Genomic DNA, 288,358 nt, shown 5'->3' with positions numbered 1-288,358 from the left:
TTTTTTGACTGATTTTTTTTAAAAGTGCAGTTTTACAGTTATGCTTTTGTAATTACATAATACATTACAGTATTAAAACAGTACATATGTATTAATTTTTCTGTGTATCCTTGACGCCTCTCGTAAATACAAAGCACTTTTCTGTTTTCATTAACAAAATGCATTTTAGGTTAGTTTTGAATGATATACTAAAATATTAAGCGTTAGTTAAACATCCTGCTGTTTATTTTACGTTTTATTGTACATAAAACGATTTTTCAAAGTTGGAATGACTGTTTTCTTTTTTGCTATACCCGTTTTTAGCTTTTTTCGGATTATCCGCGATTTTTGTTATCCGCGGCGGCCGCGCCACCCAATTCCGCGGATAATCGGGAATGTACTGTATTCTATGAGATTCTGATAGGGATCTCTGTAGACGTGTCGATTTAGGATAGGGAAATCTAATTATCTTTTAAAAAGAATTCGCTTAGCTCGACAATTTTTTTATCCCTTCACTCTGACCGTGGGAAATGCTGATTTAAGCATTTTTACAAAGCTTCTGTAGCATTAATTAAATAAAAAAGATTGAATTGGATCAGGAAATAAGAGAACATTTTAGAATGAAGTTAATATGGGCTAAATTAAGATAAAACTTTGGAAATTAATTAGGGTTTAATTTATATATATATATAGTTGGTTATTATCCGCAGTTCCTTCCAGGAAGTGACCAAACTTGTTGAACGGATTCACACCCAAATTTTTGAGATCCCATAATCAGTATTAAAAATATGAAATCGGAACATGATTTCTTTATTCGGCTAATTACTTCACGACAAAAACTATTTATTTGCATTTCTTCTTTTAATGGCCTATGGATAATCCTATTTTGATAAAATGATGACTAATTAAAAAAATATTCATTGAATATTTATATTTATTACATTGAGAAAAGCCAGAATTTAAAATGCACAAAAAACACTTTTTTCAGAATATTCAAGTACTCAGTAAATCTAAGTAAATAATTCTTAAAAATTTGTTCCAATTAAAAAAAATGAAAACCAGCGAGTTTGAAATGATGAAATGATCTCTTGTTTCTTTGTAAATTCATTACAGAAGAATTCCATAAACTGGCATTTCCCAATTTTTGTTGAAATAATTAACCCACTTTTTATGTAAAATACCAAGATAAGAACCGATATATCAAATGCTAATATTTTTCTATTCAGAAATGCTTTTAGGTTTTCTATTTCTATCTTTGACAATTTCATTCTATGATCCATTACAAAAAAAGTAATTTCTGTGTCTAGTGGTAAAAAGTTAGTAATCCTCGTTACTACTTGGCGGGTTTTGTCTTTCTGATTCTTGGTTAGAGGAAAACCGTAAAAAAGAGGGGGGGGGAGTATTAATTTACTTATAGCCGATTCCAGTACTGCTTGTTCACTTTTTTTCGCTAAATTATCACAAAGTGAGTTTACCTTTCAGTAAAAGATTCCTTGTAAAATAATTGCTTTTACCATCCTGTGATCTTTACAATCAATAAAAGTATTGTAAATTGTAGCGAGGATTAAAGCAATTTTTCTTGCAATTTGACATTTCAATGACAGATTTCAAGAAATAATGGGGGGGGGGGGGTCTCGCTTTTCTTGTTAAATGTGGCGGAGCTTTTGCTAATATCTATAAATTCATCACAAGTACCTGATAAAGTGTAGTCTGCTGCACCTGCCTCTTAAAGTATAACCTGTTTGAAATACAACTCTGAACCCAAGAAGTCTTCCCAGAAGTTTATATTGCAGCTAAAAGTTCTTTCTATTCAGAGTATTAGCCTTGAAGCAAAATAAAATATTCTACATTTCTTGGAGGCAAATTTCAGTTGTGTTTTTTGTTTCTTTTTTATTTATTAATTACACAACCTTCCTTTTAATGTTTATAAAAAGAATATTTAAATACTAAAATAGGTTATTAATTTAAAAAATGTCTGAGAAACCATATAGTTTCCTTCTTCTTTTTTATTCCAATAGTTTTACTAGTCATAATTGTTGCATACGTTTTATATATATACAGTGGTGGCAAAAAGTGTGGACATTTTGTGAAAGTTTCACGTTTTTCAACTTTGCGTGCTTGTAGAAAATATTAATTTTCACTTAAATACAAATGTTTATATATCAAATTGAAGATAATTTAATGTAGAATTTAATAATAAAAACATTATTACAATATCTATTACATAAAAAGTTACTCTCATTTTAGTAAGATCTATCTTAGATTTGCATTTTTTTTTAAGTGATACTTACAAAATCAATACTTAGTAGGATAACCCTTATTTTTTAAGACAGCTTCACAGCGTCTTTTCATCGAGTGAACGAGTGTTTGGAGTTCATCTTTCGTAATCACATGGTGCCAAGAATCAATTATAGATTCAATAAGTTGTCTTTTATTGGATGGACGGTTTTTTCGTACAAGAATTTTCTAACGTCGCCACAAATTTTCAATTGGATTGAGATCAGGGCTGTTTCCTGGCCATGGTAATACATCTATGCCTTTAGTTTGAAACCATGCTTATCATACTTTTGCTGTGTGGCATGGAGCTGCATCCTGCTGAAAAATAAATGGTGCTTTGTTGAGGAAGAAATCCCTGATGGAAGGTATAAATTTTGGGTCCAGGACAGTTTCGATGTATTTTTTGGCATTCAGGATGCCATCAATCACTTGAATTCGGCCCACACCATCTGCAGACATACATGCCCAAATCACAGCATTTGTTGTTGTTTTTATAGTTTCTTCAATGCAATCAGGATGAAGCGCTTCACCTACTCTACGTCTCACGTATTTTCTACCATCACTACCAAAGAGCGATATTTTAGTCTCATCGCTCCAGATTACTTGCTTCCATTCATTTTCTGACCATTTAATGTGTTCTTTTGCCCACTTAACTCGTTTTTCGCGCTGCTTTTGATTTAAATATGGTTTTTTCCTTGGAATTCTAGCTTGTAGTCCAAATCCTGATAACCTTCTTATTGTTCTAGAACTTACTGCAATACCCGCTGCATTCATTTCACATCTAATGGCATCTGATGAATTTTTTCTATCTTGAAGGCATAGCCGTTTAATTTTTCTATCGGTAGTAGCACTTGTGCATTTTTTTTTTTTTTTGGCCTTATTTTCCACTGATTTCGTTTTTTCACAACGTAAACAGAACTTTCGTACACTAGAACAAGTCACTGAACCACCAACTTGTCTTGCAATTTCAGCATAAGAGAGGCCATTTTCTCTCAATATGACAATTCGGCTTCTTTTTGTAGATGTCCAATCAGTTCTTCTTGTTGGTGACATTGTTTAAAATTAGTTTAATTAAAAAAAAGGACTTACAATATTCAAAAACAACAATACTCTATTTAATTGTATTAGTATGCATCATTCCGCAAAATATTTCCACAACAATAACTCTTTTATCATCCAAATAACCTAAACTATAGTTACAGACATTTGTTTGGTCCTCAGAACAGTGTTTGTGATTGGCTAGTACGCTTTTATTACAAAACACGTCATTATTCAAAACGATTTGTTTTTGTTTGTTCTACTAAAATGAGCGTAACTTTTTTGTAATACAGATATTGTAATACTGTTTTTGTTATTAAATTCTGCATTAAATTACCTTCAATTTGATATACAAGCATTTGCATTTAAGTGAAAATATATTCTACAAGCACGCAAAGTTGAAAAACGCGAAACTTTCAAAAAATGGCCACCACTGTGTGTGTGTATATATATATATATAATATAATATAAACAAACGACAGTTTTTGGTTTCTGTTTTTGAATTGCATGTTTTTATAAAATGTTATATTTGGAATCTTTGTTATTAAAAATATTTGAATAAGTTATAAAATATGTGAAACATTTTTGAGATTAAATTTAATTGTTCTAAACTAACACTATCAGTAGATTTAAATTTAAAAAAATTATGATCAATTGATTACCTCATTTTAATTTTTTTTAGTTATATAAAGATCCTTGTTTTTAATTATGGAGAAAGAATGAATTCAATTTTTAAAAGATCGATTTATTTTTATATCTAAATGCGAAGAAGATCCCATTGTACATATTGCATAAAATGTTTGAATAATGAAACGACAAATTTCATTATTCTGCTATTGCAACTTGGCGAAAATGTTGAAGGTAGGGGGGGGGGGTCACAATCAGTGGCAGATTTCCAACGACGCAGCTGCCAAGATCGATAAAAAATTTAATTTACCTAATTGTTAAATAAATATGCATGCTAAAATATTTGGATAATATTAACATTTTATCTAACATGATTGGGTGAGGTCCCTGTATGTTTCATCACTTTCTCTTAGTTATTAGAATATTTATAAACCAAGCATTTATTTCATTAATTTTTTTGTGCAAATGTTCACGTTGGGCGGACTTTAAATCAGAGAGATAAGCAAATGCATATTCTTAAAAGTGGTAAAATAAAAATAAAAAAAATATTAACCCAAAATAAATTAGTAACATGTTAAAACTGCTGTGAAATATGAAACTAGATTGACCATCTTGTTAAAGAGGGGTCTCGTAATGTGCATTACCTAGGGCTGCAAACTACCTAAATTCGCCGCTGGGTACAAATTATTGTAAAGAAAATTTTAAGTTTGTTCAACTTTCATGTTTTGAAATTCTAACTGAAACAATTTTTTTAATTTTAAATTTTAATTTAGGATTTCAATGTAAAAAATTTTTATGTTGCCTTTTAATGCATATTACACTTATGGAACTTATTTTAAAATTGGAATGTTATGGAGATTTGCATGAAGAATATTTATTCATATTGTTCACTATAATTTTTACTTTTAAAAGCATTTATAGATGTTTTCATTTGAAGAATTGAAAAATGCAAACCGTTAGTTAAGAATATATTTACATAAAGAAATTTATCAGGAGGAATAGTTTAATAAATACTGCTTTTAATAAAGACATAGTACCATCTAAACCATTTTTTTAATGTTTGGAAGTAGATTTTTGTTATGCTTTTTGGTAGCTAATGCTATACAACGATTCCACACACAAAAAATTGAGATTTATTATAAAGTGTTTCTAATTTTTTTTTAAAGGAAATTTTTATTTAAAAAATAAGTTTTCTTTAATATACATTTTTTTTTCCAAGTTTCTCATAATATGCTACACAATGCTGGTTATGTGTTTCCTTGCACTGCTATTATATAATTTTTTTATCATTATATGTGCAAAAAAGTCTCAAATATGCATCAATATTGAATTCGGTTTTTTAAAAAATCATTACACGTCTTAGATTCCATATAAATTTCCAAAAAAAACATTTGCTTCGGAACATTCTTAAATATTTTCATATCCCTATTACAATTCTTAAAAAACCCTTTGGGTTTAGAACAATGGCATTTGAACAAAAATACATCATGAAGAAATATCATTTTAAAGTTTTTATCCCTCCAGCAGCATGATATGAAATTCATACTTTCAGTCTAAATTTTGCAAAATGTTTATTAACTTATTAGACACTGTTTATCATAAAAAATTGCATGAATTTGAGGATATAAAATATTATCCGTGCATAATGAATACTGAAAAGAAAAATAAATGAAGGATAAATATTTTGGGTATCTTAATATTAACAAATATAAATAATGTATATACACAACAGAACCAATTCTGTGCACAGTTCTGCTACAAATTCACAATATGTACATAAATATTTATGCTTTTAGTTCCATTATTTGAAAGGCCTTGATTCGTACATGCAAAAAAATATTTTACTTTGAAATTTTCATTCTCATAAAGAAGAGCATCATTTTTGTAAAATATGTTCAGGTTAAAAAATTGTTTCTGTAATTTTGTTTAAATAAATACCTTAAAAGATTTCAGTAATAATTGTGTCTTGAAAAGTGCATTTAGGACTTGAAAGGTGTATTTATTAGCTTTTTCCTAGCAGAGGATCTGAATAGTGGGTATGGCATCATTGTTTAGTCTCCTGTCATGCACAAAAAATTCTTAAATAACTTTAAACAAATAACAGATGCTGTTCCGGAATTTACAAGCAAATTTAGAATTATTCAAGCTATCATATAGGTCAGTAAAAAGTATTGATTTCTAAAAGTTCTTTAATATTTGATTTTAATAATTTCATTTCATATAGTGTTGTTCATTTAATTAGCATATGTATAATTCAATCAGTATAAAATACCATTGATTAGTGATGTCTAATGATAATTTATTATTTTCATTTGTTTTGGCTGGAGTTTCATTTTGTTAAATGATTTAAATAATGTGAAAATTTGTGTCCTATACCAATACGGTACATTTCATTTGAGATTTGTTATTGATGCTTTATTTTTTATTATTGCTCATCATTTGGTCATACAATTCTTATTTCTCCGACAACATACAACTAGTTTATTATTTTAAATAATTATTATAAATGACTAATTACCTTTATTTAAGTATAAAGTTAATTGATGTACATTATTTTGAAGCCAAATGAGAGAAGTATTGCACCCCCCTCCCTTCCATTGAAGGTGGCTGGCCCTTCTGTTGTAAAATTTCTGCTGCTGCCTCTGCTTAAAATGATACTATTGTATTTAGAATGTCTTAAAATGTACTTTCTTTATTTTGAATCTTTATATTAGTATAAATTTTCAAATGGCATTTCATAAGTTAATCTTGCAAAATTCATAATATGATATGAAAAATATGCAATGTAAACTTTTCTTCAAGCCAAGATTTCCAACATATTGATTCATTCATATTGTTGGTTTTTTTATTAAATTCCAAAGGGATTCCAAATTTTTGTCACTTGCATAAGAAATTATATATATCAAAAATTAGGATTTACTATTGATATTGAACTTTTCTGCTCATTCATTCTTTGTGATAGATATTTATAATCCTCTGAATATTTGAAGATATTTTTTATTTTAGTTTATATATTTTAATATGAATTTAACATCATTTTAGGATCGTTACTTATTTTGTTCTGGAGCCTATGATGGAAAAGTTAACTTATATTCTGCTCAAAGGACCGAATTACTGATGTGCTACCAAGTATGTCCTGTACGGAACCTTTTCTTTACATTAAAAATAAGTATTTTGCTATTGAAATGATATGTTTTTTTATTAAAATTTAAGCAGTTTATTTCAAAATTAATTTTATATCTTTCTAAAAAGTTGTGTGTTTTGCACTTTATGGTAGAGGGAAAATTATGCCTTGATTTTATGAATTAATCTTCTCTTGGGCATGTCTTTTTTTTTATGCAAGCTTGTATTTAAAAAAAAAAACATTTAATTGCATTAACTTTTATTTTTAAAACAATAATTAGATTTCACTTATGGAGCTTTATATAAGCACTAAGTTTAAATAACAGCAATCGCCACACATTAGAAAATTATAGAACTCAATGCAAAAATCTTTCCATCAAAATTGAGAAATTCTGTTGAGTTGATTCCACCAAGGATTCGTTATGGTATTGGAGCTTCTATACATTTGAATTTATAAAATGTTTATTATCTGTGTGTTGATGCAGTGCAAAATGGGGCTTTTGCTCAGTTATTCTCCCATTGATTTGAGCACATCTGCAAGTTAACGAATTTTTCATCAATAACACGATTTTGCTATTACACTTTTCTCTGTCTTTGTGAGCACTATTTGAAAACATAAAATTTCATGTGTCCGATAAATGAAAAGTATGTGGATTTCAGTTATTTTAATTATTTGACATTTATAAATGTATTATAAAAATGATGTTAATATTTGAATTTTATTATTATATAAGCCAGTATTCAAAATAATTTGCTAAGATTCAAACAGCTGATCTCACCGTTATAACATTCCAAAAAGATGATCTCACCATTATAATTTGTATGTTTGATGTTGATTATGCACCATAATTTTTTTGAACCATAGGTATTTTGATTATTTTCAAATGGCATGTTCTCAGATTAACAACTTTCATATTTATTCAATTTAAGTTTGGGATATTACTACTGTATTTCCCTTTTATATACAATAGCTCTATTCCATGAACTATTATAGTTTGTAATTTAGACGATTACAACATCTATAATCATCATTATATCTATTTAGAAACTGCAAGGATCTGTAGTTTGTACATATGCAATTCTGTGAAGAGAAACTGTTGCATTGCACTGAATTTAATGTACAATTCTTGAGTCAGTGTTGAAATCTTAATGAGACTTCATTCTGCAATTACTTCATGTTATTTTCTACTGTCAAACATATCTAATTCATCATGCTTTTGTTAATTAATTGTGTGGCCTAAGTTTTATCAATTTGTAATAAAGGGTGAGCTTTGGTTCCAGAAATTCCTGGTTCAAAATCTGATTTTACCAACGAAATGCCGTGTAAGCGGGATTGATGCACGTTAAATCCTTTGAGCTCTTTCTCAGGATAATCCTTATATTGCTTCAAAACCGAGATGTAAATATAACAAAATCAAATTTAGCTAAACTCATTTAATCAATATTATTTGTATTGAAAGAAAAATACTTTATAAATACTAACAATGTAGTGTTATTGGAAAATATTTTATAAATGTTAATGGTAATATGAAATATGTTTTGCGATAATGTAAAATAAGTATGTACTTAGTCTTTAAAACTAAGTTAAACAAACCAGTTTTAGACTTTTAAATTGCTAACATTTGGCAGCTGAAAATTAAAGGACTAAATGCATTCTTTTGAACTGCTGTTTATTAAAGTTCCATCTTTTAAAGAGAGAAATTCAAAAAGATTCCTGCCTTTTGAATAATGGTTTTGTGATATGATCTAATTTCAATTGAATTTCCCAATGCTTTCTTGCAGTTACATATTTTTACGGTTTTTTATTTTTAGAATCGTTTATGTTTTTGAAGTCTTTTATTTATTTTATGTAATAGCATGGAAATCCATCTTTTCAGTTAATTTTAATTTGTTAGTATTTGCGTCATCATGTAATATTCATTAGTCTTGTTTACCAAAAATTATTTGCACGCGATTGAATTTTACTAAGCCAACCAATTCTGAGGGAAGGTTTCATTATAATTTTTATTTTATAACTGTCTTTTTCAAATATTAACACGGAAAATGCATTAGTGTACAGTTTGAGATTTACTTTCTTTTTATGTCTCAAAATATTATTGAAATACATATGCAAAATTGCTCCATTTAGATTTTAAAAACAGCTGCTAGTTGTTTTATTAGTATCTTAATTTGTATGGGATTTTTATAATTGTAAATTGGATAATTTTCTTTAACGCTTTATAAATTGCTTTATCACTATATGAAGATTGCATGTAGTTATGTTTTATCTTTTGTATTGAAAACACAACAGTTCTGTCCCCATGTTTTTAATACCATTTTTTTTAAATTGTGCAATATATAGAAATAATCTGTCCCAAAAGTTTATAGACAAATGCACTTTAATGCAAATATGTTATCAGTAATCATGACATCGATTCGGAGCCTAATAAATACATTGTAAGAAAAGAAAAGTGGTTGTTTGGTCTGCATTTCAAGATGCTTAAAGTTTCACAGCTCTCTAATAAAAAAAGTGAGTAAAATTCTATATTTGAAATTGCTTGGTAAGACTTTTAAGGAAATAAAGAAATTTTAAAATTATTTAAAAAGTATGATTTATCATGCATTAACTAGTTTTCCTAAAATATATATTTTACTTCAATCTGTAAACGTTTGGAATAGAGGGTATATGATTTTTAATTCATGTATTGTGTGAAACTTTTCAACAGATATCCACTCTAGGGAATACCAGAAATGTCAATGCCGTGCGATTTACCAGTGATGGATCCAGGGTAATTTTTTTGCTAATATTTATATACATGGTGGTTTTTATCTAATGTAAAAATGGTGATAAGAAAGCTGATGTAGATTGTAAATCACTATAACAACCCTGTCTTATTTCAAACAGTCTTCAAGTTATGGCGGATTAAATGAATGCTACCAATCGGGAAAAATCTTAATTTAAAACGCTTCTGCAAGCCTGCTGGTAAAATAAGCTCACATTTTGAAAGAGCAGGAAAACTATAAGACACCGTTTTAATCAAGATACCTGGATTTAAAACCAAGCTTTAAGTGCCGAAATTTTAGATTGTTGCCATTTATTTAATGCATGATTGAATTATCGCCAAAAATATTTAATGTTGAATACCGCATTTACTTAAATTCAGGCTGTCAAATTAACCAAAACCGTGCCCATTTCATCAGATTTCGAATCGGCTGACAATTAACCATGTCAATTTTGTAGTTCAGGAGAAATTTAGTCTTTCGTTTGCAATATATAACTGAAATAGACATTTCGATGAAAAATCGACAATGATGGATAGATGGAATATTTACAAATCCGTCAGTATGAACTCTTTCGGATGTGCATGTGTATTCCAACCTTCTTGTGCCCGTGAACTTTTTTGATATTTGTTGCTTTTATTGTATTAATATTTTCTGAATTTAAACGCATGTCTCTCGATTCTTTTTATTTTCTACCCATTCCAACTCGCCTCTAAACGGACATATATTATTAACGAAGCACTTCTTCTGTGGATTTTATATTGTCAACTATCGGACCATCTGGTTTACTCACTTTGTCGTATGACCAAGCTTGTTGGAATTTGCTTCTTTTCACCAAAGCCGTAGAGATACTGGTTCGTCTAGTAAGATGTACGAACGGAGACAGGATCGTCGCTTCATTACAGTTGAGGAATGTGCAATAGGAAAAAGACCCAGGTGTGACTTCGTTTACTCTTGCGAGGAAAGGTGGAATTTCTTGAATTGCAGATAAACAAATATTACCAATGTCATTTCTTTTATATGTACAAGAATTACTGTGCCCAGACTTGCAACAGCAAATTACATTTTGCCACTGGCTATTAGATCGAGATACTGAAGAACAGTATTTCCTAAGATCAATACTGTGGACAGATGAGTCACTTTTAACTCGGGTTTGTGTTATATTCATTATGCTCAACAAATTCCACACTGAGCGCGAATTTCTTTGTTCCAGACGCAACTCAGCTTAAGTGTTTGACTTCAAGTTGTCGCTGATCGTTTTATATGCCCACCAGTTCCACAAATGTTCTTGTGTCATTTGTAGGTAATACATACTCAGAATTCCTCGAACAACATTTACTAGGATTACGTAATGTAATTCCTGCACTCAAATAAGTGGAAATCATTTTCCAGTTAAATGGGGCCCATGCACTTACGGACCTCGACTACCATTATAACGGACCTCGACTACCATCTAGTGTTGTTTAAAAGTTTAAATAAAACATTCCAAATAGAAATCACACTGGCGTGATCGTGGACCCATAGAGATGGAAAGGCTCGTTTCATGCATGATACCGTGGGCCGTGAAGGGAGGATCGCGTGATCACAAATACATGATCATGGATCTGAACGGGTTAAGAAGCTAAGAAGCTTGAGCAGCCAGCTAGCTGAGACGGTAGTAAAACTTAATAGTGAGCTTGCTTTCCCAACTAAGATGACTTCATTTGAGAAGAGGAGGGACAAGAGCATATGTAGCAAGTAGGGGACAAATATTTTTAGCAGAAGCTATAAGTTTAACACATCCTACCAGATGCATACGTGCATTACTGAAATGGAGATACTTCAATGTTTGTATTTTTTACATCTTATTTCAGAAATGCGCAGGAAACACCATACTGCTTTTGTTTTTTATTTGTAACAATAAAATGCTACTTTTCTTATTTGGCTTGAAAGCTTTCTTACATCAAACAAAAAAGCAAACATTGCCAGTGGGCGAGAAATAAAAATCAGAAGTGATAATGACCCTCGTGTCTTTCCTGTTTTGACGAATCCCGATTAGTGATATATTATTGGAAATGATTAAAAATTTCTCTCGAGCTAGAACATTGATATGGTTTATTGTAGGACCATTCGAAGATTGATAGAAGGGACAGGTTTATGTATAATTTGACATATAGCAATTTGAACTGTATTTCAAGTTTGAAATTTTTTCCCCATTTGTAGCTTATTTATTTTATCCACCATAACTTGCAAAATATTAGAGATAGGGCAGGATTTTTACAATGTTTCATGATCCGATCTTCATGAGTTCTTTAATCTTTCTCTTTGGCAGATTAAGTCAAACGCATATATATGAAATTAAATATTGCATTAGAATAATTTTTTTAATGTATTCCATTTTATGTATGTTGTGTATTTTTAATTCTTTTTATTTTGTGTAAAGGATTGTAAATTAATTATAAATTATTATTTGACGGATTTGTCTGGATATATTTTTTAAAAAAATAAATCAAATATAAATATTACTGTTCTTATGAGATATAAATGAATGAGTAAAATATTTTTTCACATATCGAAACAGATTTATTTAATACTGGACGTCGTTGGAAACCAGCTTTTTCGCTGGGATTTTCGATTAAATATCTTATATAACTTGATATTTATCGCCTCTTCAGCAAAATAATTTTAAGCTTCAAATTTTGATAGTCGTTAACTCGCATTATTTTAGAAGTGCTCATTGTACTATGCATTTCCTTACTTTTTTTGTCATGTGCCCAAAATTTTGAACTTTAATTTGAAACAGAAGCGATCAAAGTTAACTAATAATTTTTTTTTCACTGAAAACAAATATGTTTCTTAAAATTGAGTGCAGAAAATAAAATCATCAGCACTGAAATATGTGTACTACAGAATATTTTTAAAAATCTATGCAATTTCTCTAAGATATACAACTTCTGTATAATTCACTTTTCAGTTTTACTTTAAAAGAGATTTAAATTAATGCAAATAATAATAATTTATTTTGTTTCAATTTTTTTTTGTTTTGTTTAATAAATGTACTTACGAAAATATTATGAAGATTAAATTTATACAATATCTCAGTCCTATGAAGTATAATCAGTAAAATGCTCGTACTCAGTAAATTTTAATGCAGTCTGAAATTCATGTGATGATTTGCTTTCATTTGATTGTTGGCATTCGGCAAAAAGTAATAAGCGAGATTTCTGTGCCACGTACATTGGCGTTTTACATATAGAGGTTATTAAATTAAAAAAAAAGGCTTAATTTTATGCTGACAAAAACTGTGGTAAACTGAAATATAAATCAGAATTTCATAAGTTATTAAAACTATTTGAAATTATTAATTTTTGCATGTGTGGTGAATAAACGTTATGTTGCATATAAAATATTAGTACTAAATACGTTACCTGATAATGTTTCGATGTCTGTTTTTTTTTTTTACAACCATTTATGAATATGTAATTGGATTATGATTAAGAATAAGTGCAAATACGGTAGATTAATTTTATGAAATTTGTGACTTTTGTAAGAAATATTGAACATATAGGCAAACATCAATAAATTTAAACAGAAATGGCCTTTTACTAGTTACAAAATATGGATTTCATTATGCATTAATTATAAAGGGAAATAATTTGGTCAGTGTATTTGCAAAAATTAAATAGTTAAATCCTGTTGTTGTTTCTAATGGCTCTTGTCTAGACAAGCCCAAGCAAGTAATAGTAAATAAAATTTCATTTTTCATTCGCTTTTTTGTATTCTGTGAGTGATACTAGTCGACGATTAAAAATTCTTGTTTCAAGGGCAGAGAATCTACTTCATATTCAAAATAATAAAATTTTATGGCAGTGAAAAGCAATTTTCAATTTTTTCGTACTTTTTGCTACTGATGAAATTTTTAAAAAAATCTTACATTACAATGACGGGGAAAATATTTGATTCAAGAAATGCATGTTCAATAGCATTTGAATGCGTGATAAAAAGCTGTCGGCATTTAGACGTTTGTGAATGCGCCCCTAACTGCATCGTTTTAAGGGCAACTCAAAAATCAATGTAATGGAAAAACTACTTGTAGGAATGAACTGAAATTTTTTATGCCATATAAAATCTTCTTGTTCTTCGTTGTATGCCCAAATTGAAGTTTGTTGCCATTAAAAAATTTTGAAGCTCTTAATTTTGAAATTTTTTAAAAATTATTTTTTAATGATGAAGATGTGTGCAAAATTTATAAAATATTTTATATTTTAATTTATCAAAATTCAAACTTTAGTCATTATCTCGATTTTTCTCTATAATTTGAAAATTGCTCAAATATTTTCAGATTCTTGCGTCCACTACAGCTCGAAGACTTGCTGTAATCGATGTGGAAAGGGGAGAGCAAGTTATGTCTTATGATAACTGTAAGTCACATACATACATACATACATACATACATACATACATACATACATATATATAATATGATGATTACTGATAAATTAAATCTGTATGAGAAAAATGTTTGGCACTCTTCTCCTTTTTTCCTGTGTATTCTTTTGATGTTATTTATTGCATTATTTAAGCTGTATAATAAAATATTTCTTAGCACATAAAACATAACATAGTCAATTTAAAAAAAATTAATGGATGATAAAGAAAATGTTGAAATGTCATATAAAGTCTACAATACAGGCCTGTCATATCTGTTGTGTGTAATTCTGAATATGCTAGGAAATTCTGCAGGTGTCCTCTAATTACCTGGCACCTACTGCAACACATGCAACTAATTCTTTGGGTGTATATTTATTTGAAAAAAAAATATTGCTTTTGGAACAAATTTAATGTGCTGATGTGCGGAATAGTATATAATGGTTCTTGCTGTGAACAAAAATGTATATGTTTTATTTTGTACTAGTGTGAAGGACGAATTATTACGTCATCTATAACTTGGGCAAAAGAAGTGCATGACAAGTCTCAGTCATCAGTTGTTCTCAACTTGTTTACTCCTCAGCACTGTCTACTTAGGTATCATACTCCAATATTTTTATATCCCTCAGAAAAAAAAAGTCTGCATTTGATAAGTCTAAGGATTGAGTTGACAGTACACCAGATTATCATATTTGACCAAACAAGGCATCACAAACATCATGATTTGACATAGTATGGGAACTGCACAGAAAGTTTCACTAATGAAAACTATTTATCATCGAAAAATTGTAGTAACGGTTATTCTAGAAATATCAAATGGCTCCTGCTGGTGAGATAAAATGGTATGAGGTACGATCCAGCGAGGCATCCCCCCCCCCGAATTGCTGACCCATATGTTGTCTCAATATGGTTCTAAGCTGCACAGTTTCATGCCGCATGGAATTTGCCACTTTCCTTATATGGATATTATTTGAAGATTCCTTTCCTTACGAAGCTTGAACACTGAATCAATAGCATTTAAGGGAATAGAGAGTTTCAGCATTGTGTTTCAGAAAACATCGTTTAAATTATTTTTAAATTTCAATCATATTTATATAAACTTGGGAAATTTTTAGTCTATAAATTGTAATTAAGTATGCATTGTTTATTTTGTGACTCACAATAAATCTAGTTTTTATTACAAAAAAATCAAATAATTATTTTTAAACTGTTGTATGTGTTTGCTTTTAATAATCATTAACTCTCAACAAAGCACTGAGAAAACATTTTGGCATGAGGAAAAACATCTTGGCATGTTTCTTTTAAGTACATGAGAATGTTTATTAAAGCTATATGTATGCAAATTTCTCTAAATTTGTATAAAATGGCATAGCCTTTTCTTTCATTTCAACGTTTCATCTTGTATAAGTTTGTTTGATATGCTCAGCTCATTATTTATTGGGAAAAGGAAGACACTTGAGGGTCTAATTACGAAACATCAGATTTTTGAGAGGTTACTCTATAAAATTGAAAAGAAACATACGTCTTTTTTTTCCAGGGAGGGGAGTTTACTTTTTTCAACAGAAATTTCTTTTATTGGATCTTTTTCTGAAGTTATCAAACATTAAGGCCCTGTTATGATCAAGTAGGAATCTTTATGACAAATGTGCAAAGGATCTTTTTAATAAATCAGTGTACAATGCAAGAACATAGAAAATCTGCGAAGACTATCCGAGATAAGCTTGTGCTATGTAATGATTTGAAAAGAAGTTGCTAAAGTAACTCCTATATCAGCAGCAGTTGTTCACTTTCTGTGTATAAAGAGAACTACTGTGTAGAGATCTAATTTATTTTCCTGAAGTGGAGATCATGAAATAACGTTTATAATTCTTGTATGTGGAGCGTGATTTTTCCAGGCTTAGATTAATAACTCTATAAGACTTGATTCTTAAAACGATTCTTTATAAATGCCCAAATGTGCTTCATTTTACTTTTAACCTAAGAATTAAAAGCATCTTTAAATAGGCTAAAGGCAAAGCTTGAATTTCTTGATTAACAAATTCTTGTTCTAAACCAGTGATATATATTATTAATTACATTATATCACTGATTTACGATATATTGTGAACTTTGACTATGATATAGTGTATATAATCAGCTGCAGTAGCTGCTGGTGCAAGTTTTTATAACTTTTTATATATTTAATTTCTATATAAGGTGCCTTTAATGGTAGAGATCGAGCTGCATTAGCTGCTGATCCATTGAATCCACATATGGCTGTTTGCAGCTGTGTAAATGGAAAGGTAATGTATATATATATATATATATATTTTGTGTAATATAATTTATTTATTTTCTCATATTTCTATTCCTACTGAGGCTGTTTAAAATTTTTCAGGGTCTGACAATATTTGACTTAAGAATGCCACTTCCACTTGATTTTGTTTACGATGTAAGTACGCTAGGGAATGTAAAATTAATTATGATGTGTCTAAAGTTACATTTGTTCAGTACATATTGTTTTATCGGTGAAAATATTATTTTGGAATTTCAGCAATCTTATGGAAATTTAAAGTAATTCAGTGTCTTGGTATGACAAACTTCAGAGGCATTAATTTTTATATATTGTAATTAAAAGTTCATAGTTTATCATCATAAAAGAAAAAGTTAGCTCTGTATAGAATTCTAAATGAAGAAAAAATTTAATTAGTATCTTTGAACTGATGCGAATTATTTTATATTAAAACACAGGAATTAAAGGATTTTCTTGTTTTTAAATTTATTTTTTATATTTTTTCATCAGTTATCTGAAAATTAATTTTAATATTTATTTCATTATCCGACACAGCCGAATTTTTTTTACTCATATTCAAAAGTTCATTATAAGTTTGTTTTAACTGGGAATAATTATAACCTGAAAAAAGGTTTTCATTTCTTATAATGCATGACTGTTTCATATAATGTAAACTTTATTCTATGTAATATTGGATATATTATATAGTTAGAAATAGGGATTGCAATACCGGACCAAAATTTCAATACCGGTATTCGGTATTTTTTAGATCGTGATACCGGTTTTAATACCGGTATTAGAAATTTTTAGAAAAAGAAAGAAAACACATTTGTTTCTTTGTTTTATTTGCCAGTTTTAATAGAGAGTGTAAATATCACAAAAAAATAATTTGTAACCTATAAATTATAACAGTATATAAAAAATCACAAAAAAGTGTAAATATCACTATTCAGTCTGTGGTACTATTACAAATTTTTGAAATGTGATCTTAAAAAACATAATGCATCAATTGTACTGTCATAAAGCCAGGAACGTAATTTTGTGCAAAAATGACCAGCTGTCGAAAACGCTCTTTCGGCATCAACGCTAGTTGGTGGTACTGTTAACAATGCGCGATATACTTTTTCCAAGAACTAAATCCCACATCTTCAAATAAATCGATTTCTCTTCGGATAGTTTTGGATATAGCTGATTTCTGTATTGTATTTTGATTTGTTGAATTTTTTTTTATTTATCGCTAATTCTAATTTTTGTTTAAGAGACAATTCCTTTCACAATCGACATTAGTGTCATCATAATCTGCGATAACTGTACCGAATTTTTCTGAATGTGGATAGGTTTGTTGGTAAAAAATTTTAAGAAAATTCACTATAAACTTGATCAGATTTGAATTGGTTAGTCTCTTTTCTGCTTTTTCATTTTCATTTTTAAAAGCATTATAATTATGTAAATACCGTAAGACATTTTCTATTTCGGTATGCCTTTCTTCTGTGCGATTTTTCAATGTAATATATAGTTCTTCAGATAGTGATGCTTGCTGTTCTTTCAGTGACTGCAACATGAAATTTATTGTTGCATTAGCTGTTAATAAATTAGAATCTCTCCGACATAATGCCTCAACAGCCAGTTTTATTGGAAGTAAAGCTGATACAATTCTGGATATTAAGTCAAATTCACTATCTGAAAAATTAATTTGCCGATTTAAGTCGATTATTGCTTTTTGGATTGGACTTCTCAGTTTCAAAAATCGTTCCATCATTAGGAGTAAACTGTTCCAACGTGTTTTAGAATCTAATATTAACATATATTTTGTTTTATTTTCAGTTAGTATATATTTTAGGAATATGTTATTTTTTTACAGGGGAACGTTCAAATATCTTAATAATTTTTCGAACTTTATAAATAATAGGAAGCAATTCTTGATGGGTTAATATTTCATCCTCATTAACAATATCTTCTTCAATATCACTCACACTTTTACTCTCTTCAAAGTTGGAATCTGAAGTTTCTATATCCACAGTATTTGTATTCTCCTGTTCTTTATTTTTTTGGTATAATACATCTATTGCTCCTAATTGAATTCCATGATCATAGCACAATTGCTGATTTGCACCAATCAACTTTCCAACTTTTTTCAACTGTTGCTCCATCAGTCGTTATGGATACAATATCTTCTTTCAGGAATAATCCATGTTTTCCTAATTTATATTTAAGTAATTAATTAAACAATTAATTAGCTACTTAATTTCGTCCGTTTGGGAGACATAAAAACAAAGACGAATACTATTTTGCTATGTTGGAGATCCCTGAACATAGTGGAGGCAATTTCAAAAATTTCTAGTAAATACCAAAAAACCGGTATTTTTACTTGTGAATACCGGTATTACAAAATTGTACAAATGGCTCAAAATACCGGTATTACAAAATTGTACAAATGGCTCAAAATACCGGTATTCGGTATCCCGGTATACCGGTATTGCAATCCCTAGTTAGAAAGCATGCATAAATTTCTGATTGAAAGTATTTTTCAGTTGCACACAGGTGTCATAAGAGATATAACATTCGTCCATAGTGGCTGGAAATTTGTTGGCGATCATGAAAAAGTTATTCTTTCGTTGTCAACTGATGGTGTTTGCAAGGTAGGTTTAAATAATGTTTGGTATCTATTTATTTCTTGTGATTTTACAATATGTATTTAATATAGGTCTTCTTAATGTAATCAATATCTCTATTGCATTTTGGCGCTTAAAAATGCGGGTCATGAAATGCATGATTTATGTTTGTAATTTGAATTAATGAGTAAATTGATTATTATGTCTAAATTTCCTTTCCATGAACATATTTTTCTAAAGACGTGAAATTATTGCCATGCACTTGGAACTTTTTTTTATAAAAAAATGTTTGAAAGAATTTTAAATATTTTGAGTGGCATTTAAATTGATATAATTTAAGATTTTAGCTGTTACTTCAATTATATTGCAGCACAGAATCCTAAAACTGTTGGAATCATAATATTACTTTAATTTCCTTTTAAGCCCTTGATTCTCTTTCCCTGCTATGAACTTGGTGGACAGTCTCTGTATTTATCATTGTCATCTGAATATATTGTCAAAAACATTAGAAATAACTGTTGAAGACAGATTTTCTATGAAATTAATTAACATTTTTGTGAACCATAATTTTAGTAATAATTACATTCGAGAGCTTTACTAATTACACATAAAATTTCTTGGTAGTTTAGTTTTTTAAATGTATTAACTATTATTTCCCTTTTTCCCAATGAAGAAAACCCCATGATCAAATATTTGATGAAACAATGAAAGTAGTTTGAATTAAAATGAACTTGCTGGTCGCCCAAAGCGGCTAGTATTATTAATATTTCTACTTGACAGAATCCCGGACAGAATGCAAAATCTTTTTTATTGTCTACTATTTTATTTTTTGAAAATTTAGACTGCCCCAAATTATTTTAAAAGTCATTGAAAACTAATTTTTTTCATAAGTAAGTTATAATTTTTAAAAAAAATAAAAACAATCATTGTGAATGGCAACAGAAGTATCATTTAACAGGATAGAATGTGATGGCAACAATTTTGATGCTAAAATTAAATTTTCGTCGATTATTGAAAGCGAGTAATCAACTTTTAAATAACAAGAAGCATCAAAACAATTTTTAAATAGATTTTTTAATACCCGTATGGTTACAAAAAAAAAACTCTTTTTAAATTCAGTGCCCAAGATTTATTAGACAAATCTTGTGTGATGCCATGTTGATTTTACTAATCATGTCATAACTGATATACCAGGCCACGCACCTCTTCAGAATAGTTCATTTATTACATAACATTATTTATGACAATTTAATCGTCATATTCATCCTTTAATGCATACATATATCGAAAATATTTTTACATGTGTTCACTGAAAATGAAATGGCTAAAAAAATGTATATTAGCCTCTACAGAAATGTCGTACTTTATTTGTTATGGATTAGATCCATTAGCTCCATGAAACTGATATCTGAAATATCTGCAGACATTTATGCCCAAGTACTTCAATTGGCAAAACTGAATATATAAAAAAATGTAATCTAGCATTGTTATGTTTTTTGTTAAATAATCATTAAATAATTTGTATCATGATAATAAGAATGTTTTGTTTTATTTCACCTGAGTCCTTAATTTTGTATGACACAGTTAAAGAGCATTAGATTTAATGTATTCCCCTCCCCCAATATATAAATTTTGTCTTGTTAAATTCTTTTCTGTATATAAATATAAACCTTGTTTTAATATTTTATTCCGAATAACGTTAAATTGTTGCGTCCTTTCTTGCTTTTTCCACTCCTTAAAACCATATTCCATTATAATTAACACATCAGTGCTTTTCGTGCATTTCCTCGTATCTTGAATATTCGTACAGGAAAAACACAGGGATTTTTTTTCCCAGATTTGAGAGGTAATCCTGTTTCTAGAGTTGAAATAATTTTGGAAATTTTTTTCATTCTGTCCATAATGAACTAATAACCAAAGATATAACTTTTTGTCTTAAATCTTTCCAAAAATTATGGATGCTTAATGTAGAAGGAAGGATTAAATGATATGATACTGTTGGATGTGGACTAGGAAAAATTAAGAAGCAATGATTCAACGAAAATCTGTTGTGGAAAAGCCCAGCGCTCAGCTCAGCTTGCTGCTGTAACTCAGGATTCAATTAAAAGTATCCTCACCCCTTTGCTATGCCTCGTTATTGGAATCGCAAATCCCAATTTTTGTTTTGGTAGGTTTGTAATTTTTCTTTATTCAGCCAGGTTTTTTTTTTTTTTTTTTGAGGGGGGGGGGTAAATTTACTGATTTAACTGCGTGCAAATAAAGCTAAGCGTAGATAAAAAGTAGTCATGGGATGATAAACTTCACAATTTATTTTTATTTTTTAATGCTGAATTATGACAAACGTCAATTAAGTGAGGTCTGTGATTTTTATTTTACATTTATACGATTCGCTATATTTTCACTTCACAGACCAGTTGAAGCTTATTGTATTTTCGTTTAGCATTTTTTTTTTTAATTTTGTAATTGACATTTACTGATCTACTAATAGAAAAAGCAACCCTCTTTTTATGGTATACGGTGAAGTTTTATCATAGAATCCCAGTCATTTATTGCTACCTTTTAATATTATTATGAAGTTGCCTCTAATATATGCGACGTTTTTTATTTCTTAAGCATTCTGTCAATGTGCATGAGATTCTGGGTATTTTAAAACGTACTAATTGAGCATGGTTATTTCGTTCAAAGTAATGTAGGTCCATTTTTTAAAAATGAATGGAATAATCTAAGCAAATTTCAGAATGATGCGAATTTAAAAATTGATTTGATCTTCTGTTTACTTTAAAGTACTTTATATAATGCATTTTCAAATTATGCTATTTTTGGTCATGATTTCCGCCTCTAAAACTTCTGAATGTTTTTTTAAAGAAGGGGTGAGATAAAATAATTTATAATAATCTACGGACCTTCAGAGAGAAAAGTAAGAGGGGACCGATGGATTGATTATACCGATATAATGATTGAAATGTTACGTTTCTTGTTTTTTTTTTTTTTTTTTTTTTTTTTTCAAATTTATTTGTATTATATTTTGGCATTAAGAGGCAAATTAATTATTTTGAACTTGATAACTCGTTGAATACAATAGTTATATGTTCAATAGTTTCTTCAAAGTAATTTTTACCATTAAAAAAATGAATTACACTTTTTCTTTGGTACCATGAACTTTAAGGTATTTCCATAATATATTATGTAAATATTTATATTAACGAATTACTGATATAAATGTTATAAATTAATTCACTTATTTCAAAAGATATTGATTACCAAGAAAGTTGAATTAAACTGGTTAATTAGGTAATTGAAATCAAACGACTCGGCAAAAATAGTGCAATTATTGTTAATAAAAATAAAGTTATTATAAAAAGATTATTAATTTTAAAACGTAACAAACAATTTTTCATATATGTAATGTTTGCATGTATATAAACTTGAAGGGCTATCAAGAATCAAAGAATTGCCAAATCGGGATCCCCTGTTAATCTTAATCTGACGCTGTTTGTAGAGCGTGGTTAAGTTTGATGAAAACAGAATATAAACAGTATTCATTTTTCATAGCATTGTATTTTACTGCTAACATTGCTATTAGTTTTATACTTAAATATTTAACTTGACTGATCTGAGCACATGAATAAGATATCAGTGAGAGAATTCGTAATGAAAAGCAGTGAGAATTATTTATGAAATAAGAAATCTGAATTTTAATGTATGGCATATTCTTCTGATTATTTCACTTTACAATTAATGTTCTTTCGTTTTTTTCCCCTCAAAAGATATTTTATCAGTTTTTCCCGATAATCAGACATCCAGCTATTTCATATATATATATGTGTGTATGTATATATATATATTGTTGTTTTTTTTGTGGGTGTAATGGCCAATTTACTGAGTATATATTCTATAGTATTTTATGTACAATATTCACACAATTAGAAAATCTGATAAGTGAAACAGCTCAATAATTTCCGATTTTTAACACGTCTGCTATCCTGTTTTAAGCCTGTGTGCCCCTTATCTAATTAGATACCCCTTTCTTTGTTATCTCTTAACTGTAATTGGGAAGGGATTAATGTAATTAAATAGTAGTGAGCTAATTAGATAGATGATATTCACAGAGGAGGTCAAATGGCAACGAATTTGTTAAGATTCTGAAGTGAGTCAGGTTTACTTCAGGTTTAGAGAAAATAATTTTTTTATAGTGGGGTATATTTACTGTTATTATATTACTTGTATATGAAAGTTTGAATAAAAAATAAGTTTTGAAAGCAAGGCTTTTACTTTTTCGCCACATATGAATTTCACTTTACTTCAGGTAACAACTCTAGATGGTCGTTACTTACACTGCTTTGAAGTTGGTCATAATGCAAATTCAATTGCTCCATCACCTGAATCGTATGAGACCGGTGCTGAAGATGGATTTTTTGGTAAGACCTGTAACATTTTATTTCCATTTGCATGTTTTGAAATATTGAAAGCATTACTATATTTTTACCTCAAATGCAAAGAAACTTTTTTCTTTATATTTTTGCTCTCACTGGAAAAGATAAGCGGAGTGAATTAAAATCAATCAAGTTACATTCTGAATTTTTTTTGCTGAAATGTTTGTGAAAATGAGAATTTGGATTCGTTTTAAAAATTTAAACTGTGTTTTTGGAAAAAAAGATGACATTTCTATTCTTCCACATTCAATGCAATCAATATCCTTATAGCTGAAGTGTTTTGGCTTAAACTAATTAAAAGAATATTTGAATTATATGTAGCTATTCTATTAAGTATATGTTAAAAATAGTTTGTTTTTAAAAATATTTTGACATCTGAGAGAAAAGCATATTTGTTTGATGAATCATGAGTGATTCAACAATTATTCTTGACTGAAAAACGAAATTATAGTTATAAATAATTTTATTTTTCAGTTGCAAATGATTGTTATAATCGAAATTCAATTTATTGTGTACTCTTATTACTTTATTACATTTTGTGTAAAAAAGCAGAGTAGTTCTAAATTGAGTTGGAGTTTCTGGTTTGTACTAACTTTTTTTAGTAGAAAGAATGTTTTCCGAAGTTTTAAAATGGTCAGATTGTATTATTTATTTTCATAGGTCTTTTGATGGTTGGAGGTGATGTAGTTTCTGGATACATACCTGATGTAGGAATCCAGGAACGGCTAAACGAACATGGAAACTTGCCTATTTGGAAATTGCGGTAAGTGTGTATTACTGATAATTTGTGCTGCACCGATTTTCGATGTATATATATTTAAAAAAATATCGATATTTCAGAAGAATCTATTTTTGTGACATGTCCATGAATCGCGATCTATTTGAATTGACGCGCACAATTTTCGTTTTCTATAATTAACGGCTCTTATTTAGAACTTTAATCATTACTAAATTTGTGTTAATCCCTCCTTTCGAAAATGGAAGTATTTGTGTCTGGGAATGGAGTTTTATGGGAATTTGAATATATTTGCTGGATTATTACATGATGGCTTTGAAAAGATTATGACGAGGAGGATTTTATAGTTGCATGAATATCGTTTTCAATAGTGTGGATGAATTCTTTCCCCTATTTCCTTATCTTTTTTAAAAATCCTGTTATATTTTGATATTTAAAGTACTTACTTTTAACATGCCATCTTAGAATGAATTATTATTATTATTTTGATTTTCTAAATGAAAAATTCCTGTAGCTGATTCAGGGTTGCCACGCCACCGGAAAAACACAGGAAATTTGAAATTCATCTAAAAAAACAGAAAAATTTGAAAATGTTCATAGAAACAGGGAAAATACTGTGAATTTTAAGTTTCTTAGTTGTTTTTTCCAATTTAAAAAGTGTCCATCTCTAAAGATTGCAAAAATGAAAGGTCATAGTCATAGCTTCCAAAAACGAAACAACATCATTCGCGATTCTGTAAAGCGGAAACTCTCTATTTTAAATTCTCTCCCCTTTTTTCTGTATAGATCAGTCCAGTTTCGATTTGTGATACAGTTGTTCTTTTCTGTATGTTTCCCGAATTGCAGCTAATGAGCATGAGCGAGACTTCTGTAACTTCGTTAAAGAATAGAATATATTTCTCTGGCCGGAATGACAATAGCTCTGTGGTGTTAAGTCTACCGTACTTGAGTTTATTGAATAGTTTGTTTAATATTTGAGAAACTGTGAGCTTATATAAAATAAATTAGACATTCTTTTTAAACAATGAACTATTCGTATTTGATACGAATTGGATGGATAATAAAAACAATCCTCATTTTGTTGAATGTGTGCGGGAAGTTCCGCAAAAAAAGATAATCTTATCGTAATATGGGAAAACAGGCAATTGCAAGTCATGCAGAAAGAGTCATACAAGACTGTGTGCCAGTTCAAAAGAGGCATCATTGATGTTGGACTTTGTATTTAAAGCTCCGTGCGTGGTCCCGAGTCCGGCGCATTTTGCCCTGTTTTCTCTCATTTGTGGTTTTCCGGGATTGTTTGATGTCTGCTCGTCGATTAAGATTTCATAGGTTCTTGCTGAAACCCTTCGGAGTCACGTTTGACAACGTTATCCGGTCAAAGCTTCTTCCATGCAGAAATATGGATTCTTTTCAAATAAGTGTCGGCACAGAATGATACTCAAGATACAATCGTGCTTATGACGTCACGATGCCTCCTCGCTCGATAATCTTACTCGTTCTGCGAAACATCGCTTGTTAAAGCGAGTCACTTTTTTACATTTTATTTTGTTCATTATGCGAGATTTAACTATTTAAATGAATCTGCTATTAATATTTTTAACATATTAGTAAAGTAATTCATATACTGAATTACTTCATGACATTTGACTTCAGATTTCGAATTAGTTTGTTATTAGAAGCTATTTAATATATTTTTTTCTTTTGTGAAGGATGAAAAAAATTGATATCTTAGCTTCTTTCTTGCTTATTAAATTAATTTTAGAAATAATTCTATTATTGTAGAAGTGAAATATGATATATTGTGAAATGCCGACATTTCTAAAGTCTTTCTGGTGAAGAAATTTTAACTATTTTTAATTATTTTATCAAAAGGAAAAGCATGTATATTTTTATTATATGAAAGGAAAATTCAGCAAGATTAACTTAAAAATGCTTGTACTGGAATGCGTTCTAATTTCTCAGTATATTTAGAGATGTTATTTATCATTTAGTTTCAATGAATAAATAATAAAATCATGATATATCTAGAAATATCGATTTTTTCTTGAACGATTTATCGCGATGAGAAAATTAGATTATTGTCCATCCCTGCAGTTCAGGAAAGAGTTGTTTAATTAATGGATATTTTGTGAAATTGATCATGTTTGTGTTGTTCAGACAGCAATAATTACTTATTTTGTTTGATTAACTTTATTTTTTTCCTAATTTAGATATACTTCAAATGGGGGCATTTTATATACTGCTTGTGATGGCGGTATTGTTCGCAAGTAAGCTGTGATTTTTCATATGATTAAATTATTTAGTTAGTAAAAATATTGTATTTAAAAAAAGTGTGTGTGTGTGTGTGTGTGTGTGTGTGTGTGTGTGTGTGTGTGTGTGTGTGTGTGTGTGTGTGTGTGTGTGTGTGTGTGTGTGTGTGTGTGTGTGTGTGTGTGTGTGTAGTAGCAGCAGCATTGAAAATAAAACTGTTTATTTAAATATGTCTAAAGTTGGATTGCAGTTTTTTGTGAAGAACTTCTGACTTATTTCAGAATTATTTAACCAGATTCTTTTATGGATTTATGACTTTTTTTTTCTGATCAAAAGAATAATTTCATTATGTTAATGAAGCGTTAAAGATGATTTGCTTGAAAATTACGAACTACGTTTCTTTATGCTGGGAAATTGAGAAGAGATAACAATGAGCCCTTATAAAAATCTGTAAAGTTTCTAACTGCTTATTTTCGTACCCTTGAGTTTTTAAAGTCAATGTTTAAATATTTCAAGTGTTTACTGTACATTCAGTGACTTGATTAAAAATTATGCAATCTCAGGTATTTTTCTTGCGTTTCTTACTCTATTGTAAGCGAAATTATTTATTTGTGCAATCAATTTTTCTTTTGCAATTTATTACAACCCCTGAAACGTGAATATCCGACATGATTTTTCTCCCTATTGTAAACTCATATCAGAGCATAGAAAAGGGGATTAAATCAGCATTTATATATTTTCATGTCTTTGTGTCTTTTTATGATAAAATGCTGAAATTTTATATATGACCTTATTAGTGTATGGGGCAGGCATATTTTACTTACTGGTATATTTTTTGTACAGGGTCCTAAACAATTTTTTGTATTTATTCATATTTAATCCCCTGTAAATTTCAATCATTTTCATAAAATTCTGTACTTTTTTTACTTAACCTTGTAATTTATAATATGATTGACTTCATTATTTAAGGAATAAAAGCCGAGGTCTGTGTTTTTAACACGCCAAAGACACCAACAATACTACCATATAATAGAGACAATACTAAATATTCTTAATGTGTATATTAATATACCGTGTTTGCAGCTTCACTAAATAAAGTGCAACATAATATTATTGTTGCCTTCAATTGATTTCAGAGTAAATTCATTTTTTCCCCCTTTATCGAACGTGTTGGATTTTTCACCATCATTACTCCTGCCTTTACAGCCATAATAGTATGCTAGTTATGCATACGCTTATTAGCAATTAATGCCATTTCAGTAATTGTAGTCTTTGTCAAGTCTCTGAACTAATTAGAAAAATACCCTTCCTCTCTCCTCCAAAACAATGTGATTTCTTTGATCAACAAATTAAAAACCGTAATAGATTAGTTTTAATTTTTCTTGGTTAAATTTCTATTTCTCAGTCTTCAGCTTTCTTTAGGCAAATCTTTAAACCAGGCCTTCATTCTTGTCTCTTTGACTTTTAAGATTCCTTGAAGTTATTTTAAGAAACTTCCCCATTTGCTGGGTATGCAAGGCTAGCACCTTATTAATATCACAAACCACCTCTTATTTTCTAAAATATTATGTTCTAATGAATTTAATAACTTCAATTACTTACATCCTTGTGCAGTTGAAAGCAAAAATAGGAAGTCAAGTCTGTATGCAAAATGTGGTTAAGTGATACAGTTGATTTAAAAAAATTGAAACAAGAATGCTGAAATATTTGAAAGATGCACTGTAACATTTGCCTAATGTTTTTCATTAAAATTGAATTATTAGTGGGATTCCCTTAATTGCTGAAGATGACTTGGTGGTAACGTCTTGACTGTAGGCTCTATGGTTATTTGTATTTGTATATTTTTTATGCTGTTCTTTTTTATTTATTTTTATTTCTGTCCTCATTTATGATTTAAAAAAAAATATTTTTATTATTATTTTTCTGAATTTTGTAATCACAAACAAATTGTAAGTCTGTTTATGTAAATTAGCATAAGTTTTCAGTTTATCTCTGATGGTTTGCTTTATAAACCAAAGCTACTTCCCATTTTTATTTCAAACATCTCATTGCTTTCAGCTTTCTTTTATCCAATATTAAAATTCCCTAGCCAAATTTCAATCAATAAATGTCAGGCGTCGAACAATAGTCACTGGGATGGGTAGAACAGGAGCATATTTCCATGTCTCTCCCACTTCATGCTCATTACACTGTTTAAATAACCAGAGGTTTATAGTTGCAGGGACATGAAACGGTGTTGTGTGTAGGTTCTAGGGTCGAAGGTACGCTGTAAAATGATTCTAATCAGTAAGAAATTTTGTTAATATGCGTTTTGAAGATATAAAAGGTCTCTAAGAAAATTTTGTCCGAATTTTTAAAGTTGCTATTAAAGTAATGACATCTTGCTTATATTGAGAATAATTCCAGAACGAAATGGATTTTTCTACCCATTTTCGCTCTATATTTTGCTGTCTTTGCATGTTTTTTTAATGATGAATCTTACTATTCAGCTTATTCTTAAATGGCTTATAATATACATTTGGAACAGGAAAATATTATAATCTTTGTAGTAACAGTTGTAGGTAACTGGTTACCAATCAGACGAGACTAGTCTGAGCTCAACAACTTTATTTACGATCGACATTTATATATATAAATTAAATATTTAAAAATAGTGGTAAGAATGTCTGCATTAAAAGTAGTGGTAGGGATGTTGTACTGCCACACAGTCAATGAAATTATTTTATTTACTTATATAAAATATGTATTTTCCCCTAGATATCGCAGATATCCTGATCATCATACATATCTCGGTGAAGTGTATTGTCATAAAGGTGATATTCAAGATTTGGATTTATCGCCATATGATGAGTGTATCCTTTCAATTACATTATGAATTCTTGTTTGTCTTTATTAAAACGTATCTTATGTTTTCAAGATATATAGAGTATGAAATTTATGATAAGAATAATAAAATATAAATTGAATTTTTGAAAAATAATTAACTAGATTCTATTACGTTAGGTATATGTTTCAGTTCTATTCGATTTTTGGTCATATTTGTTTTTCGTATGCATGCATGTGTATGTTAAATGAGATCAATATATTAATCTGTTTATCTAAACAATAAACCTTAGCATATGATTATTTCGAAGTTCGTCGTACCATATCTGGTTTGAGAAATTTCCTAATTCATTTTATAAAAGCACAGGTTTTTCTTAGCGTTTTAATACACTTCAGTCTCAAGCCTCGAAAGAATAATTTCGTTTATATCATTCGAATTCTTGAATAATCGTTACAATGCTTTTCATTAGTATAGACATAACTTTCATTTTCATTTATATGGATATGATTATTTTTGTGTTTGTGTCTATAATTTGGTGGATGGGTGCATGGGGGAGTGGTGGCTCAACTGTTATAGATCTTGAATAAGGGACTCAGTTGCAAACATGAATTCCCAAGTATTCCACACTCTTATTTTAACTACATGTTTTCCATATCTGTTAGTGTTTATGGCACTGAGATAACTGGATAATCCTATTATCATAGAAATTTCATGACTAATGCCGTTAATCTTTATTGAGTTAATCTTTCCAGTTAGGACCCAATCTTACTCACCCAGATAATCCCCATCCGGGAAGCTGAACTTGGTTGCTAGACGTGGAAAAAACGTAGTGTAAAGATTTTTTTCCCCTGGATTACTCGGAAAAGACATCTTTACTTTTACTTTTTAAAAATGATTTCAGTAAAAATTGTAAAATTCTACGTAAAATGAATACTAACATAATTTGCTACAAAAGTATGAATATTAGTTCTTATTAAAGTCTCATATTCATCTAGTTTTCAAAAAAAAAATTCTTTCGAAATACTTTGCATACAATCAAAGAAATGTAACTTGTGTAAATATTATATGCAAAAATAATTATTTTTATAAGCATGTATGTATATTTGTGTATCAGTACCACATCATTAGTGTGATGTGAAAGTTTGGAGAAAGCTTTCCATTTATGTGAACCTTTATACAATTTTGTGCGGAAACGCTCTCATTCACTTAGATATTAAAATTGCGTTTTAAATACAGGCTGTATAAGAAAATACGGAAAAACAAACATAATATTAATCAGACAGGGAAAGTAGGAAGTAGCAATTTCAGCAGAATCATGCACTGTTCATTGGTAATATATCTTAACTTTCCTTTTTTTTTTTTTTTTTTTTTTTTTTCCAGCGTTGTCTGGGACTTCTCACTCAGCTGAAGCATTCGTTGATTAATATGATTATCGTCTCTTGTAATATCCTTTATAACAGATTCAAGAAGAGCGTTGGTGCGTGAATGCTCTTAACATTTCGCATAAATCGTTGAGCAGTGGAATCTTTATTTTCTGTAACTGCAACTTAATACTCCTTTGCGCATTTCCAGAATATAGCCATCAAACGAAACTATTTGAAGAGCTCTTTAGTAAAGTAACTGAAGTTAGACAATGTTTGGTTGTGGGCCAGTTCCAGTTCGTCTCTTTGCCTAATTCCACATTCAAATGCTGGGTACAGTTTCAAATGTTGTAAGTAAAGATGCCAAATTTAAACTGGCATCTACAGGAGATTTTAGGAAAAAGGGAAAACTCTCAAAGTATCATCATCCTTACTTCCATACATTATTCTAATAAGATACGTCATGCGTTCAATCCGATAGAGCGTGCGAGTTCATGAAAAGCCTCATTGATACGCAAATGTCTTTCATCACAAGTATTTTCTTGACAAATTTTATCCCTCCTTATTTGTGAATTTAGCAAATCCTATTATAGCTACTGATACCTAGAAAGAACATAAGAGCATATATTCATACACTGCTTAAAATTTTAGATTGTTTCAAATTTTTACTGTATAGAATAGATTAGAAATTTTATCTAAAAAGCAATAAGAAGGATTCCAATAATCATAGTCATTTCATTTATTTTTTGTAAGCAAGAGGTGTTAATGCAAAAAATGAAAAGTGTTACTATCAAAATAATTTCTGGCTTTTCAGCTATTTCCAAGAAGTAAAGACGAAAGATTCTCAAACAACGGACTTTTTTATTTTCTGCACCTGTTCCTTGGCTATTCTATACAGACTCTTGTATTGTTCCACTTTCGTATGCTCTAAAAAGTTTTAAAAATTCTGCTTGCCATCATTTAGTTATTAAAAAGGATGTATTCATGCATTGTTGGAACTATAATATGGTTTCGCTTTTTCTTTGAACCATTAGGATTCTTATTTCAAATCGTACCAAAAGTTTGTTATAGTCATTGAATTTTCAATACAGTATTGGTATTAATACAGTTCTGTGCAAATTCATTGGGACAAACACAAAAAAATTTACTTATTTTGTTTAATTAGTATAGGTTCACTTAACGCGTGATATAGCAATCTAGTAGCAAGTATGTCCTCCTTTAGTTTTAATGAGACCGAGTACTATTTGCGGATGGATTCCTCTAATTTATAACATAAATTGTTGATGTCGTCATCACAAAACCCAACTTTATAATATTCACAATACATTTACACTAAAGGAGAAGAATCCATATGTATCACTTGTTATTGATATGCATCAAGAATTTATGAGGCAATAATGCTTACACAAAAGGAGGAGAATCCATCTGTACCCCTCATTATTCATATGTCTGAAGAATTTATGAGGCAATAATGCAATTACAAAAATGGAGAAGAATCCATTTGTATCACTCTTTAGCCGCGGTCCCACGACCGGAGGATCTTCACAGATGTGGTCATAAAACTGTCACCCTTCCTTCGTGGTGCCGCCCCCGTCTGTGGCGGCGGAACCACGACCGGAGAAATCTTCAGACGGCACGCGTGCCCCTTTCGACCGCTCAAAACAAACTGACCCTCAGTTTCTTTGAACCCCACCTCCCATAGCCCAAACAGATTTTCCGGCTCTTTGATGTTTGTCCATTTACCGACATTTTGCGGGAAGCTCACCGACGTCTACAGGCGTACCACGGGCGACGGGGGAGTGTGGTCCCCCAGTGGGTCGGATGTCAGATTTATGATCAAATCCATGAGGTGGCAGGTCGTTGGACCGCCGCTTTTATGAGATATTGTATATTTGGATTGACTCATATTTTTCTAAATTGAGCTGTCCATTGTACTCGCACGTCGCTTCACTGTGATCTACATTTTTCGCTGGGGTTTATAACTGGAGAATTACCAGGGCAACCTAAAACTGTTAATTTATTTTCTTGAAAAAAATTCTTTACCGCCTTGGAATGATGGCATAGAGCAAGACCTTGTTGAAAGACACCAAAGCCACTAGCGAACATTTGCATCAGAGGCACAATTTTTCCTTCTAGTATTGAAATGTATTTTTCAGAGTTCATCATCCCTTCATTTGGTACTAAGTTGCCAGGTCGTCCAGATACAAAATAACTCCAAAGAGCATCTGCTTCAGAGGGTGTTTATCTCGTTGATTAAGATGTTGTACCCTGGTGTTTTGTTCTACAGCACTTCGACTGACAAATGTTGATCGAATTCTCTTGCAGAAAAAAATAATCGTTTCGTCGTTGAATACAACCTTATTCCAGTCTTGTGCAATTCAGAATTGATATTACCTCATTGAAGGTGTTAACAAGTGTTTTTTGACTGCCGTTCTTGCCCATGGCCCTGCTTTATTAATCCTTCGTCGTGCTGGCGATGAATCAACGCTTACACCAGCTGCTAATTATTCTTTCTGAAAATCTCTCTTGTTTTCAGAGGATGCATTGTACTATTTCGTACAAGAAATTTATCTGTTCCAGGTGGTGTCTTGCTTTTGCATCCACATTTACTCTTACGTTTTTGAGAAACTGTCCTAAACTTAATAATTCGCTGATGAATAATCCTAGAAACACTGGATTTTCCAACTCCAACTGCTGCAGTAGCTGACTAATTGTAACAATTCTAGTCCTTTTCATGTGAGTTTATATTCATTGTTTTATACACGTTAGAACAAGACAATTCGCACAATCGACAACTTCTTACAGCAACTGAAACACAACTGCTCTACATGTGACGATCACGAGTTCCCATCGGGACTCCTACTAACACACATTCTTACCGGTGTCAGTCACCAACTCTCCCGTGAAACCTTTCCTCTCTCTTCACTTCATCTCCTTTCAGCCGTGATGCCGGAACAGCTACCTGGAGTTTAGAGGCATGACAGTGAGGAAATAAATTTTAGGAATATTATTTTAGGTGGCAGAAGGAAAGCAGGATCGAGGTACTTACGATGAACCTGCAATCTGTTTATCTCCTGTTTCTATCGATCTTATTTTAGTTTCGATCATTTATCACCTTTTTAGAAATATATGCAAGATGCGTTTAATTCTGACCATAAAGCTTATAATTTTTTGTTCCAAGCAACATACACATGAATATATTCATGAAATGAATGTATATGGCCACTTTTTACATGAAAGAAAGTGGAAGAGAATTGATAGTGAAATTCAGAATACTAGGTGAAGTATATTCACGTATAAGTAATGAGATTTAAAAAAAAAAAAAAAAACCACACCAGAACAGCATATAAAAATAAATATATTTGAGTACAATGCTTATTTACATTATTTCTTTGTATGCTTCGTCTTTCGAAAAAAGCAGTTTTTTGATCATGAAAATTCATGATCACAATTGCTGTAACTATAATCTTGTTACTGTTTGCTGATGTTCTACGAAGCTTCAATTTTTTTATATCTATGCACTTAGTCTTCTGTCATGTTGCAGTTATTTTGTCCGAGATTGTTTTCCTATAAATTTTGGCTTCATTATTTGTACAAAATTATATCAAGCATTTTGTTTTATTTATTTAGGAATCGCCGTATCTTTAATTTGTCATTTTTTTACTGCTCAATGATGCACTACTATTGGTCAGTTCTTCAGCTTTTGAAGTCTGTAATCTAATCAAAATGATGTAGTTGATTCAACAAAACACAATTTAAATCTGTGACAGATATTTTACTGAATATTTGCTTTGAAAGATAAAAATTGTGATTTTCACACTTTTTTAAAACTTGAGTTATGAAACAATTTTCATCCGCTATTAATTTTCCATTGAACCCTCTACAACACGAATAGTTATGTTAGTAAACAAATTAAATATTGAAAAAAAATAGAAATCGTCTTTATAATTATTTTTCTAACCTAAATAGATTAATTCATTCGTATTAATTAAAATTATTCATTTATATCCGTATTATATGGCTATCTAGAAAAATGAACGCAATTTCTATCATCTCTTGATTATTAAAAGCACATTATTTTAATGATGCCAAATAACATTATTGGACGGATAGGACTTTCACTGATTTCAGCGAATCTGCATTTTATTAAAAGAATTATTGATTTTTAATCGTCCATCTTACAAAAAAATGTTACATTTTTATACATATTGTTTAGAAATTATAATAAGAATTGCAAGAGATTTTTAAAATTTATTATTTATTTCATCTAGAAATGGAAAAAGTATGCTAATAAATGTGTTGTTTAATTTTTTTGGGAAAAAAAACGAATTTTTATGTTAAAGGATTGAAGTGCATTCACTGGAGGGGGGAGAGTATATGGCCATTGAACTAATTTAAAATTATTTATAAAGCGTAATACAAGTCTTAATAACATTATATTTGTACAACAGCTTCAAATCATATACTCGAGATTTAGTTTTAAAAAATTCGTCATGCCACAAACTGGTAACCTCAGAATTTGTGCAAGAAGCAGTTGTGCCATATTTTACAAAATTCTACATTTCATCCGACTACCAAGGATGACAATGGATATTGTATAAATAATAATTGATAATCCCGCTCCTTCGGTAAAAGGTAGACTATAAGTTATATCAACAAGATAACTAAATATTATCTTCACAATATAATTTGGTGAATGCTTGGTTGCTTCATTGTCTATTGTAGCCACATCTCCCATACGTGCAATGGTAACGAGTTTCGTTCTCAACTTCTTGAAATAAATTCCTAGCTAGTCGATTTTGTTTCAAATTTTGCTATCATGTCGCGTATTGTGTCATTGGTCTTCGTTTTATGATGTTTTGTTCGCGGAATTTCATTTCTTCAACATTCTAGTGGAAAAGTTTGGTTATCAGAGCTTTCTGTTTCAAGATCAGCTTGGTCCAACAATGAACTGGAAACTTGCTTGAGATTAACGTGACCTCTTTTATCAGACTCGACATTTGCATAAGCTGTGTAGGGGTAGAGTTTTTGTTTTTCAGTGAATTACATTATGATGATGTTATAGATAGATTCACGTTTCAGGAATTTTTGTAGTTTTTTCCTTATTTTTTTATAACTCTTGAGCACATGACCTAAAATATCTGTAATCCATATCTGATGCTGTTATGGCACATATTATTCTCTATAGAGATCTATCTTCAAGTAGTGGAAATTTCATTTTCACTGTCATGTATATCTTAACTTTAATCTTTTAACAAGCTTTGGGAAAATTTTTGCAGAATAATTCTAATCACTGCATTTTTTTTTTTTTTTTCATAATCTTAATTTTCTCGGTGCTTATTAGTATTGTCGCAGTGATTTTACTCAACATCCTTTCGGTTTGCATATAAAGCTATACTTAGGTCTTTAGGCAAACTTAGTGGGTAGGTCAGACATACAGAAATTGGTCATTTTTACAACAGAATACGAAATCACAAATACGAAGGATGGCTGCTACAAGGGACACTGCAGGCTTCATGGAACTCTTTGCTAGTGGATTTATTGAAGGAAAGAATATATCAAATGAAATATTCAACGTAACTTTAATGTAATACATATTCACAATAGCTGTATAGCAGAACCACATCGCTGCATGAATATAAACATAGCAAGTCGCCTGACATATACAATGGCAAGTCGGGCTAAGTATCAATAACAAGTCTGTTTATATTTGTACATTCAAACCGAAACATGCTTCATATTATTAATATATGGATCGTCCTACGTTTTAAAAGATTTCTCATATTCGCTCAGCTACTTCAATTTCTTTTGCGATGTACAACACAAAATCTTGGTCAGACCATAACGGGGAATTCGTAAACAAGTATATATATATGCTTGTTTATATATAATATCTCTAAAAGAAGAAATCATAGAACGAGTAAGCAAATCTAGAGATCTTGGATTCACCTCGGTCGATTGACTTTCATAGATGAGACACTGCTGCTCAATTCCACTGAAATGTGCAGGCATCACATCACACTGAAACCAATGTTATGGAGAATGCCTACACGTATGCCATGCAGTATTTCTGGTAACGCATCTAACAATATCCGATATTTTCACCCATTATACTCATTTTGGGAGAAAGCACAGGCCTAGAAAGCAGTCTGTCCAATTCTTGTACAAATGTTTATGATAAATCATTCTGATTGATTTTTATCCCTGTATATTCATAACACCATCTCTTGAAAATTGGTAATTGAAAATGAGATTTGATTCGTCCGTGAAACAAACTAGTCTGAAAAATCGATGTAAATACTCATTGCACTATATGTGAAATACAGTGAAATGTAAAATGCCTAGATTGCTCAAAATGGTCTACGTTCTTGGATTGAATGGAGCACATGGACATTCTAATCCATTTGTGTGCGCCGTTCTCTCTCGATCGGAGCATATCGTTTCTTTGTACATGACCTTAAGTGCAAATGTCTGATGCATTCCGATTTGCTGAACTATCAGACGTTTGAACATTTTTATAAAAGGCGCATTCAAAGAACATTTAACTTTATCGATTCAAACGGTGTGCTGGGCAGCCATTTCCTTTTGCTTTCCGCAATATCAAATGTTCTCTGTGTGATTATAACTCTCCAGTCTGCATCGATAACGCCAATGCCCTGAATGATTCTGCCACCGATCGCTTGCAGAAAGCTCACCTTTTGTGTTTGTATCTTCATATTCCATTGAGAAAAAAATTACCTAATTCTATAAGTCTGACCTACCTTTAAAGTTTATCTTATGACTTCTAAATCACCTTGTATATATTTCAAATTAAAAATTTCGTAATTATATGTATGAAGTCAATATATTGCAGAAGTTTTGACTAAAATGAACAGGATTTTTGTTTTCAAGCACTATGTTTTTTTAATTATTATTAATTATATATGTACCATAAATTCAATTATTTATTTATAATGATTGGAATCTAAGACAAAGTGTATTTTTATAGGGAAGTTCTAGTTATTGGTTCGTTTCATTCAGATATAATAAAATTTTTCTTAATTAATTTCAGTTCTTATTACAGCATCTAAGGACAGATCTGTGGGTATTTTAAGATTAGGCGCACCAAATCATGGCTGGACAGAATACTGTGAATTATCATAATCGATATAAATTTCCAAAATCATTCACGCTCGGGAAATCTTTTTCCTCTCAAGCAAAATAGGACTTGCAGTGCCCCGTTGTGCGAAGTTTTGTATTGCAATTAATTGAAAATATTCTGAACTGGATTATGTCACTCTAATTAGAGTGTTGGGACTTAAATGTTGAAGTTCATGTAAAGCTGACTTTTGACAGATATATTATTGTCTTACAATGTAACTTACCAGAACTGCATTTTGACAGCAATTTTTGTGTTTTACTTTAACCTAGCGAATTTTGTCGCAATTTCTTTTGGTTATTTAAATGAGGAAATTATGTTTCAATGTGTGCCTGATCATATCTCATTATCATCGATGTTCTTTATCATTGAGTGTTTGTGACTGGCATATTATTTTTATAAGATATAATTTCGCCCGTTATGCATGTATATACTTAAGCACAGATATTTCGGGTGAGTAGTTTTGCTATTCTTTGTTTCATTTCAATCCTACTTTTTGTTTCTCCATCCTGGTGAATATTTTGTCAATTCCTGAGTAACAGTATATTTGTATTGAGCTATGTTATATTTTTTGCTTGAAAACCAATTTGTTAATAATTAATAAAAAAAAATTATAAACCTTTGTAGTACTTAATCATAAATTTGTATCCATGATTTCAAGGTTTATAATTTAATTATTTTTTTTTATTCTTTGTTATTGTCTTCGTTCCTTTAATATTGATTTATCTTAATGCTTGTGTGCATACGTCAATGTTTTTTTCGAACGTATTCTCAAAAATAATACATCAATGATGGCTTGTAAATATCCAAGTTGTTTGAAAATACTTTTAAGGTGTTTCTTTGAAAAGAAATAGAATTTTATCAGTTTTATATAATGTTTATTTTATCTGAAAATTTTGCTGCCCCACATTTTATCGATTTTTATTATTTGTTCTGTTAATGAAGACATGTTGGTTAAGTGCGTGGAAATATAGTGTATTCGTGTGTTTCTTTAGTTTACTTTTTGAGAAAATACTATTAATAATGTTGAATATTTATTTATTTATTTTATTTTTTAAAGTTGTCATGGTTGAGTAGTTGTTGTATGATTTAATATTACGGTTTAGGTTTATCAAAAAATATTTCGAAATCAATTTTGTTATTGACTTAGATATGTTTTATGAAGTATTTCAAGAGTTTATATTATTGTTGATTGATTGAACATTTTGTATATATGCTTATATTTTATTTCTGGTAGTTTATTTTTTTTTTCTTTGCCGTTTTTGAACTTGATTTATTTGTAAACATCCAATAATTATGCATATCCTATATCAAAATGGCTTTTCATTTTTTATGCAGACTTTTAAAACATTGTAGTCTTGACATAAATTTCAAAATTAGTTTGGGCCTATATATTAAAAAAATTCTCTATATTATACACTAAGATTCAAGGGTTGTTTTGTGTGTACGTGTGTGTATGAACGTTTTAGCGAATTTTAATAATTAGACTTTTACTGAAAATAACTTTTGCATAAGTTTTTAACAACAGACTGAACTTATTTTTGGTGAAATTATTTGTGTGCATTTCTATGTTAAGTTTGAGCATTATAAATTTGTATTATTTCGAGCAAACAATTACTATTATAATTTTCAGTTGCTTTTCAAAGCTTGTTTGAGATTTGCCTCTTTAATTAAGAAACACAAGAGTTCTAAAGCATCCATTTTATGTGGAGCACAGTAGTTTAAGATGTATCTTGTTAAAAAAATGGCAAGAATCAATTTCATTATTTTTACCTCCAAAGATTGGCAGTTCTTCCATTTAAGCGGCAGACCTCTTGCAATTTTATCAAAAATTTGCATTTTCTTTGTTCGTTACCTTTATTGACTTTTCCGTGTGGCATTTTGATAATCTGAAGAAATAAAAACCACAGAATTACGATATTTTTATTACTTGATACTTACTTATTATTACTACGATATTATTACTACTTGACTCAACATCTGGTGTTTCGTTTTCATCCCCCATAGCGGTGTCTGTCTGACGCGAAGTTCTACTATGGTATAGAATGGATGAATCACTATTCTCATCCTCTGCCGATTCGGCAGGAATTTCTAAACTAGATATTTCACTTTTTGTTTTTTAATTTATCTCACATGACGGTGGAGAAGTTTCAAGCAGTGGATTAATATCCCAAGTTTCTGCTTTCGTTTTCCCTAAATAAGTATTACCTTTTAAAGATTCATTGAATTTAACTGATCCCTCTTCTATTATTTTTTAGCTTTTAATATCATAAATTCGATAACCCTTTCTTTCTTTAGCGTATCCTAGCATTACACCACATCTTCCTGGAACGTCAAATTTATTTCTCATTACTTTCGGAACGTGAGAATAAGCCACACAGCCGAATTTTTTAAGATAATTTAATTTCGGTTTTCTACCTATCCAAATTTCAAGGGGTATTTTTTCTTTTCCTTTACGTGGGGTTACATTAGATACTTGGGTGTTACAATTAATTGCTTCGGCCCAAAATTTTAATAGAAGCTCACTTTCATATAATAAAGATCTAATCCTTTCTAAAAGAATGCGGTTCGCTCTTTCAGCTTTACCGTCACTTTCGCTATTGTATGGAATAGTTTTTTCATGAAATATTCCTGAATTAGCAAGATAAGAATCGAGTTGTTCATTTACAAATTCTAAGCCATTGTCAGTTCTTAAATTCTTTTATCAGTTAAATTTTCATATTTGGCTTTAAATTGCAAAAATAATATTTAACACTTCATTTTTATTTTTTAAGAAATAAGTAAAATACATGCCAGAAAAATCATCCATCACTATCATGAAATATTTTGCTCCATCAAATGATTCATGTTGAATAGGACCACATAGATCAGCATGAATCAACTCAAGAATTTCAGAACTTTGATTTACATCAACATTAGGATGAGTTTTTATGGCTGTCTTACTTATATCACAAATTTAACATCTAAAATTATTTATATCATTAATATCAATATAATCTTTCATTTTAAGCATATACTTAGGATTTAAATGACATAATCTGTAATGCCAAATCTCATAATTACTATTGGGTTGTTTAGAAAAATAACACTCTGAATTATACAATGATTCCAACTATAATTCTAATCTGTTGTTATTTTTAAATGCTTTAATAACTAAATTATTATCTTTATCAAAAATTAACATACAATTATTATTCGATTTAATTTTATAACTTATCCATCAAACAAGTTACTGACAATAAATTATATCTTAGCTCAGAAACATAGCTAACATTAGTAATTGTTAAATTTGTAGGATTATTAATCACAGTTTTTGTTTTAACTGTTCCGATTCCCTCACACAAAATTTTAATCTTTACCTGCTAAATAAATATCTCTTGTTTCAGGGATTATTTCTTCAAACCTTATACTGTCTTTGGCCATATGACAAGAAGCTCCACGGTCCAGCAACCATATTTTATCACTTAGGCTTTCTTGTTTGATGAGAAGTAGTAAACACATTATCACTAACACACTTCGTTGTTTTGTTGACTGGTTGGCACGGTGTTGTGTATTTCGCCTTTGATTATTTTCATCACATGGAGCACTTTGACTAGTATTTTTATTTTTGTAAAAACAGCCCTGGGCGATATGATTTGGACGTCTACAGATGTAACAGAGGCTTACACTAGAACTTTTGTTTTTTCTAGAATAAAACACTTCCGCATTGATTCCTTCAGCTCGAATACTCGTCGGCGAATAACATGTATTTTCTTCTTCACGTAAAATTTTTAATAAATAATTCTTTCTTCGTCCATTGACTTGCCACGTTGGATTTTGAGAATTTCTCGTACTTTAGAGAATTTTCCTTTCAGTCCGCAGACTGTATAATAAACGACCTCCCTAGGTGTGACATCTGGTCCTAAAAAATGACACTTCGTAGCGATACCTTTGCTCTGGCAATATAATCGTTTGCCGATTCATTACTTTTCATTTGAAGATTTTTCAATTCATTGCCAGTATCTATTTTGCGGTCTTCTGCTTGACTCGTGAATGTTGACTTTATTTTATCCCAAAGAATTTTTGCATTTTCCTCTGCTGCGAACTGTAGGACCTATTCGTCTGACAATGATAATTTAATATAAGCAACGGCGTCAGAATTTTTCTGGATCCATTCTGCTGAATCTTTTGCACTTAGATTTTCTGGTTTCACTGCTGATATCACAGAGTCTAATCTTTTCAAACTCGGTGCTGCCTGTATTTTCAATGCCAAAATAAAATAATTAATTCCATTCAGCTCAGGGACATTAATTTATCCATGCTGGCAGTTTCGTTTTTGACAGTTTCGTTTCAGTCACACAGTTCACTTAGAAATTTTTACGAAGCATAACCACGTTTAGTTTACCGCGAACCAGAACCACGCTCTGCTACCAATTTGTTATTACTTTTCAATAAATCTCAGCATGGTTCTTGAATACAGTACATTTATTAGACATAGAAAACGAAAAGAAAAGAATGCAGATATTGACGGTTACGCACACAGCATCACGTTAAACAATTCGCGGGTGGAATGCATCGGAACGAAGCGACAGAAGCGTAATCACACAGATATTCCTACGCGAGAAAAATCGTCCGCTCGCTTCATTCCAACAAAAATGTTTTGTGTTAAAAACAGACATGCACAACATAAAGGATTTTTGCAAAGAATGTTGAAGGTAGAAAAAAAAAAAGTGTTAAATGGTGAAATGCAGTTTCACATCTGATTGATTCATTCAAAAACACAAGACTCGGTATTTTGTTTTTGCTGTACATTATTTTCCAGAGGAAATGAAAAATCTACATGATTTATAGGTAGCTGTAATAACTGGAGAAACTTGCCAACTGTAATTCAAGATCATGAGCGCTCTATTTGTCACTTTATTCATTTATTGCTTGGAAAACTATTGATAATATATATCAAATTAATATAAATAAGGAAACGGAACGAATTAAACTACTATTTCAAAGAATTATAGATGCGATTCTGTTTTTAGTATGTGCTAATCTTCAACTTTGAGGAAACCACGAAATAATGGGAAAGCGTAATATTGGACATTTTTTAAAGCACCCACGTATTACAGTATCCAAATGGATTCTACTCTTGGTATTTCTCATATAAAACAAACTTCAGTCGTTATTAGGTTTGTAAATTTTGAAGAGAAAATATTAAGTATAAATGAGTCATTTACAGGGTTTATTGAAGTAACTGATGGGACTAGAAAAGGACTAGCAAAAGCTCTATTGAAAATATTAAATGAGCTTGATTTAGATATTATAGATTGTAGTGGACAGGCATACAACAACGGTAGTTACATGAAAGGGAAATATAAAAGTGTACAGTATAGAATAATTGCTCTAAACCCTCTTGCAGTTTATGTGTCTTGCCTATCACAACTCTTTTAATTTATTAATTTGTGATGCCGCTTCCAACAGTATATATTGTTTTTTTTTATATCGCAATGTTTGTATTGTTTATTTTTTTGCATCTACAAAAAGATGAGAAATTCTACAAAAGCATTTAAACATTACTTTTAAACCATTATGCGACAATCGTTGGGAAGCCAGAATAAACTCGGTTAAAGCAGTGTAAATACAGTTTGAGCAAACTTGCAATGCTCTAGAAGAATTTATTGATTCAAATAAGAATAATACAGCGGTATCCAAAGTTAAAAGTCTATTAGATTCAGTATAAGAAATGGCATTTATTTTATGTTTAATAGTATAGTTTACAATATTGTCCAAAATGAGCACTATCAATAAACTACTTCAAGTAAAAGCAATCCTTGGCTTTTAATTTAGTCAATAAAATTAAAACTGAAATCTAAAATTTAGAAACAAAATTTAATTCATTTTTAGATGAAGCAAAAGTGATTGCACGTAATTTGAATTTTTCAGAACATTTTCCTGAAAAACGAATTCGAAAAAGAGAAAATTATATTTAGAAACAGCAGAAAATGAAATTATAGAAAACCCGGTTGAGGAATTTAGACGTTATTTTTTAATTCTATAACTGATACTGTTATTGTACAGATAGAAGATATATTTAAAAGTATTTCAAATCGATCACTGATGTAAAAAGTTTAGAATCCCTGAAATTGATATTGATTGTATATTAATCTTCACTTTAAACTGAAATATTCTGACCATTATTTACAACAGTTCGTTGAGAAAACCCAAGCCAGTGATCTTATTGATTAGCTATGCATATTTTAATGACTTTTCAGTGAACATATTGCTGCCATTAAAAATTTTGTAATCTTTAAGAAAAGTTTAAAAATTTTAAATTAGTATCTATTGTTTAAAAAATGCTGAATTTAAGCACTTGAGTTTGTTTGCATCCTTGGATAGAAATTTTTCAATTAATGTCATGTTAATTGTTTCTTGTCAGCGGTTTATAGTTGAAAATCGAACGATTGATAAGATATTGCCAGTAACTCATTGTTTAGCTTTCTTGATGCAGTTCATCAAATCTTATTGGGATTTTTTTTATAAATGAATTTTTTTTTGTTAAATATTTTTTTTGTATTTAATTTCTTTTGTTGATTGTAAATAAATTTTAATTGATTTTAAATTGCTTTGTCATTATTATAATTTATGGTATTTATTTATTTTCCAAATGATTCAGATTATAACTTTTCTTCTTAAGTGTTTTTTTTATATTTAAAATAACAGGTCGAAAATTCAGTATTAAATAAAACGAAATTCACGAAAATTCCTTAATTGTACATCGCATAAATTCTAAATTCCAGCCCATTATTTGCGGCAGCGTTTCTTAGCCTGCGATATGCAATATTCCTAGGGGTACAAGAATTGATCTGAAAGGGTTCGTGGGAAAAAAAGATGCAAGAGTGAACTTTAAAGATATGTATATAGGTGTTAAAAACTTCACATAAATAAGTGAGATATATGGAGAAATGATGTAAATAATAAAAAAAAAATTGGAGGAACGCTGATTTCGGGAATTGTTTTATTGATATCAAATACTTTATTTAATGCAGTCGGTTAAATTGCCATTCTTAATTGTAAGAAATGAGTTCAAAATATTAGTAAAACGCATTCTGTTCATTAATTGATAAAATGCAATTTTATTTTTATATTATGCTTTATGTTATATTTTATATTAAATTTCTACTGATTAAGCTTCGAAATAAAATTCCTCGTATACATATCACACTGTATAGATTTGCGCACATGTCAATAACCATCATGAAACTTGTTTTAAAAGAAAGCGTACAGGAAATTTCAGTTGAAATCTTGCAAGTCAGTTTTTGTTTATTAATGTTGTTTAAAAATTTAAGATTTTTAGAAGCAAAACTTGAAACAAGCTTTTGAATGGTAACATTTTCAGAGTGCCAAACATCCATTATTTTCTGTGGGATTTTTTAAGGTATGATTTTCCCCCCTTTTTATAGGATGCTAAACATCGCCGAACATGTTAACAGATCTAAAAATGTAAGCTTTTGACTCTTTCGTGATTTTTTTTTTCTTCTTATTTTTTTATAGGCTCTCTTTACCTAGCTTTAAAATTTCTGTATTAGAATTCTCTTGGTTTATAAAATTCAGAAAGTTTTTCTATTAATATTTTTGTAAATATGTGTATAAATGAACAATGAACTGCAACTACTATATAAAATTTTCAACTTTTTTACCACTTACATAAAATGTCTATTAGAGTTTGTGAATCTTCTTGCTATTAGATTTTACTGCATTTTGTACGAAAATTGAAGTTCATTTCCTTAATGTATTCCTGTGTTGTAAATTTAAGTTGAATCGAAGTTTTTGTGTTTTTTTTAATCAAAAGTAATTACTTATTCTTTGCAATGAAAGGGTGTTTAAAGTTAACTAGAAATAGTTATAATAATGAAATACTCTTAATTTTTATCTTGTAAAAGTGCTCTTATGTCATTTCAAATTATTACTCATTTAAAATTTTATCTTTATTTCTCCTGCTGCCTCTACTAGAGTGCATACTAAATCATGAATTGCTACAGCTACTTTAGAAGCTTTAAGTTAGATGTTTTATTCTTCAAGAAACAAAAACAAAAAAAAAGTGTCATAATTAAATCTATACTTCACAATGACTACATTAATTGTACCCTTTATTTGTTTGTTTTTTTCGGTGGTTAATTAATAGCTACTGTAAAGGGCGTATGCGACTTGAATAAACTCTTGAAAAGTGAATTTAACGCTGTTATCAAGCCAAAATCACAGACCACAAACCATTCAAGTTCGAATCAACGGTGTATTTTCTATCTTCTAACAATAGAATAATTATTTGGTGAAAAATTAATATTCGTAATTTTTTTTTTTTTTTTTCTGTAGCCCTTTAATTTCATTTTGTCATTGATAAGGAGTAATCGCATTACCAACTAATATTAGTTTGTAAAATAACTAAATAAATCGAATTTGCTCATTTCTAACAAAATTGTAATAAGAGTCTCATTAGTCAGATTATAAATAAAAAATCAAGCTTAGTATAACATTAAATTGCTTGCATTCTTTCTAATATAATAATCTTTTTTGTTTAGTTGTGAAGTATGCAATTTAATTGAAACTTAGAATATAGTATATGAGGCTCATAAATGTTTATGTGCAATAATAAAATCTAAAGTAAATTGAATACAGTGAAAATCTTGATTTCATGTTATTTTGTATTGCAATGTTCAAGTTGTGACGATATTTGCTTGGTGAGTGCGTATGCTTAGAATTCGAAGCAGTTTGTATCTTCAAAAATATCCCCATTCCTTTTTAAAGTAGAAACTGTATATATTTGTGGTTGACAGTGAAATCTTCAGTAGTATTAAGGGATTTTGCTTCGTGAAGCAATTTAAGTTGGTAAAAAAAAATAATATTGTAAAATTATTATAAATGTTTATCATGCTTTATGCTGAAATGTATGAAATGAAAAATACACATGTGTGGATTTCATGAACTAAAAATGTTTGTCTAATCGTGTGAAGAAAGTCCTGCTGCTTTTTTTTAATCTTTTGTCTTCAATTCTTTTTGGTGATCGTAATATTATGTTTTCTTTAAAATCAAAAAGTAAGAACGTTTTATTTAATAATCTTTACTTATCATTGATGGGAGGAAATGTTGAAGGTTTCAGATTTTAATGTTATTAATTTATTCATTTGAAAAGGAGCAGGATATTTTCTTTTGCACGTTATTCAATTTTATCCTTACTATGTTGTAAGGATAACTTACTATGTTGTTTTATTATATTGTAAAACGTTTAAAAAAAAAAAAAAAAAAAAAAAAACCTTCTAAATGAACATTTGCTTATTTCTTCATTGAGATAATGCAATGTATTTTATGTTTCTCCTTTTAGAAAAAGGATAGGCAGCCTCTTGAACCATTTCTAGTCTGTTGAGGTCCATTGGTATAGTCGGAGTAATCATCTTTTTTTATCAGTAAATATCATCATTTGCATTCATGTTGCCCCGACATATTCTTGGATGGCAACATGATATAGATACAAATGAATTATTTAATTTTAATGAAAGAAATTCATCTGATTTAAGTTAATTGAGTGGAATGAATAATTTTAAATATATTTCTAAATTCTTTTCTTCTCCTATATAATTTCCCAAATTCCTATAATTACAAATAGGAATTTGGGCTGGAGAGAATTAAAAGCTCTCTTGGAAATTTATGGAAAAAAAGTTTTTCAGTAAATATTTTTCAATGTTTGATGCTGATTTTTTTTTTTTTTTTTTTTAAGAAATCCTTATTCGTTCCTTAATTTTATCCATTCCTGATATCAATTAAAGTTGGTGGCTTTCCTTCTACGAAAAGATTTCTTTTTATAAAACTATTTTTAGTCTGCAAAAAAAAAAAAAAAAAAAAGAGAGAGAGAAAAGAGAAAAATCTTGCATGTGTTGTATATATTTATCAAAATGCTGCATCTGTTTTTTAACATTTGTCTAATTTCCATTTCAAATTAATTCAAGGTAAAATATCATTTAACTGTTATGTAGTGAATCGATGTCTAGTTCAGTGTATGTGTAAAATATGAAAATATATTTTTGTAAAACTACGCTTCGATAGCATTCAGACGGATCTAGATGTAAAATAAACCTTTTACCCTTGTAGCATGATATGTTTATGTTGTTAATCTATTACATTAAAAAATTTTATTTTGTGTATGTCTGTTTTCTTTTAAATTTCCTTTGTTTGCCTCTTTACACTGGATGGATTGTATTCACATTACTCACAGCTCTAAAATAGTTCAATAAAACTGGAAATGAGGATTTTGTTATCAGTTTTTAATATCTATGTTATTTGAAAAAATAAATAGGTAAAAATAAATAAATAAATATTTTTGGAAACGCGTGACAAAAAGAACTGAAGTTTGGAAAATCGAAGTTAAATTGGTTGATGTACTAAAAAAAAAGTGTTGATATAGTTTTATTTTTAATTAAATGTATTGGCTGAAAACTTATGTAGGATACTGTTATTACTAACCATGATCAGGCCATGGCGTACAAGGGGTGTTCAAATGAAAAGGTACGAAACGACACTGTGGGTATAAATGAAGACTTTATTCAAAATATACACCATAAGCCTCAGCACAATGATCCCATTGATTAACGAGCCGAAGGATTCCTTGTTCCCAAAATTCATGTGGCCGTGATGAGACCGAGTCCTTCACAGCGTCCATGAGTTCGCCGTCCAAGGTCCACTACTTGTTGAATTCCTCGAGCACAGAAGAACCATGAACTCCAATGTATACTGTGAGACACTCCGAAAACTACGCAGGTCCATCTAGAACAAAAGACCGGGACTACTCACGGAGAGTGTGGTTCTGCTCCATGATAACGCGCGACCACACGTGCGGAACTGGCCAAGTTCAAGTGGAAGCAGCTCGACCATCCGTTCTACAGCCCGGGCATGTCACCCTGCCATTTTCATGTGTTTGATCCCCAGAAAAAAACAGCTGAAAGGGAAGCGCTTCAACTCAGACGGCGAACTCAAGGACGATGTGAAGGACTGGGTCTCGTCACTGCCACAGGAATTCTGGGAACAAGGAATCCTTCGGCTCATTAATCAATTGGATCGTTTTGCTCAGGCCTATGGTATACTTTGAATAAAGTTTTCATTTATACCCACAGTTTCGTTTCGTACCTTTTCATTTGAACACCTCTTGTACATCTGTGTATCCAGGCATAAAATTTGTATAGCTACTGTTTTAAGCATATTGTTTGTTCTGTTTTGTATAGAAAGATGTGGTGGCAGTTTTCGTTTTGCTGCATTGACGTCGTCTAGTTCCTCAGTATTGAATGAATTTCTTCTGCTGCAGTTATTCGAAACCTCTCGATTATAATGAAAAAAAAGAAAGAAAGACAAATAAAAAAAGAATCTAATTATTGTAATTAGAACAGAAATTTCTATTTATACAAAATTGAAAAATCACATAAAAAATATTCAAAAGAAACAATTGAAAAGTGGAGCTGTAAACAAAAACAAAAAAAAGTTTTTTTTTTTTTTTTTTTTTTTTTTTTTTTTTTTTTTTTAAATACGGGTCTTTCTATCGTAACAATTTTTAACAATAGATGTCATGTTATTCGAAATGAAGCTGAAGAACTAGCTTAGTAGTACACGCTAAGAAAGCTCTTGAGTTCACTGTTCTCAGCATTATTAAAACTCTACATTGAGAATCTGTTTATAAATAATTGTATAAAAATATTCTGAAAGAATTATATTTAAGTCTTAAAAAGAATATATTGTTGCATTTGATGACGTCAGATGTAAATTCTAGTTTGTATTTAAACTTATCAAATGCAATATGTGAACATGCAAACATTGCATATTATTCATTAAAAAATAAAACTGCTTTTAACAAAATACAAATTCGCTCTTCTTTTATAGCATTACTGTCAGCACGGTTATAGTGTTATTTCTTTTGCTCTTTATCTACAGAACAATTTTCCGCTTAAGTTTATTAAAATAAAACACAAAGAATAAAATCCACAAAATATCTTCAGTTGAATCTACAAAAACTGATGTTTTGTTGTGTGTTTAATAGTATACATCTATACTTGTTGATTGTGGAAACTTTCTTAATTCCACCTCTTTCTAATGCTAGCTTATACTTACTCTCTTTCGATTGGATATACAGTAGAGAATAAAAAAAAAAAAACAGAACAGATGATTTTTTTTCTCTTTCGAATCACTGTCGAAGTCCCTAACTACATTTTCAATGAAATCGATGAATCTAATTTGTCTGAATTCTGTAAGTAGGGAAGAAGGCTGTTAGGTTAGTGTTGCCAACCGGTGCCATGTACGTAGCTTCACCTCTTCGGATAACATACTGTTCCTCAGGAACTGCATAAACTATTCCATCCGTTTCTGGCAAGGAAACAACAGTGACTTTTTCTCCAGTTCCAGCTGCTTCTTGAATGTGAGTGCGAGCTTCTGGCAGATGCAAAGCCTATTCAAATAAAAATTTATTAGCACATCTACTTTCCGAAGAACGTATTTATTTTACATATTAAATAAATAGTAAACCAATTTTGTTTGCAAATTCCTCAATATTTCTGCAATTTAAAAAAAATAACTTAATTATTAATAATTAGGTTTTAGAGTTGATTCATTTCTTTCATAAAAAATTACAGAATGAAAATGTTGACAGTCGGAATAAGAGGAGGTTATTCACTTCTGATTATTATCTAATCAGCCATCTGATAACTGCACTGATTGTAGCACAAATAGGCTATTGCGAAATTTAGTATTTTATTCAAAAAAGCTGATATTAACCCCCTCCAGATCCATTGTTGCTCCAGGCAGTTCCTAACGACGACCAAATTGTATACCATAACTTAATACACATTACTTTAATAACAAATTTCATACATAGAAATATTAATAAGATATTCTCTGTATAATCTTTCATGTTAAAGAAAAAAATAAACCTGCAATAATTACTTTAAAATTATAATTTAAGCGATTAAAATCCCAGAATAAATTACTCTAGTAAATATCTACACATTTTAAGTGAAATGAATTACACTCATACATATATTTTAAATAGGAATTTATGTAGAGTTTTACTTTGACAAATAACGAGAATCAAAGAATCTGATAGATGGTTCCATATACCAGCCTTTCCGTTCGCATACACACAAACGATAACATAGCTATTAATCATGTGGCTAAGGACGCAGATTCCTTACTATACCGCTGTTGGCGAGGCTTATCCATAATGGAAATAATTTCTTCCTACACACCTTCCTTTCTCTTCTCTTCTTCCTTTCTATATCGCGAATCAGATTAATTTAATCTTTTTTAAAATCTCAAAAATATCCACTATTAAAGTAGTTGATTCTGTCCATTATTAATATATAATGTAACCGGACCATGCTCTAAATACTTTTTTTTTTCTTTTAATAACATATTTCTATCTTCTGTAATATATGTCCCTTTTGTGTTTAACAAATCTATTGTTTAAAACCTCCAAACACCTGCTTGATTTTAAATTGCATTTTAACTTTCGAATCTGCTTTGCTATCTAGACACATCCCACATTTATGCGATATATGCATTTGTTTGTAATTAAAGCCCCGTTTATACGTCTTTCAAAGGACTGAAAAGGAGTGTGTGGTGATACTGCTTTCATCAAGATGACGTCGCAGTTTAAGATGCGTGCTCGTGCAAGCGGATTAATCATGGGATGCACGAGTAACTGCAACTGTATCAGAAGGTTGCATATTCAAATCACGTCCGGGTCACCAATGTGGATGTTGTTTATAATATTTAATTCAATGACGACGCAAAAAAATAACATTTTTATTTAAAGAAAACATTAAGAAGAAAGTTTTGCTAGTTAATGGAATACATATAAATCTCGGAAGAAAAAGAAAATACAGTTGCAGTTACTTGTACATCGCATGATTAATCTACTTGCAAGAGCACGCAGCTTAAACTGCGACGTTCACTACACGTGGAATAGAAGTGTTAATAAAAAAAATTCATTTAAAAGTAATTAATTAAATTTTTTTAAAGATAGTACTTGATTAGAAGATAGTACTTAAAAGATTTAAAATGAAACAATTCTCATATAAGCGAAGAAAATCATAACCTCATTGCATTTCTTGAGTATTTATCATATATCTCTTTTTCCGTACGTTTTAGGTACATGTTTAGTTTCAGTTAGTAACACTGGGGCTATTTTTGGAAACCTCGTAACTTTGAACCGCTGTCAGAAGAGGAAAACGGCATCTGAAATGGCACCTTTCCTCTCCAAACTTCCACATCACACTAGCGGGAGAGCGCTTGACCCCGACAGATTTAACTTGCACCAGACCCGCTTACACGGCGGCTCTTCGTTGTAATTGGGTCTCGAATATGAAACCCTCCGGTTCCGAAGCCGAAACCTTACCACCAGGCCACCGTGGCTCTTTAAGTGCATACAGGTAGATGTTTATTTAAAGAGAACTTTTAATTGACGTTTGATGTACTGATTGGTTATGAGTATAAAATACAGATTTAAGAAATGAATAAAATTCATTGAATATTTTATCCCTAATGTTTATCAAAACATATAAGTTTGAAGGTTTTCAGTGCTGTCCACTGCTTCTTCGCTTTCCTCGTAAGGGCCGCAGTGGCCTGGCGGTACATTCTCAGCTTCGGAACAGGAGGGTTTCAGGTTCGAGTCCCGATTCCACCGAAGAACAGTCGTGTATGCTGGTCTGGTGCACGCTTAATCCATCGGTGCCTAACGTCCTGCCGCTGGGGCAGTGTGTAAGCTTGGAGAGAGGGCGCCATCTCAAGTGTCGTCCTCGTCATTTGACCGCGGTCATGAGGTCCTTCCCAAGATAGCTTTAGTGTTGCTTTAAAACGGGACGTTACTATAACTAAAATAAACGCATTCTTAATTTTCTTTGTATTTGTTTAAATTAGTATTACGCAGTTTATCTTCTATTGATTCTATTTACTATAAATAGTTCCGATCTCGTGACATCGATAATACAGTTAAAGAATGATCGCTACTCTCAGGAAATTTCAGTCTTCTTCATCTTATAACTAATCAAATTTCTCTGCCTCGCGTGTGACTTCATCATTGACAACACATTCACTTAATTTTATCTACAAATCCTCCTTTAACAAAAGTCCTTCATTTTTTCATATTTGATTTATTGCCTAATGTTTTTATTCATATTTCCTGCAGTGGTCCTATCAAATGTAGCATGCTGAAATAAATACTTTCTGTAATGCACTTTTAAATTATTTTTTTGCTCGTGACGTCGATATCACAGATGACATATTCCTCAAAAATAATCTCTACTCTCAGTAAAGTTCAGTTCTTCATCCTAAAATCAAATTTTCATCGCCTATGCCGTGCGCGCGTCGACATCATTAACATTGTTGACATCACATTCGTTTAGTTTTGGATCTGAAAACCCTCTATTAACGAAACAATTCTTTATTGTTTCATATTTGACAATTTCTTGCAAGAGGGAAAATATTTATCGCCCGATGTTTACCTTTCTATCAAAATTTCTTGTAGGGGTTCAATAATTTGTCGAATGCTAAAATAAGCACTTTCTGTAGCGTTTCTTTAAGTATTTTTGTAATCCCCACGAGTCAAGGTGATAGTTTGCTGGACAATTCGGTGGGAAGAAAATCATTTTCACGTTTCATCATTTCAAAAGTCAGTCTCTTGAGCAGTTGCAGCACATTGATCCTTCAAAAAAATTTTACTTTTTTTTTTTTTTTTTTTCATAATTTTATCAATTTTTTTAGTCTCTCAGTAAAAATTTTAGCAGTTATTTATGTTTTCTTATTCGCTTTATAATTTATTGGCAATGTTTTAAACATTTCTAAAACAATTTGGTTTCAGTGTTTTCTAATAATTAAGAAAGTGAGCTTATCGTTTACATCAGTATTGACGAAATATGTAAGAGTGAATCAAGAGAACTCTTTCCATCTTTGCAATTGTCGCTTTTAAATTCGAGAATTCCAACAGGCATGATTAAAAAAAACATTTTCATTAATCTGTAAATGACCTTTACTTGGATTCCTCGATGTTACTTACCAAATTTTTGAGCCATTTGTGAATTTTTTCAGCTGGCACATCTTTACATTTTCCGCTTGCCATTTGACATGAAATTTCATCTTATATTTTGAATTTATGGAGCCATCCATTAAAAACAATTAACCTTTTGATACAATTTCAATGTAATTTCTTTTTTTTAAGAGTAGTTTAACATGGGAATATTTGATGCTTTACATTGTGTTAAAGACCAAATCAAAATATCCTCTACTTCAGGATATTTGCCTTTTTATGCATTAAATTTCTTCGAAGTGCGATTTCCCCCGTATTCTATCTTTTTCTCCCCCCCCCCCTCATAAACAGAATTAAAATTGGAATATTCATTTTTTTTTTTTTTTTTTTTTTTTGAGGGACGCCACTTTTACTGTCGGCAATACCACACTCTTGTCAAATTCTTTTAAAATTTCAATTTTATTTTTCAATAAAATCACTTTCTGTTTTCGAGACATTTTCAGTTTTTAATAAGCAAACAGGACAACAATATAGGGAGAAAAAAAAACGTGTAAAAGTGTTTGTAAACGTGTTTTAAAAGTAATAGGAATTCGAGAATGGCGTGCTTACCAGAACAGATCATTCCGACGAAATGACCTTCCCATTGTCTGTTCCCAGCCTCCCAAGCATAAGATATTCCCAAATATTCTAGTCCTTCTGATTCCTTTATTTTGAAATGTCAGGTAGGTAAAGGATGTTACTATTCTTGCCTTTCAGGAAAAGTGCCCCTTAATAGGAACTAGGGCAAAAAGTTCAAGAATTTTAGAAAGGGGAAAACGATAAGAAACCGAGAATTTTTTTATAGAAAAAATGAAGCAATTTATTATTATAATAGTTGCGGATGAATCAGGACTGTAGGAAATAGCGTATATACGAGAAATATACCAACGGTTCAGAGCATTTTGAATGATATTTCAAAAAAAATTATTTTATTGTTTTTTGGCCAGCAAACAACTTATTTTTCGTAAGCAATCAAATAGTTTTCGACAGTCAATTTATCCTTTGCTTCTAATAAAAACTGCTCATAAAGTTTTCCAAGATTTCATAGAATGAAAATTATCATCGTCAATTTAGGGGCTGTTTTTTACATGTACTTACTCTTTGGATTTAAAATATTTTCATCATTTTCGGGGTTTACTTAGATTTTGATTTCAGAAATATTCCCCTCTATGTAAATTGAATAGGATTTTTTCTCTTTTACAAATCCCAAATATTGTACGTAAAAGTTTACAAATGTTGTAAATGATTCTTCTTTTTACGAATAACTTTTTAAATAAATATTTTTCTGAGAAATTATTGTCATAGATTGAAACAACAAGCAATTTTACTCTAAATATAGCTTGCATCCTTATTTTAAATAATTGCATATAATTTCATTTAGAAGATAATTACCTTTTATTAATATGAAATAAATATTTTTAATTTTTGCATAGTCTATATATTTAATATTTCAGTTCGCATTCTTTTTATTTTAATTCTATAAAAACATTTAAAGCCTTATAATATTCTTAATTTTTTATTTTAATTCATTTTTATTATACGTATGGATGCCAAAACAAAACTGTAAAAGCATGAGATTTTAACTGAAATACATTAAGTAAATTGAAAATTTTATCACAATTTTAATACTCATTTTAATGAATTTCCATGAATTTCTTTCCTGTGATTTTCATTGTGAAATATTTTTTTAATTATATAGTTTGATCTTCGATAAAACAAAATTGTTATTTCTCACTTTTTACTACACAAATAGAAGGATACTTAAAAACTTTTAATAATAATAATTTTTTTTTTGTATATTTATGATTATGCATTTTAATGGAATCTAAGAAAAAATGTTTTTTGTTTTTTTCAAATTGATTCTAATGATTGACGCCTTATCTATGAAATAAATATTTAGTTAAATTGGAAGTGGAACGTTATTATTTAAATCTTATCGAATATATATATTAAAATCGAATATATATCTTATAATCTCAAGCAAAAATTATTCCTAATTGTTCTTAATAATCGCCCGCTAATTAAATTAAACTATGTTTTTACGCTACATGTTCAATGACTACAAATATAATTAGCTCTTTCTTTTCTTTTTTTTTTTTTTTTTTTTTCTTCTTAGAAACCACATCAGTAAGACAAATAAACGAGTTTTATTAGAATTTCCTATTAAATATTCATTTTTTTTATTATTTCATAATGTTGATTCTATAACAGAATTTCCCTTTTAAAAAAATTAGCTTAGTAGAAGTTTTTCTGTTGCCTAAACAGCTCTGAAACAGCTAATTTATTCCGCTGCGTGACATACGGATGATGAAGCTTATTCTTAATCTGACGTCATCAAAGCATCCGCTCTTTATGAGCCTAGCCTCAAGCAACCTTGATGTCAGCCATTAGTTTCTTTAAGTAGTCGCCAACATCCGAGAAATTGCGCCAAGCACAGCAACCATATGCTCCGAAGAAATATGCAAGCTATCGCATGGTGTGAAACATTATTGAATCCAGTGCGTATTTCAAATGCTACTGAGGTTACGAAAAAGTGTTGAAAACTATTATGTTATAATTCCGCTGTTTAAAAAAAATTAAAATTCAATTTTAAAAAAATTTATCAATTTAAAAAAGTCATTTAAAAATCAATTCAATCAAAGTCAATTTTAAAAAAATGTAAAATGCGTTTATAGCAATGCCCCCCTCCCCCTCAAATACAAAGAAGCATTTTCAGTACTTAATTTTAAAAGTTTCTCGAAATACTATTTTATATAGATTTTAACGAAGCTTCACGTTTTAGATCTCTCCGAGCTCGAAAAACACGTTTTTGGCATTATAACTGTCTGTCTGGGAAAGCATTAACTGAAAAAACGCTTTAAGCTGAAGCTTTAACGACTGAAATATGGTTTACGGAATTACAACCAAATTTGTAGAATTGTATCAAATTTTGACGATAGTCTATTCAAAGGAAGGCTGTCTGTCCGGTCGTTCCAATATAAGTTAATTCGATATCTACAAAATGAAGAGAGGTAGACGGATAAAATTCGAAACCTAGATTTAACATCTATAGCGACACGAATCAAATATTGAGCCAAATCCAACGAAGGATTGCTCGTCTATCGGTCTCTCAGAAACATGTAAACACGATGACTAAAATATATCAAATTTGGTGTACGATTTTGTGATGACAGGTGTAGTTCTGTGTCAAATTTTTGTTTCAGTCGGTTGAGAAAATGCGTGTAAAACACAAACTCGATTTTCGGATACTTTTAACCGCATTACAGAGCTGAATCGTCAAAAAACCTGTCAAGGATCACATGATAGATTCAGTAAAAAGGCTACATTTACGCCAAAGTTTAATATTTCGTAACTATTGTACGCCAATGTCACGCAAGGCATTTTCTGGGATACTACTTTAGTAGAGAGTATGCGAAACAGTTTTGAGGAGATGCCTCTCTCTGGTTTCATTCTAATATCAGTAGTCATTAATAGAAATGGATTAGTTCAGTAGATCAGATATTGTACCCCCGCATTTCTTTATTTCGAGAACTGAAAATCCTTTACTCCTTACTTTAATATTTTTACTTTAATGCGGTTTCCCCTTCGCATTTTTATTGAACTTTTCCTTTTCGTGTCATTTGAGAATACTCATCAGCTACATAAACTACCATTTTATCATCACAGTCATGCCGAGTTCACACTTGGCCAGTTATAAGACGGCCAGTATGCAGCGCATGCGTCGAAAGGCAGAAAAATGCTGTTTTGTCGATGGCAAGTAATTGTTCCAAAACTGTGGACAACAATGTACCGCTGTATTGTTTATTATTATTATTATTATTGCGCATGCGTTTGTAGAATTTTGCTGTTTTTTTTTTTGGTGTGAAAAAATTGATCACTTATAGATTAATTCCTACATGTTTTGCTCTTTGTTTTTTATGATGCGAGGTTGTGTGTGTGTGTGTGTTTTCATTTTATTTGCCATTTCTTTTATATAGGTTTCCAAATTTAGGTATCTTGACCTTTTTTTTTTTATTTTACTATGTTTCTTTATGAAAATATCCATCATTTTAATACGATATACAGTGAAAAAGAAAAATCCAGGGACGCCCAAACAGCAATTTATAGACAAGCGTGGCATGCCTCAATCTGTCTTATGAAATTGTGGCAAGCATAAATCAGACCCTTTCTGCGCATGCGCCGCCTACTGGCCGTCCCATAACTGGGCGAGTGTAAACCCAGTATCAGGGTGCAGAGATAAAAACTTGGACATGCTCCCTCACGTTGACGTTGGATAGTTTCCTGCTTACTGGAAGAAAAACATATTCAAGAAATGAAGTAATTAGAGTTACAGGAGAAAAAAAAAAGAAGCCCGATAGACTTTTTTTTCTTTTTTTTTCTTTTTGCTCATTTTATAAGAAAAAGTGGAATAAAAATTCTAAATATTTTCATTGACACAAGTTTAACACCACACTCATAATTTTTTTTTTAATCCAGCGTAACAATCTGGTCATCTTCATTTAATTTCAAAGTAAAAGTTCTTATTTTTTAATACTTAAAGTTAAGGTAATTTCTTTACTATTTTGGATAAAGAGTAAAGATGAATTCTTCAATCTATTCTCAATTTTCACCTTGGCAACGACTGTGATAGTTGTTTATTTAAACAACAAATTGTTGTATGTCTCCATTGATTTAATGGATGAAAATAAATGATTGAATTTACAATTGCATTTCTTTTAACTCAAACTTAACTCAAAATACATGCAACAATTAAAATCTGCAAAGTAATTTCGAAATAAAAAGAATTCAAAATCAATAATAAGTTGTTTTTTTTAATTTTAAAAATAGATTATTGTTCATTCTATTAAAAATAGGTTTCAAATGTTTGCTGTGTTAAAAATATGTCCTTGAATTGCATTTCTATATTTTTCCAATTACATATATAGTTAAAATCAAAAGAAGTAACATTTTTTCTGATCAATTGTAAAGTTACCCATCTTTTGGATTATGGCATATATTTCTTTATTAAAGTTTCAATTTTACGCGTTAAACTAAAGATTTCCTGTTAAACAAAAATTCCAATAAATATGCGATATTAGATTTTTTATAAAGAATTGATATTTGGTTTTAATTTGTAAATCATATATAAATCATTGTTTAGCAATTATGTTTTGTTGTGCTTAAAATAAATCAGTAAAAAAAAATCAAAGCAATTAATAAAAACAGGCACATCAACGATTTCTTTTAATGTAAATGAAACACACAGACTTACATAAATTTTAATTTGATCACATAAACAACATTGAAACTTTAACATTGGATTTATCTCCTGACAATCTACTTGATTTAATTATGTTAGCGAAACTACAATAATTAATGTTATATTTCGTCCATGTATAAATAATATTAGAAGAATTAAAAAGAATAGAATTTAGAAAATAAAAGTAATTTTCATGATTAAAAAAATTATTAACTTTACTAGAATCAAACTTATATTATGAATATATTGTTAATTCTCTTAGAGAAATAGTTCAAGACTGTAAGTCAATATTTGTTAAATTCCTATTTTGCCCCTTTCATTCTCTAACTTAAATTATTAATCAAAATCATAATAGGTATTAAATTAATAACCAAAGGAAGGTCTTATGCTCTGCTTTTAGTTATATTTGACGAAAAACGAAGCAAGTATTGATATCAGCCAGCTGCAGGAAAAAAGAAAACGCAAAAGCGTAATTAAGAAAATAAAGATAATTGAAAGAATGTTATGAAGTTTTTGACTGTCAACAAAAAGCTGAATGTAAAAATTAAGAAATACTAGGAAATGAAGAAACTGAAAATAATAAAAATGCATCAGAAATAGATATTGCTCCAAAAAAATGAAATCAGATTCTAGAATAATTTTATAAAAGGTTTTAAAACTAATTAATTAGCTAATTAAGACGGAACAGTGGAGTAATTATGAAACATAATTATTATTAATAAATTTATAGTTTTAATAATAAAAACGCATTTTATTTTAAAACTGACAAATCGAAATTTGCATGAATCAGAGGAGCTAAACCCGACGTCAGTATTTAAACCAAAGTAATAGACATTTTCTTTCTAAATATATAAATAAAGCTCATGCAGCTATTTATTCAAGGGATGAAGAGGAAATGGAGATTTTTTTCTTCATCATAGTAAAATAAGAATGTTGATTCAATCGAGCAAAAAGCACTCATATATTTATATCTAAATGTAGTTTTAATGTAGATCTAAAATTTAAAATCTTGATAGCTGAAGGTTTGACAAGCAGAGTTTTGTTACCTTTACTATTAATATTTATATTTGGTTTTGTTGTAAACTTTGGTGAGTCATTTTTAAAGTAAATTTATCAGGAAATCCCTTTTCTTCTTGTATTCTTTCTGCTATATCGAGCTTATTATTTCGATCCATTTTACACATCATTTCACTAAAGCAACTTAATATCTTAACGCCCAAATATTTAAGAACCATTTTGAAAAAAAAAAAAAAAAATATTACCTGTTTTGAAGACTTTTGTTTAGTGGAGCTGTTCAGAAGTTTGTCATATTTGTAGCTCCATCCACGTTTTTGAAGCCATAAATCTGGACAGGCCAGTCCAATACATAAGGCACATAAGAGATGGGCGACATGCATTCCTGATACTTCAGCAACACTAAGAATGGAGTATAAATGGGATGCTGAAATGGAAAAATGACACCATTTTAAAGGAAATAAAGTGCAATTTTTTAAAAAAGATACAGCATATTAAGAATATTTAATCAAAAGTTCTATAATATATATATACAGTTAATGATATCCCTAAATCTAAATGAAATCCTAATTAATTTCCTAATTTTTCTCATACATTAGCCCACTTTAACCTCATTCTAAAATGTTCTCTTATTTCCTGATCTAATTCCATCTTTTTTTATTTAATTAATGCTTCACGAGCTCTGTAAAAATTTTTTAAATCAGCGGTTCTCACGCTCCGAGTGAAGGAATAAAAATCTGTCAAGATAAACAAATTCTTTTAAAAGATACCTATTTCCCTAACATGAAACGTTTTTAAGACTGCATTGAATTTAGTTTCACTTAGCTAATCAATGGAGCTGAAAAATATTTTTAGAAATGTTCTAGAGAGTGTTCGAAGTGTCACCAAAAATCTATTTAGGCAGATGAATGAAGATACAAAAGAAATCAAGAAATAAGGTTCAAACAGAAAGTTTAGTCGAACGTAAAAATAGATTTAAATGTCGCCTAATGGGTAATCTTTATGACTTGCCTATGGAAATTGCTCTTCATATCTTCCAAAACATTTATTTAAAAAAAAAAAAAAAAAAAAGACTTCGTATTATCTTAAGACTCAAAAAATTACCGTTTTAATGATATCACTTCCATTGCCATACAACTTCATCCTAAATTTTAATAATATTTCTGATTTCAATTTGTTACTCAATTTGACCTATTTAACAATATTTATTAAAATATTATGGTGGAATTCTAATTCAGTCATCAAAACATTCAAAAGCGTGCTTTTAATTTCGTGGTAAGATGATCATTTCCATTTTTATTTTGTAATATATGCACTTTTTAAGTGGCAGTAAACTGACTCAATTGAATTCATGTTTTCAGTAACATCATATAACAGGATGGAATTTTCTAGAAAAAAAAGCCTTCCATATTAATTATTTAACAGCCTAAAAAAACAATCATTTGGGAGAACCAGCTGGTCGTCAAAGTGGCTAGTATTATTTATAATAATTATTACAAAGTATAATCCGAAGCTGCCCAATGCTTACATCGCTCCATGGTCAGTGTCTTAAAACGTCGGATTGGTGTAGTGCAAGATATTGAGAGTCTATTGTACATTTCTCTATTGACAACAAACCTGCCAGTAAGATCCTCCTAAGAATTGTAGTTTTTGTCATTTATAGAAAGGCGTTGTAAACATCGGAAACAATGTGCACGATGTACAGAATTCACGATTTAAAAAAATCAAGATACAATTTTCAAATCCCGATGCAAAAATATTTTGAAAAACTCGAGTTTGAGAAAATGTTGAGTCTTCACAATTTAATTTGGGTCGATTCCGTAGGATTGTTTAAAGTACTCCACCAAATTGATATTTACATGAAGGCTCAACTAGCTTTCTTTAAGTAATTCAAATTTAAAGGAAGTTTCAAACTTTTCAAATGCAAATAAGGGTGTGTTCTATAGGTTTGTTTAGAAATACGCCTTCGTAAAGGTTATAGGCGCTTTGGGGGGAGTTGAAGAGACTTGAAATAAACTAAAATGAATGGTTCCAATGCTTAAAAATATAGTTAAATGAATGACATTGTGCATGAGAGTTAGTAAGTTGTAGTTTTTGGTTTGATGCAGCGATCGTAAACTTTCCTTTTTTGCTTTTAAATTATATTTACTCAGATAAAATTTAAGGAGCTATAAGTTAGAAAACTTGAATTATGAAATATATCTTTTGAAATTTGAGCCTAAACATGTGTTTTGTAATAGTTAAAATAAGTTTATTTTTGCTTTTCTTAATGCCCGGTAATAAATTCCACTGAAATTTTATTATTTATTCTTAGTGTGTAAAGATCATAGTTATGAATCTAAGACATCATTCTTAAAGTGGAAAATAAGTGATTTAAAACATTCGTGCATATAAATTATCATTTTTCTTCTGTAAAACATGATGGGGAGATTTAAAATAATTATAATCAGTTTAACATATTTAAATTCAAAAATTTAAATATATACATAACATATAAAAACTATAAATAGTTTCTATCGATATTTTTGTTGCTGTATTTCCCAAGAAAGTTATTCAAAATTCTATGATAGCAATATTTCATTTTCCAACTAGATGGCAGATTCGTGGGTTTTCTTTAAAGATTTAAGTTCGAAGACGCCTATTCCTCCAATTATGTCGATCCAAAAATCCACAGAATTCAAATTGCAAAAGTTTTTAATTTAAATAAAATTTAAAAGAACAAGAATTATGCATTAAAAGAGCTACATTAGATTGAAGACCCCTGACAGGTGGGATAATTAAACGCAGAAATGTAAAGTCTTATATGCAAAATCAGGAAAAAATTTCATTTTAAATATTTTTTATATTTATATAGTTTCTATTCTCAACAAATTTTGTCGGAATCAACGGATGTAATAGGCATACTTATCATAAATCTATTAAAGCAGCTTCAAACACTGTAAGCAACCGAAGATAAATATTCCTTTTTTAATAAAATTAGCATAAATGTTGCAAAACGACACTCGTTCAAATAACACTATTTTTCAAAAATGAAGGATAAAATCAGATAAGATGTGTCGAGTGAATTTCTTTTGATTGGAATTTGATGAAATTTGAGCAAAAAATTTAATAAATTAGACACAAATGAAAAGCAAGAGACTTTTTTTCTCTCTGAAAAAACACAAAATGAAAAGATACCAAACACATAGTATACTAGTTCAATATGCGATCAGCTTCTATAAGCACTTTTATAAATCTCTATTATACAGAATGATACAGATGTTCCATGCTTCAAATGAGGGTGTTGTTAATTCATTTTGCAGCAAAACCTCACTGCTATGTCCAGGCAGTTTAAAGATCCTGAAAGATTGAAGGGATGGGTGTAATACATCTCCTGAGAGCATTCCAAACATATTCAATCGAGAGAATGTTTGGCCAACCAATATGCATTCTAATCTTTTCAAGAAGGTAATTTTCTACCAACCGGACTCTATATGGTCTAGCGTTATCGTGTTGTAAGATGGAAAAATCACTTGTGTCACAACATACATAGCACACTGTGCTCCGAAGCACTCCCCTCGGCCTTACGAATTAAATACGAATACGAATTTCGACTAAATGTAAGTTCATCATCGATACTTACCTTTGCTTCTTTAGCAATTTTTTTAGTAATTTTTAAATTTTTTATATCTTTCTCAACAATGAATTGTTCATTTTTAATCTAGTAAAAATGAAATCTTCTTCGCTTTACTATGATTTGTTCGCAAAATTTATTATGCCGCCATTTGTATTGCATTCGACGTGTATACCCGTTATCGCTTGATTTTGATTATGCACTGCGTGCGGAACTTTTAAAACTAAATTTAGCAATTAACTGGTTAAATAACCTTAAAAGTTGTAGTTGCAGGGGCATGGAGGGATGTTATATTCCCTGACTTATACCCCACAATTTTGAAGATCGGCACCTTTTCAAAATAAGATTTAGAGCAGCCTAATCAGTCAACCATGATCATATTTATGATTAATTTTAACGGTTACATTATGAAAAAGGATTTTTGGTATTCTTCTTTACTATTTTGCTGCCCAATATTCTTAATTTATAACAAAAATAATGTAATATAGTTAAGCTAAACTAAACTAAATTTTAAAAAACTGACAGAACAAAGAAAATGGACTTACTTTTGTTACAATAAATAAAGTTTCAATCATTTGATTATTAATCTAAATATTTTAAACAGAAGAAAAACATTATATTTAAAGATTTTATGGAACAATAAAAATTTGACTTTCATAAAATGTTGTCATATGTATAATGCAACAAAATGTTTTTAAAAATTATGTATAAAGTTCTTTAAAAAAAACTTTAACATTTCAGGAAGACATAGCACAACAACTAAAAAGGTATTTTACGGCAACTCCCTTTGTTTTTAACCAAAATGGTGTCGAGGATAGAAAAAATAAAAAGTTTTTCATTAGGATTAAATTTTTATTCATTTGCGATCCCATTTCAGCATTACAAAAAAAACTTCTATTTCTTCCAAAAATAATCCTACTATATTGGTCCAAAAAATATCTGTTCCACTTCTAAAACTGGCAAATAAATAATGCAGTCATTAACAAAAAATAATTTTAAAAATTCAATTTTGAATATTAATTCATCCCATTTTAATGGTATATTTCAAATCAGGACGAATTTGCAACCATTTTTTTGTTTAACAAATATTGAAAAAACTGAAACAGAAAGCGCTGTGATAATCGTCTGGTTTACGTTCTACTCAGAGTCCTGATTCACAAATTATGAAGCCGATGGTAAAAACGCAGCGTTTTTTTTTTTTTTTTTTTTTTTCCCTCCCTTCCATAAAAAATATTTTTATAAACTTTTATTTAATTTGATTCGTTTCTTGTTTTGAAGAAAGAATTTTGTAATCGACTTTTAATTCACTGCTTGATGACTTGAAGTATGAATTTCTTACAATTGGATATTCTCGATGACAATACGCTGCTAATCGTTTATAAAATAGAACCTCGAATCCGTTCTAATCTAATAGTAAATTTGATAAACAACAGACTTCAAGAATAAAAGTAGAAAATGACAAATCTTCAGTTTAGTATATTAATAAAAGAGCTTTTCTAAAATCCCTATATTTAACTAAATACATTTTACACACTTTTATTTAACTTAACTTGCTTCATGTTAGTAATTCCAGCTTGCTTTATTTGGAAATTTTGTATCCTCGTGTAAACTCAATGAGAATTCAGTATCCTAAATATTCAAAATGTTTTATACGAGTAGCAAGACCTGGAAGTGAATTTCAGGGGGAAAAAAACGATTTTAATATTTATAAAAATGAATTATAAATTAAAGACTAAAAAATAAGGTAAATAATTAAAACAAAAACTACCTATAATAAAAGTGCGGTTGATAAATTGTCTTTTTTATATAACAACTAAAAAATTAAGAGCACGGAAATTTAATGAAAGTAATGAAAGTTTTCTTCTAATGTTTAAAGGAATAAAGAGAGAATAGTTCTGATAAATAATGTTTTTCTAATTTTCGAATAACTTATTTCAGAAGAACACAGCAAGACATTTCAGAGAGGAAAAGTGTTTCTTTCATGAGTGGGTTGCACTCTTAAGAAATGTCCGACCGAGATCGAAGGCTCCTACGCATACCTTCTTTCACCTTGAAGGAAAACTTGTTTAAAGTGGGAAGATGAACATCCTTTCCTTCGTTGATTTTTTTAAGACAGGCCCCATAAAAAAAATATGCTTATTTATATTTACTTTACTTATCAAAAATAAAATTATTATTTTTTTCATCATTGATTTTGGACTCAAAAAATGTAGGGGTTGCGAAACATTCTGCTTCTATTAATTTTTTTTAACCAAAATGGAAAATGTATTTGCTTAAAGCATTTACTTAACATCTGCAAGATTAATTCGTAAAAGTATTTTTGTTTTCATCAATCAAAGATCAATATTATAATCTACGTTTATTTTTTTCATGCATGTATATATGTCTGAGGTTCCAATTTCTTTTTAGTTGGAAAAAAAAAAAAAAAAAAAACGCAGTTGGGAGAAGTTTCAGAAACTCTTCTGTATATCTTCATTTAATCATTTTATTCTCTCTACTCTTCGAATTTTTTAAAACAACATTTTTTCTATAAATTATGCAAAAAATAGATTTTTTTTTAAAAATTGCAATAAATTAGACCAATAATCAAGTTTTAGAATACTTCTGTCTTATAAGTATGTATGAGAAGAATGGATTTTAACTAATGGAGTACATGTGCAAATACAATTCCAATATAAATCATTCATTCAGTATACTTTTAGAGCATTAATGTGAGCACTGTCATAATCCTGATAAGGGCATAAATATTGTTAAAAGTATTCACTATAGCACAGCGCGACTTGAACTCATTACAAAACAAGAGTAATTAAAGAAACTAGTTTTCCTTCCATTCGTACCGAAAATAAGAAGTCAAACCAGAATCCAGCTAATTAAACTATTTATAAGGAATTCACTTGGCGATTCATAATGAAATGTTGAACATTTGAAATTCAAAACAAGAGTAATGCATTCGAATCGATGATCCTGCCCAGTAGGAAATCGGATGATTGGTTTAGGATAGAACGGAACACTTGCCACTTGATTGGCAGGTTCACCAGCAAATTGCATATTACATTCAACGTAGCACATTTTGGAACTAGTTAGATTTAGGTGGGAAATTTTTATGGCGTTCTTCACGCACATATTTAACCACGGGACATTTTTCTATGTTTATAAATCTCTATTCAAACGAGGAATCTGGTTAAAAAAGATATGAAGATAATCACTAGAATTCACAACTTATTAAGGTAAGAGTCTCGACCCCAAAGGGGACGCGCTTATGGATTTTAGGGGCGACAAAAATGATGGCAGCAAATTTTGCTGCCAAATTCTTCAATGTCTATAAGCAAAGGATACAAATTTTATCATAATCGCGATTATATATATATAATGATATTTTAAAATCTAATTTAAATCCTAATTAACTTCCAAAGTTTTATCTTAATTTAACCCATATTAACTTCATTCTAAAATATTATCTTATTTCCTAATTCACTTCCACTTTTTTTATTTAATGAATGCAACAGAAGTTCTGTAAAAATGCTTGCATCAGCGGTTCTCACGCTCCGATTGAAGGGATAACAATCTGCCAACCTAAACAAATTCTTTTAAAAACTACCTATTTCCCCCTTGCCTAAATCAACACATGTAAAGAAATCCCTATCCGAATCTCACAGTATATAATCATAGGGATGAATATTTCGTGCGCTCTTGTGTCATGCTGTAGATTAACATACTTCGTTGCTTCTTGCTTGTACATGAATTATGCATCCCGGTGAAAAATATCTGTTATATATATATATATATATATATATATATATATATATCATCCCATGATTTTTAAAAATTTATCTGAGCTCAGTCGATCTTGTGAGACTTTATTCTAATTTTCTCGCTAATTTCTAATATTCTTTATTTTCGCAGAACTTCAGCGAGGGTATATAACAGGTATAAAGGGACTTAATCATACGTATTTGTGTGATTGTGGTATGTAATTATATTTTTATTGTATCATATTTTGTAATACAACTTACAGCTCAGCTGCATCAAATTATGGAATTTTTTATTGTAAATCTGCAATTCAGTGAAAATGTCAAGTAATTTACAATGCAAAAATCACTTCGAAACGCGTCATTAGCTCAAATGCCCCTATATTATTATAGGAATTAAAACAATAATAATTGTCCCAAATAAAATGCGTCGTCTAATTAAGAAGTTAAGTAAATTCGTATGTCAAGCGATTAAATACATCATATTTAACTGAATGGAAGAGTTAACTCCTCATAAAGCAATCTTTTCTGAGCTAAATTGTAACTCTATCTTCCGATTTTTGCTAGAGGCGGGAGAGGGGAAGTTGCGATAGAGAGGGTTTCGGCTTTCGAACCTCAGATTTGTGTGTCGAAATCCTATTCTCCAGAGATTTCTCTTGTCTGCGACCCTGAAAGCTGCTAATCATGTTATGATCATGTTTTCTATCCCTGAAGTAGCGTGAAAATTTGAATAGATTATATCGGCTCTGATGATGTGACTATAGTTTGGAATGCGAAATAGCTTCAAAAACGCAACATCAATCCAAGTAATTAACCAAAGAATATTGTATACTTTAATGCGGGAAGAAACACTTATTTTCTATCAATCTTTCGGAAAAAAACAAATTCTAAGATTTTTGTACAAGAAACTTAAATGTAAAAGTCATGTACCTTAATACTCGTTTTAGCCAAAACAAACTACGGAAACTCTGTATGTTTTGCTACTGACTATACAAGCTCGAAAATACATTTTTACAATAAATTTGAAGATTTTTTTTTTTTTCATTTTAAAATACTGAGATCAGGAGTGGGCATTAATTCGATCGTGATCGACCGATGGACAGCCAAGACATTTTGGGGTGACCGCCTTTACTAAGACCTAACAAAAACATACTAAAATAAACATATTTATGGAAAATTATATTATCTTTACCTCTTGAGGAAAACAAAGTTTTCTCCTACAAAATGTCATAATTTAAAAAGCGCGTAGTTTAGAACTTAAAATAATTCTTGGAATCTAATGAACGAAGTAAAGAATCATAATTTTTAAAAAGTTGCACATCATTTAACATCGTTCTTTATTTCAACATACCTGTGTAAGTCTGCATTTTCAGTAATGAATACAATTATAACATATCTTTCCCGTCTCACAGACGTCAACTTAGAAACCAGAGCAAGATTAGCAGTTAGTAATTATATTCCGAGATATTCAAAATTGACTTACAGTATGCAGACTAAATCTTCTAACTATAACTACGAGAACTAACTTTAGATGAAAATGATTTATTTTTTAATGTATTTTGAATTGTTTAATATTAAATGCATCATTTGATATTATTATATTTGTGGCAATTACTATTATGTTTGTAGTCATGTAGGCAAGTACATATTACGTATTATTATTAAGTTATAATAAATATTGTAGATCTACGTCACTGGGTGGACCGCAACACTTCAAAAAATTAGAAGTAGCCCATACTCTGGAAAAGTCTGCCCATCCCTGATTTAGATATTAAATTCACTGCTTTCACCTTTGCCACAATTATTTCTTGTGTTTGGCACAGCATAACCTTATTTAGCTCTGGCGTAGTTACGGCACACCAATCATCCCTCTTCCGTCGACGTTTGATCTCTAAAAAAAAAAAAAAAAAAAAAAAAAAAAAACCGAAAGACTTCAACGAAACTTCGTATTATTTTACAACTGATGAACAGCTGTGTTTTTACACCAGACGTATGGCTGTTCGGAAAATAGCAGAGACGATGTTAAATTAAATGTAAAAATAACTGATGGCACAACTCTGTCAGACAACTTCTGATTAACTCTTAACTAGTTACACACTTCTATATGATAAAAATAAAGTCTCTTAGTTCTCTTAATTACCTCTAAACTGCAGATATAAACTAAATACTGAATTAAATGGTTTCTTATGGCTGAAGTAGTTGTTATAAGAATAATTTTATAATTTCAAATAATTTCTTTAAAATTTGATGTCGTATGCAATTAAAATATAGGAACTAAAACAAATACTTTCATGATTAGATAAATAAATGCATTCTGTAAATAAATAAGCATATTACTTCCTTTAAGAGCCATGTTGATTTTAAGTTTAGAAAATTGAGACAACAGAGTTTCCTATTCTTTTTAATGTGATTAAATCCTTTACCTTCAAAATATTTCAAATTTCAAATTCAATATTTCAAAGGGATTTTTATTTCTTAAAGTATTATTACATAAATTTAAAGCGTTTTAAAACTTTCTATAGTGTGCTAAAAGTTGATTAGTGAAATATAATGAGAAATTTATATCCTTTAAAAAAGACTACACAATCATTCTCTATTTTATATCGTCGCTATTGTATCAAAATTATGTATGTCAAAAACCCCATACATCAAAACATCTGATATTTTATGTCACAGCTGGAACCTCTAGTGACATATAAGTAGTTTGTGACAATATACAATTATAACATATCACAAATAACAATTTGACAGCAGATGTAACAAACCTATACAAATGTTTTGGCAAATTTGTCATTTTGGTATAATAATGAATATATGTGAACCCACGTTTTAATGGTTGAGTCCAAAAATCTTAGAAAAAGAAATATGTTATGACGTGAAAATGGCCAAATATTAGTTGACAATACTACAAAATATTAGCTGAGTAGACTTTTATTGAAACTTAAAATTCATGGACCCAAAATCAGTAATAGCTATACTGTAATGGCTCTTGTCACATTAATTGTAACTGCTTGCTCCAGGCATCAGATACTTCGCTCTCTAGAGCTGTGAAGAGCTACTAAGGGCTCATCGAGTAATCGATAGCCCAACCATTTCCACCTTTCATGTTCTTTCATATTTTGAAATGAAACTTGTAAACACACCCTTGTATAGAGTAACCTTGAAAAATATTTGAAGCACTACATGGATTATTTAAAGATTCCCATAGTATTATAGCACAGTTCAAAACGAATGTGACATCGCATAAATATGACAGCTTTACGAAATGGTTATTCTGTTTTTAGCATCGTAAATTTTACATAAAACGGAACAAACATTAAGTAAAAAATCCTAACGTATTTCATAATTATAAAAAAGAAACAACCAGGGCATACCATTTAGCGAAGCTCAAGAGAATAAAACTGCTAGAAAGATAGGTTCTATAATGAGTGAAATGCCAAATTATACTTGAATTAAACGAATTAATATTATCACTATCGTTGTTTTATTGTGATTTTATCGTTTATCACTTTTGGCTATGCTGCGTTTAACTAAATATTAAAGCATATTTAGAAAAACTCAATAAAATTCATAAAATAGTAGTTATAAACGTGACGAAACATAAGTTTGTAAATTTAAAAAAAACCTATAAGTATAAAAGTAACAGAGCAATATTTTAAAAAAATAAAGAAGGCATGGTACTCTATTGTTTCTGAATAAGACTATAAGCAAAAGCCATTTATTCAAAAATGCAGAGAGAATCTACATTTTTCCAAAAGACTAAAACACACGAAATGGAGAATTTTGTGGAACTGTAGATTCAGAATTAGGGAACGTTCGACTTTTTGACGTAAGCCGAGAACATTCAATTGCAGATTCACAATTGCATTCAACAGTTGTGAGTGTGTACACTGACAATTGCATTCAATCGAAATTGACAATTGCATTGTCAGTCGTGCATATTGACAATCGCATTCAGCAAAATATTGTATGCAAGATATAGTGTGCATAGATACCATAGAGCTGTAGCATTCCCATTTCTTCAGAATGTAAATTGAAAAATCAGTTTACTTAATTTTGAACTTAATAATTCGATTCAACAATGATCTTTTTAAATCTTTCAATCTGTGGGAAAATTGCTGTTTAAATGATATGTCTTACATTGTAAAGGTCAGTACCATTTCCTGCTGCTGCAAATGTCAATAAAAAAGCGCATCAGCAAGGGTTGAGAAGATATTAAAAACGAGGTTTTAAACATTTTTTCAATTCTTATTTCAAAATAAATGAAAACAATAAATATTTAATGTTAAGTAATTATTAATTTAAAATACTGCTCAATAAAATTTTATTGAAAATAAATACGGAAATAGTGACCCCACATGTGTATTTATTTTAACTTACACTTCCGTTTTTTTTTTTTTTTTTTTTTTTTAAGAAAATCTGCGGTTCCTTACTTTTTTAGAACTATAGGAAATATAATTGAAAAACTTTTAACAAAATTGGTTTAAAAATTAGTTATTTTTTAATTACAATTTTCTTTTTTAAACTTATTATTTTTGAATGTAGATCAAACTATTATTTTTATTAACTAATAATCGTATCGAGGAGAACAATAATCTCAATGTCTGAAATTCTGAGTGCATGAATGGTAATTTTTTTAAGCAGGCACTTTTTTTTATACTCATCCAAGTTTAAAACATAACAATAACCAGTGAAGAATGCTCTTACACTTGATGTCAAGTACCAATTCATTTAAAAAATGCAAAATTTGGACTCAGCAATTTAGTAAAATTATTCCAAATCAATTTAAAATTATGTCAAAATGGATCATTGCACAATGTAACCTAAATTCGAGCACGTTTACAACGCGAGAGCCACTAATGGGTGAGCAAATCGAACTGAACCAGCTTAACTCTTTATAGTTCATCGCTATATATTCTAACCACCTATAAAATATTTTTATGAGGGCTCAAATAAGTATTTTAAAATGATAAATATCGTAATCGGATGCTTAAAATTCGATTGAGTGACGTTAATAGTTAAAAATACATAAAGTCTATAATTAAGTATCGTTTAAATTCAAAAGTGGTAAATATGCTTACCACTGCTCGTTCACGATGTAAGGATTTTCTTAGTGACATTAAGTTTCAGCGTTTGTCATTAAATTTCCACTCCTGAAAAAGTTTTCAGACATGAAAAACCATTGTGTTGTGTTCCTTGTGTCTAAGATGTTCTTATATTTAATTATTATTATTATTTGTTATTGAATTTATTTAATTTAAATTCAACATTCATATTTAAAAATGAAGAAAAATTGTTGATGGAATTTCTTAAAATTAGGAATCTTCATGTTAATGATTTTATGCATATTTTGACTTCAATTTTAATGCATTGATTATTTGAATACTGTAGTTTACAATATTTAAGTTTAATTCTTAAGGCAAAACGTGGACAAGATGTTATTAATAAAATTGAGTCAGATTACAACAGTTTTATTTTCATACATTGTAGCAATCCACCGAGCCAGTCTAATAAATGCAAAATGAGCTACAAACTTTAATGTAAGATATTACTGAATTTGAATTCTATGATTTCTAACTAAATAAAACTATATAAAGTTTTTTAAATTACCTGCAATAGAGTGGTAAGCATGCTTACTAATGAATATTCGATGATTTTTTTACCCTTAACGCTCAATGGTAAGTATGTTTACCACTTTCAGTTTTCCCTGAACGATTTCTGGTAAGTATATTTACCACTCCTTATTTCATAAATTAAAACGCAAATCAACGAACTTTTGATGTCTTAGTATTTACATCATCAGTTTATCATGATATAACCCTAAAACGTTTTATTTGTCAATGCCCCGGAATTATGCCATATTAAGGGTTAAATTTCTGTCAAATTTTCTGTAAAGTAATGTAGGCCAAAAGATATATTGAAAATAACAGATAGGTCTTTCATGAGATAGAAAACAAAGGAATTGACTTGACGGGGAAATAATAAGAAGCATTTTTGGGCTTTCAATTAAATGTTAATAATTAACAATCCTCTTCGTCCATTTACAATCAAAAGATAAAAATGAATTCTTAGTGTCTGAATGCAGGATTGAAATAAATGACAAATAAGAATATCTAACTGAGTGAAAGAAAAGCGAAATAAATATGATGAACTCTTCCGCTTTCGCTGATGAAATATGCGATCTGGTGTTAAAAGTTAATTTGATGCTTCATTGAGCAAATGAATTCCAAATCATGCTTCATTATAATTCTCGGATTTTTCTTTTGGTTCCTTTACTTTAGAACTGGCAAAATCACAGAATTCTCAGTAATTATTGTTTTAGTGTCTTTCATATTTGGGCTTCCATCGTCTACAGCAAATCTTAAACCGCGGGGTGCAATCCTTTGTTGGATCTGATAGAAAGATTTTCAAACTGTCTCTCTTTCAGATTCTTCAATATTTGTAAGTAAAAGTAGTTAATTAAAATATTTCGTCAAAATTTAATAAATAATGGATTTTGATTTAATTTATATCGACAATATTTTTCTAATGGAAATAGGGTAGCGGAAACTTTTGCTACCAAAAAAGAGTCAAACAGAAAAAAGTTTATGAAGCTCCTATCGACTTAATCGATGATAACTTGAATATTTTTTCTCCCTATATATATGCTCTCACAGAGGAGCGTCACAAATTCATGAATAAGAAGTTTCCGGATAAGTAAGCAGATTTTAGATATCCTGGTTGGTATAATAATGATGTGGTGTTCAGTTACCTCCACTTCCATAATGAAAAGTACCTCCAGCGCGAGAAGGATCGGCTGGGGATAAGTATTCAGTCGGACAATCAAACCCGTTAGAACTGATGTGATGTAGAGTGGGAGGGTGGATATTCAGCTCTTTCAAATACCCATCACTCCATTTCTATCATGCCATTTAAATAGGTTGTGAATTCATCGTCTGGAAATTTTTAAAAGTATTTTTTCATCAATGGCATGCAGTTTTCATCAATAAAATAAAATATTAATGGATTGACACGATTGAAACTCTTTTTGATGTCTATTCACATTCCCAACCCACTTGTATTTTAAAAAAAATACTGTTTCTGATTTAGTCTTGTACTTCGAAAATTAAGTACAGTGAATAGACTTAACCATTGTAGATCAATTGCATTTTTAGCATTGGAGATTTAACTTCCGTATTTTTAGATGATACGCAAAGCAAAAAAAGATTACTGGAGTAGTTCCATCTGTGTCCAAATAAAGCTATTCTCCGCAGTTAGATGCCGAAAACGTATCTATATTTTGTTTTTATATCCAACAGTCACAAAACAGCACCCTTTATTTTAAAATGATTAATTAACCCACTGGAATGCTGACAATCAACAACCAAATAAAAAATTTCCTTTTCTAGAAGTAATTGTATCCTTTCTTAAGATTCCTGGCATTAAGAGGATTCAAAAAAATTTTCTGAAGCAGCTCAAAATACATTTACGGATAGCTTGTCACGCGATAAACTTTAACTTGAATTGATATAACAAATTATATGAATTGGTAATTCAGGGATTTTAAGCTTCTGAATCATCATCCTTTTCATCGTCTTTTTTATCTCTGTATGAATATCCTTCTCACAATCTACGTTTCGCAATTTGAGGTTTATGAACATAGATTTCGTCAATCTATTTGAAACTGCATTTAATATAAAAATATTATATTAAATTAAAGTACCATCGAAAACATTTGTAACTTTAAATAAATATTTCTGGACCGAAAATTTTTTAACTAATGCTTTTTATATGACCATACTGAAATTGCATATTATTGCCAAAGCAACTGAAGGAACATCGCACATTTGAGTATATGTAGTAAAATCACGGTTAAATTTTTTTTTCAGTTGTTTCAAGATAAAACCATTGTTGTTGAATTATTTTATACTAGAAAAGCTTAGATAATTCGTGGTATACTATGCATGCATTTATTTGAAATATATATGATACAAAATGAACTTTTTACTGCTCATAAGTGGAAACTGCAAATACCACTTCTTTAGTAGGATTTTGTACAAAAAATAAAGAACTGATTCACCGAAACGTCTGGATGTATGCAAAGTTGGCACACCAAATTTCAAAGCATCAGAGGTTTCAGGAAAATTTAGCGTATTTATTTAAGCAGGAAGTCTTACTTAAGTCTTCTGACGTGAGTCCACAGATGTAGCACCTCATTGTTGATGTTGTTCCTATTCCAGCATTGCAGACTTTTCTGTCAGTCATTGTCTGTAGAACAATGTGTTTAAGCTTTACACTCCATCAACAGTTGGAACTTCTCTATTGATGAACATGTTTATTTGACCCTGAATGTGCTTCATTTTTTCGTTTGTAATATCTGATATTTCATGTACAATTCTGATTCAGAATCTTGTGGTTGTCATATGGCTTTCTTCTTTTCATTTAATATATATTAGCAATCATTTTTTATAGAAACACAAAAGCTCTAAAAGATATTGGCATCACTATAACTTATGTTTGGAAATTTATTTTAAATTATGATTATTGGAGCCCTTTAACTCCATTTGGATATTAATTCAAGAACGTGCCTTTTTTCGAATTTAACTTGTAATACTTCTTTTAAATACTTCAAAACCATGAAGTGGGGTATTTTAATAAGTTCTGCAATTTGTTTCAGATATATATATATATATATATATATATATATATATATATATATATATATATATATATATATATATATATATATATATATATATATATATATATATATATATATATAATATTATTTTTTCATGGACAATAACTGAATCTTCGTCTGGATAATACTGAGTTTTCTTTTTGTTTTGTGCAATGAATAAAGGTATACAATTTTATTTGAACTATTTATCACTTCAGAGTAGTTTTTTACTAATTCTGCGTTAGTAAAAATTGTCTTTCTTTGGGACAGGATATTTTTTTACTTTGTTCTTTTAAAAGTTTCTTTATTAATCCTTTTAAGGGCACAGTGGACTTTGAAATAAGCAAAAATCGACAGAAACATGAAATTTTATTTTTATCGTTTCCTCACAAAAATATGTGTTTATATTCAACTAAAATTCAATTATAAGATATATTGTTCAATAAAATGAATATTTCAAGGACCAAAATTAAAAAAGCATATTTTAATTACTTTCTTCAAAGTTATAGTGTAATTAGATTTAAATATCTTTGAAACGTTCCAGATGTCTTAATTTTTGAAGAAAGTCAATAGAATTGATAATAAAGATTTCTATTAAACATTAAAAGAAAATAAGTTATGCATTTTATATTTCGAAGTTTTTTTGATTGTTAAAAGTTAATTTTAGTACCGAAAAACATAAAATTCTTATGAAAATTCAGTACGTGTAGATAAAAATATTTCTAAAAAATTAGCATTTAATTGGAATTATAAAATCATGCACAGTTTTATTCTAAATAAATTTATATTGGGTAATATGGAAAAAATAATAGAAAAAATTAAAAATTAAGTCTTCTGAAATATTGTGAAATTAAAATTTTTTTTAATTTTTAAAAAATAATATTTCGTTTCAAAAAATTTTTAAAGAAGAAATTTGACGTATTTATATTTTAATACATATACCTAAAAAATGTCATAATTCTAAGTAAAAAATTCACAAATGTCTAATAGTGTCTACTGTACCCTTAAATTAATTAATCAAATTTTCATTAAAAATCCATTTAAATTCTTTTTAGCTTTTGTTGGAATTTCTGTAGTATTTTTTCTTTTTTATCATCACTACCACATCAGAATAAGCGGTGGTTGTATGATTCATAGATTTTCATGCATTTATTCATTTCACTTGACTCTATGAAATCTTTTTGAGGAGGGAATGGATAATTACAAAAAAAAAATAATAATGCTATTTTGATAATATTTCCAAAAAAATTATAATTCCCTTAGTGAAAATTAGCTTGTTACCTTGAAAAAAATTAGCTTGTTGAAAAACCATCTTTTTATAAAGTCGGATTTAAAATACTTGAGCAAATGTTTAAGTGAACTTCTCCTAGTGCCTGATGCTCTTGGACCTCCCCCCCCCCCTCCAAAAAAACCCACTTCATCATCTGCTCTATGGATGAATTTTTTAACCAATTTATACAATACCAATCTAGTATACTCTCTTTCAATCTTCAGAAGCTGAAAAATAAAGCCTCTGTAATACGTTAACAAGAATATATATATATATATATTTTCATTGTTGTTTTAGTGGGTATAAAATAAGGCATGTCAATGTTGCTAAAACGAATCTCAGAAATAGGTAAATCTTAAGTTGTAACGTTGCAAATTATTCTGGTTTATCAACTAATTATTTTAATCAATTTTAATTCATTACCATATGGTACTTTAATCCACAATAATAAAAATTTTTTGAGACTTTTTATTCTTAAATATAATATCAATAAATTCATAAAATGTAATAAGCTGATATCGTATTTGTTAGAAGCCAAACAGGAAACAATGAATCTCTTAGAAGCCATTAGCAGTTTCATCTTTTTTATATCTTCTGATTTTTGTAAATTTTAATGGAAATAATAATATTCTGTTTGGTTATCTAAAGGAGTTATACGTTATATTATTTTTTCTAGATCAATATGCATTGATAATAACTATTAAATGTTAGTATATTAAAACATTAATTTGCTAAGTTTTGTTTCTCTGGATTTAACCGCATTGGTTATTGAGCGAGTCATGCTTGATATAATTTTTATGGAGTAGTAGTAAAATTAGTTTAATAGTAAATTCAATTTAAAATCGGAATTCCTTATAATTTAATCGTAAAAAGAAATTTATAAAAAAATAATTATAAAATTTACAATTATATGCGAAATATTTTTTCGTTGAAATGGGCACACTATATTGCAAACATTATGAATATAATTTTAAAAAATATCCAACAAATCCTGACGTACAATTAAAAAGCTTTTATAATATATAAATTAGTGCTAAACAGCGTTAAAAAATAGCATTTTTCAAGTTTTAAATTTTTTAATAAAAAATGAAACTATTTAAATTAAAACAAAATTTAAAAGTAAAGGCTCTAATCTTTCTCTAATAAGTACATTTGATTAAATTTCAATCCACCAATTCATGTAACAAAGCTGAAATGTAAGAAAAAAGCACGTACAAAAAGATCCTCTACTGAGTACAAGAGACATCTTATATGACTCATGCTGTTGATCCAAGCACTAATGAGTCAACTTCTTTATAACACGTCTTTTAATATTGTTGGAAAAATTTTACATTTCGCATTTTTGACCAAGATTTTACCAAAAATACTATATTATAATAATATTTCGCCAATTCATATTAAGGGATTTTTCTGGATAGTGTAAATAAATTTTGCAACTTTACAAATCCAAATGTTATGGTACAATTAATAGAAAAAAAAAACAGTATGATTGTTTATCTGTCTGTCAACATAGAATAAACAATGTCAAGAATTAATTTTTAATATTTTAAATCAGCACAACGAGATTTGAAAATTTAAAAAGAAAATTTTTAAAATTATGCATATAATGAATGAAGTATAATTTTTAAATATATGCATTAAATATGAATGTTGTGAAAACAATATGTTTCCCCTTTTAATAAGAACATTGATAGAACTTAAGAAATTTATTATATTTTTAATTTATTTTATTCACATTAGAAACCACACAAATAAAATAATATTGTATTTATAATAGTGCATTACAAAAATGCTCACGGGGAATTTTTTGTAACAAAGATATTAAATCATATCAATTATGAATATGTTTGTTGTTAATAACAACGATTCGTAGAATAAATATCGATTAAACTAAAACCGACATAAAACAATAGGCTTGTAACCCAAGTATATTTAAAGTCTTTAAACATCAAAGAAATTTTTTTTTTATACGGTATATAACAATATTGCCTGTCATAAGAATCGTATGCGAGTCCATAGTTGATTTCCAATTTAAAAGACGGATTCAGTATCTCTGAATGTATTGCAATTTTGGTTTTGCTGATAATTAAAGTGTTGGTTATGAGACATTCGGATGAAAATAAGGCTGCAATGAAATAAGATCACTTTTCCTCGGGAAATAAAAACTACATACGTTATAAGCAATTAAAAAATATATGAAACTATATCTTTTTAGCTTAATATTAGTCTAATTACAAACGAACGAAAAGAGAAAAAGGAGAAAAAGAATATTTAAATAGCTTTCATATCTCATCATATCTTTATTTTTTAATCAGTTGTGAGTTGGATGTATTTTTGCGATGCTAATAAAAAAGCTTTCATCATCCCTTTGATTAAGTTTAAGCATTTTTTTCTTTCATAAGTAGGAAAGAAAATTTTTAAATATTGTACGAATTCTTTGAACTTAAACGCAGAAGCAAATTGAATTATCTTGACACGGAAAAAAATTCTATATCAAGGGCATCTAAAGAATTTCAAAAACTAGAGAGTTGGCTTGCAGTTTGCTTATGCTTATGTGCATATTTTCGAATGCAGCTATTTTATGATTGAGAAAATAAATCAATGAAAAGCAATTATTACTTGCTTTTATTAATTGCAAATCGAAAGAATTATTTCAACAAAAACATAATTGATACTTTGAATATTTATCTTCGTTTTCCTGATTTATTGTTATGAGACATTCGGATGAAAATAAGGCTGCAATGAAATAAGATCACTTTTCCTCGGGAAATAAAAACTACATACGTTATAAGCAATTAAAAATATATGAAACTATATCTTTTTAGCTTAATATTAGTCTAATTACAAACGAACGAAAAGAGAAAAAGGAGAAAAAGGAGAAAAAGAATATTTAAATAGCTTTCATATCTCATCATATCTTTATTTTTTAATCAGTTGTGAGTTGGATGTATTTTTGCGATGCTAATAAAAAAGCTTTCATCATCCCTTTGATTAAGTTTAAGCATTTTTTTCTTTCATAAGTAGGAAAGAAAATTTTTAAATATTGTACGAATTCTTTGAACTTAAACGCAGAAGCAAATTGAATTATCTTGACACGGAAAAAAATTCTATATCAGGGGCATCTAAAGAATTTCAAAAACTAGAGAGTTGGCTTGCAGTTTGCTTATGCTTATGTGCATATTTTCGAATGCAGCTATTTTATGATTGAGAAAATAAATCAATGAAAAGCAATTATTACTTGCTTTTATTAATTGCAAATCGAAAGAATTATTTCAACAAAAACATAATTGATACTTTGAATATTTATCTTCGTTTTCCTGATTTATTGTTATGAGACATTCGGATGAAAATAAGGCTGCAATGAAATAAGATCACTTTTCCTCGGGAAATAAAAACTACATACATTATAAGCAATTAAAAATATATGAAACTATATCTTTTTAGCTTAATATTAGTCTAATTAGCACACTAAAAATCGATGGTACTTTAAAGTTAGCACACTAAAAATCATAAATGAAATATCCAAAGAGACAAGAGCACATGCATAATCGTTTTCAGAACTTTAATTTAACAAAGAATCATGTTAGTTCAACTCAAATATTTCTAATGGTTTCCTTACCGATAAAAGAAAAGCAACCAGTTATCTAATGATCCACGAATTATGTTTCCTTTTTAAATTTAGGAGTTCGTTTTTAAATTTAAAATTGGTTTAACCCTTTTTACCGATGGTACTTTAAAGTACCGTTTAAATCCGGTTGATGTCTAGACAACATGACTATTTTTTCGAACAGTATTTGAAAGAACACAAAGAATGTTTTTCCAATAAAAAACAGTAGATATCATCAAAAAAATAACATTAAAAATCTTATATAATTAATTAAATTATTTTAATTAATTAAAAAAAGTTTTTTTTCTTCTACCTGAGTTTATTCCGTTTGTACCAAAACTTAACTAATGGTTCAAAAATAAATTTGAAAAATGGATGGTAAAATAATTCGGTAAGTAAAGGGTTAAATGTTTATTTTTGAAAAAGAATAGAGCTTGATAAATGTTTGAATTTATTTTCCATTCGCGAAGAGATATTTAGGAGAAACTACTGTATAACATGTACATAAATAGAAGGAACACATGAATTAAAACTCTTGTTGTTGTTTTTGTCCTTTGTTGAAGAACAAACAACAAAAAACAGCTGCTAATAACAGATACGCATGCTGACTGCCTAATGATAAAGAACAAAGACTAGATTAACTTTATGACTTCGCATTGTTCAAACACTCGTCTAAGAATAATACTCCCCTCATTTCAAAACAATAAACAGCACTTTCTACTCAAGAAAATTAAGACACCTTTTTTTTTATTTATCTTTTGAAACTTCCCAACTGTATCTCACGAATATCATTGCCCTACCATTTATCCTATTTTTGCTCACCAAGCATTAAGAAAACATTTTCCAACCATCAGTTTTGATATTTTTCTTCTGTGAGTTTTTATGCTGCACTTAATTATGCCGGGCGTTATCATCGCGACGTTCCCAGGAGTCGGAGGTCAGCGGGATCAGACTTAACAAGTAGGAGGAGGCTCGTTTCTGCAATTAGTAGGCGAGGAACCCAAAGGCAAAGAAGGACTTCAGAGTAACGGTTATAAATCGGACGAGACTTTCGAAATATATTACTGAATTCCATGCCATTCAAATTGCTGCAATGAAAACAATCTGTGGTCATAATATGACACATTTCGAAGGAATGTATTTTGAAATATGAGAAAAAAATATGCAGAAAAGAACAAAAATGACGAAGAAAATTAATACTAGGTAAAAGTGACATTTTAATATCGAAAAGGAGCACATTAGAACTAGCGGGAAAAGATTAACGTAAAATAGAAGAAGAATATACAATAATAAAAAAAATTTCCAATGAACTCTAACCTTTACGCTGTATGCCAGTGGTTCTTAACCTTTTTAAGCCGCTACCCAAATTTGAGAAATATGTTCATGTCGCGACCCAAAAAAAAGTCAAAATTTTTTCATTCCTTTATTTTAGATCGTATTTTTAAAAAATCTTCAATCCTACGATGATGATTTTTTTTAACTTACAATTTTTTTATTTATTTTTTTAATAATAAAGATAAACAAAAGTACTTTTCGATCCAAGGAAAATTTAATTAATAATCAAGTGTTTTTAATAATTTTTATTGACCAAATTAAAATATATTTATAACTTTTTGAAAATAATTAACATTTTAACTTATTGCTAAAAAAAAAAAGAAAGAAATATCAATACATATGTTAAGTCTTTTAAATTTTAAATGCAAGTCATGCAGTTTTAATGAGAACCTTGTGGTTTGAATACATTTTGAAAGATCTTCAAACCTCGGTTGAATGATTGTCAAGGAGCACCTTATATCTATTTCAGGATTTAACTTGTTCCGGTAATTGTTTTTGATTACACACAGAGCCGAAAAACCAGCCTCACACATATATGTTGTTGCAAAGGGCAATAATACTTATAGGGCTGTTTCACCCCAACTTGGCAGTATTGTAAAAGGCAGAAAATGTGACGCTCCGCGCTATGAAAGAGTTCCCCATCCATTTTGACTTTAAAACAACTAAAATGCGCTGACATTTATCAAATTATATCATAAATTACAGATATCGTTTTTTTTATCAGCATGTATTTAAAATTATTCTCAAGTTAGAAGTGCTTACCTGTTAAATATTTTGTAAATAAAGCGAACGAATAAAACCAAAAGATTGACATAATGAAATATTTGGCGCGCTTCTCTTGTACGCCCTCGCCAGCTTTGCTCCATTTAGTTCTCACCGTTATTATCATCACACGTACTTTTTTTGCTCTCGCTTTTTAATCAGCTGATATTTTTTGATCTTGTTAATAACATTCATTTTCGATTGTTGATATTTATTCAAGTCGTCATTTCTAAAATGTCTGAAATTTGGTGTATTACTAACTTTTTTGGTTCGACTCAGAACGACCCAAGAAATATGCTTCGCGACCCAATTTTGGGTCGCGACCCATAGGTTAAGAACCGCTGCTGTATGCAATGGTTTCACTAACACTTTTATATCAATTTTTAATTTCAATAACATACATATTTATCCTCTCATTTAAAATTTATAAATAATATGCATTTAGGCAATAAGTGGTACGACGATAATTAAATAATGTTTATGCAAAGCCTGTCTTTCCCTGTCATATAGTTTAAAAAATTGTGTCGTTCATTTCCCATGTTCATGGTTATGTTATACGAAATAGATAGCAAAGGAATAATAAATTATTGGAATAAATTATTTTCTAACACCAGAAAGGTATTTTACTTTTTATATTAATTATATACTCCATGTGAGATCAGTAACAAGGTTGGTGACACAAGAGGGAGGGTATTGCTTCTTTCCTGTGTCAGTGACCGCTTGTCCCACCCTCTCCTCGTCGGAAAGAATTAAAAGATTCGCCGACAAAAATCTTCTCTCTTTTGTTAGGGAGGTGCAGAAAGTTGGATATCAAAGATTCTGATAACTTATATCCTAACTTTAAACTATTAAATAATAAACAGACAAACGAATTCTGTCTGAATTTGTTGACTCGGTTAACAACAGTTAAGTCTGTAAAATATCGGACATCTGATTCTGTTGCCGTCCGTTTAGCTGCAATTAGCGCTATGTTTGGTATAATAACCGACATGATGACAATTGAATCAGGTGTCACGTTTCACCGACTATTTTTGGTCGGTTGATTAAGATACCAACACGACGGATGAAAGTTATGTAACTTTCATCGATTGTTTTGATCACTTGTCGGCGGAATTGTTACGGAAAATGAGAACATTAGTATTACAATAATGGGGTGTTAGGATAATGGGAAGAACGCATGGCCGGCTTTCAAATAGCTTGTACGATTCAAATTTTACAGAATACTAAAAGAAACGACATTTTATTTACTCAATCGTTTCTTTTTCGTAGCAATAAATTTGCAGGATTTTCTAATTTATTATATTTTACTTTTTTATGATAATTCATTGTCTGGTTAGTAATTAAAGCCAATCTAGTAATTTCATCAGCAGCTAATGTTACCACTCTCCTCCAATATAGTCTGTCTAAGAAGAGTTGCTTTTTTCGTAATTAAATTATATGAGTTCATTTTAAACTAATGGTGTTTAGCAAATTTGCAAATTGAAATGATATTTTCTTAAATGTGAAATACACTTTTTGCGATGTAATTCATTAAACTGCAATTATTTCTCTAATAAAGTATTAGAGACTATAATTTAACAACAAAAGTAAATATATATGATATGATAGGCAGCTAGCTATCCACAGTTAAAAAATCTCTACAGCGTTCCAAATTTTTTAAGTGAGTTTATATCAAACTTTTTTCACATACCATATTCAATAATCGGAATATGAAGGTGTGTGTGTGTGTGTGTGTGTGTTTTGGCAATAATTTTATCACAAAAATTATATTATTCCAAATGTTTCTTTTAATGCCATATGGATAAACTTGTCTAATTAAAATGATGATTCATTCATTAAAATGTTTAAAGAAAATTCATATCTATCGCATTGAGAAAAACCAGGAGTTAATATTGAGCAATATATATATATATTTGAAAACATAGACGCTTAGTTGCTTTATGAAAAACGTTCTTGGAATAAACCCCCAAATTTAAAATTGAAGTCAGGCGAGTTCGAATTAAAGAACAGATTTCTTGTTTTTGAATAAATTCTTTCCAGAATAATAATTCCATAAATTCCTATTTTCCAGTTAAAAATTTACATTTATAAATCTTTTTTAATCAATTTTTAAGAAATATATCAATACAAATGCAAAAAAAAAAAAAAAAAAAAAAAACGCTAATTGTTTTTCTCAAAAAAAAAAAAAGATTTAGATTTTTTTTTTTTGAAATTTTTCTTCAAAGATCCACTTAAAGAGGTACCGGGAGTGTCCATAGATAAGAAGTCAATAATTCTCCATGCTGTCTGGAGAATTCTAACTTTCCGTATCTTGGGTACAGTAAATGGTAAAAATAGTTAAAATTGTACAATGCTTTTAGCAAGTTCGAATGCTCTAGGCACACTTGGTCACAGTTTTTTTGGTGTGGAGGGAGGAAATAACACAATTTGGTGCACGCCATTTGAAGATAAACTGCAGGCGATAACATTAAATATATCCCTTATTACCGAAATTATTATATTCAGAGGAAAAGATTTAGTAGCGATTGACCGTCCCCATCGTCACTCTGTCAATGTCTCATCAAGTACATAAAGACATCTTTAAAAGGTTGGCTTTGTTATCCTTACAAGGATCAATTGTAAATGGGCAGCAACACCTCTTGCAATTTGACATTTCATTGGAAATATGAGTCGAGCGCAATAGTTTTCGAGCAATGATGGGGTAATCTCGCTTTTCTTGTTAAATGTGCGGGGGCATTTCCCAGTGTCTATAAATAAATCGCAAGTGCACATTAAAATGTTGTCTGTTACATCTGCTGCGTAGCGCTTAATTAGTAAACCTGTATCTGCGACACTGAATTTGTGGAACACAGCAAGGAGTCTTTCCAGAACCTTATTTTTCATTTGAAAAGTTATTGCGTATATAAAGTATTACCTAGCAGCAAAATAAAATATTCTGCGTTTATCCTTGGAGACACATTCCTGATATGCTCTTTTTTCTTCTGTGCTTCTGATATGATATTCTTTCTTTGCCTTATTGAACAATCTTTACACAAATATTTTCAAAAATAATATTCAAATATTGTAGTATGTCACCAATTTTTTGTAATATTAAAAATGTAGTTTTCTCTTTGTTTTAATATTTTGATATTTTTTTTATTCGTAATGACTGTATACATTTCGGATTAAAAGATTTTTTTGGCAAGGACAAGGATTTTTTCTTTCCATTCTTTCATATAATGTGCTTTTTACTAAAAAATGTCATTTATTTTGAACCTTCGATGTTTTAAAAAGCTTTATATTAAATTTATTTATTTAATATAAAGCTTTAATTAAATAAATTTTAATTAATTTTAAAATATTTCAAGCATTTTGAAAATGGATTTAATGAAAAGCGTCCCTAAAATAAAAGTGTGTAATTTTGAATAATTTTATGATTTTTTTTCGTAAGCTATATCATATGCAGATTTGCTTTTAAATAGGAAAAAAAGAATAAATTCAACTTTTTGGAAATTCAGTTTCTTATTATACTCAAATTCGTAGGAGATACCGTTGTTCATACGGTATGAAATCTTACTTAACTGATGAATGCATGCGCTACCATTATAACTTAGCAGAAATATTGATGGATGGGGCAGGTGGATGGCTAGTATAATTAAAGGTAATAATATAAAGGCTATATAGTTAAAGCAATTTTAAGTTCCTTTCATTCATGTTTTTAAATTTTAATTGAAACTGTTTTGTATTTTATTGTCATATTTGAGCATTGCAATTTATGTTTTCGAACTAAATATTTGCTACTAGTACCTTCTAACGCATATCGCATTTATGGAAATATCTTTTTAAACAATTGAAATGTCTGAGAGATTCACATGAATTTTACAGTATATGGAGACTTCTCAGTGTCGCCCCCTATCATTCTTACTGAGTTTGAGAAATTAGTTTCTTTAGTTTGAGAAATTGAAAAATTCAAATTTTGAGTTAAAATATTTACATTTAAAAATGTATCAAAAATATTTTTCAAAACTACTTTTAGTTAAAAAATCTGGTACTAAAACTATAATTTTTGCTGATAAAAAGTGACTTTATTTTAAATAAGTGTTTATCTACTTCACATAAGAAAACAGCAATTACTATAATTGATATTTTGGTGAGCAATCCAGATTTGATTTTGAAAAGTTCTTTAAAATTTTATTTCATTGATTTTGTTTGAAATAGCGTCCATTTAATGAACTAAATTCAATTCATTTAGCGTAATATATCGTTCAGTAGTCAAGCTTAATAATAATTTAATAACTATTCTCACTTGTTTCCCATTATTATTTTATTTTGTTATAAAAACTAAATAATTATGTGAAAACAATTTTCCAGTATCAAACATATCATTTGAGATTATGTAACTGATTCGTCGTTTTCCATTATTCTGCATCGTTTGATTGTACAATTTTTATTTTTCGACATCATATAAATAGTTAATTATTGCAATTAATTAATTAAATTATTTAGCATTAATAAATGCTAATTAATATGAAATTAACTATTGCGTGTTTTTTCGAAGCTAAATCAAAGAAATGTTGCTTGCCTTCTGTAGGATGTCTTACCTTTTGGTCAAAAAATTTCTGTCGCTGCCTCTGGCTTGACATTTAAGTAAAAAATAATAATTCTACGATTATCTGCTGATTATATTACTCATTAACAAATTCATAGCTGTTAGAAATGGAATACACACAAGACGTGTTGTTTGCCAACGGATTCTAAAACTCTGCGCTTCTGCACATGTGTTAGGATGAGTTTAATTCAACAAAATAGGGGTGACAGGGAAGATGAAGGGAAGAGATGTTTACATTTAACAGTAAGGTCAATTCCGAAAATGCGCGCATCCTTCCGCGTCTCACCCTTAGTGAGATAGAATCGTCGAAAAGGAGTCATCTCGGGATATTGAAACGAACAGTATGTCTTTCTAATCACCTATATGTTTTCTGAATGGTTTAAGAGTATTGTTAACATCTAAGTTTCAAATATATAACGTGTTTCAAAATAAAAGTTTCTCGTTATGGAGAGTCCCTGTGAGTACCAAATGTAATCGGTAAGAAAAAATGAATATTCTTGCAACACTTCATGTACTTTTTGACTTTCCTCCAGCGACGGGAGGTCACGACTTGAGAAATTCAGTTCTTAATGAGCTCTTTAGAAAGTCTCTTAATATTTTTAGAAAGCTCATGCATTAATGTATGAAAGTGCACTCATCAACCGATACCACGAGAAATTTTTTTAAATCTTTGAGCACAGCTTATATATTAGAAAGTGATCGCAGTAATTATGTAATTTGTAAATATTTAAATAATTATAAATACAACTTGAATGGTGATGACTAATATGCATAACTTCTGTTATCATGAAAATGGTATTGAATTTTTAATTGATAGTATTTAAATGTTTAAAGAATCTTTGTCTCAACTTTACGAAATAGAATTCCACTAAGCAAATTATAAAAAGCAGCTATTAATTATTAAATATATAAACAGATGATTCGAAATGTTAAGTTTATTAACCAGCAGATTTTCTTAGAAGCGTTGTTCTAGTGAATAATTGTCCTTTGTGAATTATGGCTATTGTGCAAGAAATAAGAATAATTTTTGTATCATACGTTTTTATAGTAATTATCATTCGAATTTTTGCTTATAATTAAAAATTCATAAATTTTAAAAAATTTCTAAAATTTATGAATAAAAAAAATCAAAACAAAATATTCTTATGATTAATATTAGTATTTTAATTTAAAATATTTTTAAATTCCTAAATTAAAACTATAAATTTAAAAAATTATTTTGAAAAACAATTTTTTAAAAACTATTGAAGTTTAAAGCTTGATTACCCTACTCAATTATTCAATTTGCTTCGCCGCGGGTCGACAGCAAAAACTTATATAAGTTGTACTCGAAATGCTTTATTTTTCCACCGGAATCGGTTGATTTTCATATATAAATGAGTAAACACCCTAAAGTTATGTTATTAATATAATAAGTCTCTCATCGAGCTGAATTTTTCGTAAAAGTTTTCTTCAAGCATTAATTTTTTTTTCCGAACAGTACATCGATCCCCAGAAGATAGTATCACCTCTAGGAGAAAGCCCATTTCTACCATGACAACTTTAAACACTAACTTACTACAAATTAGTAGGCTTATGTTTACATCTAAAAATCAAAACAATTTCATATAACTCATTCCCACGTTACTTTATGGAAATGAGCATTAGTTTAAAGAATTGAGGATGATTGAAAGACTTTTATTTTAGTACTTGGGAAATCTTAATTTCCCTTTGATTGCGACTGAATAAACTGCAAAAGAAAGATATATTTTCAGCATTCATCAATAAAGTAAAAAATAATGTTTTTCTAAATTCACTTATTGAATTAATCTGCAGTATACCGTTTTTTCTTTCCTTTTTTTTTTTTTTTTTTGGTAATTCACATATGTAAACAAGTACTTTTACATATTTAATAAAAATGCCAATAACTTCCAAAATATTATGAAAAAATTTAAATATGAATTAAATTTATTTCATACTTCAACGTGAAGAAATCAAACATGTGAAGTGAAAGGAATTTTAAAGAATTAACAGAAATTTTTGATTCCGAGAAAGTCATTTTATCCGTCCGTCATTTTATTAAAATAAAGAAACAGGAACTGAACTAAGGAAGCAAAAAGATTTCTTAACAAAACAAAAACTCTGTTTCCTTATCCTTTAAAAGAGAATTCAAAATTCATTGCCATAGGTACCGATCAGAAAACCAAATAGGAAAATTTTTAGAAAACAGTTTTCAAAAAATGAAAATAAATTTAATTTTCCGATTAAATGTTACACAGCAAAAGAAATCCTAATTCTCAATTCTTTTTAAAAGAAAAGAGAGTCTGTTAAAAGGAAAAGGGAAAGAAGGTTTTAAAGGAAAAGAGGGAAAAATTGTTTTAAATTCATAAAACGCCTTCAACACATCAAAGACGAAATAATACGAAAAAGGGAAATCAAGAGATTTTTCATTCCAGACATCTTTCAGCATTTATAGGTGCAAGAAAAAAAAGCCATCATGTATGTGAAAAAGAACATTTGTCCTAATTATAAGTACGTCTAGTTCAATAGTCATATTTTTCATAAGTAATCGATGCTGGTAAGACCGTTTACTTAAGTAAGATGCTGGTAAGGCTGGTCATACCGTTAGCCCAAAGGCAAACACACAATTTGGAAAAATTGTAAACTTTAGTATTTTGAGAAGTTTTATTTATATCTAGAAGACTGCAGCTACATACGAATATAAAAACTTTTCACAAAAATAGTTCGATTATATGTGCGGTCTGAATGTATGAAAAATCTTTGAGTCCAAAGTAAAGGAAAGCTTTACGTTAGAAACAATAAATTAACAAAGAAACAATAATTAGAATAAATTAAAAACATTTTTTTAATTCTCCAACATAACAGAAAAAGAAACGGTGTTGAGGCAGGTAGAGAAATATTGGTTGACTTCTCTAATGAACACATCTTAACCGTCATTCTGTGGAAGATTTTTCAGATGCAAAATATAAATAGAAAACTTTTAAAAATAAATTTTTAAAAGTTTTCTTTTTTTTTAAGTAGGCATTTTTTTTTAATGTTTTAACTTCTAAAACGTTTTAAAACCGAAGATTTAAGAAATTTTTCCGATTGAGAAAGAATTCTCTGCAACAATCGAATTTTCTAATTGAGTTTTTTCTCATTTGTCGGAAATGTTAATAATTAAGAAAAACTCGTTTATATTTTTCCTTATTTACAATCTTCTAGATAATAAACATTGTCCAGTGGTGCTGTTTAGTACTGTATTATGTTGGGGAATCTTCTATTTCTATGTTTACGATGTTCTCGGAAATATTGGTTCATTACCCTTATTGTTTAACCTGAAAAAATTTCAAATTCAACTGACAAAATAGAATGCTCGAGGACCAGCGGAACGATAGAAGAGAAAATAGATCTAGAACGTGTCTGAATAAACAGAAGTTGTTTGTCTTTAGATTCATATATTAAACTGAAACATACCAACCAAGAAATTGTTGGTAATAGGTCATTGTCACTTAACGTCCACTTCCTTTTATTAAAATGGAAAAAAATAAAGAAAAAATAAATGATCTTCTTTTCCCTTTCAGGTCTCACAATCTCCTTTGTAAAATTCATACATCTACATGGTATGTTAAGGTTTTTTTTTTTTTTTTTTTTGTAAGTTGGAATTTTTTAAACGTTTTAACTTCTGAAAGTTTTAAAACTGAAGATTTAAGAAATTTTTCCGATTGAGAAAGAATTTTTTGCAAGAACCGAATTTTCTAATTGAGTTTTTTCTCATTTGTCGGAAATGCTCAATAATGAAGGAAAACTCATTTATATTTTTGATTCTTTACAATCTCCTAGATAATAAACACTGTCTTATGGTGCTGTTTAGCAAAGTATTAGTGTTGGGGAATCTTATGTTCCTATGTTTACAACGTTCTCGAAAATATTGCTTCACTACCGTATTGTTTAACCTGCAAAAATTCCGAATTTAACTGCCACAATAAAATGCTCGAGGATAAGTGGAAAAATAGAAGGAAATGGTGTCTTCCGAATTTCTGCACTTGATCCTAATCTATTTACTTTAGGCTTTATTGATTTTGTGCAGACCTCTGATAAAACCTCTGATTTTCTTTTAATTCTTCCATTTTCTTATGTAATTTATTTAAGTAATTCATATTTAAATCTCCAAGGTTTTTTTTTTTAATTTTTATTTTACTCCTTTTGGTAAATAAGATTTATGGCATTCATGTTTCATCCAAAATTTTAATCATAGGTCAGTCGTTGCTGACCTGTAAATATCAATGATGATTTATTATTGAAAATGTGTAACTGACATCCATTATTTTATGCCATGTATTCATAGGCATGAATTCTTTACTTTAAATCCAACACTTATCGAATAAAAATTTGAAACTTTCTCTAACAAAAGCAAGATTTAGACAGACATTTAAGGGAAAGAGATCTCATGACACTTATAATTGTTATTAAGAAAAATGAAATCACAAAAGATTGAATGCTACATAGTTTATCAAACTTTTATGTACTACTATTAACTAATCTTGAAACAAAAAAAAATGTTTTTGTAATTATAAAAAATTCCTTTAAATGCATCTGAACGCTATATCAATTAAACTTTGTAACCTTTATTCATAACTTCTGTTCTACATACTTTTTATACTATCAAGAAAATAATCCCCCCCCCTAAAAGAAAGTTTCACCAATCAAGAGAAATTTTCTAAGAATTCTCAATGAAGGAGAATGAAAATTATAATAGTTTGTATGCTTTTAGAGAATTCCAAACCATTTGAGATCCGACATTAGTGTGTATTAATAACAGCATCATAACAATTTCATTTGTTTCCTAAACATCATCAAAAACAGGGAATCATCAACAAAAATAGGGAATGTTTTACTCTCTTCTTGAGCAAATCATCTCAAGAAATTTCAATCAATTACAATTCGAAAAGGGATCTGTATTTTATTTGATAAAAATTTCGAAAAATCTATTATTTCTCTTGAAAGGAATACACTGTATGAATACAATCAAGCACAATAATCAAGAAATTTGAAATATTTGAAAGGGAATTTAATTATAACTTGAATATGACATCACGTCTGAAATGTATAAGCCGTTTCTGAAATATTTTTATAAGTTAGAAAAAAGCTTCCTTTTCTTAATTAGGGTCACTTCATGCTCACATTAAGTCACCCATTTAATTCATTTCGCATCTTCCAGGAGGGGGGAAGAGATATGAAGTACTGAAAATAGTTGGGTGATATGCATCGTTACATTTTATATATAACTATAACATCACATGAATGAAATAGCATAACATGTTATCTTGAAGATGGATTGATTGAATATCCCAATGGAAATTTAGTATTATACGGGCATTGAAGTTTGAAGACGGCCAGATGGCTTAGTCATAAGATTTTTCTCTGAAATTTACCACCCATTTTAAAGAAAGAAGATTTAAGAGTTTTCTTTGAAATTTACCACCAATTTTATAGAACATTTATTCTATATATGTGTCCTTTGCCTTATTGCATGCGAAAAGCTCTTTTACCGTCCATTTAATTGGCTATATTTTATACATTGTTAGCCCACGTGAAAAGCTTATGCTCAATACTTGTCATTAAGTTTTCACTACTATAAATTCTTACTGTGAAACACTGATTAACTTAAGGGGTTTATGAATTCGCTTAAAGAGAAAATATGTTGTAAAAGAAATTTCCTAGAATAAATGAAAATAACATTTTTGGCGTAATTAATCCATGCCAAATTTCGTTTCCAATAACTAACTCTAAAACTGGACGGTGCTCTAAACACAAAAGACACATGTAAACAGTTCATTATAAGGGAGCATATGACATTACAAATTATGCATTCAATATCTATTTTAACTTTTCGAAATTTCATTAAAAATAGTTACACAAATAGTATGCTTTTATAGAGAATATGAAACCTAAATTGAGAAGCACTTTTATAATCTTGAAAGCTCATTGATTTCTTTCAATTGATTTATAATCCAGTTTTATTTAATTTTATGTATTTGAGTCCAGTTCTTTCTGCATCTTCCGGAAAGGGGTCCTGCTTTAACACGGAGATACAGCAGATTAAAACCAGATTGAATTTTTAAATCAGGAGAATTACCACATTTAATTTTACGAAATTAAATCCAGTTCTTTCTGCATCTTTCGGGAGGGTCCGGCTTTAACACGGAGATACAGTAGATTAAAACAAGATTTGATTTTTAAATCAGGAGAATTACCACATAGTATTATTTGTAGAGAATTTCATAAGGTGAAAACATCAGTTGCAATATCCTTGTTGCTTTACCGGAGTTCGTGCAGTAAGAAACTCACGTCACGCATGCTGAAGTCCTTTATTTTTGATGAAAACTAGATGCAAAAATTATAAAGAAAGAATAAAAATAGCGGGTCTTGAAGTTACAATGCTATAAGGACAAAAAAAAAAAAAAAAAAAAAAATACGATACTTTCTGAAGTGATAACTAATCCAGCAGTGAACAGTCGGTAACACAAAATAGTTATATAAGTAAGTAATGGAATAAACGTGTGGAAAGGACAGAAAACCGGAAGTCAGGCTTGTCAACGTCATTTGTAAAAGAATTATTTTGACTCCAGTATCGTTTGTCACCCTCTTTCGGAAATTCGGCCTTCAAATACATTAAGATTGGAAAATTTACAGTCGTGGTAAAAGTCATCTCTTCATCAATCCTTCAAATTTCTGATTTATCCTTTTCTACTCATATCAGGAAGAGGAATCGGAAACGAGTTGTATCTTCTGAAATTTTTTTAAAATTGAATCATAGACGCTATTTATCTACAAATCTGTTATATAATAAATGAAAATTAATAAAAAATATGTTACTTCTATAATGCATCCAAATACCTATGCAACTTACATTTTATTACAATTAAAAAAGTTTTTCTCCTCGTATAATTTATTTCCTATACTAATTTTTCAGAAGATTTAATATGTTTATCAGCTGATTCAAAGTGATAAGATCGAAGATTCTCTAATATGGTCTTTCTCAATCTGTGCGTCGCAGTTCCTTAGGTAGGCACGATAATATGAGAAAAAGACAAAAAAAAAAAAAAAAAAAAAAAAAAAAAACTACAACCGAAAAAAAGGGAGGACAATTTCTTGTAACAAAAACAGAAGCACAGACCAATGCTTATAAGTAATACTGAATACATCTCGCTTACTATTTAAAAGTCTCGAGTTCATTGAAAGTGTAATAAAATTCAATAAAACCATTGAAAGAGGGTGTGCTCAAAGTTACGATGAAAAATTGGGCCCCAACTTTTGAAAGATAGAAAGCCGCTGTTCTAAGATACTCGCAAATTCAAAACATTTTATATTTCTTATAATTGAGTATTCACTTACACAGCGAAGATCTCTCAAGGTTAAATGGTTTTATTTCATTAAAAAAATCTTTTCATTAATGCTCGCTATTACTTTCTTTTATTCAATGAAAAGGGATAAAGCGAATCCAAAAATATTAATATAAAAATTGCATTTCATATTCGTTGGTATTAAAATTATGAATGTTTTTTAAAGTCAGCATGATCTTTCCAAAATGATAAAATCAAGTAATATAAAAAAAATCAAATTCAACTCCTACTTAGGTCACACAGAAGAATTTTATTTAAGTGACTTTTTATTAAATAATTATCAAAAAAAAAATTATTAAGTATCTCAAAATTATTGATTTTCGCAAGAACTGAACTCGCATTCTTCACCTTCAAGTGAAAAATGCTGAAATCCTTGCATATTACCAACCTGCTTGTTGATTTCAATTTTCTTTACAAACGGCTAAAACTCTATTTAAAGTATTAAAAAATAATTAAATTTAATTAATGAATTAATATTTGAAAAAAACTGTATTAACATCGTGTTATCCACTACAAGTTTAAAAAAAAATGTATTTGAACTTGAGTGGATGAATAAAAAGTACTTTATTAACGATTGAAAATTTGGACAAGATATATAAATATATATAGGGAGAGTGCGAACTAATAGTAGGAATTGAAAAATGGTATTATTTTTACAGTTGTAAAGAAATACAAATGTATTTATTATAAAAGAATTGATTCTGTAATTTTAAATTGCACTGAGACAGATGAAATTCACTTACCATCGTGGTCACGACTGTCATAAGATGAGATGCAATTTAAGGCACTGTTGTCAAACACCACGACCACTACAACTAAGACACAGAAGATGAGGAGTACAGCCACAGACGCCCTAGATCGGGTAGATTTTGCATCTTTTAAAGAATTTCGTGATTTTCGAGAGCAATAACCGACAATTCCAGCTATTCCTGCGATGATCATGTAAACACCCACTAACATGTGTTTCATCTTATGACATTTTCGGTTTCGCGACTTGAGGGAAAACACCACTCCAAAGCTCAACTGTAACAGTCCCAGAATAAAAATAAAAATCGACACAACAACACAAGCCTTCTGCCGACGACAGTGTTTTTCTCGATAAAAAGCCATTGGACAGTGTTAAAAGAGCTCCGAAATTTTTCCTTTGAAATCCATCTGCAATGACTTGAGCTACTCGATCTCACTTTCTCTTTTCTCTTCAGTTTCTTCAGGAGGCGAATTCAAAACTTATTTCGGATTTCGGTGGGTTTCCACATTTGGCGTCTTATGGCTGTCGGGTAATCCACTCATCACCTTCGCGTGTTGACAACCCTCTCGTCTCCGCATTAAAGAATTTTCTTTGCACTAGAAAAATGATAATGTAATTTCATACACTGCTAACTTTCTATTATTTGAAAGTCAGTAACGTTTTTAGAAAAACATCGTTTTTTGTAGAAGTGTTTATTCACTGTTTGATTCATCTGTTTTGATTACTAAATCAACGAAATTAAAATAAATGTATATACATCCTTTTTATCTCTCATTGATTATGTGTATTTTGGAATTTACTTTATTCGTGTTCTGTGATAAATAATATGCCAGCATTTGTGCAGAAACCTATCTCATAATAAATCTTTTACAGACCAGCTTTAATCCTTTCTATCTAAAAAAAAAAAAAACTTTAGATATCTAATATATAAAAATGAATTTTTGTTTGTTCGTATTTCATGAGAAGCCGTACCGTTCATGCGATTGCGATAAAATTTTGCCAACTTATTACTTGCACTTGCGCGAAGGTTATAGACATAGTACAATTCTTACATCTGATATATAAAACTGAATTTTTGTCTGTTCGCATTTTATGCGCGGCCGTACTGTTTTTCCGATTCAGAAAATTTTACCAACATATTATTTGCACTTGTACGAAGGTTGTAGACATAATAAAATTCTTATATAATATATAAAACTGAATGTTTGTTTTTTCGTATTTTATGCGCGGCCGTACTTTCCATCCGATTGCTATAAAACTTTGCCAACTTATGGCTTTGAATTTACAAAATCAGTATTTTTCATGTTGCCAGTAGTATATTGGATGCTCACAATGCGGACAGCACGAAATTTATTTGTTTTTGCTGAAGACGAAAAACAAAAAATATTGTCTACCCTAAAGTATATTTGAAAACTGATGTCAAAAATATAGAATAAATATTATTTATACTTCTCCTTTATATACCATGCAATATCATTGATTGTGTTCATTACCGACAAGAAAATAAGTATCATTCTTTCTATCATTCACAATTAAACCAGATAGCTATTTCAAATTTCAAACGATATTTCCAAAATTATTTCTTCTGCGGCATCAACATGCCGGGTACCAGCTAGTAATATATATTGAAATATTTTTATTAGTTAGATTGATATTTTCTTAATAAATTTATTAAATTATTCATTCGTCATTTATTTTTACTCAGATCATGTTGTCATCTGGGCCCCATCCGATTTTCCCCAGTCCAAATTAAAAGCGGAAATGAAATGAAAAAAAGGAAAAAAAAAAAAAAAAAAAGATAACTACTTTGGTGATCCTGAGCAGCATCACAATCCCGGAAGGAGTTAAATAAAAGTTTCAAGAATGAGTTGCCATGTACATTATTTATACTCATTATGAAAATTGGGGGGAAAAAGACAAAGGCACATCTGATTTGAGAAGTATATGCTTATTCATTTTGAAATTTAATTTGATCGTTTTAATTCTATTTTATAAGTTTCTCTTCTGTTATAATTTTCTTGGAAATAGGATTTTTGTTTGTGTTTAAATAAGAATAAAAACAAACGATTTTGTTTGCATTGTTCTATTTTAAAGTCATTCATATCTTTATGTAAAATAAAATGATTTGTCCCTTCTACTCCTTTCTTTAAACTTTTCGTGGCTTTTAAACTCTTCACTGTTTACAAACGCTAAAAAATTACTCTAATAATAATTTTTTATTTATGTTGTTACTTTTTTTCACATCATTTCCTTGCTTCACTTTTATAGTTGTATTTCAATCTTTTGGAAAGCATCATCTTTATTCTTATTCGCTTAGCATCCTGAATTTCTTATTCTTGTTTTAATTTGAAATGCAGTTAAATGAAGCTCAATGATATAGCATTGCATCACCACTATTTTGATTTCTTTCAATTCATTTTGAATAATTTAATGATTGACTCATACAAACATTTGTTGAACTTTATGTTTTTACTTAGAAAAAAAAGAAACCTTTCAGAAAGAAACTTTATTTATCTAATTATTATTCATTGCAAATTAAATCCTTGATTATTTTTTCTGCATTCCTTACATGTTGTTCGCGCGCTTTTCTCCATCCCGCCTGATCCCGTGACTCAATGTAATCACGTGACGCAATGTGTTGATGTATTTTTCTCTGTTCTGTGTTGTGTTGTAATAGATGTGTGTGTCTAAAATGGCGTGGTTATTTTGAGGAGTAATATAGTAGAGATAATTAACAAAATGGATATGGTGTGAGGAGTAAACAATGTGGTCCATCGATGTGTTGTGGGAGGAGTTAACACATGTATTCGTACAAATTTACAGAACTGTTACTGTTGGTAAAGGTAAAAATGCTGTAATATAGGATTAAATGTCAGTTTTGCTTTGAAAAGCATTTATACTTACACAGTGGCTTTCAAGCTTTTGATTGTTTAGGAACCATCCATGTTCATAATGCCCACTTCTAGTAAAAGATTAATTTTTGCCATCGACTCCAATGAATTTTAGAATTGTAAATGATGAATTTTAAAATGTCTTTGATATTCCGTCTGATATATGCATTTTATTAACTGAATATACCTTTTCTTGTTTTGATGGCTTTTAAAAGTTTTTTTTTTTTTTTTAGTTTTTTGAGGTAAGTGATTATCTGCATTAACAGTATTCACAAATAAAAGACACGCTAACCTTGTTGTTAATCCTTTTATCTATAAAAATATTTTGGTATCCTTATAGATTAGAGTAAGAAAAAGATTTTTCTCGCTGACACTTTTTCTCTGTAGGGGCCATATAAAAATTTAACATTTTTCGCACTTTTTCTGAGCAGTGGCGCACCAAAGATAAAAGGTATCTGAGGAGAAGTATTGTGCCCTTTCATGGTATTTGATTTCAAAAAGTAAAATTAAAGCACCGATATTTCGCTAAGTGGTGACCCTTGAGACCGATGCAGCTATAACCCTCCTTATTTAACCCCGGGGGGGTCACCTCGAAATGAGGATGAGATGCTTCTGGTATGGTGGTTGGATCTCGCCACGCTGGAAGTACACAAAAAGGTGGGGGATCTGGCTCCTCCCGTCGATGACGGGACGTACTTCCTTCGGGAAGGGTTGTACCGTGGCCGATGATGGCCCTTAGGACTCAACCACAGGTCCCGCCAGTGTTGCAGTTGCAGCGATCCGGTCATTCAGTTTTTTTTATCCGTGTGCCTTCGGGCGGGTCCGAGAGTCAGTTATATGACTTACCCTCCTTATTTCCTCACTTGCCGGAGAAAATTTATTTGTTGAAATGTTCCATGCTGAAATTTCGCATTGTAAATTTTCATCTGCATTATTACTGACATTTATTGCTCTAATAGTAAACTTAGAGTTCTTGGAAATAGTTTTTGTAATAAATAATAATAAAAACGTGTTATGAAGAATACTTCATGACTTGGTCAGTTTTTTATTGTTTCCAACACTTGAAGAATGACTTATTACTTTCTTGTATTTGAAATATCGAGAAAGTATTGTAATCGTCAAAAAATTGGAACTCGAGGTTTTAACGAATCTAAAATAATCGTTTTAGACCTCCCTAAAATCCTATTTTTGGAAAAATGCCGGTCTGTCAGTGATAAAAATAACTCGAAAATGCTTTGAGCCAGACGGACTTTCTACCAAAAAGTTCACCACTTGATAGAAATCGACTTATTTGTGGATTTCTATCAAATTTTGAGAAGAATTTGAACAACTAGACAGGAAGTCTGTCTGTCCGACTGTTCGAATATAAATTAACACGATAATTACAAAGCGAAGAGAGCTAGATGGATAAAATTTCGTAAGTATATTTAACATCTATATTGCAAACACCAATCAATTTTCAGCCAAATCCAACAAGGGGTTGAACGTCTTCGGTCTGTACTTTTAGGAGCATATAAACGCGATGACTCAGAAACGCTGTGACTTAAACATCAAACTTGGTATGTGATTTTGTGACTGTCATGATAGTTCTGTGTTACATTTTTTCTTCTTCAATCGATTGGTAAAAAATGCGTGTTAAACACAAATTCACCTTTATTAAAGAGCCTACGAGAATGTGTTGTGAAGACCCCACCCGCTGGTTATATTTAAAATCGTATTGAAAACCAAATTACACTGTGAGTACTAATTTTTAGGGCTATTTTCTAAGTTTCTAGCGGTTAAAATACTTTCAATACTTATTTTTCTTTCGGTTGAATCAAAAATACTTTCACCGACAAAAAAGTATAGAGTTCTTTAATAAAGCATAGAGTTATAATAATTCTATTTGAAAATCGATATCAACCTATTTAATTTTATAACTTGTATTAACTGATATATCCAATGCTGGTAGTGATAAAAGTATCTTCAAGAATTTTATTAATAAGAAATTAATTATTTAATTAATTGTCATGAAACTTTCACTAAAACCTTTCTTATGCTTTTATATCTCTCCACCCTGGAGTACCTCAGATATGGGATTGAGAAGTTTCCTGTATGGTGGTTGGTTCTCACATGTCTGGTGGAGATGAAGGGTCGTACCTCTATGTGAGGGGTCTGCGCATGTGCTGATCGTAATGAGGTGTCAATCATAGGGAACGATGTTATGTGCCTATAAGACTGGATTATTCATTTCACTGCAAATTCTAGGGCTGGACGGAGTTGATTCTTTAATGTTATGCTCTAGTTTTGCACCCAAATTTGAAGCACTAAAAATATATATAAAAAAACACATAACATAAAAAGGTTACAGCTATTACTAATCAAATCAACAGTTGTCGAGTATGTGATATAAGCTCAAACGCGAGAAAGCAAAAATATGTTTAGATAAATATTATATATATAAGTATAAAGAATATAAGTATATAATGTATATAAATAATATATAAATACGTAGAAATAATGAAAAATCCCTTACTCTCTTCAAGCTTTCACTTCAACATGCCTTACTATCGAAGTTCACTTGTTATCTCTTCGAAGAGAGGGACGGCAGCTACATCTGGAGACACGGTGGAGAATTAGATCGGTTTCAGTTTTTAATTCAAGAAAAATAAAGTTTTTACTTACTTTTATGAAACTTTGACCGTAGCTTTCTTTATTGTTCATATCATTTGTGAGCAAAATTTGGAAAAATATAATATGTTTAATAATTCGGATTATATATATATATATATATATATATATAGAGAGAGAGAGAGAGAGAGAGAGACAGAGAGAGAGAGAGAGAGAGAGAGATTTTCTCCTTCAGTTCGAAGGTTCTCCCATTAAGAGTCGACCCGAATCTCTTTGGAAGTCCCATGGATGCAAATAAATTGATAGACTAGTGCAAAATATTAGTTTCCAGAAAACATAAGCCACAAGAATTCTTTTGGCTGCTCTTTATATGCCTTTCTTTACTTACCTTATATGCCTTACTTTAAAAATTCTTTAAAAAGCTTTCTTACAGCAAGTAACTTACTTTTTAAAGTATTTTCAAGGCGCCAATTTTTATATCCGTTATATCTCTTGCGGTCATTTTTTTTCTTTTCATACTTCAATCTAAGAAAATTTCATTGTGAAATTTTAGTTTTCTCAAACGCTTCTCTTGAAATTAAAATTTCCTTGAAATCTTATTCTCTAAAGTCTTATTTAAAAAAATTGCTCCTAATTGTTTCTTTATATCCATCTAACATAGAGGTTGGAAAGTGAAGTGCCGACTCTGATATTTTCCTTGTTATCTGACTATGGTTGAAAGTACGATATTTGATCCAAAATAACTCTCCCACTATCACTAAAAAGGCATAAATAAGAAAATAAACATCGTTGAAATTTTTAAAAGAAAGTTGGAGGAATTCATGCTTTCTTAAAAAAAATTTAGACGCCTGTTTCCCAAAAAGAAAACTGGTACATTTTATTAACTTATTCATTATAGATAAATGAATCCGATAATTTTATTTAAACACAACAAAATTAAATAATATGGCGATCTACACATGTTTGGACAAGTTTTTAAAAGGGTATTTATTTATAACAGAGGAGAATGGAATTTGTTCTTACTTAGAGGCTTGTTAAAATTCATGTCTGAATTTTTCTAAAACATCACAGAAGCAATTATAAAGTATGGGTACTATAAGAAATTTGGGGAACAAACATGATGATAAGTTTTTGGAGTTCATTTGAAGAAATCCGGCTTCTTTAAAATTATTATTTTATTTTATTGATCAGTGAATTCTATTATTTCAGATCTAGATGTTTTTTTTCATGATTATAGACTGAACTGTGTTCTTTTCATTTTGAAGACAAGTAATCTTTGTATAACATACGATTTGTAATTTAATTTGCTGAATTACTAAATTACAATTTCTAAACATTACAACAAAACATGGTAATTTGTTGTTTATAATTATTGCCATCAATAAAAAGGGAAATCATTTTCATCTCATGAAAAATTAGGTTCTTGAACAGTCCATTTAAAGAACCTGCAGATACAAGTGAAAATACTTTGTACAAATCAGCTCGGTTAACAACAAACAGGATTGATTGATTAGGGATTTTGACCTCCAATAAAACTGCTCATTCATTTCTTATAAATTGCAGTTCGGTGATGCTGTAACCCAACTTGGATAATGAAATCTCATTATTTTAAGGTCACTATATTTCATTTTAATGAGTCACAGATATATTTGAGAATAAAATTTATTAATGTAACACTGTCAGAAATTTTACTTTTACAAATCAGCTATAATGTCAACAAAAAAAAAAAAATGTTCCTTTGGGGAGCAGGTTACTTTTCAAAATGTGAAGAAATAAAAAAAAAGGCGAATTTGAAGGCTAATTATCAAATGAAATCATGAATAACCAACTAATTTAAAAGGCTTGTTCCTCTCGTTTCTCTCCGTAAGTTTTATATAAATTGTGAATTATTGTTATTTTTTTTTTTTACCTCGTGCCAATTTTACGAAATACTAAACATATGATATTTGTTTACAAAAATAGACATAATCAAATTTAGAAAAACTGGTTCATTATTTGCTATAAAAGGAATCCACTGATTAACTTACTTACCAGTAAATGCGAGAACACATAACAGTATAGTAAGGCACACAGGGCATCTGGACTCTCTCTGTATTTTTAAAATTTGCGTTAAAGAAATTTCTAAACTATATATTGGCAACTCTAGATATATTTTCCTTTCAAATCAACGGTCAAATCGTCTGTTACTCTAGAGCAGTTGAGACTAACGATTATTCGTAAAAGAAAAAAAAAAAATTGTTAGTTTACAGCTTGTGACGCTACTTCATTCATATTAGTTAAAATTAACTAGGTCATTTAAAAAATTACATTAAGTAGTTTTAACTTCATTGTTTTTAGTAAAAAAATTATAAAGAAGTACCCAATCGCCCTTTCAAGAACTGATTCCAGGCAATTAATTTTCTAGGGCATGGGAATCTGTACACTTGGTATCTTGTTACCCCCTGAATTTATTTCTAAGTTAATATATTTTGTATCCCTTAGTCTTCAAACCATAGCTAATGAACTAATAACATCTATGGAAGTGATATAATTAGGAGGAGCAAAATGCCTGAGGTTCACTTCCTTGGGGGGGGGGCAACCGAAAGTGTTATAATAATAAATGTGTACAGACTCTGCTACAGTATTATCTTCACAAACTGAAGAATAGAACCTCTACTTCAATAGTTTTGAAGGCCAATATATCTAATTACTCCACTGATCTAAGGAACAGTAGTATTTCACGTTGATATACTACTGGTTTTCTTCTCCCTCTCAATAATTGTTTGCAAATGTTTCATGTTTATTAGAAATATGACCCTGGACATTTGATTTTTTTAAACAGAAAGCTTTACATGTTACGTACAGAGGGAATACAACAGCTGCATAGGTTTCAATCTATTCAGTTCTAAATCCCCAATGTTCTTGTTAAATTTCTTCTTTTTCCAGGCCTATTAAACGTTGTAATGCTTCATAAACTAAAACGAATAAATGAGCAGGAAAATCAAATATGAAATAATTTCTGGGTCTCAAAGTGGCAGATATTACATGGATCTTAGTCTCTTCTACTTCATAATTGCGGATGCTGCTTAAAGTTTTCGTTTGGTTTTTGAACCATTTAGTGTCAATGAATCTCCTTTTTCTAATTCGCGATTTTGAGAACCAATTGATTGCTGTTATCAAAAGAAAGGATTCAGAAATAATTAAAAAAAAATAATATGGAATGCAACAATTTTCATAAATTATTGTTGTTTGGGATTATAAATTATTCAAATTTTTTATTTGATTTTGATATGCATGTATTATTTAGCTTTTTAAAAAGAGATGTTATTTCCCTATTCCTACCGTAGAATAAATAATAAGGTAAAAAATTTCAAAAAAGGAGTTTTATACCAAATTGCTGGGTAATTTCTGCGAATGCAATCCTTGATCTCTCTATTTGTATCTCTTTTTGACTATGCTTAAGTGACTCGATTATTTATTTATTTAGAATTTCATTCAAGCACATTTTAAACAGACGTCAGATTGCAGGACGGGACAGACATTAGATCTAAGAAATTTTAAAAATAAATAAATTTAGAAACAATTATTCAGAAATTATTATTAAAGAAACATAAAATAAGGAGTTTTATAACAATCTTCTGGATAATCCTTGGCCCTTCTCTTTGTACCTCTTTTTGATTATGCTTAAGCGAACTAGATTTCTTTCTTCCTTTCTTTTTCTTTTTTTAATTTCATTCCAGCACATTTTGAATAGACATCAGATGACGGGACGGGGAAGGCATTGAAACCTTAGAAATTTTTAAAAATAAAAAAAGTTTAGAAATAATTATTCAGAAATTATTATTAAAGAAATTTAAAAAAAGAGAGTTTTATAACAATCGTCTGATAATTTCTGCGAATGCAATCCTTGATCTCTCTCTTTGTACCTCTTTTTGATTATACTTAAGCGACTAGATTTTTTTTTTTTCAATTTCATTCAATCACATTTTGAACAGAAGTCAGATGGCGGAGCGGGAGAGGCATTGGATCTAAGAAATTTTTAAAAATAAATAAATTCAGAAACAATTAATCAGAAATTATTATTAAAAAAATTTTTAAAAATCAGAAACGTTTAAAAAGTTAGTCAACCTAATTTTTAAAAATCAGAAGGAGATAAAAATGTAAATTATATTATTTACTTTAACTACTTTTCGCCCAATTTGATTTATTCATACTGATTATATTTAGGTGGTCATATTCTATGTATAGTAAAAGTGGGAAGAGAGAACTTTTCAAAAACTAGATTTTAAAAAATGAAATCAAACTAGCATTTATTTAATATGAACTATTTACTAAAAAGTAAATTTTGCAACATTCTTGTTATTTCGTGACGAAGAGTTGAAATCTTGAACTTTGTTTACTTTGTTATTTAATGGAAATGTATTAATATTATGAAAATGATGATAATGATGGAGTCTGTGAAGCATTTTTTTTTTTTTTGAATAGGCGGCACTAATTGTTCGGAGTTGTATATTAGTTGTTTCTTCCCTTATTTATGGATGTTATTGTATATTTCTTCAATTGTTTACATTATTATATTGTTTTATGCCATAGTTCTTTGGCTTAGATGTTAGCAACAGTTTTCTGTTGAATCTCTCGTGGAATGGACGCCACCCATGGAGCATTTGAAAGTCTCCATAAAGAAATATCTATAGTTTTTTGGGTGTTTTGTATATTAAATGCTGTAATTGTAAATCATGACTAATATCAAGTATTTATAAGAATGAAAAAAGTAATTGACTCGAAAATTGAATTGATTCTTTTGACATTTATTCACATCCAAATTTTTAGAAGCCGGCATATCTCTACTAAATGAATGCAAAAATTTCGAGTCTAAAATTTTTTATGTTTTGAGCAGATGGAAAGGTGCGTCCTGTTTTATTCAAATATTTTTTTTCTTTTATATACAAGCTGCATATGTCGGTATACTGTTAATTTTAAGTGTTCAGAAAAATATTTGTGTGTCTACACAAAGTCAGAAGCTCAGTTCCCATTTCTCCTTTGTATTCTTTGTTAATTTCCCTGACAATGAATATACTTAAAATTTCGTATACTTTAAAAAATTTCTTTTCAGTTGTTTGTATTTAACTTTAATGATTTTCTTTGCTTAATCACTTAACTGCTTTATTTTCTTTACTATCTAATAAGATGACACCTCCTATTTTGGGAATATTTTCTTATTTTGATTCAAATAGAAATCCATTGAATACTTGACTTATCTATGTATTCAAAGTAATTTTAATATTTAATTATAATCGTTATGAATGGTTTATTTTTTGCTTACAACTATTAAAATTCGACAACGTATGGCATGCAGGCAAAACAGTTAAGCGGTTAAACATTAAATAAAAATTTTAAAATGTTATTAATGGAATAATTTTTCTGTTGTTCTTTCTATTTGGTTAAAGAGAGTCTCCTATATGTAGGCAGCTACGTAGTAGTTTCCTAACCATAGGATCATAAAAAGAATTATATTTTTTTATATTAAATATTTACAAGCACGGAAAAATATGTTAAACACATCTTGGCTCTTCAGATTATTATTAGACTCATCTTTTGAAGGCTAATGCTCCAGAGAAGCGGGTGAAACGGCTATAGCCGGGACAAGCTGGCACGTGTGATGTTATTTTCGCCGGAAGTTGTCAGAGCCGAATTAACCCGACAACGTAACTGATCGTGGGTGTGACTCACTAGATGAATTTCTCAATAGTTCCTAGTGTTTTTTCAGACTTACATCTGACCTTGTACTATTTGAGATGCTGCCAAATGCACGTCAAACTGTGGAATATGTTACAGAAGTTGCACCAACTCTGTAAACCCAAGATCATTCGTAGCTTTCGCTTTCTTTCGATTGATTAGTTTTACTTTTTTCAGTCATTCGAATAACCTTATAAAAATAAAAGGGGTTTTTAATTGTAATGCTGGATTTTAAAATCATTTAAAATTGATCTAATACAAAAGTATGTGAACACTAAATATATGTATTTCTTCCCATCGCTCAACACAAATCAATACAAAGCCCAATTCCAATACTTGATAAAAATAAAAGGATTTTTTTAATTGTAATGCTGGATTTTAAAATCATTTGAAATTGGTCTAATACAAAAGTGTGTGAACACTAAATATATAATATTTCTTCCCACCACTCAATACAAATTAATACAACGTCCAATTCTAACACTTGATAAAGAAATCCGTTTAGATTTTTTTGTTTATGCATAGAAGAAATTAATTCAATGGTCATTATTTATATCTTTTAGTAATGAATATTTTTCATTATATCTTCGAATAGGATCATAGAAAAAATTATTTTATGTTTGGAAGGTAAATACTTTTGTTTTCTATTATCTTCATTTCGTTTAAAATTTAATCTGATTTCTTCAAAAAATAGTCATTTTCGAGAGTTCGAGTCAGTGGTGGATTTAGACATTTTCCATCAGTAGCCCCTCTTTTAATAAACTGGTAATTTAGATTCACATTTCAATATATTTTTTATTTAATCAACATACTGGTGATTTATTGTAGGTCTTTTTTTTGTTTACTTTATAATAGCGTTTTCTTTTCTTTTTTTTTCTTTCTTTTTTTTTTTCATTTATTTATTAAAACCCCCCAAAAAAAGTTTCAATCGCGTTTTTTTTTTTTTTTTTTGCTATTATTTTGGTGTTAGCGTGAAAATTGCGGAAGTAAGTTCAATTAAAAAGAAGATCATTACTTTAATCAAATTAACTAAAAGCAATAACAATTATGCCATTATTCATTAAGATAAGATTGAATGAAATTGAGAAAGGAAATGTCCAAGCTGGAAAGTCGACATTTTCCTCCCCTCACATTAGGAAATTGAAAATAATACAAATCAATTTGGAGGAAGCAGAAAAACACCTAAAACTCCAAGATGATGTAATACTAAAGAAGGGAGGAAATCATTCAATCCCGCTGCACCTCCCGTCCCCATAATTGATGTCTCACAATTTCTTATGCCCTGTTCCGCCTTATTTCCTACTTCCGTGAATTCCTTATTTATTTATTTATTTGGAATCCTTAGCTTTTAATTTCTTATTTACCCCTCCCCCCCCTTTTATCTCCCATTTCCTTGATTCCTTCAATCCTATTCCCACTTTTCTATTGCCGTCACACATTCTACTTTATTATTTTCGAGATATAAACATTAAAACATCGCATACATTTGATTGTCCTTCGCCTGCTCTGAACGTCTAATATATCGAGCTTTACTTTAAATATAATATAAAAACTAATTATAAAAATATGCATTCTTTATAATTATAATAGTTATAGAAATTATAAATTATATATTATTATTCTAATAATTTAAAAAATTTGCATTCCTTTTTACCTCCTTCTTGACAAAATGATAAAGGACAAGCTCTTATATCAAATGACAGGTCTTCACAGCCATATAGAACAATTAGCAGTATCCAATTGATCGATGGGGGATTAAGGTAGTGGTATGATACAAACATTCGGTATAAATAATGGGAATAATGTTTGATCGCAGTATCCAATCCCAGTATTGGATTAGCAGTATCCAATGAATCGATGGGGATTAAGGTAGTGGTATGATACTAACATTCGGTATAAATAATGGAAATAATGTTTATAATCGTTTTCCTTCCTTCAATCCAGACTTTTTCTTTAACACTTACCATAAAAAAGCATCAAAGAATGGATAATTTTAGGTGGTCTCATGCTACTGGCAAAAAAATTTGTTTAGAAAATTTGAATGAAATCTTTCAAATATAGAAAGTATACTGACTATTAAATCCTGTCAAAATGCAAAATGTCTATATTTCCTCGATCCCAAAAATGAAGACGTGAAGGAAGCATAGTTGGAAATTCTTGTTTTTAAACACCATTATTTGGCTTTTCAAAGAAAAACGGCTTTTTTTTTTTCTTTTATTCAAAAAAGTCATGAAGTTAACAAACATAGCAAATAAACTCCAAATGTAAACAGCAACGAAAACTAGTTTTTTATAATGTAAAAAAAAAAAAAAAAAAAAAAAAAAAATGAATATGATATTTTATTTTTACCTTGCTTCTTACTTTGAAAATCTTTTGTCTTATTTCACTAATTATAATCATTGGAAGATCTGAAACACATGTATTGGCTATGCCTTTTAATTACAAGATATCTGATTTCTTAAAAGTATTAGTTTCTCCTTTTCTGTATTTTTATAAAGTTATAAATATAAAAAGTAATGAAATAAACTAAAAAAATTCAACTACCTTATTGAAATTCACGAACAAAATAAAAAGTAGAGCACAATTTTAAAATATATGATTTTTAATGTTTTAAATATTTGGGCATCGTTTCAGGTTAGACAAGAGATGCTCATTCGGCTGATTTTCAAAGGTGGGGGAAGATGATTTTATAGAAATTTGGACTAAAACATGAAAGAATCATTCTAATTGCGGTATTTAGTAGAGATTATTATTCAAGAAGGAGTATACTTAGATAAGTGTTTAAAATATTAACAGAAAAATATGTGAGGAAGAGATTAGAAAGAAAATTGAAATGTTTTGGAACTTAAAAATATTTTTCAGAAATAAAAAAACTTACCCTAAACAAAAGTTCGGTAAAAGATCTTTTTTTAAAAAATCAAATCAAAAGAGGATGGATGGAAAAAATACATAAATTAAATATTTTGGAATTCTTTATTCCACTTGTCCAGTATGAAACGACGAAATCTCATTTAGAAAGACAAAAATAATTTTATTATTCTGAATGCAAATTGTTAATTCTTCACTCAGATTCTTTTAATTTAACCTAATTGCTTAAAATTTAGATGAGTCATTTTTTCGATTGATATATATAAAAAAAATGTAAGCAAATGGCATAATGTTTGGCTCAATTTATGTTTCTTCCACGCATTTTTACTTTTTATTAAAAAATATCGGCATGCATTTGTCAGTGTCCGAGGAGATATTTTCTAATTTCACTGAAAACATTATCAGTATTTCTAGATTTTAAATAAGCGAAACAACTTTATTATGATTTTATATGTACATATATACATGTACACCTTACATAATTCGAATCTTGGTCTTCTATAATCTAGTGCCAAATGAGCAATCATTGAGCTGACACTCAAGCAGTAACCAGAGCAGTTCAAATCCCTTTCTCTTCCTTAATAGCAAACAAAAAGAGGTTTCTTCCTACAAGGAATTGTCCTTTGAATGTATACAATACCAACCGAAAGGATTGTAAGCTTTCAAGAGACAATACCCGTACGAAGAAAGTCCTTTTTGCTTGCCCTTCGCCTCTCCTTCAGAGATATAATTCAGTGCAGCGATGTAGTTTCTGGGTTATTCTGTTAGCGTTCATATACATGTATACATTAGGGTGGCCGTTATTTGTCAGCTTTCTAAAAGTTTAGCTCGCACACATCCTTCCTGTTTCAATCAATCAATAGTAATAATAATAATAAACGATACGGGCAAAATTTTAGCTCAAAGGGACAACTGCGAGGCAACCTTGATCTACCATGAAGTTGTGGAATTTTCCTCCAGAAAGTCATTTTTCAGATTTAAAAAAAAAAAAAAAAAATTCTTTAGCTTTTTTTTTTTTTCTGACAAATTTGCATTGTTGGCGACATTCATTCTTTGTATACCTTTTCCCTTGACGCCTTTTCGGATCATGAAATTTCGCAGCTAAAAGGCCAGTTGCAGTTGAGGGAAATTTCATAGTGTTGCTGCTATCTGCACAATAATCTTAAGGATTTCCTTAGATTTTAGTCACCTTCTTCATCATAAACATTAAACATTAGTAACGAAATAAATAAAAGACAATTGAGGGCGATAGCTGCCCAGTTAATATTTATTAGAAATTATTGATGACGTTTTCAGTCGGTTTGCCTCAGTGAGTTGTTGATAATATTTGTCTTGGAGGGTTGTAACTCGTTGTGATTTTAATAATTAAGACTTTCATTCTCAAAAGCGTTAGCTAAGTAGTAATTGGCAGGTGGAGATTCGATTGGATGATGATTTGTTATTCAATTCATGATTTGGCTTTCTTCACTGTTTGGAGTATTGAGATGCATCACAGCCTTTTCTCCAAGTGCAATAGAATTATGTTATAAATAAAAATGTAATTAAATAAAATTGTTGATAATGAAACTTCTTCCGCCATCGATAAACAAATATCAGCAACTACCACAGCAGCACCAACAGTTCCGGACACTCTAGATGCATCGCAGTTTTTTACTTCAAATCTCACTGAAGTTTCTGATAGGAACAAATTAATTGATGGAAATGGGGTTTATATACTAATGGCTGCTGCAGAAGCTTCGAACTTCTTTTCAGCGCCTTTAAAAAATAGTAAGACGACACACACAGGAATTTGGGTGAAATTTAACTAAACGATTATTAAGAATTGAAATTACATTGGGATGGAAAGTTTCTCCCAGAACTCGCAGACATTTGAAAAGATTGATAATAATAATACATTTTCAAGACAAGAAACAATTGTTGGAAATTCCTGAAATCCCAACAAATTCAAGAGAAGACCAAGATATGGTTGTTTACCAAGCAGTGGAGAGATGAGGAATAACCCATAGAACTCAGACACTTTGCTGTGATATGACAGCAAGCAGCAAAAATCGTATAAATGGTGCCTGAAAAATTTAGAAAAACTGTTCAATTGTAATCTGTTGTACTTCCCTTGCTGTCATCACATTTTTTTAGTTATTTCTGAGGGCTCTTTCGATTTACTGATCAGTGCATTTTCTGGTTCAGACATAACGCTTTTCAAAAGATTTGTAGAAACCTGGAGAAAACTCGACAAGAACAGTTACATAACTGATATAATGAAGTACCTAATGATGTCCGCTTTATCATTCCTAGATTTATTGAACACCATCTTTTCACTCAGAAAGAACGGCGAGATAATTACCGAGAAATATTGGAGTGAACAATGATCGTTCTTAGCTGCATTCCGAAGAACGAGAAATTTCGTATAGCGAGAGCTGTGAATCATGTTAAGTAGATCGCAAAGGCAATTTATGGACTCAAGATTTACATATTTCAAGATCAATTTCGGTTATCTGTTGCAGAGAAAAATTCTTTGAAAAGATGTATTTTTCTTGTAAGAGTGTGAGTTCAAGCCTGGTTTCTATCATCAGAAGCAGTTAAAGCCCCTTATCATTATTTTCCATTTATGTGCCAACTGATAGATTATCAGGATACTTAGAAATCAGTAAGATTGCCATTAAAAAATTTCAAACCACCTCAGGTACTTAGCTCCCGAAACGTAGCACTTTTCTTTTTGATGACAATGTTCCAACAACGATTAAGACAAAAATGGTGCAGATTAAGCTGAAAACAAACAAAGGTGATGAATAAGAAAAAAGAAAGGAAAAAACCCTTAAAAGGTATATTTAAAACCAAAATAATTTTCTTCTTTCATAGCAGCAAGTATTTTTGTAACTCCCCTAATGAAAACTTTCTCCACGAGATTTTCTAACAGTACCCATTTCCATGACAAAGACCCTTCAACATGGAAGGATGATCCTGGTTTCAAAAGTGGAATGGGAAAAAAGCATGATAAAATAATTATATTGAAAGATTCTGCAGAAAGAGATGTCAAATTAACTCAGGAATTCAACACATTTCTCAGAAAAGATGAAAATGAGAAATGATTTATTTGTTTACTAGTATCACCTTAGCATGCATGTGTGGAAAGAGAGAGAGAGAGAGAGAGTCAAACGTTAGATTTGGTTTTTAAAAAAGTATTATACAAATCTACAAAAAAGGATAGGCTTACTCTTTTTTCATTTTCATCTCTTTTGTATTATTTTTATCCTTTGTCATTCACAAGAGTTTACAGGTGAGACATTATGAATAACACATAGTTTCATGTTTAGAACTGTGTGCTGTAGTAGTTTTATCTTGTTTCAATAAAAAAAATGTTTTTATAGTTAGAAAAGTTTCAATTCGGTTATTGTTGAAAGTCAATCCTCTGTACTTTTTTAGTGTTTTAGTCTATTTAATTATTACCAAAAAACATGAGTGTTTTCATCTTAATTTTCTCATAATATACTTCCAAATAAGAATATCATTTGTAATATGCGAAAAAAAAAAAATCCTTTTTTTTATTGACGGATTTGGTTCAAAATTAGACAAACATCTACTTTCATTAGTATTAAAGCTATGCTATATATATATATATATATATATATATATATATATATATATATATATATATAATAAAGAAAGAGACAGTTTGCACACACACACACACACACACACACACACAAAGGAAAATTGCATTCACTTAATTGATGTGTAATTTTTAAAGACCGCATTAAATGATCCATTATAAAAAATTAAGTGTAATTTTTTTAATTTAAGAAGATGGATTTTGGAAATATTAATTACAGTTAAAACTGTGGAAAAAGTAAAGATACTGTAATTAATAATTTTAATATGATCCCAATATGAGGTTATTTCACAATTTGTCAAATGCTTATTTAAGGGAACAGATCTTCGGTGGATTATTCTGTAATAGTGCCGTAAGTAGTAGATTTCAAATAAATTTCAAAGCGAGTTCAGAGTTAGTTACATTGTTTATTATTTTTAGAGCGAAATATTTTATTCCTTTGTCTTTTCAGTAGAGTATTCAGGGAAATGATGGATTTAACAACGAAAATTTTACACTACCAAATGAAATATCGTTCTAAATTCTGAGCTCTCTTGCAACTAAATTCTTCTTCTCATTCAACATATACTATACACACAAAATTACTGTTCGACTGACAGACTTTTGACAGAGGAGAGCATTTGCTGAAATGGGAAAGAGGTCATGCAGTTTGCCTTATAAACTCAGCGGATTCCTCTAATGAAATTATATAAACATAGAGTTGCAAAATGACTGGACATTTAAAACAAAATTACCGTTTCTAACAAACATAGCCATTCTTCTCCGCCAAAAGAATGTTTTATTATTAAGAAATCAGTACTAGCATCCTAGATATATTTAGTTTCTTGAAAAATTTTCTTTTCAGTTTCTATTAAAAGACGGTTTTCAATACAATATTACCCTCCGTATCGTAATACGTACCTGTTGTGTTATTTATATGCAGTCAGGAATATGACTGTAAATACATAGCGCTATTCTACGAAATCACTTATCAAATGAATGAATATTGTGTTTTTAAATAATTTTAAAATATTAGCTGCATTTTGAAGATTTACGCAGAATTACAAAAAGTTATGGGATATTCTGACGAAATTTTAGACGTTAGTAGTGGTACTGAAATAAGTCTTCACTCGAATGACAACCTTAAGAAACTTTTTTTATTTGCCACAACTGCCCCTCTTCTTATCCAACATCAGTCTAATTACCACCACTTCACTTCTCTTTGCTTTTGTCACCTCCTCAGAAAAACTACTCATTCGAACAACTACCTTGGGCCGCGATGGTCTGATGATGGTAACTTCTTGGCTTCGGAACCGGAAGGTTTCAGGTTCGAGACCGGATTCCACCAAAGAACCGTCGCGTAAGATGGTCTGGTGCAAGCTAAATCCGTCATGGGCCAAACATCTTCCCGCTGGTGTGGTGTGGAAGTTTGGAGAGATGGGTGCCAGTTCAGATATCATCCCCATCATCTGACCGCGATACAAAATTACGAGGTTCGTTCCAAAATAGCCCTAGTGTTGCTTTAAAACGGGAAGACAATACAACTAAATTAAACTAAACTAGTAGTCAGAACTGCCCTCTTCTTATCCAACATTAGTCTAATCACCTCATATCTTTGCTTTTCCCACCTCCCAAGAAAAACTACTCATTCACCCAACTATCTTGATTCTCTTCAATCAGTCATCACTTCTAAGAGCACCCAAGTTTTCCAGCTTTTACATGTAAGGAAAAAGCGTGGCTTAGACGCACAGTTTCGTCCTCGCTCTGCTTAACTACTTAATATTGCTTTCCATTGAATCAGGAACTACACATTTAACTAAACTCATGTCCATAAATTAAGGATAATTCAGAGTCACGCGGAAATCGAACTCTAAAATACATATATCAACCGTAAAATGTTTACACACATCTTCAAAAATCATATGCAAATTGCAGGAAGCCACCAGATGACACCGATAGTACATCACAATGACGAGAGTGATGTATAAGGAATACAGGCAAAGAAGTAAAATTGTTCGCAAGCGCTTTATAAGCCTTTCAGTGCAATAACTGCATAGTTATGACACAAAGGACGCATTTGGATGATTTTTTACGTGGTAGAATTATCGGCCATCTGGAATGTGGGCGTACCCAGCTGGAAGTATCCGAGGAACTTGGAATCGTCCAGAGTGTCATCTACAGGCTTTGTCAACGATTCTAAGATGATGGTAATACGAGTAGACGTTACAGCACAGGTCGCCCCCGAGTTACAACGCCGAATGAGGATCGGAATTTGGCAGTTACTGCCGAAAGAAACAGACGGAGCAAGCATCAGACCTGTCTAATCAGCTCTCTTCAGCCACTGGTACAGCAGTTTCAAGGCAGACCGTGTACAGATGCTTAGGGCAGATTGGTCTATATGCTCGTAGGCCTGTCAGATGTGTTCCACTTACTGCAACTCACTGTCGCCTGCGGTTAGCCTGGAGTAGAGAGCATGAATTTTCGACACCGCAACAGTGGGCTTGTGTGATGTTTTCCGACGAGTCCAGATTTAGCTTGCAGTCTGATTCTCGCCGGACTTTGATATAGAGAGCGCAGGTACACGTTACCACCAAGAGAACATCATTGAACGACACCGTTACGGTGGTGCAGGATTGCTTATTTGGGGAGGAATTATTCTGGGTTCCAGAACTGACCTGCATGTCCAAATTGGAACTATGACAGGCAAAATCTATCGGGACGTCATTCTGGAACAACATGTACGTTTGTTTCGGGGCGCCATGGGCGCAGAATTCGTGTTATGGATGACAACGCCCATCCTCACCGTGCAAACATCGTAAACGAATGCCTTCGATCGGAGGATATCACCCGTATGGACTGGCCAGCATTCTCACCGGACTTGAATCCAGTAGAGCATGTGTGGAACATGCTTGGCCGACGAGTTGTAGTCCTTCAAACACCTGCTACATGTCTACTGGAAATTTGGAGAGCATTGCTTCATGAGTGGTGTAATATTCCCAAAGATTAGATCGATAATTTGATACTCAAAATGTCTAGGCGTTGTACGGATTGTATTGCATCGTCTGGGAGACATACTATGTATTAACCATCATATTAACCATGTAATATTGGTTTTTGTAAACAGTTTTTTTTTTTTTGTAATTTGCTTCAGGGATCAAAAAATCACAATTTTTAATAATGATATCAAACATATAGCATCTTTTTTGCTCTTTACCTTTTGTTTAATAAATAGGCTTTACAAATTAGTCTTATTTGTTTTGCTTTTGACTCTTTCTGTTCTGTTTCAGCCTAAGTTTGATGCTCGCCTTATACATTTTTTGATGCCAAATAACTCCTTGAAGTTAGGATTTTTTAAAGAAGACATTAAATACACTCATGTCCAAAATTAAGGTCACAAACATAAAATCTGCGAAAAATCAAAAACTATTCACTGTGTTGCCACGAAATTTGACACAGAGGTACACTACAATGGAAGAAAGAACATAGACACATAACAACACGGAAAAGATTTTAATTGGGAATTAAGAAACAGGGTATATCAAAAAGTGTTATATTATGAATCAGAGATAAAGCTTTTATCTCGAGGAAAGCCTGTATAATATGGAGTGTGACCATCGTGCACTGCTATACAGGCTTCACAATGAGCTTTCATACTGTTTATGAGGGTGTCAATAAATGCTTGGGGCAACAAAGCCCATTCTTCTAATAGAGCGGCTTTTAACTCTTGGAGAGTATTAGGAGGGGGGTTACGCTGAGCAACGGCTCTTCCAAGACCATCCCAAACATGTTCAATAGGATTGGGATCCAGAGACCTCGAGGGCCAATCCATACATTGAATATCCTCTTCCTCAAGAAAATCATCAACGATCTGGGCTCTGTGTGGACGCGCGTTATCGCCCATAAACATGAAGTCTGGGCCAAAAGCACCCCGGAACAACCTCACATAGGCTTCAAGGATCTCATCCCTATAGCGATATGCATTTACAGTACCCGCATCGAAGATGTGCAGTGGTGTACGACTGCCCAACATTATGCCACACCAGACAAGGATTCCTCTGCCACCAAATCTGTCGATTTCTTTTACGTAGGAGGGATGATAGCGAGCTCCTCGCTCTCTCCAGATAAAGATTCGACGAGTGTCACTCTGTGTGGTAAATCTCGACTAATTACTGAAAAGAACACGCCCCCATTCTTGCTGTGCCCAAGACTGATGTGTTCGGCACCACAACAACCGGGCTCTTCTGTTGGATGCAGTCAAGGGGACGCACTCAACTGGTCGCCGGGTATAAAGGGCCCTCTCTGCTAGACGTCTGTATACTGTTTGTTTGGAAATTCTTATTCCAGACGCAGCAGCAAGGTCACGAGCAAATTGAGGAGCCGTTGTCAGCCTTTGCCGTCGTGCGCTTAATGCCAAATAACGATCCTGTGCAGGTGTCGTTGCTCTGTGACGACATTGGCCGGCCTTCCTGGTTACAGTACCACTTGTTTGGAATTGATTCCACAAACTGGTTACCACTTTCGGTGTCACTTGTAACCATCGAGCTACCCCCACTTGAGACTACCCAGCTTCAAGCCTGTCAACGGATCTCCATATCAAGGAATCGTCTAAACGATTATGAGAACTCATTCTCACTGGAAACAGGTTAAATTTTTTGTTTTAATGGAATATTCACAAAATTGCAGGCAAAAATCCCAGATGTTTAAACAATCTAATTTCAGTAGTTCCTCAAAAACTAATGCTAAGCAACATTTTTTCCCACAACAAAGGTTAATATTGTGGTACCGGCAATTCACAATATATAAAATTTAATTTTTTAAATTTTACTGGTAGCCATTTAAAATGACTTTGAAAAACATTTTTGTGACCTTAATTTTGGACATGAGTGTATTTGTATGATTTCTTTACCCATCATATCATTCCTCTTTTAGAAGGCTTCTTTGATTTCTGAGATGAATGTTCAAAGCTTGATCTGTTATTTTATATTATATTCAATGAATTGTTATGTGCTCTTGGCTTTAATTTTTAAATATAATAATTAAAAGGAAAAAATAAAATGGACAAAAAAACAAAAACACACACACATACAAAAAAAAACTGATCAGTAAATGAAACACAATTCGTTTGGCAAGGACGGAATTGATTAATACCGTGAAAAATTTGTTCAATAATTCTGTGGCAGATTTAGATTTCTTAGGTTAAACTTTATAAAAATTAAAAAGAAAATAGTTCTAGAATAGAAGAAGATTAATGATCATACTGAAAAAATAATTAATACAGATTGTATCAAAAGTTTAAAATCTTTATTTTGCGGAATTTAGAAAGATATCTAAATTTTAAAGAAAAATAAACAATCAGTTGAAATTTAATTTTGTGAACAATCCCAAAAGTGAAAGGTAAACTAAATCTTCTGCTAGAAGTTTTAAAGCTTCTAAACGGCATTTGAAAAATTCAAGTATAATCCGTAAAAATGAACAGAATTTTGGAACAGTTTTGTAACCATTATTCATGAGAATATTATACTGTACATAGTTGAGAAATTTTCTTACTACAATATATATTTAAAAATCAATGTATCGGAATTTGAATTAAGCAGTGGACACTATGATAATTGCACTACAATTATAAAACAGAGATTAGGAAGAAAGACCGTTAGATAAGCTCTTTCACATGAACAAAATCATTAACATTGAGTTTGTTAAAAATCTGCCAAATTTAAAAATTTCGTGACCCTTGTATGATGACCTAGTTATATCAATAAGTAATCTTGAAACGATGTCAGTAACATCAGGTTCTTATTATTGCATGCTAGTAGTCCCTATGGTATTGAAGGAAAAAAAAATATCTTTTGATATAGTGATAGAATTTAATAGGAAAAAAAGTTTTACCCCTTGACTGTTTCATTTTCTTTACTATCTGATAAGATGAAACCTTCTATTTTGGGAATATTTTCTTATTTTAATTCAAATGGAAATCCATTGAATACTTGACTTATCTATGTATTCGAAGTAATTTTATTATTGAATTATAACCGTTATGAGAGGTTTAATTTTTGCTGTCAAAATTCGATTCACGTATGGCACTCGGGCAAAACGGTTGAGAGGTTAATAATGAAGTTGAGGTATCGGAATTATTAGAATACATTAAATCGGAAGTAAAAAGTACAGAAACATCTAATTTAATTATAAATGAAAATGATTCGAAATTTTCGTATTTCTTTAAAAAAAAAAAAAAAAAAAAATAAAAAAAAAAAAAACGTCCAAACGAAACATTGTAGATTCAATTTGAACTAAGAATATTAAAGCAAAATTCTGCACCTTTTGTAAAATGATTCGCAGGATTCAGAGTAGTGTGATCAGTTCACTAAGGTCCAGAAAAAGACTAAATTGCCAGATGACAGGGTTGTTACCGCGTGTTCAAAAACACTAATGCGTATTTTGCTTTACGTTTTTCCCATGTTCAATTTGTAAGAATTATTCACATAACAAAATATTTTGTAGGCTTGTAGAAGAGAAAAATATGTTTTGAAGAAATAAACTTGGCAACAGCTATGTCAGGTGATTTACGAAATTCTAATAATGTACTGCTCTGAATTTGTCCAATTGTCGTGGAAAAAAAAAATCAGCTGAAGTGAGTAGATTGTTCAATTGCGAAGGAAAGGAAAAAAAAAAAAAAAAAATGCTGAAATTATTTACGAAGGCGACTCTACACATTTATTCCTTTAGAATGGAAATTCCACAAAGGATAGTCTATGATGTTATCGGAAAATAATTCAGAACCTTGGAAATCCCCCACATTCGTTATCGTTTCATTTGTTTTTCTTTTTAAAATATTATATTACAACGATTAATTTATTATTTTGATGCACGCTTATTCATATCTATTTACCGTTTTTAGTAATACTTATTATGATGATTATTTGGTTTATACGGATTCATTCAGTCTTTACTCATACCTGTTAATAATTATCTGCAATTATTAATATGAAATTCTTAGCTAGGATTATAAAATAAGAATTCAGAAAAATGAATGAAAAATTAGTAATTGCATTGAAAATTTTAATCAGCTCTGTGTTCCTGTACTGCTGTTTGACTTTTTTTTTTTTTTTTTTGAGAGAGGGGGATTGATCAGTAATTATTGACAGTGAGAATATGTGTTGCCTCAACATTTAGTCAAAAATTGGTAGTTTCACCAGCATTTACGGCCATCAAGGAAGCATGTGTAAGATTGCAATGATTTGTACTTCCCACGACTTGTTAATGTTTTTTTCTCAATATTTGTTATCATGTAAATAGTTTTCGTACTATTAATGACAATACATTTTAAACTTTCATGACATTATTATTAAATAATTGATTCTTTAACCCGTCAGCACACGCACGGGCCTTTTTTATCCAATCCTTTCTCCTTAGTGTAGAAATTCTAGGAATTTATAAAACTTCCTATACCTTCACGGGGAGTTAAACGAAAAATAGAACAACAAAAATCAATGAATCTCATTTTTTACAAAAGAGTTTGGTCAAACTGACCACGGCGTGTGAGATTGCGTTTCAGATTCTTTTAACATTGCGAGTAAGCCAGATAGAAACATAGATTCTGAGATCTCGCATGTCATCCTACTTATAGACAGAATGATAATAGATCAAATTCGTCATATATTCATGAAATCTTGGAAAGTGATCATGATACAGAACCAAAACAAAATGTAGATTTTGAATACTCCAGGAAATCTGATCGAATCCTTTCCTGCTTGTAAAACATGTAACAAATCATTTTATTATGAATGAGAAATAATAAAAGTATTTTCCGAGAATGTATAAATAAATAAAAGTTAAAAGAACGAACTGTCAAAGCGATACGTTTCAGCTTCTTTTTCTAAAAAAATTTCAAATGTAAATTATATGTAAAATATCGATTTTCTTATTTTTCCAATATTTTTATACAGGAAAAAACGACTTATGTTAAAAATAATAAGTTTTATATGAATGGAATGGAAATGAATTCAGAAAAGGTATAGAAAAAGGACTACGTTCAATTTTGATTTTCTTATTGAAAATCGCATTTGTATCCTAAATATGAAAGGGAAAAACATTTATATATTGTAACCATATTTTATTTTTATACAAATAGCCAAAAAGATAATGAGTAAGTGGCTGACAATTAGGGGCCAAAATGATCCCGCGCTCATGTGCTAATGTTCAAAAACGGGTGCGTGGGTGAAGGATTAGTTAAATTTTGGTGCCATATACCTGGCGCTACCAAGAAGTGAATTTGAGAAAAACTGACAGCAAAATTTTTATGTATTTATAATGAAGAATAATACATTAAAAACTAAGTAGAAAATAAATAATATATTTTTTTAAATCCTGCTTTCAGCTTGTAAGTTATTGGGAGGTTGAACGATACTGTAGAGATTTAATACTTGTACCAAGTTCAGTTTTAGCCATGAATGTATGAGGAAATTCTTAAAATTAAATAAATACATGTCGGCCAATATGATCGAAATTTTCAGTTTAATTTATAACTTTTAATTTTTTTAATATATAGCCATTTTATTTATGAAGTATTACTTTAAAAAATGAATCACAATGTAATTAAAAGTAATAGCCATATTCTTATAAAAGTGTATCATATTACAAATCCGAGTGTAACATATAATTCTATGATCATCTATTAAGTAGTATTGCAAAATTGATCGTCAGCTGTACAGACAAAGCATTATTATACAAAATAAATCTAAAAATGTAAAAATGCAACCTACCAGCCTTATAAATCTCAAACGCCCGATTCCCCCCGGGAATGGGAAGAAATAAATTAGTGTATTACTTTATTCACTTCAGCATTTAGAATTTTACAGTTAAATGTCTATAAAGTAGACTTTTGTTCTTTACTTACAGAGTTTCTTTGTAAGAATAAGTTTTACTAGACATAAACAAAATGCGATATATATTATAATAGAATGATTTAAAACATGTCAGGATCGGATCTCTGAAGCACAGGCCCTTTTAAATTACATAGGGTGCTCATTCTAAATGTGATTTGATAGTCAACCTTTGTTAAGATATACATTTCCAGCAGGAAAAATCTTTTTCATGAAATAAAGAATTACACTATATGCTGTTTCGAATCGAAAACTGTACAGATAGGGGAAAAAAAAGAAAAAAAACCCCTCAATAATCCTTATTTTTGATAGATCCCCTAGATCTATTAATCATATTTAATGAAATATTCATGACATATTATAACATTTAAAATAACAGGAAAAAAATCTAGTCTCCTACACTAAAATTGTATTTTGGGCCATTTCAAATTGCCACATTGAGGAAGATCCAATAATCATATAGACATGCTAATTAGATATATATATATATATAATCGGGAATATTTAACTATGTATGTATATTAAGAATAAGGAACTGTATAAAAATCCAAATTGTGTAATTTATTCAGCATTTTAATTTCCGACTCAAACAACAAAAAAATATAATTATTTAGGACTTTCAAAGCATTTTCCAACTGGAAGCGTATACCAATCCCGAACGGTTCAGAAATTAGCTATACAGTACATTAATAATTTCTTAAATATAAATATATAAATATATATATATATATTGGAGCTGATAAATCAAACTTTTTAACACAACTTAATTTAAAATGATTTATTTGTAAATATAAGAAAAAAGAGAAAACTGCAATAGTTTGCATGACAAAATTTATTAATCAAGTATTTCAACTAGACAAGTTTTGACACTTTTGAATTCTGCACAACTTTATATGTAAAACGACTTAAAAATTTAACATTTTAAACATGTAAATAGGTCAACTTCATTAGTAAAGATTTTGAAATAAAAACACTAGGTCAGCAGCCTGTAAGGCATTATTTATCTTATAATTAAATGCAATAACTTAAAAGATACAGTGCATTTTTATACTTGGTCTAGGACACATACAGAAATATAAACAAATCTAACAAAAGTAAATATCATACAAAGAGCTGCACAGATAATAAAAAAAACTTCACGGAATGGGTAAGAGTTCTTTCAATGTTTGATGTTTTGTAGCACCCCTGATACTTATGTCATCATGAAAAATGAATTACACAAACTCGGTGCATAAATATGATACATTTTAAAAAACTAAAACATGTATTTTTCTATACCAATTATAAGAAAAGATGCATCATTCTTTACATTTCATATAGTATAGCTGATGATTAGCAAGTAACAAAGACTGATTTTTAAAAATATCCCCCAATGCACAATAAATGGCTAAGGGAGGAAAATTTTGCATGACTAAAATGTGACAATATTCATCCGATTGTTCTATCCCAGATGATTCTACTGTCTTTTACTGGATTCATCTTATGAAACTTCATGATATTAACTTGCTGGCAATGATATATTAAATGTAAATACATTATCAAATGGTGCTTAAATAGGCTACTACGAAACTTCAAACTCGAATGACAAAAGACGAAAAACTACATTGCATATAATGTTAAAATCATTCCCATTATTTCACATTGAACTTGCAGAATTACTCTAAAAACAACACAGAACAATAATGAAAGACTTTTGCGGATTTCTAAAATCTTGTGATTAATACTGAAGATAATATTGCTGGTCAAAATTTTATTTAAATATTTAAAATTAATTTCCTATAAGTAAATCAGTAAAAAAATGCAAAATTAAAAAATATACTAGGAGAAATAAAACATTTAATTTCAAATGAGATATTTGCAATAGTACACACATCCAGGCTCAACACTATTTTTGCAACACTTCATAACATTTACACAGCCTTTTGTTCATGCTTCTCTTTTCAATTTGCAAACTTAATTAAGAGAAGGAACAGCATTAGCTATTCCAGTGGCAGTTCCTTGTTCACACATTCAAGTAGTGTATTAAGGCAAGGCTATCTAAGGTAACGGCATGGATAGCCAATATAGATCTGGATGCTAATAAAAAGAAAGTCATCTTTTGAGCTTTAATCAGGAAATGAAAGCAGCATACAGTTACCAAGCTTATTTTCCAGCACTGCAAGCTACTTGAAAGGTGCTTGAGAGCGCTGATGGTTGGCACAATCAACTGTCTTAATAGGCAAGTAATAAAGTAATAACAGTTATTACTCTGTCTATTAAACTTGTATATACACATTTAAAGGAGGCACGTGCCGAGCAATCAAAATAAGTTTTTACTCGAAACACCACTTTCCACCACTCTGCCCGTGGCTTGATCAGTCAGCAATGCTGACCATTCTGTTTATTTGTTCATTATCACCCGTAACTGAACAAATCAGCTGCGAGGGAAGATGCCATATGATTCTAGGCAGAATATATACAATGCATCCAGTAAATATCTGGCAACTTGGGAGAGGGAATCATAGTTATGTATACTGACTCATTTTTTATGCAAGTTCACATTAAGATCTCTTCATAAATTCTGTATTTAGCACAGTGATGGAAATAGGCATTCGCAACAGGAAGCAAGAAAAGGATTGAGGGAGGCAACAGATCACACCCAAGAGTCACCAGCTGGCATACCATCTGACTGGTCATTGGCAAGAAGTTGGACTGAAATTTTTTTGTCCGAGTGACGACGTACACCATCTCTTTTATCTTTTTTTCTTTCCCTATTTACCTGAGCATATACTGGTTCTGTTGGGGATCGGGCTTGTTGCTATAATTGAAAATTTGACATTAGATATGCGCTTAAATAAAACAAGTAAGATTACTAGTCAAAAAACGATTTCATTCATATTATATAAATGCATATTCTTTTAAGAAAACTTAAAAGTAAATAAAACAACAACATAATATGATAAAAAGCATGCACAACAGATCTACATAAAACATGCCTGAAGGAAAGGTTCAAAAATTAGTAAAGTCTGCAGTATTACAAAAATTGCCAATTCACAAGTACATCCATATAATTTGTCAACATCAACTAAATGTAGTTTCCCTTAATGATTATAACAATTAAGGCATTATTTGATTATAAGGAAACTATATCATTTGAATTGTAATTAATTTTTATTCTTCCTCTATAACAGGGGTAAATGCAACTCCATTAAAAAAATTTAGAAAAGCGAGGAGTAAAATTCCAATACAATTTTAAAACACAATAATGTGACGTACATAGATGCATGCATCAAACTATTTGAACACACACATAAATATATTAATAGCATAAAAAATGTCATTCCTAACCTAAAATATTCATGATTAGCTAGCTTTGGGGGAAAGGAGGACCTGGAGTTTTGTTAATTACTGCAATTAAACTGTGCTAACGATTGAAGATTCAGTACGGCCAACAGCAAAACAGTTGTAAATAACAGCTTTTCATTTAAACCTTCATATATAAAAATAGAATCTCATGTATACAAATTAGCACATATTAGCAATGCGGAACTGCTATTGGGAAGACAATACTTCATGGCATATAAATTATTTTGGTAAGATGATCAGCCATTCAAATTACCCATAAAACCTATAACAATATAAACATAGCATTCATATTTTTTACCATAAAAATTCCATTTGTATTTTTATACTAAGAAATTTTTTTTTTGATAAAATTATAATAAAAATACTGCAAAATGTTCGATTTTTTGCTTAAATTTGATGCAGTCTAAAATTTAAAATTATATACATTTTGAATAATATATTTGTTCTATAAAAATCATGAAAGTATAGTTCATTCATTCAAAAATTCCTGAAAGTGTTTCACAAAAAGGGCTGCAGCATTAAGAACGGGATTCCGGTTATATATGCACTAGTAGTTATTTAATGTTTAATCTCTGAATTTAATTTTTACTCGAATGGCATTTGGTTTATTAACGGGCAGATTAATTTTGAGGAAATTTTCACTTTCTGAAGTAGTTTAGAAATTCTGTTTATAATTCACCAAGTTCTAGAACTACCAAATATTGATTTTAATAACACAACTGTCTTGCACAGCAAAAGCATCTTTTAACAAACTTATATAACTGAGCTCTCAACAGTGGCATAATATTTCTCAGAGAAATGCATGCAAAATTTAAGAAACAATCAATTTCAAGAGACATTTGATAAACGAAGATATTGTGTTAATTTCCAAAATGAAGTTGCAATAAAGAATTTGATTCAAACCCTTAGTTTGTTCTATCCATTACCCACCACACACAAATCTTATATACATTATAAAAATTCTTCAAACAGACATTTCGACTTGCATAAATTCACACTTCTACAATTAACCAACTTATGTATCTCATGCATACAGCATTCTAGTTAACATTTAGAAGCAAATGATCAAATATTCTTAAATCTCAAATTCAAAACACATTTTGCGTTATATAGAAACAAAACATACATTTTTTTAAATCGTATTTAAATAAGTACAGAGAAAGTACTGTAATCGTCAAAAAATTCGAACTCCGAGATTTTGACGAATTTCCACGCTTTAGACCTCCATAAATTCGAAAAACTCCACCATGTCTAGCAATATATGCTTTTAACATTTCTATCAAATTTCGAGCCAAATTCAAGAAGGAAAATGAATCTGTCAGTCTGCATTTTCAAAACTGTAATGACTTAAATTTATCAAATTTGAGATGTGATTTTATGACTACAATTGTAGATCGATTTCAAACTTTGGTTTCAATCGGGTGGAAAAAACAGAAATTCCAATTTTCGGTTACTATTAACCGAATGTCAGGGTCCAAAACGCTCAGCAATCACCCAATAGATTCAGCAAAAATTCTAAATTCATGTCGAAGGTTAATTCAATTAATAAAGTTGTACGTCAATGTCATGTACATCATTCTCTGATTTACCCAAGGTCCACAATTTTCGGTGGAAGGCGGGAATAATACATTTATTAGAGACTATACGAGAAAGTTTTAGGGACATCACTCTCGTTGGTTTTGGCCATTAATTTTAAGAATTAACTAGTAAATGCTTACACTGCATATTTTAAATCTTAAAAATAATGCCTAAGAAATTAGAAAGGCACTTACAACACAATTTGATCAGTAGTTTCCATGGAAACTATTTACTCAAAACATTTAGCAAATCAAACTTGTGGACAGACACTGTTTGATTTTTATTAGTTTAAAAAAAAAAGTCGAACATTTTAAAAATAATACCCGCATATTTAAATCCCAAGAACATTTATAAATTATAAAGTCATCTCCAATATTATTTTAAGTATAATAAATGATTTATTAAATAACAGATTTTTTTATGCAACATTTTTTAATTCATTTAACTGAAAACTAACACATTTTTAAACAAGGGACGTTAATGGCTGTGAAGGAAATGCTCTTTAAAGTCCTATATCATAACAATGTGACGATGATTAACAAATAATCAAACATTAATCAGACTTAAACCTGTAAGTAGAGCAGCTTGTATATTAAGACTGCACTACAACACCCTGAGCTAGAGCACTTAAATGATTTGAAGACTCAAAACAACTCTCTCTGCCTGTGATTTTGAAGGCGCTGGAGTTGCAGTGAGCGCAAAGCCTATTTGGAATGAATTATTATTTTTTTCCCTACTCGCACCATCCAAAGTACGCCTTCAATCTCTCGGGATATTTTTTTTCTGTCTCTTGCACTGGATGTTTATGAGTTTTGGTTTCGATTCTCGTTACCTTGATAAAAACATATCTGTTTTACCGAATATTCATTTTATTTGTTAAAAGTTGATCTTCGGGGGAAAAAAAAAAAAAAAAAAAAAAAGATACGTGACTAATTTTCAAAAACGTTACTCAGATGAACATTTTTATGAAGTATCAATTATTACATGTAAAAAACGATGAACATTTACAGATCTTTTATCACACATCTTATTTCATATTTATTTTTAGAAGAGAATTATCTAGCTGACAGGACAAAGATGGAAGTATGAGTGGGAAAGGAGGCTCTGATACTTCTCTTAATTTATTATTTCAACATTTACACAATTTTATACTAACAAGGCTACAAGGAGTTTATACCATTTACCGGTTATTTAATATGTTTGAAATGCAATAAATTTCATATGTAGATTTGAAACTGAAAATTTTAGGCTGTTTATGGATAAAGTATCTATTTTTTAAAATTGCCACTAAAAACTTTTTTTGTGGCACAGCTAGTTCTAAATTGATCAGTTGCCACTGTCTCTAACCATTTAAAGTTCAGAAAACTACCTAACGAAAAAAAATGTCCTCCTTAAGATTTGTCAATGCAATACTAATTTTGCCATAGATAGTACTTTACACAACATACACTAATAATAGTTGAAAACTCAAACACCAAGAAAGCAGGCATTGGAGGAAATTTTTACATGCTAATTTTTGTCAGTTAAATATAGAGAACTTAAAAACTACTTCCTTTTCCTGCGCAAGAGAGAAAAAAATCCAAAATAATTTAAAACAGGCTAAAATTTAATTTGTATGAAACAAATTAAAAGTATGAAAAATAGTCTAAACACCTACAAAATAGGCAGTAATTAAAGTTTGTATAAGAAAGATGAAACAGATTATTTATATCTTGAAAAGAGTTAGTAAAATACTTCAGAAATTATATACTTTAACATTCTTTCATGTAACAAAATCACGTATACAAGAAAATGATATTTGGGCACTACTTTTAAAAAAAGAGCTGACTGACTTATACATGTAAAATATGAGTGCAGAAGTAGACAAATATTTCACCCTTTATTTGACTTTAAAAAAAACTTTGTGATTATACACAGAAATATCAAATTTTCTTCTACATATTAAAAGCAACATTAAGCAAAGCAAATGTTTCCAATCACATGTATAAATAAATTTAAAGTACACCATTTCTGGTTTATATTAATATTTCTAATGTCTGAACTTTTTTTTAAATCCTGAAATAAATATGAAACTTCAGCAAATCTTGAAATTATTACTCTGTTAGTTTAATTTAAACTATCTGATCATTTGATTTCAACAGCTAGAAGACAATACTATATACTGGTGAGAAAAATTAAAGAACCATGAAATTGCAATTTATGTTAATTTTATCATACAGAGTCCCATGAGAAGGTTGGTAGCTAAAGGTAATGTTTTCACACATTCCAGAGATTCACCTTTATTTTACAGATATATTCAAATTTTTAGGCATTGGTTACAAATGAAAAGTAGGTGCTTCAAATTCTTATTTCACGGATAAAAGTGAAGAGCGAGAGACAGAAAGCATGACAGACACTGACACAAGTCAGAAATGACCCACGAGTAGTTAAATATATCCTATTAAGATTCTGCAGGTTTCATGATACTGGTATTGTGCACAGACAACCAAGTAAAGGTTTGAAACTTGTCCCATCAGATTCTCAAGACTATTATTTAACACTGATTGCTGAAAAAATAGGCAACTGATATCACACCATACTGAAAAGCAGAGTAAATTTTTACAACTGAAATTCATATTTTTCCAAGAGTATCTGGTTGCATAAAAGATGATTATCTGCCAAGAAACCCACAATAACGACAACACGAAATCGAAATGGGAAATGCACCTTTGTTGCAGTCGTGCAGAGATAATCATGATTAAGAGTACAACAGAGTCGAGTCGAGTTCCTTTTATCTCATAAGTACTATTTTTTTTGGAGGGTATCTAGACACAAGACAATCTGGAGAGAGGGAGACTCATATATCAAGCATGCACTCATCTAAAAAAGAAATCTTCGGCACAGAAGCGGGAAGATCAATGTGGGTACAGGCAAACTTTTGAGTAGCTGCAGAACCTACAAATTTTTAATGCAACTACTAATGCTAAAATACACAAGGATGAAATTCTCGATCCTTAAATTAGTAATTTTTCACATTATATTAATTACATTTTAATATTAAATTATTAAAGTTATAAATAGTTTTCTCCTAATCGATTACAGTGTGTTCAGAGATAAAACAAAATATTAAAAAAAAAAAAAAAAAAAATCATTGTGCCAATTATCTCGGAAAAGAAGAAATCCAGCAAATGAAGTGACCAGCATAATAGAATCACAGATCAAAATAGGGTGCTTACTTATATATCTATAGACCTCAACCGGCACTTTCTAGGTGTTTTGAGGTATCATTCAGTGAAAACACAAATTGTTATCACAAAAACCAGAACAAATTAATATATAGCTGGAAAAATTATCGCAAAGTGAACAATTCAGTAAAGTGAAACCATATATTAAATTTTTTTTAGTTCACCTTATAAGTTGTAATACTTGTTTTTCCTTCCCCACTGTGTATTGATTCCAAAAATTATTTTTTGCACATAAGATAATTCTAACTTCAGAAGGTATGCAGACATGATTAAACAAAGAAATGTAAGTACCATGTTCTTAACTAGAAAATTATATATAATTTGTATTGTTGTTTTCTAATTTTCCTACCAGGGTAAAATGATGCGTTCCTCAGAAAATTACCGTTGTTTTCTAAATTATATCTTTAAATGAGTAATTCTTATATATATATTTATTTCGTGTATCTCGGAAACGGCTCCAATGACTTTGATCAAATTTGATATTTAGATAAGGTTTTGCTTAATAAGTTTATTTATATAGGCGTCTTCCTTGAAAACACACAAACTTATAAATAACTATTAAGAGTCCAGGAGATCGAGCCACCAGTCCAAGCAAAATGTAAACAAACCGCGGTAAACATCCGAGCTCCAGTAAAAATATTATAACCTTATTCGAGAAATTCCTGAATAGATTTCGTGTGTCTCGGAAACGGCTCTAACAATTTGGATCAAATTTTATATTTAAATAAGGTTGAGTTTACCAATATATGTGTCTTTCTTGAAAAATTCGATTTACACACACACTAATTTTGTTTCTCACCTAATTGTTAGAATAAGTTTATTCATCTTTTATAAGTAACCATTAGAGCTTTTTTCTATCAACCCTCATGCTGACAATGCCATGTAGCACCATCTCGCCACGGTAAAACTGAGTGTAAGTTCAAAAATATAAGTAATGATAGATAATTATTGTAATTATTAAATATTGTAATATAGCAGACTGTTTCGAATAAAGACTGTTCAAGCATGTTAAAATAAATGTATTCATGATTTGTATTTATTTATTTAAATGACCAGTTCATATGTAGGCAAGATTAAAAAATATTCATATGTAATCAGTATATAACTCGTATCTAAATATATTCACCGAAAAACCACGATTTAAAATTTTTTTTACAAGTTGCCAGAATATTTACACTTAATAGGAATTGTAAAAATATGTTCATATACTGAGTGTATAAAAGTGTATTTGCCACAACTTTGATGCTGGATGAAAACAATAACTCTCCTATTATCTGATTGGATACCTTTTAATCCTTTTTTAAATCAAAACTTCTGAACAGTTTTATAAAAAGTTTCACTGAGAAATTGCATACTTTATTAATGGCTACAAGAAATTATACTTGATAAAAAGTTGATGAAAGTGAAGCTTTAAATACATATTATTTCCTTTTATTTGAAACGATGACAGTACCCTTTTCAGAATATACCAGTAGTGTGAGACGAGTATTAAAATGTGTGGAGTTAAATTCTTCATATGATTGGCCTAATCATTAATTTACCATATAATTTTACCGCGAAATTCTCGCTTTTTGTCCCATTAGATAAGTTTTAGTGCGGAATAAACAGAAGAAAGGGAAAAACATTTAAAATCAATTAAAATAACTAGATGCAATCACCAATCAAGATACTTTTAATTTCAATTTTTTCCTTTAGCTGACATCAATTGCTTACTGCCAAAGGTACGTTCTTGATGTTTTTACGATAACCATAAAAAAAAGAAAGAAAGAAAGAAAGACCTATTATAAAGATGCCAGCATGATTTAAAAAGTACTTTTCAGTGCGTTGGAATATAAAAGATTAAGGGAAGAGTTATATAAAAATTCTAAAGGGTTGCAATGTTTTAAATATGTTTACCAAGAAATTTATCCATGTTATTATCGATACTACAGTTAAATTAAAGTGTAAAGATGGGATACGTAAGTTGACCTCCAATACCCTTTGAAATAGCAGATACTGATGTGAAGAAAAATGACGAATTATAAGTATGAACACATTAAACTACATATAGTAATTTACTTTAAAAAGAAATTTCCCCAAGATAAATATTAGGAAATACTACATAATAGCTACTTTTAACAGATGAACATAACAGATAGCATTAGTGAATAAGATCAACGCAATCAATTGGTTAAAATTCTGGTACAGGAATCCAAAACAGGCTGCATGGTTCTGAAAAATTATTATATAATCTTACAGAAAATAAAATCTATTATACAGATTGTGCTGTTCTTATCAGTATCATATTGAAAAACGAATTAGTTTTTATTACGTATATTTCAAAACCAATATTTTACATACTAGAAGAAGCAATTTTTTACATACTAGTAGTCTTTAAATAGAAATTAAAAATATAAGAGAATATTATTAATAAGTTATGCAAATCTTGTCATTTCCAGAAAAAAAAAAAAAATGCAAATCAACTTTTTAAATTCAGCTCCAATTCAATCAATTTTGCACTAAGATTAAAAGGAATGCATTTTGAAAAGAAGCAAACAAGCAAAGGGAGGGAAAAAAAATAAAACAATGCATGCTGAACGAAATTTATATAACTATATTTAAATGTAAGGAAGAATAAGGTACATGCATAAGAGGATTAATATTGTATAGATTAGTTTAACCATTACCATTAGATTGGAAAGCTCCAAGGAAGGAAAAGTTAGTACCCATGAGGGGGCTAAAAATAGGATAAATATTGAGTTTTTAAATGCAGTCTACATTCAAAAACAAAGTGAGCAATCAGACTCAAAAACACTATTGTATATTACAAACCAATGTTTCATATATTGAACTGTTAAGTTCACGCAAGTAAAAAAACTACAAAACATGGTATTGAACTTCAAAAATCCTAAAAAGTTAATTTCACATGTTAACTAACAATTGCAAATTAATAAACAGAACAATTTTCAAAAAACATGAATTAATCAGCGAGTGCCCTTAAAGGAGGTAAAATATTAACATTAACTTCGCATTTTTCTATATAATACAAATTATGCTATGAAATATTTTTAATTAAGAAACAAGTTATATCGAAAGCTTTAGAAATCTCTTAAACAGTTTGCATGGATACAATTATAAACAATTTAAAAAAATAATTCTGCAATATGCAGATACGTTCAGTTTTTCAATTATTTTTGCTAATTAAAAAATAAAAACCGATAGGCCTACCATATACATTCAAGAACACACAATAACATGGTTGCAGAAAAAATTCCTAGATATATCTGTTATCCCTAGAGGATACCTACTAACTAATTGAAAGGAAATTTCAGATATTGTTAATTAATCGTATGTGCACAAACTATTGTAATAATTTAAAACAATAGAGCTCTTAGGGTTACAGTGAAAAAAAACCTAGATATATCTGAATGCCAAAAAACCATCTTTCCCTTCAAAAATCGATTGGCGCACTGTAAAATCATTAGCAATGTAAGAAACATATGAAGAAAATTTGCATAAAAATTGTTTCTTTGAAAAACACCATTTTCAAAGAAGTTCGCTCCAAGTACCAAGGCAACATTCAAAAGGATAGACTGTAGAAACAGCAATCCTCATTTGCAAAGCATAGTTTGTGGAAAATCTTTAATAAGCAGTGCGAGAAGATTGCTTCTTCAATCAGGTCAACAATAAGCGAGTCAACAAGACGACACTTATAGGGGAACAACCGGGCAAACTGATAAAGCCGTTTTTATCAAAACGAGGAAAATGCTGCCGAAGCAGTGCCAGTTAATAGAAGAAATTAAACTATGGCGAGGCTCATATTTCGTAAATACTTTAAGTTGTTTGGTTAAAAGAATTGTAGAAACTGAACGCATACACGATAGACCGCGACCAAAAAGGCGATCCGTTCCTGTCGAAGTTGTTGCGGAAATGCATAATATGATTACTGCATATCCATTACATATAAGAAGAAATGGCGCTCGCAATTTGGATATACGAAAAGCCAGGCCTCAAGCTTCTGCACTCTATTCTGTAGATGCTTTTCATCAGATGTGACAAAGATAGCAGATAGCATTGCGGATATTATGAATGAGTGAGGCACATTTCTTTTTAACCGGGAAAGTGAGTCCATATTTTGATAATTTAACGCGGCAATAACACCTGTAGAAGATAAAACGATTGTGTGACGTGGCAAACTCTAGTTTTAAATCATCACTTCTCGAGAGCATTTCTTCAAATATCTGAAATATTCCTTTCCAATGCCAGAACGGACAGGTCTCTAACGATTCATATAACTGGAAAGCTTCATGACCATTCTATATAATATAATAGTGAAAACCACTTTCTGATAATTTAAATGCCATTGATAAATGGAGACAAATATTTACAATAAATTTCAAATTAACTGCAGTTACATATGAAGAAATTAAAATATGAATTAGAAATAACCATCATAATAATTAAGACTATTTTATGGATATTAATTACACTATCACTATTAATGAATTTGAAATGTATCAAAATGGCTCTATTTATTATCCTATTTAATAAAATGAACACTAAAATAATATTAATTTATTTATAATTTATGTCTCAAATAGTGAGAATATATCACTTCAAATGACAGGCTATAAATATTCAAATTACATAATGCCTTAAGATATATAAAATATATTTCTAAGATATATAAAATATATTTCTAATGCAGCATCATGAATACTCTCTTATAGTTATAGAATTATTTTAATTTTGTACTAAGGCCAAACCTGTATCAAATGGCAGAATGTATAAGTATGAAGTTGAAATTTTTTCTATTCTTTAAGATGGAGGGAAAAGTTTATTGCAAAACACAACAACCAAGTTAATGTAAATAACAAAATTAAACAAACTACCAAATAAACTAAGAAAATATGGATGCCATTTTACTAAACGCTATTCCACAAACTGCAAGTTTACATACCATTCCTGGAGGGTAAACTCCCATATGAGGCCTATGAATTTGTGATGAAGGTGGAGGTTCAGTACTGTGGCTTAATTCACTCAAGGGAAGCTCTTCAGACTGTTAAGAATGCAAGATATACATATGCATAAATTTTATTTTAAATTTAAAATCATAATAAGCATTTAATAAATGGTTGAGTGAATCCAATCTGACATTAACTGCAAAAATTAGCATACAAAACATTTAATAACTTCCTTTAAAATGCTTTTTTTAAAGAATGGAATTTGGAACTTAGACAGCTAATACACAGAGAATTTTAAAATGTCTAGCAGCTAAAGAATTTAAAGAAATCTTTTTTGATCCTTTAGAATTAGTATGATAGAATTACTGAAGATTCTAATGCAGTTCAAAATGATAAAAAAGCACACATTATTCTCGCTGGTTAAGACTTTTTAAAATATATACATAAAATATGCAAGATCTCCTGAAATCAATAATAAACACTGAGAAAGAAATATGAACACAAATTGAACAAATTTACTTACTCTACTGTAGGGTATTGCAGCTGAAAGAAAAATAAAATTCATGAAAAAAATTGAACTGTAACAAGAAAGCATCATAACACAAATTTTTGAAAAATGAAATTTTAAGGATAATTTTTAAGTCATTAAAATCGAAATTTTATAATAAAGTTCATATTTAAAAAATAGTTATAATCAATTATTTTTCCTAAGAATTGTTCAAAAATAATTTCTTAATTCCTTTAAAGGAATATACATTTAAAAAAGGAGGGGAATTTAATAAATCACAAATTCATACCTGATGAAGAATTGAGCTCAGTTCCATGCGGAAGTGTTCGATCTTCATATTTTGTGCCTCCTTGTGTACTGACAGGGCGATTCAATGTGCTGTTAGCTGAAGTAGGAGAAGAAAGGGAATTTCTAACAGCACTAGATTTAGGTACAAAGTGAGATTCTTTCCAACCTGCTTTCCTGTATGCTTCTCGAAGCTCTTGGTGTTGCCACATGTTATACAATAGCTGAAATAGGAAAATTTTATCAAGCATGAATGAATAATCAATTTATTCAAAATTTCCTGTAATTCATAATCATAAGTAAAATGCCAGTATCATTGAAAAATCCAAAACTTCTAAAAAAAAGCAATTGTCACTAAAACCTGAATATACTTAAAAGAACAAAACTAGTTTAAAGTTCCTGACTGCTTCTAAAAAAATTAATTCCAAAGAACGACTCAGTACTTAATTAAAAAAAAACCCTCAATTTATATAATTGAATACCAATGAAATAATAAGCAAAGAGAAACCACCTGGTTCTGAAAACAGAAACCATGTATTTTTAAAGCATATTCTTGATAACAATAATGCAAGGCAAACAAGATGTATTTTAGCAAACTATTATGCAGTTCTGAATATAAGTATTCTTCAAAATTCAACTTTCTTTACAAATTTCATGCCACTAAATCAGTTTATTACTTCCATGGCATGTTCTGTAACCAAAGATAGTAAAAAATAACAGAAATAATTTTAATTAAAATTTTCATTTACCAAAATAGATCAAATTGGAATAAATGACTAATAATTAAGTGAAAATAATGAAATATTTCTTTTTCTCAAACAGATAAGATCCTAGTCAGAAGTAATGCATTTGAAGGCATATATGTCAACACTGGAAATGTGGTTGTCAGTAAAAATAAGACTGTGAGAGTGGAAAACACACGCACACACACGTGTGATATTTTAAGAAATATTAAATTACCAAACAAAAATCTAAAAGAAATAACAAAAGAAATACTAACAGACAAATCAGAAATTATACATTTTTCAAAAACATGATACACAGACAAAATTTTATGAATTACAATACCATCTAAGAAATCTGAATGCTTTAAAAGCTTGTACTACACAAATATTAATAAAATAACAAATGCTTCCTGAAATTTTATTTATCTTTTCCAAAATATCTTGTTTCATAGTAAACAGTGAAATTAATAAATTTGCTGTAAAAGAATTCTAACACCATCAAAAATTAACACACATGAATAATACTAATAAAACCATGAGAAAGTACCTGAAGTAGTTTTAGTTTTTTTCATAATTAGCGGATATTTTCGATAAAATCCGTAATAATTACGGAGAATCCGTAGCAATTGGCATATATGTGAAGGCAATCAATATAGGATATTGATGTATTACATCAAAAGAATTTCATTTATGATAAATTTTCTACAAATTATTAACACTTCTGGTAAGCATGCATGATCACACATCAAAAACTGAAATTAAATTTGAGGGCGCTTATAGAAAATATGAATACATTCCAACAGTTATACTGCTTGTGTAACATGAATTCATATTGAAAATTAAATAGTTATGAGTCACTGTGACAAATAATAATTATTCCCTCCTATTAGGTTTAGGTTTTGAAATCTTGTTAAACAATCTATCAAGTTAAGATCACCTCTTTCTCAAAAGGAAAAAGCGTTTGTACAGCTAGTCTTAGTGACCAGCTCTATAAAGGTTCAGGTATTTCAAATTTGCAACTTTTATCTTTGTTTGAAATAGGTCATTTTACTTTTTGTTTTATAATTTCAAAAATTCAATATAATCGGCAAATTGCTTATTTTTGAAGACTAAAATAAAATTTCCAACACTGCATGATTATGCAGTGCATCATCTTGATTCATTGCACTGTAAAACATTTCACAATGCCCGATTAAAAATATATATTCATATCACAGAAATTCCATTGCAAATGACAAATTCTAAATTAGAATGGGTACTCAAACTTTTAATAAAAATTTTAAAATTCAGTTGCTTACTTTAAGTAATCAATGTTAGTTATAAAAAGAATACATACTTGCGATGCAAACTTCACCACTCTAGGAGAATAATTATTTTTTTGTTGAGTTATTTGATGTAATCTTTCAACACCACCCAGTGATAAAAGTGACCTAGCAAAATCACTTTGTTTTGCCACTACTTCATTCAGAGTTGCAAGAACTGCAGCAATTGTATCATCAGATGTTCCAGAATCATGTTGTGGGCTACCATTTGGAAGTTTGAGAACAAGATCTTTCATTGCATAATTCCCTAAATTAAAATGGAAATTTTAAAAATAAGACAACTTAGTAATTAAAGCAATAGAAAAAATAAGTAATAACAATCCAAAACTAAAAGATAAAATTATTTCATATTAAGATCCTAATGCAGGTAAAATTAATGCATTACGAATTTATAAACAGAAATATCTGTAAATGATTTCTATCATAGACTATATTCTTCGAAATTAAGTAGTTCATTAAGAATAATTTATTTATATAAGTAGAAATGTTTTAGGGCAGAGGTAATAAATATGATAACCAAATAATAAGTAATCTAAGTTCTTCTAAAAATTTCATAATATATGTATCATTGCAGACTTGTGGAGGTGTACATCAAAATATTGAAGACCAGAGTTAATGCAACACTCTTAAAGTAATTCAAATAATTTATATATATATATAATTGGAGCAGGGAACTACTTTTAGCATTAATTAAAATCCAATTTGACAGAAATGTATCTTACCTGTTCCTTTCCATAAACATTACAATCTCGTTTCATTGCAGTCTTACAAGTCTATACAGAAACTCCCAGTTTTTATTTATTTATTTTTAAAATTACCAGAATATACTACTTCCAATTTTTCCACATAGGAGAAATTTATTATTTAATTCCAATTTTAAGCAAATTTGCAAATTAGCCAATTATTGCTTATTTAGTATAAAAAATATTTTTTAGAGAACAGTTACAATTATTCAATCCCCATGTTCTTAGCGGTGATTTATCCATCCTAATTTCTAAGCTTCCAAGTTAAATCGCATATGCCATTCGCCCATAAACAATTCTATTGATGGAACAAACCTATAAGGGCGCCATTTCTTGGATCAACAGCAAGGTTCCTCAAACTGGTAGCTACAGCACATACTACTCTATCCACTTCCATTCTCAAAAGCTCAACTAGAATTGGTAGACCTTTATCCTTTCGAACAGAGGCTCTTATATCGATGCTTGGCTGCAAAAAAAAGAAACAGTTTTAAAAAATTTGCAAAAAGTTTTTAAAAATTAAATACATAAACATATCAAGAGAGAAGACTTACCTGCCAATAGCAAGCGGCTAAATTTTGAATTGCACCAGCTGCCGCTTCTAATGTTTCAGGGTTGGAACATTCTGACAACAAGGATAAATAAGATTGCACAACTTCAGGCTGCCACAACAGGGCCATTCCACGAACTGGTTCTGACTGACTAATAGGATTTTTAGTAAGAGGAACACCTTCTCTTCGTTCTTTTTCTGCACTAAGTGCTTGAGCAGCTTCTTTCTTTTTCTTTGCACCAAAGCAACCAAGATTTTCTCCAACAGCTTGATCAGATTGAAAATAACTTATTATTACATGCAGCATACCAATTCTAATATATTAATTTTACTAATTCTAATACATTAATATTAAGTATCACATAACAAATTAATGTCATGCAATAAATGATTTTCCTTATTCACTCACCTCTGATAGGGGCACTAGCTCTTGACTGAACAGGAGGAAATAAATGCTTGTCATAATCAGGATCTTCTACCTCTTGACATCGATATGAAAGGTTCCTGAGCACACAAACACAATTTTCCACGCTTTTGTTGTCCATGTCATTTTTACCAATTGCTGCTCGCACTAGATAAACCATACTTTCAATCAAACCATCACATGTGCGAAGTTTTTTCCTAGCAGTCTCACCAGCAGAACTAATATTTCTACAAAACAAAATAAATATATATATTAATTAATTAATCTCAATTTTAAAAAGTTGATACAAATGAGCAGTCTGATAATACAGATGCTACAGTTACTATTAAAAATTCAAGCAAATATATGGTATTTAGGGTATTCACATGATTAAAATATATATTTACTTTAGTTTAAGAAAAATGATCAGTAATGTTAGAATTTAATTTAAGAATTAGAGGATATTAATCATAAAAATTCCCCAGAGGCAATTCTGAAACACATAGACGTACACTCAAGACATACTGATTAATATGTCTTACAATAACAAATGTTATTTCGTTTATTGTTTAAAAGATAAAAAATATAACAATTTCAATTAATGAATCAATATGACTGTAATAGGTAAATTTTCATTATTATATACTTGAATTTATGTGAAAAAAATCTGCTCTGTTCAAAAATCTTTTCAAATTAATAGTTTTTGATGTTCATATCACGTAACCAACATCCATCTTAAGTCAAAGGCAAGACTCTTTCAGTTAAACAAAAGCTATTATTTAGTTTTAAATTTTGATTCCAAGCAACAGTAGAAGTAGGGATCGAGAGCTCTTCTTGAGCTGCTGTTGAAAAGATATTTTCTTTTGGAATACCAGGAACTTTTGAACTGTGGGAAAAATTTTTTTTTAATCACATTTCCATCACTTTCTTCTATTTTGTTTCCATCAGCATAGCTGAATTTGAACTGTTCTTAAATAGATGCAAGTCTACTTACTGGTATTTCTATAAGTCTCTAAATATATTTCTGTACATGAAAACAATACATTCTTAAAAGACAACAAGATGTTAATTTTTCTCAAAAATAATTCATGACCCAATTTTTTTTAAAAAAAACTTGCAGCTTCATGTGATTTTAATGTCTAACTTGAAGAAAATGGTATGATGTTTATATAGTAATTTAACAATCTATTTCCACACCGAAAATTTTGGAGTCTGTAGAAATATGCTCCTGTTATCCTGATATTATACTAAAATGCAACAATTTTGTCTTTCTCATAAACCCTGCTATGTTACAGAATTTTTCAACAGAAACAATCCATCAGAATGAATCTAAGCATTTTAGATTAATCTTTTGACTTCATAATTAAACAATTCTTTAATTTAAAAGCCACAAAATTGCCATTTTAATCAAATTTTAAAATCAGATATATTTCCTATCCCTGTTACTTTAAAAATAAATAGTAAATATATTTTTAATTTCATCTCACTCCCATTCCGAATTCAGAAATCAATTTAACTAACAGAAAATAGACAATATTTATGAATAAATAAAAATGTGCCTGGAAAAAAAATGTAAAAAGCTCCCCAACAACTAGAATTACTTAAAACATTGGTTAATTTTTCTTTTACCAATGTAAGTAATTCTAGTAGTTAGGGAGCTATTTAAAGCAATAGATTGCTCCATATGACCAAGGAAAGGCGATATTAAAAAATATTAAGAACTTATTTCTATTTGTAAGAGTATACAATTGTAAAATGAATGTATTAGAAAATATTTTAATTTCTATATTGGATTGAAACATACCTTAAAACACCACTAGCATTACGGAAAACGGTAGACCAATACAAATCATGCGGTTTGACGGGATCCAAAGGATTTTTAGTACGATCATAACCAGAATGTGGAATAATAACATGATTTACAAGGACAGTTAAAGCATCATCTATAATTGGACGTTTCAAGTCCTAAAATTTAATTTAAAAAGATTAAATTTTTAATTAAAAATATTAATTAATTAAAATATATCAATTTACTTATGACTATAGATTTAAGTCTTACTTCACAAGATGACAAATTCCATAATATGCCTGTAACAAGTTCTTTAATTTCACTATCTTGTGTCTTTTTTAAGAGCTTCACCAATGCAGGAATACCATCAGCATTTCGAATAGCTCGCTACAAAAGAAAAAACAGGAGTGAAAATTCCAGCAGTATGGAAATTCAACAGAATGCTAAGCCAAAAATGTAATTGATTTACCTTATTTTCATCATTTTGTCTGCCATATGACAAGTTTCTTAAAGCTGCACAAGCATTTCGCTGAATTTCAGGCACATCTTGAGATAGCAAATCAATTATAGGGGGTATGCCTCCCAATGACCTAGTTTTTTGCTTCATATTGTCATCAGAGTATATTAAATGTGTCAAATATGCAGCAGCATTTGCTCTCACAACATTATTTGGGTGTCCCAAAAATTCTATTACTTCATGCAAATCAGGATCTCTCCATCTAACATCTGAAAGAGAAGTCACCTATTAGAATATAATTATAATCAGATAAAAAAATGAATAAAGAGCCTGGAAACTTTTGAAGGAAAAAAAACAAACTACTATGTTAATTAAAACAAAATTCTTAACTTTATATATGCTACAGGGTTCCGGCTCATGTCTCTAAAAGGGGGGAGGGATTAAAGGAACTTTCTAATAAGATTCATGAAAAATAAAATTACACATTTTAGAAATATAAAAACAAATAATAAATTTAAATAAAATATATCCTTACTTAATATTTTTAGATGGAATAACAAAATAACAATAAATATACATGTTATGCTCATCTTGCCATTAAATAGCCAAACTCTTCAGTTCAAAGTAGATTTCAAGATCATAATGCAAGTATGCTTAGAGTTAATCACTGCCTAGCTATTAATAACCCTAATTACTACTATTTTCGTAATAACCAAGAAGCAGCACATAGTAACTACATGCTAATTTCATATTAACTCCAACTGGTTGATTATTTTACACCTTTACACTCCAAAATAAAATTTATTTATAAAAGAATTTCTAAATTTGGTTTAGCCAGTGCTTTGGATCAGTAAGGGATAATGCAAGAGATACAAATTAACAGACTATGTATATTTAAACAAATGAAAAGCAAGCACAGTATAAAATTCGATATTCACAAGTTATTTTGTTAAGTTTCAATTCTAAAAACTATTTGATTCTGCTACACAATGAAAATTTATATTCTTATCTTTGTAAACAAGGACTGTAGCGCAAAAAGTCTCTTTAATTTTTGATCTACTTGATTTTATTTTAATTTGTTTATCTGCAATACATATTTCCTTCCCCTCCCCCCCTTTTTTTGAGATTGATAATCTTTGCTTGCATACAATAGAAGTTCTTTTGTAATCTAAAAATTCTCTATGCCACCATTTTTTAATTTTTATCTTAAATACAATATCTTGCAACATGTTTCTTTTTTAGGTTTTTTAACCTCAAAATTTTTATTTAAGGAAAATCCCCTATTAATTAAGATCTGATCATGGTATAGTATACTTGGCCAGTGTACAACACATTTTGCACACTGAGTTATATCACTTTAATACCTACAAAGGGTCCAGATTCTACTCCCCACAGATTATCCTGCAAGTGTTCATTTCGTGCCCAAAAATGTGACCCAGATATGAATTTCTCAGCACAAGTTTTGTTTACCGATGAATGCCGGTTCACAAAGGAAGGTGTTTTCAATAAGTACAAAGCATATTTATGGAGTGATGATAATCCTCGCAGTATATCCCTTCGGTGCGAATATATAGGCAAGTGTGAAGGGTGACTGTTTAGTCAGGCTATACTTTCTATCATCCCATATGATACCAGAGGAGAATCTGATCTTTCAGGATCAGACAGATTTTGCAAAATCACAAACCAGCAAATGTGATACATAATAGGTGGAACGAACATGGTGGGTACCCATAATAACAGATTTGTTCAGGCACATCTGGACATAGTTTTTGCCCAACGCTGGAATAAACACGCAGACCCTCAGGCTCCTTTGACTTTAAAGTGCTTCAACACCTCCCTGTGGTCTGCATTCAAAGTGCTGGTTTACTGAGTGCTTATAGTCTAAAATGGAGCTCATGGCAACAACCATCTTCCTTTATGGTACCATAAACAAAATCACAGGAGTGTTCGAATGAGTTTGGCAATCAATGATTATCTGTGTCATGCATCGCATTTTAAGGGAATAAAGACATTTGCTGTGATAATTATCATTGTTTGTAAATATTTAATTCAATAAACGCCAGGCCATTAATCTCTATCTAGAATCCATATACATTTTTTCCTTCCACTATTACTACCCCCAGCCATTTCTACCTATAGGTTCCAATGCAATTTCCATTCCTTTGGATGTCTGAATATTTGATATAAACCAACCTTATTAGCCCTAAACTGTTTTCACTGTGTGCTTGATATTTCAAACGGACCCTCTATTACAACTCAATCTAAAAACGACGAATAAACTTTTTATAATACCACTGAATCATCATTACAATATCACAAATTATGCTAGAAATCAGGGAGAAGGAGCAAATATTTGTTAAAAATACGCTGATAAGCAATTGTAATATAGAAAATAGATAGAAGACAAGTAGCAAACTGTTCAGTTGAATAAAAACAGACAACACAATTTGAAGTAGAATCCATCATAAACTGGATGTATGACAACAGTACTTCAGAACTGAAGAAAATTCTTAAATACGCGGTAACGAGACATAATGTACATACTGCTAAGGATACCACACAACCAAAATTTCAGTGCTTCAGAATTTTTAAATACAAATATTTCAATGCCTGGCACGTGTGCAGAATTGTGGATGGCTTCTGTCTCTGACTGTCGGTAAATGACCGATTTTTGTTGATACACGATGTTTTATTAAAATAATGAAAAGAATAAAATAAAAACACTACAAGTTTTTTAAGTAATACCTATCATAAGGTAATGATCAGAATTCAAACGATTCATTAAAATGTTACACGAATAAAAAAATTTCGATTTTGTGATAATAGAAAGTGAAAACCAGCTAATTGCGACAAAAATTAAATGTTCTTAATAAAAACATGTAACTTCAGCTCAAATGGCATATCTAGGCATTTACTTCCCATAAAGGAACATAAAACTAGTATATGAATAATTTCCTTCCAGTTTCGGGGCTTTAAAACGGAAAAGGGTCCAATTGCATATGGACCTTTTGCAGGAAGAAGAGATCCCAATCAAAGGAAAATGGAGCAGTGGTTATAAGGTTATTTTTCTGCATGTGTAAAGAAAATGGTGTATTGAGAAAGAGGAAGATAAGGCAGATAACCCTTATTGTGGAATGGACTTGGCCCAATTAATCACAAGGAATCGAATATGTATTGACGGTATCACCCAGCAAGCAATCGGCTGTTATTTCACCAGCATTAAAGAAGAGCAAAGCGATGTATTCGTTTTTTAGTGGCAAAAGGTGTTGGATTACAAGAACTGCATCGGCGAACAAAAAAGTTTATGGACTCCTTGACTGGCACAGTCATTTCCATATCCTCTGAAGTGGTTTTGCTCCATGATTGTACATGGCCACTCACAAACTGAACAAGTTAATGAAGTTTTGGTGGACAGTATTGGAAAACTCAATGCAAGGCCACTATCCTTCATCATGCGACTTTGACATGTTTACTTTGCTGAAAAATGCATTGAAACTATGTCTTACTTACACAGAAAATAAAGTCATGGTCATTGTTTGAAATTGGTTTTCAGTTTAATCCAAATAACTTCTTTGAACAAGATATCTATCATTTAGTGAATCAGCAAGAAATAACTGTGCAATTTCGGCTATTATTTTAAAAAATAAACTAGGTCATTTCATTTTTGGGTCCGAGTGATTTAGATCCGAGTGAATCGACACAATAATTAATATTATATTAATTTCCTCTTCAAATCTCTGTAGTATCTGCATTTCTTTAAATACTTAACCACAGCTGAATGATTTTATTTTTAAAAGCAAATGGAGGATAACTGGCATTAAATTTCTGGAGGATAGTTCGCATTTACAAATTCATTATAGAAGAATGTAAAATATAATGTAACCAAAATACTCACCACCACCTTCACTATCTACTGGTGCATATTCTAAATGTGGATGACGAGGTGGAATTGAATGTGCTGGGGGATGAGATGATTCGTTTACACTGAGAGGTACTGGAGGCTCTTCCTCTTCATATCCTGCAGCTCTAGGGGCACGAGCATAAGCCGAATTTTGATGTTGGGGTCCTTGGCTAGGATAGTCATCATAACTTGGCCTCCGATCAAGATGGCCTTGAGGTAATCCTGCGTCATATTGATGGTACCCAGGGGAAGTAGCTGGAAGAGGCTGGCCAGCATAACCATAAGGAGTACCTAAAATGTAAATCAGAAGAAAATTAAGAAAATTCAATACATAAAGAACTACAGGGTGATTTAAGATAATGTCCACAAAATGAAAGGAGCACAGTATTAATAAAAAAATGACAGAGGAACTTGAACCACAAATGCTATTTCCAGACAAGGAAAGTGAGGCTATTGAGAGCATGTAAAAAAAAGCAAGCCCGCTTCAGCGTCAACATGGCTACCTCGCTAATATCACACTAAATTTCTATTATTATAAACCTTTCGATATCCATTTTTATGTGTAGTAACTTAGCAGAAAGATTCAAAATGCCATAGAATGTACTTAAAAATTTTGAGGTTTGTTATTCAAAACAGTATGAATTTCAAAATAACAGCATAAATATGCATTGTGATATTAATATTTTACATATATAATTTTTGTAGTAATAATGTGCAAATAAAATTCTATCATTTTGGTATAGAATATGCACTTGAATGTACATTAGATTTGAGACTTCGATTTTTAATGGAATTATTAAAACATTTAAATTTGAATGTGAAAGGCTCTAATATGTTTATATTTATCATACTTTTGAGAGAATGAAAGTAAGTGGCTTTTTCTAAATCAGCAGTAAAGAAAGTAAGATTCTAAAAATCACTCTATTATTAAAGAAAAGAAATGTTATGATAAATTGTAAAATGCATACTTGCATTGACATTGATATTTTTTTACTAAAAGGGTTTTCAAATAATGTTTTAATTATTTTATTTGAAAGAGCATGGATATTTTAGAATAGGTAACACAGACTCTCACCATATCTATCAGCACTTTGAGTAGGGGAAGGTGTTCTATAATCCATTCTAGGGGGAACAAGACCAGATGCATCAATATCTTCATAGTTGCCAGGTTGATTATAGTCAGTTGCTACAACACGAGGAGCTTGAGGCATAGCTCGATGTAAGTTAGGAGAATCACCTGATGGGGTTGTCACACTTTGGGGAGGATATTCTCGATAACCATATTCTGAGTAAGGTTGGCCACCAGCTTGTGAATACAAATCAAAATTCCTAGCTGCTGATACAGGAGATGCAGTTCGCCCATATGTACCATAATCTCCTAGAGGATAGACTTGAGTTGGTGTCTGACCAGCTGGACTAGGTGGGCGACCTGAAATGATCATCAATAATGAATTATAATTTTCGATGAAAACGAAACACATTTTTCTTTAGAATTTAAAATCTAATTCTTCATGGAATAGGGGAAGGATAAACATCAACAAATAGCACTTTTTTGATTATTAGTTGTGCAAATTTAATTTTAATTTGGAATTGTAAAATTTTTGCAAAAGTTTATAATGGAACAAAACTTTTCAAAGGATAATATTCTAGACTAATAATTGCTAATTTTAAGTGAAAAATTATGATGCAAATTAATTTTCTATGACATCAATAATACTTAATGGAACCAGTAAGTTAAAACAATTCATAAAAAATCTAGCATTTTGAAGTTTCAGATAGGGAATAAAATCACACGGAGTTTCAATGAAAAATATTCAAACTGAATCTAAAACATACCTGGATCATAAGTACCATAATCATGAGGAACATTAGAAGGATTTGGATAATTATAAGGAATGTATTCCCCACCAGGTGGAAGTGCTCCACCATAAGAATAAGGTTTGCCATCTGGTCCTATGTGATGCACCTCTCTAGTCTTCACAATTTTTGTAATTGTTTTTACCTAAATAAAGAGAGTCACATTACACAAAGATAATAATATTTCATTCACATAAAGTTACATAATTAATCATAAAAAACAATTTCCTTTAACTTTACAAATAAATAAACTCATACCAGCAATAGCAACATGTCTGCAACCGTAACCGAGAAGATTCTTTTTTACTAGATACTTGAACAATAATTAAAATTCCTAATACTAGTATAGTACTAAAGTATCTAAAAAAGTATAGCACTATTTTTTAAACATTCAGTGCAAGGATAAATATCCCTGATTCTTCTTGACACCCTGGAATTCCCTGACTATTCTTGGTTGGCTGCTGGCTATCATGTTAGATGTGAAGATCAAAATAAATGTTTTTAATCAAAATTCTAATATAAATAGCTAGCTTTTCTAATGAAGAATCTGTTAATGCAATAAAGAAAACTTTAAAAAATTTTTTTTCATGGATAATTTTTTTAACATGAAAATTTGCCAAGGTATCATGATTACTTGTTGTGTTTGTGATGTGCTTCGACTGATAAAAGATGCATTATCTACAGGCACAGATGATTTGGAATTATTTGAAGAAGCATCCCCATCTCCATGGCCATTAGTAGAGGTTGATGTCTCATAACCAATTGTATGTGTATACGATTCTTGAACTTGAGGTATGCCTTCTTGCCTGAAAAACATACAATTTAATGATATAAATGGTGAAGGTGATTGCATAACCATTATATATACAAAATCTGGATACATTATTTAAATGGGAAGAATGGCACACATTTCTGTCCTGCCATGTGGTCTGTGACAACAAGTTATTTACAGTAAATCTAAAATATTAGCCACATGATATTTTATGGATTAAACTGCATTTCAAATAAGACTTTCATGTAAATAGCACTTTCTTTCAAACAGGGAATAAAGCCCATGAAATCAAGACATTTTTAAGTATGAATCCCAAACACACTTTCAGAGGTATAGAAATTAATAACAAAGTAAAAATACTTTCAAGAGCCTATCTTGATTTAAAGCACTGAATTAAAAAATTTTTTAAAAACAAAAAGAAACCACATTAAACAGTTATCACTAAACAATACATCATTAGGATATTTATTTCCCTATCTCTAAGCACATTTATGGTCATAAAACAAGCTCCAAACTCGCAATAAATTTCAGTTCCAGAAAACTTTTAATTTACATTTTTTAAATAGGTTTCCTTAACTTTTAGTTTCTAAATTACATTCCCAGATTTCTACCTATTATGACACAAATAATTCTGCAATCAATTTCGTGAATAATATATTAAATTACAAAGGTCATAAAAGTGGTGAACTTCTATGAACCCACAGGCTGACATAAACCATAATTCACATTTCAAGGATTCAAAGTTTGAAATAATAATCATACTGCACACAAACTGGGTTCCCACTTTAATGATAAAAAATTTTAAGGGCTGTAAAATAATGTAATTTCAAAATAAAAATGCTAATAAATTTAAATAAAACATTTCCACGATCAACTTTTAAATGTGCCATTATTTTCTAGCTCATTACTTATAGATATTTATTAAGTGAAGAACATAAAGAATCCCGTTATGCTTATCTTCAGTTAATAAGCGAACATGTAACAGCTCAAAGTAGGTTTAAGATCACAATGCAACCACCCTTGCCATCAGCCAAAGCATAGTTACTACTAGATGCTAATTTCATACAAACTTTTATGGGTGTTCATTTCACAAACACATTCACACTTCAGTAGAAACACGATTCATTAAAAAAAAAAATTCTAAATCTCAAGCCTTACTTAATACAAGTGTTTGGTAAGATGGAAGAATAAACAACTCATTATTTACACTAATGCAAATGAATTGGAAACAGATTACCATGAAAATATTTTAAATTTACACCTTAAGTTGATCTGTTTAAAATCTCAATTCAGCTAGTTTGTTTAGACATTTGCAGAGCAGAAAACTTCTCTTAAATTTCCCCTTTTTTTATTTTTATTTCATATTATTTACATCATCTATAATGCAATTATTTTCATACGTTTTATACCATCATCTTGAGATTGCAAGTTTTGCACAACCAAGTTTCCGACACATTTAACAATGGCATTTTTTCGGCATATAATCTGTGTTTTCTAAAATGTTGTACTCCATTGCATTTTTTCAAATCCTCTAAAGCCAATTGCTTCACCACATATTTTTCTTCCTTGAAGGGTTTCAATCTCATTATTTTGATAATCAATAATCTCATACCCAGATCCTTGTTGAAAAATCCCTTTTCAACTAGGATCTGGGAACAAGACTGTGGGATGTAAATAAGATTCTAATACATTGTCTTATAAGACTTTTGATCTTTTAAATATTTTGATAAAAACCAATCAATTTAACTCTTGAGTACTTCAAATTATACTGAACTGCAAGTATTCATAAGTCAAAAAATTGCTAAATTATATTAAATAAAAATAACATCTTTTTCTTGTAGCTGCTTGCATTTCACAAGGACAGAAAGAATTTGTCTTTCATCTTATAAGGAATAAGCTATTTTGGCCAATCTCCTCGGATCTAAACAAATCATATTCCTAATAAGTGCATAGTTGAGAGGGGCCTTATCCAAAAGTTAATGAATGAAATTATGTACAAAATTCTCACTCAACTTTCAAATTTCTTAACTGTTTTTCTGATTTTTTTCCCTTTAATTAATTAGTAAGCCTTTCTAGCAATCCATTCCCCCCCCCAAAAAAAACCAGTATAATTTTGTTGATAGCATGCATTTGAATCTTTGATTGAAAAATCTAATTCCAAAATGCCATTTACAGTCCTTAGGCTTCCAAGTACATTTTCTATGAAGCTGAAAGTTTCTAAATAAATTGTAAACATATTTTGCATACCCTGTGCAGCAAAACGCATAGACTCTTAATAATGTTAAAAATGATTAATTTGGTAAAAAATAAGAATTTTTTTTTTTATTTTGATAGGTAAGATAAAATCTTCACTAGCTTTGCAATAAATTTAGACGATTTCATTTTGGCGTAAGGACACATGATCTTTTCAATATACAACACAAAATTGCTGCATATTTCATTAAATGCTTGCTCAACAGCAGCTGTATTTTCTAGGTATACGGTTCTGCAAAAATTCATTGGGAGTTCCACTCTGGAAATTTTTGAATATATAATAAACATCAGATAAAAAGAGATTCATTACTACATGTGAATACTATTTTGTCATGCCAAGATGAATTGTTCGCAATATACAAGTGACAACTACCCACATTTAATAACAATACTAAAAAAAGAAATCTTTTTGCATTTCGCCATTTCAAACTTTTAATTTACTTCTGGATTATCCATCCAGATATATAATCATCAAAGTCCAAAAATAACATTAAAAAAAAACCCATTTAAATGCCATGAGTGCGACAACTATCAATAAAAAAGTTTACATTTCTTGTATTTAGCAATACTATAATACAAATATACTTACAGATAATCAGGGAGAGTAGACCCATCAGGATAATAATGCCTGTTAATAGCAAAATGCAAAAATTATAATTTAACCATAAATTATTAAACTTCTTTTTCATAGATGTTTTGAATAAATACAAAAGATACAGCTATTAAGGTTTTTAAGTGAGTTGTGTAGTAAAACACTTTGTGCACTAAATCAAAAAGACCACACAATACTCATGCAGCATTCCACATCAAAATCATCTGAGTATAAGTACAAACCTCAATACTGTCTCAATCTGCTCAGTTCGCAAAAATTGCTGTTCCTTGGTAGACTCAGTGGTGCGGCTAATCAAGCTGGGAAAGGAGAAGCAGCATGGGTTAAGTAAGGGACTAGCAGCTAATGGAGGAATCAGGATGGCCATAACAAATTTATTAAGAGTTACCCTTGACACCACTGTACTAGTGCAATATATCTGAGCATCACTAGTGTTATATATGATAAGTTACCATTCTAGCTATCAAATTTATAAAAGAATTTTTGGTTAAGCATATTCATAACAAATAAATCAGAGTCTAATTACTTAACATAAATCTTTGAAATTATGACCTTAAATGACAAAAAATGATATAAGGTTACTAATAAGAACAGTTAAAGGTCAAATAGGAATTTGCTACAGAAAATTAAGTCAGTATGACATTCCATAACCAAAAATCTACACAATATAAGTTCATTTGCTCTAAAAGATTACCAAAAATTATTGAATGCAATCTAAAGAAGAAATATTTTCAATATTAAGATTATCTAGAGCATTATATGTTGAGATAAAATATTACACGCATATTTTACTCTTTACTACATCTATTAATTTAGCACTTCTTGAACATACTATAAAAAATGAATAACTAATTTATAAAAATAGTTTCAGTTGTGTAAAAAGGAAAGATATATATATGAATTAAGACCCATACAAAATAAGCATTTTTTGAGTAAAGGTTACAAATTTTAATAGCAGAAATGGATTCATTTAAAGTTATGCATTTGATAAATAACATTGAATTACATGAGAGTTTCTTGAAACTAAAGTGCCTATTTTTTTTTTTTAACTATGAGAAGAAAATGAAAATAAAGTCAAATAGGTCAGCAAATTCTAGATAAAATTTTAAAGAAAAGTATTCTTAGTTGCAAACAATTAAACTCCCTTTTATAAATCTTTTTTAAATGTTAGTATTAGAAAAAGTAAAACTGATAGGGTTTCTGGACAGTATTAGAAATTTTTTCAAGAGAGTAACTCTTAATAAATATATAAGTAACATACATATCTTTCATCATATAAAGCAATATATAAATGGATTACTGTGATAGCATGCATTAGCCTTTAGCAGTTCAGTTGAAAGGTTTAGTATTAATGCATAAGGAAAAATGCTGCGTTAAAATCAAAAATAAATTAAAAAAACAATGCAGAAAAAAAAAATCTTACTTACAGATGAGATTCTGACATTTTAGGATCAAATTCTGAATCTTCTGGTATAACCGAGTCTATCTGAGTTGGTCGCCAAATATATGGATTTTCTGTGTATGTAGCACTTCCGTCTTCAGGGTCTCTTATTTTATACTATAAAGAAATAAACAAATACATGTTTAACAACAAATAAAAACATAAAAAAAACTTGATAATAAAAAGAAATTTAATATTTAAAAAATGCTTAGAAAACTTAAGAATGTAAAAATCGCTTCAGAGTCACTGATAATTCAAATAGTACTTATTACGTTCCACTCATACTCATTAAAATCAGTGTTTGAATTATATAAAAAAATGATGACTACCATGTACACTAACAGATTTCATACATTAAAACTGAAAAATTTATTTTGCTTTACAAATAAATATAAATAAGAAATATATAAACACTAAGTAAAAAATAATGCTTCTGTAATTCTATTCTAATACAACTGCATCTCTTCTATTTTATATTTTACATTGAATAATAGATACCAACTTCCTGCAAGAACTATTTTATGACAGCTGTAAACTGATGCAATTACTATTTAAAATATCATATATTTGCAATATTAATATATATTTAAACCCTCGACTACATTTTTTTCTCAACTGAATAAGTAAATCATATCTTTTGGAAATATGTTGTCACATTGATAAAATAAATAGTTCACAAAATATTTAAGACATTTAATTTTACTGCTCACTTCTGTATGGAACAGGAACACCTACAAAAGATTTAATTTTTATGCAATAAGTTTACAAATGCGATTATTTTATGTACCAGCCACACTTGCGAACCATAGTTAAGGGATCAATGCATTTAAAAATATCTCAAGAGGAAAACATCTTGTTTATTTGAATAAATAATGTTTGAAAGTTTATTATTAACAATACATTATTATTAGTTATGTTAATATAGAATATCATCACATTTTTTGCAGCCTTTATCATTAACTCCACTAAAATTTTTTACGTGAGTTTAAGATGAAGGAACAAAACCAAATTTTTCAATACTACTGAGACTTGTTTTTAATACTTTACATTCTACAAAAAAATCGAAGAAAAAAAAATCCGGAATACAGAAATTGAAAGGTAAAATTGTTACTACCTAAAAGATCAAACAAAACCAACAACACTTTTGGCTAATCATAATAGAACATGTTGTAGTTTAAATATTTCAACAGGCACTGAACAGAAATAAGCTAAATATTGAAAGATATCAGGAAAATTCAAACTCTGCTCCATAATATTCAAAATTTAATGTTCAGATTTTGTTATCTGGTCATTATATTATTCTGTTTCATTATATCACGAGAAAACAAAGACAAAAGAAAAACAATTTAATAAAATGCCGTAGCGAGGATGAATGATGTTCTAGGCATGATATCCTTCTTTATATCATACTGACTTTTAAAAAAAGTTAAATAAATGCCTTAGCATCAAAACCTCGTCTTTTCTGCTCTTTGCTAAGCAATTGTTTCATTAAAAGCTTTTATGACTAAAAATATATTTATTTTTCTTATTTTTAATCTGATATGCAATAAAATTTCATTAGACCTTAAGGAGATATGAGAGATGGTCAGGAAATAAAATTCCTGATCTACAAAAGAAAAGCAAAACAAAAATTACATCAAATTGGAAAAGACAAGAGACCAACTAAAATTAAAAAAACTCTTCATTCATCTCTCCAATAGAAAGCAAAAGTTCTACAAATTAATGGATAATTATTTCATTATTAAAAGTTTAAACAAGTATAAAGAATATGCTAAAGCCTGATGCATGACAACTATTTATTACAACGCAATAATTGAGGAATAGAGGTTTTCAATTAAAGTTAAGAGATAGCACATACAACAGAAAGAGTCTTGTATCAAACTTTCAATTACAAATTATTAACTTTTAGCCTCTTAATTCAAATGAACAATTACAATATTCTAGTCTACATTAATTCTATTATTATAATCAAAAATAATGCTTCTTTCTATATTGACAAAGTACCAAAATAAATGCAGCTTAATTTTAAAAGTGGATTCTAATTGAAACTGAAAACAAACAAAAAAATTTTGCACACTTGTCAAATAATGCAGATTTAAAGCTGCCAAAGTATAAATACAAAATTATGAATCAGTCCCATATCTGTAAATAATATCAGGGTTAGTTGTTCATAAAATCTGTTATACAATAGCTTTAACTTTTTGAAAATTTCAAAAGGCTGAACCACCATGCACTGCTCATTTTCAAAAATAGAACACCGATACCCTTTTGTACATGCAATAGTCACCTTCTATTTCATTGAAATAAGGGGGAAAAGAATGATTAATGAGAAGATTATCATATTTTATTAAGCAATACACAGAAATATTTAATTTTTATTGATTTGCAGAAAATTACGACTTACTTTTAAGGGTTAAACTGTAAAAAGTAATAGGTGTGGCTCTTTGAAATAAATAGAGCGAACTTAATCAAAAGGGAACAGAGTTAATGAGAAAACTTCATATTTTTTACACTTTATTATAATCACAACATTATAAGACATAATACTTAAAAAAAAATCTCTTTGCAAAATAACTCAACTATCCAATAACAGCAAAATGTCCCAACTAACATAATACTTCATACAGTTGAATAATTCTGTTACATACTAAATTTCTAGCTATCGTAAATAAGTTTAAATTACTGCCATATATCAGTCATAGTGAATATAATAAATCAGTTATAAGGCAGGACAAAAGAAAATTTTCAGAACTGAAGATGAATATCTGCATTTTAAAGGTATACTTAGAAGAAACATTACAAGTTCAATGTATTCAAAGATTCATAAGTATTGTTTCAGTAGTAAATGAATCATATAAAATACAGCATATTTTTTAAGATCAGCTTTAAATGAAGATTAATCCTTTCAATAACTGTTATAGACTATCAGCTAAACAAAATACAAAGAATTAATTAAATAATCTATATCAACATTTCAATCAAAATCAATGAATTTCATTAGCAGTAGGAATACAAGAAAGAATATACAAAACAAATTTCTCTTCCCTAGTGAAGTGGCATACTATATTATTATGAAACTTTCAGAAAATTATTTGGTATTCCACACAACAGTACACATCATATTATACATGTTACATAAAATTATTCAAATATATTTCTAGAGGTTAAAACATTTCATCATGCATTAGTCTCAGATTCAAAAAATTCTTTCTTATTCTTATATTTTATAAAATTTTTGGCATCTACAAATGATTTATACATGATTAGCTTGGGAACCTCATTTTTACTAGGTATATGGAGTAATATTTAATTGTGCTATGTATCATTTTATCATTATTATTTATAAATTTTATTCAATGGTGCAGAAGACGAGAGTTAGAACGTTAGCAGCCTGGTGATACCCAATAGCATTGCAAAAATAATATGTTTTTCTATATCAAATATAGACTGGACTGGATTAAACACCTAGGCTTCAGCATACTATTATATAATTATGATGTATACAAGATATATTAAGAATCAGATAAATATAATAAAATTTCTATACTTTTATCCATACCCTAAATTAATAAAATCTCATACCATTCGGATTTTCAATCAGACACATCCATAAACTTCAGATGAATCAGGGAGAAATGAATATGGTTCATGAATGATATGATATAAAGTACATAATGCATATATCAATAAAGGGAGAGTGGAGCAAAAATTATGAATACCCAAGATTTATAAACACACACAAACAGCTATGCAAATTTCTTTATATGAAGCTTTGAGGAACACTAAAATATTTCATAATCACTCATCAACCTAAATTACAATGCTTTAATATCTGAATTAATGGAGCAAAGAAATATCACATGAAGAAATTATATAAACCAGAATCTTTAAATTATTTTAACTGCTAGTTCTGTCTATAAGCATTTATTAGTTAACCACACTTTTTGTATAATTTAAGGTCTACCATGTTCATTACACAGTGAATTATAAATATATTTTATTCATAATATGAAATTCTGAAGGTTAATGTAAAGTAATTTCAAATTAATTTTTACCCACTATTTGAAACCCAAACAATAGGAAGTATGCAGCTGATGCATATATCATATATTAACTATGCTGATAAAAAAATTATGTTAAAAAAATACTGCACAGAAAGCTTATATTCATACACAATAATAACATGTTACGCGAGGGATCTTGATTATATTGAAGTAATTAAATAGCTATCATTTTGACATAGGATTTTCCCATTTCTTAACAAGAAAACATAAAAATAATTTCGGTATATGTTCCATAAAATCAGGTTTACAGTTACAATAGACGATTACAAATAACGATTTGAAAACCTTGTTATGATATTTTATTTCGTTTAGATTATTACTCAAAATGCTGTCATTTACCATAGTATAAACTTATATCGGAAAGCACTGTACCCAATAAAGTTAAGGAACTATGAAATTCCAAATTATCTGTCTACAAGTATGCTGATTAAAAAAGAAAGTTAATATTATCCTTCAGTTGTTTTATAACAAGAATTATTGTTCGTTGGATGAAAGCATCTCACTACAATGGATACAATTTAAGATCCTTCAGCCCAAAATACTTTAAATAATATGAAGACTTGAATATTGATACTCCAAATTCAGAAACAAAGCGAGATGAGTATTTTTGACATATACGTTAGCTCTCCTGATGATCAAAATAACAAACATAGCCACAGCCCTTGCGGTCAATTCTCAAACAGCCGCCATTTTCCATTATCATCAATAAAAAAATTCGAAAAACAGTTCTAATCATTGATTAAAGAAAAGTGTAAATTATGGAATATGAATGTTTCAAACGTTACTAACCTGAAAATCTTTAAATGTGACAGCAAAAGAAATATTTTTGATGTCAATTTCGGAAGCCCCCTGAATACGCTGCTACCAGCCATCGTTTACCCACATTAGTTGTCCAATACGCTAACACACGCGCAGACGTGGCGCCATCTTGTATATCTTTCAAATAAAACAAGAGCTTATCTTGTAGGCAGGATGAGATTTCAAAATGAAACGATAGACGATGTTTTCGCACAGTCAATTTTAAAATTACAACTTGAAAGGTACTGTTATGAAATGAAATAAAGAGTACCAACCGAAGCTTTAAATTCCATTTGAGGGGATAATTTTTAAAAAAAAATTAATATACAACAGAGCTCAGCAGAAAAAAAAAGAAATAACGAAAAATATAGAAATAAATGACCCAATGGTTTCCCTAATTTTTAAAAAATATCTTTAATCCTTGAAACTGGATTGCGTGAATTCAAAACAACTTACTAACATTTTGGATTGTTATGTCAAAGAGCATGAAGACTTTTTATTTATAAAGCAAGATTTAAAAAGAAGAGCTATTAAAAGGTCATTACCATTGCACAGTGTTTGCTTGGGGCATCTAAGATGTCCCAGGCACTGTACGAAGTGAGCTAAGTTTGAAATTTAGCGACTAGCAAAAGTTTTCCTTCTTTTTCCCAACTAAAGTAAAACTATAAGATAATTCTCATAAAAAAATGCACGCACCCTCCTTTCTCTCTTTCAAAAACAGGTGTGTAATTAAAATGATACGTCCAATTCAGTGGATTATACTTCATTTTTTTTATATCCTAAGAAAATTTGCTAGAAAAAGGCAATAAAAGTCACTTTTTTAATACTTTTATTACTATCTCTCACGCAAAAAGGCCTATTATAGAGATGATATCACTTTAATATCCATAACAATTTGGGAAAAAAAAATCCCAGATATATTTATTTTAGATACTTTATTGACATAGATTCACGTTATAAAGACCTAGCTGGAATAAATTCAAAATACCATTATGAAAAGAAAAATATAAAGGGATTAATTTCAATATTAGAAATATACGCATAAGAATTCAAAATTTACTTATCACTTCCTTTTTGTGAGATTTCTTCTATTACATTTCAACACTATCAGATACTCTTTTTTTTTTTTTTAATTTCTCATATCAAATATCTTTGACTATTCACTAGAAGAAAAATTATAATGGATCTATCCAGGGTTTAATTAGAGTTTTGTTCATATTTGTTATCTTGATTGATGTATAATTATATAGATACATCACTTACTTTTCAGGACAACATGCCGCTGCAATAGTTACGGTGCAGATTAAAATTATTCAATGAAATAATATCTTGTGGTCACTTTTTTTTTTAATTTTTTTCTTGTCTGTTCTGTGTGTTACAACAAATTGCATCTTCATTATGAGATAGATAAGTAAACAATTTGTTTAGTAGAGTTAAAAAAAATGTTTCTGAAAATAATTAATTAAAATATTTAATTGCTTAAAAAAGTAGACTACTAAAAACCGCAATTGTGAAAATAATATGTACAACATATTTTTAAAATTTAACCTCATCTACTTTTTTCATGTTCTAGTTATATGCATTTCAAATACTTGGGACGAACGAAAATTTTTCTCTATATCTATTCATTCACGTATTTGATGTTTCTTCACCATCCTCTTAAATATTTACAGCCAAAGTCTCCTTTAAGAAGATAAAATTCCTATAACCATTTTGAGAGAACCATACTCTAATGGTTGATTAGATTAGTAATATTATATTCAAGCCCAATTTTGAAGCTATATTAAAATAATTTTAGAATATATTTCTTTTTAAAACGTGATCAGTTGACGAGGACGAAATCCGAGCCAATATTCCTTCACTGATATAATGTGGGGGGTCTTCGATGAAATCGTATGTCGAAACAGTGATTCTTAAATACCGATGTTCTGAAATCGACATCACGGTTTGATAAATCATTAGCTCATTCTAGGCCAGTGGCAGCCTGATCAACCTCTTCTGAGTTTTGGCCGTTATGACCTCTGAGATTTTTATGACTGTCTGCGTTCCTGCACCGAAAGATATCTTCCAGAGTTAAAATTTTTATAAGGGGACAGGAGTATTATGTATTTGATGACCGAAGTCACATTTGAAAAAAAGAATCACACACGCCTTTTCTTAAGTTCGTTTTTTAGAGTTTATTTGTTCAGGTTCACAGAATTGTCGGAAAGGAAGACTCAATTTTATTGAACAGATTTCAACATATTCTTTTGCGGTAAACAATCGGAAAAATATATGTATTCCTCTTTTTAGTGAGCAAAGAGTAGTTTAGTTTAGTTATATTAACGTCCCGTTTTAAAGCAATACTAGAGCTATTTTGGGACGGACCTCGCCATTTTGAACCACGGTCAGATGACGAGGACGACACCTGAGCTAGCACCCCCTCTCCAAACTTCCACACCACACCTGCCGGAGGACGTGTGAGCAAAGAGTAAGACATGCGTTATCTTGCGGGATATATATATATATATATATATATATTGAAAAGATGAGCTGAAATTTTTGTTTCTCTATTTCTACTTTGCTTTTCTACTGGTACTACTACTAAACATTGGTCACCTCCTGCAAACAATATCGTCACAAATCATATTATTTGCAATAATTTAATCATAACAATCACTTTTAAATTCGCCAACTTAATTTAACTTAAATTTAAAGAAAATACATTACTACCAAAGACGGAGAAATGAATTAGTTACACACACACACAATGGGAAAAAATATCTTGAGATTGAACAAAGATTTTTTTTATTCAGAATAAAATATGCTAAATAATCAATACATTCAATGACGATTATTTCATATTTGATTGTGTACAAAACGAATTTAAATTATACTCATGTCCATAAATTAAGGATAATGCAAGTTCAGAAAAAGAAAGAGTCAGAAGCAAAAAAAATGTGACTTATTTGTAAAGCCTATTTATTAAACAAAAGGTAAAGAGCAAAAAGATGCTATATGTTTGATATCATTAATAAAAATTGCGATTTTTTGCTCCTTAAAGCAAATTACAAAAAAAAAAAAAAAAAAAAAAAAAAAAAACTATCTACAAAAATCAATATTACATGGTTGGTATGATGGTTAATACATAGTATGTCTCCCAGACGATGCAATACAGTCCGTACAACGCCTAGGCATGCTGAGTATCAAATTATCGATCTGATCTTGGGGAATATTACATCACTCATCAAGCAATGCTCTCCGAAGTTCCGGTAGACATGTAGGAGGTGGTTGACGGACTGCAACTCGTCGGCCAAGCATGTCTCACACATGCTTTACTGGATTCAAGTCCGGTGAGAATGCTCGCCAGTCCATACGGGTGATATTCTCTGATCGAAGGAATTCCTTTACGATGTTCGCACAGACGTTGTCCTCCATAAACACGAATTCTGCGCCCATGGCGCCACGAAATAAACGTACATGTTGTTCCAGAATGACGTCTCGATAGATTTGGCCTGTCATGGTTCCAATCTGAACATGCAGGTCAGTTCTGGAACCCAGAATAATTCCTCCCCAAACGAGCAATCCTGCAACACCGTAACTGTGTCGTTCAATAATGTTCTCTTGTTGGTAACGGGTACCTGGCGCTCTCCAGATGAAAGTCCGGCGAAAATCAGACTGCAAGCTAAATCTGGACTCGTCGGAAAACATCACACAAGCCCACTGTTGCGGTATTCACAATTCATGCTCTCTACTCCAGGCTAACCGCAGGCGACAATGAGTTGCAGTAAGTGGAACACATCTGACAGGCCTACGAGCGTATAGACCAATCTGCCCTAAGCGTTTGTACACGGTCAGCCTTGCAACTGTCGTACCAGTGGCTCAAGAGAGCTGATGAGACAAGTCTGATGCTTTTGGCAGTAACTGCCGAATACCGGCCCTCATTCGGCGTTGTAACTCGTGGGCGACATGTGCTGTAACGTCTACTCACATTACCATCATCTTGGAATCGTTGCCAAAGCCTGGAGATGACACTCTGGGCGATTCCAAGTTCTTCGGATACTTCCAGCTGGGTACGCACACATTCCAGACGGCCGATAATTCTACCATGTAAAAAATCATCCAAATGCGTCCTTTGTGTCATAACTATGCAGTTATTACAGTGAAAGGCTTATAAAGCGCTTGCGAACAATTTAATTCTTTGCCTGTATTCCTTATACATCACTCTCTTACACTTTCGTCATTGTGTCATCTGTTGGCTTCCTGCAATTTGCATATGATTTTTGAAGATGTGCCTAGTCATTTTACGGGTGATATATGTATTTTAAAGTTCGATTTCCATGTGACTCTGAATTATCCTTAATTTATGGACATGAGTGTACAATTATATAACTTATTTAGTTAAAGTTAATATTATCACTACTACAAATAAAGATGAATCCGTTAGTGTGTATTGTTTTACAGGACATATCGTTAGACCAGAGGATCCCAACGGGGAGGATAATGCTCCCCACAGAGCGTGGAAACCTTGTGTGGGGGTAGCAGCGGAGCCAGAGAAAACAATATTTAAATAATTAGTATACTTAATCATTATAGAAAATGAGACGTTGAGATGTTTTGACACAGATATATATTAAAAAAGAAAAATGTGCACCTTAGAACTAGATATATTTTTTAAAATTTTATTTAGAATTTTAATCAATTCAAAACTAAATGAAATTTTGATGTTTTGTCCCAAAATTGCTGAAAGTCTTTCATACGATCTTGATTCCAAACGTTCCATACGATTTCATACGATCTTGTAATTTAATATATATATATATTCAATTACACCAATTTAATTACTGTACAGTAAGTTGTTAGTGTATTTTTAATTAATTTCAAAAAAATTTTAAAACCTATTTTACAACAATATATTTCAGTGTTGTAAGGAAACTGGAATTGTTTTCATAGTTGCTACAAGCATTTGATCTTGAATATTTCTTTCATTGGCGATGCAGAGGATACGAAGAATCGTTTTAATTTTCCATGATGAGTAGGTTTCTATTTTGAGTGTGCTTTTAAGAACTTAAAAAAAAAACCCTCTTATAATTACAATTAAGTTTAAAAGTAAGCACTAATGAAACTTTTTTTATAGCGCGCCCAATTTTACATAGATTCTGCATTTTTTTTTATTATTATTAGTTGCATTTCAATTATTTCCGTTTCAAATTAAATTCCAAATGTTAAGTAAAGTGAAAGAAAATTATGGCGATGAATAGCACAATAAACAGACCGATGTAAGGTTTCTAAAATAGTGCATGTTACTCTATCAAAATTAAGAAAATAATTTGCAGGGAAAATCATTAAGAGGAAACAGCATATAATATTTAACAGAAAATTTTAGCTATCGCCGATTCCGGCTAACTAACTGATCATCAATGGCCACTAAAAAAAACAACAAAATATAATACAATCAGAAAAGAATAGGAAGGAAACCGCAAATTAAAGGTAGGGCTAAAAATTAAATCTATCAAAATAACATGGTTCAATTATCTAAAGAATAAATTTATATGAAGAAGAAATAAAAAATTGAACTAAAAAAACTAATGAAACAATGAAAATGGACTACACTTAACTACAACAAAATAAAGTGATATATCGGAAAAATTATAATAGATTTCGCACTCATGTATTTAACAGAAGAGCAACACTAGAATTAACAATTTTATGGAAACAATGAAATTGATTTAATTTTCATTGCGATACTGTAATGCATTCATGAAAATTATGCATAAAACATATTTTTAAAAATTACCAAAATTATTAATAACAAAACAGCAAGACAACTATACTGGTACTATTTGAAATATTGACGAGGACTTAATGGATCTTAGTTGCAATAATTTAAAAGTTGCAGTGTTTGTGTTAAAGATTTAAGTATCAAAAACATACGTCAACCTTTATAAAGTCGTATGCACCCAATCAATCACACAATGAAAGGTCATTTTCAAAGCTGAAGATTATTAAGAATAGATTAAGAAATTCACTGTCTAAGGAGAACTTGGGATCTTATGTATTGCTTCCAACTGAAAAGGAATTATTGAATGATTTGGATGCAGAAATAATTATTGATAGATTTTCAAGACAATCTAAAGAACTAAAATACTTGTTGGCCTGTCCTTAAAGTAGTGAATATATTTCTGTACGTTTATGCTATTTATCTTCTACAATAAAAAGTATTCTTTTAAAATAATTAAATTGGTAGATAGTTTTGCACTTTATTTTCAGCTCGCATTAAAAAAAAAAAGCTCAAAATAACAATATAGTCCTAAAATATCAGTACGCTATAAATTTGAAAAAAATTAATTTAAAATTCAGTATCAATTTTCATTTTTATTCGATATTCCTAACTTCTTAAATATGCATAATATTTGTATACTATAATTAGTAATATATCTAACACAATTTTTAGATTGGGAATATATTATGTTAATTTCTCGAGTTGTGTGTGAGTGAACGCCCCTCCCCCCTCCTATCAGACAACCATCTAATTTCAGATGCAGTCCGTTACTGTTCTAGACGAACACGTCAAAGGACATCACAGTAATGCGGCGCATGTCTAATCAAAATTGCCATTTCTTCGTCGAACTTCTCTCGCTTCTAATAATAAATATTGGCTGCAATATGTATTTAACCAAACTTGTAACAATAAAGAGTATGTCGCACCCTGCCATAGCATTCAAGTACCGGAATGAGCCGGCCGCCGTGACTTATAAATTCGGGCTCTCTGTCAGAAACACAATTGTTACCATGACGAGTGATGCTTGTGATAATCCCTCAAACAGAAGTACGACTAGTCACTAGAAATGCTTAAAAGGCAAGTTAATGAGTACCGCAAACTGAGACAACTATGACACGTGGGGAACTCTGCTAGTTTTTGAAAAAAAAAAAAAAAATGTTTATTTCATTACTTAGTTTTTGAATCAAGTAATAAAGTGGACAATTCATAGATAAGAATTTAACGTCAACATATTTGCATGTTTTAACCTTTACTATTTGTTTACAATCAGAGCATCTGTTTTCAACTTGTTTAACAATTGTTATGACAGTCAACTTAAGTTGTTGCGCATGCGATTTGATTTAAACAACGCAACTCGATTCAACGATTTCTGGAAAGAAATGCAAACTATAATTTAAGGAAATGGATTCGAACTCTTTTTGTAAATCTTTGCTTCATTAAAATTCTTATCTTAAATCTACGAGCGTTATTTTGTCACACAAGCAAATTTGAGGATTAAAAGAATTTTAAGTTCCTTACTAAAAGAAATCTGTATTTTCGTAATTAGAGAAGTTTTATTCATAGTATTTTGTCGACACCAAATGCTGATGCAACATAAGAGATTCGAACATCCTATTCAATCAAGCGTAAGTAAAAACCATTTATTTTCGTTAAATGAGAGCATAACTTCATTTCAGAATTACTCTTAAGTTTAAATTTAAAGAAACATTTCGGTCTAATAATGCAAGTAAAGTTGCACCAGAAATATTGACAAGATGCAGTTTGTTTTTAGGTATTTCAGATGCCATTACTCATAAGGACAAAGTTGGGAAGACACAGGTATCAAAATTATGATGATTCTATGTTATAATTTGGTGCCTCTAATTTGATTAATAAGTAAATGATCAGAAGAAAAGCTTTTGAAATTTATAATATCCTTGGAAGAACCATTGAAAATAAAAGTGACATGTTTCCATTTGAAAAAAACAAGATGTCAGACTTTACTGAGTAACGATGAGGAAGATGAGATCCTTGAACATGTCCTTACTTATGCAGACTAGGAAATGCCTCTTGAAGCTCTCTTCATGAAAATTTCTTAGATTCTTTGGTGAGGCAGATCCCACAATTTTACAGTTGATGGGGTAAAGATCAATCCTTTCCAACTACTTCCACAGCAAATCTATACTAACACAGAGCAATCAGTACAGCAACTACTTCCACAGAACAATCAGAGAAATGACCATAACAACAAAGATGATTATGATTGTCCATTTTTTTTACATGACACATCTGAAGAGCACGATGAAATGTTGAAAGTCAAAGTGATCCAGGAGATTGATGATATGGCTCTTCAAAACTAAAGTTTGGAACGTTTGTTGAAGTAAAGTTCTTAAGGGGGGGGGGAGGGGAAAATCAAGTGTTTTGTTGATGAACTCACTCAATAATATGGAGAAAAAGAGCTGAGGTATCATATTTTCGTATGAATGACAAAAATATGATACCTCAGAACTCTTCTTCAGAGACATATATGATTCTCAGACTCTTCTCAAATAAATGAAAGAAAATCCTTCTCTCCAAACATGTATGATGAAGCTTTATTGAATATGTAAAATATCGCATACATAACTGACCCTCCTTACAATGAAAAGTGAGGGAAATTAACCTTTTCTGACGACATTACACACACTTTTTTAGACATAAAATTTTGTTAATTCTAAACAGTCCAATTCTTATGTTTTGAATATTTTTCTTTACAATATAGAGTTAATATTAATGTGTAAAGTGTTTTCATAATTTAGAAAATCTTTCTTTCTTACGTTTTTGGAGGTCTTAGTGGTTTTAACCTAATTAGCAAAGGTTCCTCTTTTCCAGGGAGAATAGGAAAAATTAGCAAAAGTGTTCACTTTCCCTCTGTCAAACAATGTTTCTTTATACATATAAATGATTATTTAAATCGTTATGTTTCTATAGAATATAAAACTAGCAAGACTAATGATTTATGATGGTTTTGAAATATTTTTAAACAATATTAGTTTACAAAGCAATGGAATGAAAAAAATATGCCAATGTTGTCAAAGGTTACGGTATTGAAGAAACTGTTTTTTTTTAAACCCAATTAACACGTTCCGTTAATATAAGACACCTTTTTTTAATATCAAATGTGCTTTAATTTGAATCAGAAGAAACAAAGAATTGGGAAAATATTTTTTCTGGGAAGTAAAATGAAACTTCCTTTTTTTTGTAATTAACAGTGAGCGTCTGCATAATAAACGTGCGCGCTCCGATTTTTTGGCGCTTGCTATCTTCTTCAAACCGTTGATTCATTATGTTTGACTAGGCATGTGAACATTCAAGTACGTATATTAATACTTTCACTGCGATGACAATGAACGTGTTAATAAGGGAGCGCATAAATTTTTCTCTGCCTTGCACCGAGATTCTGTGAATAAGCATAGAATTCGTGCACCGCCAAAGGTTCAATGTGCATGCGGACTCCTACTACGCGAGTAGTATGAAAATTTTGAGATAGCTCTGGTAATCAAACTAGGATTCAGAATTGCGATGCTCGTTTCTAGTGAACCTGGTGTAGCTTCAAATGCAATATTAACCTGACAAATTAAATTAATAATTATTCAGAAATAGAGAAAATGAAATAAATTTAGGAAAGTTTTTAAATTTGTTTTTCTAAATTATGTTTATGAATAAAAGACATAACCTACACTAAATTAGTTAAGCACGTAAAATAAGGACCATTGAGGTTTAATCTGCCCATGCATTCCGAAAGTGTGAACACAACATCACACAAATTATATTTTAGAATAATTGATTCGATTTAAAGCATAACTAAAAGTAAGGCAGAATGTGGTTATTATTTTAGATGAGAACACGAGAATCGAGTCAGTTGCGGATGATTAAAAAAAAAAAATTCTTAGAACAGATGAATGTGTTTACTAAAAGTTCCAGTAATCAATCTGTTAATGACTTAATTAGCGTAGCAAGTGAAGCAAAAGGTCCATAGAAATGATAAAACCCCGAAATGACATGGATGAATCATAAAACATGAGGGAAGCACCCAAATAAGACTCTCTACAAGGATTGCAATAAAGAAAAAAATTAAAAAACTAAATCAGTTGGCGATTTATAAGTTTGAAAAAAGAAATGTTTCTCGGATGATTTTTACTTTGTATGTAACGGGGTTTCTGACAACTATGGGTTGCAATCCCATGGGTGGAGGGTAGGGGTGTGTGTAAAAAATTTTGCATTGCTTTTTTTTTTCAGCTTTTCAGGATTTAAATATTTATAAAAATTGCAAAGGAATTAATTTATCTTGATTCAAAATGTTTCGTTACAACTTACTGAACAGTCATTTTAAATTTAATTTCATTCACTAATGGCCAATGAATGAATCCTTTTCTTATTTATTTTGCAGCTTTAATGTCACAGCAAAATATTTACAGTGAAAATTTTCTTTATATGAAATGTGAACACGAGTGAAAGAAAGTTTAACAAATACATGCGATATTGAAAGTAACAATAATCAAAAATTGATTTTACCCCTTGAAAATAAAAGTGTTCAGTATGATCGACATCTACATCAAAAAACATATCAAACAATGCATCATTATTTCAAGATCAATATATTTGTTTGATACACTTTTCTGAAATATCTTAATCAATATATATATATATATATATATATATATATATATATATATATATATATTGTTTCTTTTACAGATTAATACTAGAGAATCAAACATAAATCAGTTTTGTCAAATTTTTCGCGACTCCAATAATATAATAAACCCATCCTTCAAGAAGTTCTCTTTTACATTATATCTCACTAATGGTGTTTATAGTTAGCGATTCCCAATTAAAAGTTATTTCTCTCCAAAATCAAACGTTTTTTTTTTTTTTTTTTTTTGCTATCAGTTCCACATCAGCTGAGAATCCGGTTTTCTCAAGAGTGTGACCTCACAAAGGTCATTTGGGGTCTTATGAAGTTAGGTCAGGGTCAAAAATCGAAACACAACTTGAGAAGAAATGACAATGGGATACTGTTATAACTTAATCGGGCCATTCAAAGCTGAAGCTCACTACTTCCGTTAAGATATGAAAGCAGAACAGAATCCGTAATCTTCGAGATATATTTCTAGATGGGAAATAATAGAATAGACAGGAAAAATGCGCAAAAGAAATGTAAATATTAATTTGCTAAAATTTTGGAAGAATAAAATATTTAAGAAATGCGAAATCTAACACAGCTTTAGGAATATATAAATTAGGGGTGAGGGGAAAATGCGAAATCTAAAGCAGCTTCACGAATATATAAATTAGGGGTGAGGAGAAATCAAAATCCTTTCTGGCAAAGGCGTTTGCAAAATGCACGCTTAACTTTTTTTTAACGACTTTCCCATTCAATATAAAAGCAAAATGCACAAATTCGGATTTTTAAGCATTTTATATCAGAAATATTTCTGCTGTACTAGTAAGATGATGCACAGAGGGTATTTACACATTTTTAGAACGATTTCAAGGCCATTTTATTAATGTTTAAAATGTAACGACTATTTTCTTTTTTAAATGTTCGATCAGATAGCTTTTTTCAGGATTATAAGTATGATTGTGATTTTTATGACAGAAGGACTTTTCGTAAAAAATTTTGGGGTACTGATTTCCATTCTTTTGCTTTCTAAAGTCTATCAGTAGATGAGGTTTGCGCTTAGAAATAGACCTAAGACATAACAGTTCATAGGCGGGTCATACCAGGAGACTTCGCAAGAACATGTTAAAAAAAAGAATATGTTATATATCTGTATCAGTCTTCATTTTTTCAAGCGATGCAGTGGCACTTCAAGAAGAATTATTTCTAGCTTTTATTCGTGGTTTCACTCTTTGAAAGTCATTAGGGTAAAGGAATTGAAACTTTTTTGGATTGACGGAATCAGGTTTGTACATTTTTTTCACTTCATTTGCAGTAGAAAATAGACCTATTTTTGTTGCAGACATTTAGGTAAACTCGCGCTTCATCAATGGTTACAATACGTTTCCAATTATCTCTAGTTAAAATGCTTTTCATACAAGGTTCAATAAACTGTTCTGCATTGAGCTACATATGATGTTACAGATGCATTTAAAGAATTTACAACTGATTCTTGCGTCGGTGGATTCACACTTGACACGAATGGTTTCATTTTCGAAATACCTGAAACAGCAATACCTTTTTCCAGGTATTCTCTTGGGGTCTTGGGGTTTTTTATCATGTAGAAGTAATGATTGACGATTTTTTCCCTTTCCGGTAAGTGAAATTTCTTATTTTGCACTAAGAAAATTTAATACTTCATAATTTTACAATATTTTTGATGCATGGAACAGGAATATTTCTCTTCGATAAACGCAAAATTATATCATACCGTTCAATCTACAGCTTATTTACATGCAACAATCTGAAAGAAGAATAAATTTAAAAGTAACAGGCGATATTTCTCATTTCAAATAATAAGCTGTTGACAGAAATTTTTAATCATTAAATTAATAATTTAATTACAAAATAATTACTAGTTTAAATGATTTTGCAGTTCTGAAAGGCAAGTGATTTGAACGAAAATGACATCCTTGAAGCAAAATAGAATTTTCTCAAAATATCGGCAACGCCTGATTTTACTGAAAAAGAAAAATCGCTCTACGAAATCAACAATTCATGTAAATAATTCTACTCGAAGTTTATCTTTTTCTTTGATAAATAAGATACTGATAGCAATTTCTTTTTTATGTTTTTAAAGATATTATTGATGTAATAACAATGGTTTAAAAAAATAATTTATCATATTTATGTTTTGGAAACTTCTTGAATATCACTGTAAATTTTTTTTCTACGAGTTTTCGTTAGTGCTTATCCTCCCCTCCCCCATCTTTCATTTGGCGCTTTTCATTTATTCATCCCCCCTTCTTTAAATGTAAGAGTAGAATATTGTCTGTGAACAAGGCAACAAAGAAGAAAATTTGTCGTCGGTTTAGTACTGGGATATGCATCGAAGAGATTTTGGGCCCTTTGCCCCGCTATGTCTCAAGGCACAAGGCAACCACCTCGAACATCTGCGGGAGAAGCGCCACTGAATTTAAAAAGTAGTTTATAGAATGCACACAAAGACAATGGAATGTTGTATAATTTTTACAAAAATTGCATATGTAATTCCCATTAGAGTAATTAGCACATTTTATGTTAGCTCATTTTTCATATAATGAACACTGAACTCATTCTTCTATGGCGTTTTCAAGAAGGTTTCTGAGACAAGGTTTCTGTTTTGTTTCAATGATGAATGCTGAGTCACATTTTTCTTGAACACTCTAGGACAGGGATGGCGAAACAGTGGCACGCGTGCCATTGATGACACGCGACCCAATATTTTGGGCACACCGCCGATCAAAACGATTTGCATTTTAGTTCAAAATAACAAAATTCGCTATGAAGTATACCGAACAAATGCGAGTGATCGGTCGCGGTGTGCATATTCCCATTCCCAACCATTATGTGCGAAGAATGGTTTATCTCTTTATAATGTAATAGTCACAAAAATAGTCAACCTCATATTGTCGTAGGCTTTAAATAAGTGAAAGTTTGATGCTTTGTTGGATGAAGTCAATTCAGTGTGTAATGGCTTAATGCTATAATAATGTTCACTGGTTGAGCTGCTGCAATGTACTTCAAACATTTGTTGGTTGCTTAGAAGAAATCAGACTGTTTCAGCAAAATGATGGGCAAATACTTATAGCTGTTGGATGTTATGTGGTTTTCAAAATTGATGTTTATTACAGACATATGCCAACATTTCAATGAATTGAACATAAAGCTTAAAGGCACGTATAAAACAATTATCGTCATGATGGATCTCATTCGCGCTTTTGACGCTAAATTGCATGTTTTCAGAAACGATATTATTACAAGAAACTACAAGTACTTCCCAAACTTGAAAAAAATATATCAAAGATTTAGAAGTAAATGAGAAACCAGACGAAGAAAGAGTTTTTGAAGAATTTATTTCCGTAATTGATTCTTCAATCAAGGAATTTTCAGCGAGATTTTCTCAGTTAAAGGAATTATCGGAAACGCTCAAGTTTATTATGTACCCTGATGTGACTTCATTTGATGAACTGAACTTATCCCAATTCGATTGGAAATTGAAGAAATTAAAATTGATTTTCAGTCTATTCAATATGGATTCAAAAACTTATTGAAACAAGAAAAAAGTTGAAACAGAAAGATTAATAAGCAACATAAATAAAAATGCCAGTAACGAAATTTTGGAAACATGGAATTCGATTCCAGACACATTTAACTATTCGAAAAAGCTGGCTCATGCTACTTTAACTATTTTTTCATCTACCTATGCCTGCGAGTCATTATTTTCAAAGATGAATTACATTAAAGACTCGTTTAGAAAACCGTTTGGCAGATGACTCCAATTCAGCATGCATTTCTGTTAAAAGTAACATCTTACAATCCTAACATAAGGTATTTGTCATCCAATCTGCAACAACAGAAGTCACACTAATGCTACTTTAATTTGAATTAGACGTATAACTAAAAACTTTATACTATACTGTGAAAAACGTATTTTTTCGTAGTAAATAAAGAGTTTGCAGTTGTTAATATATAGTTTTATTATTTTCCTGATAATCACAAATCTAAACTATTTAACGGCACGTCTATACCTCATTAAACATTTCTTTAGAAAAAATGGCACGCTGATACATAAAGGTACGCCACGCCTGCTCCAGGAGCAGTGAGAATCCTCGTCTGATTCTTCTTGAAAAAAATGCTTCATAGGAATCTGGGGTCTTCGTTTCAATGATGAATGGTGAATCAGATTTTTCTTGAAAAAAAAAATGCTTCATAGGAGTCTGGGGTCTTCGTTTCAATGATGAATGATGAATCAGATTTTTCTTGAACACTATAGAAGCTGTGAGAATCCTCGTCTAATTCTTCTTGAAAGCATTTTTTTTTTTTTTTTTTTTAATATTTTTCTTGTTTCAAAGTCTAAAATGTTGTTTCAGGGTGACAAAAATTGGAATACTATTCTACATCTGTCGCACTGCTAGCATTCCATATTTACCGTCTACTGGACTTTTGTTTAGGAATATTATAAATATGGAAACAAAAATCGAAAGCTGGATTGATTATAGACAGAAATACGCCTCATAATGTGTATAGCCTAGATAAATATAAGGAAAGAATGACTTAAAAATTTACCCTTCTTAAACACGCACACAAATGCACGCTATAAAAACATGGTGACAACTACGACAGCAAACCTAACATTAAGATAAAGGGGGATCAAACTTTTCACCGTGTTCTGAAAAAAATTATAGCCCTTAACAAAAGATAAACCGAATTATTCAAATTTTCACCTATATTTCATATTTATGCTTCTTCGTCTATAATTTTTGAAAAAATAAAAATATCGGTTAAATAACATTGCAAAACAGCCAAGACAGTTTTTAAAAACTTTTTTTGATTCCCCTGATGACTTTCTGATTTTTGATGACTGATGATCGTTTTTTGGTGACATGACTTGATTTTTGATGACCGTCCTGATACTGATTTCAATTTTGATTCACCTGATGACTTCCTGACGAAGATTCTTTTTCACCTGTTCCGATTAATCGCAAAAACCGACACTATGGATCAAGAAATTTTAATTGCAAACACCTTGGGCATCAAACTGCACATTAAGAAAAGAAATAATATCACAACAATGTATGATCCCGTACATCATGAGGCGGGTTAATAACTCTGAGTGCAAGTTCAGTGAAGAATTCAGTCCCCCCACCCCCAAATGATCTTCTAATCATTCTCTAGAAAAAATAAATGAAAACAAAATAGAAAAATGATATCCTAATGAAATGAAGAATTATTTTAGGTGGTTGATAAAAGGAATGAATCCTCCTTGCGGTGCACTAGTCATTAATCAGACCTATGGTCGCAGGGAAAAAAGCAGCGCAAATGTTTCAATCACTTCAAACAATGAAAACAGCAGAGAAAAACAGATAGTGCTTTATAAAATCAAAGGATATGGATTAAATATCTAAAAATAATTAAATAGGACCAAAGTTAACAATTTTTCAATAACTACAGTTTTAGAATTTCTTATTTAAAAGAAATTCATATTTTAAAAAAAGCAAAATAGAATAGCTGAGGAAAACAGAATAATAGAGGATGCAACAATTTCAACTAGCAATAAAAAATCTGTAATATTTTTAAATTCATTTGCTAGATTTACTAACAGAAAACAAAGCTAAGTAAATGAGGGAAATTAAGTTGAATTGATCTTGAACAGAATACCGAGCAGTGAGCTTTTATGTCTTTACATTTCAAAATAATTATTTAATATATAAAATATCATAGGTAAAAGTAACTATAACGCTTATTATATTCACTCGCATACTTTAAAACTTCTTCAACTATGAATTTCCAACTAAAAAATGAAATAGTGTTATTATTTAATTCTTCTAAATTATTTTTTTTATTATTTGATTTAAAATTATTGATTGATTATTTGATATTTTTGATTTAGACTTCCCAGACTGGTATGATTGCAGCAACCAAAGAAATCACACGCTAAAATTTAATTAAATTTTAAAATAACCGAAGAGGGGAAGTCATTCACGCAGCATCAGGAAAATGATTAAATCATTTGATTAATTATAAATACGATATCATTCTAGAATACAATACGTAATTGTCATAAGATGCCTTAGGTCAGAATCAAATCAACTTCAGTTAGAAGAATTGTTAGGCATATTTCAACAACTTTAAAAAATAATCTGAAAATCGAATTCCCTTCAAGAAGATTTGAAATTATTATTATTATTATTATTATTTTGATTCTGTGAACCTAACTCATTTAGTTCAAGTGACAAAATTCTTTCATTAAAGAATGTTATGAACAGCTATATTAGAACTAGCAAAATGGAGAAAAGAAAATCTACTCGATTAATGTTTGACGAGGTAAATTTTCAAATACAATTCTTTTTCCAATCAAAGAAAGAAATCAAACCAGTCTTTAAAGTCCCATATATATAATCTGATGATCAGCCTAATCTTCAAGCCAAGTATTATGAACAATAGAATAATTACAGTCACGATGTACTATTATCCATAAAATGCGCTTATGGCTATTTTTGAAAAGAAACAGAGCATGAAACAGCCCAAGAAACATTCTATTTTCATTTGTATGCGATACAATGACGAACTGCGTAACCTAAAAAATCGGAATAACAATATGACGCTACTGATTATTATTTGATGTTAATTCTTTGCGCTATCATTTAGTCTCAAAAATCTTATATGTAGGAGACAGAGGAATTTAGAGATGTTAGCTGATGGATGTAGTGAGGAAAAATGGTTAAGACAAGTAACAAATGTCAAACGAATACTTCAGCCTAGCTCATTTAGTTTAAGTGACAGAATTTTTTTCAGAAGTCAAATGAATTCGAATACAAAACTTCTAATAGTCCTAGCGTTTTTTGACATGTTAGATTCGTAATATTCATGTTTAGTCAAAGATAATGATTAAAAAAACAGAATCGATTTAGTACAATATGGGGTTAATGAATTGAATTTTTAATACGAAGGCCTATTCAGCACCACAAGATTTTTTATTTATTTATTTTTCTTTCATTCTTTTATTTATTTATTTACTTTTCTTTCATTCATTTATTTATTTATTATTATTGCAAAACGCAAGTCAAAACATCTTTTATATTTTTTGAAGCAGCCCGACTTATGAAGCTAACCCTGGACAGTATTTAATTCTCAAATTTTATTTCGTAATATATGTCTTATTATTGATTATGTTACATATTTACGTTGGGAATAGACGACTGAATCTGTTTTGGCAGTATGAGTACTGAGAGTTCTAAGAGATCCATGATTTGCGACTTCATGCTCCTTTTATTGCTTAATTTTGACTACTTACAGTTACGAATGTTAATTAACAATTTTAAAAATCTTAGAATTCGATTCATTCATTCATTTAACACAGCAACGGGTTAAAAATGACAGTAAAGTAGGCTTCTGCGAATTGATAGAAGAAACATTAAGAAACTCACCCTCTCCAAATGTGAAGTAACACTTTGGCGCTCAGCATCCAGATCCCGAGAGAGTTGCTGGAACTGAGCCTCCTGAAAGAAATGGGAGAAAAAAAAAGGAAATTAAATATGAATTACATAAAAAATTAATGTAGATTTATAAGTAAAATTACAGATGTTAGGAAGGAAAGAAATATCGCATGTTAAGGGGGAGATGAAAGCAATAAAAAGAAGCTCAAATTAAATTAGATTTGAGAATGTCTACGGAATACGAACTAGATGGAAACTCAGAAACAATGGCGTAACGAGGTAACAGACCCCTGGAGCGCAATATAATTTTTTTCGCTTCTAGTCCAATGGTGACTTCAATGGTGAATGGCAAAAGATGGAATGCATCGCCCCACGAAATTAATAATAATAACAACTGTATGATTATGGAAAGAAAAGATTTAGAGTATTTTTGAATTTCTAAAATTTTTGAAAGAACAAATTTTATTAAAAAGAACAATGATGATGTATGAAAATTTAGAAATGAATAATTTACAAATATTTTCATTACAATTATTATTTCTTATCTATAAAATGTTGGTACTTTCTATTAATTACAACTCTAAAATATTTATGTCACTCTTCCAAGTGAAAACACCGACATTTTTCTTCTGTATGCAAGCAGCTATAATTAAAAATATTTATTTCTTTAAATTAGGATTATAAACACACACATCATGACAAGAACAACATCTACATATTATGGCCACAAAGAAAATTTACGGTGTGATTATTTCTTCTAGTTCAACTAATGTGACCAAAATGTTTCAATTTCCATTCTGGGACATTCGGGTGGTGGGAAACGGTTAGACAAAATTAAAATAAATCAAATTTAGATAAAAATTCAAGCAAAATACAACATCTCTAGTTAAAAATTGAAAAACACAAGCGAAGCATAAACGATATATTTTCTTATTATTTTTTATTCTTCCTCCATCCCAATTCACTCACACAAATTATATCATATTGCCCATATTCAGTGCAAAATAAAGACCATGAAAGAAAATTATTCAAAGGTTTAAATTATATAATGCTTGAACTTAAATACGATTACCATTACACTCGCTGTAGAATTTAAAAACTTAAATATAATTAATCTTTTTTTTTTTCATATGAATAATTTATTGAAAAATAAAATCATGGGGGGTAATCTAGAAAAATTTATTCAAATTCGGAATGAATCAAGATGAAAGATATGAAATTTAGAATTGTCCCAGCTATCTAGGACGTCTGTTCACAATAGTACATTCCCGATATCAAGCATTTCAATACGATTCTGATACAGTAAACAACAAATAACTATGCTTTTTATTTTTAGATGGCGCCACAAGTTTCCATACTGATACAGTTTGAATAAATAAACAGAACTGCCAAAAGACAAACTGCTCAGAATAAATAATATGAAACAGTAGAAGGATGGCTAAGAGCCCGAAGTTCTTCCAGAAATTGGAATAAGTCTTAACATTTTTTAATTTCTATGACCTTAATTAAAAGAATCATAAAAGGTTGTAAATGAGTTATTATATTTCAAAAGAAGGACAGAATATTATTTCTTACGTGGAAGAAAGTAAAAATAAAAAATACTCAAATTTATGTTCTTAAATATTATATATTTTCATGCACATTAATTTACATTTATTCATGCAGAAAAGTCTATTTTTATATAAATAGTTATTGTGCTATTTTCGATTGCAAATTTATAACTCTGAACCTTAACGAATTGCCTGAATTTATTATCATACTTTATCTTAAACATTAATGTCAATGTAATTACTTATTAATGCTTAGTAAAATATTATCATTTTATAATTCAACACATCCACTGGAATGGTCTACATCAAAGCCTACCGAACTTCTTTTTTATTAACTAGGACATATTTTTAGTTTTAATTTAATTCTAATTTTAATCTAATTTTAGGGCTCTCCGTTTATTTTATAATTTTATTTCTCGGTCTTATTTTTGGAAATCACAAGATATCAAATCAAGACAAGAATATAATGAACTAGGAGGGAGGAATTTTTTTATACATTTTTATATAATATTTTAAGATAAGAATATTTATTTCTGCCCTTTCTAGTCAAAGGAAAGAAGTTACAGGAAAGATGGTCAAATCTTTCAACGTTTTACTAACGAGGAGACACTTAAGAAGCGGCATTTCACGATGCGATAAACAAGAAATACTAACAACACAAAGACGAAACAGCTTTACCAGAGCAAAGTGCAGTGTTGGAAGACTGAAGTTGCAGAGAAATGCACTTAGCAGTTGTTCTCCAAACGAATACTTGACTTCAGTCTCACAATACTTCCAATTAGAGGTCATGATGAAATGTCAGAGTCGCAATGAAATAAAAGGAATTGTCTCCTTTACAGTCAATTTCATAATCAAAATTTAATCAGCGGGAGTGGCATTCCAAAACATTCTCCCAGACTCTTTAATATAGGTGAATTTATGTTTTAGACGGGCTTTTACAAAACCGACAGAAACCAAAATATGACACAGAATTACAATTGCAGTCACAAAATTGCATACCAAACAAGTCATTTGAGCTATCGCGTTTACATGCTTCTAGAAATACAGATCGACAGACGTTCACCCCCTTGTTCAATTTAACAGATGTCTACAATACAGATGTTAAATTTGTGTATCGAATTTTATCTAACTCTCTTCGTATTGTAGTTATTGTATTAATTTATATTCTAAAAACCGGACAGTTAGACTTCCCCAGAATGGATTTCGCTCACAATTTGCTAGAAATCTATAAATTTGGTGCAAACATCGTATACCAAATTTTATTTGCATAGCTCAAAGGGGGTTTGAGTTACCTTTATTACAAGCAGAAACATGGACAAACAGGCAAACATTTTTCAAAAAAAGGTGTTTTATGAATTTAGGGATATCTATAATCTGGTGTTCCAATTTTTCAATATCTCTATTTCAAAATCTAGAGTTCAAATTTTTTGGCCATCACAATACTTTATATGCATTCCTATTTCGTAAACAAAAAAGTAAAAACGTTGATTAATTGATTTCCTAAGACTTCTCCTTTTCTTTTTCTTTTTTTTTTTTCCTCTTTCTCTCCCCCCCCCCCCTAATACCGCTCTGAGATTCTGCAATGGCTTCCCGAAATAACAGCACAGTGAGAAACATTCACAACCAAATATAACGATTTGTTTTCTTTTGAAAATACGCGTGATAGTTGCGTTGGAGCAGATGTTTCGGGGGGGATTGAATGCACGAAAACTATTCTCGAGAAGAAATGAAGGCTAGAAAAGATTTCTACTTTTTCTTTTCACTAAATATTCAGCAGTGTTCAATCATCCTTCTGAAATGTCTGGGATGCAGCAAAGGAAGCACCAAGGAAACAGAAACCAAGGGTGTTGCAATGGCATTACTAGGATGCTGCTTGTTAGAATACCGAATATAAACTCAGATTTGTTTGGTATAAACTGTTTAAAGGCATTCCTTGTTAAAACTACTTTATATTTTCGAAAGGACATAGATAATATTTATATTAAAAGAACAATTTGAGAAATTTTTTTAGAAATAATAAAAAATTTTTAAAAATTAAATTTTGAATCAAGAATGGTACAGTTAATAAATACTGGTAGACTATTCGAGGTAAAAATGCTAAAAAAATTTCAAATTAACTTTTTAATATGAATTACTGATATACCGCCTAGAATAGACGTTTAATTTTGATAGAAAAGAAGCTTTCGACAATGATCTTTGCCCTTTTTTCTTCTTCTGTTTTTTTTTTCAATTCACATAAAAAGATTAATGCAAAAAGCAAAAATACTCACCTATATATAAAATAATTGTCCCCCTATTTAAAATGCTAAAGCAGACGGGTGCTCTTAAAATACAAATTTCAAAGCGGAAATATAACAGAATTCATGCAATTCACAGATAATTAAAAATTGCGGAGTTCAGCGAAAGGTGCCTTAACGAGCCGGTCGATGATCTCAATAAAACGATATATTTTATTTAAAAAAATGAAAGATTACACAGCTTTCGATATATCATAACAAAGTCTCTTCTCTTATTATTTTTTTATGCTCAAGAAGATAGAGGATCTATTATATATATATATATAAATTGAACTACTGGTCGTTGCAGGATCCCGAAACTAGCACTTTCGGACGATTTTAACTAAGCAAAGAGATGCGAGGAAGATGTGAGTGTTTCTGAAATTCTTTATAAGATTTTTTTTCATCTCATCCCTATTTTGGCGAAATAAATGCTTCCTGGCGGACGAGAACAAGCGCGGAAGATTTCTATATCTCAGAATTGGCATATCGGGATACCTTTTACATTATGATGTTACTTTCAATTTAATCTCATTAAAGAATTTCAGAAAGGAAAACAGACTATGTAAAGAAAAGTGAGACAATTGTAAATATAACTCCAACATGGATTAATTACATGCATAGTGCTAAAGTAATCGACAGATAAGTGTTCATTAACCAATCGCATAGGCACTTCCCTTATTTAAAGTATATTCGTCCCAAATAAATAACAGTTAAAAAAAACATTATAAATAGCGGATTTGATAACTGATCTCAGCCCGCTATTTCACAATCGCTTTTTACTTAATTCGTATTAACAATAATCTGGGTATTTGAGATGCTTTGTTTTTATTATACGTTTTGTTGCAAATGTTGCAATCATTGAATATCAAATACTACACTTATTCTCGAAATGTCAATAAGACCTGAAAAACAATATTTAGACTGTTGATCACGATGTTCATTCATTTTTATAAGGATTTTTTTTATTCATCAGAGTTTGTAAATGTAGACCATTCTAAACAGTTTATCACTGCTTGATAAATATGTTTGTCAAATGGCGTCACAGCCAATCTTCTGGGCATTTGAAATAAATAAATAATGTTTATCACAAAAAGATTAGTATAAAAAATTATAAGGAGAATAAAATGAAGCAATATAAAGTATAAATTATAATAAAATAAAACAAATAAAAAATATAAAGAATAAATTATAATAGAATAAAATAAAGAAAAAAAAATTAAGAAAAAGTTTCGATTCATAATTTTATCAAAACCGAAATGTTTTAACTAATACATTGCGGATAGTGTCTTAATCATTATTTATTATCTATATTTCCTCTTGCATTTTTAAGACATTATATACGAAATAAATATCTAATTTTATACATTTTCATTAAGTGGATATACATTAAACTCAAAATTTTAAGAATATCGTGCATTTATGTTCCTAAATATTTAACAATAAAAATCTGATAGTATATCACAATTTTTTACAATATTAAAAAAAAAAAAAGAAATCACGAGTTACAATACCAATATGTAAAAACGTCTACGCTATAACTCAATGATGAATAATAAGATTTAAACTTCTAAACAATTCTTTTATTTTCTGCTTCCGCTTGTGTTTGAAAAACGTTCTTAAAAAACGAAAGCATCCATCTTCGATTCATTAACCAAAGAATTTTTGTGAAGATACGCTTGTTTAGTCTAGAATCTCCATCAGGTAACTTAAATCACCCTGTCTAAACAAACCTACATTCAGTGTGAAAACAAACATTTCATTAAAATCAAAATCTACAAAAGAAATATGCAAATTATTTACAGAAATTTAGAATTTTTTTACCTTTATTTTACATCAATTAATATTTTTAGTCTTAAAGGCATAAGAAAAGAATGCTTACATGGTTTCAGAAAAAGTCAGACTTATCCCCCCCCTCAAAATATTGTAAATACTTTGACTTCTCTTAGAGAAAGGAAGCAATCCATGCAAAGTAATCGCACTTGTCAAGATTATGTTAAAAAGTAAAGGAAGTTTAATTTTAAACACTTAAAGCCACAAAAACTACGAAAAAAGTAAAATAAATAATAACAAAAGATGAATTTTATGCTATGCAAGTTTAAATTTTCAATAGGTCAAACAGGATAGATAAAATTTTAACAGTAGCGATCATAAAAATGAGAAGCATTCCACTAATTTTGATTTTCCTGGTATTTTATAAATATGATTTTAAAAGCTTCGAAAACTGATTTCGTACATCTTTAACTAAAGAGAGAGACAAAAATATTCATTCCTAAAGAACACCAGAAGATAATTCACAAAATTCTGAGTTGCGCGCTTTTTTATCAAAAATATTTCATTTAAATTTAGGGAAAATTCCCTTCTGAAACTATATAAACTCTGAATGTGTCCCCATTGGATCTTTTTCCTGCTTTCAGCCTTCCTATTCGCGTTAAGTCGTAGCTTGGCCATATTTTAAAAAAGGAAATTGCCATCTCTATTAAAAATTCCTATTTCTTTAACTATGAAGATATCGATTAAAATTTTGCTTTCCTTTACAAACTCGTTGCCTGTTCCTTTTACCAGAAAATTCATTTACTTTGTTTCGTTAAAAAAAATTTATGAAAGAAGAAATATGTATAGGTGAATTTTTAAGAACTATTGCCATTAAAATGCGGTCATTTGTGACATGCCGCAGAACAGCTAAACCATTACTGCAGATCTGGTGAAAAAACTTGACCAGTAAACCTCGACCTTTCTTCTGTCAAAGCTTTGTGAAGAATATTTTTTACATTACAGTCTACTGGCAATTTTAAACTTTCCTAATTTGCATAGTGACCATTCTACATTGCTTGAAAAGCGCCATCTATAGGCCAAAATTATTATAATTATTATTTGAAGTTTCCTTTTTTTTTTTTTTTTCCATACCCATATAACGCATAAACCAAGTTTTAACGAAGTACAGCAACCAGAACGGGCTCTCTATATATCCGAATAGGGCCTCTTTAATTATAACCATCTTGTATCGATCGAATAACTTTCCATTTAAAAATAAAGAGAAATTCAAAGCAACTTAAATGTATTTTACTAAGCAACGAAGACCTATACAGATGACATTACAATCCATTAAAAAAGTATTCCACCGTTAGCAGAAAATGAAGAAGAAATGAGACTTTTCAGATATCGGCGAAAGCATTGGGGGGAAGGGGGAAAAAAAAAGTGTTCAAAATAAACCCCAATGGACAAATTCAAAATCAAACAATCGACGGAAAATTATTTATTTATTTTATTTTATTTTTCATTAAGTGTTCAAATATACCACCATGCTATCGATTGCCTAGACGAAAAAAGAAGAATTTTATGCAATAAAAGAATTCCAGCTGCCTTATTTTGTTGAAATTTCCATCCAAAAATCGATAGCCAAACGAAGGCAAGAAATGGAAAAGAAAACCGCAGAGTAATGTTATCGAACGGAAATTGGCTCAAGTTTCAAACTAAGCTGCAGAATAATTAGAGACAAGGAAACATTGGATGAATTAATTATCATGTCGCCTTTCATGTTTCTTTCGAGAACAAAGAAAGCGCAGTTAATAGTAAAGAACACGTTTTCTCTAAAATTCGAAAGAACATTTCTAACTGTAATTCGTTTAAAAGTCCCTTTTAGGGTTTATATTCTTGTTCTTTTCAGACTACTATATACTTAGTTTCGCTTAAAGCTATTATTTTTATTTGGAAGCAGAGAAAAGAAATAAAAAATCTAAATAAAACACTTGATCGCTGGCAGAAATCCTCCGTACATCAAGAAAATAAGGTTAGCACAATTTTAAATATCACATATCCTCCCAGGAGTACGCCTTAAACTGAGGAAAAAAATGTACAGGTGGAGTTGAAAGTTAGTTTGAATCTTCAAGAAAAACATACACATAATCATGATTTCAATGGAAGAAAAGAAAGAAAAAGAGAAGAAAACTGAGCGACATGCTAACCAAATAACATAAGAACAAGTTAAGAAAAAAATTGAAGAATATTATCGGATTGATTAACTTCAGTACATTTATGTTTATTGTATTAACTTACAGTTAAATTGTAAAATATTTTCGAAATGGTTATTTTCAAAACTGTACATTTTGGCAAGACTTGTAAATGTTACCTTTTTATTAAAAACTATTCCTGATTAATACTTAATATTTCTTTACTTACGTGACTATGTTTTCCATAGAATTAAAAAAGTTTTATTCCAAAATATTGTTTTTATTAAACCCAAATATTTTTTTAAAACCCTTTCACACTGAAATGCATATTTGCATTGATAAAAGATACAATTCTTTTAATCTCGTCCTGAAAAATGTCAATAACAACGTATTAACTTTTTTTTTCTTTTTGCACATTATAGAAATTGTTGAAACTCTTCCAGTGACCTTTTCATTTAATCTCTCACCCTCGAACATACGGGGAGCTGAATTCAAATGACAAGCATTTTATCACAAATAAACTTGCAGGGCCCAAATTTTTTTTTTTTTTTTAAAGCTTAAATGACGAACTTCAAAACATTCTCACTGCGCAAGCGTCATGACTGAAGGGCAATGACAAGACACGTGACCTGTGATAGGTCGGTCAACTCCGATGCTTGGCACTGAAACATTTTGAAAACCGCAGTGCATTGTCGTAAACCGACACCTTTCGAATAAACCAGTTACATCTATCTGAAATAAAAGATCAGTGTGCTGATACTTAAAATTAGTTGGCTTTGTTTATGGCAAATTTTCCACTGCACTGCGTTTTAATAAAGGTTTTTATTTAATTCACGTTTCCCCACGTACGGTCTCAAAACAGGAGTTTTAAATTGTGTTTGCAACATTATTGATTAAAAGGATGCGCAAAGTAAAATACATTGATAAAAACATAGATAAAAGAGCTTTTCTTTGTCGTCTTCTCGCCATTTTTGTTGCTTCGTAACTTCATTTCTCTAGACACAGATGAAAAGTGACATTTAAATTAGTAATTAAAATGTAAATCAATTTTTCAAGCCCCTTTATCATAGTAAATTTTCTAGAGTAATAGCAAAATAAAGTCACAAACAATTAATGTATTCAACTTATTTCGAACAGTGGCATAAAAAAAATGTGATTTTTTTAAAATGTATCTAATAATTTCTGTGTTTACAATGAATATTGGTACCCTTTAACAGGCCATTTTAACTTAGGGTATAATTTCAAAAAATTCTTTCAGATTTAAAGTAAAATGGAGTGAATTTTTAAAATTAATAAATGATCTTTTCACTGCTTTCTTCTCCATTTTTTCTTCAAGTAGTCTAAAAGCAATATAAAAGATGAGATTTTAATCTTTTTTCTTTACAATTCGTTTATTCAAGTACTTCATTTTTTTTATCGGAAAAAAAAAATCGAACTAACATTGATGTACCACAAGTTTCTGAGTGAACTTAAATGAATCCAAGTTACTTTAAAGTTTAAATATTCTAATATATAATTTTTCTGAATAATTTTAAATATAATTTTTCTGAAATGCAAGTGTTTGTACTTGAAGCATCCAGTTTATGCACGCATTAGAACTGAATTCCATAATCTAGATTCCAAAAATTGGCTTTTTTTTTTTGTAATTATAAAATATGTTCTAATTAAAAAATAAATAAGCAAATTTCCATTGCAAATTACCGAGGGTCAGTAAAAATAATCAGATTCAAATATGTAATAAGAATAGCCAAAAAATGAATGTAAAATTTAAAAAAAAAAAAATCCTTATATTTTAAACATTAAATTCTTCTTTTATTTAAAAATACCTTTAACGCAACTCATATTTTCAGTGAACTATTTTCGTTTTCTACTCCAAAATAACTTTATAAATGATACCAAAATAAAATTTCAAGCAATGTATAGGTTAAGAATACAACAATATTCGGAGGTGGGGGCTTAAACATGTGCATGAAAACTGAACATAATTCACATTTCAGTAATAAAGATGAGGATTTGCAGTTAGGCTGCTAACTCTAAAAAAACTAATGGAGCATATCTCTCCAAGAGAATATTCTGCGACATGTCCTATTTTGAAAAGTAAATAGCAATTGAAATAAATCAAACATAATAAATACCAATTTGAAAACAATGCGACACATGAGTGTGAATGTCTGTGCTCAGATGAGAAAATTTTAAAGTTACTCTTAATTGGCCTTCATAATAACTTTGCGCGATAACCATTTTAAGATTTCAGATGTTCAGAAAAATTCCTAAATTGTATTTCATACGTTAACGCGTTAATAAAGTTACTTGCGATATTTCTCCATCTTTAAACATTGAACTATTGAGACTCAGGATGGAGAAAAACTCAATTTTGGGGAAAAAATTTATAAGTTTTACCATTTCAGCATAGATATTACTAGTCTTACCAGAGTTTGTCTTTTGAAGATTAGCCAGCTGTCCTAAGAGAAATATTTCCTTCATACTTGTTCGAGACCAAATTTTCAAAAATAGCAAGAAATATCATTGCAAATGATTTTAACACATAATATGAGGTGCTTACGTGTTTTTTAATTTATGTAGCTCTATTGGTAAATATGAGAAATATCTATATAAACGACAATGGTTTTGGGTTTTACCAATTCACTATTACTTTATTGTTATCATTTTGAAAGTTTTCCATTTAGTATTATTGAGTTATTCAATGTATAAAGACCCCAATCACGGAACGCTCCAAATTGCATTTTCGACATTCATTGCTCTTTTTGTTTGATTTAAAGAAATCTGCTGCCGAAGCCCATCAGACACGTTTAGAAACTTATAGTGATGCTGCTCTGTCATATCTCAATTGTCCGTTTTGGTTTCAACGATTTAAGAGTGGTGGTTTCGATGCCAATGACAAAGAAATGCCTGGAGGACCAAAAAATTCAAAGACAATCCATTGCAAGACTTATTGGATTATTATTATTAAAATGTGGGAAAATATTTTGATTGATATATATTGCACCAATTTTCTCAATAAATGCCTTTTTAGAGTGAAAAAATGCAAGCACCTAATATGAACGATACATTCAAGCAGAATTCCTTTCTGTTATTTCAAACATATTCACAAAATAATAATAATAAACATGAAAGTAGGATGGGTATATTAACTCAAGTTTTAATCCGGAAAAATATTGTTCATAATGAATAAGAATGAAATAAATAAATAACACATTTGAGATGTTGGTATATTTCAATAAAGACAAGAAATAGGATAAATTGTTAAAAATAGCAAGAAAAGGGAAAGAATACATGATAAAAACTTCACAGATAATTTTGATTTCGATCGATTTTTTTTTTTTTTTTTTTTTTTTTTTTGATTTTTTTATCTGCGTTTTTTTTTTCTAGAAAAATTTTAAGAGACAGCTCATTTTATGAGCTATTTTAAAAGCAAACCAACGAAGCTACTAGTTTCAAAAATTTAGCTTCTTGAACGTATCAGCTGCGCCATTCAATAACATAACGAAAGGTTCCAAGATTTCCCCAACGACTACAAATGCAATGAGTACATCAATCATAGGTGGAGGGGAGAGGAGGAAGCAAGCTGTTCGGACGATCGATTTTATAGAGTTTTTCTCTTTATTTTTATCCTCAATGAAGTTTCCGAAAATATTCTAACATGACATCTTAAAACTTATGAAACGAAGCGAGAGATTTATAAGTTAGAAAGCAACCGTGTTATTTTAACAAAAGTTTCGGCAACTTCTTCCTCATTTATAATTTTATTCGATTGTAGAAAACAAATAAGAATACAATTTAGGAAAAAGAATATCTAAAGAATGGTAAGAATTAGTAATCTAAAGAATGGTAAGTATTAGTAATCTAAAGAATGGTAAGAATTTGTAATCTAAAGAATGGTAAGAATTAGTAATCTAAAAATTGGTAAGAATTAGTAATCTAAAAAATGATAAGAATTAATATTCTAAAAAAATGATAAGAATTAGTAATCTAAAGAATGGCAGGAAATGAAAATAATTCAAATAATTTTTTTAATGCAATGTAAATTTTTCGACAGTAAAAAACAATTTTTACGCTCAGGCGAGATTTCTCTCTCTCTCTCTCTATCACTTTATTTATTTATTTATTTTTACTGTCGATGTGATTACACTGTAAAAGGAGTTTCCAAAATATGAATAAGGAATTTGAAGATCAATTTGAAAATAAAACAGATTGAAGTAAAACATGAAATTGACAGAGGAAACCTGAAACTCCCTATAAACTTCAAGAAAAATTAGAATCTTCCATCACAGCCTCATGTATGCATTATTCGAAATGTACAATTGAAAAAAATTCCAAAACACATTTACATTTTTATGTTATAAATATAAAAGATAAAATGAAACATGAGAAAGTCTTACTACGGTAAAAAGCTCCCAGATATTCTGGAGACAAAACGTCGAAAAGCTCTTAATAATAAAAATAAAAATGGCTTATGAAAACTTGGATTTTATTTATGTACAGGGAAGCAGAATTTTCTTTTAAGCAAAAACATGAAAGTCAAAATAAAACCATAATGAAATACAGAGCCAAATAATCGAATAAAATAGAATTTTAATTACTTTCAAAATATTTTTAGGGAAATTTTTGTTCTTATCATATTTATTGTGGCTTAGTCCATAATTTAATTATTTTCACGCTATCTCGACTGTGATAGCCACATTTCCGATCAAAAGTATGAAAAGTAAAATTATTTTTTATTTTTCATAAATTAACAAAAACATTTTAATTTTTCAAATTTTATTACTTTTTAGCTTTTTTTATATTTACAAATTCATTATTATAAATTATGGAGTCATGCAATCAATTTTTTCTCAAATTCACAAGCAGATGGTGCAGCTGATACAAAATTAAAATTCGGTTACAATTAATCGGTTAATTGACAATTAAGTTCTGAAAATATTAATATATTATAATGCTACTGAGAGCGCACAGCTGCATAAAATTTCAGAAATATTATTCTTAGGAAAAAGAAAACAAAATCGATTAAAAAATTCCATTTATATAAGTATGAAACATGAAACAAGTAAAATAAATGAGCATAAAAATGCTTTCAAAGACTGTTATAACCAATACAATAAACAATCACTAGTTACTAAACGGTCATTTAAAAAACGAAAATAAAGAAGACAATACGTAATTCTTGCCAACGAGCATCTGTGTCTTTTTCAATTTTTTTTATTTAAATACAGAAAAAAATTAGATTTGTTATAAATATATATTCTCGTTCTATCAGTTGTTTAAAATTTATTTTCTCTAAATAATATTTTAGTTAATTTAAAAATAAAACTTTAGGGAGAGCAATTTAACATTTTCATGTGAAGCAACTTTTAATTTAAAAGAAATGAATTATTCTGAATAGCAAAAAATAATTAATATTGCGCATTTTATTCAACTGATTTGATTACCAAAATCATGCATTCATTTTATGTAAAATAACATTTTGTTCTTGAAAAAAGTTAATTCAGTTCTTCTTACTCCTTTTTGGTTACCTAACAGAAAAAAAGGGTAGAAGTTATTTGAATAACTTTGCTTCAAAGTTCAAATAATATGATAGATAATATAGACGAAACAAAATAAAAGCAATGTGAGCAAATTAAAAGCTTAAAGAAAATGAAAAATTCACGCTGTTACTGAATTTAGTTCCAATTAACAATAAGTTGAAAAATCACGTTAATGGAAGACGCAAATAAAAAGGAATTGACAACGAAAAATCCATTAACAGAATGTTAATGGATTTTTCGACTTTTTAATTTCAGTTGTTGAATTTTGGAACTTAAAAGTATCAGTAAAAAGCTGTAACAATAATAAATAAAGTGAAAAATTGCGTAAGTTCAAAATGTTTCACATAAAACTTGAACATTTAATTCTTATTCCTAAATTAATAATATTGCTTTTTAGTCTATATTATGTCATTAATTCGGACAAATATTTATCCATTTGTTTTTCATATCAGCAACAACGGCAATAATAAACCAGCTAGATTTTTTATTTCCTTTAAAAATATATATATTATCGCTTCACGTACAAATTTCTAAACACAAATCAATCGCCTTTTTAAGAAATTAGCACCGTGAAGACCGACATCCTGTCACAAGTGAACGCAATGACGAAGTTAGAAATCCATTAATATTTTATGGATTACGTATTCACAATGAGAACGTTTGCTGACAAATATCGAATCATTGTACCTTAAAGTACTAAGAATGGAAAATGAAATTCCCCAGTAATATAGTACGAGATCCCCCCCTTCCCCAATAATGTTGAGCGAAATATGTTATTTTGGAGGTGATTTCTTATTGCCTAAATACGCTCAACTACAAACTCTATTACTGCTCCCACAAGCAAAGTGTAGCAGCAGAAATGGAAAAACCTACAATTAAAATAAATTCCGTCCAGATAATGAATTGGGACAACAAGTGTTTGTGAAATACAGAAGTTTTCACAGATCTAGTTCCACCTAATGAATAACAAAAGAAGCCAAGTAACTTTTACAGCATAATCAATGGGTGTTAACGCAAACTTTGGGTGGAACCTAAAGAAGGTTGTAACATGCTTTGTGAATATATTAAATATTCTTCCCTTCTCTCCACTCCAATAAACACATAATGGAGAAAAAAATTCAAGGTGTACAACATGATTTCCATTATAAAAAAACAGATAATATGTAGAAAAGCTTTTATTATTTGATTACTCAAGTTTCAGTTCTAGCTCAAAATATTAAACCCATTAACCAAGAGAGACAGATTTACACTAAAGAAAATGTAAAAAAGCAAGCATTTAGAAAATACATGGGATATATCCAACGTACTTTACTACTCACGAAGTTATTTGGTTAACTGAGTTTCAAAGCTAGATAATTTTTTGGTTTATATTAGTATATGTTTTTGCCTCTAGCTCTTATATGCAATTAAATCTTACATATCATTATTTAAATCTTTACTTAAGCAAAAAATGACTGTGAAACCTTCGGAGCTATAAGTTTGTCAAATGAGACTATATGTAGTTACAGAAAGGCATAACTTTTGCTTATTATGAGATTCGATGCCTAATTTCCAAATCTTTAAGCCTTAAACTCATTGATAAATTCATAATTTATATATACAATTATCTGAAATACACTGATGAACTTCTCAGGACCGAAACTGCCTGATGATAAAGTTGCTTGGTGATCAGAAGATTGCAGGTTCGAAATGAGATTCCATTGAAAATCAACCGTGCATGATAACCTAATAAACACTAAATTTGCTATTGATGCTGTAGCGTGCAAATTTTACGTATTCCTTATCATTTGACCCTAATCATTCGATCAAGGATTCCTTATCATTTGATCCTAATCGTTTGATGAAGGATTCCTTATCATTTGATCAAGATACAAAATTTAATACTTCCCTCCAAAGTCCAAATGAAATTTTAAAATGAGATGGTCATACAATAACTCAATCTCTTTATGTGTAAAATGTGATGTATTAAATAAAACATTCCAACTCGGTCCCATACAATCTATTGCATTATATCATTTGAAAAGAGAAGGGAAAGAAGGTAGCTGCATATTTCACGAGTGCAGCGTTGCCACGTACTTTACAGAATAAGATAAAGAAAAGGCTACACAAATACCGCTTCGAAAATCAAATAAATAAGGCACGAAGTTGTGAAAACCTTTTTCGGATCTGAACTACTGAGATGTTCTGATCAGATAAAGAATATACTACGCAAACAGAATAAACGCCAAAATCAAAGCTGTGTGATACATGCTTGAAATATTCGACAAATACAATTGTAATCTTGATACGTTTGGGTAAACTGGAACGAAAAACTGGAATTGAGAACGGAAAATTTCAGAGAACAGAAGTGTAAAAGCATTTTTAATACTGGAATGCATACCTTTAGTATTTTATTATTCTTTATCACAATCTCTATTTCTTATAATAATTGCATTTACAATAGAAAAATAATTCTCTTCAAAATCCAACAACCTCTGTTTAGGTAAAGAAGAAGCGCGCTTAACACTTTGAAGGTGGATTTTTTTTGGCAAATTTATAATAATTTAAGAATAGTTTCTTTGAATTTGCCATTCTTAAATGTACATAACAATTATCTACAAATATTATATTGTAGTGGAATGAAGATCATTATGATCCGTGCAGTGGAAGCAAGAGGACTATGTTTTTGGAAACATTTCTTTAATGATCACATTTCACACAAAACAAGAAAAGACAAGACATTAACGCGCGCGCACCTCACAGAACAGCATCTCATCTCCTTATACTAACAATGGCAATGCATTATAGCATTTGTACGTAATCAGGTATCGCCATCTATTATACAAGAGACGATAGAGTAATGCAACTGCTACAATATTAATTATTATAAAATGATTGATTATAAAAATAAATTTTTAAATACGATTTTTTTGACATAAAACTCCATTTATCTTCAAAACTAAGTATTATACTTCAAATTCATTTCATTTTCAAGAATCTCAAATTATTCTTTTAATTTGTACTTATCATCTCATGCAAATCTCGTAAAAAGTATCGAAAAATACACAAACTGAAAATCATGGGATTCCTTTCTGACTTTTCATTTAATTACCAAGTTCCAAGGCATGTATTCCATTTAAACAGTGAGAGACCGGCAGTTCAAAGAGAAAAAGAAAACAGATGGTTTTCAAATGCAGAAACGGGCCTTTCTGTATTTATGGTGCAACAAACAATGCACCAAAAATGTTAGTGCTTAAAACAAAATTGCAGCTTCATCTTTCTCAATGAAAAAATGTAACAAATAAGAGTTTAAAAATCAAAATTAAATTGATTTTACTTCAGTTCATGTTGATATTGAAAGTGCAATGATAAAAGGTTTCAAATAACGATAAAAAATTATTTCGGGAGGGGAGGTAAGTCTACAATAAAGAGAGACAATTTTATAAATCAATAAAAAAGAGGGAGGGAGACTGTATTGTTGCTGTTAGAATAAAGCGATCCAAATACACTTCAAAAATTTTCTATTACATTTTCCATTCTATCAAAACTTTTCTATATTTCCATCATCTTCTACCATTGTGATCAAAATTAAAAACCTTTTAATTAAAACCGATATCAAATTTGTAAATGTATTTCTCATGCAATATTTTTCCACATAAACATAACAGAAAAATAACAATATTCCAAATAACTTGAATTACCAAGAGAAGTTGTCAAACGATTTCATCTAACATCCAATCATGAAAATAGAAATAAATAACCTTTTTCCACACAGATGATTCTTTAATATTCATTTCTTTATCTTTCCCAAATCATGGACACTTGGAAAAATAACATGGGAATGTAGTTTTTTAAACCTCCTAGCTGCACAAAGGTTATTTTAAAATAGTTCCATGAAAGAGAAATGGATCAGAATACGTTAAATGGAAGCTGTCTCTGGAAAGAAACGGATGGCAAGTCAAGCTTCTTGCAACGTTCCATCAACGGACAACTAGATATTTGTGGAACGTTTTACCGGATGTATAAAAAGAAAAAACGGAAAAGAAAGATAAGAAAGAAATTCTTTTTTTTTTTTTGCCTAAAAGAAATTCTTTTTCTGCACAATTAATTGAAATTCTGTAGTTGATTCTATCCTACTATAACTTGGTCGTAGGAATCCTATTGCAATCTTCTGCATCGTGTTATAAAGGACATGGATAGATAGAATGCACACTAGTCAGAAGATAGTTGCAATTTTTGCAACATTTATAAAACCTGCTTTCTCAGAATATCATGTAATAGGCTGAATTGCAATCATAAAAGATAATAATTTATTAGGCCTATCAAAATTCTAGTTTAAACCAAAATTCAACTCACAACAGAAATGCTTTATAGATGAGTAAAATGTTTACAATTGTTAAGCAAAAACGCAGAAGAAATTTTCGACAATTCACTCAGATGAACACTTTTTTGTATTACTGTCATGTAATGCAGCCGAAACGTTACAAAAAAAAAAAAAAAAAAAAAAAAAAAACTATAGTGTCGGAACTAAATAGATAAGTTTTCTTTTTCTAAATAAATTTTTTAGGATACTCGTTTTAACAACAATCCTGATTAAGTTTTTGTTTTAAACTGATAAGTAGTTAAACAGAATGAATCATCACAAAAAAATTATGACATTCCATTTTTTATACTTTATAACACTATTAATCAGTCAATAAACACGTAACTATATTACTAAAACTTCAGAAATCTGAAACACGTTTTAAAATCCATAGGATCACTTACAGTGTAAAGTTTACTTGGTACGCATGTAAATCTCACCTACGTAATTTTTCATAAAATACAAATTTTAACAATTAGATTAGGCAACGAATAGTTATTATTCTAGGAACGAAGGAAGCAGAATATATTGAGGTGCAAAACAGAAAGAAAAAAAAAATGAGATGTTCAAATTTAGACAAAAAATACAACTAATATGAACATATAATATATTGCGAAAAAAATTTATCAGTATTTTTATGCAATGGATTTTATTACAAAAAAATAACGAATGCAAAATTAAAGAAAGGTTCTGAAAGAAGTACAAAAGTCAATTAAGGCGCTTAATACGAAATGTAACTGGCTGTCAAAATAATGCATGTTTAGGATTATTACTATATTCAGATCAAGAAGCATTCATTCGTCTCAAAAGCAGACCCCCTCCCCTCACAGTGCAACGTCCAAAAGTGCATAAAGCAATGATGTTGAAGACTTAGTCACTGATGCACATAATACACTACAAATGTTGTACTCTAGATATTAATTATATAACGACAGCTTAATAGGCGCCAGGATTTCATTTGGACAGCATATGATGTGGTACACGCGTACATCCAATATACCATTATGTAAAAACCAATGGGGTCAAGAAAAGAAAATAACCTAAAAGAAAAGAGCGGCTTAAGTTAAGTTTATTTAAAAGAACAGTTACGTTAGAAAGTACAGGTAAATCACATTTTCATGCACGCTTTCTCGATATTAGTTATTCTTAATGTTAGTTTAGTCAGATATAAACAATTCAATTGTTTCATGCAGCTGGTTACATCATGACCCAGATGACTGGAGGAGATATGCAAGACATCCAGCTAAGAGAAGCAGAAACTGACTTCTGACGTTTGAGAACATTATCCGAGTTCTACAATAGCTGACAAAATTTATTCATAACTATTCGCAATATTTGGAGCAAATTCGTTACTTTCATCTCAAATTATTTTATTTTTTAGCTTTTTCCTCGGATGCCATTGACAAGACAACGATATGGGATTTTCATGTCTGACCATCAATTGCAAACACGATTACAAAAGATTAAACTTTTAAATGTCGAACACTCGTCCAATGAGGACTGATGCTTCAAACTTAGATAAATCACGGGAAGACAGATTCTGGATTTCAAACCCTCACTCTTAATTTAAATTTCGCATTCTAATTTGAGACATTATCAAATTCTCATGATTAGCCATACAATATAAACTAGTCACATCAATGAACCGTGGAAAATATATAAAATGGCCCATTCATATGATAAGGTAAATAACGCGTTGGAATTTGAAGTTTGCATAGTCGTTTAAAATAGTATACTAAATTAACTTTCAATTACACAGAAATTGCTGAAAAGAACTATTGATCCTCGATTTTAAAATATGACTTTTTTTCTAGACGAATCCTTTTCGCTTACATAATACCACCATATCATTTCATTTGAAAGATCGACTTTATAATTTTCACCTATAAGAATATATTCCATTTTTATTTCTTGGCTAGAACCCTCCACTGATAAAAGAATCCGAGATATTTATTTATTGGACTATTTAATAACATATTTAAGAAACTGTTTCATTTATCGTGAGACAGGATGGATTCAGAAAATTCTGTTGTGGTAAAAATGAAGGCACTTCTTAAAAAAATCAAAGATTTGGTTAATCATAATTATTTTTTATTAGCATTTGCATATTCGATTCAATACAAATAAAGATACAATACATAGAGAAATAAAAGATGCAATACAAATAGCCATTTGGATAGTTTAGTTTAGTTATTTTAACGTCCCGTTTTAAAGCAACACTAGGGCTATTTTCGGACGGACCTCGTGCTTTTGAACTGCGGTCAGATGAGGCGGACGACACCTGAACTGGCACACCCCTCTCCAAACTACCCTCCGATTCCGAAGCCGAGACCTTACCACCAGGCCACCGCGGCCAAATAGCTGGCTAGAAGTCTTAAAAAGAACACTTTGAAGCACATAGAATGTTTTTTCTAAGTACTTCAAAATGTTCTTTTTAAGGCCGCCAGGAATCTAGGCTAATTTAGCTCGATCGTCACGTTCTTTTTAATGTTCTATGCTGGTACATTTTTTAATTTAAAATATCTTCAATAGATTTTTATACATTTAGTACATATCTTTACTCCTACATATTTATAATGTAACTTATTAAGTATTGTCTTATTTGGTTTCGTAGGTGAGCGAACATTTGCCATCAGCTCAGTATCTTGAAACAGTTTATTAAAAACTTGAGGATTCCCTCCATTTCAACAGATGACGAATTCAGTGTTCTGTAACAGAAATTCACGTAAGGACGTATTAGTTTCACTAAAATTTGGAAAAATGAAATTTCAATATAAAAATCATTTGTTGTCTCCAAAGAGAACTTTTATTTGAAGCAAAGATCTAAGAAAATAGAAAACTATAAAGATAAAAATGGTTTCAAAATCATTATTTCGACTGAATTATCGAAGAAAAGGAGGGATGGGGGGGGGCGTACGAAATCTTATAATGTACCGCAAAATAAATATTTCAGCAAGTTTTTATTAAAATCAAATTACATAACATTTTTAATTATTAATTAAAATTTATTTAAGAAAACCGTTTAACAATTTCAGTAGATGGAACTTTGCAGCACTTTAAACAACAATATATAATTTTGCCGATAACACTGAATAAGATATGTGGTATTTCTCAGTCACATGTCATGGCAAAGGTTGTATTAACAGTATAGGTGGGGCCATAAAGCATCTTGTTCGATAAGTTAGAAAGGCTGATTCAAGAACATCACTTGAATTTGTAAGTAACGAGAAGAAAATTTCTACAAGAAGGCTGATTCAAGAACATCATTTGAATTTGTAAATAATGAGAAGAAAATTTCTACAGGAATAAATGAATCAAAAGAGTAAAACTGGATGAGAAGTCAGTTATTAACGATCAAGAAATTTTAAAAAATGATAATAACAAGAATAGGGCTCCGCTTTCGCTCATATGCATTTGGTATTGTATTTTGAAGTCTTACTTCTGAGAAAATGGTACTTGGTGTCATTTCCGATCTGGTGACTATGTTGAAAACGTCAAGTCGGATGAATGTGTTGAACAGTCTTTAAAAGGAGAAAAAACAGAAAATATAAAACCGCAGTGTGAGTAATTGTATAGTATGATAATGAAGAATTCCGCGGCCTGATAAGAGAAATAGCAAATGAGCAATACCAAATAAAGCGCTCAGTGCCAATTAAAACAGAATGGAAATTTTATATTAAAACAAAAAATCTGAAACCGCAATGTGGGTCATTGTACAGTATGACTGACAATGAAAAATTCAGCGGTCTGACAACATAAATAGCAAATGAGCAATAACAAATAAAATGCTTAGTGCCAATTAAAATAAAAGAATGTTTAAATTCGAATCTGATAAGCATGTAGCATGGTTTAAAAGAAAAAAAAATATGAAATGCTACAGCTCCTACAATACACAATTTTTAAGGATTATATAAATTTTAATCATTTTTATGAATAATATAATGTATGTGTAAAAAATATCACTGCACATCATAAATGAAAAATAAAGTCAAAATTAAGAAAAGAATACTAAAAAAATAATTCAAATTTTCACATGTGTCACATAGGTACCAATCCTAGCTATGTCTGACACGCTATTAACTGTTTTTTATTTATTTATTTATGTACTCAAAATTTCTTAATATTTTACAAAAAAATTTAATACAAGAAAGTTGTCCAAAATCATGCCTTTCGCACGAAGAATTAATCTAAAAATAAACAGGAGCATTAAAGATGAAAAATTCTTTCAGAACATGTTTCATATCCAACAGCAAAATACTTTCTCATCATTGCAGAATTCGATCTTAAAGCTCGACTTCAAAAGTCAAATATTGTATTATACGAAGAAACTGAAGCAAGATTTTCATTTGTACTCTCGTACATTCGCAACAATGACACATGACTCACTTTCAGCTAGAAATTATTATGAGACAGAAAATCATCAGGCGTTATCGCGAGACATTCAATAACTGCTTCAGTTGATTAAGCAGCACATGAGCATTCTCGACAAAAATGTTCAGTTGATAAATATTTTATACTAGACGCTATTTTCTTAAAATAAAGAGAATTTATTTGAAAGTATTATCCTTTTCCTAGAATTTTGAATCAGCCACGTATCTCTTTTTACGAAAGAAACAATTTTTTTAGATTAGAAAAATTTAAAGGATAAAAAATAAGTCGAAATCAAATCGATGATCATTCCCAGAGAGAGAAAAGGCACTGCTGATTTTTAGGCAGCCTTCTACAGCTCAGCTTTTCTGATGCATCCATTTTGATTGTCTAAAGATAAGCTTTTCTGTTGCATCGGCAATGTTTTTGTATAATTTATGATGGAGTTTCCTTTACGTTATTCATAAGACTTATTTTATAATTTTGGATAAGCCCAAAATTATAAAATGCATTCATTATCTTACAATTATTTATAAATCGCACAACTATTGTAGTTAAAATTAAGTTGTTGTTTTTTTAAATGGACAGACACAATTTTTTTTATTTGCATAAAAAAAAGATTTAAGATGTAGAAGAGAAGTAAGAAGTGAAAGAAAACGATTAAGATTTATAAAAATCAATTGTACCTAAAACAAAATCTAGTCATCCCACTATAATCGAATCATTCAAGGAATATAGTTTATTCAAAGAAATACTTCAGAACCTAAGTATAACTTTTTGAATCTAATCGTCGAAGTAAAGTATCCTAATTTTTAAAAAAAAGTTGCATATGATTTAACAACATTCTTTAACTTTACCGACTTGTGTGAATCTGAATTTTCAACAATGAATGTAATTAACACGATATATCATTCCTGTTTCAGACGACCACTTGAAATCCAGTGCAAGATTGGCAGTTAGTACTTATATATTGGATTGGCGGACAGATTGCAGACTAAGTCTTCTACTAACTAAAGCTAAGAAAGCTAATTTTTAATGAAAATGATTTATTTTTAATGTATTTTAAATTATTTGATATTAAATGCGTCATTTGATAGTACTATATTTGTGGCTATTATTATTATGTTTGTAATTACGTAGATAAGTACATATTCCTTATTTATTAATAAGTTGCAATAAATATTGTAGAATTTTTTTTAACTCACCACATTTACGCCACGGGGCCGCAACACCATGAGAAAATTAGAAGTAACCCGTACCCTGTAAAAGTCTGCCCACCCCTGCGCTAAATATACGAATATATGAGGTTTGCCCCAAAAGAAATAGAACTAACAATTCAAACAGAACTTCAACGTGTCAACCTACAATTCTTATTGTAATCATGCTGTGTGACATTAACCTTGATGTCTGTCACGATTTTAACAATGAAAAAGCATGTCACTATATCTTATGCGATTTATAAGGGACTTTTTACTACATTTCAAAAATGGAAGAGCAATGACTTTGTGAGCAACTTAGCATATGAATAGAAACTGCTTTGTTGAAAAAGTGCAACAAACGTATGAAAAAGATCGTTTTAGCTAATCCCAATGCTGTGAATGATATCGACGTTTCAAATCGGGCAGAATAGCCATCAAAGTTTGTCGAAAAACTCGGCAAAACTCCAGGCAAATGGGCGAGCTCCATGTGCTTTGATTTGCTGAAATCACCGTTTAGATGCCCAAGAAATTTAGTTTCGATATTTAGTTTAAGTTTAGATACTTAGATCTGAAGAAGAAATATCAGCAAAAATTTATTTTACACATTTTGGACTGATAATTTGCAAACGCGCCCTGCTTCAACAAAATTTGTGTCTTGATTCAAGAACTAAACATGAATCGAGGCATACTTAGCCAAATATTCCCTGATTGTTCAAATACGGGTCAAAACCATATTTTAACAGGTCATCAATATCCAGATTTGGCGCCGTGGAACCCTCTTCTATTACCTAAGTCGTAATTAGATCGAAAGTCGAAGACTTACAAGGGGCAGGCATGAGATTGAAAATTAAGTTCAGGATGAGATTTAGTATAAAGGTAGTATACATTTAAAATGTTCATTCATGAAAAATATTAAACTTTCAGCATAGCTTATATATTAATAAACTGCTACCGTTTCCGAGGCCTGGATAGCAGGTAGTTAAAGCGCTGGCAGAACATTCGCTATACCCGAGATCGGTCCTGGCGTAGCATTTTTTTGCTTTTTACCCATTTGTTTCTTTTTAAATTACTTCAAAATTTACAAAAAGTTTTAATTAATGTGTTTTTATGCGAAAATAAATATTTATTCCCAATAAATATATTATAATCCAAGTATTTGGAGAATAAAATATCTTTTTGCATAAAAAACGAAAAAAAAATATTATTTAAACCTTTTTGTCTATTCTTAAATTAATTTGAAATATTTAAAAAGAAATAAAGAAAAATGATATTAACCCAGAACCGAATTCGGGTCTTGCGAATGCAACGACAGCGCTTTATCCCCTATACTATTCGGATCTCGGCAACGGCGACGCTTTAATAAGGTATAAACTATGCTGAAAGTTTGAGGGACATTTTCTCGATATTAGCAGGCAATTGCGCTTTAATATTTTCACGAATGAATATTCTGAATGTATACTACCAATGTACTAAATCTCATCCCGAACTCAATTTTCAACCTCGTGCCCTCCTCTTGTTAGAATGACAGAAGATCGAGAAGAAATTCACCTTGACACTTGTAAGTGGTTTTAAAAGGTGATCCACAGGAGCCAATCCAGTAATGGAAGGTACGTTGGGAGAGGTGTATAAACAAAGGAGAATGCATTTCGAAGGAAAAATTTGCATTCAAAAGTACTCTTAAGAATTATTGATTTTTTAAAAAAAATATCGGTTTCATTTTGGTTAGACTATGTAGCAAGCCTTGGTCAGAAGTCACATTTTCAAGAACTGGACATTTTATGCTTTTGCATACATTAGGTATATTTCTAAGCATACAACACAAACTTAATATGTTTTGCTTTAATTCGTTTCATATTGCTGTGAATAAATTGTATCTCTTGTGACATTTTGCGATCCAGCCGTTTAGGCGCTACAATTTACAGATAGGAAAGATACACTCACCTGGTCCTTTACCGCCTGCAGGATTGAAGCTTTGTGGTCAGGATTGGGATAATTATCGTGTTGAAGCAGAGCCTCTTCTTGTCCTGATGGCATCCTGTAATGCTCTTACATTGTGCACACAAGAGACATCAGTAAGGTTTTCTGAAATAAAAAAGGAATTCTTTAAAAAATTGTGCGAGCAAATAAAAAAAACCCATTCAAATTACCAGTATTAGAGAACTATTTAGATGACAACTTCAATTACAAGAAAAGAAAATTAACAGTTCTATTTTTAAAAAAACCCAATGAATAATCTAAAAAATATTTCAATGAATAAATAAAATATCTTAATTAAAATATTTCTTGGACTAAGTTATTAAAATAAAAGGATGCAAAATTTTAAAAAATTAAATTAAAAATATATTATAATTAATTGAATGTATCGTATACAAATTAAATTAATTATACTATAATTTAAAGTTGTCATTTTAAAACCATTATTGATATCAATGGAATGAAAAGCTGACTAAAAGTTGTTTAAGTTTCGTTCATATAAAGTGTTCTGTTAATATAAATGCCCCATTTCTACAAGAAAAGCACGTAAAGTAATTAACAATGTCAAATAAAAGAGGCAGGAATTAAAAAAAAAATCTATTGTTTGATATCAAAAATTTCTGTGCTTTTTTACAACAGAAAATTTATTTCATCTTTTAATTCAAACCGATAAAGAGAAAACAAACAATATTTTACGAAAAACTTTATATCGACACTTGATTTTGAAGGAAATTTTGTAAAAAGAAATTGTTATCAGAAAGTTATAACAGAGGGTTTAAATCTTCTTCAATAACTAATTGTTGGACTGTAATTTCAAGCTAAGGCGATAAAATCAGAAATCTTAGGCCAACACTTCTTTCTCCAACCATTTTCTTTTGAAAATATTATTTTCCCTCATTTTACTGTAAAATGAATGAGCACTTCATTCGACAAATCTTATTCTAAGGAAATAGAGCCTAATGGTATTTCACTCTAAAAATGATTCTAAAATCTTTATAAAGAAAAATTTCAAAAATCAGACACTATGACAAAACGATGAAAATTTTAAATTTATGATCAAATAATAAGTGTAAATAATATATAAATAACTACGAAATATAGGTGTGTTGTGATCACTTCATTTGAAGCAATAAAACGATTAAAGAAAAAAATGAAAAATAGTTTCTAAAATCGATTTTGCAATTAGCGAGGATAGATTTAATTTTTTCCCCTTTTTAATAATGCATCATCAACTCCACTGACGGAAGCATGAAAGATCATTCGTTTCAGTCGTCGGTTAAGTTAATAATGTCTTCTAAAACAGTTTTAGGCTGGGAAAATAATAAAATAATTTCAGTTAAGGACCGAAAACATGCGGTTAAGTAGAGATAAAAGAACAGGTCAGCCATTAAGCAGAAACTAAACTATCCAAGTTCACATCTCGAACATGTTGCTAATGAGAAACGATTTTCTTTTTTAAAAGAAACGACAGCGTTCAAAATAGTTCAGACCACCGCAGAATCCCATTTAAACTCATTTAATCTTTATGTTATTACATAAAAGAGATACCCGATTGATAAAAATCCCAAAATTCAACACGTTTTGAAAATTAAATCCAAAATGTAAAATCACATATAAATAGTACCTTTGTATCCCAACACTTACAAGAAAAATGAAAAGATACTATCTGGAGATGATTTTGAATAAAATGAAGAATGAATTCATGTGATACAGTTTTGTTCATAGTTAGAATAGACTGTTTTAAGTTTCATCTTTTATTCATTAAGTTGTAAAACCTTGATAATTTAATTTTTTGTTATGATTTTCTAATATTTTATTTAATTTTCTACAAAAGCATTTAAATTTTGGTGTTTTTTTTTAAATATCAAATTTTTTTTTAGAAAAAATTGTTTTAAATAATTCATTTTGGCTGAGAGTAATTATTCCAAAGGTCGCTGACGAGGGATGAATCCAAATAAATACGAAATGGATTTATTTTTTAGCTCAGCAAATTTCAATAGATTTTTTTTTTTTTCGGTCTGTGAAACAGTCAAATGAACAATGATGCCCATGAGTGAAGAGACTTCTCTGCATCTTCACCAATTCTTCAATGAAGATAGAAAAGATGGATTATAATATGAAATCTAAGAAAAAAGTATAAATTGCCGAAGTCGAATATTTACTATTTCCGCAAGAAGTAGGATAAGTTACGACCTACCGAAAACAAGTTCAATACATGCCGAATTTAAAGAACTTTTTAAGTATGTATTTAATTCTCAGCTTGGTAAATAAAATAAAATTTTCTTAAAACTCAAGATGTGACTTCTCTAAAGTTTAGATAGTAATTTAATTCAGAAGGTCGTAGTGAGGGATTGAAACAAATGCACTAAAAAACTATCCTATGTGTATATATATAATTTCATAGTATTTAGTTAAAACTAGAAATGATTTAACTGCAAAATGATGTACAGCTTAATATTAACAAGCTAAATGAACCAATTATGAAAACATGCACACTCTAAAAAAATTCCAAACCAGAATACTTTAGTTGAAGGAAAATTCCTTTTTGAATAAAAGTTTTCGCAAATATTGTTTTTTCATTATAATTACACTTAAAATTAGAAGCCACAGAATGTCGAATATTTATAACATTTTAAAAGTTGCAAGACAGCATTAAAATGTTTTATACAATAATGAATCGCAACATAAAAAAAAAGATTAAAAAAGACATATTAAAATCATGGAACTATTATTAAAATTAAAGCATTATCTTTAATGATAAATATTGCAAAACTTTAGAAATAATATACATTAAAACTTTTTGTCTGAGAAGTATTGTTCTTCTAAAGATAAAAACTAAACATCATGTTAGATTCGTAATTTTCAATTTATTTTAAGTTTATATTTGTTTTTTTAAAAATAAAAATTCGGATCAACACGCAGGAACAAAAACAGCACGTTAGTACCGAAACAGCTAAATAAAGGTGCACCCCTCCTAGAGAAAATATACTCAAAATGAAAGCCTGCTCACGTTTACATATTAATCAATGCTAAGAGAATTAGAATGAAAGACCATCTTAAGATTTAAGTGAACTGTAGCGCTTAGAAACTATATTAAAATCAGGTTATTGTTTAAGGAGAAGTAACCACTTAACTCCTAAATTCATTAAGAATGGGAAAATTAAATGGAAATTACACGATGAGAATTAATGAATATCAACTTTAATTCGAAAGCTGCGCCATTTATTTTGTTTACCACTTGCCCGAGTAAATGTCTTTTCGAGAGTAATTGGCTATTTTAGGGACTGTACCCTTCCGAGGAGAAAATTTAGGTGGAATTTAAAGGTGTGATGAAGGAGAATACGGCGCACGGGAAAGCTATTTAGAAAAGGAACACTCAGATGCTTTCAATTCCCGTTTAAACTACATCGTAAAAGTTATAAACGTAAGGCTTAGATAAGATTTATTTATTTGCACGAAAGATAATAATCATGTAGAATTAAGATGGGGAAATAATTCTTAGCACTTACATCATTTTTTCCAAGATGAATGAAAAATTAAATAACGGAAATTTGAAATACTCTACTAAAGCCAAACAAGTTTATTCAATGGCGTATCATTAAGTGTATCTGAAACCTATTTATTTAATAATAAAATGTCATCCTAAAATTTAGCGATAATGCATTTTGTAAGTTTAGAATAATTTATCACACGATAGTAAGAGATTTTAAACCTAGGAACACGATAGCTTTCCGTCCTTCCATAGAAACTTATTATTTTATATCAAACTAACAATTGGCATTCTTAAAGAATCTACCATATGACCTACATAATATTACTTTTCACGAAAACTATTTAGTTAATAATGATTTGCAGCCATTTGACATCAAGTTTAGAAGGAAAGAAAAAAACAAGTCAGCTAACATCATGGAAGAGGAAAACATGATGCTGCTAGAGGAATCCGAAAATAAAGATTTTGACTCCCCTCGAAAACAAACGGAGGTAGTGGGGATGGAAAAAGTAAATAATCTGCAGGACTAATGGAATTGAGTTAATAATGATTTGAAGCCGTTTGACATCAAGTTTAGAAAAAAACAAGCAAACAAACATCAAGGAAGAAGAAAACATGATGCTACTAGAGGAATCCGAAGATAAAGATTTTGGCTCTTCTCTAAAACAAACGGAGGAAACGGAGATGGAAAAGGTAACTTATCAGCAGGACTGATGGAATTGAAAATAGTGAATTGAATGAATGTGACAAGTTTCAGAAGTACCAATTTCGCTAAATCGAAATTTGTCTTTGAGGTGAATAACCACCTTGAAATTTCCGAAGGCCAGGTCGAAGCTGTACACTATCGCTGAGGTAAGTGGTAGCAAAGAAGTTAGGTTTTTTCAGGCAGAGTAAATATCAAAGTAAAATGAGGTGACTGGTGGAAAGAAGGTTCTATGGAATCCGAAGTGGAAGTTCTACTTTCTACTATTAAAGTGAACAACTAGTTTTAACAATTTTAATGTGTGTTTCTAAGTCGGATAATTCCTTCTCATGCATCATGCATTCAGTCATTTTTGTTTTTTATAAAGGTAATTTTTCTACAAAATAGGTAAAACAATGATAAAATAATTGCACCCAAACTGAAGGTATTAAATACTAATTGAGATAGTTTATATGCGATATCCCAGATATATTTTTTTCGTAAAAAAGCAGAACGTTGGCATAATGGGGACGAGAAATAAAATAAATTCTGAAGTAATATGCAGCAGTATCTCATCCTTTCAAATACATCCTCTTTAAATCAGCTCGTTATTGCAATCGAAAGACAAAACGTGTTCCAGCAATTTAATTGGGAATACTCAGAGGTAATTATGAACATTCCTGTAATTGAGGCTTGTTAATGAATAACCTAATTTATTGTGTCTGATGAATTCTGCTGAGAATTATTATCACATAAATTGAAGGCCCTTTCCCATCTCCAGCTATCATTTTAAGGCTACACAATACCGTAAAAATGACAAAAAATATTTTCTTTTTTGCATTTTTTAATGGCCTATACAACTGGGAAAAAAACTCCAAATTTTAAAATTTTTTTATTTAAATTAATAACTGGTTGAAATGATACTTCTTTAAACTAGCGAGTAATTATAATAATTGATTAAATTATTCTAAATAATATAAAAAAATGGTCGATATTTTTTTCAGCATTGTATTATTATAAAAATATCTTAACATTTTACAAATAATAATAATAATGCCAATAATATACACTGTTCAATAGACAACTCCAATTTCTCAGAGAAGTCACTATGAAAAAGCCGTTTTCTCGACCAAAGAAATTTTCGACTGCTTCACACAAATCACAAATGCATCAAGAATGCAATGTCGGTCTTCCATTCTTCTATCTGTCGCTATAAAAATAGTTTTTTTAAAGGCGTTTGACGGAAAAAGATAGATGAGGGTGAATTCCAGTTCTTTTCGCCTCGTGAAATGCCTTTAAAAATTCCCCCATCCTAAAAACGATTTTTTTTTCAACGGCAAAAATCAGAAAAAATTTGGGGATGGACCTAATCCGTCATTTTCTTAAAGCTAATCTAAAAAATATTTCTAATAAGATTTTCTTTCTTTTAACTTTTTTTTTTTTTTTACATTTTAGTATTATTCTTCTAGTGAAATTGATGGGAAAAGAAGTGTTTTTAAGCTTGCTCTTTCATGTAATTAAATATAAACACATCGGAAAAATAAGCTTGCTCTTTTATGTAATTAAATTTAAACACATCGAAAAAATAAGGGGTTTTTTTCCCCCACTAAGACAAAAAAATTCAAATTTTTATAATGCAGCTACTCCCCTGATTTAAAAAAAATGTTAGAGGAATAATATTTTTTTTTTTTTTTTTTTTTTGTTAGCTTATGTGAAATTTATTATTTTATATATCTACGCCGAAACTTAACGAATGCATTTCTTGTCATCAAACAATGTTGGGCTTTAATAAGAAATTAAATGTCAATTATTTCATTATGATACAATTTTGTTAAAGGTTTTATTTCAAATTAGTGATCGAGAAGAATTAAAATCACTCTCATAGAAATAGAAATTCTTATGTAAGAAATATTTCAGTTCCACAAAATGCAGCTGGTTTGCATGCAGTTTACTTTACTAAGAATTTTTTTTTTTAAATAAAGTAACGAATTCTTTTTTAACTTAATATAAAATGGAAATAAATTTATTACCCATGTTTAAAAAATTAAATGAAGCGATCCAAAAGAAGTGAGGAAAATTATTTTTTTCACAAACAAAGTCATTAAATATTATTGGAAATTCATTTCATCACAAAATCCTAGTAAACATCTGACGCAAAAGCAATACATCAAGGACACCACATGTTTACAAAAATAACGAATGATCCTTATCAAGTAAATGGTGCAGGTATGATTGGTTGAAACACGTTTTCAGCAAAAATTGCACTAGAGGTGGATCAAATTTGTCCCACTGGCATCATCAACATTAATTCTGAAAATTTAATTAGTCTAACACCAACATGTTAGTAAGATAAGTGATTCCATGTTTTGTAATAAATGATGATTGTTAATCTCAGATAAATATTTGTGACGTTTTGAGAGAATTGAAGCAAAAAGCATTATTAAATTTCAACAAGAAAAAATAGGTATTATTCTAAGATAGCTATAAAGCACATTCTGCTGAAAACAAATATTTTATTACTAAATCATAACAGAAAAAGACGGGGTAATAGTTTAAAATATATTTACAGGATATTGCTAAGAGGACTCGGACATTAAGTCTCCAGCAGAAGCTATAGAAATAAACCAAAGAAATATTTCTCCTTCGTCCATGTAGTGGAAACTAAAGGCTTTAAAAATGAAAGGCCAGTGTTCGTAGATCTCATTTATTGTTTTCAATTTATTCGCGTGACCCCGTGTTTCCGACCAAGCGTGAAAAGAGCCCACAATCAAAGGAAAAGGAAAACAGAAGCAGAAAGAAAGTCCAACTGTATTCTTCGATTGAACCAGACCGCTTCAAAGAAGACAAACCATTTTATTCGAGGAAATCCAGATACTGTCCGAGAATTCTAAGAAAGGTGTCTGCTGGTAATGCTTTCCACGTAGCGTACCTGGCCTGGCTTTTAGGATATTTTGTTCACAAAAGAAAAGAATCATTTATTTGACTTTGAAATCATATTTAAATTTGTTGTTGTTGTTTTATTTGATTTAATTTGCTACATTTTCCCACAACGAAACTGCTTTCAAATTAACAGAAACAATTTCTAATCAATATACTGAAGACTAAACTATTTATTAGTATACAGCGGAGAGAGAAAAAAACTTTTATCATTTAAAAAGGACATTTAAAAAAAATTAATCTGAAATTAAATTGATGATAAGATATATTTTTCCAGAACTCACGATGGCTGATTCCAACAAAGATCCACCATGTATGTTCACGTTAAATCTGACGTCGAGAATCAAACGTCCTCAAGCTGGAGAGGCGGATCACGGCTCAAGTATCGTCCTCGTCATTTGATCAGGGTTTAAAAATACGAGACCCATTTATAAAATAATCCTTATGGTTCTTCAAAAATCAGGACGTTAATATAACTTAATAAATCAATTCAATACAACTAAAAAATTAAGTATTAATTACACATATTTTTTCTGGAATTTCTGATTTCATCGATACGTAAGCACTATTAGAATAAAAATTTTCCTATTTCTGAAAATTCAGAATAATACAAATATAACCTATAGCCTTTTAGTTTAAAAAATTCATATAGAACTGGATTTAACCCGTCAGCTTTCTCTTTTGAATAGAAATTCTAGGAATTTATAAAAGTTTACATCTGTTACTTCGTATGCCTTCTTATGGAAAGTTAGACGAAGAATAGAACAGCAGAAATCAATGAAACAATGTATCTCCTTAAATATAACCTATAGCCTTTTAGTTTAAAAAATTCATATAGAACTGGATTTAACCCGTCAGCTTTCTCTTTTGAATAGAAATTCTAGGAATTTATAAAAGTTTACATCTGTTACTTCGTATGCCTTCTTATGGAAAGTTAGAAGAAGAATAGAACAGCAGAAATCAATATAACAATGTATCTCCTTTTTCACAAGAGGAATGGGGTCAAACTGACCCCTGCTTGTGCAAGCGTTTCAGGTTATTTTAATATTATGGCTATGAAACTGTACATGCGTGAGCAGCCAAGATTCAAATATCTTCTTCCAAATGTTCCTACTGATAAACAAAATGATGATAGCTCAAATTCGTAGTATATTCATGAAATTTTGGAAAGTGATCATGATACAGAATTGGAATAAAACGCAGATTTTGAATACTCTAAAAAATCTGATCGAGTCTTGTTCATAGAAAAAGTAGCAAATCCACATATAAAATTCATTCTCTTAAAATATGAATAAATTGTCTTGAAATTTATGTTAAATATTCCTTTTATTTCGAACGAAGAATGATAAAGGTATTTTTTGAGTATGTATATAAAAATGAAAGACAAAAGGAGTGAATTTTCAAAATTGTATGTTTAATCTTCTTTTTCCAAAAAATTTCAAATATAACCTATATTTAAAATATAGATTTTCTTATGCTTTCAACATTTTTATGCACAATAGAACTACTTACATTAAAAATGATAAATTTTATATGAATGGAACGAAGAGAAGGGAAATGAATATAGAAAAGGTATGGAAAAAAGAGGCTAAATTCAGTTTTGGTTTTTCTTCTTAAAAATCGCATTTGTACCTTACATAAGGCCTTATTTACATGAAAAAATATTCATAAACTCTGATCCTATTTTATTTTTATATAAATAGCCAGTAAGATAAGGAGTGAGTGCCTGAGATTTTGGGATCAAAATAACCCCACACATGTGCTAAAGTTCAAAAAATGGGTGCGAGTGCTAAAGGGTTAAGATTAAATTACATAGCTGAGGCAGAAAGATGACTCTAACTCATAAATATGTTAACATATACCTTTTAGCTAAAATCTGTTACATTTTATTTATATAAGTTTTATTATTATTATAGGACAAACAGATATTCATATTATGTTTGTGAGGTAAATTAAACTTAAATCCAACATCTGTGAAGCAATGACTGAAGGAACTGAAATGAAGTATTTATTTGTTAATCATCAATTAGAAACTTCTTTAAGCAAAAATTATTTCAGAAAACAAAATACTTGTAAATTCTATGAAAATGTAATATAAATGATAAAAGAAGAACATAAAAAAATCAAAACCGAGGAATTGGAAAATTACGATAATAAAAAAGAAGAGGTCGTAGAAGCGTATAATAAGTACAAAAGAATCTTAAAAGTAGAAGAAATGCTTTGCTACAAATATTTAGAAAAAAAAAAAAAACTTGAAAAAAATCGGAGAAAAGCATGAACAATTTTAGTCCAAGTAAAAAGCAGAATATAATCTTTTTTTCACTCGCCCCAAAATAAAATCCAATCATCGCCGAATTTTTTTTCTGGTTTTAGCAATTCGCCGGAAGTCAAGCACTCGGTATTTTCTGCGGTCACTAACGCTTATTTCCGGACATTTTTTGAACCCAAGGTTAAATCCATCTACCATATCCGTAACAATACAATTTCATTTTGTTTGAGATATTTTGCTTTCAACACAACAAAGAATTTCCGCGACCGACCTGGAAGGAACAAAACTCGTTTAACTGCCCATTACCACCATGGATTTATTCTAGTGGGTCATTTTCTTCGTTTTCTATATTCTGTGGTCACGAGGAAATCACAGAAATCAATCGCCAAATTATAGTTTAAGCCAACAAATATTAAAACTGGTGATGATTCAACAAATATTAAAACTGATGAAATAAACTGATGCAAAAGATAAAAAAGATAGAATAAAATGGTATTAATTCTACCCGTGGAGTTTACTCAGCAAATGAATTCTTCCCACACGTAGGAGTTTATTTTATATTTTAAAAGCCTAATAAATAAATATGTTGTTGTTTTTCAATAAGATCTTTGTCCTTTTAGACAGTACATTTATCTTACACGCACAAACACACATTTATAGAAAAAACGAATAAAAAAGGATCACATAGCATTTTTAGTTCAGTATTATACGCACACAGCTCATCTTCAAGGGCTCGCAGAGAGGAAGAGTGTGCGATTGGGATGTGGGGAACATTATCACACAGACATTCATCCGCACAATAATATTGCAGAAAAATAGTTCGCTTGCTTCATCCCAACAACATGAAATGCGAATTTCTACTATAACATTCTGATGATAGAAAGCATAAATTGTTCGCACAGCATTTTCAGTTCAGTATTATAAGCACACAATTCATCTTCAAGGGCTCGCAGGGAGGAAGAGCGTGTGATTGGGATGTGGGGAACGTAATCACATAGATATTCCTTCGCACAATGATATTGCAGAGAAATAGTTCGCTCACTTCATTCTCACGACATGAAATGCGAATATTTACTATAACATTCTGACGATAAAAAGCACAAATTGTTCGTCTGAATCCATCGACACATAAGATAGTTATTTTTGCAGTCATGTTTTTACGTACTAGTTTAGCACTCAGCAGAGTTACAACTCAAATATCAAATTTTACCACAGGTAACAATAATGGTTTTTATCCAACGACAAGTTTTTTTTTTCTAGGAAACCACAAGAATGTTTTACAGTCAGCTTAATGAGAATGTTTATCTTAGCAGTGATTCTCTTTTATGAGTATTTGCTAACATAGCACGGCAAGAAAATTTCAAACTTATCTCCACGGTTATTAAAATTAGTCCACAAAAATTTATAAAAAGGAAAACGAATCGGTCCATTATACAAATAAAGCAAATAGCAGCACTTATAAAAATCATGCGTTCGATTAAAAGTTATTTCAATATGTCATTTACTGCACTGAAATACTATTGCTTGAATATGCAGTTTGTAAAAGTATATTAAAATAACAGGCATTTTATAAGACAGAAATAATACTATACATATACTGAACAAATAACATATATTAAGGTCATTATAAAACATATTTACTACAGCATTTAAAAAAATGAATATTCACCTTTAAAACGAGAAGGAAAACCACTTACATTACGATGGAAATATCAATTCATTTTACGTTACATTTATCATCGATCTTTTCCAATCAGAATTTTAATTCTTACGAAAATCTGAGATCCCTAACGGAAATAAAAATTCCTAAATAAAACAGAATACTAACAATCACTGATGAAACACTTCACATTCCAATCTTTATTTTATTTAGAGCTTCCAAGTGTTTTTGATATGTTTTATAAGTTTAAGAACTTGAGAACTTTTATAAGTATAATAAGTTTGATATGTTTTATACGTTATAAGAAACGAAGACTACTTCGAGATCTTTCAACAAGTACCAACTTTAAGAAAATGCTTCTTTGTTCACTAGGAAGCTTCTTGTACCTAGTAAGAAAACTCGAAGCTCTGAACAAAGAGGCTTTCATCCACCCTCCAGTAAGAGCAAGACGGAGTTCTTGCAGCTCTAGTTGTTTTTATCCCCCTTCTTTTTTTTTATCGCATTCATTATTTCAGAGTTCTTCTAAGATAAGGCTGAAATCTCCGACAAAATGTTCGATATCCTATCATGTTTTTAATGGACATTTTACAGAAAGCAATAAAAATATTTCTCCTATCAGAGTTTTACTCAAAGAATATCTCTGTCCGAGATCTTAACAGGATTCTTGAAAGAGAAACAGCAACTTAGAAGAGCATGAAATACCGCCCACTTCCTAAATCAAGTGATTAGGTTCATCAAGAATCATAAATTGAGATATCAGGCAATGTCAAACGACGTAGTGATTTTGCATTAAGGTCCACTGTAGTCTAAAGAACACGAACTAAGTGATACTACATATATTTATAAGGGCTGTTTAAAAAGAAAACTCAGATGGACCATAAAAAAGACAAGAGTAGAAAAGAAAATGACTTTAACCAAAAGTCATATACAGTCATGGTTACTTTTCGACATCATTACCTTGAAGATTCAGGCATTTGTCGTATCAGTGGATCAGGTTTCTGATGCTCGTTCCGTAAAACGTTGCCGCCAGTGATATGAAATGTGAACGTTCCTAAGAAAAACTTAAAATATTTTTCGAAGATGATACTACCAATATGACAAATACCTAAATCTCACGACAATTATGTCTAAAAGTAACCAAGTTTGTACTTAACTTTTGGTAGTAAATTCATTTTTTTTTTCTCCCATGCTTCTTTTTTTATAATCCATCGAAGCTTGAAAAGAAAAATAGTTCTCGTAACTCGGTTTGTATTATGATCGAGACATTGCTGTTGCGAAGATTTTAGGGAAAAGTAAATTTTCCTTTCCAGGCAAGATGACGAGGGAAAAAAATCAGGTATTATACATAATTTTTTAAGAATATCATCTAGTGTTTACGCAGAAGAAATTTGCTTTAAGGTATTTGTGAATATAAATCTAAGTTATTGTTCATTGCAGTAATATTTTTTTTTTACTTCTCAGAATGTTACAAATGAAATTCACTTTGTAATTTCATAGTAAACACAAAAGGTTATGTGCTATGTATGATAAAGATTCTTTTACACTGTAACAGAATTGTAATGATTAAAGTCTAGCTACTAGATTATTAGATAAAAATCTAGGAAAACTATTTGGAAATGATGATGGCGCTTTACGGATATTAACAGATTTCAGTCAACGTCCAATAAAACGAAAGAAATTATAAAAACAGAGACATTTGAAACAGATGCATTAGTTAGTTCAAGACTCATAAGCTCGAATCAACTCCACTTGCATCTTTGGAAACATGAAAAGAATTGATTTTTGAAGTGCTTTATAGCAGATGATGAAACGTGGAGCGTCCACAACAATGAAACTGTGGAGAAACGTCATAAACTTACTCGAAGTACTCCATTAGTTATTTCTCCGAGGAAAGGTATGCTATGTTTTTGGTGGAATTTCATAAGTACTGTATGCTTTTGAACAGTTTCCATTCAAAATGTAAACCCTAAACCAATTAAAATGGACAGTCCCGAAATTATTAGGCAATATTATACTATTACAGAGTTGGATTAAAAACGCATGATTAGCCGATTTCAATTTGTTTTTCTCTAAGCAGAATATCTTGAATCATAAAAGTATTAACTAATTATCTATTAGATAATTATCGATTAACTAATTATCGATTAGATAATCAAGAGCTTATCGAAACTTCAGATATTGCTAATTTCATTCATTTTAAGCGACATCCTCATGCTATTTTAACAGATTCTAAGAATTCTGATTTTCTTAGTCTACATCGTCCCCTTATCAAATTTTTATTTTAAAAAAATCTTATGCTATTCTTAAAGATAATAATCGTACAGATGGATAATTGAATGTATAGAAAGAGCGAATCAAATAAAAGAAAGAAACACAAGAAACGAAAGAAATACAAATATTTTCCCAATTTTTCAACATTTCCGAATCAAATTTATGGGGAACTATCTGCTCTAGGGAGAAAAGAAAGCAAATAACAAGGAGAAACTGCCTGAAGCATAACCTTCGTCCGCTAGGCAATGCACAAGCTAGAGTTTCATTCTACGGAACTCGGTTTCCATGGAAATCGTTAAGATTTTCATATTTTTGCATTCCCTGGAATTATATTTGATTCCTGGAAATCTCCGGGAACAAATGCTCGGATACACAAAATCATAAACTATAATAAAATTAAATGAGTGTATGTCTTAAAAAGACTGTTGTTTCAGCCGGAATAAACAGGAGATAAACCGGGAAAAATATCACATTTTTATATCCTCTATTATTTGAGATATTTAAAATAAAAATTACATTTTAATTACAGTCCCCTTTTATTCAGAAACTCACTCTAGAGGGATAATGTTGTATTAAATACTGACAGATAATCAACAAGTCAGACGACGATTAAAGAAAATTTATTTAATACACGTCATTTTGTATTAACACAAATCGCATAAAATAAATGTACATATTGTACTGAAGATTTGTAATAAAATTACGATTTTCTCACATTTATAAATTTTTAATTTTAAAATATATTTTTTCAGTGCTATGCAGAAATGTATAAGTATCATCTTCAAAAATTTTTCAATTATTATATTTAAATTAATTTGCATTAGTAGTATTACATTTGTAATACTCAAAGTTCTTATTAAAATTTCTATTATAAGTTTACATTTATACGCCGTTTTAAATTCGCCCCTTAAAAGATGTATAGAAGACGTTTTAAGGTAGTAATATATTCTCAGCATTGTATTTGTATTAATTTCTAAGTATTTAATGCGAATGTCTAGTTGGTTATTTCAAAGACAAAATAGAATTCAGATTTTCCACATTCATTTTTCTTTTTATAATAATTATTATTATTAATTTTTTTCTTTAAATAATAATAATACTTTGAATTCACTTCAGTTTTGTAATGAGTATCATAAAAATGTCAGATTTACATTACGCTCAAGTTTCATAGAGTTGTCAGAAAGACAATAAAATCACACACACAAAAAAAGCCAACATAGCTGAATGTTTGAGCATCAAAACAAATACTATTCGCACCGGAACAGTTAAAGAGGGAAAGGATTTTCTTTTCAAATATAAAAAGTTACATTTGAAGTCATTTTTCTTCGTCAAAAGCATCGAATTCATTAAGAAGCATTACATTTTCTAATTTAAACAAATCCCAAATCGTTGAAGTGCTTCACAGACAACAGTTATTTTATCCTTTGCTAAAAGAGATAAGAATCACAGATGGTAAACTAAATGAGCTTAGTGAAGTAATGAATTAAAATAACACTTGTCAGCATACGGCGTCCACTAACAGAAGCAACAAAAAACCCGAAGACTAAGCTATAAAATAGCAGTCAGCGGTGCATTAAACGCATTTCGACGAGAGAGAATGAAATGATCGAAATTAAAATAAGCGAACCGTAAATAAGCATCCGATAGCTTCCGATGCAATCGCTTAATGAAAAGTCTTCAACCTAAACGAAACAATCCCGCGTTCAAAGCAGAACCGACAAGACACAAACATTTCATACTCGGCAACATCTGTGCCTTGAACGTTTAACAAAAAGTTAATAAGATAACAGTTATTTCGTTCAGGAGCAAATAAACACGAGAGGGAAATTCAATTACAGCTTTCGATTTAAAATAAGAAGAAAGGGACAGAGTTCTCAGCAGAAAATAAGTGAAATAAAATCTTAATTAAATGAAAATATCAGAATATTGATAAATATTTAAATTACATTAATAGAAATAACTTAAGCAGTTAGCCCCCCCCCCTCAAAAAAATCCCTGTTTAAAGAATTTCTAAAAGTTATGTTATATAAATGAAAACAACGTTTTAAAAGCAATTAAAATTAAGCCATGTGTTTCAGTAAATCTTTGCTCTAAAAGAAAACATACGGCTTATTTTAAATCGTTAGTTTTCTATTTACTGATAAGAAATTAATACATTTTACTCAAATATTACATATTTTTCGAATGCACTATGCATATAAAAACATGAACTAATATTTACTTTTGCTGTTTTTTTAAATGCGTAGTTCAGTTCCGGATTCATTTTAGTATGTTTTATATCATATATACAAATTTAAGTTAGACAAAAACTACTCGAAATAGAAAATTACTATTAGTAAAGTATGATCTTTTATGATACAAGATATGAAAAAATAAAAAAAAAAAATCCGAGATGCAACTAAAAATTTGATTCAAATAAAGCATTTACCTATTCATTCATTTGGATCTCTATCCTATACAAGATATGGGGGGGGGGGGGGGGGGGAAACGAGATGCAACTAAAAAATTCGATTCATATAAAGCATTTGTTGCTATCGATATGTAAATAAACGAGCATAGCTTCATAATATGAACAAAAACAATATATTTAAGGATAAATAAATGAAAAAAATGGACAGACCGCTGTTAGTACCCTCCCTGTTAAAAAGAGAAGATAAAACATAACGTTTGTTTTTTTTTCACCTTTATAATGTTCACTTTACCCCAAAAGGTAGTATGCAAACTACCAATCCTGGCACCAGCGACACTAGCAAACTGAAATAGTCAGTTACATGGAACGCCATTTTAAAAATTCAAATTCCTCTAAATCTTTCCCGAGTAGAACTAAACCAAAACAGATCAAAGGCAGTGGCCTCGGAAAATTCCTCTGAATAGTTGGGGGTTGTCAAAGAAACGCAGATTGAATTGGCAGCTTGCCAGCCGATTTCTGATGGACATTTCCGGTCCAATGCTACCAGGGACTTACCGGCGAAATTAGTTTCCGCCGCAGTGACTAGTAGTATAATTACTATTAGCATTAATCCGATAGAGATATTTCCATCGACATTAGAAAACAGTGGAAGAGATTAACTTCACAGGCAGAGAGAGTTCATTCCATATAATTCAACTCATGATGATCCAACCTCAAAACTTCTCAATGAAATATTTCAAAGCAATTAATACATTATATAAAATTCAAACTCTCTATAGAACTCCCCAGCTAAACATGTAATATCTGTTTCATTTTAATATTTTAACATTCCCTAAGAGAATGACAAGTGCTTTCTTCAAAAAGTATGAAAAAGACAGAAATAGAAAATGAAAGAATTTTTCAGCGGAAAGAATAGAGGATTAGCTCTGAAATACTTTTTTTTTTCCCTTCCTAAAATGTATACTGAAACGACATTTTGAATAGTTGGGGGATGTCAAAGAAGCGTAGTGATCGACTTAACTTCCAAAAAAAAAAAAAAAAAAAAAAAATCTATTCTTGGTTTTGCAAGTAGACCTAATACTGTTTAACAGCTTTAAAATAAAATATCTTACGGAGTTTTTCCTTGGCATCAATATAACTAACAACATTTCTAAAATGTCAGCAATACAATTATAGAATAATTCTCAATAGAATTATCAATTTAAAAAATCAAAAACATGAGTTTTCTTGAGTGTGGAAAAAAAAAGATTCAGAATAAAAAGAGTAAACAGTTGCAGTGAAACATTTTAAATATTGTCACATGATTCGTTTTTTCTTTTTTTGCTTGTACATTCCAAAGACGGTATCAGGTAAGAACCAGCTCTCCATGGAGGAATAATTTTGATTCTTAAAAAAGGGAAAATAACAAATTAAACGACATCTCATGAAGTTGACTTTCATTTTGTTCTATCATACACTGATTGTTTATTCATGACTCAAAATGAGTTTTTCTAGAAAAATGTTTTAGAAGCCTGTACCATTTCGGTGGGTTGTTTTGTCAAAGAATTTGGTTCATTAATTCAATATGTTATTTCAGAACATTATTTAATCTTTATTATTAATAAAGGAGAATTTGTGTGCGAATGTGTATGTGTTGACATTCTACAAGCCAGACCGTTCTCCCAACAGTTTGGCAGATATTTATTTTGAAGGGCAGGAATGTGCATCTCGGAAGAATTTCTTTTTATTTGGGGGGGGGGGATTTCAATTTGTTACAAATAAAGGGAAATTTTGAAGTTTTTAATATGCAAAAGTATTCTTGCACAAATGTGATATTTACTGCTTTGAAATACAAAAAGTCTTTTCTAATTATTCCAATTTAACTGTTGTGCATACTTTTCTATATTTTTGGGATTTTTTTAAATATATTTTATACATGATTTTCAATAATAAATTTTGTTGTTGAAGTGAATTTTAAAGGCTATTGTGGAGCAAGACATCAGAGGCATCAGGTTGTTTCAATACAGCTTTAAAATAATTACAAATCTTTGCAAAGCTCCAAAATATTTTGTGATGTATCAACAAAAACATGGCAGGATAAATTAAGATTATATAATTTTAAATCTGGTATTATTATTTTTTCAATTTTTCAAAGGCATTTTGGCATTTATCAATCCAAATACATTGCACATCTTATTTTAAAAGTCGATTTATTAGATACCTTAGCATAGTCAAGAATAAACTTGTTGCAAATATTTATAGAACTTGAAGAGCCTTAAATTTATTTTTCATTAACAGGTGGCTTCAATTTTTTTGATAGTTTTAATGTTAACACTGTTAGAAGTAAACTTTACTTTGCTCGATTTCATAACATAATAGGTTGATTTTTATTTGAACAAAAACACATTTAGATAATTCCAACAAAATGTTTTCTTTTTGACAAATATCAAAGGTAATATTAAGAGGTTCCCAAACTTCTTGTTTAGAAGAGTACACAAAAATGTCACAGAGATGATTGCAAGCAAAACCACTTTCGTATTTGGAATATTAATACAAAATATTTTAATATATATGACATTAATCAACTGAAAACTGCAGAAGCTACTTTAATGTCAAATGATATTATGTACCATTCATATAACTCAAAATTGCACAGAAAAGAAAATTTTTGAAACTTTTGTCTAAAAATGCCAATAACCTGAATATAAGAAGGGGGAAAAAATGTTTTTCATAACATATCTAGAAACAAATTATCCACTAGAAGTAAGGGTTCAGAGCCTGACCTGTATGGAGCAGTTAATCTTTTGAAATCTAAGCATAATCGAATCTTTTTCTTTTACCCTCATCGCGTTTGAAAGCTAGAATTACAGATGAGCCCATGCTTTGTTTTATTATACCAGCTTGCAATAATTTCTCATCCCGACTTTTAATTTCTCGTCCTTCAAGAGAAGAAGAATGATAAGGTAGGTCTCGGACAACCTGCTAAATCAAGAGTTGAGCACTATTCTTAGAGGTTCGAGTTCACATGCCTCATATTTGTCCTCAGTAAAAATACAAAACACACTATTGACTGTGATAATTTTTACATTCAGAGGTTTAAAAATGGAGGAAATGGATAATTTTTCAGAAATACGTTAAAAAAAATGTTTATTTACACGTTTCCTTTTCAAATTTAAGTTTTCTCTACTCTTATAAACATTTTGGACACTGAAATCTATAGCAAAATTATATTTATTCTAGTATAATGTAAGGTAAAGTATGGAAAAGAAGATGTAAAATCACTTTTTAAGTGAAATCAATTGTTAAGAGCAATGAAGTGTTTCGTAAGCATACTTTACCCCGGATTGACTGTATAATTGTGTCTTGGGCACTTGTCATTTTCAGATGATTTGCCATAAAATGGTGTAATTAGACAGAACCTACCCAGTCAGTATCTAGGATATATAGTAGTGATTTATTTTTACAGTATTCGGACACTTTCAATAATTGTCAATTTCGGTGTTCTTCATTTGGAGAATCAACATTAAGCCAAACAAAGTTGGGAGTAATTAGGTTAGGATGTGCTGAAAGTAATTTGAAAGTGCAAATCTCCACCCTATAATAAGCATTTTGAACTCCATCGTTTTCGCAAAGTCTGCACGATGTTACTTTGAAAATGCCTATTAGCTTTGGGAAAAAAACTAGAAATATCCTATGGGGGAAGCAATTGATGCGAATTTATTTGTCTGAAATTACCAGGTTGCTAGTGTCGATAATTCTCTCCACGTGATATCAAATTTAGATTTTCACTAGCGCTAGAACTTTTTACTTTTTTTATCATTAGTTTTTGAATCTTCGATAATTTGTTGTCGATATTAGCAATTCTGTGGGGGGTTTTAGGACATTTATAGAAAAAAGTTATCTGAGAGTAATAGGTAAGCCATTCTTATTTCTACTAATACCATGGGTGCCGATAATGCTAGTTCTCTGCCCAAATTATATTTAAGAATTTAATTTTTTATAAAAATTTACCATAACATATCTCCTATCATTTCTTAAGAATGGTTTATTTCATTATTTAAATTAAAAGTCTGTTAAGCTTAAGCTTATGATTATTGGAACAATATATTTCTCTGTTACAAAGCAAATGAATTAATCCCTCCCCTTCTTTTGACATAAGCATTTACATATTCAGTTAGGGTACCATTTTTAAGTGGAAATATTTTGATATTTCTAATCATCATATAGATTGTACTAATAGCCTTTATCGTCAAAGTATTTGAGCTAAGAGTTTCCATCAATGGAAATACTAGGGTCACAAGAGATTAAATGAATTAATATCTTGATATGAGTTTCAGCTTTTTCAATTTGTTTTTTACTTGATTTTTATCATGTTACCAACACTTAATTTAATAAACAAACAAATTTTAAACAAAGAAAACAAGATTTAAACCAAATTAAAGTTTGCATAAAATATGTCAACAACTTCAAAATGTACGAAAATTTTGTCCTCAAAATTTCAAACATAAACATGCATTATAAAACTATTTAAATTTTTAAATGTGAAAATTTAAAATTAATACATTTTAAAAAAGTAAATCATCACTTTAATAAATAGAAGTTTCAAAATGGTGAATCACCCCTTTAATAATCATAAATTTCAAGAAATATATAGAATAAAAATCATTTCAAATATTTAAAAAAATGTAACATTATTTGTATATTATGTAATATTGTATTAAAATGTATATTGTCAATAATGCACATACTCCCAACCTTTGTGCAATCATCCTTTCATTTTTATATCATCTTTGAACTCAAACGCCGAAACAATTTTTTTTTTTCGGAGCTCTATTCTTCTCATCTACTTTTACTCCTCACACTCACAAAACCTATTTTTAAAATCAAATTTGGGTGTTGATGTTGATTATTTTTCTAAGGCTTATTGATGCGCCCGGCTTCCTCGTCTTCCAGTTTTCTAATAAATACAGCTATTGTTGTATTGCGAACACAGTCCCTTCGACAATCCACATGAAATTCAAATGAACTTTCATTCTGCAATACAGATATTTTTCTATCATTTCTTTCATTGCTTGCTTGATAAGGGTATCCAACTCAAACTTTAGTTCACTAACAATGCACGCCTTTCAACGGAAACGTTTCTACAAATCAGACACAATCCATCCATTTCCAGAGGCGCTCAGAAAAAAATTCTGAGAAATAAAGATAGACACACGAAACAACACGGTACTCACAAATTGGCAAAAGCCAAACTCAAACTATTTTCCAACTATCCTCGTGTAATCTTTTTTAGTCAGCATCAAGGGACATCAAATGAGCCTAGTTAAATACGTTAGCAGACCTCTGGATATTTCGTACACCATCCGTTTTCCCCAGCTGATAATAATTTTTTTTAAAAAAAATGGACCCTTTTGTAATGATATGAATTGACAGAGTGACATTAATGAGCTCGCATGTCGGTTCAGGGATGCTTTTAATGATCTCTTGATGATCCCTTTCTTCTCGCTTCCAAAGACATTTCCTATCTAATCAGGGGTTTTTTTTAAATAGTTGGCAGAGAATTTTCCATAAGGGTCATATGATTTTCGTTAATATTAGACTGGTGTTTCCTTTCTGAAAATCAAAAGAACCAGCCCAAATATTTCCCATATAATTATTTATTTAATCTCATTTTTTCCCCAATTTAGTCATTTTTAGAAAGAACGTGGAAAGTTTTTGGTATGGAATCAAAAATATTGAACAATGGTCTATTAATTTGGGAACAACATAGCTGGAAATTCCCAACAAACTTACGTACCACATCGTACCGTATTGGTTTTAGTGCACAAACGAATATATGCATATAAAAATAAATACTTTTGCGTCGAATTTTATAAAACAACTTATTTAACTGTCGTTCTTCGGAAGAATGATTTATTTATTTATTTTTATTTATTTATTTATTGAAATTTAGAAAAATCAGTTTAATAACAACTAGTACACGAACTTCTGTGGTAAAATATATGTTAGTAATCAATTGATGCACAACGTTCTGCTCTGTGACTTTTTAGCTACACTATTTTTAAGATTGAATCTCGTTTTCGAGTTATTTAAGAAAAAGCGAAAAAGCATTTCACTGCACTTCACTTTTTTCAGCCTAGAAGTCAAAGGTTACTTCTCAGTAGTAAGAAAGCATGGAACAGTCATAGCGAACCCTTTCTGAAATTATTAAAATAATAAAACTTCAGCCACAGTCTTTCCCCAACTTAAACTCCTCGATCGCTAGATCATATAGCTAAAATATAAATTTCTTAACTCTCTATAAATAAGAAAGCGTGCATAAGAATATCGGGGGCTTTTGAGATATCATTTAAAATGACATAAATAAGGACTTTATGGAAAAAAAGGCTTAAAATTTTTCCAACGAAACACACTTTTTTTTTTTTTTTTTGACTAATAGAGAAATTCTTCATCCTGGAATGATGGAAAAAGCGGCTGCCTTTCAGTACTTCAAATTAAAACGTGTCTTCCACACTTACAAGTACTTCCTCCAGAGAAATGAGAGCAGGTGGTTGAGGGGAAAAATTCCGATTGATTCTCCAATTTCTGGCAACTTGCCAAGGCGACCGCTTACTAAGTCGGCTATTTATAGCAGATACGCTTTGTTTCGGGCAGCGTGGGAATGAATATGGTAATTTAAACCAGTTGACGAAATGAAAATTTGGTGAAATCAGCATGGTTTAAGAAGGGGTAATAATTTCTTACCAAATATACTGACCTATAGGACTTGCACATTTTTGTGTTGAAAATATCGCTTAATTCTCTCTCTGCTTTTCCGCTTTTCTCGTCAGTTTCTTTAAAATAAATATGAGCAGTGAAAATGAAAGCATTTTAAATTCATCAATAAGACCTTCATCATTAAGAATTCATCATTTTTTTTATGTACCTATATGTGTGTGTGTATAAATAAATATGTGGTTAGAAATGATTTATATAAATTTGCTTTCATTTATTGCAATTATATATGAGACAGAACAGAGAACGTTTTTTTTTTCGTCCATAATCACCATTTTTAGGGATTTCCTGCAATGAGAAATTAAAATAATTTTGGATGCATCACAAGTATAACATTATTTAGATACATATTTGTCTATTAGATGCCAAATATCTGCCCTGATTGAAATGTTTTAGTTTAGTTGACGATTGTTTAGTAAGTTTGAAGTGCGTGGAAGTAATTGCAAAAGCAAGGCTCTTCATACAACAGATTTAGATTTAACTCTGCCCCCCCCAAAAATATATTAGTTTGTATGTGGAAATTTCAATAGATTTCTCAGCATCGTATTAAATTTTAAAATTGTTGTTTGTAATTTGTTACAGAATACTTAGTATGGTGGCCCTCAAAAATCACCTTTCGGAATTTTAATACGGCATCCTTTCATTTTGTTTTATGACCTAAAATGTATTTCCATTATAATTTCAGATTTTAAAAAACACTTTTTAATGGTGGCTACCAAATTTGCCAACAGCAACCAAATTTGGCACATGTCGAGAATGTGCACCTCGGAGTGATTTTTTTAAATTGTTGATTATAATTTTAATTAATTAAGAATTAAAAGAAATCTGGGCCTTTTTTTGCAATAATTTCCGGAAATATTATCGCACAAAAATGATTTTTAGATAAAGTTAAATTCCAAAGAAATCATCTTTTGAATAATACCAATGTATTAAACTATATATTAGGTTTCTATTTTTAATGATTTTTTTAAAAAATATGCTAACCATATCTTTCAACAATTTATTTCGCACAAAATAAAAATAAAATTTTGCCTACACGAGCACGTTAGGCGTGCATAGGGAAAAATTAGCTTTTATCAATGTGTTGCCATCACATTGATAAAAGTTCAAATTTAAAAAGTTGATTATTAGTGCAAATTAAAAAAAAAAAACTGAAATCTGCTATCGCAAATTTCACGTTGTCATGTGAGAACATTATTTATTTTTTAAAGTAACGTGGTATCAATCCGACAGAATAAAAGGTGCTAAGGTTGAAACGGGAGCTCATTTCACGACAGACATTCGTAATCAATAAAAAATACTGAACAAAGAATATTTTCCTCCTGTTCTCTTCTCTCACCCCTCTTCACTACGAGTTCAACTCATGGGCTGTTCCATTTTGAGACAAGAATGTTCATGCCCAGACTAAAATTTGCCTTAAAATGTTCATGCCCACTAAAATTTGCCTTAAAAATGTGAAAAAAATTAAAATAATCCTCTGAAACACTCAAATAACAATTGCACCATATCTTGGAAAAGACGTCTCCCTATTTTTCCGAAATTGATAAATTAATTACATGGGCGTATCAAAAGGCTAACAATGTATACATAATATTTCATTTATTGTATATGTTTCGTAGCCTCCAAAATAAAATGACTCATAATTTTCATGTATTCTATTACAAACTACAGGGTTTCTGGAGCGTTTTCTACTCACTACTTTATTTTTTCCCGAAAATTCATTAAATATTCAGAAACTAAAAAATAATGTTTAAAAAAATCGATGAAATAACTTTAAAATGCCATGATGAATTAAAAAGAAAAGAATCGATTTAAAATAGTTATTGAACATATTTTATTCAAATATTTTAAGTCAATGCGTTCCATTAAGAAAATTCATTCATAAATACTGACGAAAAGCAAGAAGAAATCGTCAGATTCTTTTTGCTCTGCGCGAAATACTATAAAGTAATTAACTTTTAACTTAAAGTTAATAAAATGTAGTTAACTGAAAATAAATAACTTTTTACCCTGAAACATTATAAAGCAAAGAAGAGAGCCGCAAACTATTATACATTTTTTTCGTTAGTTAAAGACCTGCAAAAAACACAGATCTTCTATAATTCTTTTAAACTAAACCAAATTTTTAATAAAATTTAATTTTTTATTACTTTCCTTTGCATTAATTAAGACGAAGGCGCAAGTTAGAGCATAAAACGTATGATGAACAACTAAATAAACGTTTCCGCTCCCTAAATTGGAAATAAATAATAGAAGTTTCGCAATTTCAGCAGAACAAAAAAAAAAAAAAAGATTTACTGGATTATGATTAAGCCTGTAAACCAGTATTAGAAATCTTTTTTTTTTTTTTTTTTTTTTTAACTTAATGCATGTTTTCTCATCCTATAATCCACATGCTGTACGCAAATATAATCTGTGTATTATTTTATTTATTTTTAAACAACCTAAAATCATGTGATTAAAATTCGCCTCTTTTAAATAATAAAATAATGCAACTCGTTGATTTTATTCAAAATAGTCTTGAAAATTAATGCATCAGAAAATACTTTTCGTAGGATTTTGAACAGTTAGAAGCTGAAATTTCAAATAAAAAACGTCTTCCACATTCAAATAAAAAAAAAAAATTTAACAAAACAAAATTAACCCTTAAATGCATGATTATTTGTTTTGAATATTAAAAAAAATCGTTTATTACAGAAAAATATTTATAAGTTACGTAAAAAATAAATTAAACAATCCAGGTGATATGGTATATTTATTTGGGAAAAAGTTGTATGTAGATTTTCGGTAACATACAGCATTTCCCAACAATCTAGCTAGTATCTAATATAATTTTCCAATACAACATCAAACATTGATAGCTTACTTGACAACAGATGATAAATATTTATTTTTAATTTTAGATAAATCACTCCTTTATAGAAAACTCGAAAGTAGAAACTATCTTTTCAAGTAACACACTAAACTCCATCATCCACCACATTCAAATGTTTTAAAAAAACGATATAACTTATCCGCCAAAAGTAATGTCAACTTTTTTCTTTCATACATGATTTACTGTCTATGGTTATCAACGGGTTTTTGAATAAAGAGATAGTTATGATAGTTATTTAAGAGTTAAATAACTATCCTTCAATCATACGGATTTATTGTTCTTTTAACTTTTTTAAATATTGTGTTGCAAATGTAAAATTTCATAAACAATAAAATATTTAATTGTAATCACCAAACCGAATGAAACAAACAAACAAAACCTAAACATATTAAAAGTTTATAGAATCTGCAGTTCAGCAGATGTAACTTTCACTAACTCAAATAAAAATAGTTGTTCTCCAAATGAATAAATACTATCTTCCATCTCCAATCCGTAGAAGGAAAAAAATAAATAAAACAGAAATGAATTAAAACGAAATCATTTTAAAAATAAATGTCTATGCAACAAATATTTGACCCTCGACTTGCTGAATCGAAAATAGAAATAAAAGTTCGCCAAGTATTCTAGAAAAAAATAATCATAAAAACTAGCCATTAGAAAGACAGAAATGTGCTTCCGCTACATAAAAATGAAATATGCTGATTTAATAAATAAAAAAAAAAAGGAAGGAAAGCAGGTTCTTCTCATATCTCGCACATTAATCGCATGGAACTCGAACCGAGCTACTTTCATACGTTTTATTAAATATTTCTCCTTTTCGGCCCCGAGGGAGATAGAAATGCTTGTCTTTTACCCCCGACAAAAATTCCTTTTGCTTCTAGAATTTCTTTTGTTTTCCTTCATCGGTCGAATCTTTTTCATATGAAAACTGATCAGAGAACTGGTTAAAGAAATTGCAAAGCAAAGACTTTCGGTACTTGACAAATCTTGGAGGGAGGGGGGGAATGAATTTCAATCAAATTTTTCTTTCTCTTTGAACTTCCTTTGTTAAATTGCTTTTAGCCAGATGAGTTATGTAAAGTGGGGATTCTTTCACTCACGACTAGATCCAAGAACGAAATATATTTTCACTACTCCAAAGTACAGATTACAAGAAATATAAAATAAATTATAAACTAATGACACACCCGGGTTTCTCAAGCTTTTTGAATCTGGTGCCACCTAAATAAGAAGTCAAAAAATCACATACCGTCATAAAAGCATTTTCCGATTAAAAATCAATGCACCCAAATGTAGAGTTTATAAAATAAAAAAAAAATAAAAAAATAAACCTTTTTTTTTTATTTACATATTGTTCAGTTACATTTATAAATGAAACTTTTTTATAGTACTAAATACAATTTTTTCAGAAATTTCAAACAAAAGAAAATAATTATCCTAATTTTTGTATTTAAATATATAGCACATATTGAGAGATCTGACAGAAACACACTCTGTTAACGATTGAGTGATTCCAAAACAGTTGCGGATTATTCCATCAGGAGCTGCCACGATTCGTATTTCATGAAATGAAAATACACTTACTTATCTCCGTTCCCCGAATAATGCTGTTCTCCACAAAAAACAGAAATCCAAATGATATTAAAATGTCCCCTCGCATTTGGACTATGATTATTTTACCGTAAAGGCATTCAATTGCGCAAAAATTTGAGTGAGTAGACTTTGTATTTTAGACTTTCATTTTTTAGTACTTGAAATGTTTATAAATAAAAATATTTAAATGATAGGAAATACACCACCATTCAGCTATGCCCTACTACAAGCAATTTATAAAATATAAACTAAGAACACAGAGGTAATAAAGGATAAAATGACATAAAATGGAGGAGACTGGAGTTACTTGTGGCAAAGGGCATCGCGTGGGCGCCATGCATTTTGTGTCTACGCCATGCAACATCAGCGAAAATATAAACGAACCTGCGTCTTCTGAAACGAATAGCCACTTTATCAGGACCCGAGCCTAGTCTTATACTGTTTAATATGGAGTGATATAAAGAACGTATTTCTACAGCGACATATTTATTGAACGATAATTAGTTTTGGAATAATGAGCAGAGTTCAAATACTTTTTAAAGAGTTACAAAAAAGCACTAAAGCAATAAGAACTTCATCAAATAATAATGAGTGTGAATATTTTTTAAATTCACACTTTTGAAAACTAAAAGAGATGCTTTATATCAATAAATGACATGCTGTTAAAAAATTCACCATAAAATGAAATGCAAATGGATAGTGTGAAATATTTTATGAAATGGATGGATGGAAATATATTATGAAATAAAATCTATCCAATTGACTCGTTCTTTTTTTTCCCACACATCGGAAAATTTATGTAAGTAACATGATCCAAAATCCAAGTGAAAACTAACTCATCTTACAAATTATATTAATGATTTCTTACTAAATTCAAGGATAATTTTCACATCATAACACTACACGCTACAAATGTTCAACGATGTCCTTGTTGCTTCCCATTCAATACATCTAAGAAAACGATCCCCGAAAAAAGGAAGAAATGATAACAATGGTTTGGAAGAACCTTCATCGATTCTGGTACGCACGTTATTTAGAGGTGAACGGACTCGCACTACTGTTTTTAATGACTTCATTTATCTTTGATTTTATCTATTCTTTTAGTTTTTAATCAGTGGTGCTTTTAGAAATGTTTTTGATAAATAGGAAATGTCGGAAATTCAATCAATTTCTAAACAAACAGCTTTAAGAGATAAAGTTATCGATAAAAGAATGATTGATTCAAGTATCTTATGCAAAAATAGACACATTTACAACTATATCTTCTAACTTCGGCATCCTACAAACGCATAAAAAAATTCTATGAAGTTCGATGGCGGAGTATTTCGCACAGAACTTATGTGAGTCACTGGTGCCAGTGATTGAAGTGGTATCATCTTTGTACTGTCTAATACTAAGAAGATATCACTACTATTACAGTACAAGAAACTATTTAAGCTTACAACTAGTATATCTCGCACAAACTTTAATTTGACTTTTTTTTTTTAATTTTATTCTATATTTCTATCTCCATCGGCTCGTCTCAAGTCTTACACCCTATGGATAGGCGGGGTCGACGTGAATTTGAAATTAAATTTAAAAAATCCAACATGAACAGAATTTTAAACCTTGCTCAGATAACGATGCCGCAAAAAAAGACTTTTACTTGAGTTTTATATAAACAGCGATTCATGATAAACAGTGATTTCAAACAGAACATTAAAAAAAAAAAAATCGCCCGCAGTTGAAAAGTTCGCGAAACAGGTATAATTGCTATTGAAATAAAAATTAATAATTGAGAGAGTGAATTTATTTCCATTTGACCACGCATTTTCAGGAATAAATAATATTGTAATCTTATCATTCGAGTTTTCATTCTCGTTATATATATATTCCTTGAAAAGTTAAATAATTCATTTATGTTATAACAGTCTAGATTTTACTAAAACCAATGTTAAACTGGACTTCCATTGGCAAAAATAAACTTGATAATTATAAAAACGCTTATCGGTCATCACCAAGGAAAGATTATTTGAAATAAATCTGTTGTACTAACAGTCACAATAGAAAAGCTGATCAGATTATGATACAAACAGCTTTAAACATTGACTTGGAATAAATACGTTGTCATCATCTTTAAGCACTATATTTTTTTTTTTTTTTTTTTTTTTCTAAAATATTCATCTCAGTCAAGTTCAGAGTCGAGTGACAGAATCGTCAGGGATGTTATGCTTCATGGTTCATACCGATAATTCAATCAGGAAATCTGATCAGGCCTTTTTTACTGCACAGCTCCGTTACCAAGGCTGAACAATAGATAATATTTCTATTGTTCATAACACGGCGGAGGTCTGCATTATCCTTCTCGTGTAACGCGGAGTATATAACGGTAACATTTCCCAAAAGATGCTTCGTAAAGGATAATAAGCATCTCAAGTATGCAGAAAAAATAATAAATAATCATTGACTGAGAAAATAAAAGACACTGATTTACATATATTTTAATTCCTCTGTGCTAATTATAGAAATATGCTGCTATTATTACAGCTAATATTGCTGTAATAGTAACAGCATATTTAGCATATTAGCATTATTATTAAATATACTAATATTGCCTTTCAGTTTTGGGGGAAAAAATCTACTATTTAAAAAAAATTCTTAACTCTTCCTAATGAATACAAACCTTTTAGATTAATAGCAAAAGAAAAAGAAAAAAAAAGCAGAAATAAGCTAACTTGTTAACACTGCCTTTCAGTTTTTTTGTTTTTTTTTAGGGGGGGGGGAAATCTAGCATTTAAAAAAAAAAAACTTTTTCCTATTGAATGCAAACCTTTGGTTTAAAAATAACAAAAAAACATTCAAATATGTTTTATCCTATTTCAAACAACAATCAAAGAATGGAAGCCATTATTGGATATTATTAAAAAAAACTGTAGTTTGCAGAACAGTTAAGAAAAAGGCATTTCCTTTTTTTTAAATGCTAGTAATCTAATATATAAAAATGAATTTTGGCTTGTTCGTGTCTTATGCGCTGCCAAATCGTTCATCCGATTGCGATAAAACTTTGCTGATTTATTGCTTGCACTTTCGCGAAGGTTATAGGCTTAGTACAATTATTATATCTAAAGTTTTTTTAAAAAAATCGAATCAATATTATTTATACTTCTCCTTTATATATCATTCAATTTCACTGAATGTATTCATTGTCGACAAGAAATTAATTCCTAATTAAACGTGATAGCTATTTCAAATTTCAAACAATATTTCCAAAATTATTTCTTCTTATAGTAAGGCAACTTATAGTATAGCAACAAATCAAGTACCAGCTAATAAACTATACATATTTATAACTTAAGTTGAAATATTTATAAACTTTGTTTTAGTTCAAACATAAAAAACATCGAAGCAATCACTAGGCACGTTAGAGTTCTTTTAAAAGATTTCAAATGCAAGAATGCCCTCTTGACGTGAATAAATATTTCAGCAAAGAAAACTTTAGATTATTTTAGAACAGAACAAAGTTAAGCCGTCAATTAGTCAAATATTTTTTCATATATTATAACAGTATTATTGATTGTTACTAAATTACGAAAAAAGATTATACATATGTCATTTTTGAAAAATCCATTCTTTTTTGCTAATAGAAGATTAAATGTAAATTTTCACATTTTTTTTTTTTTTAGAATTCCTTACTATAAGAAAGAAAAGTCTGAAGTAGAGTTTAAATGACACAAAATTTTCAAACAAAAAAATTCGACTAGCACTTTTCTGCGCCTAAACCATCAAAAATATATCAAGTTGAAACAAACGCAATTATGTTCACTGGAGCCTGCAATCTTTTACTTTTTTGTGAATATAAGTTTCACAAACAATTGTAGTTAATATCTATATAAGCAGCTTATGATGGCTGATTTTAAAGTAGAAGTCATAACAAAAGCTCATAATGGGCTTTAAAAAAAAACTTTACTCACAAAATTGCTTTTCAGATTCTTGACTTGCATTTCACTATCCATAAATCAACTACAGAAATGTTTCAAAAAATTATATAAAATTATAACAAATCAAAACATCAGCCAATAATTTACCATAAAGAATATTAAAATCATGTTATAAAATCGGAAAGAAACACATCGTAATTTTGAGATGAATGAACTAGTGATCGATTCTCAGACATTCCCGATCTTCCCTTGCGAGATATTAATAGCTTTCTATAAATTAAGCTTTTTATAAATACGAATTCCTCTTGAACAATCCAAATAGAATTAGAAGAAGATTTTTAATATAAATGTGTTCCAACAAATATTAACCAATTTCAGAATTTTCATTGTTACATAAGCATAACTTCCTAAAAATGCCACTGTAAACAAAAAAAAAAGGTAATCTTGAACCAAACAAAATTAATATAAATCGCTGAAAGGTATGACAATCCAAGAAACGAGGAAACGTTGTTCATTTTTTTGTGACCATAAAAACAAGAAAAACCCTGACTATATGAGGATATATGGATTTATTTCCTGTAACCCCATGGATAATGATAATACGGGCACTGAAAACCATGCAAAGTACGTCAAAATACGAGTACTGCAAGCAAGAAGCTATAACAAGGAGGTTCGTACTGTCATTAGAAATGAGATCATTACCTAGTTACAAAACCGTTATTGTATAATCAGGTGAGCCGAAGACTTGCTTATTTATATGGTAACTCATTCTTTTAAATGACGTAAACCCCTATATGTATATTGTCTTAAGAAAAATTACACCCAAAGTTCAGTTCAGTTATATTAATGACCCATTTTAAAGCAACACTAGGGTTCTTTTCGGACGGACCTCGTAATTTTGACTTACACCCCAAACCCTTCCTTCAATATCGAAGGAAAACAAATCGAACGTGCCGCGAAAAATAAATGCAATTGGATGAGAAATGTGATACATAGATGGATACAAAATAATACGATCAACTACTTAAACGTATGTCTTATTTAACATTCTTAGTTCAAATGCACAATTTTAAGTTTTTCGATATTTTTTTCCCCCCTGGCTAACTCTTAATAACAAATTGAACAGTTAAACTGACATCCTGCATTCAAATAATCGCAGACATTTAAACACAGCTCCGTTCTGTTAAAAAAAAAATCATAATTTCTTTGCAATTCTTTTACAATTTTCCGCCAATTTTCGGGAAGGCTGAAGGCAAATGACTATATAAATTTTCAGATAAATCAAATTTCAAAACCAAAAATTAGTTATAAAAATTAGGTTGCATAAAATGCGATAAATAAAGCTCTCTCAACTTAATTTCGAATTATTTAATACAGCACGAATATCAATGAAACAACATTTACCCATAACTTTTATTAATCTCTTAAATATATTTATTTCAATGCTGCTCTCGTCCAAACAGATCCTTCTCAACCGGGATTCTTACAGAAATTTAATCCAATTTCGATACACTTTTGACAAGATTTTCCGTAGAATTTTATACAGATTAAAGTTGTTCTGCAAACGGCAATTTAGATTTTAAAACAAATCAATTTTGAAAAAAAAATGAAAGAAATTTTTCTTTTTAAATTCATGCCAATGAATTGCAAGCTGCAGTTGCAGTCTTTATCGACTTAAATAAATGTTAATTACTTAACAGCATATGAGCACCAGTTAAGCAACATTTCACTGACAAACTTAATTGAGCAAGTAAATGTGCACATTTAAAAGATGCTCTCTTCAGGTAAAATTGTTTTAGACAAGGTTTCATACAGAAACCAAAAAGAGAACCTCCGAAAGTATAATGCTTCCCTAAAGTCATTAACAGCAGAACCTGGCCAAAAAGACAGTTTCTATTTTCTCGCCGAGTGCGAAACCGTTAGGAAATATAATGAAAGGAAGAAAGGATCTCGATCTGGGTCACTGAGTCCGCGAATTTATTGCATCCTGTCCTCAAACTGATTGAAATTCTTTTGAGAATGACTCTGTGGCAAAACGCCAAGAAATCTCAATTCGTATCTTTCAGCTGAAAGCTACTGTTTGCAACGACAGCAACGAAGTAATTTTTAATGACATTTTATGAATATCCAAAAAGTTATGATTCATTTTTCAAGACCACTATTCGTAAAACGTTTATTATCCCATTCGCGCGGAATAACGAGCTACACTCGTGATGCATTATTGAAACCAAAATGCGTAGTAACGAGTCCAACTCGTGCATGTGCAGCGATACTTAGCGTGCAAGTCAGCAAGTGTCATTCGCGCATTGTGTGTAGCGATTGATTTTATACGTTATTGTCTTTCTATATAATTACAAAAGAGTTGATGACATTCTCAAGTGCTGATAACGAACTGAGAAACGAAAGACACGGACTTAATAAGACTTAATAAATAGAAAATTAAACTTTTTCCATTATATCAAAATTTATAGTATAAGATATTTAGAAAATTAAAGGAGAATTTACAGTTAATACAACTCGGAAAAAAATGAGTCTTTTTTCTGCAGTACATATAGAATGACTTTTTTTCTAATTATACAAATGACTTAATTGTTACACAAAATCAAATAATTCCAAAACCTAATCCATTTTATCCGCTTTTTACAATCTTTTATCTTCGTTGCACATTTTCAAAATAAACACTCATTTTCCTTTACTGGATTACCACATCATCTCTCTCTAGACCCAGAGAGATAAATGCAATAATTTTTCATGCTTTTGCGATCTTTCTCTCCAGCCTTCATTGCTTTTATCTTGGAGGAATTATAGGAAATATTGTTTCGAACATATCGAAGTACATAAACCAAATCCTGATTTACAAGTATAAAATTTCAAATTCAATTATATTTACATTCCGTTTTGAAACCTTTTGGGACGGACCTATAATTATGAACTGCAATCAAATGACATCAATCTTATAGAGATAAATGAATAATGAAGTCCAATATGAATAATTAGTAAACAGATTATTGCACTCTTAAACACTTTGCTAACATACATGTGATTTTGTACTACATTTTTCATGAGTAATTCTATGGCAGTCAGTTCTGGGATAAGACTCGCTAGCTAAAATCCCATCTAGGCAAGTACACGTCTTCTAATGTCGTATACAGGGTGTTGTCGAATTCGACCGACAAATTCAGAGGGGTGATAGTAGGCATGAAGAAGACAAAGAATCAGCATGCAACATAGATTCCCAAACGACGTTTAGTAGGTGAAAATCGCAAAAATAGTAGGAATCCGAGAACTGTTGGAAACTTTAAAAAATTAATAAAAAAATAACAAATGATCTTTCAACTAAGAATTTTTTTTAAAATGAAAGCACATTCTTAAAAGTGTTTTTTTTTTTTTTTTTTTTTTTTTTTTCTCTTCATGTTAGTAACATGCGGATTTGAGGATCTAGGGGTCGTAAATTACTGAAAACGAAAAAATAGTTTAGAAACCATATTTGCAAAAAATATTAAAACCTGACGAAAAATAAAAGTTTGAAAATGTAAGGAATTTGATATTCTATAACTTGATATAGGCGTGTAGTGTGAAAACTGGGGAGTTTTAAAGATATTCAAGAAAAATTAAAATGTGCTACAGAAAACATCGCTGCAACATCAATACCGATGTTCGTAGAGAGCATTGTCAAGCTCGAAAGATAAATTCCACAGCAAGGATAATAGGCATTCAGTATATGAAAAATTACCAGAAAATATGGGGTCGCAGGTAACGTTTATTCAGTGAAAATCGCAAATCGGGCGGAGTTAACATGCTGGATAATTGATGCCACACAAAAAGATGTACACTTTTCTGCTTAAGTTTTATTCTCAGATGAAACCTGCTTTAATAGAGAAGGTTTCTTCAATGTGGTCATTCGAAAATCCCCACATCTCTATCTCGTCGAGCGTACAACACAAGTTTGATATTAACATCTGGGCAGGGTCATCTATTGGGACCGTATCTTCTGCCCGAACGCCTCAACGGCACAAAGTACCTTGTTTTCTTCCAGCACATTCCTCCGGATTTACTGCAGGGAACACCGACAATTGTACACCAGAACATTTGGTTAATGCATGATGGAGCACCAGCACATTTTAGTTGCATTCGTGAAATCTGACTTGTTTGCGAATGAAGTTTAACGACCATCCATTCTGCAATGCTCATTAATGAATACTTCCTCGCAGCTTTTATTTTTCCCGAACTCATGAAAAATTTACATACGAGAAAGCTTCTTCTCGATTACCTTACTTCTAATCCTCGCTTTCATAAGGCCATTCTCTTCGCCAGGCTCATTGTCTTTTCGACGTCTGTTTTTGCGATTTTCACTGAATGAACGTTACCTGCGACTCCATGTTTTCTGGTAATTTTTCATCTACTTAATGCCTATTATCCTCGCTGTGGAATTTATCTTTCGAGTTTGACAACGCTCTCTGCGAACATCGGTACTGATGTTGCAGCGATGTTTTCTGGTTCCTATTTTAGTTTTTCTTGAATATCTTTAAAACTCCCCAGTTTTCACACTATACGCTTATATCAAATTATAGAATATAAAATTCCTCACATTTTCAAGCTTTTGTTTTTCTTCAAGTTTTAATATTTTTGCAAATATGGGTTCTAAACCACTTTTTCGTTTTCAGTAATTTATGACCTCCTAGATCAACAAATCCGCATGTTAACAACATTAAAAAAAAAAACTTATAAGAATGTGCTTTCACCTAAAAAAAAAATTCATAGTTGAAACACCATTATTATTTAATTACTTTTTTACAGTTTCCAACAGTTTTCGGACTCGAGACTATTTTTGCGATTTTCACCTACTAAACGTCGTTTGGGACGCTATGTTGTATGGTAATTCTTTATCCTCTTGATGCCTACCGTCGGTCGAATTCGGCAACACCCTGTATATTGATTAATATATTTGCAAGAAATGGGGAAATCATTTTTAAAAATTTTGATTCTTTCTAGCTAAAATCAATAATGATTTTAGCTAGAAAGACTAGAACTTTTCCATTTAAAAAGGAAGGAAAAAAATCAACAAAAAGTATCTTTAAAAAAAAGCAGTTAAAGTATTACACAAAATGAAGAGCTGATATGCTTAAGTTTGGAATTTAATAATTCTTCGATGCGGTGCATGTTTTAAAAATTAATACTTTTTTTATGCAAAGTCTATGATGTAAAGGTCAACAACAAAGCGTTTTTAAAAGACGAAAAATGATAACTATTTTATAATAAAGGTGAGAATTTTTCACATCTCACAACCCCAAAACATGAAATAAACTAAAGATTCTGCGTTTCTCTCGATGAAATAAGCAAAATTGCGAATCGACAAAACGATTTTGAAACTTCCATATTTTATGCCCAAGTACTCTTGCTAATCCGACAAAATTATTCATTCCGTTCCACCTACGCAAAGAAAAGACAGGGACACTGAAGACAAGAAATTTTGCTGATTTTTGTTTCGCTGTACTCAAAATGACGTTTAAATTATTGCTGATCTGGAGAAAATGATTAAAATAGCAGAAAAAAAGAGAATGCTAAAAAGAAAAAAACATGTGGAAGTAAGAAATACTGCTTCGTAATGTACGTGAGAACGCACATATATAAGCCTCATATTTTGACTTCTACTCTTTTTCTTTTACTTTTCCGCCCCCCCCCCCATTGCGTGAGGAATACAAAAGCAGAAACATATTCAAAAAGTCTTATTTCATTCCGGTGGTGTATTTTTTTTTTTTTTTTTTTTTTTTTTTTTTGCTCCGAAAAACACGATTCGTGAAAACCAGGATGAACTTTTACTGAAGGTGCAAGAATCTTCCTAGCGAGTGGCGAGGGTAACAGGGATTTAAAAAAAAACACGAACGAAAAATAAAAACAAATGTGGCGCCTTTTAAAGAAAAAAGGGGGTGAAAAATGGGGAGCTTTCAGAATACAGAAGGGAAACAGACACGAAATGTCATTAATTTCTCTCCAACTCAGTTTACCGGTAACATTAGTAACTAATTTCTCTCTTCCCCCCTGCTTAGCTATGGAAAAAAATAAGCAATGAAATAATATGGATGCCTCTGCTTTTTCTCGTTTCCGAAAAATAATAGTTGGAAAGTTTGAAAGCAATATTTTCAGAAATTTCATGAATAAACGAGGCTATTATAGTATGAAGAAGGAAGAAATCAAACAGAAGCAGATTCCTCAATTTTAAGGCGATGAGGTATGCTTCCTTATTTATTATTTTCTTATATTTTTTATGAGATAAATACATAAAATATTGGGAAAACAAATGTGGCTTAACCTGTATTTGTATTAGCTTTTAACAAAAAGAAGTGTCCATAGACTCTTTAACAAACTATCAGTTTTGAATCAAGTAGGAAAACGATAAAAATCTTTAAAATACATTTCCCATTTTAATTCCATTCGGTATCAATAACTTTTTTTCTTCACGAAGAAATGCAAGATAAATATAAATTATCCCTTTCTTTTCTTTCATTATAGCCTAATTACCAATTTTTTTAGGGGGGATAGGAGAGCTCAACAAGGGGTGAAGTAAAAACAAACCAAATCAAAAATGGAACGTCCAGTCACTTTACCACGCACACTAATGATAGCGTAAAGGACCTTAGCTAATACTCAAAAATGTTTCAATACTGAGCAGTCATTATTCACAATAATATTGGTTGGGAAGAATAATTTTGTCAAAGATTAAATTAAGCTAATCATAATAAAAAAAGCAGGAGTGCTGATTAACCCTTTAGTTAATCATAATTAAATGCAGGATTGCTGATTAACCCTTTAGTTAATCATAATTAAATGCAGGATTGCTGATTAACCCTTTAGTTAATCATAACTAAAAGCAGGATTGCTTATTAACCCTTTAGTTAATCATAACTAAATGCAGGATTGCTGATTAACCCTTTAGTTAATCATAACTAATAGCAGGATTGCTGATGACGCGACAGTCAACTTAGATAAACAAGTGCAGATGAGTTATAACTAGGCAAACTTTTTGCCTAGTTCTACTCTAACAATGTCAGTAGATTTTGGAATAATCAATTGACATAGAAACTAAAAGGGAAACAGAGCGCCGTTGAGGTTTTACGAAATACGAATACGTTAGTGACGTATTTCAATGAATTTGATGTTTTAAGGATAAAGATCCAGAAACAGCTGCACACAGTGATAGAGTGGTGTAACTGAAACTAGCCAATGATATATTTTTGAAAAATTATTATCCTATTTGTCTTAATTTAAATAATAAAAAAATCTTATTTGTTTTTACACTATTCCTACACAGTTCCATTATAATATTCACATGCTATTATGTAACAATATTGTCATTACTCGCAAACAAACTGATTAATTTGTGGGTACGACTTGTTTCTTAATTGTTGGTGGTAGTATCTATGTAAAACCTTTTTTTTTCGGGGGGGGGGATTTATTCCGATTCGAGGTATTAGAAAAAACAGTAAAGATTCTTAAATACAAATATTATAAGCAAAAAAAAAATACAGAAGTAAGCCTTAAACTCCATAACCCTTCATGTTTAAAGGTTCACAATAGTATTACATCTTATAGTTAATTAATATATATCCTAATAAGTCTTCGTAACTCTTAAGACAGTTGGACAATCTTACTGGAAAGAAAACTACAAGCATAAAATAACTTAAATGGATATATATTTTTCAGAGAAAATTCTCAGATCACAGTACTTTATTTATGCATTAAAAAAAAATTTAATCAATAACAGAATGGATTACAACAACCTCCTAACTGTGCAACATTTAAGTCATCTCATAAATAATGATGGAGTAAAAACCAAAAGATGATAAAATTCATTTTTTAAAAAATTTAATTACATGAAAGTAAATATTATGGTTGCAAATGTTTCTTGAGTAAATATTAATAAATTTTAAGAATTATAAATATAAATATAATGACCTCATTCTGAGTTCTGAACCATGACGAAACATCTATAAGAGGTCCAAAGGAGATAAGCTCAGAATAAATAATACAGTAAAGGTCGCAGTCACTGGACTTTAATCAATTCTTCGCGCGATTGGGCGTCCGTGAACTTCACAGCATGGGGTCAAGTAAAGTTCACGTGGTAATCCGATAACTTTGCAAAGAGTTTTAACAAACATGTATAACAAATTCTGACATCTAATATTAGTTTTAAGATAAAATAACTGCTACCTCGTAAATTTGCATTTTGAATGCTAGTGAAAATTTCCAAAAGGTTTCAATGAATTCTGAAATTGTCCGAAATTACCAACCACTCAAAACTAAAGCAATAATAGAATGTTACATCTAAGAGAATTTAACAATTTTTTAAAAAAAATTTTTGGTATGTTATTTAAATAACATGCATAGCTTTTGAATAAAAATTCTGGGGCTGTTTCCAACTTTGAATATTATATTTAGATAATGATAACATTAAAAATTAACTGTCACAAATATAGTATAACATTTAAAAATCTATTAAATATTTTTAAAAACTGAATAGAAATGAAATTAATATCATTAAAAAGGCAATATTTTTTAGTTTTAAGATATAAAAATTATTTTTATCAAGAATATAACAATCACTTTTTTCATAAAGAACATAACAATAATTTTTTTGTCAAAAATAAGACAATTATTTTTTCATCAAGAATATAAAAATAATTTTTGTGAAATAATAACTTTGAAAGATATGGTCGTCGATATCTATACGCGATAGTCCATCTGGCAATACTTCAGCCTTTTTCCGAGCCCGTTCAAACATTGTGTGAAGTATTTCTTGATTTCTTTCACGCCTTCTTTCCTCTGAATGAATACTTTTTGATGAGCCTCATCCAGAGCATTTCTGATAATATTTTTCAGCTTCATTCATCAGCGAAGCGTTGAGTTCAGCTGTAAAAACGTTCAATGAAACAGTCTGAAACGTTCGTAATGATTTGTTTACGTTTGACTGCTGCCATTCGACAATATGTAATAACAGCGATTTCAAAGAAACCATGTGAACCTAATGACAGAATCGGTCCATGTAACAGGCAGACAGAAAGGATTTCTAATGGAATAGTGCAGTAGAAAAGAGTCTGAAACAGTGTTTCAGAAAAAAGATACAAAGTGTTCCAGAAAAGGGTTATAATGTCTTTTGGAAGATTGGCTCAGAATTCGGGTTTATGTTTAATCTAGATTGCTACATAATTACAATTGTTATTAATATCTCGATAGTAAGATAGGAAATTGAAGGAAGGCAAATAGGATAGATGCTTCAGCTTGCAACAAGTCACAAATATTAATTTGTTTAATTTTTAAATAACAAACTATACATTTTTGAAGTTTAATTTTAAGCCATATTCATTAAAAATCAAGATACTAATTATAGGAAAAATTAACTAATTTAAATAAAAGGGGTTTTTTTTCAAACATCTAAAATACGAAATAATGTCAGAATTTGTAATTCAATCTATTTCTTAATGACAGCTTTGTTTCTTTTTGATAGATTTAAGTACGAAAGAAATTCAACAAAAATATGAAAAAAAAATTTCAAGAATCCATTTACTGAAAAGAAAAGTTTATTTACATCATCTATGCCACTCATATAAGTAACTATTGCTCAACACTTATAAATTATTATAAATTTCCTAAATAGAGAATTTTTTTCTTTTCCGTGTAAGCAATTTCCTATTACAACACTTGTATTACGCACTCGGAGGTGTATAGTAACATGATTTTTCATGTAAACTGTTAACTGTGTACTAAGTTCCAGGTATAGAAACTGTTATTTACGATATTACGTGATGTACATTATTATGAGCACTTACAGGTTCTCGAGAGTTGCTAATACTTCGCACTAAATTAATCATTCAAAACTTCCACTTGAAAATAAAAAAACTTTTACTATACATGAAAAAAATGAACTTTGACTTTCTTCAAATTATTCTGGTATTTAAATTTTTTCCGTTAATAAATAAATGAAGACAATTTATTGTTGCAAAGACTATTTATTGTTTTTTCTGTTAATAAATAAATGAAGACAATTTATTGTTGCAAATGCAAAATTTGGAAATAATCCTGAATAAAAAATTAAATTTCTTCCACATAGCTAGCTCTATTACGCTTTGCACGTTCAACGACGAAAACGAAATAAAAATGCACATTTTCATTAGTTATCGGTCTGGAATGAAACGTTTCCGTTGCATCTTTTGCTAGTGTAATTATTAAAGACAATACAAGGAATATGATCTTCTATTCAACGAAAAACAAAACTGCGTTAGGAAATCAACAACCCAATCAAATGCGGAAAAGTGCAATTATACCATTATTAATAAACTGGTTGAATGGCAAAGACAAAATTTCCTAATCCTAACTTCTTTTTTTTTACATATTTCAGTAGTGACTCGTGAATGTTTTTAAGTCTCATTTCCGATTTGCTCCGTCTGCAATTCGAAGTCAATTTGTTTTAACGAACTGTCTTCTTTTCTCATTATATTCGGAGCAAATTACTTCCGGTAATGCTTTATTTAATTAGAACCGTATTTCATCGTACTCTGCACTGTTTCCATTAGCGTTACAATTATTGAAATAGGCCTTCAATAAACTTCGAAGACAGAAATAATGAAAAGAGGAACTATTCGGAGTTCATTCAAATGTATTAACTAAGGATAATAAATCTTCAGATAACATTCATTCCTCATTCTAAAACGCTTCAAAGAGCGTTTAAATTATTTTTCCATTATCAACTACTCTTCTGATATCTACTATGGAGTTACATTTGAAGCACTTATGACGCTGAAATTTTTTTCGGGTTTCTGAATATAAATAATGATTTTCCGTCTGTACTTTTAGAAAATATAAAAGAGATTTTTTTTTTCAAACGAAAGATATCCTAGATATCTCGTTATTAAAGTTAACAATAAAAAAAAACAGAAATTTGTATCAAACAAGGATAAATTCTAATGACGGAGGGAAAAAAGATAAGAATCGTTACCTATATAAGTGATTTTCCCTAAAAAATTGAACAAAACTATCGATTTCTTCAACTTATAGCCCAATTTCAACCATCGTATAACAGGCTATTGGACAATTTCAAGATTTATTAAACAAAGGGAAGGACAAGAGAGAAGCCAGCCCGCTTTGCAACTTTGTACATTTCCAAGCACTGAAGATAAGAATTAAATTTAGACGAAGTGGTCTTAGAGAATAACGATTTTCCATTCAAGAAAACGAGATTCCTTTTTATTGAATATACATATAAATAATTTTTCCACAAAAAAGAAATGATAAAAATCGTTGTTAAATCAAATTTTTAGGGAATACAATAAAAATATTGTTTTGTAAACGTGTCAGCAAGAATTTAAGTCAAAACCTTCCTAATAAAGCTTCAAAAATAATGAAAAATTCAGTCTAAAGGCCTGAAGTTGTCAATCTAAGATTAGATTCACTGTTATACATAAACAGAAATCATGCTACTGACTTTAATATGCATGTCTTTATAATGATATCAGTAACAAATTTGACAATGCGGAAAACAGGCCGATATAGATTTAAAACAGGTTAAATTAATTCCTACTAAAAAATTATTTAAATAATCGTTAATAGGAATTAATAAATACAATTAACTCAAATGAAGTTACAGATTTTCGAAACAATTATATTTTTAAATAATTATAAATTTTATTCTTTAGCAAAAAAAAAAAAAAAAAAAATGAAAACGTTAAATGAAAGATAAGAAACCGGTTAAGTTGTTTCATAACTAAATATCTTCGCCGTACAGAACTTGCACAAAAACAGCAACGATAGAACAAGTCTACATGAAGAAATTTCCCAATTCTGAAAATTCTTACAATCAACCTCTTTGCTTCCGTTTCATAAGTCAATGGATATACTACGTAACTGGAAAATAGGTTTATGAAACACCTAAACAATTTCATTGTATTATAAGGTGCCTTCATTTCAAAAAAAATCCAAGCGGATGCGTAGAATTAGGAAAGAAAGTAACGGCAAAAAAAGTAACGAAAACAAAGAAATCATATGAGCAAACGCAACTAAACTAATTCTGAAATAAAATTGTCTGTTTAAAAAAAATGTAACTCAAGATCTCAAGATAATTAAATCTCTCAAATCTAGTCGTACATTTTTATGTACGTCAATTTTCTAGGTGGTATATTTTCTGTACTACCACTGCCATGTACTTCTAAATTCAATCAAACAAATTGAAAGAAAACAAGAAAGAAAAAAACAGCTGTAAAATAATATCGATTTTAAACATTCGAAAAAATTAAGTATCTTAAGATAAAAAAGAAAAAAAAATGCTTATTCATGATTATAAATACTCTTACATTAATGACAAACACGTGTTTATCAACCATTTTCATTTGCAAAATTCACAGAAATGTGTACAAAAAAAGTGAATTTCCTTGTCATTGGCATTTCATTTCTTTGATCACGCAATGCCGAAGAGATGTTTAGTTGTGGAAGAAAAAAAGGCGCCACCCAACTTTATTCCGGTATTATTCATCATACAATCATAAAAAAGGGCATCATTAGAAAGGAATTAACATACTCAAATTTTTTACTAAGGTTTATTAGGTAAGGTTTTTATTAAGGTTTATTTAAGATTTTTTAAAGGTTTATGAACCATTTTCATCTGCAAAATTCACTGAAATGTATGCAAGGAAAGGTGAATTCTCTTGTCATTGCATTTCAGTTCTTTGATCACGCAATGCCGAAGAGAATATTTAGTTATGGAAGAAAAAAAAGGGCCTCACATTTCTTACCGGAATCGTTCATGATACAATCATAAAAAAGGTATCATTTGAAAAGAATTAGCACACTCTTAATGATTTTAGTCAAAAATTTCATAAGGGTTGCACACATACTGAAATAAAAACAAACTTTAAAGTTCCCCAATAGCAATACCCATTTCCAACCCCAAAAATAGCAAACCAAATTTCATTAGTCTAGGTCTATTCATTTCGAAATGATGAGCGAACAAAATTTTGGCACTCTAATACAAAAATAAATGTTAGACTTTTATTCATATCTTAAAAAATAATATTATTATTGACCGGATATTTTTACTATGCAAATAGGTGTTCTACACATTTCCACACATATTTATCATTTGAAAGTACTTCCTAAAATGCGATATAATTCTCCAATACTAAAGTTTAAAAATTTTTAAATTGTAACATATCTAAATTTGGGAATAAATTAATTGGCAAGGCTATTTTATGAGAGCATGCAAAATATCAGCTTTTAAAGTTTAAATAGTTAAATTATTCTAAATGGATCTACGGATAATTGGAATTCCAAGAATATAACAAATCACATTGAAAGCACAAAGTTATAAGTTCTGAAATGAAACACAAGCACATGATGTAAAGTATCTCTAAAATAAGAAGTAAAACTGCTGTTGAGAAGCAATCAGTGTCAGCTTAACTTTCGGCAAGCAGATTATCATCGCGAATCGCAAAATAAAATAACTAAACAGATTGATTAAAATGGCAAGAGTATCGGAAAAAGGTGCTCCACTATTTTTTCCTCCCCCTTCCAGTAGCTGAATTCAAACTTGGCAGCCAGCAGAAAGTTTTCTTCTTTTAGCAAGAATTTTTTCTCCTTTCTTTCAATTCACTAACAAGGGTTGTTGGCAGGCTGCCATCAAGGAAGAAAATTAGAAACACGGATTCAGTCACAAATATGACAGTCCTTAACACACACCCCTCCCTCCAAAATGGTCTCCAAGAAAAACTGGGGAAAAGATAGTCTCGATAAAAGAGGTAAGACAGTGGCACTTCTTGAAAAGATTTTAAAAGTAACTCTTAAGTCATTAAATATAAGTAAGGTTTTTAGAAAGAAAAATATCTGCCATTCCAACTTTAAAAAATTTTCTCTCATGATAAAACTTACTTTAAAATAAACTTGCATCCAACTTGAAGGGGAAAAAAAATTACAATGCGTTCGAATTCTAACCCACTAAATGAAACTAAGCCTATTATTCACATCATGCTAGAAACCAAATAATGGAAGAAATATTATTATGTTTGTTTTGCAATCAGTGAAAAAAAGAATTTGTTGTTGTTGTTTTTAAAACAATATGACACTACAGGGTGGTTACCAGATATTGTTATAAATATTAAGTCATATAATTTTACAGATATAAAATAGAAAATGACAATTGCACCAATATGATACACGATGAACATCATAAATTAAAATTTAACTTGAAATCATTTTATTCGGATTAAACGTTATCATTATTAAGAACCAAGGATAATCTCATAAAATATGATCCATTGCGTTATGAATTATTTTAACAGATAATCTCATTCAAGCAGTGCGGAAATTTCAAGAGTGTCAAAACTTCTGTGCTGATTAGCATTTTAAATAAGGAAAGATAAGTAAAAGGATTCAGATTCGGTGAAGAAGGTGATCTAATTTTTTCTTAATAAAATCAAGACAACTGACACGGAGTGTCAGTGTTGGTATGACCCATTGCGATTCTTATTGCACGACAATATGTCAGGAATCTGTCACAAATGTGTAGTGAACATGGCCTGTTTATAAAATTCCCCACAGATTTTTTTATCCTTTTATAGATGAATTTCAGAGGCATTGTTTGAAAATGCAGCCCTAATAACAACAGAATTTTTGTTCTGAAAGAGATAAACAGCTCCACGTTTTTCCGCTGTATTCTCGAAGCTCACTGAATATACATCATTTTAGGCATTATCACTTTGCTAAAATGAGAAATGGTTTCACTTCAGATAATATTAATCTGTCAATACTTTTGCTATCGCACCTGTTTCGCAATTGCTGGTATGTTTGTATCTTTTATATATATATATATATATATATATATATATATATATATATATATATATATATATATATATTTGTGTGGCAATCAAACCTTGGAATTTTCTTTAGCGTTAGAGCCGAAAATCCGTCTTCATTTCTAATAACTTGCCCATTTCTATGGCGCACATTATTCTTAGCAGCCATTTTATTTGCAAGTTGTGGATTGTTTCGTATTTTACTTACACGAATTCTTTTGATTTCCTTTTTTGAACGAATTTAGCTAGCACAATCATACCTAGGCTGATATTAACAGCTAGTAATATCCAATAGTTCCTTTACAGTTCTATAAATATATGTCCTATTAAAACCAAGACATTCAGTTGCTTAAAGGTTTTATCAGCAGTAAAACCCGCGATCAAAAAGATCTATAACCATTATTATTTTTGGTTCTTATATAACTAGATATTGGAAATGAAACAAGGCAATCCTTTTACGTAAAAATAAAATACTACCTTAAAAAATATTTAAAAGGGGAAGGATATAGTATAACAGAAAACATTGGCTTATGGACGGTTAGAAATGAAGAGTCTCAGATGCTAATATCCTGAAAAAACTAGGCTAAAAAATTTGGATTAGATTTGTCCTGACATTCCTGTTTTGATTCTCAGAATAAAACAGCTATTCAAATTTAATGCTTAAAACTAGACTAGATAAATTATAATAGCAAACATGAAATGAAAGAGAAAAAGATTGAAATGAAATTTATTTATGTATTCATCTGATGCATAAACTAGGTCACCAGGTGCCGCCATTATTTTAAAAATTAATCTACTCCAAGCCAAAGCGACGGATGAGATCAGGAAAATTATTAAGGTTCATAGGGAAAAAGAGTAAGTCAAATCCACATTCCTGAGAATGATGGCGGATTTTAAATCCCAAGAGCTTGCATTTAATTAAAATTGGGTCGAGTCATCGTCGATCAAACGAAGCTCATTAGCTTCCGGAAAAAGTTGAAATAAAAATGCCACGAAAAACATTAATGGCAGGATCGATAGAGTAGAAATAATGCTCTGTCATCTCGATAGGAGGATTTTCTCTCTCTTTTTTTTTCTGTTGTTTGTTTGCTTACACATTAAGAGACTCATTAGATGACAACCTAAGTAAAAGTAATAACTGAGCACAACACTATGGTTTTGAAAAAAGAAATGTTTCTACAGTTTATGACTTAATTGCGTAGTAAGATGTTCACCACTGTGAACAAAGTAATATTGGAAGAGAAACATCAAAAGGCATTCGCAATTCAGAAAGAGAATTTTTTAAAATTTTATAAATAATCACAAAAAAAGGTACCATTCTAATGGAAGACTTTAGTTTATTGTAAATTATTTTAAATATAATTTTGAGCAGACTAAACAGGAAAAAGTCAGGGGAAGAGAGAAGGACTTGATGAATTTGTCATGCAGTCTTTTAAACTACCATAGCTGGTGCAGAGCAATTATTGACAGACTTCTTTACAGCTTCACAATAACAATGGAAATGAATCATGCCAGGGAATAATTTTTTTTATTCGCTCAACTCTTTAGAGTGAAATACAAAACTGACCCCCGCAAAAAGAATGGCTCGACCATAATGGTTTACGTTTCAATCTTTTTGTCGAGATGTTTATTATTTGGGTATCAATTTAAATTAAAGAGAACTTTTAGGTTTCTTGATTGCAAAGTAGCTCCGATTTAAAATAAATATTTTTGTCAGTCTGACAGACAACATCATGATCTTTTATTCGGTTTAGTTGGATTTCTGCCATTGAATTTTCGACTTATAATTTTAAATGCTGTTTATTATGTTTAAATTGTATAATTTTAATGGAGATATATATTGGGGCAGTAGTCGTCAGAGAATGCTTAATTTACTCCCATGAAATCAGCAGAAAAATCTGCTCGTTAGTTACATATCATGCATGTGATTTTCAATCCTCCTCTACCCATAAAATGATTCATTCAAATCAAATCAAATTCAGTAAAAATTTGATGATAAGCAATACTTCCACTAAAACCGAGTGACTCAGCATAATAATACGTTGTTTCAACAGTCATGAAAAATGGAAGTTATGAAATAAATTCAGAGATTTTTAATAATAGAAGTACTTACACCACAAGTAATATCTTAAATAACTTTCTTGGTATGCATAATGAACATAAACGCGTGTTTGCGTTACTGTTTCGAGAAAGAATGTGTTAAATATAAAAAATTGCGACGCAGCATGAATCCAAAATAAGTGATTTCAAAACATTCGTATTACTTGCTGAAAGAAAACGCAACATTAACAGGAAAAAGAAGTTTTTTCAAAAATGAAACTTTCATCAAGGAATCTGACGCATGACGATATTGAATTCCATTTGTATCTAATCATATTTGCCAATTCGCATTCCAGTTAAGATGAGAAAACTTTTCCTTTACTGATGTGCAAACAAAGCAGCGTCGTTACTTTGCATTTTCCCATTCGAGTTGGATTTGTCGCAGATGCTTCTCCGAAGACTTCATTTGCCAAAGAAAAGAAAAAATTAAATATTTAAATTTTTATCCTTATTTTGAACGCCCACGTGTATTTCGGATAAAATTTCATCCTTAGATGGAAAGCAAGCGATTGCAAATTCCTATATTTTTATAAAGCTCCGTGTCGTGTTCCCAGCATATTTAAAAACTGGTTTTAAGACATATTTTATTATAGGAATGGCTTGAGAATAGCCGAGACCTTAACCCAATTTAATGAAGGAGGTTAAAAAAACTTGTTATACATAAAAAAATTCACACAGAAAAATCAATTAATCGAAACAAGAAGCCGACCATGGTATCAAATAATAACAGCTGAGGAACTAAAAGCATTGGTGAACTTGACGGAATGGCATTGCAAAACGTAATTTAAAGTTACCTGATTATGTATAAGCTGTCATAAGTGAGAATTTTCGCACATTTCATTATTTCCTAAGTTTCCTTTTGCTTCCTCATAACTGCTGTCCCAATACAAATATCCATTACAAAAAATTTATTCAATTTTTGGTTAAGCTATCTTTAAAATGATATATAATTGTATGGTATTTCTTTTAATGAAATTGCTCTTATGAGCCTTCAAATTTCAAAAAGGTGCTTTTTCAAAAGGTTTCCACAATTCAGGCCACTACTGTATATACCACTTCATGAAGAAATAAACAGCTAAAATGTTTATGTCTTCAATTGTATTCATTATCATCGTGAGTTCATCTAGCACTTACTTTCCTTTTTGAAACAGAGCTTTGATATATGTTCCTCATGCTAATGTAAACGATTTCAAACACCGTGCAATAAGTTTAAGCATGAAAGAATTATTGGCATGGAATTATCCTGAAGATGAAGTCGTAGTGGTCCTGCTGTTACCCACCAACAGCGAGTAGTTATATCCCGCTTGGATTCACTTCCGCTCTGTTCAAAAACATGCTAATGGTTCTAATAATGTAGGTGAAAAAGTGCTTTTAATTGAATCGAACGTTAGACGACTGCTGTTATTTTAGTACTCGAAACGGAAATACAAATTAGGAAGACTTCCTTTGGTTAAGTAAGAGAACCGAAATACCTAACCCGAATAAGCATTTACACTTCAGCCAATATTGGAAACTAATCAAATGAGTCAGCGCCATTTAGATAGATCTGTAATATTTGTAAAGGAAAAAATAATTAAAGACCAATCTATAATGTTCATTTAATATTATAAATGCATCAATTATATATACGTTTAAATTATTTTAAAACACCAAAAAGATACTAAACATTTCACACTCGTCATTCTAACTAGCTCATTTTTTACACGTTGTAGATCATGACATCGTGTTGATAAGTTCACAGTGTAAAGCAGTTTTGATCAAGACTGATTGTATTACCATCTGTTGTAATATTTGTCTACTAATGTTTTATATTATTATTTACAATCGTCATTCGACGACCCATTGTTCATTCACTCCATTAACAGAATTATTTAGTCATGCTAACTATCTTTAATAAACAAAATATTTTCACAACTGTACTGTTTTAGAGAGTATCGTTTTAAATTATATGTGCACAATAAACATAGAACATTCTGAATCGTTATAAACGTAAAATGGTGAAATAACTGACGAATAAAATGAGTGGAATCAATACAACTGTTGAAGCTCAGAAATGTAACAATGTTTCATTTTAAATCTCTCTCGAAACTCGAGGGAGGAGGAAGTCAAGCAGTCATTTTAATGAGGTACCTAAACGTCATAAATTTCCAAACTAAATAGAAATCGATATGCTGGGTCGAATTGAGGGATTGTGTCGTCATTTTTTTCTCTTAGAGAATATACAGAGAAGTAGTGCTTTGAGGTTTCTCTCAATAATGGGCTGGCGGCTATTTATAACAAATTTAGAAATTATGAACTTTCTTATAAAATAATAATTGCAGAAATCGGACCAATGGTTAAGGGTAGGGGTTGGTTTTTGATTTTCCTAATTATTTTTAATATGCAAATGCTTTATCTTATTTATATCTATATTTATTCCATTTCCATTAAAATTTCCCTTTTTTTTCCACATTTTTTTTAAATCAAAGTAAATTTACATGAAAAATGTTTCGCTTAATCTGTAGGCATCAAAATTTTAGGAAATTCATTTTAAACCGATGTTATTTTTTAAAATTATTATTAAAAGATAACCTTACAACCTTGAGAAAAAAGGTGAATTAATTTTTGTTTCACTTTATCTTTTATATACATTTCCCACAGTAAATATGAATTCAGTTGTTCTAATCCTGATCGGATTTTCGAGAAGATACTTTGCAAGAAGGAAACATGATTTTAGAGAAAAATAGAAAATACGAAACGTTACAATCAAAGGTAAGATGATAATTTCCTCATAAAAACGAGCTTTAGAGATCAAAAATTTTACTATTGTAATTTATATACTGGTACATCAGAAACTTAATATCGTAAATACTTTTAAAATTCAGCAGCCCATATAGTTTGGCATTTAGCTTTTTGTACAAAACGCCTTTTCACTTTATGCATTGTTTTTATAATTATAAGTCGTAATCATAATCATATCTCCAAATCTAACTAATTCTTTTCGATTTCTTAAAAAGGAGTATTAATTTGATTTAATTTATTTTATGAAAAAGGAAAGCTGCCTTTTAGTCTGGCTCAATATATAAAGAAGTGCATGAGCGCCAATAAACCTCTAATTAACTCAGATTCATCGTACTGAATTCAAAGAAGAGCACTTTTATTAAATATCAGTCTCGTTTTCATGGCAAAAGAGTTTTAATTAAACTTAAATGTGTAAATGTTCTATTTTTTTTTAACGAGGCAGAAAGGACCATATGTATAATACGGAAAGTAAGCTATTTTTAGAGAAATTTATAGCAAATAAACGAGAAAAGAGATGCAAATAATAACGACGAAAAACAAATTAATAGGAGCCTTTTAAATTCAGAATCAATTACTAAAATGAGGTACAAGCTCTGAGAATAAATGAAGGTGAAAATTTGGCTTCATTTGCGTCAGTTCTCACATTATCAGGGCAACTATTTTTAAATCAAACTGATTACTGAGGGAATGCCAACCCAAAAATATTATCATGTTATTAAAAGAGGAAAATTTATTTTGAAAATGCTGAAAGGAAGCAGTGTTTTATCATCCTTCTTTTCAAAATTAAAATTAGTTTAAATTTTATGTCAACAATAAAAATTTAACTGTAAATCTTGTCTGAAATTAATTAAAATTAAGAAAGCCACAGAAGTGTCAAATTTAGATATCCATTTAGATGAAATTTGATTTGATAACATTAGATGAAAATGCATTTGTTTTTATTTATCTACTAGTCGCTGCGACTAGTTACTGAGAGAATTCCAACCCAAAAATGTTATTAAAAGCGAAAATTTGTTTTGATTTAATGATAAAAGAAAGCAGTGTTTCATCATCCTTCTTTTAAAAATTACAATTCGCTTAAATTTCATGTCAGCAATATAAAAGGTACTGCAAATCGTGTCTGAAATTAATTAAAATTAAGAAAGCCACTGAAGAGGCAAATTTAGATATTTTGCAGCTTTATACAGTGCACGTTATGAGGCTCCACTTTTAATAAACTGATCAATTCAGTTTTCCATTTCAACACACTCCTAAGATGTAAATGACTGATTTTAGGTTAATCATTTTTATTTTATCAGTTTCGTATTGATTTATCTACTAACCTAGTAACACACATATACTGTACAATATTTTATGATATAAAACAATATTCGCGCTATTGTATAATATTGTTTAATATTGAATAATATTATATAATATTGAATAATATATAATATTGAATAATATTATATAATATCATACAATGTTGTACAATATTGCGCTCGCTACAGGCTGTGCTAACTGGGTAGTCGCTTTTGGCAAGCAGCTAATTTGCCGGGAATATTGGTCATATTTAATTTTATTTAAATCTTATAGATATAACCTCATGTTCATGATTCCGCAAAATTATCTAACGGTAAAATCATGTTACTTTAAGTCTCTTTCATACGCTGTATTTATTTTGAGCTTTTCTAATGGAGATTAACCCTATAACCAGAGCACTATTAAAACCGCAAATGTCCGGTTCCTATATCTTCGAAATTTCGAAGTACTGTACCTTTATTTATTTATTTTTTTTAATTCTTCTTGTAAACTACACAAGTATTAAATAAAGTTAATCTTTTTTTAACTTTCAACAATGGAAGAAAATTGATGAAACAATGAAAACGGTTTGAATTTCAGGTAACAAAGTAATCTACTGTTGGAAATTGCGCAATATATATATATACATTTTTTTAACAAAAAACTACCAAAATTCAGCAAAAAATCGAACGACTCTAAACTGATATCATCAAAGAGGCGATTTGTTTTTAATTTTGAAACGGTACAAAATTCATTTTTGTGTAGCAATATTTTCGAAATTGAACTTATTTTTAATTAATTAAAATTCATTTGATTAATTAATTACTATTCATTCGAAACCTTAATCAAAACAAGAAATTCCGCAATAATTTTACAATAAGAACGGCGTCAGGAAAACGAATGTTTAAAAAAAATGATTGAAAGAATGTGCTATCATTTTTAAGTTCAAACGCCATTTTATAACACATTGAATTGTAATTATTTGTTATATATTGCAATAAATTACCTAAAATTCAATGTTTATTAACATTTTTATTGCCTCTAATAATTTTATTTAATTAAATGAAATTCAGTAGAAAAATTGTTTGAAAAGACGTTAAAAAGCCTTCCAATTGGATCAAATCTACTCATTTGCGAATAAAAAAAAATAGAAAGAAAATGCATCATAAAAATTAAATAATGATTTCCTACGAATTTTAATGCGAAAATAGCTCTCCTGTTACTGTGAGCACGCTAGGATTTGTCGGCCATATTTCATCTTGCACGCACTTCTCCCAGAATATATTGTATGGAAGTTTTTAAAAAGACATCTGGGATATTTCAGGAATAATGTGTTTATTTGTGTTTACTGACGCAAGAGGCAACAGTGACTATGTTGCCTGAATTAGGTTTTTTCATTTATGATTTATGCATTGAAAGGTCAAAAAAGGTTAAAAAAATTCCAATAAATATCTAAGGAGAAAATATTTTAGCAGAGTCGGTGTTCAAAATATATAAACACTGATAAAATTACATGACACAAGATTCAATGGTGAAGCAACTCAAAAGATTTCCAACTGAGTGTAAAAAAAAGTACAGTAATAGCAATTTAGTAATTTGCTGCATTAGTGCTTTTACCTTTTATTGTTTCCATTGCTTCGCGATCATGGATATGATCATAGCCTTGATAACAGAATCGTGCTTAACATTTTTGCATTTAACTTTCATTGCTTTACAACAAAAATGAGTTGTTTTACGTCTGCTAAGCATTCGCTAATGTCTGAGAGTATGCGAAATATAATAAGTTGATATATGCAGATAGCTATGGGGATGTCTAAAAGATTTAGAATTTCTGACAGACAGTCAGAAACCAACGATGAACACAGTCTATGGAAAACATCTAATAAATGGCATTTAAGTAAAGAAACTGAAAATTATTTTTGTAAAACAAAATTTTTCAGTGCGCCACTAGTCTTTCAATCTAACAGATATACGGAAGAACAAATGAATAAAATATGGATCAAAAACATGAAAAGATTCTGTCATCTAATTTAATACCGTTAACTTTATATTATTAATTGTAAAGTTCGAAAATGAATTTTTTCCTGACAGAATTCATCAACCTAGTTCATTTAGATATTACAGAGCAATATTTTTCATCTTGGTACACATGTAACCTTTCTAGGTTTGCATGCATATCATCGCTAAGCCTATTGTATGTATATGCTATCACTAGGCCTATTCATGTTTGTCCACGAATCTTATTAACTTCTTTTTTTTTATCCGTAAGCCAGTTTTTGTATTTAGTGATTCATATAATATATAAGATATTAATCGACAGTACAGAAACGATTGTTTTCTATAACTTACATCATAGTAGAAAGTTTTTTCAATTTGCATATAATTATAAAGGGTGCATGAAATACAAAATAGGCATGAGGTATAATAAATAAAATAGGGATCAAAAGCATCAAATATTCTTACATTGGTCTAATCGAGTTATCGATGCAATATTGGTTGCAGTTTTGGAAAAATTGATTCTCCGTTTATTGAATGAGAAAAGAGCAACTTGAAGAGAAGATTATCGATTGCTATTCGTCCTGGAATTGCTGAGTCGTGCAAGGGACAATACCGGAAAGTTCGAAACGAATTCATTCGCAAATGCTCTTGGATGAAAGATTAAAAAATCTGCAAGTAGGCACGAAGATAATCTGCTGATGCGCATTTTATTTTCCTCCGAAGATAACATGTGGCACTCATCAGAGACTTAAGTTCAATAGTCAAAACCAATGATGAGTTCGGGAACATTCACAAAAAAAAGATGAAAAAAAGACTTTATAGTTCCAATAAAAAAGCTAGCTTCGGATCTAAGTTTGATTGCTTTCAGGGTTCACTCATTGCTATGAATTCATTAATATATATTACAGGAACTCTAATATTTACAGGATTTATCATAGGAAAGAAAATAAATAATTGCAAAATATACAGTTGTGTTATGTAAAGAAACAAATGTGCAGATGAGGATTTTAATTCTGAACAAACAAATGTGTGAAAAAGGATGTTTATTTTTAATCTCTAGGAAAATATAAAAAATTTATGTGGTATTATAATAAAATTATAAATAGTATGCTGATGTAAAAAAAAAAACATATATTAACAAAAATAAAGACTTTTATTTTTGATAAATCTGTTCTAAAATCAACTTTTGGCGCAAATTTGTCAATAATTTGTTCTATATTTCAACATTATTCAATTCAGTATCTTCAGGTTACCTTTTGCTACTCATTTCTATCCAAGTTGTTTCATCAAAATAATAATACATTTATTTTTATTTACTATTACTTTTAAATGAAATTACGAATCCCCATTTAAAAAATAATTTTGTTATCCTAAAATAGCGCCCCCCCCCCTTTTTTTTTAATAAATTACTGATAAAGTCACATTTAATTACATTTAGATCTATAAAACTATTCTTTTTCTTTTATTTAATAATTACAGCCATAACTGCATAACAATTCTGGATTTAAAGTTTCCACGAAAACTCTTTAGCGTGGTTTTGCTATTACTCATTTTGTACGTTTACTTTTAACGCATAGGCAAAATATGCATAAATTCAATCGCAATAGTGTTTTCAATTGAAATCTGTGTTATTTGCAAAAATGTAGAAGCAAAGGAATTTTCAAACTTGTGAGAAAAAATAGAACTTCCATGCAGCTGACAAGATTTGAAACTTGTCATTTCGTATAGATTCGTATAAATTCTAAATATTTGACACCGAGAAAAAAATGCTAAATAAATAAATCTTCTATCATTTTTTATAAACATACATTGAAATTTTTAGTTATAGATAAAAATATTTACTGCAATACGACTAAGAAAGATAAAAAGAAAAATAAGATAGAAATAAGGAAAACAAGAAAAGAAAAAATAAGAAAGATAGAAATAAGAAGAAAGAAAGATACTGATTTTAAATAAATTAGTCTCTTTCTTTAAATTTCCAAACCGAGAGAAAATTTATGCAATGCTAAAAATACTGGAGTTGTTCTCAGGATTTTTCCATTCTCATTTTCCAATATCTTTTCCGTTTTCCACAAGATCCATAAAACAAAATCTCAGCCCCCGTTTTCAATATCTCTGCCTATTCCCGGTTTAGAGAGTTCGGAAATTTCATGAAATCTGGTTCATTTTGGGCTAAAAACAAAAGGTAAAATTTCTCTACAACAATTAGACATTTATCTCAAGGATTTTCAGCTTTTTCCTTTCAGAATAATAAAAATTGGAACCAGCAACACATTAAATGAAAATGACATATCAAACATATTTGCAATATAGCTGGGAATTTGATACACTATTCGTACTGAACAAATTTATAATATATTTCGAGCATTTGAAAACAGCTGCTAAAAATTTTTGATATTTAATTCAGAATTTAATATGAAACAGATGAACAAGATAAAAAAATCTTGCATTTCAGATTTGTTTATAAAAAGGGAAGAAATGTTGAAAAAGAAACGGGCTTCAAGAGGGAGGTAGACAGTTATTTCGAAACGATATATGTATGCAACAAATTACAGCTCACGAATTATAATGCAGTTTGAATCGAAACATTTATTTCTGATTAAATATTAGTCAAGAACGAGCTCAAAACTGGTACACATTTTGTTTAAGAAACAGCACAGATATCTTTTTTAAAATTTTATACTATAAGAAATGAATTAATTATGGTAAAACAGTCAAGATAAACGCTAATCCAACATATCAATCAATCAACCAAGAATATATTAAAGTATGAGCAAAATAAAAAAAAAATTAATTAAAACTTCTTTTCATCAGAAATTAAATCATAAAATAAAAAGAAAATTATTAAACTTCTTTAAAAGGATACGACAATAGTATAAACTTAAAACAATTTGAGTTCTTTCTGTTATTTGTCCGAACTGCGTATACATAGTTAAAATATTAGCGAGTTTTATCCCAAAGAATAACTGGATATTTGGAATAAATCTTCATTTATAAAATTGCCATTTGAATGAATTCCAATCATTCTTAAACGAAAGGCTTACGATAGCAAATTAGGACAATGCATTATGTAGATATTTTTAAAAATATTAAATCAATAAAATTCTAGTCAAAATCCGAAAATATTTTATTAATTTTCATTGTTTCTATTTCTGAAATTAATTGCATAGTTAGTAGATAAAGATTCGGGAATAATTTATAGAATTAAATCTAAGTACTTTTTTCAAAACTCGGTTTTTTCAGAAGTACTCTCCAACTACTTCAAAGGAACAGAATCTTGGGGGGGGGGCAAACTAGGGAGAATTAAAAGATTCATTTGTAACCCATCTGCTCAAAGGTTGAAAGGCAGTGGTCTATATTTCAAATTTCCGAGTAAAAAGGGACGCTGAACACAGTTCTTGTCTAAGGATATCTAATATCTAGTTTAGCTCTTGGGAGAGACTTGCAAAGCTCATTAAAAATATTTTGTTCAAGATTCAATGTATACTCTTAACTCTTCGTTTTAAATGAAAAATATTGTTGCAACTTCAGGCAACAAGACACAATTAAACTGCTTAAATATATGAAGCAGAATTTATATTAACTGTTTCTTAAAACTTTGCATTTGAAATTCTTTTCCAATAAATTCTTACCATTTCCAATCAATTTTATTCTTACCGAAAACACACATCAACATACAGAGAGCAAATGAAAGAAATGCAAGAGTCAATTTAACTATGTAATTAAAACAATGCAAATTAATGTATGGAAGACGCCTAGACAAGAAAATGAATTCAATAATGTCAGTTACGATATTTTTTTTTCCGAAGGCAGCTGTTATTCTTTCTATTAAAAAAAAAAGATTTTTATCATTTTGCAATTTCATCCAGAAAGCTCTGTGCTTTACAATGCAACAAGCTCGATTTAAAGTGCCCTGATTAAAGAAATCAGAGACTAAAATTTCTCATTCTTTTTAACATGTGTTACAATGGGGGAAAATATTTGACCCAGTATGACTTGTAAGGTAAGGATCTGCCATATTTACAAAGGGAAAAGCCGCAGCACTAAGGAAATCTTTAAATGCGTACAAGAAAAAAATATATAACTCAAGAGAATTACAGAAATCAAAAACAAATGAAAAATGGCTTACAATCCATTCTCAAGTAATGTAATATTCTGAAACTCAAAATTCAATAATATTCAAAACAGAAATTTTATGCAATCCTTTTTAAAGGAGTGTTTGTGATTGTTTTAATATATTAAGCAAAAATATACACTGATCTAAAATCAGTGTATATTTTTAGAGCTTTTCTATTTAGAAATAATAGAAATGAAAAATAGTAAAAGAAAAATTCTCCCAAAATAATAATAATAATAACACAACATTGGAGAAAAGGAATAAAACATGAATGATTAATATTACACAATTCTTGATTAATTATTTCTCGTCGTTATACAAAAAAAAAAAAAAAAAAAAAAAAAATCTAATAAAAGATAATTTTTCAAATAAAGGAAACTAAATATTTCCTAAACAAAATGTTTGTAATAAATTAACTAAAGAATTATTTAAATGATGCTTTTTTTTTTCAGATTTCATATTTGAAAGATATTCCGTAACTTCCACCATTGTTAAATGTAAAACATAAGAAGCTAAGAAACCGACAAAATTCTCATTATTCTCCCTGTAACTGCTTCTTACTATTCAATTTAAGTACGCCATTGCGACCACAAAGCTAATTCCGTTTAAAGAAATCTTATTCTAAATAGAACTGAACAGACACAATCAAACACGCTTACCTTTTAATCACTGATCAGTCGGTTGAATGCCGATAAAACACCTAGCAGTCCTGTGGAATTATACGCAAGCCCACATTCTGTCAACAAATATAATCAGTCAACTTTCGTAATTATCCCAAACGTTCGGTAGAAATCATCGGACGTATATAATTGCTTGCGGCGACAGAAAATAACACAATGCTTTTCTGCTTAGGGACTGTGAGTAGAATTCTTCGTCACCTTTGTAAACCAGTAGTAAGATTTGTACTTGCTAAAAAAAAACACAAAACAAGTCGCGTCACTCTGGCTGCAGCAGACGTTCGTTTCGCCAGCAGTTGTGGTCATACGGGACTCAAGGCATCTAGATTCCTCCACCCTGTCTACCGGTTGGCTGTCTGGCGCCAAATTTGTAGCCAAATCGTCAAGAATGTGCTCCGCATTCCTTTGGTGCTTTCAACGAAGCTGAATAAATATGTTTTTTAGGGAGAAGAAACGGAAGTTAGGGAAGCTTTCGATATGAAACCTTATGCAGTCTGTCGCATAACACGACTGGAAAATAATGCTTTTGTGATGCCTAGGAAAAGCTCGCAATTGATTTCACGCATCTCCTCGATTGATTGTGAGCTCGAGTTTTAATTGATCATTGGGTTAGGTTCAAAGACCCTGGATGGAATAGTCAGGGCTCTGATATTCTCATCGCTTTTCAAAGCTCTGTTGCTGATTTTTTTGTGTGTGCGTGTTATCTTTAAAAAAGAAAAAGGAGAAGAAACTCAATTTTGTCGGATTATTGTTCGGAAAATATTTTTCTGCGGACTTATTTAATTGGGAAATATTTCTACCGTCATTTCAGAATCTATTAAATTATAATTGATTCAACAGGAGTTTTCACAATAAACCTTAATTCATACAATGCGAGTTGAACACTACTTTAAAATGTTAATCGCGAGTATTCTTTTATTTTCAAGATATTCTCTTTGATATTTTATAAGATGTGCAATTTAGCTAAATTGTTTTTGAAATTATTTGACTTTTAAGTATTTTCTGTGAAATGCATAATTATGCACTCAGCCTAAAAATAGCTAATTAATTTTTGCAATGCATTTAAAAGAACTACAGAATAAAAGAAAATTGGTAATTTAATGCATAGCAAATCTTTATTTAAGGCATATGCAAGAGAGAAAATACTTTTCCAACTGATAACCAAGCAAAAAAGAAAAAATGTATTACCTAAGTAGAAATAGCATATTTATATTTTTCTGTTTGTAAAGGGTAAAAGTTTCTGAAACACTCAAAATTTTTCCGAAATTTTTTTTTCTTCATTAAACATTAAGACATCCTTAAATCACAAATATTATTTTACAACAATATATTATATAAAATAACAAAGATTATTTAAAATATATTTTGTTTTTTTAAACAGGAAATATTCTTAATTCTTTCATGTCAGTGAATTTCGGTGCATTTTTTAAAGGTTCCTGCATACTGAATTAAGAAAAATTTGTGAATTTTCAATAAAAATAGATTTATTGAATGGAAAATAGCGTCTTACCAACAGGACAAGAATAAGGACTGTCATTCATTAGTTACATGCGAAAGAGTTCTTGGTGAATGGATGAAAAATTAACACATTGTAGAAACTCCCTAAGTAAACAGCTCAGAAATGTCTTAACACTCAAATTCATCTCACACATATATGCCAAAAAACTATTTCAAAAAATAATTGGATAATTTGCTATTACATGTAATTAGAAAGAATTATTAGAGTGATATTCAAGGCGATCGAGTTTAAATGATTCAGGCATTTCCAAACATTTCAATTGCATTCAATTTTCTTTACTTTCTCTTATTTTTAGTTTTAGAGATGATTAGACGGAAATGAGACATTAACAATAAAGTGGTTTTTAAGTAAAATATCATAGTAAAAGGTCTCTTTCAATTATATCAATAAAGATTCTGATCTCTGACTCATCTACCAATTGTTTCAACGGCTTTCAGAAAATACATTTCATACCGAAAATCTGGAAAAATGAGTCACATTGGGATTCCATAGACACATATTTATTCTATACTTAACACCGATATGCATATTGTAAACATCAACAGAACACACGAAAACATCTAAACAATGCTAGGATTTTGTTTCTTATAAGAATAATTACAGAACAAGATTGAGGTGATTTTAAAAAGCAGTGCATTTACTTTAGTACAGGAATGGTAAACCAATGGCACGCGTGCCATTGGTTTGCATATATTTGGGTTGCACAATATTTTGGGCACGCCACCGATCAAAACAGTTTGCATGTGACTTCATTTAATAAACTGAACTTGATCCAATTCGATTGGTTGGAAATTGAAGAATTTGAAATACAAGTGATTGATTTCCAATCTAGTTCAGTATGGATTCAAAAAATTTTTTGAAAAAATGAAAAAGTTAGAATTGATTGAAACAGAAAGATTAACAAATAATATAAGTAAAAATGCCAGGAACGAAATTTTGGAAACATGCTATTCGATTCCAAACACATTTAACTGTTTGAAGTAGCTGGCTCATGCTATTTTAATCTTATTTTCATCTACCTATGCCTGAGAGTCATTATTTACAGAGATAAATAACATTAAAGAAACCGTTTGGCAGATGACTCCCAATCCATCATGCAGTTTGCTTAAAGTTATATCTTACAATCCTAATGTAAGTTATTTGTCATCTAGCAACAGAAGTCACACTAATGTTACTTTAATTTGAATTACACTTATAACTAAAACATTTACTACTGTACAGTGCAAAATGTATTATTTCATAATAATTAAAGAGTTTTGAGTTGTTAGTATCTAGTTTTATTATTTTCCCAATAATCACAAGTCAAAATTATTTGACGGCACGTCTATACCTCATTAAACATTTCTTTAAAAAAAAAAGGTTCTTTAAATTCATAAAGGTTCGCCACCCCTGTTTTAGTACGTTTTTCTGCAGCATGGGTTGGCAGACATTTCCAGAGTACGGGGTACTTCTAATTTTTTCAAGATATTGCGGTCCACTCAGTGGCGTAGGTAAGGCAAGCTAAAAAAATGAGTACATAATATTTATTATAACTTAATAATAAATACGGAATATGTACTTACTTATATAGCTACAATAATAATAATAATAGCACGATACAAACATATCAATAATAACCACAAATATAATATCGAATGATAATATCAAATATATAATCATATAATAATATATATGAATAAATATATATTAATAATATCAAACAATTCAAAATACATTAAAAAATAAATCATTTTCATCTAAACTTAGTTCTCGTAATTATAGTTAGTAGAAGACTTAGTCTAGATACTGACGACGAATCTTGAATATCTCGGTATATAATTAATAACTGCTCATCTTGCACTGATTCTAAGTGGTCGTCTGTGAAACAGGAACGATATGTTATCTTAATTGTATTTATCGTTGAAAATGCAGATTCACACAATTAGATAGAGTCAAAGAATGTTGTTAAATGATAGGCAACTTTTTTTTAAAATTAGGATACTTTACTTAATCCATTAGATTCTAAAAGTTATATTTCGTTTCTGAATTACGTGCTTTTAAAATGACGCCATTTTAAAAGAGAAAAACTCCGTTTCCCTCAAGAGGTAAAGAGAATACATAATTTATATTTTCAGCTTTTTCTTTCGCATCAACATTGTCAAATGAGTAACACATGAATGTAACAGTTGGTTCTAGTCTAGTAAATTCTTGAAATCATCCCCTCGAATTCGGAGTGAAGTTTTATTATTTCATAAATAATAACTGTATAATATTTCTCCTTGTTTAATGTATATCCGTTTTAAAACAACTCGTCAGAAATATTTTTGAAATTTTTCGTTGGTATTCCATGAATATATTTCTTTTAATAGGCGCGATATAGGTGTTAGTAGAAGCGGTCACCCCAAAAGGTCTTGACGGTCCACCGGTCGATTGCGATCGACTTAATGCCCACCGCTGTTCTACAGGGACGGCTTCTCAGTGGAAAAGACGGTTACTGCGCATGAATTCATTTTTTTTAAGTAAAACTAATTCAAATATTCCAAATTGGCTTTCGAAATCCAGTCATGTCATAGATTTGTCATTGATTCTATCATTTCAAACGATAAATCGCAAGGGAAAAAAAATGCCCAATTTTCATATTAACAATGTAAAATTACAAAATTACCCGACAAGCTATATTAAAACTTCACTAAGAGAAGTATTTTTTTTTACCAGTGATTTTATTTTATTTCACTCATACTGGTAGAAACATAGTATGGTGAATTTTCAGAAAATTTCTCTTACTAATAATGTTTCTTTTTTCTAATTTATGCTATGAAACCAGAGACTTGAGAGCCTTAGAGGAATCATATAATAATGGAATTTCCCTCTTATTGTGTCACCCAATCTTAAATTTCCTTTGTCTTTTCACACGAGGGCCCTCCATGCTCGGAGCTCCGAGGCACTGACCCGTTACTGAACCCTATGAAACTGTACCGATTGAATTTCAATGTATAATCATAGAATTTTAATGTATTCATTATGGGTAGCTAAATTATTGGGAAGCGTAAATCTGTAAAAAATGTTCAATAATTATTTTTCATTCTATAATTATTGGAAGAGTAAAACCTCCTCAGAATAAAGAATATAATTATTTGTTAATTTATAGCCAATAAAAAAGACTACATTATTCTTAAAACTTTTTCAAATCTTTAATTCATGCTGTTCCAGGTAAAACAGAATAATGCAAGAAAACAAGGGTCTTAAATGATGAACCCTTTATGATATTCTTATTGTGCAATGAAATTATTTTCACTTCAGGATGAGGAAACAAATAATTTTAAAGAATATAAAATCTTTTTTAGTATATAATTGAAACATATTTCATATGCATTGTTAAAATCTAATCGTTTTTCAGGAACATGCCTATCGATTGGTTAAATAATATAATATGTAAGTCCAAACTTATTTAAATAATTTTTTTAAATTGTCCCAAATTTTCTGAAAGGCACGTAATTTCATTCTGTCTTCTTCTTTTTTCATTTTTTCTTTCTTTGGTGAGTGTTAAAAAGCGGCATTGGCTTTTATTCGTGTAATATTTTCATCCCTCCTCTCCAATATGAACTGTTACTTCAATATTTCTACGGCAAGAATGAATACGCTGAAATATACGAGAATAATCTTATCACAACTTTAATATCCTCGGCAAGTGTAATCGGTTAAATAGGATCAACGTGGCTGTCCCCAGCCTTAATCTGAAGTCGCAAGGCTTCAAAGCCGTCTTTTGACGAGACAACCGTTCTAAGTAACCCTTCAACACATGTATTCTCGGAAGTGAAGAGTTATTACCTGCTTATTAGAATTTTTGTTTGGCTTCTTTGAGGATTCCTTACAATGGGATTATGGTTCATATTCTTGGCAAGGATTTAGAAGAGTCTCACTCTTTAAAAAGTGACAAAAAAATGTGAACTTAGTATGTAATACATTGTTTCATAATTTTTTTTTCTTTCCATCAAAAAGTCTCATAATATATTATAAAAATTATTAACGTCCCACTTTAATTTTGCGTAAATATAAAAAATACATCAATTTCCTTATTTAAAATACATCACTAATTATTGATTAATACGCAACTTTATTACATATTTTTATTAAAATGAAATATAAAATAATATACTTTAATATTGATGCTTAAACTCTATTAATGCTCATTGGTTATTTTTAAATGCAATAGAATCAGATTTAGGATTAGCGTAAATTGGTTTGTCACATTTTGTTTATCTTTCAACAGCTCTGTAACCTAGAAATGCATAAAATTACTTCAAAACTATCACAAACCACTAGTCTCGATCTTTAATTTTACATTTTTATAGAAACATGACAATGTAAGTAATCATTTATATGTTTAAAAAATAGAAAACAATTCTAATACAAAGTTATCCTGGAGGAGAGTTGGATAGACTTGCCAACTATATTACAAACAGTCGAAATTCCCACCAAATACAAGAAAACAATACTGTTTTTTTAACTATGAAAACACTTTACACATTAGTTAACTCTTTATTTTAAACAAGCATATGCAAAAATATTTAAAATATAAAAATTGAAAGTGTTTAAAATTTACTAACGTCTAAGTCTAAAAAGATGTTTATAGTTTCGCCAGAAATAGTTATTTTTCCATTTTTTCATTGTAAGGAGGATCAATGATGTAAGCGATTTTTTCTATATTCGTTAAAGCTTCACCGTACAAGCTTGGGAAGTAAAAAGTCATTTGTACGAAGATATGATATTTCGAACTCCTCATCATACAATTGAGTGAGTTCATCAACGAAATACTTGATTCTTTCCTAACACCAAGAACTTTACAACAAACATTTCAAGCTTTAGTTTTGAAGAACCATATCATCAATCTCCTGGATCACATTAATCTTCAACAATTCATCATATTCGTGAAATATATCATAAAGAGAAAATGCACAACCAGATTTAAGTCAACTGTTGTGGTCATTCCTTTGATTGTTCTTCCGCTTGCCAGCTCCCACCCTAAATTTGATTTCCTGCACATGGAAGGGATATGTCATTTCCCATCAATTGTAAAATTGTGGAATCTGTCTCCCGAAGGATCTAAGATGTCTTGCATGAAGAGGACAGAGACATTTCCCAGTCAGCATAAGTAAGGATTTCTTCGAGTATCTCATCTTCTTCGTCATTTCTCAATTAAGTCTGGCGTCTTGGTTTCCTCAAATGATAACACTTGATTGTTATTCTCTATGATTCCTCGAGGAATGTTATCATGTTTCAAATGCTTTTTCACTGATCACTTCCTTATTAACCAAAGTAGAAACAGTAAATTATAACAATCATCTAAATTTTGATACATGCGGCTTCCTAACTTGGTTCCTAATTTGTCATGGCATCTGAAATCCTTATAAAACAAATATAGAAAGCACACAATTTGAAAAAGTATTCAGGAATTTCAGAAAAATGCAAAATTCTAGGTGGACAAAGATGTCGAATTTTATCCGTATTTCTGAAGCAACTTTGCTAAGTTACATGAATGAACCGAAATTTAACATAAAATAAAAGTCTAAAACTGATTCTGAAGCATAGTCATTACTTTCATTTGAATGAAAACTTTTGACGTTTGTTACTGCTGTTTAAGTTGATTACTAAAAATATTTGTTCAACAGTTGAAAACAAAGGCGATGGTTAAAGCTTATAATCACCTTATAAGAGTCGAGCGTGCAAAATATATTCTCTTTTTATGATGGAAACATTGGCACCTTTATTGCTCGATTCAGGATCTTACAGGAAAGCAAGCATCATTTTTTTTTCAATAACAGACAAAGGTGTCTTAGTTTGAGATATTTAACTTTAGATAATAATGCAACCTTATCTTTCTCTATGATGCCATTTCAAGCTGTAACAGATTATGCGAAATGTAACATGAGCGGACGCGTCGAAAAAAGCATTGAATGACCATGTGACTTGACTCCAATATTCTTGCTCATGATAAAAAATGCTCACGTAATATGATTAATAATTCCTTTGGAGCTTGCAATAAATTTCAGATTGTGTAATAAGCTCAAGAATGAAGAAGTGTACTCTTTGATATAAAAATAATTATGAATTTACTAGCAAAAGCAATTGCATTCATTTTAATATTAAACAATACCCTACTATTATGCATTCTGAGATTTTCTGACTTAATTCAGTAAAATGGATTAAATCGAGTTCAGCTTTTATAAAAAATCCTGAATCTCTTATTTTAGAATCAAGGAAAAAGTACGAGTGAATTAGTCATAATTTATTTTAATTTGTTTTGAAAATATAATTTTTATTTTCATGTGGTAAGGTCTAGGAACTGTCCTTTGCGCCATAAGCAAATTGGTACTTGATTGCGGTGAGAAAACTCTTCGTTTCAATGTTTTTAGTAATTAAAAAGTGTTAAGCGGAAAGGCTAAAAGGAAAAAAATAAATTAATATTATTGATATTTTTTGATGCCCTTATTCTCCATTGAGTTAAGATCTAGGCTACATGCTGGACAAATCGGGAACTTTTTAAATTCTGAGAATTAAACCAGACTTTTGTGCTGTTTGTAGTTGAATCGAAGCATCGTCATGCTGAAATTCTTCCTGAAAACCACCTAGAAGCTCAACATATGATAATAAGCTATCCTCCAGTGTCTTTGCCTAATGTTGTGAAGTTTGGCGATTACTAGTAAAGTGTAGAGACACTGTCCATTGTAGTAAAAGATTGTCCGGATCATCATTGACACATTGCCTTGTCAGCCACTAAAAAACACCGACTTTTCTCTCATAAGTCATGCCAGTACTAGGTCCAGACATCTGGACCATTCAAAGCTTATTTTTTTTCTTCGCTAAATATCACTTATTACCATTTGGTCCACATGACGTATGATTTCGAGCTTACAATGCTCCTTGAGACTTATGGTGTTACTTCTGAACTAGTTACTTTTTCATTTTCTTATGAACCATTGTTCTTGTTTCCAAAATTCGTCTATAAATCGTGACGAATAACCAAAGTAACCAAGAGCCCAGATAACCTTTGAACTTCACAAACAGTCCTTTATTGGGTACTCGCTAGTCTTAGGATCTGATAACTCTCACGTTTATTCGTCACACGCGGCTTTCCAAATCTGCCTTTTGGTTTATATATGCGTTCTCATGATAAAATTCGATAAATAGATTTCTTTGACCGATTATTTATAGCCGAAATTTTCGAAACTATTTAACTTCAGCTTTCAGATGCCAAATCTCCGTCATCTCATCCTTTAGAATTCTTTATGTTCATGATATCTCGACTCAGAAGTGTTATCGTTTGCGGAATTTGAAGTTTGTGATATTATCTCTTTTAAATTTGCATATACTAACAAAAATTCGTAATCGCGTCTAAACTCTTGAAAAAGCAAATTTCTGTTTTTATTCAAGAAATGAGTATTATAACAAATAAATAATTATGTTTTGATAATGGCATTTTAAAAGAGTTTTTGGATATTTTTAAAAGCTTTTGCAATTCTAATGTTACAATTCTAAATTTTAAACCGAATTGCCTCAATGTCTAAATTTTTGCATTCCAGTGCACATCTTCCTAACAATAAAATCAATTCTACTACTCTTCGAATAGATGACGTGGGCAAACATGTAGGATAAATTAATAATTATTATCTTATAATATTTCCAGAATTGGAATTTAAAAAATTATTTGTTAATTGTGAATAAATAAGTAAGTGTTATTGCCGGTTTTCTTAATGAATAAATAAGACTAAAATATTAATAATAAATAGACAAAATTCATAAACTTTACTAAAGTACTCTTAGATGCCACTTGAAAGTAATGCAATGCATGATTCTTTATGAATGGCATTGATATCTCTTGGAAATAATACATGCCAACAAGCCTTCAATACATCTTCTCCAAGATGAATCAGTAGCTGTAAAATTAAAGTTATAGGAAGAACAATGAAACAAGGAAAATTGCTGAATAAAAAAAAAGGAAAATGACAGGAAAAAATAACATGAAATTATATTTAACTGCGTAATAATTGGGAAACTAATATGCGCAATAAATAATTCAATTTTGTATAACCCCCGCTGGGTTGCTCATAATGAAAAGGTTCCGTTTAAACATTTTTCAGTTATAAAGGATTTTCTTTTAGATTAATTATGGTTAGTTACAATTTATGCTTTCAAAATGGTTTATTCCTTTTACCTTATACAGCACTGTTGAACAAAGATGCAATCGAAATCAAAATGAGATAATAATCAAATTGAGATCAAAAGGCTAATCTACTTAAAGGCTATTTGAAAAGCTAGTCCACGTAAGGACTATAAACATTAACGACTGAGCTCATTACAAATATATTAATTGTTTAAACATACATATGTCATAAATTATTTCGCACTGTTATGCTAGAGCATGATATCTAAATATGAAGCAAAAATTTCATTCATTGAAAAGGCAAGACATTTCAAACTGACTGCAAAATTCCTGGTGAAACTCCAGTCCGCTCATTCACGTCCATAAAATTTGATTCTATTTTGTGAAAACCATTATCCTGAATTCGTAAAAATTTTGTGTTTATTTTTTTTTTATTTTTAAACAAAGTTAAATTAAAAAATAAAACATTCTTCTTATATTTCAATTTAAATATAAGATTATTCATACCATTAATAGGTCATTTTTTTCATGCATTCAAGTATAATTCTATACAATTTACTCTCATCTTGTTTTTGCATAAAAGATATCGCCATTTTTTCACCTACAGATAAAATTGTTTTGATCAAAATTCAGTATCTAATGGAAAATGTCAAGCATATTTTCAGAAAGCAACTTGCATAATAGTTTCAGAAAAAGATTATCAAAAACTTTTTATTCAAAGGAAATAAAAAAAGTAAAATCTCTTTAACATTTTCTTTTGTAAAATTCTCTTACATATAAATCGTACTTAATAAGATCCCCCCCCATAGCATAATAATTGTTGTCTGTGAATATTACTTGTTGCATCATTAAAGTCATAGTTCTATGTGTGAAAAGTCGTTTTATGTGGAACTAAGAAATGTGAATCAATAACTTCAACTAGAGCTGTAAGTTTGTATTCAAAATTTTCTTATTGTGCATCTGTTGACTGATAATCTGGACATGAAAATTGAAAGTTTTCTAACTGTTATCAGAAGTAAATATAGTTTATTTCATATTTCATTTTATTAATACGCAAAACACTTAAAACCATATATCGTTTTTGCATTTTCATGTTCACATTAATTTGTTAATTTTTTAAAGGTTTGAACATAACTATCATAAAAACATTAACAATCTAATAACAAAAAATTATGTAACGCTAAGTTTCAAGATGAAACTACATCTAGGAGTCCCTCAAAATAAATTCCGATTGAGCGTATCTGTCGTTAAGTTTGTCCAAGCTTTCAATGTAGATAATAATATTGGTTCAAAAAAGGGGAAATTGAAGCTGCAATTAATTACAGGAATCCTAGAAAGAGCAAGTGATGTGATGAAAAAGAAAGTAGGAGTGGTCTTCTCCTCTGAAATAAACATTGGCATGTATTATTAAAACATTGGCATTAATTAGTGCAATCATATTAAGTCACGATTAGTGGAATTGGAGTGAACTTTGTGCATTTGCTGTAAATGATTAGTGCACAATTTAACAAAGTCTACGTAAGAGATGGGCACACTTTTCCAGGGTACGGGCTACCTCTGCTCTTTTCAAAGTGTTGCGGTAGTAGGTGTGGTGAGCTAAAAAAAAGTTCAACAATACTTATAACTTAATTATAAATACGGGATATGTATATATATTACCTACTTAACTACAAACATAATAATAATAGCAAGATACAAACATAATAATAATAGAAACAAATATAATAATATCAATATAATATATAATAGCATCGAAAATTAGTTCTTGTATTTGTAGTTAGTAGAAGACAGTCTGCATACTGTCGGCTAATCTTGAATACCTCGGTATATAATTACTAACTGCTAATCTTGAACTGGATTCTAAGTGGTTGTCTGTAAGACGGGAACGATATGTTGTCTTCCTATATTCTTCGTTGAAAATGCAAATTCACACAGGTAGATAGATCCAAAGAGCGATGTTAAATGATATGCAACTTTTTTTTAATTAGGATGCTTTACTTCGTCTATTAGATTTCAAAAGTTATTATTAGGTTCTGAACTACGTGCTTTAAAAATCATGCCATTTTGAAAGAGAAAATTTTTGTTTTCCTCAAGTGATAAAGGAAGTATATGATTCATATTTTCAGTTATATCTCCCACATCAACATCGACAAATGGGTAACATTTGGCTCTAGTCTAGTAAATTCTTGAAAACGTCATTCGACTATAACTGCGAGATGAAAAAGATTTATTTTTTTAAATGTATTTTGCATTATTTGATAATAAATGCATCATTTGATATTATTATATTTGTTGCTATATATATATATATACGTATATATATTGCAATAATTCGAGAACCTCGTTAAATAATGAGAAAACGCAGTTTACAGAACTAAAAAAGACAAATAGACATAGACAATTATAGACTTAAGGATAGTTATAGACAAAGCGGGAGAGTGGACTGGGAAAGAGAAAAACCTCATCAGATTTGAAGTGGTTCATTGTCCTATCGGCCTCTGTGGGTAAGTTTTATGGTTTAGACAGAGCGACCCAGGTTGCTTCTAGGTCGCAAGTTGATCCTGTCAAAGGACGTGGATTAGGCTTATGGAAAAATTACTAGATTGAGAGAAAAAGTGCTCTACAAATGGAAAGCAGAACTTTCCTGGTTCGGACCAGCTGCGTAATTCTTCAAAATCCAACAGAGCAGGTTTTTAGCATTGATATACAAAATCACGTATAAGTACAGAATTATTTTTTTGAAAAATATTGCATTATAGACTGCGTGGTTCTCTGGCGCATTTCACGTTGGTATAAATTTATCTAGCGTTGATTTTAGATCCCGAATTAGATTCGTTAAAAGACGACAAGTTTAAATTAAAAGAATAAAAAAATATCTCAATCATCTGTTCAAGATCACATTGATTGAGATCTTGATAAAGTTACTAGATATGATGGAAATTTTCTGAATTTATAATTTATAATTAAAAGCAGTTTTTAGAAACATGTTTTTATTTGGGTACGGAAGATTATTATTTTTTACATTCATCTTTTCCTACTTCTTAGTCTTTAGTTCATAATTAGTTATCATGAATACTATGGAAATCAATTCAATGTCCATATTGAATCTCCTGCATCTTCTCTAATTTTCATTACAAGCAGATGCAACTTGTATGGAAAGAAAATTTACATAAATCAATCGATTAACTAATTGCTATATTGTGAAAAAATTAATTCACACATTATCATGGAAAATATATATGTACATAAAATTTCAAAATTCTAGCATATCTAGAAATAAGTGAAAAATCAATTACGAAATTTCAATTTTACAATCATGAAACAAGTCAAGTTAAATAAAAGTATTTAAAAACAGAGATAGATTTTTTGGGATTGGATTGGTTAGTTGTGCTGTTCTAACATAAGCTCAGTTCTTCAAATATTCAACATTAATAGTTGCACATCAAAAATTAATAGAGATATTGCAAAGAGAATAATGCACGATGATATTTTGTCTAAAGTGTTCTGCTTCTCTTACCGTATGCATGAAATTCACCCATTTTGTTCATAGAATGCCTGATCAATCGAAATAAAGAATGAAATAATAATATTTCTCGAAATTATATATAATACTTAAGGATAATTCATGAAAACTCAACCTCAAAGAAAACTCAATTTTGTAACGCTGACCAGTTCAATCTACCTCTAATTCAAAAAGCCACAGACTAGACAGAGAGGAGTTGTTATATTGGCCCTGTGACATTAGCTGACTGTCCAAGATAATTGAAACAGCGCCCTCTGGAACTATGAAGTGTTAGTAAGAGCTGAACGAGTCATCAATAAGTTGCTAATGAACATTTGTATTCTTTATACTTTTGAAATTAATTTTGCAAAATTGCGCATGTGCAAAATAACTCTAAAAAATAATTGCTAATTAATTGGCTAATTTATGAACCCAAGCGATCCAGCTCAGATTAAAATGCAACTTGTTGTATACACGTCACTAGAACGCATACGTGCGCATACGCAATTGTATGGAACGCAAAAGTGCAAGCTTATATAATTTTAAACTCTTTATGGCCAGTTTAAAGTCGTATGTTGTCAGCATGTTACACATCACCATGTTGCTTTTCTCAAATTTCGCTCTATATTTTTGCATTTAAGAGTTAGGCAAATACAATGGTGCTCTCAATATGCTTCAGTACTCTATTAGGCAATGAACACGCGTCAACATTTCGTCCGCCGTTAAAACTGCGCATGTGCAAAATAACTCTAAAAAATAATTGCTAATTAATTGGCTAATTTATGACGCCAACCGATCCAGCTCAGTAACATCATTATGCATCTTTTACAAATAAAATCACACTTAGAACACTTGATTAAATGTCATCATGTCGCAATAATAAATGATTACACAAGAACATGGTACAGTTGTAATGTTAATAGGAATTCACACCTTTCATTGAAATTCAGAGCTTAATAAGCTTATAGAACAAAAACCAGTTTAAGAATTAAGCTTTTAGCTTAATTAAATGAAAGAAAAAATTTTTATTTATTGATCCTTTAGTTTGTATCACTAAATCTGTCATATTTCCTGAAATGAGTTCTATTATGCTCCTTAAAGGTTCATTCAGCTAAATAAATTCTTTTCTTCTAAGTGAATCATATCTCAAATTATTTTAGGGAAATAGCCATTTGATGCAGTATACTAACATAATGACTAGTCCAGTTTTTTCAAAATGATTTTGACTCTTCTAAATCTTTTTTCCAAAATTATAGTTTAGTTACGGTAATATTTAAAACATTGGACTTAACAATGCTAGTAATTAAGTCGCCCAATCAAAAGGTGGTCTCACATTCATACATCAAAATCATCTACTTCAAAAGAATTAGGTTACAGAGGTCGAGAATTTAATATAGCTTTTATTTGAGCAATTTTATGATAAGAGATTTTTTATAAGTAAGTGTGGAATGGAAAAGATGGGCATTATATGATATTTTTCTAATTTAACATTTACTTCCTACAAAAGCCCACAGTTTGAGGATCATGGTGGAATAAAATTTCATTCAACACATTCACTAAATGGAAAATTGGCTGTGTGATTAATTTATTTAATTTCCTTAATTCGAAGTTGCTATCAACAAAATTTGATGTATTATCTGAAAATAATACATTATCTGATAATAATACTTTTCCTCTTCTACTAAGAAATCGCATCAGAGTAACAATAAAAACATCACCAGAGTCAGAGTCAGAACAGAGAAGAAGTCACTATATCTAAATCGAGATCTAAGGCTGCAGTAGGTATAAAAATACCATGTAACTATATTTTATGAAATACTTCTTCTTCTCAGTTAAGATATTTTATCAAAAGTGGACAAGTAAAATCTACTTCTTATAGAATTAAATAAGAAATTGCAAGTAGATTTTTTTTCCTTTGACTGCAACTGAGGCCTCTTAATATCGGATTAGTCGGCATATAATTAGATGAAACCTATATTTATTGGTGAACAAGCTGAAGGTCTTAAAGTTTTATAAACCTCAAGATCTAAAGTTCTAAACAAAGACATTTAACGGGTATAGTTCTTTATTTAGCCCTGAAATCTCAACCATGAAGTCAGTTCACAGAAGAACTTTCTTCAATTTTCCTTTAAATAAATAAATAACAGAGTATAAGGTGAATAAATTTAAAATTTGTTAAAATATGAAATAAACTGATCATTTATCAAAAGATAGGGTTTCATAATGTGTACTGCCTAAGGCTTGCAAAATGCTATAAATCCACCACTGTGAGCAAACATGATTGGGACCTAGTCTGTATCCATCAGCTTGAAAATTAAAGATAGTGTACATATCGGTGTCGCTCATATATACTACTAAAATACCAGAAACATTTAAAATAGTGTCTTTATTACCAGTATATGTAATAAAGTTTGTAAAACAAATGCAGGTGTGTGAAAGTCAGAACACTTGAGCTGTATTAGTACAGGAGAGAACCACTGAGGACGAAATTGTCACAATATCGGGTCATGATACAGGAGTTGGACAAAAATATGGAAACACCTAAAAAAACATGTTTCCTTGCCTAAAATAGTGTAGGCTGATATTCAAAACAGCTTGCTGTCTTCTCGGAAGGGATAAAAACAGTTTCTGTATTGTGGCCAAGGGAATCTTGTACCATTCTTCCTGCAAAATGCTGGCAAATTTTGGTAACGATGAAGGTAGTAGATGGCGACCACGCACTTTCCTCTCCAATATAGACCATAATAGTTCAATACTACTGATGTCAGGTAACTATGGTGACCAGTGGAGATATGATAAATCATTCTCGTGCTCAGAAAGCCAGTCCTGTACAATGTGAGCTGTGTGAACAGGGGCACTGTCGTCTTGAAAAACATCATCACCTTTAGGGAACAAAGTTTGTACCATGGAATGGACCTGATCAGCCAAAACGTTTACATAATCCTTCTCGGTAATGCTCTTTAGCAAAGTTATCATGGGGATCACAGAAAACCACGATATGGCCGCCCAAACTATCACCATGTTTCACTCTTGCAGAAGCAACGAGCAGATTGTATTGTAGGCTTTGGATAGCGTTCGCCAGATATAAACTCGGCCAGAAGTGGGAAAGAGTGTGAAACAAAACTCATCTGAAAATATTACTGTCTTCCACTGCTCCACATTCCAGGCTTTATGAATTAAACACCACTTTTTCCTGTTACAAGATTAGCATCACCGATTAATGGTTTTTAAAATGCAATTCGGCCAGAAATTGCCTGCTTATGGAGCTCCCTTCTGATTGTTTTGGTACTGACAGGGTTTGTGAGCATGTTATTAATTTTGGCAGTAACTTTCACAGCTGTGGTCTGCTTCTTTTTCATCACAATCCTCCTGAATGATCGTCTATCACGATCTTTCAACACATATTTTCGTCCATGCTGTGATTTAGCGGATGATGGTTTTCCGCATTTCAAATATCCGAAATATATCTTCGATTCATAACCTCTTGAAACACTAAACACCTCAGCTACTTTGCTTACGGAAGCACCCACCATATGCGCTCGAACAATTTGTCCACGTTCAAAGTCTGTTAGCTCTGACATAATGCAATTGCAACTTCACAGAACAGTGCACACACAATGAATGACCTGTCCATGTATTCACGTCGTTGAATAGGTGGGGTCAGTAGACGAAAACACCAGCGCTACGTACACATTTCACTAGAATAAACATTTCTTTATAAGCATGCATTTCATGAGGTGTTTCCATATTTTTGCCCAACCCCTGTATATTGTCGTAAAAGATAATGATATTGTATAATCGAAACGATAACAGTTTGATTATTCTAAATTATCTACTAGAAAAAATTTTATGACTACAGATGCTTAAATTTAAAAAATAATGCAATGTAGTTTAAGCGTTTTTTCGCATTTTCCCCCTTTTCGATATTCATAACTTCTTAATTTAATACTAGGTTCCAAAATTTTAGGTTTACAGAAGATTATGTGTAGCTTTTTAGTTTATAGAGGTTATAGTTATATTTAGGTTATGTTTAGAAAGTTTCCATTTTAAATTCTGTTACATATTTTCTTTTCCAAAATGAAAGATACAGAAATAAAAACAATAGGCTAAGTCGCATAGACTTGATTGGTAAAACATAACAATTTTCACATTTTAGTGGCATTTTTTATATCAATTATATTTTTACAGAAAACTATGCCAGATATAAGCTTTAATTAATGTAATAATGTTTAGAATAATTACCTATATTTACAAAATATTGTAATTATAACTTGCTTTAAAAGCAAGACACATTCATTTTAAGATTTGGATTTTTCGAATTTCAGAGGGAGGGGGGAGATACGGAATGAAGCTTGCTCTTTAAAGGTGGGAATTTTTCGATTCTCAATTCCTGAAAGTCAAAGGAATAATTGATCAGACTTAATATAGTTTTTCTCCAATTAGCCATTTTTCGATCTGATTGCAATGGTCTATTGCTGTTCTTTTTCAAAGTTGATATACACTATGATGGGGTATATAATGCACTTTCTCTGGTTCAACACTATCTTTAATCTTAATCATATGGCCTAATCCCTGCATTCTTTTAGAATGTTAGAAAAATAAAGCTAGTTATTTCGGATCTTTTATTAACATTCTAAGCGTTATCACTTTGAAAATTCTTCGGATCGTTCTTTAATGGCACTCTTCATACACTTCACCTGCTTCATCCCTCTTGCGCTTCTCATAATGTTCTTCACAATTTTTTTTTTTTAATTTATCACTTAGTTAACCCCTTATTCTCTAATTCGGAGAATTCTTTAAGATTCTCATTTAAATGACTTTCCCTAATTAAACTAATTAAACCACAACGCACAGAAGTATTTGGGGTCTTTATTTCGAACTACCAGTTACGGCAAGCCAGAAAAAGATGTTCTGCAAAATTAAATTAGAGTCCTGTAGATTTAGTTAACCGGGTCTCAAAAGTTCATAAAATAATTCAGTATCGAACAAAACATCGATTTCACCAGGCACATTAATGTTTTATCGGTTAGTGTAATTCTTGCAATTCTCGATGTGAACTCAAACAATTTAGATAGTGTAAAATCAACTAGAAATTCTAATTTCCTTTCAAAATAATTTCGTTGTTTGCTATAGAAGTTTTAACGCATCCTCTAGACATCGACAAATTATCAAATATAAAAACAACGGTATTTCTATTATTTTTTTTTCAGTAGTAACCTACCTATCCGCTGGTTTTTAACTAATAAACCGCAATCTAATAATATTCCATAGACTCAAATTTTTGCCATATATCTCCTATCAAGCCCTTTTCTGTACTTAATAAAAATATTTTTTTTTTCAGAATGCTAGTAATAATCCATCTACGAGTTCATCAACACTTTTGTTGGCTTGGCAAATATCCTCAAAATGTTAATTTACATGGTGTTTCTTAGCATATAAATTACCGATGAACTTGACCTTGTAATCACTTTGGCAATTAAAATATAGGTTATTGCTTTCACCAAATTCTGCTCGTTCAGTTACAAACTTATTTTTCGAATGTAGTCTGAATGATTATACTTGTTGTTTTTTAATATATTTTTTTTAACGTCCCTCTGTAAGGTAACACTAGGGCTACTTTGGGACGAGCCTCGTAATTTTGAACTGTGATCAGATGACGAGGACGACACCTGAGCTGACACCCCCTTACCAAACTTCTATACCACTTCAGCCAGTGTACGTTTACCCCGGCTGATTTAACATGCACTAGACTGCTTACACGACGGTTCTTTGGTGGAATCGGGTCTCGAACCTGGAAGCCTCCTCTTCCGACGTCGAGACCTTACCACCAGGCATTCGTTAATATTTTGTCAGCGCTTTTACAATCCAGATAACATGCTGTTGGACTTGCTCTCATAAGGTACGTTAATTCCACTTCACCACCTAAAGAATGGAATCAACAGTTTACAAAGAATAAAAAAGTGAAATGACATAAGTAAGATAATGTGCAACTAAATGTTAGATAATGCAGAAAGCACGATTTTCATCTATTTTGATAAGCGATGGACGATGCATGTAGTTTAGCTACTTCCACATACTATGCAATGAGTACCGTAAGTGGAAGGTAACTAAAATAATGCTTCTTAATTTCTATCAAACTTAAAGATTAAGATTACTTTGCTGAAGGAACCATGATTATCAAATAATATGTGAAAGATTTAATTGAAATGAAATACAATGATTTTTCAAACAAAGTAGCTGGTCGTCAAAGGAGCCAGTTTTATATGGGTAAAACAAAAAATAAATTTATGATATTTATATTTTATTTTTGTATCGCTGTTAAATAATTATGCATTACAATATAAATTTACATAATTATAAAATTAATGGGAAAAATAAATATATAATTTATATATATTATATAACTGAAACTGTATGGTATTATGATATTCTAAAATCTATTTCAGAAAATAATTATCAACTTTCAAAGATATAAAACAATTAGTTAAAAAAAATGTCGCCGCAATTTTTTATTGGTTTGAATATTCAACAGGAAAGCATAAAACAGATATCCAGCTAGTACATAAATAATATCAAAAAAAAACATAGCTTGTGCAGTAAACTTATGATGAAAGGAGAGGATGGAGAAAACATTATTTTACAAAATTAAATATTGCTTTAAAAAACAATCATAATAAACAGTTTTATAAAGTTAAAATGAAAATCAATTTACCATAATATTTGCTGGAAACGACTTCCTTCGGCTGAAATACTAAAATATTCCTGTGATAAAAATACGGATTAACAAATCTATTCTCATAGATTATCTTTCGTAGACTTTATTTTGTAAGGCCTCCGATGCTATTTCCAAATGTATTATTCAGAAAAGCCCGTGGCTCAAAAGATTCGTGTACTGAAGCCACATCCTACTGAAATTAGATTTTTGACTAATCCCATCGCGAAACAGACATTTCCAAATAAATAAATAATGATCCAGATAAAATAGCCGTATGTTTACAGATGCTCACGAATAATAGAGAAGGGCCGAATTAAAGTATTCTCTCGTATACCGCATTAAATATTCGGAGAGTAGCACATTTGGTGCCTACTCGGAGAATGAGAATTACAACTATTGTTCTAATTTAAATTTCAGTTAATGAAAACTTTCTCAGTAAAGAACACAAGCTTGTATTGGTTCCTTATATCTCAAATATTTTTGCAATTAATTTCAGGTATTTTTAATGGAATATATATATTTTTAGGAATTTCTCAAATTCTAGATCTTCCTATTAGTAATCTTGAGCATATTTATACATCATTTTAAACATATTCAACAATTAAGGTTGCAGTTTTTGATTTTTTTTGTAACTCAACAAAACAAATGAATAAGATATTATTAATAAAATTATATTTAAATAAAAAAAAGTTTTTTTTTTGCGATGTAGCCCATTGTGTGGCTGTCCCATTAAACGCAAAGTGCAGCTCAAAATTTAGTTTAATTAAACAATTTTTTTCAATTTCTAGAAGTTTAATTGTTTTATTTAAAAATTACCAACAAATAGATATTTAAACCTTTCATTTTTAGTGGGCAAATATGCTTTCTACTTTCAGTTTGATATGAACGATCACTAGCAAGTATATTTATTACTCTCATTTCAAAAATTAATTAGCCAGCTAGCAAAAATTTGATGTTTTCTAATTTTGCATAATCAGTTTATCATTATAATACAACAAAAAATATATATATTTGTGGTGTTATGTCGTATGAAAGGCAAAATAAAATGATTAAATGTAAGATATATTAAAGCTTTATTAAAAAGAATAAATATTGAAGGTAATTTCGATGCAGTAATAATATTTTCTTACGTCAAGCAATCGAAAAAAATTTGAACATAATTACATGCTAACGCATCCATTTCAATTTCTATATAATCCGTTAAGAGCTTCTTGTGGCCTCGTCATTTAGCTGTTAAAATCTTTAAAATTTCATAATTAGCTCAGTTTTAATCAAACTGTTAATTTTTTCGTTTAAAATGTTATTATTTCAAGAAGATTTTATATGATAGGATTAATAGGATAGAGCTCTACGTGACACTATTTTGAACGAATTGTAACAAAACTATTCTAGGATTTTCCGTTGAAAACAGAACTATATCAATATTTTTAGTTTTTCATATTTTTTGTAATATTATATATATGAAATTCTTAAAAGCGTTCTGAAATATTTCCACTTTATTGATCTTTTTTGAAATATACTTAATCTGTAAAATATTCTTGCTGAATAAGAGTTTGGCAAGGAAATTAATTCATTTTATTTTTCTTCTTTTCTAATTTCCCTAACTTCATTTCTATTTTATTTTTTAATCTTTTCTCGTATCACTGTATAATTCATCAGATTTTTTTTTTTTTGCTTCATTAAAATTTTTATTTCTGGTACTTAAATGTATCATTAACCAGAATCGAAGCAAATTATGTAAATTTACTCTTTGCTATGTTTTAAATTTTTCATATTTTATATTTTATTATGAAATTTGTCGGTGCATTAAAAAAAGGCAGCGCGTTTCTGTGAAGAAGATATTAAGATTTTTTTTCCGACCATATAATTTTTTTATTATTTTTCTCAGAAACTCATTAAAGAGATGGGGCGTATGAATATAGTTTTTATGTCTTTGACGCTGACTATTTGGCACTAAACTTCCGGGAAAATGTAATGACTATGAGTTCATACTCAGTAAACAAATGAAAACTAAATGTCTTTTATTGGCTTCGAAAAATATGCTTTAGGGAAGAATCAACTCTTATATCAATATTTTTATATCAGCTCATTATTTTAATTTTCTAATTTTTATAATGATTTATTTCATTGTAATTGTTACGATTTTTTTAAATTTTATATCATTTTTTTTCTTTTTTCTTTTTATTACAGTTTACCATTAAGCAATTAATAAATGCATTCTATTAATTCACAATTTAATAAATTATTTTTATATATTTTATGTTAAAATATCCCTCAACATTAATAAGTAATTACATTCTGGTAAGTTATTAGATTAATAAGTAGTTTAGTGCCGGCGACCTGGCCTAGGAGTAGCGCGTCATCTCATTGATCTGGGCGTCCCGGTTTCGAGTTCTGGTTCGGGTATCGTTGCTCTCTTCTCGGTGTTCTATCTGTGAGGTGTGTGAAAGAGCCCCCCCCCCCTTTAAAAAGGGGTTATGCAAGCGAATGTGTGTGTCATCTTCACATGAACTAGAAGTCAGACTTCTGTCCTCGTTGCCCTTAGAAGCTATTGCACACTCGGCTTAAATCGCTGACAGCTCGTCAGCGGGCTTGTAAAGTACCATAAGAAACAGCAACAACAACTAGTTCAGTTGGACTAAATTAAATTATTGAATAAATTGATAGTTCATGTCTTAGATCTATCTAATTTTCACAACTTTGAATTTTTGACAATTCACTTATCCGATGATCCAGGTTTTTCTTAAAATTTACGCTACTTATCGACAAGCAACGGTATAATCAAGTACTAGCACAAGCTGGAAAATCTATATTTAGCAGGGACGTGGAAAAAAGCAACTCTGATTATTGAAACCAAACATGAAGAAATATTTATAATTTAGGAATAAGGGATAACGTTTGAAAATTAGAATTAGATTTTGTCGTAATTAAATCAAAATGTCGTATATCAAAAACCGCATTCGGTAAAGAATACGAAATTTCGATTCCCAACACAAATCGCACAACAAAATGGAAGTTCACCAGTACAGTAGACTAACTTGTAGAAGTATTTTATATCTATAAAATATTTTATCAAATTTGGTGTACGATATTTTGATATTGCAGCACCGAAGCAAGAAATAAAAATGTATTTCGAAATTTATTAGAGAGAATCAAAGATAAGAAAAATTATTGGATTGGGAGAGATGATTAAAACTGATACAGAATTGTGGATCCCAAAATGTAACCGGTTGAAATTTGCTGTTATAAGCCAAATTAGAGATATTAAGAAATAATAAAACAGACTGCTACAGTGATGACACAGAATACCTCATAGGAGTTAGATCAAGAAATAAGATCCAGATACAATGCATTTTTAATATTTTTTTCTAACCTTGTAATTTTTTATATCTTCTTACTTTTCTGCTAAAAGTTTCATTATAATGCATGTATATTCATAAATATACTTTCATCCGTCGATCAATAAGTGAATTAAATGCAGAAACAGGGTGTGTAAATGATTCAAGTGAAATGAAATGAAGTAGTTTGCTTTGAAAGTAATTAATTGAATAGTAAAAAAATTTTGAAAACTTACATTATTTAACAATTAATTACTTGGACAAAAATTCACACAAATATCCACTGAGAGAAAGGAAAGACCATATCTCTCCATTAGTTTTCTTTAACGAAAACTTTAAATTTTTTCCTCAAGATTTTAAGTTACTTTCTTAATGGAAGTAGAATTATGTTTGTTAAATTTCAGTTCATTTCTTTTTATATGGATATATCATAACTTCTTTCTTTAAGAACTGAAAATAACAAGTTGAGAACCATAGTTCTATCTTTTAGTTATATAATTACTAGTTATACTCGTTTAAATACACCGGTATTTTATCTGAATTTATAAACTAACGAACAACGCTGTTATTTCTCACACGGCAGCTATTTTTGTTTGTATTTAAAACGAAAACTGACAAGCAAAGTAGTTTTTAAAATGACAAAACATAATACTTTTTGAAATTTTTTCCCCAAGAGATGACACAATCATAGATGCCGAATTCCATGAATGATATTAATTAAAGTTCTCTTTAAATTACATGTTTACTGAATATTCGTTTGAATATATAGTGACGAAAATGAAATTTTTCAACACTTCCAGTAGTCGTTGCCATTTTCTAACGGATACACATCGGTGACTACCAAAGGAAGCGGTAGAACATCCCTGTAATTTTCAGATTATTACATCCTTTGCTGTTTCCCACTATATTTTGCGAAAAAGTAAATGTATTTTTAAAAACTCAAGAAAAAAAACCATGTAAATACATGAATGCTGTTTATAATTTGAATTTTTCTTTATTTAAAGGTCAAGAGAAGCCGGAACTCAGAGAATGTTGCATCTTCTATTTCAGATACCGTGAGAACTACAGTGGAATGGAAACTCAACTTGTTTTGAAATAATTAAAAATGCTACTGACATGTACATACGTACATCCATATTATCAAAAATCCCATTAGAAAATTAATAATTTTAAAATTTGGTAAAAATTAATGTATACAATATTACATAATAAACATAAAACTATTAAACTTATTAATTTAAAACTTAAAATTATTAACTTTATTAATTTAAAAAATACTTGCTAAATTTAGTTCGCCTTTTTGGACGGATTGAGTTAAGTTCTGAGAAATGCTGTAAGATATTTTGATGTAGAAAATAGCGTTTCACTTCACCTTTCAAGCATTAAAACTTGGAATACGATTATTAACAGGTGCTGGAAACAAGGAACTGCTAGTAGAAAGAGAATGGTTCATGAAATGCTTAATAAATTATTTCTAAAATATTTAACAATGTCGTTTTGAGAAGCATATTAAATAAGAAACTTGACCTCAAACATAAACATGAAAGTTTTAAATTTATACAATATCTGAATGAAACATTTGTTCGAAAATAAATTTTAGTAAATATGATCAGTCTGCATTTTACAAATCTTGAAATTATGAATATGGAAATGTAAAAAACTAGAATTCCGGCAATATCTTGACCACAAAATACATCATTCCATGCTCCCGTAACTATAGCCCTTCAAGTAATTAAAACAGTTCTGCGGAATCCAAATCACATAACGTAACATAATATCACTTCAGATGTTTGATCCCTATAACCACGAAGGTTATTACAGCAGTTAACAGTCATCTCTAATCGCATTCCACAGTAATATGACCATATAGGTGCTACCTCAATAGCATTCTCACCTTCCTATGATGATTCAAAATTAAGCGGTCCGAAGTTCAACAACTAACTCTAAAACGTATTGTTAATCTGAAACAATGTATAACCTGCAATTGTTTGAAATATTTGCTATATTATCTCTGACGATAGTATTGCTTTAGAAATATTCTCTCTTCCTGGTTTAATAATATTTAATTTTTTTAATACAGTTATACCCTTTGTAATCGTATGTCAGAAGGAATCCATCATTTTTTTCAGTTACAATTACTTCATCTTACACTTATTATGAAATAAATAAAATGCATCAAAGATCCACATGCCATGATGCGCGCTAATGCGTCATTATTATATCAAAATCCTATTTCAAATTCTGCGAAACCTTTTCGTTCATATAATATACACTTATATAGGTTAGCTACCTCTGCTCTCGAATTCTCCTGTGTGATATATGAATACTGTATAGTGTCAGAAATTCCCATATGTTGTTAACAATTCCAGTCGTTCAATCAAAATTGCGCTTGTTTGCTGCGATTGCTTTTTGACATACCACATTTTGATATAACTAAGTGCCCAGGAGTCATATGTGTTCCCTTTGGTGCGATGTAGAGAATGGTTACTGACTCAGGTACTATCATTACGTCTGTCCAGATTTAAAAATAAAAAATTTCGTCTAAAGTGGTTCTTGTATAGATTCAAAATGGAACTAAATCCTTCGGAATCTTTTTTTTTCTGACGATTTTGGAATATTTTGATACCCGCATAATTCGGGAATAAACAAATTCTGGAAAATGAAGCGGGACACTAAATCATTCAAATAAATATATTTCAAGTAAAATCTATCTAATAAATATGATATTTCAGGATGATACCTCGTTTAAAATTTTGTAAATTGTTTATTTAGTAAATATCTTTGAAAACATTTCAATGTGAGAAAAAAAGTTATTTATAATAATTGCTGCTTGATTTTTATGATCAATATATACATGTCTAATTGATACTATTACTTACTATATTTTAAGACATTTAATCAATATAAAATTTTGGACTTTTGGCATTAAATAAAACTATGGATTAGGCCTAAATGAAACGAAAAGCTTCTGCTTCTGGTACAATCAGATTATGAAATTTAGATTGTACAAAACTGCATGTTAGAGATCTTGCAAGTGTCCTGCAAGTAATTTTACATTATACGATTTAGAATACATTATACTACTATGTGATCAAAAGTATCCAAATATTTTCAAGTTTATATATTTTTCCGAATTGCTACATTAACGGTTGGATAAACTGTTTTGAACTACGATCATGTAGCAATTATACATGAATTCACATTTTATCTTGAAGATTCGGCCATGGGGACATCTCGGGGAACCACCAGAAAGTGATGAAGAAAAAGGATTTTGGCTCCTCAGAAATCATTTGAAACTTTCAACGATGATTTTATTTGCATTGCATGCATTTTTATAAAAATAGCACACGTATTCGAGAAGATATAAATATTTTTAGAAGTCTTAGAATTTTAACAAAGTTTTTTTTAATAAAATGCATTCAACTAAATCACACAATTCTTATCAAAAATGTGACAAAGAATTATTAAAGCATTATAGTAAAAAAAGAAGTGTATTCTATAAGTATTCGATGGAATAAATTTTTAGTAAATAAATTTTTTACTGATTTCTATTATTAGTAAATAAATTGTGAGTTCATGTATATTTTTTACACGGCTGAAGTTCAAATACCGTTCTCTAGCCTTTCTATAAAAATTTGGAAGAATATCTAAATCCCAAGGAATCCTGATAACTTTAGATCATATGATGTACCACAAAATGTCTAGAAAGGTATGAAATATTCGTTTTATTTTAATATCTTTTGCGTTATTTGTGAAGTCACTGGTGAAAGCAGTCAGTTATACATTCACGGCCACATCGAAATGTTTGTTTCTTGATGAATTGGACTGATAAATGCAATTCGATATGTTATTATTCTATGTGTAGTTGCGTAGAAGATTTGTCTACCTTTTAGTTACCAAAAAAAAAGTGAAATCTTAGTACCTTTCTTTTTCTATAGAAATTGTTATCTCTATGCCTTTTGTGGTAATATTTTATTTTGAATTTTCAATATATTCAAGGAATAGTATTTTTAATTCTAGATGAGATCCTGTTAAAATATATAAAATATTATGGGTATTCCGTTCTTTACTGAGCCATTCTATAGAATGGTTTCATTTCATAAGCAGACGGTAACCGATAAACACGATATTTGCTGTCCTGATCTACGTATCGCCTCCTGTGCTTAAATATTGTGTAAGAACCGCATTGGCATTAGTCGCATGTAAGATGAGATGAAATTCAGAGCTCTCTGACTTCGATAAAGGCGTAATAGTCGGATATCATAGAAATGGCCGATACTGTAGGGACATAACAAGTAAGTTAAACATTCCAAGTTCGACATTGGCTTTTGTGATTAAGAAATGGAAGGTGAATGGTGATTGTTGGAATGTACTTCGACCCGGAAGACTCACGAAACAAAGAGATATAGACGACTATAGAGAAGAGACGAGTGCTGCTCAAAGAAATTCAATAAAACTGTACCAAACCGATGGACCACATACTCAGGAATTTCAACAAGCACCCGGAACTGTTGTTTCGATAAATACTATTGAAGAAAGCTCATATCCTTGGTTTTCATGGTCGTGCTGTCATCCATACGCTTTGCTTACGAAATCCAACCACGCTTCTTGGTTGAGGTGTGCAAGGCACGCCGGAATTGGACCGTAGATGAGTGGAGACAGGTCCACTGGACTGATGAATCAAGGTTCAATCTCAACCAATTGGATGACAGTCTGGGTTTGGCGTATGCATGGATAATGCTTTTTGCCAGAATGCACTGTGCCTACAGTAAAGTTTGGCGGAGATGGAGTTATGGTCTGGGGATGTTTATCGTGGTATGGACTGGGACACTTGATTCCAATTCATGGTAAGCTCAATTTCTACTCCTACTCAACTATTCTAGACAACAATGTGCTTCCTACGTTGTAGCAATTTTACGGGTTGGATCATTGTTATTTCCAGGATGACAACGACACTTATCATGCTTCGAGATGCACCAAGGATTGGTATGATAACAATAGGGTGAACCGACTGGACTGGCTTGCCCAGTGTCCAGACTTGAATCCTGTAGGAAACCTCTGGGACGAGTTGGATTGCTGAATTAAGGGGTGCACTAACAGTCCAAATTCGGTGAAAGAATTTACATGTCTTCTCCAAGCTGGGTGGAAGAAAATACCATTGTCTATCATCCAAACACTTGTGCATGCCCCGGAGGGTTAAGATTGTAATTGCCTCAGGGGGAAGCTCTGCAAACTATTGAATATGAATAAATTGTATTTATCTCTTTTATCCCAGGTATCCAATTACTCATTGGTAGATAGTGTATAATAAGATACAAATAGTGAAATTTTATTCTCTTTATTTAAGTTTCCAGATGCTTTGGATTAGCCAAAATAGTCTTGATTTTAACCCAGAGTGAAAACATGTATCGGGGATTTCCTAATTTTGAATTAATTGTCGGAAGCTATCCCATA

At 30.0% G+C, this 288,358-nt stretch overlaps 3 protein-coding genes across 9 annotated transcripts in view; 1 reads left to right on the top strand and 2 right to left on the bottom strand.

Annotated features, from left to right (window-relative positions):
* LOC129959462 (uncharacterized) overlaps window positions 1-48,000 on the top strand; it is a 60,521-nt gene extending 12,521 nt beyond the window's left edge. For 3 of the 5 annotated variants that reach the window (XM_056072299.1, XM_056072298.1, XM_056072301.1), the window contains exons 3-13: window positions 6,964-7,059; window positions 9,750-9,812; window positions 14,126-14,204; window positions 16,408-16,493; window positions 16,589-16,642; window positions 19,015-19,122; window positions 23,402-23,513; window positions 24,189-24,291; window positions 26,475-26,531; window positions 29,272-29,366; window positions 37,751-48,000. In XM_056072299.1, the coding sequence (XP_055928274.1) occupies window positions 6,964-7,059; window positions 9,750-9,812; window positions 14,126-14,204; window positions 16,408-16,493; window positions 16,589-16,642; window positions 19,015-19,122; window positions 23,402-23,513; window positions 24,189-24,291; window positions 26,475-26,531; window positions 29,272-29,366; window positions 37,751-37,842 (945 nt within the window). In that variant the 3' untranslated portion in view covers window positions 37,843-48,000. The remainder of the gene's footprint in view (window positions 1-6,963; window positions 7,060-9,749; window positions 9,813-14,125; window positions 14,205-16,407; window positions 16,494-16,588; window positions 16,643-19,014; window positions 19,123-23,401; window positions 23,514-24,188; window positions 24,292-26,474; window positions 26,532-29,271; window positions 29,367-37,750) is intronic. The other 2 variants (XM_056072300.1, XM_056072303.1) reach the window with 1 other exon arrangement.
* A 1,202-nt stretch (window positions 48,001-49,202) lies between these two features.
* On the bottom strand, window positions 49,203-96,346 carry LOC129958869 (uncharacterized). The gene is made up of 3 exons (XM_056071591.1): window positions 95,862-96,346; window positions 60,399-60,577; window positions 49,203-50,285 (listed from the first exon to the last, which is right to left on the bottom strand). The coding sequence occupies exons 1-3, from the start codon at window positions 96,226-96,228 to the stop codon at window positions 50,070-50,072; spliced, it is 762 nt and encodes a 253-aa protein (XP_055927566.1). The 5' UTR covers window positions 96,229-96,346; the 3' UTR covers window positions 49,203-50,069.
* Window positions 96,347-123,229: 26,883 nt separating this feature from the next.
* Window positions 123,230-260,001, bottom strand: LOC129958224 (catenin delta-2-like). 3 transcript variants are annotated; one of them, XM_056070511.1, is made up of 21 exons: window positions 259,673-260,001; window positions 201,010-201,150; window positions 175,832-175,903; window positions 153,105-153,235; window positions 151,657-151,695; window positions 148,677-148,848; window positions 148,022-148,187; window positions 147,261-147,614; window positions 146,180-146,476; window positions 142,297-142,553; window positions 142,098-142,214; window positions 141,843-142,003; window positions 140,045-140,286; window positions 139,640-139,902; window positions 139,404-139,554; window positions 138,360-138,592; window positions 136,303-136,522; window positions 136,029-136,048; window positions 135,502-135,600; window positions 133,229-133,278; window positions 125,082-125,212 (listed from the first exon to the last, which is right to left on the bottom strand). In XM_056070511.1, the coding sequence occupies exons 2-20, from the start codon at window positions 201,100-201,102 to the stop codon at window positions 133,261-133,263; spliced, it is 3,105 nt and encodes a 1,034-aa protein (XP_055926486.1). In that variant the 5' UTR covers window positions 201,103-201,150; window positions 259,673-260,001; the 3' UTR covers window positions 125,082-125,212; window positions 133,229-133,260. The 3 variants fall into 3 exon arrangements, with proteins under 3 accessions (XP_055926485.1, XP_055926487.1, XP_055926486.1); XM_056070510.1 differs by lacking the exon at window positions 133,229-133,278 and having other exon boundaries at window positions 123,230-125,212; window positions 259,673-260,000; XM_056070512.1 differs by lacking the exons at window positions 133,229-133,278; window positions 175,832-175,903; window positions 201,010-201,150; window positions 259,673-260,001 and adding an exon at window positions 157,972-158,108 and having other exon boundaries at window positions 123,230-125,212.
* Between the last annotated feature and the right edge of the window lie 28,357 nt (window positions 260,002-288,358).

The sequence above is a fragment of the Argiope bruennichi genome, chromosome X1 (genome assembly GCF_947563725.1).
Source record: "Argiope bruennichi chromosome X1, qqArgBrue1.1, whole genome shotgun sequence".
NCBI classification, from domain to species: Eukaryota; Metazoa; Arthropoda; class Arachnida; order Araneae; family Araneidae; genus Argiope; species Argiope bruennichi.
Note: the sequence above shows the minus strand (reverse complement) of the source record. Positions and strands in the feature narration are given on the sequence as shown.

What these genes read in the sequence shown, in the direction of transcription:
- LOC129958869 (XM_056071591.1), bottom strand. Translation starts at nt 96,228, where the DNA reads ATGGCTTTTTATCGAGAAAAACACTGTCGTCGGCAGAAGGCTTGTGTT. An exon ending in TGACAGTCGTGACCACGATG is followed by an intron (nt 60,578 to 95,861) that starts GTAAGTGAATTT and finishes TTTCCATTTCAG; the next exon opens with CATCCCATTTATACTCCATT. An exon ending in AACAAAAGTCTTCAAAACAG is followed by an intron (nt 50,286 to 60,398) that starts GTAATATTTTTT and finishes TTATTTGAATAG; the next exon opens with GCTTTGCATCTGCCAGAAGC.
- LOC129958224 (XM_056070510.1), bottom strand. Translation starts at nt 201,102, where the DNA reads ATGCCATCAGGACAAGAAGAGGCTCTGCTTCAACACGATAATTATCCC. An exon ending in AGCTAGTGCCCCTATCAGAG is followed by an intron (nt 139,903 to 140,044) that starts GTGAGTGAATAA and finishes AATCTGATCAAG; the next exon opens with CTGTTGGAGAAAATCTTGGT. An exon ending in GAGTTTACCCTCCAGGAATG is followed by an intron (nt 125,213 to 135,501) that starts GTATGTAAACTT and finishes TTTCAATTATAG; the next exon opens with CAACAAGCCCGATCCCCAAC.